Here is a 215,546-nt window from a genome sequence, read left to right on the forward strand (position 1 = left end):
CCTGCCCTCTCGCCCTCTTAGCCCTGCTGCTTTATGTCCAGGAAAATGTTCAGCAAGTGACTTTTAGAACATGGGGACCTCGTGACTCAAATAAAGGCTACTTTGGTGTTTCTTCTAGAGAGTTGATGTTTCAATGTGATGGGGGAAGTCTTTTTAAGCCAGTGTGCATCAGGTAAAAGGCCTAGAAGTAGTAATTACACAGTGTGGCCACTGTGCCAAATCAGCTTCAAAGCACTCCCTCACACTTTAAACCTAAAACTTGTTGAAAAAAGTTTAAAGTTATAATGAGTTGGAGATTTATTAAAAAAATGTAAAGTGAAATTTTTTATTTTTACAATGTAGCTGTTGTCAGGACGTCTTGTTGTTTGTCAACCTTTGTACGGTGGTGTGTGGCCCTTAGCTACAGCATGCGGATCTGTGTTTCCCTGAGTCTGGCTCAGAAACATTCACACACGCTGAGCTGAGAGACCACAGAGGGCAAAATGACACTAGCTTCAGCTGGATTCCAACAAACCCGTCGTCTTCCCGCAGGTTTGTCTGAAGTGTGGGCTTGTTTGTGTGTTTTAGGAAGAAATCACTGTGAAACAATCAGAAAACAAATGCGACATTTCTCTGATTGTTGTCGCTAACGCTGCTCCTTCTCTTTGAATGGTCTGTGTTAGCACTATTAAGTATTTGTGTCTCTGTGTCTTTCACTTGGACTGAAACGTGTTTAGAAAATCAAACATATTTTTATTGTGACCTGGATGCTGGATATCTTCATCCATATTCATTGAAGTGTGTGTGTACAATGTGGAGTCAGTAGATGAGACAATATGTGTAAAGGTGAGGGGTGCACGTTTAAAACTATCCCTCCTTTTCATAACACCTCTGAATACTGTCGTGCTGTCTTGTACTAATGAGTGTTGGAAACCACAAATACTGACCTACGTGAAACACTTGTTGAAGAGAGGTGAAGGAGGTGACTTTGGAAATCCGGGTAATGAAGGGCCTCACAGGTCATGTTAAATGAGTGGTCCGGTGAAGTGGAGCATGACATCACCACAGCGATATCAGGATGACGCACTTTCACTGAGGTTCATTAACATTCTCTTCGTTCCAAAGCCTTTTTCATAACAGAAAACAGCTCTGGAGTTCACCCAGGGCATGCCCACTGTGACCCCCCCCCAACACACACAGGACATGCTGGGATGGGCGGATGGTGCCATGTTGGAATATAAGAAACAGCACAAGGGAAACTTAGTCTGAAGATTTATGATAATAATTTTACTATCACTGCAAAAAATGATGATAACGATAATAATTAGCCATTATTTTTGACACTGAAACCACAAAAAACAACAGAGTCCTAACTTCATAATATCATCAGAGCTTAATCTAAGACTACAACTGGTCCAAACTAAAATAATACTGATTGTTAGTGAAACATAATCTACCTCTTGTGTGCTCAGGAGGGAAATCAAAATGACACCATGCAGGACAGGTTGACCTACTGCGGTCAATATCTCCCTCTAGTTTACAGAAATAAAACTCCATACATACTCCATACTACCATACAAACAGATGGCAAAACTATTTCATATGTACTATACTGTAAAATTGTCCAGTGTTGGATGTATCTGTATATAAATATAACATTAAGAAAGATGATACCTTTAACAGACATTGTGGTATTTCATGTCCAATGTAAATTCTTCCCTGTCGACACTGGTTGTGTATATTCTGTTGAATAGTTCCATCTTGTGGAAAAGCAGAAACATTACACTTAAATGTTGACCTGTTTTTTGCTTTGTGTTTTCAGGTAGTTTCCCGCCTACTCTTTGGCAAATGCTTTGTACTTAAAAAAAAGGTAACTCAGTACCAAAAAGGCTAACTTTAGAAAATAGCCTCATCATAGCTTTGATTAAGCTCCTGAATGATTTTTCAACAGAAATAGGATTTTTAAGGATCTCTTTGGGGCTGGTATGGACAAGAAGAATAATTAAGCTGTAGTAGATACATGGATAGTATTAACAGTGTACAGCACATTCTGTTTGGGCGTGAGTGTTGTTTTAAAGCACTTGTAAAAATGTGAACATGTCATTTAAGGCCACAGTTATTTCAGTTCATTTCAGTGGAGCAAATACCAAAACATGTTTTGAGTAAAACTGATTGACCCTGGAGCTTCACTTGTCTTTGTTCACTCTACCAGCCAATGGCCAATAAACCCATCCATGCGTCTCTTAAGGTGATAGTAAGGCCCCTAAAAGTTTGTTTACTGCCTATGAAAATGTGAAAGGTGAATTACTCAAGCCAGATAACAAGAGGTAGTTTAGAGGTCGAGGAAGTTTAGAATCAATGCCAGCCAATTACAGTACTGACTTTAGGAGGTAAAAATATATTGACATTCAATTTGAAAGAAGTTTATAAGTGTCATAAACACAATAATTACACTTACACAGTCGTTGGCAATGAAAATACATTTTAATAATAATAATAATAAAACCTTAATTTATAGCATATTTCAAATGAATAATACATTAATAATTTCAATGTTATATTTTACATTCGTATTGCCTATTTTAATCGTATAAGTATTTTACTTATTTTTATATTTTAATTCTGTTATAAATGTTTTGCACCAAACACCTTCCTTGTATGTGTAAACCTACTTAGCAAAAACCCTGATTCTGATTTAATTTAAGAAGGCCACGGGATAGGAATGCGTTTTTAGAACATTCAAAATAGAATTCTAATTTTGAGAAAGACATAATGTGTCATGTATAAGAAATGCGGGTATTGAGAGAAATGCGGAAATAAAAAGCAGACTGGAATGTGGTGGAAATGAAAAAGGCTTGAAGACGCTTTGTGAGCTTCCCGTAGGAGTTGACCATCTCCAGAAGATGGCAGTAATGCAACACAAAAGATGCTAGCTGTCCTTAAACCTCCAATAAGAGGGGAGTAACAAAAGTAAGGAATGTGAAGTCCAGTCCGCAGTTTACAGCCTGCTCGAGCTCGGCGTTTCTCAAGTTTCGCTCCGGCGCGTGCTCTGCCCCGTCTTCTTTGTGTTGTCAGGCAGAAAGACACACCAGTCAGGGTGGCGTGTGTCCTGATTCACAGGCACCCCCATCAGCGACCGGAATAAAACAATAGCTTTTCATATTGTTGTTTAGAAGTAAGGTGTCACTCTTCATTTTTCACGGTTTTTCCAACAATGTCGGTGGGAGTGGAGTCTGGTTTCTCGAGTGAGGAGGTTTTAAACAGCCGCTTCCCCCTCCATCGGGCGTGCAGGGATGGAGATGTCGGTGCCTTGTGCTCCCTCCTTCAGTGCACCTCAAACCCGGCTGACCTCACCGTGGAGGACACCTTCTACGGCTGGACGCCTATACACTGGGCCGCTCATTTCGGAAAGGTAGCTGACTTGCTTGGTTGTCTTTTTAGACGACCCAGACGTCTCATAATTCATATTGTTGGTTGACATTTTCACCCACTTGAGCGTCAGCGCTCTCCGACATGAGCCTCGGCTCGGCCATTTCCTGATGTTGGCCTTAACGGTTAGTTGATGAGACTAAAAAGCAGCCATCATTAACTGGAAGCAGACAATGGAGCGCAAACGTGAAGTCGATGTTGCTCTATGGCTAAAGGATACTTTATTAAATCTACCGGTGTACGATTTCTGTAATGTTATAACGTTAACCATTTTGGATTTGAAAGGTAAACGCTAACATTGAGCGGGAACAATATTGACTAACGTTACCATAGAGACACTGATAAAGAACTTGGAACGCTACAAGAAAAATAGACGTTAGTGATTAACTGAGACTACGTAGCTAACCTAAACGAACAAAACTGATATTAGCAAGAACTTAACGTTAATTATATTTAACAACAGTCGTTTTACTGTGCACAATTCTTTCATTTACTTTTGTTATCTGTTTAAAAAAGCTTTTAGGTTAAATTAATGACGTAAATTTAATTTCGTAGTCAACTTTCAACGTTAATGACTCGTTTTAAAAGAACCGCCCTTTTCTAAACATACGTGTGTTAAGATTTATCAAACTACACTTTGGGAAGGGCAGGCCTACATTTTGCACAGACATTGGATGCGAGCCCACAGCAGGAGCCATTAAGTCTAAGACATTGAAGCCTGGCCAAACTGTGGTGTTGCATTTTTGCTCCAACCATTTACTGTACTACACTTGTCTATACCTGCCCAGTGTAGTTTTTATCAAAAGCTATGAATGAATCACTGCACATTCCTCAAAACAATCAGCCTGACTGTCTATGCATTGCTCATCTCTTTACAGTTGGAGTGCGTGATGCGTCTGGTTCAGGTGGGCTGTGGTGTGAATGCGGTGACCTCCAGGTTTGCCCAGACACCCACTCACATCGCTGCTTTTGGGGGCCACCCTGAGTGCTTGTTATGGCTACTTCAAGCAGGTGCAGAAATTAACAGACAGGTAAGACCCTGGATACACCTTCAACACATGCCTGCAGACTGTACAGTACACGTCAAAATGAAACAGTTTGGTTTTGCTACGTTTTAAAATCATCCCTAACTTGACTGGTGAGTTTGCAGGAATGTTCCTTGTTGACATTTCCTGGAGAGATACATGTAAACATGATCCTGCTCATAGTATACTGACTGTACTAGAAGTAAACAGCACATTACAAACAAACTGTAGACTACGGTATAAGTGACTAAAAATGTAACTCAACAAATCACAAAACCAATTTAATTCTCAGTACAGGCAGAGGTACACATGCATGATTTAAGAGTAGAGCAGTCAAGAGGCTGAGCTCAGACTTATCCCATCAAAGAGGATCACTCTGAAGTGGGGTCAGACCCTCTCAGTGCACTGTTACTACTTACTACTCCACCTGACATATATTGGGATTATGTTTATGTGTCACTTTTTCAGATGCATTTGCTCTCGAACCGTTTTTCATACACAGACCCATGCACCAGGATCTATTTTATGCTCCGCTGCACTACTGAGAGAAATCAGATTAGTAGGTCATGATGACATAACATCTTGACGTCATCCTGAAACGCATTTCTAACAATTGGCTTTGAAATTACTCAGCATATGCTGAAATAAACATCTGAAGAAAATCTTGGATTTGGGACCTAACCTCTCTTGGGTTGCTGAGCACGTCCCACATTTCATAGTGGTTAGAGGCAGCTTCCTGATTTTTTTTTCTACACTCATAAGTCGCAACTGTAAATGTGTGTGGCAAGTGGTGAAGTCTGGGTGAAAAGTTCAGACTCTCCCCTGTAGACTCATACTCCATTATCACAAGCTGCAGAAGGAGGCAGTTGTGGAGGTATATTTGATTAAAAACTCCAAAGTGTTTTGGCTCCCACTTGTTCGTGTGCACAATGCAGTCATGCTTCCCTGCGTGTAACCGCGGTCTCCTATCCTCACTCAGGACTATGTGGGTGAGACGCCCATCCACAAGGCTGCTCGTGCGGGCAGTCTGGAGTGTATCAACGCTCTCTTGATTCAGGGAGCGAAAGCTGAGTAAGTCCTGTGATCAGATCTGCGTCTTCATTTCTTTTCCTCTATCTTTGTACTATCCAACACCTCAGTTATACCTTTGCAAGGGATCACCACCAAAGTCAAATCAGAGCAGTGATGACCATTTGAAGTTAGGGTTTCTAAATTAAAGTAAATTAACTTTAAAGGTCTGAATATCCAATTAAACGCATATCAATTGATGAAACATGCAACAACAAAAGAAATATTTAAAAATGTTTTAATGATATGGTTGTCCTACACATACACAGGCAGAAAGAAGCTGCTCTTTTAAATGGTACATTTACACTGAATTACATGAGGCTGTGTACCACGTATAACTGTAAACAGTGCTGGACCTATTGTTAAGATTTGTGCATAACTTTTTAATATTCATACGATAATATTCATGGAACATAACACCAATGCTTTAGTACATTTAGTCTTGGTGTTAAAATTGTACATCACATAATTGTGTGAAACATTCATATCTCTCCCGTCAGCTGCTTTTTAATAAACATTGTTGTGCAGCTGGTTCAATTGCAAGGATTGTAAAGTAAGAGTTGCTGTTAGTCAGCATGAAACTCCTTAGTTACTGAGTGCTAAAGATGCTATATAAATACATGATGTTTCTTTAAGCTTAAAACAGTTCGACCAAGAGATGCGTCTCAAAATATCTATTCAGTTGGTGGTGCTCCCTTGAAAATGTGACATTTTGATAATCCCTGAAATTGTTGTTTATCATTGCAACAATTTGCGTTAAGTTGCCCTCTGTGTGTAATAAAAGTAGCAAAGACATATTAACTTCTCAGAGAATGATTTATAAGGATACTTTTTACTTTACATTCAGCAGACACTTTTTATGATTTGAGAAAAAGCTACATTTTAAGAAAAGTAATAATTCACCCGACACGTTGCCTTTTTTAGAATGAACTAACAGGTTGGTGATCAAGCACAGTTATTACACAGACAAGAGGGCAACTTAATGTAAAGGTTGATGAACTGTTCTTAGCCTTGTAGGCCATATTGCATGATCTTTGTTAAGTCTAGAGTGTGTTTTTCTTTGTTAACATTTGTTTTGGTTAGTGTCTTACATAGACAGTTTGAACAGATGACCGAATGCACATTTCCTCTATTTACGAAGCTCTTTAATGTCAGTTTTAGAAAGGCTACTTTCTGTTGCAGAGAATGAAAATACATAAGTAGTTGCGTACTTCACATTTTAAGGAGACTGCACAAGAATCATCAGATTAGTTGTTATGACAGGTCTATTTTTGCTGCTTTTTTTGGTATTTATAAAACAGACGTCATTCCTATCAAAGATACAGAAAGCTGCTCTTCCTACTGAGAAGATAAAGATATATAAAATGGATAATACTGGATGAATACTACATCATACAACCAGCTCAGGCCACCAAGTTGTATTTAAAGACGTGCAAAAATAATCAACCTCACTGGTAGTGTTTAGCCACACCTTTCTGGGTTGACAGTTCCCTTTGTGCTTTTCCATTTGTAGAAGAAACTTTGTTATTGTTGCCGCACCTGAAGCATGAACAAAGGCATCAGAGACGCCACCCATCTTTCCTGTTTTTTAAATTTAGACCAAACACCATTATGAGAGTGAAACTATTACAAATGAATGTGCATCTCTTTTTAAGCCTTACATGTCTGCGCAGATCAGCTATTGTTTCCTAAAGGTCACACCTGTCTGTCAACTCAATGAAGTAAGCACTCAGTGTTATGACTGCCAGTAAAATATGCAACATAACCTTTTGAACTGCTTGTTAATAAACTCTATTACAGGTTCATAAAGCAGTTCATGTTTGTTTGGCTTGAGTAACAAGTGCTTGTAGGTTTACTTCTAAAGCAAAAGATACAGTATTCTATGAAGATAACTTTAAACATGGAAGCATATTTAAATCAAACAGTCAAGTATTTAAATGACAAATATGTTAGTTTTTAGCTTAGATAAACTTTCGTTTTTTGCAACAAGCTGTACGCTTTTTTTTCTGAAACCATTGATGCCTAGAAACGCAAAACAACCGGGGAGTTTGAAGATGCACAGTTTATCATTTGTGGCTTTTGTGCGTGTTTAACCCATCATCAAAGAAAGAACAATGGTCATTTAGTGGTCTTTATAAATCTGACCACAGCAAATATATCAGAAGAAAACTTCTCAGAGATAAAATAATATGTTGGTACTTTTTATTGGATAGTTAGAATGAGGAGTGAGGGAATTCCAGTCCTGCTGACCAGTTATCTCTGGTTCCCATGATACCAATGCTAACAGGCTTTTTAATTTGATTGTTAAATTTTACATATTTAGTCTCTTCCTTGGTGTTTTTGATTGGACTAAATGGCCCAAGTGACATAAAAAAACACAGATTAAAATAAAATAGTAATTTGTATTTATTTGGTGTTGTTCATCCCCACAGAAGAGTAGTTTTTATTTAACTGTAAACAAAATTCAACCTTTAATTATTATGCCTCAGAAACCCCCGGTTGATTTTGCTGTTTCAACAAATTGTATCCCATGTGTTCATGCTGACACGTTTAAAAAACGCTCAGTAATGCTTAGTAATTAAGGTCTTGTAATGTGCATTTGGTCATCAGCTAATGAGGAATGTTTATGATGAAAATGATATGTGAATTTTTTCCCCTGCAGATGACAGATATTGCATTTAGTTAGTTTGTTATCAAGTTACTTTCTTATAACTTATGACCCAGAAATGTAAGGGGGGGACAACTCAGGCACATAATGTGGGATTGAGGCTCATGACAATATAATTAAGGATTATCTTCTTAAATAAGATGTGTCTAATGAATAACTTCCAATAATATCAAACGTGCTCACTCATAGTTCCATATTGATACTATAAAAAAAGGAAAAAGAGATTATCTTAAGCCAAATAATTGTCTTGCGTGCTTAGACATTAAGGCTATGAATATAAACATACACAAAACAACAAACAGAAGCAAATCATTTCAGTTTGTTTAAAGAGTAAAGTAACATTTTGAGGTAGGATTGAACTGATTTGCTTAAGCAAATGTTTAGTAAATTATTATGCTTTTTGGATCGTAACTATATTTTATTGCATTGTTGCCGGGGTAGGTAAAATATGGTGAAATTTCATTCAATGAAAATTTTGTAGTAATTTTAAAATCATACTTACAGGTCAAATTATTATCCTGAAATATTTTATTCTAATGCAGAAAAGTCAGTGGGTAAGAGAAAAACATATTGAATTGCTACCATATCTTCCAATAAATAATTATACAAGTCGGACATTAAAATGTAGAACTAACTAACCAAAACTTTATTTTAGCTTCATTAATATTTCCTTAATTCTAGGTTCAAACTATCACTTTTTATAAATATCCATTTTCGTTGTAACATCACATTTTAATGGAAACTTTTATTCTCTCAATCTTCTTTCGACGTCGTGCTGGCCGTAAGTGTGTGCGGCTTTCTTTCACCTTTGAAGACATCTTTAAGCCTCCTTATGTCTCACATCTCAGAAGCACCTCTTCACCGCCGTCCACAACAAGATTGCAATGTGTATGGATGACGGACAACATGCACTGTGGTGCATTCAATGACAAACGCAACAATAAGCAAAAATACAATCAAATATTACCACTTCTAGATCTGTAAAGAGGAGGCAGTCACTTACAGAGCGATCCAAAATACAATCAAATCAACAGTAATAGTTATGTTTTCCAATTACACTCAAAATAAAACCTTCAATGGCGATGCTAAAGTATTTTTTGCTTCTTACAAAAAAGGATTAAATGCGTCATATGAACAATGCGGGAATTTAACTTTCAGGATTTCGACTTGTTGGAAACATTGATGCAAACGTTCAGCCTGTTGAGTCCTTTTTGGAAGATTCTTGAGTCTTCGATCGAACACTTTGTATCACCTTATTCCACCTCATATCGTCCATCTTCTGCCACTAAGAGGAAATAAGTCTCTTTGCTTTTCCTTCTCTTCTCTATCGGCATTTTCTTCCTCTTTTCTTGATGAGGAAGAAAAGAAGAGGCGGATGTAAACAGGGTGGAGAATTCAGAGTAAATGGATCCATCGCTGATTCATTAGGCGGAGCAGCAGAACAGAGAGCTCTCTCACCATCTGCCCCCTCCACTGAATCAGCACACTTAGTGAGGCAAATGGCTGCCAGAGAAAGCTGACTGTGGTTCAGGACACGACAGCAACTACAGGCCACAGATGATCAATGATCGCCTAACAGCATCTGATGGCTGTCTGTGGGTTTGACAGAGCCCTGATGCCGCTGATCTGCTTGAAAGCTTTCACCCTCAGAAGCTTTTAAACATTTATATGAAACCACTGGCTGAGCAGAACTCAGGAACGAGGAACTCAAAACTGAACTCTTCTAGTATCAAGGTTTTATACATTTTTCCTTAAGCTATGGCCTGACCACCTTTGTCCTTTGTCCCTTTTTATATTTACATTTTCACACACAGGGATTTTTCCTTGCGATTGCTCGCTTTCACTGGAAAGGCCTGAATCCAGAAGAAGAGATATCTTATCTTTGTTCCATGACAAAATGAGAAGAACTTTCCTTTGGGACAGAAAGTACCATTCCTGGATCGTTTCACTTCAGCAAGAGCGGAACAGTCATGTGGTCTTTTCCAGCTTTAATGAAGAACGTGGTCTCGCCTCTTTCATCTTATCGCCACTTTAACCCTAATTAGACACACTTCTAATGTTTGAATCAATGTTCAACTCAATAGGAAAGATCTTTAAGTTCAATTTAAAAACAAATCTCTAATATTTAATAAATTAGATTTGAAAAAACAACAAATAAATTCCCTAATTTCTCTCCAGGTTTTTTAAAAAGGGTTTCTATTGGTTGTCATGAGCCTCAAAGTGTAAACATGGTCCATTAGCGAGCTAGCAGCAGGTAGGGAAGTGTTTAGAGGCTGCCGGTGACGAGAGAAGTGCAGACTGCAGAGATAGAGGCTTATAGCAGCACAGTGGGATGGGTTAGCTTAGCGTAGCATCATGTAATATACTGTGTAATGCTAACAATCATCCTGTTGCAATGGTTTTCACTGTCATTTTACTTTTTACACAGAAATGTTTTCTTTTGTATGTCACAGTATTAACCCTATACAATATCATAGTCTGTTTTGACATCTAATCTTTGTCACCTTTTCCTTTATGAAAGTGACAATAAGTTACAAAAAAAACGTTTTCTATACTGTTAACAGAATCCGAACCATACATCTTAATGTTTTGCAGCCATTGAATTGGAAATGACTTGGTTTTTTCAAGTAATCCTAGAAAGGGGGAGAATAGACACTGCTGAGTCTGCCCCGTTCCCTGGGATAGCCGCACTGTTGTGGCATTGAGTGTTCACACTATCGCTTCCTATCTACACACTGGCAAACTGTTGAGGTATTTCTTGCGGTGATTGGTTTTAATGCTAGGTTTTTTATGAATCAAAACTAAAGTTTTAGACCTGCATGCTTTGCTTATTATCCATGATTGTTCCTGTATCTAGTCTTTTGTTTTTATTTTATGATTTTTGTTTTTGATTTTGTCAACTAACCATAGGAGCCCTTTATATGGACAGGTTTAATCACGTGAGTCCCATGTCAACATGTAGCATGATAATAGGCTGCCTCAGGAAGGTTAGACGATAGTTAGAGAAGATGCATATTGTGTGCTTAGGACGGAAAAGCAAAGCATACCAGGCATTTACAAAGAATTAACGCTTCCTTTGAAATTTCTCTACCAAACCGGAACATATACATTTAAAACAAAACTCTGTTATCCATTCTTTTTGGATCAGTGCTTTCTGTTGATGTCTGGTCTCACTGAAGGAATACAGTTATTAGGATGATGTAAGGGAAAATTTGATTTACATTTATAAAGGGTTATCTGATAATCCAAGGTGGAAGAAGACAAATTATATATTAGGGGAAGCTGCAAAATGTACTGAATACACTAAACGGTTGAAGGGAGAGGAACGACAAACTGTAAAGGGAAATGTTTTTGCTTTTTAATATTCATATGTACATTTTACATCTGATTTGAGCAGAAAAAGAAGCAGTAACTTATTTGAAAAGGCCCACACTCTTGACACCTTGTGTCCAATTTCAACACCTGCTGTTGTAACACTACAGCACATGAAACCCTCCTTGCTCGCTTTTAGTCAAAGCCATGAAAAATGGAGGTCAGCTCAGACAATAAAAAGAGATCTTTTATTCCCTTACATGAGAGTGAAATTGTTTACGGGTTGAATAACTGACAGGAAGTGTGTCAGATGAGTGGGTGGGAGGTCAGACCACATGTAGCTGCAGAGGCTGAAGACATAACCATCGACTGCCTCTGGACAACAGGTACTTTATTGTTGCGTTTAATATGGAAGGTTTACAATTAATATATCCATCCATCCATTATCTATACTACCTATCCTGGTCAGGGTCGCTGGGGGATGGAGCCTATCTCATCCGTCATTGGGCGAGAGATAAATGTATATAATTGTTAAATAAATTATAAAATAAAACATTAGATTTTTGCAGTAAAGAATGATTTTCTCAGGGCACTATTTCTGATAAGAGACAAACTTTGATTACAGGTCTTTATAGTGCTAAACTGTTGATTGTGATTTAAACTTCAGGCCAGAGTAGGACAGTTAAATAGCATTTATATTCCTTAGAGTGAGACCAGTCCTTCTGCCTTATGACCAAACGGTACTGAATATAAATACAGTCTATTGGAATCCTGTTTTGGAAGCGTTAATTTGAAGGGGACGGGTAATGTTCAACAAGTTATTGTGTGATTTTAATTTTGTTTTTGTTTTTTCAATCTTAAATTCTTCATAAAATGTTTTTTCATGTGCACTAGTTCTTGAAATGTTTTACTTTTGCTGTTCAGAATAAAGAATGCAGAGAGAGAACAATTTCTTAAGCAGATGAATGAGCAAACAGGAGCAGTTCACTTTAACGTCTGCCTCACTGTGTGGAAGTCAAAGTCACCTGGTTTTTAACTCACAGAAGATGCTTAAATAAAACATAGTCTAGTCATTAATTGTTATCCCTAATAATGCACATATAGTATTCTTAACATGTATATGAAACAGCCTGTAGATGGTGACATTTTCATTTTCGCTGTCACATGTGTAATCGTAGGTACAGGCTTGGACTCGGGCCAGAGTCCCACTTCTCTGACAAAGACATCGCTGTTTGCTCGCAGAACTCATTTTGCTGTGCGATGACATTTGGACGCAGAACAAGTGAAGCATTGTTTAGTAATCGGCCAATGGAGAGGAGAGAAAGTCTCATCATTAAGCTAAAGGGCCTCTATTAGTCTGCGTTAGACTGTCAGAAAAGTGACGGTTTCAGACCTTTACTTCAGAACAGCAGCAACAACATAAAGATAAGTTAACTCTAAATGTATTTACTATTATTTATTAGATTTGATAAAACGATTCATCCATCGAGGATTTATTTTCCAGTGAAATTACTTCCATACAGAAGTGTCACTTACAAGTCTGATAATTATAAAGCAATGACAGCTCTGTTTGCTCATTCATTATTACACTCAGAAAATCACTTTTTTCCTGCTGCAACTGGACATGATTAACACAACTGACAAAAGGAGTAAAGGTAGGAGTTATGAATGGTTGTACGAACACCTCCATTAATTATGGTTGTTTCTCTTATTTTTCATTCTCTCATCCATCTTTCTTGAAACAAGATGAAGACTTGTTCCTTTCAGCCTCACCCTCCCAAGAGAAGACAACAACTGGGTTTCCAAAGATTGAAGTTCCTTGTTTCGTTCTTCCACTTGTGGAGTTTCCACAGAAGATGCATCTCTGTTCTATCCTGGCCTCCTTTGGATGATGAACTTCTGATCGAGTACTTCTGAAGAATTCTACTATCGGCTGTTTTCCATTTTAGCTTCCCACTTTACACGCACACCATATACAGTGGACATTCATGCAGGTATTTGCACCACTTATTTTTGTAGCTTGAAGTTAGGACTACATCTTTGGATGGAATTCGGATGCAGAAATCCTTGCACAAAGTCTCTTGTTGGATGACTACGGCCTTAAACCCTTTGCCTAATCCTTCTTGGACGTCGCATTTGTCCTGCACAGAAGACAGCTCTTCACATCGAGTACAGAAACTTCTCCTTTCATCGGATCTTTTGATAGAAAATCATCCCGTCCAGTTTGTCAGGTTATTAAAAGGAGCAGGTGCACATCTTCAGTTGTCTTAATCATGTCCTTTGGCAGCAGACGTGTTTCCAGAATAATTTGGAAACTGTCGAGATTAAAGCTCTTTGGAAGATGAAATGATCCAAAAGGATCAGTCGTCATCTCTCATGAAGATGACGAAGAGGATGTGAGAGGGTAGAGCAGGACAGGCTGTTTCTATACATCTATGTGTCTGTCCATGTGTGTGAATACCTGCCTAATGAGTCTGTATGCGTGCGTGTTTGTTTGTGTGCGCGTTTGGGCGTGTCTTATGTTGTTTGTTTTTTTATTTGTGTAAACAAAACGTACAGTGAGTGTCTCTAACACTCCTCTTTCCTGTTGTGCAGTATGAGGAATGCCAGTGGGCTGACTGCTGCTGACCTGGCCCACGCCCAGGGATTCCAGGAGTGCGCTGAGATTCTCTCCAATGCCCAGAACTTCCAACAAAACATGGCTCAGTCCCATAACGGGGCTTTTCTGAATGGCATGACCCAGAACGGGGGCCACGCTCACCCCAACATCCAGGGACGCAGCTTCTTGAATGGCGTGCCCAACAGAAAGAGGTCGTTCGATGGCATGGAGGCCAACCCAGTGAAGAAAGCTCGACCTAATGGTAGGGCACTAAACTCATCAATCTATTTTTAGTTGCTTTTAGATTCACTTTATTTCCAGATTTCTTTTAAAGAAAATTTCTGCTTGAACATCTACAATTTGCTTAGACTGCTTCACATGCACCACATTACTGAACATGGCTGCTTCAGACAAATACACATTATTTCAGAGCACAGATTGCTCCAGGTTACCTCTATGTTTGTGTGTTTGACTTTATATAACAAGGGGAGGCTGAGGTAATTTCTAAGGGCATACTGGCCTTCAAAATAGATGCAGGAACAGCAGGAGATAGACTTATGTTTTAAGTTAAAAATGAAGCAAATATTTCATTTATTTTCTATGTGTTTCTCTCTCTTAGGTCTGGGCATGCCACCAGAATTGCTGAATGGGAATGGGCCACTGGGTGGTGCTGGAGAGGCCCAGATGGAAAGCATGAGCATGGAGTTGGCGGCAACTGTTACCTCAGGTGGGCCAGGACCCTTTGCATTTGGGCTGAATGGGTTTGCACCACCACAGGGGCCGGGGCCCATGGAGCAGAGTGAGGACCAGGGGGGACGGGACAGGTCGAGCCAGGCTGCTAAAGAGCTGGAGGTCATCACTGTGGCGTCAATGCAGACCCCCTGTCGCTGCACCAACTCATACGCCTACCTGTAGAGTGCGCGTGTGTGCAGACGCACACTAATGTTTCCATTTGTGCAGTATATTTTTTGGTATTGTCTGGTTATGTCCCTTTTGTGCATACTACATGCACAAAGGAATACACCTGTTTTTGTTGGTAAGCTCCATTTGAAAGATGAATAGCAGTGTGTGCTCTGTATTTCTACTATTCCATGTTCCTGATTATACTCGGATGAATATAATATCAAGATTTCTTTGTTATACAGTTATATTCAATGCATCCGTCCAGTTATTCAGATAATTGTCGTGTAAAACTGTATTTTTTAGGTTTATTATAAACAGATGAGTTTTGTTTTGCACAATTAAAAAGAAACATTCTATATAGCGAAAGTTATTGGCATTCCCTTGACGCACGGTAGTGTCAAAAGTGCAAAGGCTGGTCACATTTTCATAACAGTTGTCACTATTACTTGTCAAATGCATTTTGCAAGTCACCTTAACAGGTTACTGTTGGCTTTGTGCTGGGACGTGAATTTCCGTGTGGATTGATTAATTCTGTGACATGCTCATCCCAGATGGCTGAAAAATGTCTTATCCGAGTGGTGATTGGATGATCTTTAGAAATATATATTTTTCCCCAGCTGATGTAAAGAAAGTAAATATTTGACTTTAACGACGGCTCGATTGATAACGTTAATGTAAAAAGGAAGAGTGCCTCAGCACTCTTTAATTAACACTGAGGAAATGTCTCCTGTTATCTGCTTCCACACGTTAGCTGATGCTGTTTTGTATTCAAGAATAACCTTTATGCCAAAGCATATCCCAACATGAATGTAGCTGGTAAATTATAAACGATTCACTGTGCAGCTTTTTGTAGTTTGTAGATGTACTGAGACATAGCGGTCCACGGGCTTGGAATTTGTTTATTCTGTTTTCCTTTGCGTGTATTTTGGCTGTGAGCTTCTTTGACTCTCAAGTATGGTGAATGTTTAATGTGCGTGTTAGCAACGTTTTTTTAGGCAACTAGCAGGGCTTGCACAGCTGTATGTTTTCATGATTATACCCTTTCTGATTTGGACTTAGTATTTGGCCATTTTACAATCAGTTACTAATACGCAGTACTGCTCAAGAAAGTTTGCATGGATGTGCAAAAGGCCTTATTTCTTGAGCTGCATCGAAAAGTTGAACGATAACTTAATGTACATTATTTTTAACTTTTATAGATACTGGTAAGGGAAATTCTTTCTTCTCTCTGTATTTTGTAGAACTATTTCATGTTGGAGTTATGTTTTACATGCCAGAAAGTCTGAGTGTATAGTCATTCAATTTGAAATGCTTCAAATGCTTAGTACCGAGCAAGTAAAGCTTTGTACTTGATTGTGTGAACTCATTAAATGTTGATAAATTTTATAAAAGTGACTGTGGTGGACTTTTGTTTTCTTAGTGAAATCTCATTCATCTGTGAGAGTCCTGTCTACAGAGTTGGGGCCTGCATTTATGCTGGCCTGTGAAAAAAGTGGCATCAGTTTCAGATGAATTCCATGGCAGGGTTTAAAATGTAAAAAACATTTCAGTAGACTAAACTTGTCTAAAAAACGACTCTGCTCATTATGTTGGGTTTGTGTTATATCTTCCAGACCTGTTGGCATGCCACAAGAGTTTCTTGACTTGACGCAACAGCTTAAATACCTCTGTGGAGGAAGAACTAGGTCACTGTGTCATACAGAACTAAGCGTAACACTAAGTAACCACAGAGCAGGGTGTGACCTATATAAAACAAGGTCTCAGGTCGAAACTTGTGGGATTACATAAGGCTTTCGGATGTATTTTGAACTTTATTGATCCAACTTTAATCATAGGGGAAATCCCCCCAAAAAACTTTATGTCTACTATGTGTGAAAAGTGCTCATAATGGCTTCTAAACTTTTTCCTATTTAGTTGTGCAAAACAAATAAAATCCAGCACGTTTTGTTTTTCATGCCCCTTGTTATATTTTTACAGAAGCAGGAATATGGTCACGAATGAATCGTCTGTATACCCTTTGACAATGTGTTTTATTTCCAGTGGCAGGTGAGAGACCTTGTGAGGATTTTTCCTCCAATGGTCACAATCAAGCACAGCTTCCATTTGGGGGTGAACCAGCAGCAGAAATCCTCCACGGGCAGCTCATCTACAGTGATTCATGTGAGCACAGCACCGCAGGCAGCCAGGTGGAGCACCAGAAGTCTGTGAAAGCAGAGCAGTTGTATGATCATGCCTTCTTCAGCACCATGCTTCTTTACCATGGATCCTAAAGTGCACAAAAACTAGCTGAGCGGCAGTTCTCTTTGTCCGAATATCATGTACGGCTAAACAAGAATTAATTTGCCTTAAAGCCATTGAGTGGTCCAGTTATTCATTGGTTAAATGTATCATTTGTTGTTGGAAAGGGCAGGCCCATTGTTGTCGATGGATTCCAATTTGTAACTGATGAAGTTAAAGAAATGGATTTGTGTTTTTGTTGTTTAAAGAAAATGTTTGTTTAGCTTATTGTTAAAGTTTTGTAAAGCTGTAAATAGCCTTGTTCTGATACACGTTAAAGTAATCTGTATTGAAATATTGCCAATACTTAAATTTTGTTTCTGTCTCAACTAAAAATGCAGTGGTCCCTCCCTCTTGATGTTATTAAAAACAATGCAAGTACATGCCATGTTACTAATTATTAATTAAAGAAAGGTTTGCCAAAGTTGGATTCTTCACTATATATTTGTTAAACCTTCACATGCATACATAATACCTTGTCAAAATAGTAGACTATTTTAGAAAAAACTTTCTCTCCTACATATATTTGATTCCACCTTTTGCACAAATAAGTTTTTCGTAAATTTCTTAAGATGCATTTATGACCTATAAATCAGAGTGTTGGTTAGCCTATTTTATCCAGAATACTGCCCTAAATGGAGCAGACGAGGCGGCCCCACTCTGGCCTCACGTGTATGGGCACAGTTTCAGTGGTGTACAACAGTCACCTGTCACCAGAACCGACCTTCATGTGCAATGCACAAACACTACGTCACTGTGGCCGCGCCCCCTGACGGACGACGCTCTCAATGAGAATGGGGGAGAGAAACAAGTTTTGATAAGTAAAACAACGTTTTAGGGGATATTTCTCGGTAATTAATAGCATAATTTATTTTTTAAAAACATGTTTAGTCAACCTCTCAGAATTCCAGTAATGATTTTTGGTGTCAGAAAATTATGTTTAACTTGGCATTACGAATTCCCCCCTGCTCTGTCCTTGCTGTGGTATCGCCCTGTAAACCTAGCTGGGCTAACCAGAGAGTCAGGATTATCGAGAGAGCGACGGGAGGCGTAGGGCGACCGTGACCAGAGTAACTGTGAAGTGTCAAATATCCATTTAATTCGACATAACATTTTTATAAAATAAACCCCCGTCAACGCATCAGTGTTTTAATACGTGTTCCACAAGTTAAGCCATGTCAACCCCGGCTAGAAGAAGACTTATGAGAGATTTTAAACGGTGAGTTGATGCTCAAAAATTATGTCGATGCCGATACTATGATTTGTCAAAAACAGCTAACATTAGCATAGCTTTCGTCAGCCGGGCACAGCTTACCAGTTTTTTAAATTGTAACTGTCAACCCGTTGATTTACGAGTCTCCTCAGTTAAAATCAAACGTACAATAATGTGGTGGTCGTCTCTTGTTTGTCTCAACCTGTAACATTTCACTGAAATATCGACGATTATGTAGAACAGCTAACCGGTAGCTAGAAGCTAACAGTGCTAGCTGAGACATGCTAATGTGTTAGTCGACTTGGATTACTGTCACAGTTTACGGCTGTTTTCTAACTCTTTATAAGTATTTGGAATTTAAATGTCCTTGGCAAGTGGCCGGTTGGACATTTTATCCTTCGGCAAAACACATTATTGCTGTGTATCTAGCGTAAGTCGTCTGTGAATTTATGCCTGTCGTTTCTGTTACATTTAATACAGTATCAGGCAGGTTACGCTGCTTGCTAACGTTGGCTTACAATGGCTATGTTAAAACATAAGGTTTTTGCGAAAGTGAACTAGTGATTTATAGTTTGTTTGTATCCTGATAGTTTTGGTTAATACATTGTGTTGAACGCGATAAAATCATTAAGCTTTAGCGGAAGCCACAATGTGTGTTCTGAATTTTCTAGAATCAAACTGTAGTTCTCATTGTTTAAGTGAAACGTGTCTTCTTTCAACTCGAAACAAGCTGTCTGCCTATATGAGCAGTTAATACCATCCACATCTCAATTCATACAGGCCTCGCTATTTCAGCGTCCTCAAATATGTTTTCATCTCATTGTAAATTTCATCAACCTTAGATCTCTTGTTTGAGTATCAGACTTTAGTACTTAAAACTCTGATGCACCTTTGTGACGTTGACCGGCAGGTATTTGGACAGTTTCCAGGTATTGGGAGTGGTTTGTTGAGTGCAGCTGTAGACAGGGCATGTGGTTTACCGGCATTGTGGGAATGTGGAAAACTATTTGAATTGTGTTCATTATTGTCGTTAATTGTAGTTTCTGCAATACACGTCAAAACTTAAATTATCCCCATAAATTCAAAATTAGCTAGGACTTTAAAGTGGCCACAATGTTAGGGTCTCTGTAGTCGCCACGTTGCTAGTAAGTTATAATGTAAATGTTTATCTCTGCTGATTAAACTTTAAGATGTGCCATGGTTGTTTAAAATAAATTACAGTGACCAATATGTGCATGATTCTTGGCACGGACATTTTTTAATGTCGCAATTGAGTCTGGTTACTCTATCCGGTGGTCCAGTCTATTTGCCAGCAGCCACTTTGGCAGGTAGTTTCAAATTTTATGTAGAGAGACGCCGTTGAGTGTAGAGGTTCTGCTATAACTCTCTTTTCCTTTTTTTTGAAGGCTACAAGAAGACCCTCCAGCTGGTGTCAGTGGTGCCCCGTCGGAAAACAACATCATGGTGTGGAATGCAGTCATATTTGGGTAAGACTCGAAGCTCGGCTGTATTGCAAATGGACAGATTTTTTCCAACTACATATGCTGTATATTTGTGCATGAAGGGCAAAATTAATGACAAAAGATCTTTTTTTCTCTAACGTTACAGCCCTGAAGGAACTCCTTTTGAGGATGGTAAGTATTTTACTGTGTTCGTGATTTATTATTTTATGCAGTATGGCATATTGTCACTATATTGCATGGACAACATAGTAACTTACACACTTTTAAACCCCCTATTTGCAATATGTTTACATGGATATGGGTCATTTGTTGTTCTGTTGTAGATTTAAAGTGATCACTCTCATTTAAAAAGCAACAGTTAAACTCAAATAATATACCTGTGATATACTTTCACCAGCAACCACTCAGCACTCCGTCAAGTTAAATTGCTCATAAATATTTTGTTTGTGTGTCTCTTGTCTTTGTCTCAGGTACATTTAAACTCATTGTAGAGTTTACAGAAGAATACCCCAACAAACCCCCCACAGTACGATTTGTGTCAAAGATGTTTCATCCAAATGGTAAGGAACCTGTCCTCTCTCCTGGCACATTATAATGTTGATATTTGTGGGTAGTGTTTAATTGTGTTTTTAATTACAGTCTATGCAGATGGAAGTATATGTTTGGACATCCTACAGAACCGTTGGAGTCCCACTTATGATGTGTCCTCTATTCTTACATCTATCCAGGTAAGAAATGTTGAACAACACAATATTTGTTACGAATGCATGAGCACCTCATAGTAAACGTATCAATTCACTGTGATATAAAACAGAGCTGTAACCACCACATATTCTTTGTTCCGACAAAATAAAAGCTTGTCCACAAGTTGCTATTGATTTAAGAAACATTTAAAATTGTGCAAAATAAGTCTTTTACTTTGGAAAATAAGAGGTTTAAAATGAAAAATATTTCCTAAACCTAAGATCAGGCATCTGTTTGTAAATACAGGGATATTTTCTATATGATGTTAAGGGGCACGGCTGTGTGTACCGGTTGTCTGTAGGATCCATTTATGTCAATCAATCATTATTTATATCGAGCAAATCATAACAAAGGTTATCTCAGGACAGTTAACAAATAGAGCAGGTCCAGACTGTACTCTTTATAGTATTATTTAAAAAGAGACCTTGAAAACCCTTGAGCAGAACCAGAGTCATGGGTGAACAGCCGTCTGCCAAGACCGGATGGGCTGAGAATGTGGGATAGAGGGAGAGGCAGAAAGAGAGAGATGGATGGAGACAAACAACCAGACAGAGAGACAAACGCATAGAAAAGACTTAATCACTCCAAGTAGAGCTTTGGTTGTATTCCCAGAGCCCATGTAGTGTCTTTTTTTGTCAGACCAACAGTTCTCCAAAGATCTTTACTTCTAATCAAAGAATACTATGTAAATCAGAAAAAACGCATTTGAAAAGCTGGTTCCAGGCTCAAAAAAATGTATCGGGTACCAAAACCGATGCAGATTAGTGCTCTGTTGATTGACTAAAAAGATGAAAAGGTTTACTCTGTTTGTTCTGTTTATTTGCCACTAAAACTTCTCATGTTGAGTGTTCTTCTTTCTCTTCCAGTCCCTGCTTGATGAGCCAAACCCCAACAGTCCCGCCAACAGCCAGGCAGCTCAGCTGTACCAGGAGAACAAGCGGGAGTACGAGAAGCGCGTGTCTGCCATCGTAGAACAAAGCTGGAGAGACAGTTGACCTGACAATCCTGATAGCTGCTCTCTCCATTGTTAAGCTGTGTGTGCTGCAAGTTTTAGTGGAGTACCTCTTAATTTTTGGGCCCCCCCCACCTTTTTGATTTTAAGCTTTTATGCACTTTACCTCCAACTTCCCTTGAAAGAATTGTTTTTTCTTTTTGCCCGTCAAGAGGGATTTATTTTTTCTATTCTACCCCCCGTTTCCATTTCAGGGGAAATGTGCTGAATCTTGCCTTGTTGTTTTGTCAGTATGGACTTGTGGGCCATTACCCAAAAATTCTGGTGTGTTCTAACTTGCTGTAGTAACTCCCCATGACTAATTATGTGAAATGTCTTGGAGGGTGTATCGATTAAGTCATGGGTCCTCTTCTGTTGTGCTCCTGATCCTCTCTGTCAGTCTGTTCTCACAAAGCAGTTTGTCTCGGCTCGTCATCATCCCACCTTTCCTGTGGAGAACGAGCAGCCCGAGCATCACGGACTACGACTAAATCAGACATCTTTACACCGTGTCTTTTGCTGTGTTGTGAACTCTGTTACATGCATGACAGAAAGAGTGTATTCACGTTCCTGTTCAGTACTCATGTATATAAGAAAACCTGCAACTGAATTTATGTACAGATTTTGCACTGGTTGTCTCCCATGTCATTTTTTTCAGCACTTGTAAATAAAAAAAAAAGGCAAAGTCATCCTTACGTGAGTAGTTTCTTTGTTGTGACTGTATGTACAATGCTAGTTGACCTAAAACATGTTCTTGCATTGACAGGAGGTAAAGACACATCAAAAATCCTACTGAGGCACTGCCCATGAGGTAAACTATGTTTTATTATAGAAATGTAACTATCTTTCACTAAACATGGCACTGTAGAACAAGGGAGTTAAATCCTTGTACCAACGTGAAATGCTGAAAAACAGGCTAGAAATGCCTCTTATGAAGTAATTAGAATATTTTGCTAGAGTGACAAAATTTGACATGTTTAAGGTTGAAATGTCAGAAGTTTTTCTTAAACTGAATGAACATTGTCTGCTCAGTGTGAAATGTATTAATTCATATATATTGTGCCTGTATAGATTATGATATGGTCACATTTTTAACTACTCACAGGCCCACATTTACTTCAATACTCTCATTTCACTGCAATTGTTCCTGTTTTCCTTACTGGCCACAAACGCATCCCCTCCTAAATTTCAATATCAATGTGATGTGATTGGGACAGTCTTTATTCTGTGTAATGATCCCTTATGAAGTTGTTAGACTTCAGTCTGTCTGTGAAGGCTCTCAGTCATCCGGGTCGACTTCAGTCTGAGCTATTCAAGCTAAAGTATCTTCTAAAGTTAAAGTCTTTTTAGTAAAAACTTAACTCATTGTGTAGTTTTCCCTCTGCGGAGTCTATAGAAGCAAAATTTGTCGAGATTTTTATCCTAAAAAGACAGTTTGGAAAATACTTACTTGAATGATGTAACTTGCGCTACTGGAGCCTCATATTAGCTTTTGCTCAACTTCAGCAGTCATACCACAGAACATGGACTTTGCGATGAGCTCATCATGGTCTGTATTGACCAAGGGATCAATGTACCTCAGGCCATTTGAGTAATGAGTGTGAACTTAACCTTAAAACCTACATTTACTGATTTTTTTTGACACTTGGACCCAGAAGAACTAGGTTGCGAACACTGACATATGACCTTTCCACTAGATATGGTGATTTACACACACTCCGCAGCAAGAATGACATTTGCTTGGAGTTGTTTCTTGCTTGCTCCAGTATTCACTTTCCTTTTAGCTGTTTTATTCTCTACCAACATGTTCAGATTGTGGTGATTTTTCACTTAACCGTTCGTGAAGTCAATGATTAAATGTCTTTTTTTGGAAATGTTTTATTTATTAATTGAGCACATAGAACGGAGTTGTGTGTTGTTGCATGCATGATGAAAACAAAGGGGATCTAAGTGCAGGACAGCTGGTTACATGCAGGTCGTCTTGTATGGTGTCTGATGTTTACAAATAATCCACACCAGGAGGGAGCGATGTTGTTTCTCAGCTATGCAGCAGTTACAAAAATAACTATTTACAAAATCCCTCTCATTAATTAAATGTGTTTTTAAACAGGGTTTGACAGTAAATGGAAACAAAGACAAAGTTACATTTTAGGCAATAGTGTCCATGAGACCACACAGAGCGAGCTACCTGTTGTACGCCCGCTCCTTCTTGGCCCTCTCTAAGGCCTTGTCCATGGTCTTCTCGTTCTCACCCCTACACTTGGGGCAGTACCACTTGCCCTTTGGCTTATGATGGAGCCCGACACAGGAGAAATGAAACCACTCGATGGGACATTCATCATTATCGCAGCCGATCATCTCTCCGTACGACACCTGCTCACAGAGGCAGTACGTCGGCTCGTCCGGATCGATAGGCAGATCTGGGGGTGACACCTCCCTCTCAGACTTCCCTTTTGACCTTTTCTTCTTCTTCGACGATGTCTTGGCCCTCTTTTCCCGCGACGCCCCCACTCCCACATCCTCGGCGTGCTCGAGACCCCCGTAACTTTCCCGATTTTCTCCATTCTTCTGCCGTCTTGAGCGTTTCCCCCCAGCTTTGTCTCCGCCACCTGAGCCTGGGGTGACCTCCTCGCGCTTCTTGTCATGGTGGCCAGTTTTGCCCGGAGTGACTGTGGCTGCTGCTGTTGATGACATCGTGGATGCTGCAGTAGTTGTCATGGATGTTGTTGTGGGAACGTGGCTTTCTGGGACTTCTTGAGAGGAGAGGAGGAGTTCTGAATGCCAGTCGATTTGTCGTGTTCGGTTCTCAACCAACTCCACCTGAAACAAAGAGCGTTAATATGTTTACTGTAATGCTCAGCCTGATTTTGTCTGAAGCACAGAAGTAACATGTAACATTGTAACATCCACAATGAAGACTTAAGCTTGTCTGGTTTGGACATTAAAAATGGTAAGCTGGAGTATGGCCTTCTTTTTCTATTAACATAATGCTGCATCATCTTTCAGTCGTGTCATACCACATCCATGTCAAACGGGAAGGTTAAATGTGGTGTTGTGTATCTGCTAGCCCTCCAGTGTGGAACTATAATAAGAGGATTCAGTGTTTACTGCTGGTGTCCTGAAAATGTTCCAAGAGGATTTTCCTGGGACTGATTCCAGTTAAATGAAAATGTCTGTGAAATGGAAAACGTATTACACCCGAATACAGAAAGACCTTTCAGCAGATCTATAAACTTCCTGCATACAAATGTTCCAGGAAAGCATTTCTCTATACAGTGAAACCAGGAAGTCTGGCAGTGAGGGAGGGTGCAGGGTGTTCTTTACGTACCATTTGACCAGCAATCTGGATCTTCTCATCTCCGAGCTCCTGACTGCGAATCAGCGCCCTCTGAATGGATAACTGAAGCTTTCGCCTCTGAAATGCATCAGATTCCCGGCGATAACGTTCATAACAATCGTCCAGCTCCTTCAGAACGTCTGCCAAAGGAGAAGGAATCAAGGAAAAAAATCAGAGGAGGATGAGAACGATGTAATTCATGCTTATTACTTGTCATAATAGTTCTGTATATTATGTAGTTTGAAGCTTTGACGATTGAGACTTGACCAGTTGAGAGCCACAGCTCTAGAATGCCTTTGCAAAACGTGCCAAGTGTACCAAATAAACACTGCATGTATGTTAGTTACATTAATACGTAATTATTACTAATAGCTAATACCATAGTACTTCTGACTTTCAAAACAGCTCAATGTATATTCATGTTTACAATGTTTTACTTGCTGAACTAAGGTATTTGTAGAGTTCATCTGTTGTGTATGTTATATGTGATTTTGTCAATCTAGTTTTCTTTACCTTGATACTTTGCATCGATTTCCTTCATGAGGGACACGCTCCTCTGCAAATCAAAAGGCAGTGACTCCACCAGGTCCAAATACTCCTCAACATAATTCACAACAACGTGGCCTGGGTCGCCATTGGTCGGGTTCAACATTGTGGGTCCGTCTTTGCACCGGGATATTCTGGCATCAGCACCTGTTAACAGTAAATCATCGTGTTAAATGTATGTTGTTGCTGTAAACCTTCAAGTTACTTCTCTTGTAGCATTAATGCTGAAGTTATCAGGAATATGTGTTATCCTGAAAACTACTCCCTTGATTGCATCGGACTATTAACGTGTGTTTATCCAGTTACTTGTGTGTCTTGTATTGCGGTATACAATTGACTGAAATCAAAAAGTGGGAAGGAGCAACTGATCTGGAGTCAGCCATCCTGAAAACTGCTACGTGTACTTTTAATCTGCCAACAGAGATCTAACTAGACTGATACAGAAGAAAAACAACTCAGCGAAGGCAAAATATGATTAAATGACGATAACATGGCTTTGATGGATAACAAAGTATTTGAAGGTGTTGTTAAGTATTGACTGTACTGCAAGATAACAAAGCTAGCTAAACAGGAGTAAGCTAGCTACATTTCCCCGTAAACTATAACGTCAACGCTTGTAAACATTGCTCGGGATGTGGATAAGGGATGAACCCACATGTCATTTTAGAATCGACCTCTAACTTGTTCACAGTTGATGTCGATCCTTTCACATCAGTTGAGTTTAAGGGTCTAACTTCAATGTTAGACATGATAACAGCGAATACGTTAGCGCTAACGTTCTGAGCTCGCGAGTTTACGTTGACGTCAAGTAACGTAAACCAACGGTCTCCTCTTTGCAAGTTTGAGATTTGCTAACTGTTGTTCTGAGCAATAATGTTACACAATTAAATGTGATTTTACCAAAGACATAAACTATCTTGAACAGCTGGCTGAGAAAGCTGGAGGTTCAAGCAAGCGATGTCCTAATGTGACAAACACATAGATTAGCGAATCCAACTCGTAGACAAACAACCACTTCATCCACCAACAACGTAATCAGAACATTTAATTCAAAAGGGTTGCGTTATACCGACAAATTAATTCAACTCGAATGTTTAAACACATTTAAAGCAATTATTTTGACACCATAAGCGGAGCAAGGGTAGCAATTATGCTTCAATATAACTGCTAGCCCAGTTAGCTTCTTTTAGCTTTACACGTATAACGTCACTGAACGTGCCGCGACATTCATCACCGCTAAAACCAACACTCAACCAAACTTCACTCAACATATTAAGTTCGTACCAAGGCTGCCTGCAGACGACCTTACCTGTGTGTATAGTGGGAGGTTTTTCTGTCGCCAACGTTGAAACTCTGATTCTGCCTTTGCTCTCGTGGCTAACGCTAGGTCGTGTGTTGAGTTGACGACCGTAGCATTGTATGGCAGGTGATACGTGCCATTATTCGCCTCACATTTGACATAATTTTCATTACAACAGTAACACGTTTTTAGTTGTATTTGTCAATATGGCACACTTTGGTGTATGAGTTGATTACATAAACATGCCGCTTTTAACTCCAAAAATGTGCAGCTACTTTGAACGCATAGTTAGGTACAATAAAAGTCGCTTTTGCTGCCGTAAACTGTATGGCAGGCTGATAATGCCACTAATAATTTAAAAAGACATAATTTTCCTGAAAAATCCCTGTACTGTGAAAATCCACCAGATGTATTTTTTCAAGACTTCTCAGCATTAAATTTCTGTTTTTACATTTAAATGTACCTTACTTAGGTGCCTTGAACGCTTCTTTCAATGGGGTTTTATCCCATTGAAATGCTGCATTTGAATGTACTTTGCCATAAAAAGTCTTTATAGGAGTTAAGGTCGGTTTAAAAAGTGCTGTTTTATTTTAACTCATTAGATAGCAAAAAGATCTGTACATTTTACAAGCTTTTATGGCTTATAAAGCAGTATGTACTCACTGAAAAGGAGCATTTCAATATGCCTCAGAAAATGTTTCTACACAATTCTGCAGCATTTTACTTACTAAAGCACCAAAAACAGCTTTTTTGACTAATGATACATCTTCACAGATGTGTTTTAATGTGAATTGCATAATACAAGAGGCTAATTATGGTAGACTTATCTTTATAACTATCTTATCCAGCAGCACAGTCTCTGCTGTGAGTTAAATTTCCTGAAAAATGTTTTGCTCTGTTTAAATGTTGAACAAGGATAAAGCTATAGCAACATTGCTGTAAGAGTTAACTTTCCAGCTACTTTGTTACTACTTTGTGAAACTGAACAAACAACATAATTTCTATCGCTTTGACATACACAGTATTGTTCCCTGGTCCCACTCATTGTCGGCTGTCCACGACCATGGTGTGTTTTGATGTTCCAAGTCAAAATTGTCACCCTGTGGCAACAAAGGAAAGTAACACACTGCTTTAATTAAGTTATTCAAAAAGTCGCTCACACACAATCTTATTTATTATTTATTTCAAAATTGAGACAGGTTTCTGGTTTACTGTGGACCCATTTGTCTTAGCATGTCAGTCTCTTTGGTGGGCTGGGGAAATAATTGCTACCTTAACATGTTTGATGAAAGCCTTCATAATACTTTCTGGTCATAGTGTTCATTTTATGAAACTTAAACACACTTCAGTGCGTACTTTGTTAGGGCTGCACTAAAATATCAGCACGTCATTGGTATAGGCCAGTTAAGGCTTTAAATTAGTTTTTTCTATCAGACATTTCTGCCAATATGACAGGCCAATAAGATGCTACTTAATTATGCTATTGTACATGAGCTGTTATCTTTCAGATAAACTTAAGCCATTCACCACACACTGTGATACAGTAGGCAGCAGTGTGCACTTTAAAATGTTCCTTAAAATAAATATGGCATGTGCTACATGTAACATTTGGTTAAATTATTCCAGGAAAAATGTACATTTTGAAAGGCATCAAATTGTCAAAATTAAGTCTGCTTTTAAAAACAACAATTTATTCATTTAGTCTGTTTTCAGCTTTCAAATAGCTTTTTGAACGCTGTGCCGATCTCCTGGATCATGTCCGATGTGGTGGTGGACCTGCCATGTCGCTGGAATGCTTGACTGTTGCACTGTCTTGTGAGAGAACAGGCCCCGAATGCTGCAACCATTGATGGATTAAAACTGGAGCCATAAAAAAAAAAGGATGGATTAGGAAACACAAACGTTTACATGTGAATATAAGAAACATCAGGTGTGCAACTTAAGATTTTATAAAAATAAATATGTGCTGATTATTTTCTTTATCTTTTAACCAATAGAAAAGGGTCAAATGTATGGTTTTACCGACCAACAGTCAGAAACTCAAAGACACTCAGTTCTCTATTGTAGAAGACAAAGAAAGCAGCATATCCGAAAAACACAGGGACTGACGTTTATTAAAAATAGTTGAATATTAAATTCTAATTTGCAGATTGGCAACTTAGATCAGACTAAGATATGAATGGCCAGAATGTTTCCCTCTCTTTTTTCCTCTCAGGGCTTCCGTAGGTTGTAATTTTCAAATCTTGTCAATTACTACTTATGTTAAATTTATTGTTCCTCCTCGATATTAAAAAGAAATAATTCAATATTCAATAAAAAAAGAAGTTTCAGGATCCTTCAGTTTTATTCCTCTTACATGCTGAAATGAATCAAAACTAATGGGGGCTGAACAGGCAGAAGATTAACCTAATACTATGTTTAGAAATGGTTCACATACTGTAAAGTTCATGCATTTTCTAAGTAATGTCAACAAAAAAACACTGGAATGGTTTATAACATTTGCTTTATGCTGCTAAACAAACACGTCACAAAAATAAGCAATCATGCCTTCACCTTTTGACCACTCCAGCTGCAGAGGCAGCGTGAGCCCAGTGTGCCAAAGCTCCCATAGACCCAGATAGAAGATCACCTTGTCCCCCACACCGTCTCCCACTTCCTTCAAGGCTGCACGAGATCACTGAAAACAACAAGTCACTTTTTAGATAACTGTCAATAAAAAAAGTATTGATTCACAGAAATGGAAAAGGTGCACGGTCGGCGGGGGCAGCTTGTCTCATGAATAACGTTTTTTAAGCTGTATGTGGGCTTGATACTGACCTTTGCTGCCATCTGTAATGAGATCCTGTTCTCCTTTTAGCACCACAGTGAGGTTTCCCATGGCTACGCTGAGCTGCATGACGCTGCGCTGATGATCACTGCCGTCCATAGGCTCATGGTGCTGAGACAGCGACACACACAGATGAGACAAAAAGACACACCTACATTAACATTCATAAATCATAAGCCGTGAATTAGAGGCTGACTTGACTCTGCTGAGAGACCCACCAGTGCCTCATACAGTCGCGTGAACTCCATGAAGTTAGGTGTAAGGATGCCCTTCTGGTACCCTTGAATAACAGATGGTTGCTGTGTAACTAGCCATAATCCGTCCTGATGAAAACAAACACACACACGCAGACAATTAGTGATTACATATAGCTTTGCAAATAAATTCCCGTCTGTTCAACAGCTGGAACTTGAGACTTACTGCATCAATGACTATAGGGATGTCTCTTGTTTTAGACTTCTCGATCACCTCCTGAAAGAGAGAAAAAAAGTGTCATCTAGAGATAATGAAAAATTAAATGGCATCCACAAAAATACTCAAGCAATGTTGGTCTAACAAGCACTGTAATGTTCTCTTTAGGCTGCACTAAACACAATCTTAAAGTACACGTGTAGATGTTTCGTTAGTCAAATCAAAGTAGGACTACAATTCAATCTTAAAAGTTTTATGACTGAAAAGATCTTCTACTTTCAGGTGTTTACATTTCTTTAAAAACACTGGGGTTCCAAGCAAACAGCAGTGTAGACGTGCCCGATTCAGAGAAAGCTTTAATCACCAGCATGAGATCTTTCCTTTATTTCTTTGACATGCTCCAAGTCTCCCAGTCATGTGTTCTGAGTAGAATTAAATTGACATTTACACAGCAGTCAGTCCGAGAGCCACAAACATAAAGAGTTTGCGTTGTGCAGCTAAAGATCATTACAGTGTTCTCTTTCACGACTGTGAAATCCTGACTTTAGTTTGATGTTGTGGTTATGTAAAGCAGCTGGCCTAAGAGGAGAGAGAGTTTTGAATGCGAGGGAAATTAAATGTGTTCCACGTGCCTTGGCTGTTTTCAGTAACGAGTCTTCTCTCCCTAGTCCTGGTCCCACCACAAGGCCGTGCAGTCTTGGGAGCCATTTCTCTATCTCTTCCACTGCATTAGGACTGTCCCTTGATACACACACATACAAACAAAGACACACGTGTGTTAGATGTGTTCGAATTTCTGAATTAAGTCCAACGCTAGTAAAGCTTTTTTGCTCTTTTATGTCTTGCGCATAAATTATCCTGGTTTAGATTAAAAAAAGGACACACGAGGTAAGGACAAGTGAAAAGGAAACGACATGTACCTGCCTTTATAATCACAGTATTTGCATATCCCATGTGCAAACATTTGCATATTTGGCAAAATGTCGAGCAGTGATTGTTGGTAGGACATCTTATTTTAAATATCTTTGTTGTGTTTCAATGAAGCATAAAAGCAAATATACAATTTCCAGTCGGTTAGGTACATCTTACTACAACTAATGCGGTCTAATATAATAATAATAAATAAAAATAATAGCAAGCCTGCATTAAATCCAACCTTCCGAAGTTTTGTCATGTAGTTTATAGTGCAGGTGGACTGCATTGCATTTCATAGGGACTTGTTTTTGTTATTTATTCTACCCTTTTTGATATAAACGATGTCGGCATAACGCAATACAATTAAACAGCATCATAACCTGCAGCGCCAAAATGACCATACAGCTTATTTAACTCGTCTCTAAAACAGTTCACTTTCAGTTTTAATGTAAAATCATCATTATAAATAAAAATAAAAAAAGCGGAACCTTTCATACAAAACTGGTCGACAAATTATTGCACAATCTGACCTAAAACAGTTTTATAATGCTACTTATAATAGGACTGTTTTAAAATGATACTGCATTATTACAGCTTAAAACAACTCTTCTAATGCACTCTGAATGTGTAATAATGTGTAATGCAGCTATCTACACTACATCATAAATACAGGCATAGACGTTGTAGCCACTCGTGGTGAAGCTGAAATATCTAAAAGCCTCGTATTTAGATTTTTACAAAATAAAAGTACAAACATTAGTGTACATAAAAACTAGGGATAGAGCGATTATCAGCCGGGCCGATTATCGGCGCCGATATTCGGCATTTTGACACATATTGGCAGCTGCCTTTTTTTTTTTTTTTTTTAAATCCGACGGCCGATAAGAGTGCAGAGTGCTCACACACACGGCAGAGAGGAGGAAAAAGTTAATTTCTTTGCAAATTTTATTTAACTTTGTTTTATTTGCTTAATAAAACTTCAGTTATTTATTTAAATTTTCAGTTAACTTTATAAGAGATGCTGCTGACCCTGGGAACTCCCTGCGCTTTTTGTTTGTTTGTTTAATAAACATATGCTTAAAGGCATTTAAACAAAGTTAAGTGTTGGAGTTTGTATTATTCAAAATTTTGACGCCAATATTTTCACTTTTACTGCAAATGATTATCGGCTCCAAATATCGATTATCGGCCTCCTTGACTACAAATAATCGGTATCGGCCCTGAAAAAACCATATCGGTCTATCTCTAATAAAAACACACATATTTAATGTAAATATTTACACACATTAATCCTCTACAATCAGATTGTTTTCAGTGATAAAATCCTACAAAAGAATAATGTGAGAATAACATTAAAATTGGTCCATGTGTATCTGCACTTACAGGACAGGATGCACTATGAGCTCAGGGCTGTATGACTTGATTACAGTTGCAGCATCTTTGGTGCAGAACACGTGGGACAGGTCGGCTCCCTGGAGACAAGAACACACAAAGAAAGGGTCATTTCCAGACTAACAATCAAAATAAATCTGTCAGAAACATGACCAGAAGTATTACTCACTGCTTTCAATGCTGAGATGGCAGCAAAGTACGGAGCTCCTGTATAGCTTTAGGGGCGGAGATGAAAAGAATCAGGGCAGATGTTCTATAGAAGAACAAATTGAGGACGAGCTGCTGTTTGTGTGACTTACTCTTGGCATCCTCCGATGATCCCTATACGTCCATCTTGTCCCTTGTGCTTTTTGGATGTCAGCGGAGGGACTATGTTCTTTACCAGTGAGAGGAAGTCCTCGTCCATGCCTCTGTGTGACGAAGTCCCGAAATTGTAGTAGCGTTCAAAGCCTGAGGAAAAAAACAGGGACAGTTTTTTAGCCCGAGTCTTAAATACAATATTGCAGAACTTTTGTAACAGCACAGATATGAATGTACTCTGAGTAAAGACACCAAACCACCTATCTAAAGAATAACAGTAAAAAGAAGTGACAGCTCCATCCCTGAGCTTTCACCTTACAGCTGATATGCCAATTATTTCTGTTGTGTATTCTCACATTTCACCTCCAGGCTGCACACATGACACCGAAACTAATACCTAATGCCTGAGGATCGGGGCTCGAGAGATGACTTTGCTGTGCGAAACAGTCTCTGTGGGGTGAAGGGCGTTTGCGATGACTGGACTGGCCATGTGTACATGATGGAGAGGCACTGGAGAACACAGGAGTGCGGGTAGGAGGACTCGTTTTGGAGGGACTGGCTGCAGAGCCGGGTCTTGCGGAGGAGATGCTGGAGAACATCTGACCGAGCATCTGCAGCATCTGCAGCTCCCTGGTGTGTTCAACCTCTCTGCGACGGTCCTCCGCCTGCAGGCGCTGCTCCTCCATCCGGTAGAAGTTGTCCTCAGCCTGGGCGCTCTGCTCCAGGAACTGCTCCATCAGTTTCTCCATGGGGAAGTTGGTGCGCCGCTTTCTTGGTCGTTTTGGTGTTCTGGCTGATAAATTACTGGTGGACTGGCTGCTGTTATGTGCTCTTACAGAAGTGCCTGAAGATGAGAGAGGCGAGACATTATGTGATGCAACTTTGAGCATATACAAAAAATAAATAGGCATGGTTTTAGAATTTATAAAAACATTCTGCATCCATGAAGTGCAAAAGAACCAATTATTGTGGATCAGGAAGGAGCACTTACTGCTGTTTCCGACTGTGACTTTAACAGGAATAGAGATGGGAACAGTTGGGTATTCCAACTTGACTTCAGTCTCAGCAGGGTAAGGACACTCCCCTGTGCTTTCTGAATATGCATCTTGAGCATCCTCTCCATCCTCCTCCAGGCCATCCCCGGCCTCCTCTCCTCCCGCCCCGCTGTCTATGAACTCCTGAGGGTCAAGAGCAGGCCGGTTGCTCAAAATCCTCTCCATTGTGTCATAAAACTTACAAATCTTGTGATACTGCCCGTTGTTCCGTAGATTACCTTCCTTAGCTAACAAGTACTGTCTCTTCAGGCTTTTGATCCGCACCCTGCATTGTTCGGGCGTCCGTTCAAACCCCATCGCACCCAGCCTCCGGGAGACATCGCGGTACACGAAGCTGTTTCGGAAGTTTCCATCCAGAGCCGTCTGGATGTCCTGCTCCCCCCAGATGTTCAACAAGGTCCGCGTCTCTACGTCTGACCACAAGAAGCCCCGCGTTGTGTTTGCTTGCATTGCGGATCCAAACAGGCTTGATTACGTTGTAACCTCCACCACAGGGAGCTGACTGGAGATGTTGACACTGCGGATTATGATGGACGTCTGGTCTGGGTCTTTGCTCCGAGCTACATCAAAGCCGCGGGGCGCCGCTATCCCAAACAACGTCAACAAAGACAATTTGTCATTTTTGTATTTTAGAAAGACTTATGGGGGGAATAATTGTAGTTTTCGACTTGGGAACCATTACAGTAGCTTGTAAATAACAACTCTTTGTATGCTAGCTAACGTAGCCGTCTATGTTTATCCTTTCACGTCGTTAGCTAAATGCGTTACGCAGAACTTTGAAATAAACTGACCTAGGTTCAGTGTCCCGAGCCCTTTCTCAACCACAACCCTCATAGAGGAATGTTCAAAACTGACCTCTGATCAGTCCTCTGAGGGTAACTTCACCTTTCTCCGCCCGCTCCTCCGCCCATTCTAGGTGTCTGCAGGGTCCTAAAGGTCCCGTTTACACAGCCAAGTGGACTAACCTGTCAACAACAATCTTTAGAGCCTTTAACAGCGTGTAGCTTAGCTAACGCGACAGCTACCAGGGCGTTACAATGAAGTACAATTTGCTAACATTTCCTCCACTTTACCTTTGTCGTTCAAACAGAGCAGTGTGGCGACAATCGACAGCACAACTGTGATAAAGCAAAAGACGAGCGTCTGAATCTGCTGCGGCATGTTGTCATTCATTCTTTACTCTGACAGTCGCCACCGACACTTGAAGCTGCTGCACGAGCGATAGCCTCTCTTGTTGAACACAGTTCTTCTTACCTAAACTGGACCCGCGTTTCAACGCTGTCAACTGCACACAAATGGTCCTGATCATGAGGCACATTAACCCAGAGATTGGTACAGGAAGAAAACAGAGGGTGCTGCATTCAGAGGCACCTCGGATACTCCAGAGTCAAGAAGGTTGAAATTCATCCGGTGACAGCCACCATAGCTGAGCAGCCAAAAGCGGTAGTTCTTTAAGCTGCACTTCTTTCAGTGGCCGCTAGATGCTTGTTGGAACGGTTGGAACATGAGCATACTAATGTCGCCCCAAGGATGTCCTAACAAAATGTATTTAATGACCATATGAAAACAAACACATTTTAAACATTTTTTTTCTGTCCTATCCTTAACCTAAGAAAAAAGTGCATCTATAACTGTACTCTTTTTCCGACGGATTTTCTTATTTTACTTTTATTTATTTCTAGGTTTGATGTTGTTTCTCCTGTACATTAGTTTATTAAAGTTAATACTGCCCCCTTGTGGAATTAAAGAGATACAAACATATTTTATTTGCACGTCTGGATTTTGTTTGCAAGAGTGATCATAATGCTCCTAAACTACTCTTTAAAATATTTCAGTAAACAGAACATTTTGCTGTTCTTACCAGATGATTCTGTATTTCATTCTCATCCTAAATAGTATTAAATACCATTAATAAATTCAAGCGTGCTGGCAAACTCCTATATGAAAACATAAAAGCAAAGGCCTACTTTTCGCTTTTTTTCACTTTCACATATTATTTAAACTTATTGTAACACCTTGATAAATTGTAGGCCTAAAATCTGATAAATTGTAAGCTTAGCAGAAGAAGATGACATCTCCGACCCAGCAAGTGTCACACTTATTTACGACAGTACATGAACGCAGCACAAGAGTCGATGAAATTGGAATTGTTTAAAGTCTTGAAAGTCAGCTTAAGATATAACGTGTATAGTATGGAACTCGCACATAAAGTTATTGGTATACTATTTTAATAATTAATTAAAACTAAAACCCTTCTGTGTTAGATTGTACACTTAATTTTCACAAGGACCTTTCAAGTGAGAAAAGAAAGAGACAGTGATTTATTTCTGTCTGGAGAACAAACTTATTCAAGAGTCTTAAGTCGTCAGCATCAACTTTTTATTTCTGTGTCATCATCAAGCTCGAGTGTGAACACTATGACCTACTACACACCCACCCACTTGTGCGATCCAGTGAGACCAATCAGCAGTTATAACTGTGTTACTAATGCCCTGAGCTTAATCTGGTAGGTGGGAAAAAACGTACGCTCTTACTTTGCTGCGTACAAATTATTTCTTCTTTAATTTATTTATTCATTTCTGCTGATTGAAAGTCAAATTTAATTTAACCGCTTATATTTTCATATAGCATGCACTAATTTATTTATTTTAAGTGGTTCCACCCTTGTGTAAATATATTATTTTCACTATATTCAATAAACAAAACCAGACTGTTGGGGGCAGTAGTCTGCCTGTGCAAAGCCTTACAGGCCTAACCCAGGGAAAACTTTTACCCTTTACGTTTAGCTCTGGACTTACTTCCTGTTTCACCTCAGTTACTTTTAGAAGTTCAGAGTTAGTCAACAGACTGAGTATGTGCCTGCGCTGGAGAATCACGTTGTAACAAATTAACTTTGGTTCATATAATGGCGTTGGTCAGAGAAATTCGCGACCAGCCTGGTATTAAGTTTACGAGCTAGACCGTGTTTCCTGTCTACGATAAAGTAAGCAGAAAAAAAGCTCCCCTGTAGCGGGACCCGACCGAGCATCATGCCCGAGGTGTCCAAGATGAAGAAGCCCGACGTCAAGGTGGTTCTCCTGGGAGACATGAACGTGGGGAAGACGTCGCTGCTCCACAGGTACACGGAGAGGAAGTTCAAAGACACCATCAGCACCGTCGGAGGGGCGTTTTTCCTCAAACAGTGGGGACCTTACAACATCTCCATATGGGACACAGCTGGTAATATCTCCCTCATGTGCTTGTTTATTCCACTGTTCTTAAACTCTTACCAAATTTCATTCCTCTGTTTTTATCATCTGTGTTTACCTGATAACACGCGAACTCACCACCTGAGGCAATCACAGGCATGTGACTGCTCAGTCTGTAGCTTTAAACACAGCCCTATCTGCCTGGCACTCTGCTACCTGCCTCCGCATGTTATGGGTTATTGTCACATATAATACAAAAGAACGGTTCTAAATTCCAGCCCTGGAGCAAATAACAGTAACCTAACCTACAAACTATCACAGCTAAAACTTTTCATGGCAAAACAGGATAAAAACTACAAGATAATCTAACACAATATAAAGATAAACAACCCTTAAAACAACTTTAAACGTCACACACCTTGTACAATAACAGCAGGGTTCCAAAAGCTGTTACATTTTTTTAAACTGTTAAATATCTTTTAAACTAAACTCAGTTATATTACCTCAAAGTTATTAGCTACAAGTATAAGTACATTCTTAATATTCATAGAAACGTCTAAAGGGGCTTAACAGCTAGACGTAATGCCTAAATTCATTTTAAATCTATATATATAAAGTAATTTGAGCACAATGTATACATGAATACAAAGTTAATGCAGGAGAAATCGTTTTTTAAAAAGAGACTATTCTTAAAACATAGACTAAGTGCTACAAAATAAAAGCCCGTCCCTTTGTACAGTTAAAACAAAAAAACAGCCACCATGCATGAGAGCACCTGCTTACTGTCTGTCATGGTGCAATGATCTTAATACTGGTTTATTCAAATATATTGAGTGACATGATACAAGTTGCTTGTCTGTTTCCCCCTTGCTCAACAACACCGATGTTACAATCACTGTTTTTTTGTCTTGAGAACAACATTGCTCAATTTTAGCCTAATCTTACCTAATCAAATTTGCATATGTGCACATACGTACGTACACGTACAGGGTACATTCAGCCTTTGTTGTAGTTTTCTCAATAGTTGTCTGAGAGAGATAACTGATAGTTCAAGATGTTGAGTTTAGTTTTAGTGCACAACACAACTGTTGGGCCAGAGTTAGCTACATGGTGTTAGCTGTGGTCCCTGTGCAAGATCTAAAAAACACACATTACAATTCAAACAATTAAAAACAGTACAAATTTAAATAATTTGATAAACAGTATATGAAATAAAAACAACATAAATTGCAATATACCTTTCTTTCTCTTCACGTTGGAGGACGGTTCAACACTAAGGTTAAAATCAGTGATCACATGACTGGTTTGCCTTCAGCCATGTTTTAAGTTTTGTATGTATTACTCTTTAACGGAAAACCATTAAAACTACACACCTGAGAGTGTTTCCCAAACAATGTTATGTAAGCGTATGTACCTGTGCTGGGACTTATATGAAAGACGTATACCCACAATCAATCATTAAATGCTTTAAAAATAGTCTTCAATTAATTCTACTGTTTATCCTGTAGGCCTGAATGCTCAAAAACAAAGATGAATTTGCATCATAAGTTACTGCTGCGTAAAACTTCTTAGTTAGTTTGACCAGAAGCTGAAAACCCAACAATCTTAAATAATAATCATATGAAACAACTTTAAATGAAGCTGTACTTAGGAAATATTGGGGGTTGTTTCTTCAATGTTAATAAAGGAGTAGTAGCAATAGTAGTAGAAATAGATAATACCTTTGATTTGCATGAAAGATTATTTTACTGTACCTAAATAAGGCTCAACACAGCCCTGATGAATTAAGATTACTTTCCTCTTTAATAAACTGATTCGGCTCTGAGAGCAATAACTGTGATTCATCCTGTTGCTGCAGTTGAATAAGCTCCAGCGCCGCATTCCTCTATTGTGTAAACATGAATTACAGTAAACCCTCTTAGGCAAACACACACACCACAAAAGTAGAGTTGGTTAGCCAGAGCGATAAGAAAAGAGCGGCTGCATCACCACTGAGCCATTTCCTGTCAGTGCTCCCCAACTCCACGACCTCTGACTGCACGCTGGCGCGTTGGTGTTATTCAGAGAGAAACACTGGGTCAGCGCTGAGTCATTTCAAGGCTGCTGTTGTAAACAGCGTACGCTACAACGCCCCGGGAAGAGTGGCAGGTTTAAGGGTAGTCCTGAAATGTGCCGGACGTTTGGCTCTGCACATTAAAAACAGTCAGCGGCTTATTTACCCACTGATGGTGCTCTTTTCACTTGAACAGTTTAGATCCAAAGCACAGTGAAGGTCTCTCAGCTGCCTGCTCTGTTCCTCTTAATAGTCACATGACAGGGACATGACAGGAAGACCTGACTTTCCTCGTTTAACATGTCTTTCCAAACTGACATTACAAAGTACTTCCCAGAAGCACAAGGAGGACTCAGTCACTCTTACTTTGTCACTCGCCAACAGCATGTAAAACAGCATTTAGTGTATTCTGATGTTTTCCAGCAGGTATTTGTGATGTATAATGTAATAAATATTATATTAGTCAGCATTAGAGCTGAAGTAATCTATAATTTAGAGTTAGAATTCCCAACATTTCTCACTTGGTTGCCAGTTTTGAGGTACAGCGAGGTAAAAAGGTGGTCCAATGCAACCATCCATACATCCATTATCTATACTGCTTGTCCTGTTCAGGATGGACAGGCAGGAGCCTATCCCAGCTGTCATTGGACGAGAGGCGGCGTACACCCTGGACTGATCGCCAGTTAATCATAGGGCTGACACAGAGAGACGGAGAACTTTTCACGTTCACATTCACTCTTACAGGCAATTTAGATTCACAAATCAACCTGACAGATCTGACTGTGCAAACATGCAAACTCCATTCCTCTTAGTCCGAACTAGGAACCTTCTAGCTGTGAGGCAACAGCGATAACTACGGAAGAGGATTAGGGCCACTAGAAAAAATAAAAAATTAAGGTCCAATAAAAAATTGGTTTTTTTTATTCAGAGAAAAAAAGTCAGAATTCTGACTTTTTTTCTCCGGGAAAAAAAAAAAAAAAAAAAAATTGGACCTTTAATTTTTTACTTTTTTCCAGTGGCCCTAATCCTCTTCCGTAGATAACCACTGCATCCTACAGTAAATTCTTGAAAGTAGGGCTGGGCAATATGACAATATATATCATTCAAACTATAAGAAAATGTCTATCGTATGTGTTTTTTTTTACGTCGTCTCCATGGCGATCATTGCAATCCAGTCCAGATAAGGACTCAGCCCAAGCAAGTACTTTTTATTTGTCAAATATTTAATTTACGCAGGATTGTCCAAAAACAGGCTTCACCATGTGGTTATTTCATATAGAGTAATTATTTGTTAAATTACCAGAAAACATGATATATCGTGATATATATCAAGATATGAAAAATCCTATATCGTGATGGCCATATCGCCCCGCCCGACATGAAAGCTACCACATTTAGTTTCTGTTTGAAAACACATTTGACAAAAGCTTGGACATGAAAAGGTTCAGGAAGGGGAAGGGAGGATTTGCGCAGTGAATCGAGGAAAATAATGATTTGCATTATAAACTGCTAACAGAGACGCCCCCAAGGGCAAATTATTCACACACAATGTTCCCTTTTAAGAATGCTGCATATTTCAACAACAAGTGTGGGTTCTGTTTTCAAACTGCTGATTGTCTTGCACAACTTCTCTCTATACTGTTTGTCCTTCTGCAGAGCTGTTCATGCTGCATGTATGGCTGTTTAAAGTCTGTGTGTTTAAGGGGTTCAGCTTGAGGACACTGTTGACCTCTCCGTGTCTCCTCAGGTCGCGAGCAGTTCCACGGGTTGGGCTCGATGTACTGTCGAGGTGCAGCCGCCATCATCCTCACTTATGACGTCACCAACTGGCAGAGCCTAGCCGAGCTGGAGGAGCGCTTCCTGTCGCTCACTGACACTGCGAACCACGACTGCATTTACGCCATAGTGGGCAACAAGGCGGATCTCACAGACCCTAAAGCTCAGCTGTCCCCGGACTCAGATGTGACGCCCGAGGAACAAACTGAGCGCGAGGACGAGAGGACAGAACCACACGTGCTGTCTGCCTGCCCCACTCCTCCAGCCTCTCCTGCATCCATCTCTGGGGTGATGCTACAAAAGCAGGTCACTACTGAGGATGCGGTGGCTCTTTATGGGAGAATACTGCGCTACAAAGGCATGGAGGAAAACAGCAGCTTTGCTGCAGAGAAGATGTGCTTCGAGACGAGTGCAAAGACGGGCTACAACGTGGACGCTCTGTTTGAGTCATTGTTTGATCTGGTGCTGCCTACCATCCTGAGGAAGAGGAATGAGAACCAGGAGTCTCCCACAGTGGACCTGGAGGACTGCAGGGCAGGCAACAAGAAGGCTAAAGCTACCTGCTGCTAGGATCTGTGGAAGAGGGGACACAAGCAGGGACTTGTTTTTAACTAAAGACAATCAACTGTGATGGTACTACTTCTGCTCCCTGACTGAGACTACATAGCATTAACAACCTCCTTGTGACACTCTTAACACAAACACACATCCACCATTCTGTGAAGACGGCCAGAATAAGCAACTAATAATCGAAGTGTCCCGCGACATTTTAAGTATTTCTATGTAAGGAAGGGAAATAAATGTGTTTCATGATCACTCTATGCTTTGAAACCTTCCACCCTGATGACTGAAGCTGCACTTGTCTCCCTAATTGTTCCCATGGGAAAATAATAAGACACATAAGAAGTCAAACACTGCTTTTGTTCATGTTTTGGAATCACAGATTAACCAGCACTAATTGTGAGGTGGTCGGCACATTTCACTGTTTTTGTTACAGTTTCATAAATCACTTCTTTAGTTTACTCGGCTACAAGTGTTCTTTGTATTTTATTATCACATTTGTGTAAATGGTAAATCTCCTTGTTGAATTTTTAAGTACGCTGTCATAATAAAGATTTTTATTTTGCACTCCGTCTGGCCTGTCAGATTAAAGGAGCAGTTCTCCCCTGGAAAAAGTCAAAGCTGGTGTTCTCTGTAATCGACAGAAGCAATAATATTTGAAATTGGCGCCATAGCTGTGGAGAAAGTTGTACAAACAGCTCGTGGTTTCGCCCACTCTTCATTCCTACAACACCCAGCGTGCATTGCGCCCCTCTGAAAGGAACGGCCCAGCGAGAGACGCTGGAGTGTCTAAAACATCTTCAGGTCTGCAGTCTACATTTCAAACCTGACGATTTTGAAAGAGACATGACATCGGAGGCGGGCGTCCTAGATTGAGGAAGTGTTGTTCAGCAAGCTCACTGGCGGAGGTCTTCCAGGGCCCATCGGAGAAGTGGATAGCGCCCTCCAAAGGCACCATAATAGCATTAGCTCCCCATAATAGCATGATAGGACTGAGGTTGAAAATCGGCGAACTGGCCCTTTAAGAGACGATTGTGAGAGTAAAATGACACAGACATAAACAAACATCTTTTAATCTTTACAATCCAATGAAATTATGTTATGAAAGTGACTGCAATTATATTACAAGCTAAACAAACGTTAAATCAGTAGATTTGCGGTCTAATCAGGCTGTTTATTTCCAAACAAGTGAATCTAGGTGAAGCAGAACATTTGACCTACTTTCTAAATTGTGTAAAAATCCTGTAATCTGACCCGGGATCAGTGACCACAGCAGGGTTTGATACAGGGAGACCTTTGATACGAGCTGTTTACACTCCGTCCCGTTGGCAGATCAATAATTAGTACATCTGTCGGGGCGAATGAGTGCGTCGGAGAAGCATTAGATGTGACATATTTAAACTCTTCAGGAGGGGGGGGTCAAGTTTATTCAGCTGATATAAATACAAAGACAATCAGTGCATTGTGTGAACATGTGGTGTATGAAAACGGAGAGCTGCAGACACTTTGTCCGAGCTGATAAAGGCATAAAAAGATTAGATTTGTTAAGACTGTTATACTATAAAACTAGGTTTTGTAAAAGCAATGGAATAAAAGCAAGATAATACTGTCAATAGTATCGATTCAAACCCTCTAAAGAAGCAGTGTTAGTGGCTTTATGGTGGGCTGTAAACCCGGAACAGTAAAAACATGTAGATAAACTGAAGCAGTGCATACATAAGGCCTCTTTGGTTCAGCTGTACTCATTGCTAACAATGTGTATATCATAGTAGCTGAGGTAATAAGTTAAACAGTAAGCACCAATCCACATTTATCACAAAATATACTTCCCATAATGCAGTTGACTTCATTATGGCTTCCTCTGCTCTGGGACTTTTCACTAAAAGCTCACGGGTCACACAGTCTTTGCATTTTCGAGCAGGTGCGTGGATAAAGAGATGACACCAGACCACAGTCAATGAAAAGCTCTTCTCACAGTCCGCATAACTGTCGAGTCCTTTACAAGTTCTTCATGCACACCTGGCAGCGGCTGATGCGCGACAGGAGCTGGCCCGCTTTGAGCGTCTCTGATGCTGGCTGAGTGTGGAACGACTGATCGATGGAGGTTAGCCAGAAGCTGTACTTGTTGGCAAAGTAGTGGCACGTGCCTTTGGCCCCGTTACACTCGACGAACGGCGATGTGCGGAAGTCCTCCAGGCAGGAGCCCGGAGACGACAAGGACTGGCCCCCGCCTTCGTTTCCTGCCGCCGTGTGCTGTGGAGACAAAGGTGAGAGGAAGTGAGGCAGGTGGGAATTCAAATCTACACACATGAACCACCCTACGGAGTTCTCCTGCTAAGCGGTATTTGTTAAGTGTCTGAAACCGAAACCCAACAAATACAAGATTGACTCCTTGTTTTACTGATTATAAGAAACTGTTTTAAGAATTTTTTTTGACCCTGTCAAATGTCAAAAGTCAAATGGCAACACGTCTGCTGCAATGTCACCAGTTTCATTTTGACCTTTTGAGACACCCCCCTCTCTATCCTGTTTCCTGTCTGTCACTTCTATCTAATAAAATATGATAAAAACATAACAGTACAAGTATATACACACACACACACACACACACACATACACAAACTGTTTTGTCTTTTATATTCAATGGCAGATAATGTGGCCAAGATTAGTGAATAAAAACAAAACAATGAAGGGTAGGGGGAAACAAGAGTTATTATGACAAAGCCAAATGAGATTGTGCTACTAAAAACAAAAGAGATTGTTTGGTCACATTCTTTGGTCAAAGTCAGTGTGAGCTCTCACGGCCTGAAGTCACTCAGTCAAGCTCCAGAAACGCTTCCCACGCTGAGCTTGAGAGAGCCTCTTCATGAAACCCCTCCCAGTCTGAGCAGTCACAGTTTATAATGCAGGAATTCTATTGTAAATCTCGCCAACAGATTTATTCAAATTTTCAGTTGTTCCTTCGTACATAGTAGAGGAAATATATTGCATGGAAAGAGTGACTCATTATCTAAGCACTAAAGCACGGACCCATGAACAACGCTGGGGAAAATGGACTGATTATCGTGACCTCATTTTGTTGTTTTATGTTAAAATAAATAAAAAGTTAAAAAAAAAGTAAACTGAAGCTAAAATAACTAAAGAAAACTTGCAGTCATATCAAACATGAGCACATTAGCGATATAAGCACTAACACTATAATCAGAAGAAGCTGGTGCCTATCATTTTTAATGGCTATTGTCCCTGTTATTACAATTTCAGGACTCCTGATGTTACTTTTAACATATTTGTAGGAGGGGACCTGAACCCACCATGAGGAAGGAGTATCCGATCCACAGGCTGCGCCAGCCCGACGGACACTGCGGGATGGTGATGTCCTGACTGTGGACCGCGATGGCCACCGATGGAGCTTCACACACTGAGCAGCGGCTGATGTACGGTTTGATCTCTGCCTCTTCTACGGGCATCATGGGAAGAGGGGCCGTCGTCGACAACCAGTAGGACTTATCGTTCCTGCTGGCGTAGTAACAAATGTCTCCAGGGTTGCAGTACAGGAAGGGCATGGTGTTGAAGCGAGGGAGGCAAGAGCCCGCCAGACCTGGACAGGACAAACAACCAAGTTATAAACTGAAAAAAGGCAGGACAACAGGAGAGCACAACACAACAGTCAAGATGTAGTTGAACGCAGCAGAGAGCCTAAAGGTTATTAACCTGTTAAGCAAATCTGTTTTTTAAGAAAAATTGTAAATTTATTAAACAATGGTACATGTAAGGAGGAATAATAAAGACAAACTAACTTGGTAACATCTGTTACATTTACCTAAAGTTAGCTAACACCAGCTAGCATTTGCTACAACAAGCTAGTACCGTAAGCTAGCTGTAAAACATCCTATGAATGGGTTACTTCTTTTTAAATAAAATATTTAGTGTCATTTTAAGTTTGGTCAATATTAGAGTTTGTGTTTTATATACTGGAAATGTGTCAGTTAGTTTCTGTTTTAGGGTTAAGTTGAACAGTTTTTGATTCTTTATTGGCTTGTTGCATCACTTGTAGCAAATCAAACACTGAATGAGAGTGAGGCTGAAAGTTTGGCTTTTTAGTTTTTCTTTTCCAAAGTTCTTCCATTACTAGAAAAATAGTCAAATGAAAGGAACTTCATTATAAGTTGTGCCTCTCTCATTAATTTAGACCTCAAAATAAGTTGATTGAATTAGACTTTAAGAGGCAGTGGAAAGATTGTAACACAACAAAGAACACACTAGAGAGGACAGTGAGACAGATTGTTGAAAAACAAATCAGTCCTTTTTATAGGAAACTGTATTATTTTTCCTTTTTCATGCCTGTATTTGAATCGTGAACTTTGAAAGTTAGAGCTCTGGCTGGTCTAAACGCCCCAAATCAAACTGTGCCAGCAGTAAGATCTGACGAGCCCGACCTCTTTGTCACGTCTTCTGGTTCAGTGAATCACAATGTAAAGAAATGTCGTGTAGGAATGTTTCCCTGACCATCGACAGACTCCGGGACAGAGCTGCACTGTGACAAACTCACTTACGCTTCACTTATAATTCATTGTTTTTAGTCTACAAAGATTACAGTTACAGAGATGGTTGTCACTAAGAGCATAAACATGCTGTAGAGTAATGTCACAGTTCACCCTGACGTACCCAGGTCCTGGTTGTGGGCCTTCTCCTGTCCCTCGAGGTACAGCAGACTGTAGCCGTCCCACAGTTTGGACATGCCCACAGGACACATGGGCGTCTGCTCCGACTGACTGTGCTTCACCAGCAAATACCCCACGCTGACGCTGCGGCCAGGCATTCCAGGTAACCCCGGGACACCAGTGCTGCCACGGCGACCTATTCAGGGATGAGGACTTCAGAACTGTGTTTGCAGATTGAACTTAACTCTTAAAACATCCATAAATACACTGTAGACTTTACTTAGAGTGCATCAATATATATGAAAATAAGATGCTTTTTCTTCTCACAAACTCATGACATAATAATAAAAGTCTTTGTCTGGGTCAGTGTTCAGTTCAATGTTTTATTCATTCATTAAACTGACAATCAAAAACCTCTTGGTGACTGGCTCCCTGTTAAATCTCCACCTACTTTAAATCCTGTAATCTGGGATTATTAGTTTAATCCTAAAGTGGCCCACGGCGTCAGACTCACCTTCCTCGCCCTGCAGACCGGGGTGGCCCAGTTGTCCATTCGCTCCTCGGAATCCAGGCGTTCCTGGTCTACCTCCGATCCCAGGCATGCCTTTCAGACCGATGGGTCCCATGAAACCTGTGACGTAAGAGGGTCGTGAAGGTTGCTGAGCCGGACGTTTCACTAAAGGGATGCTAAATAACATATCATATTAGAATGACTAACCGTTATCCCCTGGGGGGCCGTGTGGCCCAGGTCCACCGTTGAACCCCTTCGGTCCTTGGATGCCCTGCGGTCCTGGAATGCCCCTCTCTCCTGGGATCCTGATGGGGATTGGTGGACGACCCTGGTTGCCTGGATTCCCACGAAAACCTGCAGCACAGAGGATTCATGTAAATTAAGTCACAGAACACAAAAGTACAGCTGGTATGTTAGATCAAAGTGCATATTTACCTGGGGGTCCAGTGTTTCCTTTTGGACCAGGTGCTCCTCTTTCTCCCTTCAAACCCATCTGACCAGGAACTCCCATCAACCCCTGACCTCCTTTCACTCCTGCAAATAAAAAAACATTAAGACTGAACACAGAACATAACTGGTGATCAGATGGTGAAGCTGTATGAGTCTGCAGACAGAGGCGCAACATGATTTTACAGGCCGATGGATGATTCAAGTTGAATCCCAGCAAAACCTTCACCTAATCACATGATCACACTTAACTCTCATGCTTACCTTTCTTTCCAGGGACCCCATTTGGCCCTATGTATCCAGGAAGACCTTGATTTCCTTTGTATCCTTTCTGACCAGGAAGTCCAGGAAAACCATTAATTCCATCTATACCCTTCTCTCCAGGAGGAGCATCCACACCAGGGAATCCTCTGGCTCCGGGGAATCCTGAGAAACAAATCATTTAGGGTGAATCCCTCAGACATGGCTTTAGTATAAAAGGTGTGAGGACACAACAGCGGCTTTCTTCGATCAAACTGCAGCTTCTAACCTTGGTACCCTTTAGGTCCTAAAAAGCCGTGGTCCCCGCTGGATCCTGGTCTGTCTGAAGTCGCCTCTGGTCCAACAGGGCCGCGGAATCCTGGCAGTCCAGGTTGACCATGATCACCTGAGAACAATTATATATATGTTATATTATGTGTTGCCATTTCTTCTCTATCTACAGCTCTTAGATGGTCTAACTCATGCCCTGTAAATGCAGAAGAGTAATGGGCTAACCTTGGGGCCCCTGGAAGCCTTTCAAACCCTCTGTGCCGGGAAAACCTGGTTGGCTGTTGGGGTCTCCACTCTCTCCCTTCTCTCCTTTGACTCCTGATTCCCCAGCTGGTCCAAGTGTATCCAGACCTGATAGAAATACAAACAGGACGTTACATCTGAGGTCTTGTATATTCTAGCACTGAAAGGTGCACAGAGAGACTGTCTTGAGTACCTGGGGTTCCAGCGACACCCTTTTGTCCTTTCAGTCCATCTAATCCATACAGACCCTTCAAGCCGGGGAAACCTGCACACGTTGCATAGATTAGATCAAAAATACGGTGGACAACAATTATGTAGTAAAAGAGAGGACACTGGTCCGACTATGTTACCTCTGTTTCCTGGGAAGCCAGGAAAGCCGGGGTGTCCTTCTTTTCCAGAAGGTCCGGGAAAGCCTTTTTCACCTTGGTTACCAGGAGTTCCCCTCTGCCCATCTGAGCCTGCAGAACACATAAAAAGTCAGAGCGCTTAAAACGTAATTTAATTTAATTTAAAGTGTGATTAGGAAGGGAATGGGAACTCTTACCTTGGGATCCAAATATTCCGGGTTCACCCGACTCTCCTCTTTTCCCTTCAATACCATCAGAGCCAGGTTCACCCCTGTGCCCAGTAGCTCCAGTAAAACCTATCCGGCCTGTAAAGAGGGCATCAAACATTTAATATCAGAGAAGAATGGGGCTCCACTTGTTAGGCAGTGCTGATTGACACTGTATAAAGTAACATTGTACAACGTTTGTACCTGGATCTCCTGGAATACCAAACTCTCCTCTCAATCCGGGAGTTCCTTGAAGGTCTATACGAAGGCCTTTCTCACCTGCAATAATACACAGGATTTATCATCACTTAGCACTTAGATCTCCGTCTGCATGGGGATTACATGTGAGATTTTACCTTTGATTCCTTTCCTTCCTTTGTCTCCTGATGCACCGTAGGCACCAGGACTCCCTTTGATTCCCTGAAAAGTGACAAATAAGCAATTAAAAAACTTTTGTACAAGTTGTCGCAATGAAAGAAATTAATTAGTCATTCAGCTGCTAAAGGCTAAACTATGTTCAACAGCTACTTGCTATTTTTGTTTGTATCTTTTGGTGCTGGGCAGGTTGTGTACAGTTAAAACAGCAACACTTGGAAACAAAGCTATAAAGGAGCAAAGAAAAACAGTAGGATTGTAGTCTGTAAAAACTATCAATAACAATGAATTGAGGAAACAGTAACTGCTATTTCTTTGTGGGTTCATCACTGCAAACAACCCCTTTAATTTACAAGTCAGTTATTTGTATAAAACAATATTAATCATGGTTGCTATATCCAGATACCAGACATAGATTTTCATTGATATTCCATCAGGATCAACAGTTTATTGAATCAATGTTCCTAAGTCTTTAATATTCCATTACAAGTAAAAGTCATACTTAAAAAAACGGTGAATTTTTGCCTTACAAAAGTCCCTAAGTCGTCTAGTAGCTGTTAAAAAAAAACAACCTTTTTTGCTGACAAAAGTGTCCCTTTTGGTCCCAGTGGCTGTAAAAATCTTTGTGGACAAAATTGCCCCAAAGGTGCCAAGTGGGTATAAAATTTGTCTGACAAAATTGTCCTTAAGTCGCCGAGTGGGTGTTAAGTTTTGGCAAACAAAAGTGCCCAGAGGCGCCACATGGGCAATAGGTTTTTTGCAGACAAAAGTGTCCCCATTGGCACAGTGGCTGGAAAATTTTTGATTGACAAATGTTACTCTTATATACACAGTGGCTGTAACATTTTTGATGGACAGATGTTACTCTTATATACACAGTGGCTGTAAAATTTTTGATGGACAAATGTTACTCTTATACACACAGTGGCTGTAAAATTTTTGATGGACAAATGTTACTCTTATATACACAGTGGCTGTAAAAATTTTGATGAACAAATGTTACTCTTATACACACAGTGGCTGTAAAATTTTTGATGGACAAATGTTACTCTTATATACACAGTGGCTGTAAAATTTTTGATGGACAAATGTTACTCTTATACACACAGTGGCTGTAAAATTTTTGATGGACAAATGTTACTCTTATACACACAGTGGCTGTAAAATTTTTGATGGACAAATGTTACTCTTATATACACAGTGGCTGTAAAAATTTTGATGAACAAATGTTACTCATACACACAGTGGCTGTAAAATTTTTGATGGACAAATGTTACTCTTATATACACAGTGGCTGTAAAATTTTTGATGGACAAATGTTACTCTTATACACACAGTGGCTGTAAAATTTTTGATGGACAAATGTTGCTCTTATACACACAGTGGCTGTAAAATTTTTGATGGACAAATGTTACTCTTATACACACAGTGGCTGTAAAATTTTTGATGGACAAATGTTGCTCTTATACACACAGTGGCTGTAAAATTTTTGATGGACAAATGTTACTCTTATACACACAGTGGCTGTAAAATTTTTGATGGTCTGACAGCCACCAAGTGGGTGTAAAATTTTTGTGTGGATGTTAGGCATTGCAGACAACAGTGTCCACAGTGGCCCAGTGGCTGTAAAAGTTTTGATGGAGAATAGTGCCCCGAAGGCGCCAAGTGGTCTGTAAAATGTGGCAGACAAAAGTATCCCTTATAGGCTGTAAAGCTGTTTCCAGACTTAAAGCGTCTCTAAAGCGTCCAGTGGGAGTTTGTTATACATTCTATCTGGTCCAGTCAATTTGAATCCTGAGCTTTCCCTGATAAGACACTAGCTAAGACAACTTGCTTCCTTTGGAAAGTTCCCTCCACTGCTACAGAAGACATATTACAATTGGGCTTAAAAAGCAGAGCTGTGCTGCTCTTGATGATTAAATGGAACTTATCTTTCAAACTGAGTGACCGCCTCTTTAAGGCAAAACGTGGACTAAGTTATGTTAATTTTCCCAGTGTGGCTCTGCTTACCGTGTTGCCTGGCATTCCCTGGAAACCATCGATTCCTCGATTTCCTGTAAGGCCTGGCATTCCTTTTATCCCCGGCAGCCCCTGTGCACCTGGATCTCCATAGTAACCTTTCTCGCTGCTGGGTTCTCCAGGAAGACCGTGACTTCCCTCAGTGCCCGGCACACCGTAGATACCCTTAGTACCTAGGAGTAGGATGTAAGGAAGTAAAGCGTGTGAGGACAGAGGAGGTGGAAGGATGGAGTGCCTGATTCAGATTGGAGTGTATCTACACACCTCTTGGCCCAGTGAAACCTTGATTTCCGTGGCCTCCATGGTCTCCCTTGGCTCCTTTCATGTCAACCTTAACCTGAGCAGTAATCTTAGGCTTGTCCCCGGGTCGTCCTCTCAAACCACGATCACCTGGCAGACAGTCGTGGTTATTGTTAGATGGGGGGGGTCTATGAGTTCATGTGGTAGTCTCATAGCAGAAGTATGACTGCTGACAACTGCAATCCAAAGAGTCTCACCTTTCTCTCCACCTTGACCCGACAATCCTTTAAGGCCAACTTGACCAAACAATCCAGGTTCTCCTCTCTGGCCACTGAAGCCCTTCCCTCCTGCACCACCCCGGATGCCCTGAAAACCTGACATGCCTGTCGACCCTTTGTAACCTGGGAAAGAAATAAACCACAGAAGCTTGAATCATCAACAAATGACATTCCTCTTTATAGTACTTGATGTTTACCAAGTTATCAAAGTAAATATCTGAGAAACAAACCCTTCATTCCTGAAAGTCCTGGGCGTCCGTCTCCACCAGGTTGCCCTGGGTTACCTAATGGCCCATACTCTCCGATAATGCCATCATCACCGTATGTACCTGGGACGCCTTTCAACCCTATTGGACCCGGAGGGCCTGGGTCTCCTTCAGGTCCCCTCTCTCCTATGACACCTGATGAGCAGGATGACGTGATAACATTAACTTGGATGTCAGACATGAACAAGGATTTCCGCAAGGAGTTTGTCGCCGCGTACGTCCTTCTCACCTGGCTGTCCAACACCACCACGCGGCCCAGGAGAACCTGCGTTCCCACGATCACCAGGGTAGCCGTACTTGCCGGCTGGCCCGGGCCTCCCTTGCTCCCCCTGCAGGCCGTGAGGACCACCGTGACCCTTGAAGCCGATCATGCCAGGCATGCCGCTCATTCCTGAAGGGTGAAAAAGAACATCATATGATTTATTCTTTCAAATGTCCCACTAGTGCTGAAGGTAAGACGAGGCAAAGCAAGAAGAAGAATGAAGGTATGTCTGACCCCCATAGCCGGGCTCTCCTGGATCACCAGCCTGGCCTTTTTGTCCTTGAAGCCCAGGCGGCCCGGGGTCACCAGGTGGTCCTGTCGATGCTCCGAGGATATCCCCATGAAGACCTTTATCTCCTTGTGGCCCGTGTCGGCCGGGTACACCGGGGAAACCAAAAGATCCTACCGAACCTTTGCTGCCAGGAATTCCCAACTCTCCACGGGGGCCGGGGAAACCTTCATCGGAGAGCCATAAATGTTAACAAAGGAAACAGATCCGTGCTGAAGGCAATAATCAAATCAAAGATCACTCCTGACCTGGTGGTCCAGGAGAGCCACCTATGCCTCGTTCTCCTGATTCTCCTTTCTCTCCATACGGTCCATGTTGACCCTGAGGTCCTTTTTGGCCCGGACCACCTGTGAAAGGATCACACGATACAAACGTGGCATCAGAAGTGACTCAAAGCAGGCACCCTGCAAGCGACACTCAGCGGAAGATCTCGTTGTGCTACCTGGGAAACCTGGTGATCCAGCGAATCCTGGAGGACCGGGCAGTCCGGGGGGTCCTTGAACAGCGCTGCAAGGACCTTAGAAGAGAACGCCACAGAGACAGACTTAAGGCAACATCCTGGCTGTGTGTAGAATATTCAAATGTTGAGGTTGAAATGACTAATTTGGTGCTTTTTGTCTGCTGCCCAGCGTGGATTGTCTTCAGAGCATGGTTCTACCTTTACTTTAGCTGGTAACTCAGTAAACTACATCTAAAGGAACAAAAAACATCCTCCTGCAGAAGAGTCGTATAAAGTCATCTTAAAGGCAAAGCTCAAAAGAGTGATTATAAAGAGAAGGTGAAAACGTTAATAAACCCACTACCTGTTACATCCACATGTCCTCCATCTCCTCTTGGAATACAGCCGCCTTTCAGTTGTAGTTAAGAGAAAAGAGAGGCATTCGAACAAGAGTTATTCAGAAGCACAGGCATGGTCTCAAACAAGCTCAGCTGCAGCTGGTTTGAGGGATGCAGCCGCTGCATCGAGGTAACAAGAGGTGAGGAAAGATACTTAGTCATGCTTCCTCCTTTCTTTTTTTAATCACAAGCTATTAATGTTCATTCCCATGTCACTGCTTTGTATTAAATCCTAAACGAGATTATTTTAAGAGCGATGAGGTAAAAATGAAATACTTAGTAGAGTGAAAATGGCTGTAAAGTGACAAAGTAGAAATTTGAAACACATGTCGAGATTAAATAAAGAAGAAGAAGAAGAAGGCCTCTCACCTGGGGCTCCAGGTGTTCCTGGAACACCTAGATATCCAGCAAGACCGTCGTCACCAGGTAACCCACGCTGGCCTTTGATGCCAATGAGGGCTGCACCTGGTTCCCCCCTGAAACCGGCTACACCGGGTTGGCCGGCCCGACCTGGGAAACCTTTGTCTCCACGTTCTCCGGTGGGACCCGCTCCCTGTCGACATCAACCAGCACAATCACATTACTGTCAGGTTCTAATGTCGGGGAATACACTCAGTAGATTTCACCGTACTTTTTACATATAAATTGAAGGTACTTGTAGTTAGCTAGAGCATTTTACTTTGTACTTTCACTCCACATAATCTTAAGTGAAAAATGTCATTCTTGTATTTTCACAGTGTAGTATTGCTTCTAAATACGTCTTCCCCCACTCCCTTAAAGCAGATTTAAAAGGTATAATAAGTAGGATTTTCCTAGAAAAATAAAATATAGACTTTTACAAATATAATATAATATAAATCATCACTTATGGGCCTCTATACACGTGTGTAGGTGAGTGTGTGTGCAGACCCTTGTGAGACCCTTCCCTCTCCATCTATTCTGTTGTGGTTCCCTGAGCCAATTACAGTGTATAGGTGAATGTGGGAGTGGTTCAAATTAGCAACTGGGCCCCATTCAGACCGGCGAACATGGCGAAAGAGCGATGCAGAGTTGGCCTTCTTTCTGTTGGACAGGTAGGTGCCTCAACAGCCGGTGGTTAGCATGCTAGCGCAAAGGTAACCGTGATGCTGTCGGTGTTAGCTCGGCGGGGTGGGCGTGTTCTCGCATGAGAGGTTGAGAGTGAGCTTCTGGTGACGAAGAGCCCAGGAGGAGGGGCCCAGTTTGAATGTGTTGTTGACGAATTGACAAATCCTACGTATTACACCTTTAAGTCACAGAAATCATAAAGACATGATGAGTGTGTAGGAAACAGAATCATTATGGTGACGACTTGTGGTTGACTCACGTAAAGACCTCTGGTCCCAGGGAAACCAGGCAACCCATCTCGGCCTGGAGCACCCGGCGATCCTGGCTCGCCGTCCAGCCCCTGTGACCCTGGGTCTCCAGAAAATCCTGCAGCAATCATTCAAATACACGCATAAACATTTACACATATCTAAAAACACAGAGTATAGGTCATCGTCTGGTCTATGGGCACATTTATATGTGGCACAGATGTGAAATGAGATGACATAACAGGTCTACTGCACCTTTCTCTGTGACATGAGTCAGGTCCCCTTTGCGACCTTTTGGACCTGGAACTCCGCTGAGTCCAGCAAATCCCTGCAAGACAACATTAGAGAGTCTGAGGAAACAGAGAGGGTCTTAAAATGAACTATGTTGATGAGTTGACTTGATGACACTTACTGGGAATCCGTCGTCTCCCTGAGGACCAGGGTCTCCTACATCTCCCTGCGGACCAAACTCTCCAGTCATCCCAGGATCCCCTCGCTCTCCTGCAGGGCCACGGGGGCCCGGTGTGGTGTCCACACCGCTGCATTCACATTCCCCATGATCACCTAAATGAACACACACAGGTCAGCAACAACGTGTGTTACTATTCCAATTGGCAACAATCGTCTTTAGCGTGCAGCACCTTTCAGTCCTTTATAGCCTGAATATCCGGGTCGTCCTGACCCGCCGGGGGCTCCCTTGAAGAACTCGGCCCCTACAGACACATAGAAACACAGGTTCAAACACTTAGATCTAATGAACATGAAATAATGACAGATAAAACCGGAGTGTGTTTGAAGACAGTTTAAGACTTACATGACCCTTTAGGTCCTGGAGGGCCCGTCTCCCCTGGTCGGCCATTGCTGCCCGGGGGTCCTGCAGTGACAGCAGGAAGTCCTGGTTCCCCTTGTTGGCCCTTCTCTCCCTGCTCCCCCTTTTTACCAAACGGCCCGTAGAAAGCCAACACTAACAAACACAAAGTGGGATTCAAACAAAGTGCTCACCTGATACAGCTCTCTTGATAATGACTTAACTGTAGATGAGTGTTTTTGCACAGCTTCAGTGTACAGACCTAGGTGCTGTGATCCGGAGGCGGGCAAACCTGGGGGTCCGGGATAGCCTTGGTCTCCGACCGGGCCCCTCTCTCCTTGTGGACCCTGCTCACCAGGAGGACCGGCGGGACCACCTTATCGAGTCAAAGGAAAAATAACAAACACAGTTATTAGCATAAAACGTCCTCACTTCCTGTAACTGACTGCTGGCTTCACCATCATACGGTGGTCATGTTCGTCTGTATTGTTACTGTCATTTTAACTGTTCGCGGCTTGAGTTTATTAGTTTGACAAGTGTGCAGAAACAACATATTTCTTTTTCTACTTTAATGAAAGCATTTCTTTCCTACTATGGTATTCAGTTTTTTATGTTTAATGCTCTTAAACTGACAATCTCCAAGATGTCAGTGAACGGAATGATCCTTGCACTTCCATGAATTAAATGTGTTCCTTTCGTTCACTCTGCTCCGCTTGCGGCTTTCCAATCCCTCCCTTCTTCCTTTTAGAAAACCAGACTTCTCGATGTTGACGCGCCAATAGCCTTTTGGAGGAGGGCTGTCTGTATTAAATCAAATGTATCAAATGACTATCACTGGTTAGGAGAACTCTGGAACGTATCGCTTGACCGAATGTCTCTCTCTCTCTCTCTCGTTCACTGAACGAGAATGGTCCTCGTGAAGGAAGCGACCCGATTAGGAACGAAAGTGGAGTAGAAGTATTTCAGGTGAGCAAACAAAGTACACAAAAAGTGAGAGTGAGGAAGCAGTGAGTGAATTAAACCGGAAATGTCACTGAACGACCTGGTGAACGATTGTAATGAACGAATCCTGCAGCTGAACGAGATCTGAAGATCCGGTCACTGACGTGAGCGATAGCTGTCATCTCTACGATTGCAGTAATTGCGGGAGGACACTTCCCACTTTAACCAGACGTCCACGGTTGGCTCCGGTTGCAACTCTTGATTTTCCTCGCTGACGGTCGCTTTCCTTTTTAGACTGTTTGCCTTCATCTGAGCGTCGAATTTGTTTCTTGTTCTTTGGATTTTCACTTATTTTTGAAGTTGTATCTGTAGTCATCCATCTGTTCTTTGTTTGTTCAGCCATAGTAGATTACTGTTTACTCGCAACACTCGCAGAGAGCGGAAAAGCAGCTGCTTAGCTCCGCCTACCCTCTCTCGCAGACCAACCACTGCTGGCTGATGGAAAGCGCGTCACTCACTGGGCGCCGCTTGTGATTTTTTCCGCGAAAGTCACCACAGACACCCAGTCTGTAATAATACTATATACTGCAAATGCAAAGGCTGTCATCAGTGGGCCATAGGCTCAATCACAATTGTGTTACCTCATTCAGCGATAGGTAGTGACTTAACAGACATTTATTTACATGAAAATCTGAGAGATTATTACTCTAACTTCAGAGAGCAGTAGCAGCAGTACAGATGAAAATGTTGATGATACAAGAGACATGCTTTTCCTCATCCGAAAGGTCGGTAACTGACAATTCTGTTCTTCCTAATTTGAGGTACAATGAAACAATTTGGTCACAGCAAGGGTCATTTGGAAGACAGAAAGGTCATTTTAGGCTCAAATGAAAGCTTTTAAACTTGGGCAGTTTTTTGTTTACATACATGTGAGACAGTGAACTTTAACAAAATGTTGCTGAAAAATCTATATGATTTTTTATGACGATTTGTCAATCAGGCAGTCGGTTATTTTTGTCTTTTTGAAAACACAACTGCAGCAAGCCCCTAAATCTTATTTAGTTACTTTCCCATAAGTCTCAGGATACTGCAGACCTGCCAGATTTCATACCTGTAAGATTATTTATAAAATTGCAGTACCTTCATGTAGCCAAAAGCATCTTTCAAACAACACTAGGTCAAAACCTAGAATGTGGACGCATAAGTTAAATGTGCACTTTTGTGGGCAATGTGTTACAAGGACTGTCCTTACGAGGCCGATGACAATGTGTTTGAAAGCAGGTGCGCGCTGCGGACGTAGGAGAGGACAACGGACATCATGTCCTCATTTCAATATACAGTCATAATAATATTGATTGTGCAGATTTATTGAACATTACTGGGGTTCAAACTCATCTGATTTTCTTTCTCGTCTTTGAGTTATATTTGGAAGACGTCTTTCGCACATCTGTCACTGGCTCTAACTGCCTCATGTGTCGTTAAACTTCTATAAAACGAACTCATAAATGTGCCCCAGCCAATCACTTCTCACTTCATAATAACTGCCCCACACCAGCTGGTCTGCTGCGTCCTGCTGGATGACACAATCTCTATTGTTCCTTAAGTTCACTGTGTCTGCTCTGCTTTTTAATAAGCGTCATCGCTTCCTCATGTATCCCGTGTATCTTAACATCTGACCTTTTGCTCTGACAAGAGTCTGTCAAAGTGAACTTCAGTAATGTCCCAAATTTCCCAACAGTTTCACTTCAGGGCAGTGACGACTTGGCCGGAGTTCATGTGAGCTCTGAGTTTTTTTAATCATCTTACCTCCTGCAGGCCAGGGCCAGAGTCCTGATGAAATCAGCTCTCCTGCTTCTCCTCTGTCACCCTGAAACACAAACTCAGAGTCAGTCTTTCCCTTTTCGTTGCAGCAGTTTCACTTTTAATGTGGCTGGATGAGATCACAGGGTTTGGGAATCACTGTGACAAACATCGTGGTGTTGTAACCCGTATCTGTCTGATCACATCTTGTGCTTTTCCCTTCTCTGTGTCATCTGTTTCATCACTTTGTGGCTGAAATGACACAGTCATAGCTCAGATACTATTTGGAACATCAGATAGTGATGAGACTAAACTGCTGTTGAGGGTTTAAGGAGTTAAGTAGCGCATTAACAAGGTGGTGCAGTGGTTAACGCTGTCGCCTCGCAGCTAGAAGGTTCGAATCCTGGTTCAGACATAGGGGGCCATTCTGGGTGGAGGTTGCATGTTCCTGCCTGTGCATGCGTGGTTTCCGGCTTATTCCGGCTCCCTCCCACAAGACATGCTCGTTAGGTTCATTGGTAGGGATAGACCGATTATCAGCGCCGATATTCGGCATTTTGACGCATATCGGCATCGGCCTTTTTTTTTTAATCCGACGGCCGATAAGAGATCAATTTAAAACTGGGTTATTTTGGCTCTGATGCAGCCTCGCCTCTCTGTCTGCAGTCACTACTCTGTCTCCAGCATTGTCCCACCCACAGCACTGATTGGTTACACGCAGAGCCATGGCACGGGTAACAGCCAATCAGCAGTGAAAGCTGTGCATGCGGATTGCTCACACACACGGCGGAGAGGAGAAAAAGGTCATTTCTTTGCAAATTTTATTTAACTTTGTTTTATTTACTTTATAAAACTTCAGGAAGTCATTTATTTATTCATTTAAATTTTCAGTTCACTTTATAAGAGATGCTGCTGACCCTGGGAACTCCCTGCGCTTTTTGTTTGTTTGTTTAATAAACATATGCTTAAAGGCATTTAAACAAAGTTAAGTGTTGGAGTTTGTATTATTCAAAATTTTGACGCCAATATTTTCACTTTTACTGCAAATTAATATCGGCTCCAAATATCGCTTATCGGCCTCCTTGACTACTAATAATCGGTATCAGTATCGGCCCTGAAAAAACCATCTCAGTCTATCTCTATTCATTGGTGACTCTAAAATTATCCGTGAGTGTGAGTGTGAAAGTTTGTCTGTCCTGTGATTAACTGTGTCTACATAACTGGCTGCCGATCAGTCCAAACTGGTAAGGATAAGTGGTAAAGATGATGGATGGATAACCAGTTTGAAAATGCCCAGTCAGCTGTAATTTGACTCTGTACCCTCACTGTGGGTGCTGGCTACATACCAGAGAAGCTGCTGACAAATTTAGTCTTTAAAAATCAGCCTACAAAAATCTGACTGAAGCAATTTGATGTTTAGACAATTCAAATATTTAAAGGCATGTCAAAGTTATAAGCTATTAAATAACTATTTCTAAACAGTCTACAAGAACTGTGTCTAACTGTTCATGATAACCAACCTGTGGATTTCAGTCACACAGGAGTTAAGATGCACGTTCAGGCATCATGATCAGGTGTATTCTCACCTTAGGCCCATCTCTGCCTTTCTGTCCTGGATCACCGAAGTCCCCCTGAACGAGAGGAATCAATATTAAGTTAGAAAATAACATGTCAGAATAAATAATGATGCAACATCTGGGATTTTTCACACAAGCGTACCCTCGCTCCATCGCTCCCATTCCCACCAGGATAACCCTAGAACGGCATCAAAGAAAGAGCGTTAGAAGAATATAACACACGGGTGAAGGACTGGTTTAAAAAATGTGCCCGCGCTCACCCTCTGTCCTGGGAAGCCCATCACACCAGTCTCTCCTTTGTTGTCAGCCTGACATGAAGCAGACGTAAAGAGGATGAGCAGAAGTGATGCTGAGCGTTAATGTGAGGATGCGTCTGTGTTTGTGTGGAGAAGATTAAACTCATCACACACCTGATCTCCTACTTCCCCCTTCAGACCTTTATCTCCTTGGTTTTCGTAGGTGACCTTAACAAGCGGATGAGTGGAGTTTCCCTGCGGCCCTGGTGGTCCGATGTCCCCCTGTGGTCAAAGTGGGAAGTGCAACAACAGTCAGCAAGATCTCAGATCCTTTACCTAAATATATGTTCCAATAAGACTGAAACAAAATACTCAATTTTAAGCAATCAAAAAGAAACATAGAAGGAGAATGTTACGTGCGATGTTCTGGTAATGTTTTGAGCGGGAAGTTTTGTTCCTTTTAATCGTAGGAGAACGTTCTCTAAAAATATTTTCAGAAAGTTGCAGTGAGAATGTTCTTTTGTTAACGAATCACATTTCAGGAACGTTTTATAAATCACGTTCTGATAGTTCAGGCAGTACTCACATCCTGAAAGGATCGTCAGAATGTTGCAGCGAGCATGTTCGACCTTTGTTTTTATGTAACGTTCAGCAAATGTTTTATAAAAGGCGTTGGCCTCAATAACATCCTGAAAATATCTCCAGAATGTTGCAGTTAAAACGTTAGCTTAAGTTTAAAGTTACAAGAACTTTATTTGAAATGATAAACATCCTTTAAACATTCTTTGATTAGATAAAAAAGTTTCTTTCCAAACGTAATTAGAACTTGTGGGTGACGTTAGCCAGTGTTACGGGAACGTTCCCTGCTAGCTGGGAAGGTACTTCTCATGCAGAAAGAGTTCTGTTGTGAGCGACACACTTTTTACATGTTACATAACTTGATCGTTTGGACTGGTGCTGGAATGTCTAAGCGGCTTTTAACTCATTTATTTTCGACCAAATGGTCACAAAATTAATCTGAGAGGTTGTGAGAAGTTTAGTGGGGCAGAAGAGAAGAAAGAAAGTCCACATTTGTTTTCTCTTTTTGTCTTTGTTTTGTATCTTGGAGCCTTTTTATAGAAACAAAATAGAAAAGTGAGATGGGTTCATTGCTGTTCTGTAATTAGGATGAACGCTGGCTGCAGGCAGTCAGTGTAAAACATGCCGTATACGCTTGTTGGGTGATCTATTTGAAGCTATTGAACTTTGAAAGCACATTAGTATTTGACCGTGCTCGAGATGCTTCATGTGCTTATCATTCATGTGAAGTAAGTTTAAATTATTTATCGTATCGTATTTTGTATCATTTTAGCTTCTTTTATTAGAAGAAGAAAGTCAGACATCTGAGTTTTATTGAAGCACATGGGAACAAAATGTTTGGACTTAACTTAACTGGTAATTTCCAACCATCAAAACAATTGGATTTTTTTTTATCTGTTTATGTTTTAAACAATAAATAATACTAACTACCTAAAGTCTCAGAAACACAGACACATGTGGCCTGAACAAGACAGGCTTGTTTTGGGGCATTTGCCACAAGCTAAAGTTGTTGGAGACACTTGTTTAATCTATAAAACCGTAATATATTTTATGGGTTTGTCGTGTGTATTTCTTATAAAAAATCTTAACCTGAAAAATGACTGGTAGGACTAATGTACAAGTAGCTCAAAACTGTACTAAATTTCATTACTTGGGTAAAGTCATTGCGAGTCATTGCCTGGGAAGATCCCGATGTAAATCTGAAACTTGAAGTTGCTCACATGACCTGTGACCTTGATGGGTTCATAATGTTCCATAAAACAGGAACAATGATTTGATTTTATGGCACTTTCTATTTTTCACAGCGAGTCGACGTTTCTCACTCACTTGGTCTCCTCGGAGTCCTTTCAGCACTTTGGTCATTGTGCCCTGTGCAGAGAAACAGAACACACTTAAAGCTGCTTTCATGAACTCACGTTCCTTTAGATAACATATCATGCAGTATACACAGTTATATTATAAAGTAAGTTTCTGTTATATTATAGTAAATACTTGTGGTTGTTGTCTTACCTTTGGTCCACGGGGACCAGGAGGCCCTGGAGGACCCTAGAAGACGACACAAACAGGACCGTAAGCCTCATAATAAACTGAGCTTTATACTACAAGTGAAAATATACAACCTGTCACACACCTACACACACTCACCTTTGGTCCTGGGTAGCCACTGTTTCCCGGCCATCCCGGGTTTCCACGAGGCCCCTGACAAAAACAAAACAAAGAAAGATGACGGAGGTTTCAATAACAGAATAAAATCAGAGTTAAGTTCAGATGAGCTGTTGGACATTTTACTTACAACTATTCCGTTGAACCCTGGCGTGCCTGGATCCCCCTGTGGAGAGATGTTTAAAAAAACATCAAGTTAATGAGATATCTATGATGTTACAGCGATGTGTAGTCTTGTTGTAGGAGGCCAGGAGTTAGCTCCTCTTCCTCACCCTGAAACGCTCCATGTACACACTCAGCTCCAGAGAGTCTCCCTTCGCTCCCTTTCGGCCGTGTTGTCCCTGAGGAGAGGAAAAATAACACAGTCAGACAACAAACTTTCTCTGTTTGAAAAATAACTACCCATGCAAGTTCAGAGTTACACTCACAGGAAAACCAGGTGAGCCACTATAGCCAGGTTGCCCCGGTGAGCCTGGTTCTCCGTTTGTCCCGTTACATCCGTCCGCGCCCGGTTTCCCTCTGGGGCCGGCTTGTCCAGGGTGTCCCTGCAGAGCCGACGTCAAATCACAACAGTCAGAATCAATGCAACCTTTCATTTCTATTGTTGAAAATTCAGACTGACGGATGGACTTACAGGAATGCCATCGCTTCCAGTAAACCCGGGAACGCCGGTCATTCCCTGTGGAGCGACAGGAGTCACACGTTAAACACGAAAAAAGACTGTTGTGATTTTTAACAATCAGAAAACACAATAAAATAATACTTTACCACATTTCCTTTAGGACCGAAGATGCCGCCATGTCCAGAGTCACCTTTCTGCCCCTTATGTCCTTGGATGCCTGAGTCACCTGGTCGTCCTGAAGGCCCCTGGGAGCCCTGAGGACCGAGAGCCCCTGGGGGACCCTGAGATTTGGTGCAGAGGTAGAAAAAAGTTAATCCACTTCAGTTAATGGCAGTTAAGCAAACACGGATGATATCTGGGGTAACAAAAAATGAACTTACCTGTGAAAAATAGAGGAATAAGAAAAAAAGATTAGAAGAAAGTATTGAAAAACGAAGCATCACAACAATGCAACAAGAAGTTTAATCAAACAAAACCTATCCGTCAAAAACATGTCCTCCAATTTTACTTTTTTCAATTTCTGCTTGTAGTTTCTGTTTTCATCATAAGGGGGCGACAAAGTCCTTTCTCTTTTGCTAGTGAAATCCACTCCTTCAGCTCTCTACACCCGTCTAGTGGTCAAACAGTGTACTTACAACTAGCGAGGCAGGGAACAGCTGGTTTGTAAGGACGTTTTATTGATATATAACACATTTCAGCAACAAGAGAATTTAAAGTGCTTTACACAAGACAACAAAAGCAAAGAAACACATTTTAAAACAAGACATTAAAGTAAAGATAAAATATAAAGAGTTAAAACATAAGCTAAATTTAAAAAGACAGTTATAAAAAATACGAATAAAAGTTACAGTAAATAATTACAAGAGTTATTAAAGTAAATGTATCAAAATAATTTAATAAAAGGCAGCTGTGAACAGTGTTTCAGCAGACCTGCATGATCCTTGTAGTTTGTTCCAGATATACGGAGCATAAAAACTGAACGCTGCTTCTCCGTGTTTGGTTCTGACTCTGGGGAGAGAAAGCAGACCTGTCCCTGACGACCTGAGTGGTCCGGAGGGTGGTCTTGTACAATCTGATCGCAAGACTCGGGGACATAAAATCCAAAGAAGCAGTTTTAAGTGTCAATTTCTGCCTGTATTTTCCGTTTTCATCACAAGGGGGCGGCAAAGTCCTTTGAAATCCACGCCTTCTGCTCTCTACCACCATCTAGTGTTCAAACAGTGTACTTACAACGGCAGACAATCTGACTGCCAGACTCTGGGACATAAGAGTCAAAGCTGTAAAGCTAAATGCACACATTTTATATTAACATATTTTTTTAGATACATTATAAGTTTTATTTTGTATGTCTTTGTGTTTTATATTATTTATCATTTATGTGTTTATACGTGTTATTCCAAGACATGAAAGGTGGACTAGAGAGGAGAAAAGGAGGATAAAGCCAGACTCTGCCGTCAACTGTTCCCTGAAAAACAACACTCACAGGGGCCAAAGTAAAGAGCCGTGTAAAGAGGATTTAATTGACGTCTGTTTAAAACTGCAGACAGCTAAATTATCTGCGAGCTAAATATAACAGTTTGATTTTAATACTCGGAGTGATGAAAGAGAGAAGGCAGAGAAGGCAGATAAGAAGAATGGGTCATAGCAGAAGTATGTTTCTGCTCCACATGCCTCTGCAACGATTTCTAAACATAACATTTTTATCAATAGACAGATAGATTGGGGCTGTGTCTGCAGACTGCCTGTAACGTTCGTGTCCTCTTTTAACCTACTTCACACTCGAGCAAAGGGGAAAGGATACTGAGGAAAGACAGGGAGTAAGTGGTGTCTCAGACACACACATTTATGTCAGTGTTCCTCAGAGTCAGGATGTTGTATGTGTCATCTCCATCTCTGAGAGGGACTGAGGAGAGCAGTGGGAAGAGGGCTACTGGAATGGAAATGAGGACAATACTTTTAAAAGGGTCACACGTGAGGGCAAAGACACCATGGGAATCGGTTAAGTATGCATGTTAGGGGAGTTCACGGGGTCAGAGAGTGCTGACCTCTGAGGTTTGGGGGGCCTGACAGTGTTCCTATGTGAACCTACAAACACAGAGATGTTGTTTGTCCCCACACAGAGAAATGCTCTTGGCCTTGTTGTTTCATGAAGCTCGAGCCAACGATCCAGAGGGAATTAGTACAACTGGAGGGAGCCTAAATAGTGTCAAACAACTATTCAAACACGCTCACGGGCAATCAGATGCAGATAGTGTGAGATAAGGCCTCAGCTGAACTCGATTAACGGGAGGATTGATGTGTGTGCACTGGAATAGGCAGCATGTGTGTGTGTGTGTGTGGTAGTCAAAGCTTTGTCTACTGGAGGCTTTTTTGGAACAAGAGATGCGTGTTTTGTCTTCATCTCGACTCTGCAGCTGCTGCAGACAACAGACAGGCCTGCCAAAACAACTCAGACTGCAAGGATAACAGGCGGGTGTGTCATATCTCTGCATATCTACACTGATGAATAAAAACAGCACGAGGACGGGACTTATTAGGCGCTCAGAAACACTATGATAACATAACTATAACCCTCCTACTATGGAGATGGTATGGTAAATCATGGTGTCTAACTTTTAATCTTGGTACTGAATTTGAGGAAAACCTAAAGTGGAAATAAAAGCTGGATTTAAAAAATACATTTAAAATAAATGTTTCTCAAACATGGTTTCCGTCATTATAGTTAGTTGTTATCATGCTGATTTACGTCCAAGTGTTTTTCTGACAAGTTTATTTTTAATGAGTTATTTGATGCTGTAAAAAGGATGATTGACAGCTCTGTTGACAAATTAGGCTCCTGCAGCCGATCTGTTCCGGATTAGCAGAGTAGAGGAGGAACGGCGAGAGGAGACGTGACTAAAACAATCACTACAGTCATTGAAGTTTACATACCTGTGAATGTCTGCTTCAGACCAACACAAGAAGCTGTTCTGCTGTTAAAGACGCCGGCGTGCTGGATCCTTGCTGTTGTTTTCGGTAAGTTAAGTGGGTTTTGGTTAGCGGAAGTGTCTATGACGGCTCCACCCGCCGATCTCTGCTGCGGAGCTCTGGCTCCAAATGACTCCACCAATCACAAGATGGCAGCGCCCGACCATGAGGGGTATTTTGGCTTCCATTTTGTACAATGAGAGCAGATGAAGACGTTTTAACCTGTGAGAAGTGGTACCTTTTTTATAAGTGAGGGGTCCTCTGTATTTCTCCAAGGACGAGCCACATTGGTCACTTCTCCTGAGCTAATCTGTGAGCGACTGTGAAACGTGTGTGCTCCTCTCTTTAATTAGTTTGATTGATTGAGTCAAGACATCTTTCCTCAGCTCTATCTCTCTCCACCCCACCCCTCACTCTTTAATTACGAGTCCTCCACAGCTTCGCTTCCTTCATACTCCCCGTTCTTATCTGCTCACAAGACTTTCACCCAGCATTTCCTCCCCTCCTCTGCAAACTCTCGAGTGCTCTCGCATCCCTTTGCATCTCGTCCTGACCTCCCTTTTCTTCTGGTATTCTGTCCCTTCCTGTCTCTGTTGGGCGGAGAGTGAAAACACGAAAGCCTAGAAATCAAAAGTGGCAAGAAAACTGCAGCCTGAGGGTGAAAAAGTACGAGAAATCAGAAGAAGTGGCATGAAGTGAAGCATGAGGGTCGTGTAAAATCCTGAACTTGTTTTAACCCTGAAATCTGGATCACAGGAAGTCCACGGCTCTTCAAACAGACATGTCTTGGATTCACCAAAGGACCCTGAACACACCGACATGCATGTCTGTTTAGGTCTGCGTTCCTCGCGTCTTTGAAGGCTGGTCATGACTTTACCAGATTATGAAGCTCAGGAGACACACGCTGCCCTCTGGCTTCTTCTTCTTCTTCTGTAACTGTAGCCGACTGAGCGGCTTTATTTTTCTTCCTGTCACTGTCGGCTAACGTCATCCCTCCAGCCTCTTGTCTCGTGAGCTTCATAATGGGAGACGTGGAGCCATCAATCAGCAGCTCGATCTACTGAAGCCACGGGGGGAAGAGAAGGAAATGAGGCAGGCAAGAGGTAGATCACAGCTGACCCGTAATCTCCAAACGTTTGACCTCTGAATGGAGCAGAGTGCGTTTTGTTCTGAAGAAGTCGAGACTGTTGTATTTTCTGTCTCAGAAGGCGTTCTGACTTCCTCCAATCTTCAGCCTTCAGTTCAGATCACTAAAAACTCCACAATGAACGAAACAGCTGCGTATCTGTGAGGATCTGTTGCTTTTCTTTGTCTTGAGTTCTCTTAAATTTCAGGTAAAATTTGGACCGCAGGACAAGAAGCTTAGGCTTTAGTAAACTTCATCGAATCACTGAATAATTGTAGAAAATAGAAAACATGAAACTGTTAAGGGCTGCATGGTGCAGCGGGTCGTGCTGTTGCCTCACAGCTAGAAGGTTCCTAGTTCGAGTCCCGGTTCAGGCGAAGTTCGCCTTGCATGTTCTCCCTGTGCATGCGTGGGTTCCCTCCGGGTACTGCGGCTTCCTCCCACAGTCTAAAGACATGCTCGTTAAGGTTCATTGGTGACACCAAAATTGCCCAGAAGTGTGAGTGTGAAAGGTTGTCTGTCTCTGTGTGTCAGCCCTGTGATTGACAGGCGAACAATCCAGGGTGTGCCCCGCCTCTCGCCCAATGACAGCTGGGAATGACACCCCCCCCCCACCCCGCAACCCTGACCAGGATAAATCTGCGTTCACATGGATTCAGGTAGACGGCTATCCGGATATCAATTTAGTGGACGAGAGCAGGACGGTAAAATGTGGTGAGGCCAGCAGAGACTGCCGTTGTAACGGTAGACAACATTGCCGTCCAAAGTAAGAAAAACTTTTTGCCGTCTTCCTCAACGGAATTTACAACCAGATGTTACGTACCTCCCTCACACAACAAGAAAACATGGGCGATCTGGACAACGAGAAGCTGATCAATTTGGTAGACCCAGAACTTTATGACCAGCCTTTAAAATCCTGTTATAACTATTAATTTATATATATTATACATTTATAACTGTTATAACATTATTACAATTTGTTTATTTAACATCACCATAGCAACATCCCGTCATGCGTGTTTCGTTTTGCTGTCCTGCCGTTCTGTCGGAGTGTTTGCTTTTCCCGTGCCGTTTAAAAGGTGTTGTCCGTCCGCCCTCTACAGTCGGCCTGAATCATGTGAACGCAGCATAAGCTGTGTAGACAATGGATGGATGGATTATACTGGTAAATGCTTTACTCTTTACTCTATGCATAGATTGCAACAAACAAACAAACAAACAAACACAAAAGCACTCTTGCTGCATGATTCCAACATCACACAATCGTCTTTATCTGCCTCGCCTGTTAGACTGATTGCTATTAGTACATTAACCATATTATCATTTCTGAATCAAACAGCAAGAAACAGAGGAAACAAGAAATCAGGCCTTTGTGTTAACACACACACACACACACACACACACAAAAGCGTCCTTACCCAAATAAGGGTAATACAGCACAAGACGGCCATAACAATTTACACAGCCAAAGCCAGACTGTGTGTGTGTTTGTAAAGAAGTGTGTGTAACTGTGTGAGCTCACAGCAGAGGAACATGTTCGACTCACCAGCCGCTGACGTCAACGGAGGTCGAGCATTTCAGAAGTCTCACATTGTTATTAGAGCTGCAATTTAATGCCTTTTATGAACGTATGACTCACTTCCCTTTAAAAGAGATATTAAAGGCCTCAGCCTCAGAACAACGCTGCTGGATTGAGGTAAACTCCAGCACACATTTGGATAGATAAGAGGGACTTAAAGACAGACAGGTGAATGAAAAGTATGTATAAATAGGAATAAAACTCATTAAATATAAATAACAAAAAGTGTGATTTAATTTATATGCCAATTAAAGAAGGACTGGTAAGAAACAGACGAGAGGAAAGAGGATAAAAAGCAATAAAACACCAGCACTGCTCGGCCAACGGGTGTCTGCTTTATATCCCATCACCTCTCACCTCATTTCAGGGGCATAAACTACCACACACACACACACACACACACACACACACACACACACACACACACACACACACACACACACACACACACACACACACACACACACACACACACACACACACACACCCTGGCGAGGTGAACAAAGTGCGACAAAGGTGTTTTGTGATGAGATGCTGATAGTAAGAAAAAACCCTTTTCTTTCTGCAACAAGGCAGATATAGAAGTGTAAGTCTTCTATCTACCTGAGATAAAGAATATTTTCCAAGGATTAACTCCTTCTTTTATCATATATCAGAGACAGTGAGATGCTCCTGCTCCGTCCTTTGCAGCTGCAGGAACGTGTGAGGAGGATTTGGGACAGTCTTTTCGATTGAAACATGTATTGTGAGAGGCCAAATGAGGACAGAGATAGCGGAGACGACAACCAATGACGCACGTTTTTACTGCATGACTTTTGTAAATGTACGGCCTTTTGTGAATCAAGAGCCTTCAAGATGTTTGACCCATATCGAGAAATCTCTGAGAAAATCCCTCCTCTTCACGATCTATAAAATGCACAGTAAACTCTCCGTCCTCCCTCTGTGTATACGTGGGTGTGTTTGTATTTCTCATTCCTGAAACACAAATCTATTAAAAGCCCCCCCACCCGCCTGACACCATGTATTTCATCTGGACCCAGACTGTCCCCTGGGGTGGACGGTTTGGGAACGACCCGCTAACAACAGGATGGGAACACACAGCCCAGCGCGCAAACCTCTGACCTCAGAGAGGAATAAAATAAATCAATAAACAGCCGGCCGGGAGCGCCCGCTGTTGTTCCATCTGTCTGAGAGGAAAAACTGGGACACGGAGGACATCTTGTCATTTTTTAAGCAAGAAATGATCTGATTAGAAACATTCATTCAAAGATACAGAGGGTCGACAGAGATAAGAGGTGCGGTGACAGGAAAACATATATCATGGTTCGGAGGGGACTTAAATATAGTAGCACCAACAAAAGGACAAGACTTATTCAATTATATTAAATAATATTCTGATAAACCAGCATGAACACTCTGTCTTCTACTTGTTCTCTCGTCATGTTGAAGCTCCATCATCACGACACACGTGCACAGTTTGGCTATTTTAAACCTTACCTGCCGTATGAACCGAGCTTCAAACAATGTTAGTATCTAAAATTTCCTTGCTCTCGGAGCGGTTGTATATACTTTACCTCCTCAGAAATGACACTGGAAGCTAAACAGCAAAGGGTTTTGTAGAGGTAAGACTGATGCTATGCAGTATGAACATCACCTCTGATGTCATCAGTGTGGGACAGGCCCCTACAGCTGCACTTACATTGACACAACACTCACTCGTGTAAACTCCTCCTGCTGAATGTAAAGTCATGGTGAGGGTCTCTATGAGCTGCCTGCTGACGAGTTACAGTTTGTGATGTTGAGGAAGGTGGATAAAATAAAGGTTGATGTTTGCTTGAAACTAGTTTGTTTAAAGAGTCTGATGTCATAAAGACATGTTGCACATGATATCTGAACAAATAGGGATAATTCTGCACACGCTTTGGGACTTTCTTTCCTCAAAGGAGAAGGTGTTGCTTTTTTAATGAAATGTAAAAATAAATGAGATAGTATACCGGATTTGGACCAAGCGGACTGAGCATGACTTATAAGGCCAGACTAAATGAGCGGGAATATACTGTGATCTTTGTTGTTTTCTTGAACCCAATAGCTTGCTTGTCATTTTTCTTCTCCCTTCCCTCAACAGTTTGTGGCATCCGAGGTAAAAGCCTTCCTTGTTGATTTGTAAATAATTAGCTAATGTTACTTAAAAAGAAAAAAAGAAGTCTCTGGAAGAGCCAGACTGTAAGGGCCTGTGTCCACTAACTGCATTTTTTTGTGCTGGCAGTGCCTATTTTCTACAGTGCGCAAACGCCCTCGACGTTGCTGCGTTCTCAGTTAAAAATAGTTTAAGTTTTGGAACACCGCCATGCTCATCAATGTCACTTCTCCCTCACCAACCAATCAAAATCAAGAAGGGGCGGAACTTCTGATATCAGCATCTTCAACAAAACTGGCGGAGGAAGCTCATCCCTTCGTTTTTTCGACGGTACAACATTCAGGTGTAGAGCTGCTGCTAACGCAAGGACACAATTCTATTCCATTGTTTCTAAGTTTTCTTTCCTGGAATAAAAGCAAATATTAAGCATACAGAGCGATTTAAAACAGACTAACAGTCACTACCAAGGGAAGCGGAAGCGCCGCCAGACACCTTTCGTAACCTAGCAACAGTAAGCACCGGTGAGAAGTGCTTTGAAATTGAGGTCGTGGGCGCAGGCGGCATAAAAAGCGCTGTTAGTGGACACAGGCCCTAAAAAGGGTTTCAAACGTACTGCAATATTTCCATTTCTGTCTGTTTTAAATGTGCAGGATGTTGTGAGAATAGAGGCAATGCAGTAATACTGATACTCAAACCCTTCACACGTCTGCACACCTGGCCAATCACTGACAAGGCGAGTCGAGCAGTTTGTTTGAGGCGTACCAACATCTGCATTTCCGTCTTCATTCAGCAGTGGTTTAACAGTCCTGAGTTGATTTGCTTCCTGCACATGACGAAGGAAGTCAGAGTAAAATGAATCTAGAGCTGAGGAGAGAACTAAAGGAAGAAATTAAGGAAGCAAAGTGAAAAAGAACAAATAAAGGAAGGAAAGGTGCGAAAAAAGGAGGCAGGAGGGCCGAGAGGAGAGGAAGTGTTACAGAATGATTTAAGAAGGGAAGAAAAGAAGAAAGTAGGGAAACAGAGTAAGCAGGATGAAGTCAGAATTATTGGATGTAAGGAAAGAAGGATGTATCAAGTAAGGAGAGAGAGGAGGAAAGAGGGAATGAGAAATGAAGGAATGAAAAAGGTCAGGAGAGTAAATAACTGAACGTTAAATGTCTGCCCTTTCTCTCAGACTCCCACAATCGGGGCTCACTCGCTGGATTCAGTCCCGCCGCTCTGCGACCCAGCTCTCATGTTTTTCTTGGATACATTTTTCTTGCACTCATTTCCTGAAGATCCGCATCCCTTCTACATGATGCCCAGGGGGGAACGCTCCCCTGGAGGGATAAGCGGGGGAAATCAGAGGTTAGTAGGGAGGCTCGAGGGGGACAAAGAGGGACCTCAACTGGATGCCCTGAGGAGGACTCAGGCAGGATAAATAAACAGCTGGAGATGATGTTTAGATATCTATTAGAGTGTTTAGATCTCCTGGCGGAGGTCCAGGAGGTCAGATTTCCCAAACTCCAGCTGAAGGAAAATGTTCGTGTCAGATCAGAGCGGATCTAAAATGATACGCGAACAGTTACAGAAGGAGGAATAAGGCCGAGCGGGCTACAGGAAGGAAATCTGAAAACGCTATGAAGTATTATCAGTGAGAAAGTGAAAAGGCTTTGTTGCGATGGGGACAAATTGGCGAAAACACGCCTCAAACAAAGCAAAAACAAACTCATCTGCTTAAAAGTTCCCACGTGCGCAGAGAGAAAGATGAAGCGGAGGATAAGAACAGATGACATTAAGACAAACATCTGCCATCTTTGTCACTTGCTTTGTTTTTCATGGAGGTCTGCTGCTCCTCTTTGTTTAGCATTTCAGAAACACAGAGGTTTGCAGCCTTGAGACCAGTTTACGTTAGAATAATGTGTTTACACTCGGAGCTAATTTTTCTGCATGCGCACGTGTCTTTTTCACAGTGCACGTGTGAGATCTGACAGCATCCAGACCAGAGAAAGGGCTGCTAATGCCTAGTGGTTATACAGAAGTGTGCGTGTGTGTGTGTGTGTGTGAGAGAGGTCTGGATGTGTGTTGAGGGTGTGTGTTGAAGACTCGAGGGGGGAATCCCAGGCTGAGAACAGAACAGCTCGGACCTCCAGCTATCCCAGGGGTCTCTGGGGCCGGACACCTGCGCAATTGCCTCACGTTCGAGGAATGAGACGTCTCAAGTCTGGGGTCCAAGAGCATGTGTGTCTAAACAGGACACAGCTGCAGCCTGTGTGTGTGTAAGTGTGTGTGTGTGAGACGGAGCGAAATGACTTAAATGAGGTGTTGCCCTCACCTCAGAGACCAGCCACCTGTGTGCTTATATCGTGTATCTGGGTGTCTGAACGTATGTCTGCACGTAATGAAGTCCATCATGGGGGTGTTGGCTCTATAGTCCCACAGTTACATTTATCACTGAGATTATGAAGCCATTACAGCTTCCATACAGTTGATCGCCCAGGCCGCGCTGACCTTCTGTTTATAAAAGTCCACAAAGGAAAAGTCAATTTCCTTAACAGAGCCCAAGGGCACGAAGGTATGTTTATTTATTGAATGGATGTATATGGAGCGGAACAGTTTGTGAGTCCACCTGAGCTATGAGGAGGTGTGAGAAGTTAATCTTCCGCAGTCGAATAAGCTTATTAAAAGAATATCAAAGATATCTTTATTGGTAAAATGATTTGTTGGTCTATGAGCAGAAAATTAAGATGCTAAGTTGTACTGATAACTGGTTAATTGTAGACAGTTTATCAAACAAAAGGGCTACACACATGTTGGCTGTAGCCTCTCACATGAAAGGTAATGCTGCTCATCTCTTATCTTTCTCTAGGGGCGGCTGTGGCTCAGTGGTAGAGTCGGTCGTCTTTCAATTGGAAGGTTGGTGGTTCGATCCCCAGCTCCCTAAGACTAGATGTTGTGTGTCCTTGAGCAAGACACTTCTCCTTCTGGTGGCATAGCCATCGGGCATGAATGTGATGACTGATTGACAGTTGGGCACTTTACGTAGCAGCCTCTGCCATCAGTGTATGAATGGGTGAATGCATCTACCATCTGTATAATAAGGGCATATTTTGTCAACAGCCCATGACACAAATGTATACATTTTATTGTGTTACATTGGGATATGGTAATGGAGAATTATCTAATTGAAACAAGACTTAAGATCATTTTCAGGCTCTGTAAATTCTTTTGTGCTAAATGCTAACAACAGCATGCTAACATGCGGGGCAATTTTAATTGCTAAAGGTTTGGCAGGTGATATTTACCATGTTCGCCATCTAAAGTTAGCATTTGAGCAAGATGAGATTTGAGAATAAGCACTAAACTTGCTAGGGGTAACATCAGGGGATCACCAAATACATGAGGATTCATCATGTGGGGATCATGGACATGTGCACGCACTGATTGACCAACATCGCTCTACGCAAATACCTATTTGTTGCAGCCATAAACAGTAGTATGGACAAGCACTTCAGCATCATTACAAGGTGATTTACTAATGGGTAAAAAAAAAGTCCAACAATGAACAGCGATGGGAAACTCCAGCTCTGGAATAGAGATTAATAGTCAAATACCCAGCTGTGATCTTGGCCTTGGTGACATGGACTGCAGCCAGTCCCATTAGTGTCAGGGATACCCATGTAATCCTCAAGGCCTCTTTCTGCATCCATCCACCCACATACTGGCCCAGTCCATGGGCCAATTTTACCAGTCTGGAAAAGTTTTACATTTTCCCACGTAGGGATGCAACGCCCACTGCCACTCCAGCTGCAGAGCACATTCCTCTATAGTTTGTAAGGGAGCAAATCAGGGCAAAGTCAGTGCATGTATGTGGTTTACTGACTGAATTAATTGGAAGATCTGGGGTGTGTATGTAAATTAAATCAAGTTGATAATTCCAGTGAGAGGCAGAGGGCACTGTTTTACCTCCTTGTTATACACCACTTATTAAAAAACTGAGCGCTGGAAATGTTGCACCATCGCCATGTGAGACCTCGTTTCATGAGAACAGGGCTGCACTGAACACGTCTTTCTCAGAAAAATTGAATAAATATAAGCAGACTTGGAGGAGATCTAATTGTTTCCTCTGCAGCCGGCCCCCGATGTACATTTCACAACAAGGCCTGATGGAGAACACATGGTGTTGCCGTGGTGACCCACAACACCGGTCACATTTTTCCTACAGCCCTGAGGACCTTCTTTGTGGACCAGAACGTTTCCTGGCTGCGGTCTGCAAATCGTATATAAATGGATATACAGCGTTAACACTTAACCAGATTTAAGTGGATTAAATCATGTGTGTGTGTCTTTTAGTGAGAGGAGGATTCATTGAACATTTTGGAAAATGTTGTGAGGCTTGTTAAAGATCATAAAATCAGCCATTATTTTTATTTCATTGCTGTAATATTCCTTAGTCCCATGAGCAACAATGTCCTAGCCAAAACATGAAACAGAATATCCTAAGATACACTCACGCCATGTGCTCTGGCGAAAGATAACACAGTCAGGCTGCAGATGTTAACACAAGGCCAGTGTCTACTGCCTAAATACACACAAGGTCGCACAAACACTGCACCGCTGAATCATTGTACTGTCAGGTGTGAATCTAACAGTGAAACCTCTTCCTGCTGTAATATGGATAAGGTGATGATGACAACATGAAGGTCTGGTTCTTCCAATCGGATATACATCTGTCCAATCAATTAACAGTTTACTAAGCCACTCCTCCTTTGTGTGTCGTTTTATGCCTGTTAAGTTGTCTGTTCTCATTTGGCATTAATACAGTGTTTGTGATATCAAATATGGCTCGAAATACCAGCTGTCCCAAGTAAATTATAACAGCTGTAATTAGCTAGCGGAGTAAGCTAGTGCTACCTAATTCAGTTGGTTGAATGTGGAGTCTCCAACTGCATTTTTACAGTTTTCAATGACTGGTTATAAAAAGTTTACTTTGTATAAGAGGTCTTAAATATAAATGTAAGTGCTCTATTTATGATATCACGCTGAAAGACTGAGGCTAAAGCTACATTTCGGTGGCAAAAAAGTTAGCATCATCGCTAAAGGGAGTAAAGACGTTTGTAATGCACTGTAGAGCTAGTTAGTTCTAGTATTATGGTGAGAAAAAGTGTACAACAAGGCTCTTATGCTAACATAACCCCTGTGGGCTAGCTAACTAAAGATTAAAATGAGCCCTTCTAGCTAACACTGGCGTATTTTTTGAAATGTTATAAATATGTTCTCTCCCTGTCAAAAAAAGCCTATGCCAAAAATACATATGCTCAAACAACTTGTTTTACTTGGACAGGGAATGGCTACAGGAGTGAGGTCTAACTGTGTTTGGCTAACATTTAGCTGTCTCTTGTAGCATACAATTGACAGCCGCTGCTGGAGTTTAAACATCCCCAAATTCAATAAAGGGCATGATGCTAACATTAGCCATAACCATTTGGGTAAATACTACACAGTGTGTTATGTAGCCTAACATTTAACCTCATAAATGAAGTTAGCTAATGAAATAATTGGCTGTCGAAGAAACACTGGGTTAAATTACAACAGTAAGCTAGTCAGCTAGCCATGCTAATGCTTGCGACCAACATTTTAGCAGGTAAAAAGATTGTTTATTCTTTTCACTTTTTTAAAGAAAGCCTAATTTAAACACTGGACACTCATCACTCTTTATACCTCAAGTATCATTCTATGTACCATTAACACAACAAACAAGAGCAGGTCCATAGTCATGGTTGTTAAGCTAACATAGGATGACTGCTGTTTCAGTGCGGGTCCAAAGAAAGATCGATATTCTCTTCTTTGACAGAACTACTTCATATTTTCTGTTATAATATAAGCCCATTTGTGCCTCTCCTGGTTTGTGTATACAGCACATGTGTGTGACAGTGTGTGTGTATCTTTTGAAAAGAGATGCTCCTTTGTAACTCTGTTACAATGGTCCTCTTGTTCCCAAGCAGCACCCAACATCTTTAAATGTGAGAGTGAGCCTCTTTTATTGGCTCCTAAAGCTGGACCGCAGCTGGGTGCAGCACGGCGGGTCAAACTCGGCTTTGACTGTACAGAAAAAAAAAAGAAAGAGACGGGGAGAGGAATTTCTTTTGACTGTAGATGCAGACGAAGATGTCACTGGAGAAATATGCGATCTAATGATTTAAATTATGGGGAACATTTTTGTGTCACTGCATTTGTCTTTTTGTTTGTTGTCCTGTAAATGGGGTTCATGTTTCCGACCTGCAGTTAGCTCATTACTAGAAGTTTATCACTCACATCTCATCATTGTTTTAGCTATGCTATGTTTCGAGAACTAAATGGCAACAAAGTTAGCAACTAGCTAATGGAGCATTTAGCGGCTATGAAGCCAGATATTTGTCTCAGGAGTAGGTGGAGACCAAAGTAGAGATAAAAGAGCAGTGAATGTGGTATGTACGTCTGTCAAGTGGTCGAAAACACATCTTTAAATTAATATTAATTGGTTCCTTATTTTGCGGCAACTGATATTAAACAGTTGCAAAGTGCTTTTTAAGTACTTTGTTACCTTCCCAAGTGATGTATTTATGATATTATTGTGCACATCAGTCTTTACTCATGGATATGCGCCCAATGTACTGATGTTTCTGAGTCCAGGAGGAGTAGGAAAAACAAAGAAACCACATGAGGAATGTGTGAGGTCTGGAGATTTTACAGGCTAGTTAAGAGTTTTTGTTTCATGACTTCAAGGCCTCACTAATATTTAACACGTTCACACCGTGGCTAAGATATCTTTAAAATCCCCGACCCACATAAACAGTCAACAATGCCATTTCTCTCCTGCCTTCCGCATTACACACAAACAGCTGGCTACTGTCCGTTTGTCTGAGCGTCTCCTCAGACATCTCCTGCTGCTCCCCAGCTTTACTTTTCACACAGGACAAAGCCAGCCTGAGATCCCCGCTGAATTCTTCTTTCCAACAATCTGAGGAGGAGAAAATCCTCCTGTCAAAGAGTTTAAGTGATAGCAGCAGGTTTGAGCCTCCATCAACTCCCTTCCACTCCTACGCCATCTTTTCAAAATGCTCCACGGTTGGTAGTTCTTCCCTAATAGGCACGGTCAAGGTCAGGGGAGGGGGAGAGGGAAGACGGGAATGGAGGCTACTGATTGCAGGTTTGGTTTGAGGGGCGCACGTAATATAAACTGCCATTACACATCACGTCTTCTGCTGATCTGAAGCTTCAAAAGGCCTTTAATACATCCCGGCACACAGTCAGTTCCAGTAAATCTGCTCACTGACTTATGCCTCGTCCTTTACTGTCAGACAATTTGTTTCCATCAGATGAGATGAATTTAGCTGATCAAAGGTTCATCACAAGAGTCCAACCTGATCTCAGTCCAAGGGTTAGAGAGAGTTTATTCTGTGGCGCTGGTTTAGCTTACAGAGGCCACAGTCCTTAATGCAGTGGCCTGGGGTTCGACACCCACCCTCGTGTCATCCCCACCCTCTCTTCCCCTGTTTCTGACACTATCCACTGTCCTCTCTCTCTCAAATGAAGGCATTAAAAGAGAAAGTGTTCATTTCATGCACACAATAGTGCATATTAAGGCATTTTTCAGATAATTTGTTAAAGTGGTAACCTCAAAGATCTCAGTTTCATTCTCTTTGGCGGCACCTATGGCGCTAAACAGTAGACACAGACAGTGTCGCATGTGTGACGTCCACGGTTGGCTCCGGTTGTAACTCTTGATTTTCCTCGCTGACGGTCGCTTTCCTTTTTAGACTGTTTGCTTCATCTGAGCGTCAAGTTTGTTTCTTTTTCTTTCGATTTTCACTTATTTTTGAAGTTGTATCTGTAGTCATCGATCTTTTCTTTGTTTGTTCAGCCGTAGTAGATTACTGTTTACTCGCAACACTCTGCAGAGACCGGAAAAGCAGCCGCTTAGCTCCGCCTACCCTCTCTGGCAGACCAACCACTGCTGGGTCATGGAAAGCGCGTCACTAACTGGGCGCTGCTTGTGACTTTTTCGCGAAAGTCATGCCAGACACCCAGTCTGTCATTCTGCAAATGCAAAGGCTTTCATCAGCGGGCCATAGGCTCAATCACCATTGTGTTCCATCATTCAGCGATAGATAGTGACTTAACAGGCATTTATTAGAATGGAAATCTTCAAGATTACTACTTTAAGCCCAAAATGTCTGCTCTGCATGCACATCACTACAGTTAGGTGAAAAACGTGTAAGTCATGCATTTGTGAGTTTTATGATTTGCTTTGATCAGGTTTTATAAGCCGTTCCTCCAAACAAAGCCAGAACCTGCAAACCACCAGATCTGGGCTTCCACCCTTTAGTAAAAATATCTCTGAGGGGCTCTTTGATCTTTCTGACTCTCCGGCATTCCTCCCTGTGACGGCATCCTGTCCCTGAGCAGGCAGGAAAGTACATGACAGTCGTGGTCGCTGGATTCTGAACGTAGGTATGGACTTGTTTTCATGGAACGAGGAAATCTCTGCCATTTATAGCTGCAGCCGAACACACAGACGATCTTGTTCCCAGAAAAATAGATGCTGTCTATATTAAAACAAGATCAGTGGACTGTCATTGTGCTTCCTGAGACATGTGTCATTTCCTGTTCTGCATCAGCTGTGGAGGCTTTTCCCATGGCGACAGAGGACAGCATCTCTCTATGTGGATTGTCTCTATGATGGATGCCCTACCATGATCTCTCTATCTGTTTCTGCATCTCTACACTCTGTATTAGGATCAGGAGAGACAGTGAACTCATGCAGACCGACGCTACGCTTCTTTCAGTTTCCTTTTCTTAATAAAGCCCGACGCCGCTCCCTGTTTCTGAGAACTGAAGACGGAAAAAACTCCCAGCACAAAAGACAGCATTGATCTGCTAAACGTGTTTTCTGGTGAGGACGCGGGGAGCCATGTGTTCACTCCCTCATGCGGCCCTGCTTTTTCAGACTGCTCTGTTTCACAACACCGCCTAGCATGCAGGTTCATTTATCTGTTTATTTGACCACATGTATTTGACTCTGCCGTGTGATTAAAATGCTGACCATGTCTTGCAAACTACCTCAGACGCCCTCTTTGTTTTCCTGTTGCTCCATTTTCAGGTGTTTGTTCTCCCGTTTTATTACAAATCTCAGGAGAACAATCCACTAATGATGCAAAAGCAAAAGCAAAAGAACAATGAGGACTTGTGGATGTGTGCTGTTCTGCACGCCTGCGATGCGTTTACTGCAAGAGGAGTGGGTGGTAAATCGAGAGAGTCAGCTTGCCAAAAATCTCTGCTCCCCTCTCAAAGCAGCAAACCCATGAAATGAATGTAGATTTAGATCCCACCAGACAATCAGTTTCTTTCTTACTCCGTCTCACACACTGTCTGTATGTTTCTCGTCTTTCTTCACAAGCATCAACATCTCACTTTATCCGTCACTATTCGGAGAAATGAGGCTTGGGAGTTTCTACATCCATTCATGAAGTACCTCATGTGACCCCCTCTCCACAGGAACATGTGTTTGTGTTCTCACTGCATTTCAACATCTTATATTTAAACTTGAAAGAGACAAAAAATAATTCCATAATTCGTTTCGATGAAATCCAGACAAAGTACCGAAGAAATCATAAAAGCAGCACAATATTGTTGTCATGGACAAAAGCACTAACTTCTAGAACGCGCCCCACGCCTCAGAGGAAGTCTTAAGGTTGCTTTGTTGTTATTTGAGGTCAGCAGGTAATCAGAGCTGCATGTCTGCAGGTCTTGAACTCCCAGTTAATGAGCGCCGTCTGAGTCTGTACTAACTTCTACCTTGTCCACACTTTGCAGACTGCAAATGCTGACATCCAGAGAGTCGGTCGTCTTTCATTTGGATGGCTGGTGGTTCAATCCCCAGCTCCATCAGTCTACACGCCGAAGTGTCCTTGGGCAAGACACTGAACCCTAAATTGCTCCAGGTGGCATAGCCAACGGTGTGTGAATGGGATTGACAGCTGGGCATTTTACGTACAGTATGGGAGAATGTGACATGCAGCGTAAAAGCAGCTTTGAGTGGTCGCATGACTAGAAAAGTGCTATGGCAGTCCATTTACCAAGTACAGTCCATTCTTTTAACCCACATTTAGTGATATTTTGGCCACTTGGGGCAGCGAAACTAACTTTAATAACGACCTAAATTACCACCTTTTTCAGTCGTTTTGGCGTCAACATACAGAGGACAACATTTACATTCATCTATAGTTAAATTTCACCTCCCGAGGGAAAATATCTGGATCTTAAGATGCTAAATGCTCCACTGTGTTGACGAGCTAGTCGCTAACTTTGTCTGTCTACATGTTTGGTGTTGACCAGTTTGAAGCTTTTCTGCAGATAACAGCTGCCTGCTGTGGCTGAAAGTGATGTGAATTTTAGCGTCAAAGATTTCAAGTCATGGATCAAATAAAAGAAATCTACCAGCACGCACAGCAGCTACAACATGTCGACACGACTACAGACACCATTCACCCATTAACAACCATCACCTAATCACCACAGCTGTGTCAAGTCCCCGCCAATCCAGGCAGCTGCAGAGGATCAGTTTGGCTCATTCGGGGAAGCGCTCATCGCCGTGACTCTCCTCAGGGGAAACATTTGGAAGGAGAGGAGACGGACGTAAAGCAGGAGGAACGGAGGGATGAACACATCTGTGAGAATCCATCTTGGTTTCCAACACATTTACAAACAAGTTGGTCAGTCATGTCAGTGGGGATTTAATTTGGATCAAATTATGTGCAAGACTCTCAGGCCTTGGGAAATGAACACTTTACAAATGCAGGCAGTGAGTCAGAGACAAGTGGCATGTAGCAAAAGCAAGTGTTTACTTTTGCTTTGTCTTGTTTCAAAAACCCAAACAATGCCAAGGTGAGACCGGGAATGAAAGATCACTGTCTTGGCACTGTAATGACCACCTTTTCAGTGAATGATCGACACCCTTTCCTTCACATCCGTCTGATCCAGACAAAGAGAGAGGGAGAAAGGAAGAGTTTGGTGGTCTGTTGACCCTCTGATCAGACTTTTGCATCCGTCAGATGTGGAATGTGGCACTTCCTGTCTCTGTCTCTCTTAACGCCTCCTTACAGGGTTTCCTGCATCCACACCAAGCGTGCAGGTAAAAGGTCAGACCTACTGTAAAGTCGGTCTGGTAAATTGGTGCCAAAGTACAGCTGCTGGACTTCCCTTGCCATTCCTTTCCTCACCTCTGTATGTCTAAATAATGCCTCCCTCAGGAGCTGCCCACACTGTGAGGCAGGGAGGTTTTTAAGAGTCAGTTTCAGTCCTTGAGTTTACCACATCACACGGCTGAGCTGACACATTTATAGCTCCTATGAGCACTTTTTACAAGATAAGAGAAACAAAGGAAACGGGCCAGTTTAACCTCTGGAAGGATTTTCTTTGAAAAGTAGAAAAGTAGCAGAACTTTAAACTATTGTTAAAATATATATATCATGTTCTGTAAATCCATTTTTTACAGTATTATTTTTTCACAATTATTTATAAATCAATTTTACAAGATCATTTAACCAATTACGACAGAAAACATGTGACATAAACAGGCACATTGCAGTCACAAATACAAACAGAAAATGATAGACGCTATTACTACACGGCTGTGTTAAATACTTAATTCTGATTGGTTAATTACAGTATTCCGAGGTCTGCTATTTCTCGGTAGCGGACTGTTGCTATGAAGAACAGACCATTGCTAGTGATGTGGCTCTAAACACACAATCTGGATGACTAACTGTGATCATGTCAACCCACCGAAAGAAGTCCAGTAAATTTGACGTTGGTCTCTTTAAAGAGGGAAAAAATGAAGTGAACATTAAACAGAACACGGTACGGGATACGGCGGTATTTAAAGACGGAGAATGGAAAATTTGTCAACAGACAAGGCAGAAAACCTCAATCAGGTGCTGCGCTGATTCCTGCGGTCCCGTTTACCATGTCTTACTTCACCATCAGTGGAAATGTTTCCATTTAATGAACAACTAGGAAAGCTCATTTTAATGTGAGTAAAAACTGCTAGCTTAGCTCTTCTTAATGTGAGTAAAAACAGCTAGCTTAGCTCATTTTAATGTGAGTAAAAACAGCTAGGTTACATTATTTTAATGTGAGTAATAACAGCTAGCTAAGCTCATTTTAATGTGAGTAAAAACAGCTAGCTTAGCTCATTTTAATGTGAGTAAAAACAGCTAGCTTAGCTCATTTAAATGTGAGTAATAACAGCTAGCTTAGCTCATTTAAATGTGAGTAAAAACAGCTAGCTTAGCTCATTTAAATGTGAGTAAAAATTATCCATTACATATCTTCAGACCTTTGGGAACAGATCTACTAAGACACATGCAACTAAATGAATTATTAGACAAGATAAGACAAGGTATAATGGGTACCAAGTACTGAGCAACTTATACAAATAATTGTTATATTTCGAAGTTTATTGTTTTAGCTCATTGTTAGAATAATGCCAACTTCAAATCTTATTTGCTTACAGTCTTACCTGCTCAACCAACAATTTGGAAGGGTTTATATCAGCTCCTCTACAAGCTTGCTTAGGCCAAAAAGTACCCAGAAATCATTTTTTTATCGCCCTCATTTAAAGTATGTGTCATCCTTAAAAAGAGATCATTTCTAGAACAGATAAGAACCTGTTTATTAGCACTAGTTGCCATTTTTTGTGTGTAAAGTAGGCGTTGTCCGTCTGATTCTGAACGTATGGGGAACCCTGATGATCTGTGCAGCACGTGTCTGAAGCATAAAGCAGCTCGTGCAGTCACTCTAAGCTCTTTATCTCGAATATGTTTAGTCTATGTCTGTCTCTTGATTTCACACCCGTCTGTCTTTTTTTTGTCTTTCATTTCTCTCCTAATGGGTCTCCCACTCTCCAAACACTCCTTCCACTCTGACCTCGTCTCTGACAGAGGTTAATGCTGTGAATTTCATCACTTAAACTGTACGAACGTGTGATAAGTATTTCAAGCTAATGACTTCCAGCTGCACGGTCCTCCATATGGCTGAAAGCCCACTTCAGGCTCATGCATTATTATCATCTAACATTTTTTCATTGCATTGTTGTGATACTCTAATTTCCAACTTTAGGCCATGATCACAAATGACGCTACGATGAAACCTGATGATATCAGAAGCAGCTAAGCTCACAGGGTGCTGTGGATAAATCCCATGAAAAGACCAAAACACAACAACACATCAGTCCCTCTCTAAACACTTTTGGCCTTCCCGACCCTGTCTGTTTGGCACTTCGGCCCAAGCTCAAGACAGAAGATATAAACTTTGAAAAATGGTTCCCAAACATAGTTTCAATTTTTAGATAAAGGGGGCGTGATTTCCTTAATCCTCTTGGCACTGTAGTTCTGAGCAAATAGACGTCATACACGAATAAACAGTGAATTTGTTGGGGATTTTTAGTCGTGGATTAACAGACATTTGCTTCTTAGAATGTAGGGCAACACAGATAATACTCTTGGTTTTGGTCTTTTTATTGGACATGTTGACTAAATTAAGAATATAGAACATCTGCTCTATCCTAAAAGATGAGGACGTTCAGATAATAAGTGATAGAGCAGAGAGGAAGTATGAATGTAAAGGTTTCCTGCAGGCTCTGATAATTCTGACCAAATTGTGCAGTTTGAGAAAAGTAAAGGTTTGTTAAAATTGAAGCACAGACATGTGAGCCTGTCAGGAGGAAGGTATGCACTGTCTGCAACCAAGTTACTTGAATCAGTATTTGCGTCCTGTGTGATCATGGCCTTATTTGGTGTTATAAACTGACAGAGAGGTCGAGAACGAGGAGAGAGGAAGAAGCATAAAGTTAAAAAAGGGTTTTGTAACAGTAGTTACAGTAAGGGACAATGAAGGACTTACCCTGGCTCCCTTCTCTGGGAAACATTTACATCCTCCGCTGCAGTCTCTTCCTCCACAGGGGCCGCTGTGCTTCTTCCCGCCCTGCAGACACATCAAAGACAACGTCAAGGTTTGATTTGAGGTCAGAGAATAGATGTCACATATACAGGAAACAGCAGCGTTATGCGTAACACAGCAGAGATATGTGACCATGTGTTGCTTTCTTTCCTCTCTGTGCTTCGCAGTGTGGGGTAAACTGTTGTGTACTGTGGGTGCGAGCGGCTGTGTTTGTGTACACTGCGGTTTGGGGATACACTTCATGCGTGCAGCTCTGTCGCACGAGTGTGGAAAATAGCTGCAGTGTTGTGTACATCGCTCTGGTTTCAGAAAGGATGTTTTTAATGTGGCTCCAGTGACACGAGGGACATGCAGACATAATGGACGGCCATGTGAGAATGGAAATCCTATTCAGCCGAGGGGCAGGGTCCGGACTGACGGGGGAACAATCTGTCTTTGAATGTCTGCATACCGACAAAACCACCCACCATCACAGGCTGATGTGTGTGTGCTAGACGTGACACACACACACACAGAGCCAGTCAGTGTGGACATGACATGATCAAAGACACACAAACGGGGTTTCCCGACCCATAGGTCAGAAGTGACGTGACCCTACAGTAGCTGAGATAGCTGGCGACATGAGATAGAATAGAGTCTAGAAGATCTTGTGTGTGTGTGTGTGTGTGGTGTTTGTTTCAAATGAACATGACATGCAAATCAAAGTTTAACCCTTTCCTATCTTGTGCCATGACTACATTTCTTGCTACACATTTACCCTCAATGCTGCAAAACAAACAGACATCCAGACCTTAGCTTAAAGGGTGGTATGCTAATTTCAAGTTTCATATTTCACTCACTGATACCTGTGGAGTAGCTTAGCATAATTTACAATTTAAAAAACTATTTTTTCTCACACTGGTGCTATGTGCAGGCCCTCATACAGCCTCTGCCTGTAAAGACTCAGTCAGCTCTGTCCCTACAGGCCCACTTTCTTCTGACTGGCCAGCTGGGGCTGCACTTTGTGACGTCACAAAGTGTAGAAAAAACTGTGTGAAACCTGGCATTCACAGCAGCCTGCAGACTGAGCTGAGAAGCCTGGGGATTACTCCAACATACTTATATCTACAGAATTGAAACTTCACCCACGTTTAGTCTGGACATGTGAAACAGCATAATACCCCCCCTTTAAGTTCATTGGTGGAATTAACGTATCACTGATCCAGATGTTATCATCACAGATGTATGTGTTAACCAGTGACTGTTTTAGACCCTTCAGCAGAGTTTCATGCATCTTAAACTCTTGAAACAAAGTGTTTGCAGAGTTTAAAATGTTCCGTTGAACATTTAACGATTGTGCCTGAGCTTGAATATCAATGAAACCCTTCAGTGGCCTTTCTATGAGCACCATACACATGCAACAAGGCTTCATGCAGCCCGTTGTGACGTCTCTGTCTTGTGTCCACCTACGTCCTCCACCTACACAGCCATACCATCGCCTGCTTAGGCAGCAAATGCCTCAATACCCTCCCCTCTGAAAAAATGGCCACTTTATGCCCACAGTGGGGACAAACCGGCAGATTAAGAATCAGAATAATTCTCCCTCTTCATTTTGACAGCAGCTCCCAGCCGCCCCTCTCACAAAGGCCACATTGAGACCCTCCACACACACAAAGGCGTCTTTTACTATAAAGACGTCGTCCTTTAATGATCCCCTATCTCCACAACAAAAAGACCCTCTTCCCCTCCTCTTATGGAATGCACATGGCTGCATTACTTGTCTAACTATCAGTGGATCTGAGGGGTTCCTTTCAAACCACCGTCTGATAAAGCTTAAACATGTTGTGATGACTCTGTCTACAAACAGCATTCTTTACTTATAACCCCATTTTTAAACGAGCAAGTTCAAAGAGTGCACATTCAAACCACACCTCACCTTTATAAATACTGTTAGATTCAGGAGTGGAGACAGAAGCAGGAGATCGTATCATCCCAATAAGGATGTATCAGAGTCACGCCATGACCTTTCTCCACACCGAGGTGGAAGTCCAAAACACAGACAATAGCCTGCGTCATCCCCAGATGGACGCACAAAGGAATGGCTCCCCTAAAGGCATTACACATTAAGGAGCAATGCAATAATTCTACTTTACAGTTTACAGGCTCAGAATAGTTTCAGCAGAGGACAATAGGAATGAGCGGCAGCATCCTGTTTTCTCCACCCGCTGTCACAATGACCCACTGTAAAGTAACCTTTTCCATAATTACTGTGCAGTACACTGTGGGAAAAATGGATGAAAATGTGTTGTTGCATTTATTGGTAATAGTGCAACAAAAGCTCTTAAGACGACAACAATCAGGAAACTTTTCAAATGTTCATAAAATCGACCACTTTCAAAAACTCGGCTCACAACAGACTGCTCATATTGCTTTTTTGATTCCATGCATTCTTCCTCCTTGTCAAAAACCTAGCCTACATTACCCACAATGCAAACCGGTGACAGTTTGGCAAGTAGCAGATAATTTCGCCTTCATTCTCTTACTTGTGGTCTTGAGTCTCAAATAATGCTAACTTAAGTGGCGTAGCTCCCACAGGAGCCACAAAAGGTACATGCTTTTAACATACGCAGTGGTTAGTGCTGTCGCCTCACAGCTAGAAGGTTCCTGGTTCAATTCCGTAGTGGGCCTTTCTGTTTAGAGTTTGCATGTTCTCCCCGTGCATGTGTGGGCTTCCTCCGGTACTCCGGCTTCCTCCCACAGTCCAAAGACATGCTCGTTAGGTTCATTGGTGACTCTAAATTGCCCGTAGGTGTGAATGTGAGCGTGAAAAGTTGTCTGTCTCTATGTGTCAGTCCAGGGTGTAACCCGCCTCTCGCCCAATGACAATGACTGGGATAGGCTCCAACCCTGAACAGCATTAGCAGTATAGCTCATGGATGGATATTCGTACTTCCTAAGACCTGTAAACATGTTGCAATGTGAAAAAGCGCAGCTCCCCTTATAAAATAAACTTGTTTGCTCTCTCTTTAATGAGAACATGTCAGAATACACTAGGGATAGACTGATTATCGGCGCCGATATTCGGCATTTTGACGCATATCGGCATCGGCCATTTAAAAAAATAAATAAATAAATAAATTCTTTTTTAACATTTTTTTATCCGACGGCCGATAAGAGTGCAGAGTGCTCACACACAAGGCGGAGAGGAGAAAAAGTTAATTTCTTTGCAAATTTTATTTAACTCTGTTTTATTTACTTTATAAAACTTCAGGAAGTTATTAATTTATTTATTTAAATTTTCAGTGAACTTTATAAGAGATGCTGCTGACCGTGGAAACTCCCTGTGCTTTTTGTTTGTTTGTTTAATAAACATATGCTTAAAGGCATTTAAACAAAGATAAGTGTTGGAGTTTGTATTATTCAAAATTTTGACGCCAATATTTTCACTTTTACTGCAAATGAATATCGGCTCCAAATATCGGATATCGGCCTCCTTGACTACTAATAATCGGTATCGGTATCGGCCCTGAAAAAAACATATCGGTCTATCGCTAGAATACACAGAGTAGGATAATAACATATAATGATATAGCATCAACGTTACCAATTGAGCCAAACAGGCCATCTAAAGGCATCAGAATACACTTCAGGAGGCTGGTAGTACATATGTCAATCAAAGTGTCAGGGACCAGACACGTGGACTCATTTTGCTTTAAGAGGCGGTAGTTTTGATACCAAGCTGGTTCATTTGTGGTGCGAAAGCTAAACTACAATTTCATCTATCTGCTAATTACACATATACACAAAGTCAGGACAAGTGACCAAAACTACAGGTGTAAACACAACCTTGGCGTGTGTTCAGACAAAAAGCTACAGCTCACAGAGTCCAGTAGTTGCCACAATATTGCACCTAACCACCACAGCGTTGGGTCCTACAGACTGTTACTATAAATATGACACCCATGTAAAGTTACAGTGAGAGATGAGCTGCTCTCAGTCTCAACATGCAAGACTGAATGTTAAAGCAGACTCAACATTTCATCTGTGAGTCAAAGAAATATGCAAAGAGGCAGAAGATACACTGCTAGGTGTCTTGGTCATTTCCGCCATAGACGCAGTTATGAGATGATGTCATCCATTAATAATAACTTTGCATTCTTGAAAGGTTTGGAGAGTATACATTGTTATGAACACCGTCAGAACATAGTGTATATGATATGAACAATGGACATAAACAAGGTCATTTCCTTGGATCCGGTTTGCAGTGATCGCTCATCTGCTGCTTCTCGTTTACAGTACGGCTCGACACTGTTGATCATTTTTATGTCCTGCGATCTTCTGAAGTCATCTGCCTTACCTCGAAACTGCAATCATGTGCACAGACATAAACATGCTTTTCCACAAAAGAAGATCCCCTCTTTTTCATATATAAAGTAACCTGTGCATTTCTGAACATCATTCGGACCTCACACAAAAGTAAAGGGAGAAATTAAAACATTCCTTGGAGGAAAGATTCGAAAAATAGGCCCGAGCTGTTTTCCTCTTTGAGCCAGAACGGTGTCTCCTGAGCCAAAGCAAACTCTTCTCCTCTCTTGTGAGATCCTCATTTTCTAAGTATGAGTGTATCAGTTTACCCTTTACTTCAAACACAGCTAAAAGAAGAAAATGAATGTTAGTATGAAAATAAATTTCTAGATTTTGCTTTCAGAAACAATGAAGCTCGTGAGGTTACATTTGTTTGATGGATGTCTGATACTAATGTCTGTGTGTCCAGGGTCGTACGTGCATGTAAACCGTTTCCAGTCTCTACGCAAGCCACTGACGTCTAATATTTTCGTATTTTTCTTTTGAGTTCTTCAAGCCTGACCTGTACAGTCCAAGGCCTTAAGGCCACGTCGGTCAGATTAATGCCTTTCTTAATGAGGAATGTTGTTTTGGTTGCCTCCCTGTTCTTTATGGCTGCACTGCTGCCTCTCTGTATGTGCACCGACTCCTTCCATACACTGAACAGTAAATGAAATACAACCAGCTGGGTCAACAGCTCTCTTTCTCACGACCAGCTTTTCGTACTCTTTTGAGATTTATGTTATGAGGAAAAAGCTTTATGAACATAGAGACAGGTGATGCTGTAATGATACAGTATAAATTTATGGGACACTGGTGCTTTAATATGCTGTTATAAAGCAATAACGCACAGTGGGGTGTGCTGATATAAGACAATAATGGACAAGCTGAACCTCTTTTCTTCAGCAATAATATCTTTACTCTATAGATGGTTTTTACTGGACCGAAACACAAACATGAAGCTGTGCCATGTTTTTAGGGGGATACAATAATTTCACTTGCTTTCTGTGACAGTCTCAGAAACATCTCAATAAGCAGATTGGTAGTAACTTCCAAAAATGGTCTACTCTACTATTACTCTAAAAATGACAATGATACATATGATCACACGCAATTTGACTTTGTATATTTCTGCTTCTTTATCAGTACAGACAGACAACTAGGGGTGGGAATCGCAGGGTAACTCATGATACGTCGTCAACGGTAACGATAATATCACGATACACAGTCATAATAAGATACATCACGATATCTGATTATCTTCTTCTTACGTTCACATTAGCCTCGTTCATGTCATAAGCTGACTTACCGCAAAATTGCAGGGAAATCTGTTTAGAGCGACAAATATTTGTAAATTAAAATATGTATATTTGGCATCTATGCACGAGTCAGGACGATGGTATATTGCTGTATCAATACTTTGTCTCATCTCTAGTGACAACTGTTAGTATGTTTGACGTGTCCCAATATATGATGTAATAAGACAATCATCCGTTAATCAGTTGTTAATTATTCCCTTTCTTTTGCCTTACAGAGGTCTGATGAGATTGGGACTTATTGCTTCACTGTTTTCTGAAGCCTGATGGAAATCCAAAGGAATCCCATTTACAACATCAAATGTACCATGTTTGTAAAGTTGGTGAGTGATTTTTGCTTTATTAATGACTTATCTGTCAAACTTGTTGGTGACAACTTTTAACAGCACTCTTTTACACTGTTCCCCCGTCATGGAGCAGATTCAGACCTGATGACATTTGGTTTTTGTGGATTGTCTGTGGTCAGCCTGACTCACCCGGCTCTTGGTTTCTACTGTTATGTTTACATTAGGTTTACCACAGACATAACCGCTTCCCAACACTTCCTGTCTATGTAAAAAAGAGCCAACATCAACACAGCTAAGAGGACAGGATGATGACAAGACCAAAACAGAAGAAAAATGCAGACAGAACAAACTGAAGTCTTGGATTATAAATACAGATGGAGAGGAATCATGTCAACATTTGGAGAGGTAAGGTAGGGCCTCTGCTGGGGTTGGCCAAACTCAGGAGGCAAAAAAAACAGGATAATGGGAGGTTTTATGGTTTTCCAGAGCAAACCTGCATTATCATGGCTCTAAAAATGGGACGAAATGGACATATAATCCCAACATGCAGATCAGTATCATCGATGGAATCCAGACAATGCTTTGTGATGGCTCTCCCCGATGGAATAAAACAGCAGAAAGGGCATAAAACACAGAAACAGAGAACACAGATGGTTGTCAGTGATGTGGACACAGCTGTACATTCCACATTTCCCCCGGTACATTACTCACTACGACGTCCTATGAGCCCTAATTATTAATAACTAAATAAAAACATGATTTAGAAATGCGTGATGAACAAACTGATTAAAACCACAATGACTTGTTTGCAGATTCTAAACAGAAAACACATGATGAGAACTCGTCCATTTCTCTCCTGTTGTTTAGACATCCAAACGTTCACACATCAACCTCGTTGCCACAGGAAGATCTGCTGATGGAGACGACAACTGCCTCTTAGAGATGGCCTCTCAGTTTTCACACATGAAACGACACGGTGGAGTATGAACAGTGTTTGTGTGAGACCCCCCCTCTGTGTTTGAGGTATCAAATGAACAGATCACAGACTATCGCAGGTCAGGATGAGTGTTTGATCCAAGATTGGTGATGACACGGTTTGAACCCTTCACTAAGTCAAACTATGGGGGGACAACAGAGATGAAACCGAGCGGAGATGTAAAATATGGCTTTTGTGATGCCATAAATAAAGACTCTTAAGGACACTAAAGTCAACAGAAACCAAATCCTACTACAAGGAAACTGTGGGTTGTTTGGCAGTTGCTGTTGCTCATCCTTAATAAAGGATCTGACCTGCGACCTTTCCACTTTGACTTTGGCCAAGAGGAATGTCTAATCCCCACATTTAAAATTGGTGGATGCCACTTCCCTTTTACAACCACCTGTCTGTTGTTTGGAACTCTTAGAAGGCTGCTGCCATCACTGCCCAACATCAAAGGACATAACTGCCTAAAGACACCTTTAACATGTGGACTCAAGGAGAATGGGGACAGGAAAACCAACGTAGGATAAAAAGCAACAAACATTAAATCTCTAGGATTCTAGACCAAAACTGTGTTCTTAAAGAAACCCTAAAATTTAAATGGAAGCACCAAGACTGACAATTACAAAGTCAGACAACCTTTCACGCTCACATTCACACCTACAGGCAATTCAGAGTCACCAATAAACCTAACGACCATGTCTTTGGACTGTGGGAGGAAGCCGGGGTACCCAGAGGGAATGCACGGGGAGAACATGTGATATCCACACAGAAAGGCCCCCTAAGTCGGAACCTGGATTTGAACCAGGAAGCATCTATCTGTGAGGAGACAGCGCGAACCACTGCACCACCGTGTAGCCCCACAGCTCGGAAAGCAAATGGTAAATGGACTTCATACATGGCTATGCCATCAGGAGCGATTGGGGGTTCAGTGTCTTGCCCAAGGACACGACATGTCGACTCATGAGTTGGGGATCGAACTGCCACCCTTTCAATTGAAAGACGACTGACTCTATCACCGAGCCAACGCCCCGAATGGAAATTGGAAAATGTTTTCTAAGTTACAAAAGGGACATTCTCTCTACTGGCTTCTTTCCATTCACAATTTGACTTCTTTTTGCAGGATGAAGGCATTTCTGTATCGGCTTCACTTTTGAAACCAAGCGGCTACAACTGCTTCTAATACCCATTCTATGCATGAAACCAAATATCAAACATACATTTAAGAAATCAGGGATGTGCTCATAAAAAACATGCGTTATAGAATACATAAGTACGCATGGAATAGAGATGAAACATAATGCAATACATTATGCAGGAAAGAAATGTCCTTCTGATTGTGTGTGTGAATAGCCTTATGCACCAGTCGATATACTATCTGTTGCTGTTATGATAATGAAGGTAGCAGCTGCCCCTCTTTACTCTAACGATGTGGACGTCAAAGAGAAAGTGCAAACTCGTCGAACTGAAACACCCGGCCACTTTCATCAAGAAGCTCTGATAAGGGAAGCTGTACGTGAGAAACATCTGTGATGGAAACATGATGCGTGAAATATCTTGATGCATAAATATCTCTGGATGAGACCGATCCTGTCCCGGGTGTGTGATACTCCCCTCTGCCAGCTGAGACCCATCTCTGTGAAGGATGCACTCTACACATGGAGTTTACATCTGAACCAAGAGCTACCCAGTCTAAAACATGTCAACAACTCTTTCATGGATTGCCAAGAAGTTTTTGAGATGGAGTTATTGACTATGGAGATCTGACTTCCCTCCAAATCCATAAAATCTTTTTAATTTTATAGTTAAATGTCTGACAGCTATCAGATGGATTGCCATGAAAGTTTGTACAACCATTGTTGGCGCATCGCTATATCAAGGGAGCACAGAGTGAAAAATACCAGGTTAAAGAAAGTTTGACTGATAGATGGAATGAGATAAGTTAAATAGGTGTTGGACCTCAGCCTGGTCTGTTCAAATGTCAAGGTACACCTGGCTTTCAGATGGAATGGCAGACGACACTCTTAATGGTTTCATTCATTTGGCCGCCCAAAACAGACCAATGAATAATTAACTAACTTGTGCCTTTCGTGGCACCCAGATTATTCTCTGTTTAACGACTTACAGAGCTTTGGACACGCTCTAAATGTACGCACATTAAACCATGCACTATAGATCGTTAAATGGTCCTTTTCAAGAATTTCCTCATCGAACAAATCTATTAACATTCTTTACCGTAGAATTTTATAATCGTTCCAAGTATTTTCCTTCACTTTATTAAAGTCAGCAACTTTGGAATTTCCTTACTTACTTTGAGAAACAATTGGAGCACCAGTAGCTCTTTCAGCGTAGCTGTGGGCATGTGAGGATTAGTAATTTGAACAAGTATCTTTAAACTCAGAAGACTAGAAAGGTGCTACGATCTAAACGCATGTACTTTGGTTTGATGCCACCTACTCACCTTACCAACAGTTCTGGCCAGCCCGGATTCCGTCCTTAGTTCACTTCAAAAGACCTTAAACAATGCCTTGACTTAATTCACCATATTTTTTGCAGCCTCAGCTGTAGCCTCCAGGTGACTCCAGAACAACATAAGGAGCAGTTTGGATCAGGACGTTCTAGTTTGCTGAATAAAAAGGAGGGGGGAAGCACGTCTAAGTGCTCTATGTGATTGTGAGTGGGAGGTTATAAACATAAAACCACAAATGTTTGTGTGCCGAGTTGGTGACCAAATCATGCTGTGTCATTGTTGCTGTCTGGCTGTGTGACTCAGATGTGGGCTACAAGAAATCTTTCTCTCACAAAATGAGGCTGAAAAATAGAGTTTACTCGTAGTTTGTCTTTCAGGATGGCACATTTTGTGCAAAAACTCAAACTACAATGGCTTAAAAAGTAGGCCAGCATGTCAGAGGGAGCGTTTATGCTTTCTGTGCTGCCTCAGCTTCCGCCAATAGTCTGACACAGAATTTGATCAAATAATCAAGTTGCTGCTATAAAACAAACACGCACACATTTACATACAGTGGCCGGAAAAGCCGAACATCAAACATAGCCCTGTTTGTGTTGGCGTAGCTTGTGTTACTGAGGCATGTCTGGACGTAGCACCAGATGTCCCACAGGCCTCCATTACGGTGATAAGGGGGATTCTCGTGCCGGCCTTAATGGCTCACACAGATTTCTTACTTGATATACAGCACATTTGTCGGCACCATTGCTTCTTTACAGCTTATTTTGTTTCCTGAAACACCATTGACATTGACAGCCATTGACTTCCTTTTGGAGGGTTGGAGCGTTCCAAAGACAAATGTCCAAAGAGTTGGCGATGAATGAGCACAAAGCTGAGCATGAGTCATAGGTTTGTTGGAAAGAATGAGCATTTTAAATGTCTCGGTGTCAACATGGGAACAGCTGTGAGACTAAACACACAAAGTTGTGATTTCTCACGTTCATTTAGAGCAGCTAAGGAAACCAAGTTAACCTTTTCAGTTGAGTGAGTCAGAGTCTCACAAGCTCCTCTTTTACATCCACTGAAAGTCAGCAGAGCCTGGAGTCTGTTTGATGCATCAATTAACAGGATATGTGGAATAAATAATGAAGACATGCTCATTGTTACGGCTGTATGTGTTCCCCGCACTGTTTGTCCCTTTTGCCTTTCTGTTGTGTCTTCCCTGCTGATTGCAGAATGAGGTTCACCCGGTGTTGGGTGCTTAAAAACCCCAGACACGGCATCTGAAGAGAGAGGCCTTTGGAGTGGGGACTGCGGTGGTTCTGCCTCTCAGACTGGGATTTTGTGTTGTGTTCTAGTTGCTTTTGTTAACCTTCTGTTAATTATTTGGTTGTTTAATTGACATCTAATAAATCCCATGTATTTGAGTGTCTTAAGGTGTCAGTTGTGTATAGCTGTTAGCCCCATAGGGCCGCCTTAGGGTGGGGCGTACCACTTATCTATAAAGTTGGTTTCAACCAGCTGTACAGCCTTCCTTTTCTTGTCTCAAAATATCATTGATGGATAGTTTAACACAAATATAAGGTTATGAAAACAGCTGCCATTGGTTCAAGCTTATTTTTTTTTAATTTTGTGTCTGTTTTTTGGTGCTTTTGATCACGTGTCTTGTTTCAGAATTGACGGCAGGAATTGCAGGGTAACTCACGATACGATACGCGATATGTGGCCCACGATGACAACATCACGATACAGCGATTCTGAGATAATTTATATATTGCAAGACAATCACAGAATGATATATCATGATCAACTGAAGAACACAAAATGCCCCTAAAAAGAGTCGGACATGACTGTGAAGGACAACATGACCTGGAGCAGAAAGGAGCCGGCCAGAGCAGAAACTCCCACTGTGCTCCTCTGGCTCTGCTCCCGTGTAAACACGGCTCTAGTTTCTGACCTGGACCTGACACAGCTGGACCTTCACTCTCCTTTACTGGCCTCGGGTCACAAAGTCTCAACTCCATTTCCCAGTGGGCCACACTTCTAATCAATGCTTCCTGCAGCAGTCTGAGCTAAATGGATTTGGGATTAGACCCATTTCTGTTCTGGTTAGTCCAACAGTCCAACCTGTCAGATGTTGTTAAGTTGATAGATCTGCTGCTCAGCCGTCTCATCAGATGATCAATGACGTCCAGATGGGAGGATACGTTCAGAAACAACCTGTGAGACCTGAGAACGGCCATGTTTGTTGTTTTAGTTCTACTTTAAAAATGTCCTAAAAAGGAATCCAAATATGGGCAAAATCCTCCAAAAAGAGGACTTACAGGGTATGACTGCATGAAAGGGTGAAATGGGACATGTAGTGTAAAGCCTAAAGACAAGAAAAGCGCTATATAGTCCCTTTACCACGCTTGTGGCTCTATGAGGCTGCACTCAAAGTGGGTCTTTGAGCTAAATGCTATCATGAGGATGCTAATATGCTCACAATTACATGCTAACGTGCTGAAGTTACAATGTTCACCAAGTTCATGGTGGCTGCACACTGCCCAGACTAACGCCAACCAACTCCAACCAACACCAACTGTTGGGTCAGTTGCTGTTGGTTGGAGTTGTTTGAGTTTGACATGTCCAGTCGGGTTTGGTGGAGTCATGGAAAGTCGAACCAATATGCGCCTTTTCCAAACTAACGTTAACATTCTGAGAGAGCGTTACCTTGACAACTAGCCTACACTCGCGTGTGGAACATCAGTACGCATGACCCTCGTCCATGTAAAGTAAAGCAAAAACTTAAACAAGAAAAAGTAGGCAACAAAAGTCAGTCCTGTCAGCTGATGTCGGGGCAGTGCGGAGCTGGCAGTTGGTTTCCGGAACATTCTAAAGACTGAAACCAGCAACTGCCGACTTTATAATGTTGGGGTGAGTTGGGCGTCGCCCGAGCAGTGTGCAGTCACCTTAAGCATTCGCACATTTGTTCTCGGTTACAGTATTTTTTAGGCAGATTCGAAGTGTTTGGGGTGGACCAGAAGATAATGTTCTTGTTTTATTAGGCTGTGTTCGAGAGTATCATTAGGTACGGGATGTTGGCGTGGTACGGTGGTCTGTCTGTTAAATCGAAATCTAGGTTAGCTCACCTGGTACGGACTGCCATGAAGGTTGTGGGGAGGACTGAAAACCCCTCCCTGCAGTTAGCCCAGAGAGTTCTGTCTGACCCGTCTCACACCCTTCACTCGGAATATGAAATTTTACCATCCGGCAGACGATACAGAGTCCCCAAATGCAAACAATATATATTGTATCGTATTAGCACCAGAGCTACGTTAAGCTAAGGATGATGAGAATTCCATCGGTTTAGGTATCTAAACAAGTATTATACTACTTACAGTTTTCAATGTGCTCGATCAAAAGTTAATTAATCATAAGAGTTATTCGTCTTCAAGGGGAGAATAAAGTCTGGACTGAATTTCATGGCAACCCATCTAATCAATTTCTAGACTGCATGAAATCAGTGTGGTGGCACTACATGAGAGGCTGAGGATCATCAAACCCATTAGGTTTCATCCTCTGGGTACCATGGATATCTGTACCAAATTTCCTGGCAATCCATCCAGTAGTTCCTAAGATGTTACTGTGTGGAGCAAAGTTGTGCCGAGCCAATGACAGCCGACTCTCATCTACAGAAGAAAGAGGAAGACGGGATGAGAGAGAGGCGGAGGAATTGGACAAGGTCGTGTTATCACAAAGTACGCTTTTAACTTTGTTGACATTCTTCCCATGACTTGAAATAATTCAGTCGAATCAATTTGACCACAGCTGGGATGGAAATGGACGGTCTATGTCTGGAGTCCAAGAGAAAAAATGTGTATAACACGATCAGTGAGATCAGCCATGTTTCTACTTGATGTGATATCACAGATGTGGCATTATGGGCCGACATACGGCAGGATATGACTTGTTCCTGGACATTAATAGAATTAAAACAAAATGATACAATAATATCTCTAATTTTGTATGAAAATTGGACCCATAATCTCTGTATAAACACAGCTGAAACAATCCTTCCGTCTGAGCTCACTGAGAAAACTCACCTCTGCTGAGGAGAGACAGACGACCAGAGACGCACGTGTAGGAGGAGGACACACGAGGGGGGAGGCGGGGGACAAGGGGAGAGAGCTGAAACGTGAAGGAGACGAGCCGAGAGAGGAAGAGAAAAAGAGAGGGAGGACAGCCGTCTGCCAAATGTCCCTTTAGGAGAGAGATGGAGAGAGAGCGAGGGGACAGAAGACAGGGGTGAGAGAGACCAGAGGCAGGAATGAGGCTATAAAAGGAAGTGAGGGACAGAGCTGTACTGAGAGGCTGAAGCACTGGGAGGACCGGGAGGACGGAGGTCTTGGAATTCTTTCAACAAAGCCTGATGGGACCCCTGCGTCCCCACATTAATCACTGTGAGATGTAGAGTAAGGGCAAAGGACAGGGCGGATATATACAGTTTGTAGGGATTTTCCAGAGACGACGTCCACATTGAATTTACTTCCGAACTTCAGTCCAAGTTAAATAAAAGTTTACTACGACGAGCTACAGTTACAACAAACTGATTTACTGTAAAGGGTCGACTACAGAGAGTGTGTTTATCTTTAAAAAATCTTAATATTAAACAAGGGAGCGAATATAAACCACTTAGTTTAAATGTGGAAGGTAACTGTACTTCTACTTCCAATGCAAGATAGAAGGACATAAGTAAACATGTACCTGCAAATGTCTCCAAGAAGGAAGTACTGTATGTGAGGAGGACAGAATGCAGGTATACTGTAGGGGTGGGCAATGTGAACAAAATCCAGTATCCCTATATATGTAAAAGTGTATCTATATTGTGATGGTTTAAAACACATGTAGAATCTCTTAATATGAGGTAAGATCGCAATTACCGTTTCTGGCTGAGCAATCAAATGTATTACTTTAAAAAACTAATCTGACACATAAACATGTAATCATTGTGAGTGTTGACAAATAAGTCAATCATATTGCATCAAATGAGGCTGAAGAAATTCTCCTGAAAACGTTTCTTTTAGGCTGCACATTGGTGCAGTGGTTAGTGCCGTCGCCTTACAGCTAGAAGGTCTCATGGTCTGGATGTAGTGGGCCTTTCTGTGTGGAGTTTGTGTGTTCTCTCCGGGTACTCCGGCTTCCTCACACAGGTCATGCTCGTTTGGTTAAGCGGGGTACACACTACAAGATAATCCCCCTTCCGACAATCGTAAGCAAAGTCCTGATTTTTTGATGGTTCTAAAGATGATCTTGCCAGATGCTCCTGTGGTGTGAGGGATGTTAAGAGTGATTTTACCTCCCCCTCGATCTGCTCAGAAGAAGGTCAGGCCCGCTCCGATTTCAAATCGTAAATATTGAACGTGTTCAATATTTACGATCGGATATCCTGTTGTGTGGGGGGAACCCCGATGACAGCCAAGCACGCAGTCTGTGGATCATCACGTGGAACGAAACAACAGCCAATGGGGAAGCAAGCCGACTCAAGAAGGAAGCACAACAACCGCAGCCATGGCGACAAAAGCAGACGTGAAGCATAAAGTAACACGTACAGCGCATGTTCACGCCGTCTCCACCGCTTCATCCAGTTTGTTCTTTTTTCTTCCTGAATTTTCTGTAATAAGTCCAAAAACTATCATCACCGATTCTTCCTGCCCGTCGTCCGCAATGTGTGTTTACTCTAAAGTCTCGTTTGACCGCGAGAGATTTTGTGAGATTTCCAGTTGTGAGGACTCGGCGTAATCGTTGCTCTCCATACACTATAGAAGCAAAACGGTTAAATCTGTGATTATATCTCGTCATGTGTGGGGTCGCTCACATTTTCAACATCTGTGAGGATTTGAGAAACCTTTTAGTGTGGGCCAGGCTTTAACTGGTGAACAGGACAAGCGGTAGATTGATCAGTAGTTGGTTCTGGCTTCTCCTCATAGGCAAAGAGAAGCTGTCTTTATCGATTATATAAATATAATCATATTGCTCACCGCGAGTATATAAATGTACAAAGGTAGGCATGTGCTTATGTTTTTCTGAAAGGAAGACAGACAGAGAGAGAGAGAAAAGGGAGTGACGGATTTTGTGTGTGTGTGTGTGCATATCTGTACACTCGGCATGTACAGCTCTGGGCCAGTGGTACAAGCGTGGTAGTGTGTGACTGTCGGCTGTCACACATGACTGGGAATGAAAATGGAGCATGAACAGAGATTAGCCACAATCAAACCGCTGGTATTCTTGGCTCCATGTTCCCTTGGATATTGAACTTTTCTTCTTTTACATACTTTCACATCATTTTTAGGCCCAAATTATAAAATAACATTTTTATAAACCTCTTTATGCCAACAAAAGGACTGATGGAGACAGACTGGACACTTTGACTGAAAACTATTTGTATTAATATGAAGAGTTTAAACTTGCAAGTATCTGGAATAAGATCAAATATATGATTTAATGAGATTTTGATTTAGCAACTTAGTTACTAAGTTTTTGCCTCCTGCAATAGGCTCTAATAAAACAGGGTCTCTACCACTCTTAAACTCCCCTCTCTCTTCCTCGTGTTGCTTCGTTGTACAGCATGAATCTCACCGAGTTTACATCGTGGACATACAGCTCAGTAAACACTCTGTGGAGTCGTCCAGCTATGTGGGGTCCTGCAGGGTTGTAAAGAAACTCTGACACATTTAACTCCACCCGGTTTCCTTTTCCTGTTTAGAGAGCTCCTCTGGATAATCTATTTTCTCTTCACACAGTCCTGCTCTCAGGATGTTTCCCATAAAAACCCCGACTTCACTGAGCGCGCAGATAAACACAGCCCGCACTCTGTGCACGTGCGAGAAAGAAAATTAAACCCACACTCGCACATCCTGCCGATGAGGGAGAGCGAATTGACCTACTAATTCGAGACATCTCTCAGCGGCCTGAAAGAAACTGCAAGAAAATCTTCTGCAGACCTTTTAATCCTTTATCACAAATCTTTCAACAGTTCCTAACTGCACATGGATGCTTGTTTAAGGGGGTCATTTTTGCAGCAATGGGGGCAAACAGCCAAGCTCAGCAGGCCTTTTCCTCACAGAAACAATGCCGACCCACGGAGACTAATCAAATAATCATCACCACAAAGTCACGCTTCACACAGAAACACCCCATTCTTGAGGAAACAATAGCTAAGAAAACAAAAGACACGCACTGTAAATCCATTCCTATGTTACCACGCAGGCACGTGCCAACCGATCAGCACCGACGTCACGCTGCACATACGCTGAGAGGTCGAGGTTTGTCTCTGACATTAAGGCAACGCCTCAGTGGAAAATGCATGCCACCTCTGCGTCAACACACACATCCATGCATGCACGCAGCAGTGACAAGGGAGGGAAGCCCCGACACACACATGGGCTTCTCATCCGAGGCTTCCTGCAGCACAGCACAATGGGCTCTTCCCCTGATTGTTCCAGTCAGGCACTCTCTATATCACAAGTCGTTATTTTGGCAGGGGGGATGTGCAGGCCATTTTTCCACCCTTATCACAGGCAGACATCTTCCTCTCGCCGTGAACGCACACCTTCCTCCCCCATAAAACAATCGCACTGGAGAGGTCAGTCACGTGTCGGCTTTCCATCGCGGGTGACCCCAAACTATCTGGAGCGAGCTGCGAGGCCGTGTATCCGATGTCAACTGCATTTGCATGTTTTTCCTATTCTCTTATGTATATTTACAACATACACAGCTTGATTTTGTTTGACCGCAAGGTTGCGAAGCCAAAAAGTCAACATTTATCACAATCATCCACTTAGCAGAAAAGAGGGCAATTGCTACAGCAGATGTTGCTGCTGTTCCTCCAGGTACTGAAGGAATCTGCAGCCAAAAAACGTTTCTGTCAAGGTCACAGATTCCCACAACTTCTCCGCCAGCATCATCCCCTCACTGCATCGTGCTCAAGCACATCTTGAAATATATTCTCAAACACTTGAGACTCAAAGCCTCTCAAAGGCTCCTACACAAAACATCCTGTTAACATTACTGCCTCAAGAGCTTTCCTTCCTCCGCCAACGGACACTGATAAACGCTATTTGTGTGCAGGGTGTAAGAGTGTGTGTGAGGAGTAAGTGTGCATGGACCCATGAACCTAATGGTCCAATTTTACTTAAGTCAGGAATTTCCATGTGGAATACGGAGCAGGAAACCAGCAAATAAGATTCCCTGCTGTACCATTAAAACCGTCCCAAAGGCCCTGTAATGTGGCATCTTAAAGTCAGGCGGGTTTGACGAGCAAAGCTGAATTTAAGGTTAAGCATGTTTCAAACAGACTAGCTGGTACAAAGACAAAGGTTTAATCTTGTTGTTCATAGACACACTTAAAGGATGGATGAAAATATCAGCCATTGCAGAGAGGTGAGAGACGCAATAAAGGAGACGACTTTTGGATTGTTTCTCCATGAAGACAGTAACCCCACTGATGGTTAGAAGAATAAAAAACAGCAGGTTTCAGGGGAGAGTTAATATCCTGCCTACTTTTACACACTGTTCATGATCGAACAAGCACTCAGAGGCCTTTAAAGCGCTAAAATAATCAGTTAAAGCTGCATCCAGGGGCTGCATCCTTGCGCAACACAGCATCACTCCTGTCCCCTAGCAACAGGTAGATAGCTGGCTAACTAGCTATCATAACGTCACATAAATTAACCTATTATTTGAAAGACAATTTGAAGTTTCAAGGCCCCTTTTGTAGATTTTTTACATTAATATAGTTTTTGGTTTTAACTCAATCTATTCGAACATGCCGCTGTGATGCAATCTGCCTTCAAATACGTCCTTCGTAGGATGCAGCCCCTGAAATAGGACACAGCTTATGTGTCAGGCCGTCAGCCCTGTGATTCAATGCTGATCACTGTAACATCTCGTCTTTCTCATTGGCTTTTAACCCCTCCTTAAAGTGTGGCACTTCATAACAACACATTTGTCTTGATGTACTTTTCTATCATAACATGGCCCATGGCGTCAATCAGAGGCTCTTGCCACACAGTGTGATGAAGACACAGTGACTCACATCGCGCCCCCGTGGAATTCATGTTGTTTACAGAAGAAGAGGAATGTGAAAATTATTAATGAAATCTTGAATGCAAAACATCTTGAGAATGATATTTCCTAAAGGCAGGGGAAAACCAAACGTCACGAGGAGACAGATGGTGGGAAACAGTTGTAGAACAGAGGCCGGGGTCTGGTTTAAAGAACCGAAACAGTCCCACGGGTCAGATTTGGAATCGATATTAAACAGAAACATATTTCCTGACACGCAGTTCAGATTGGGAAACTCTGTCTGATGGGAAACTTCAGAGCGCTGTTTGATTGTTTACTGCTTCCTTTAGTGTTTTTTCATGTTAAATCAACTCTTTAAACTGCCTCATTACCTACAACTCCTGACTGGAACTAAGTCCTTATTGTTCAACAACCACTTTGATGTGTGCAGATGGAGGTATTTTAACAAGTCAGATGCTGTTGTTACGTCAAACCCAGAAACTGGAGCTATTTTGTTTTATCTCAAGCTATTTCTATAATCAATGTGAGCTGTTTCCTAATCTGACAATAAACTTGCCCGCACAGAGCACATGGATGGTGCCAAAACTAAAACAGTGTCACTGTTTTCCAGCATCATGGCCTCGGAGCAGAGCCGCACAATAAACAGAGGAGCTCCGCTGTGTCACACGCTTTTCATCGAGGCCTGAGCAAATCAGATAAAAGCAGGAGACAACGGGCCTTTTCATCACACGGCAGGAAAATAACTCTTCATCGAAGAGCCTTGAGTCTGATATTAAATGCCCGATAGAACCGCGGACCATCTGATGTCCTGCGCAGGCTGCAACAAACAGAAAAGCAAAACACGGTCTCTTGCTGCAAACACACGCAGAAACACATACATGGCCTCAGCATCGTGTGCATCAAGCTCAATGTTGTGTGCTTAGAAAGAAAGTAGGGCATGTGAAGTCGGTAGGTCTGGCGACAGAGGATACGAAGTAATTAATAAAAGGAACATTTTATGGGCTATAACTTTGGCCCAGTAAACAATAGATTTATTTGATGAGAGTCTTTCATTTCAACTCTAAGAGTATAGAGTAAACTCGCGCCGAGTGAGGGTGTTTATCATGTAGGCTTGTGAGGAAACCTGAAATAAATTAGCTGAATTACTTTTGATGAATATTCTGCATCATGCCCAAAGACATTCTGACAGGACACAAAGCAGCTGGAGTGACCTTTGACCTTTCCTCGACCGATTCTTAAACCTTTGCTTTACGTTTGATCGAGGAACAAAACCTCACAGCCCTGCTCGCCTCTGTATCACACAGAGACATTTCATCCAGCCAAATAGCTGGTGGTTTAAAAAACACATCATGACAAAGTTATAAGTTTGGCAGTTTGCGTAATGAGTCACAGAAGTGTTTCGCAAATTCTGCCTCTTGAGTACAAAACTCTTTGTGTTTTCCTAGACAGAGTCTTCTTGATGAGCAACATAAGAGCGATTTCAAAATAGTTAGCAACTTACTTACTTTGAGAAACAATAGAAGCACCAGTAACCCTTTCAGTAAGGGCATGAGAGTATTAGTTAAAGATTTGAAGGCATCTTTAAACTGCAACAGAAATTGTGCTGTTAAGATTCAGATTTTGAATTCTTTTTTTACTGGCTCAGGAATTCATTGATTTCCATTAATTTCTGCACAACACAAACATCAGTTAGCATTGTCTTCAAATTAGCTACCAGGTATCCATCAGTATATAGGGAGTGTAAATTAAGTTTAATGCATACTGATGGAAAAACTATATAGTCCTGTAATAATGTAACTTTAAATATAGACATAAATGTTTGACACAAAAGCATTGAAAAGAATGTAGGGCATGCCTTTTCCGTTAAGGAGAGTATTGGCTGTAGTTATTTTGTAACATATAGCACCCCATGACAAATTTGTCCTCATAAAACTCAACTTATCATCATGCTTGAAGAGGTCATGACCCCACCCCTCAATCACTGCCAGGTTAGCAAAACACAACATATTGTAGCCTTGTACGAAACTCTGTTTCGTTTTGTTTTTGTATGTGAAAGTAAAAAATGTCTTAACCTTTACCAGGAAAAAATGAGTCGTGTCGTTTCACAATAAAACTGTTTTGAGCTTTGCTGCTATTTACCAGCAGGCAAAGCCAAGAACCCTCCTACTGAAGGAACTCCCCAAACCAGACACTCCCACGGTCTGCATGTGCATGCCGAGCAATTGTGAGAACGACATACCAAGTCTGGAGACACTATCAGGTTCATATGTAAACGTTGAGTGACAAATGGCTGCAGTTTGCAAGAAAATATTAACAACACGTGAGGGAGAAAACTTACCGCGTGCACTCCAGAGGCGAGGATAGCAATGGAGAGGCAGAGAAGCAGCAGCCTGCGGTCAATGAAAAAGACAGCGTTGAATTTGCAGAACAATAAAGTCATATTTAGAAGTAAAATTCGCTCCTTTCCTGCTCACCTCAGATTGTAAAGTCCTCTGTTGTGTAGTCCTTGCATGGTCCGACTCATGCGTACCTCAAAGTTCAGTTCCTCTCCCCTGTTTCACTTGTAGCGACACTTCTACAGCATGACTGCCCCACCTGAGGAGCACGTAGACCCCCACAACGTTAAAAATCACTTTTTACCCATGAGTCCACACGTTTCACCGGTGTCTAAATGACGCAAAACTTTATTATTTACACTATTTATGCTCTAAAAATGTCCTTAAAAGGTACGTGCGGAATGAAACAGCTGTCTTTGAACAGTTACAATGAAAAAAATAAAGTTTACCAGTATATCTCATTAATTTTCCGTCACTTTTATAAGTACAATACTTACAGTCACACCAGGCTCGCGTGCGGTGGTATGATGAAGTCGGAAAAGTGGTCAAGAGGGGAGAGATGCGCGCGGGTTCTCGAGCTGAAAAGTTCCAGAGCAGGCACCTGTGGCACCAAAACCTCCTGAAATATTCTCTCAAAAACGGCAAAGTGTGCCGAGTAGTCCCTCTCCTTACCGAGAAAAGTCAAAGTGTTTGTAACATCAGGGTTGAGTCTGTTAGCATGGGCGAGGGTGGTCGTTTTGGGAGGGGGGTGTGGTGCAGAAGAAACAAGACCAACTTGCATTGATCAGAAGCTCATATCGTCTCGGACAAAGATGCAGCCAAACGTGCTGCCCGAGCTCCGCCGATAAACCGTGAGATACTCGGAGAAAGAAGACAAAAAGCGGCCAACAGGTGGTTGTTAGCGGGCACTGTGCACTGTTGCGCCTGAAGTTTCTACAGAGCACCGCCGAGATGCTGTTACCGTGCGGCACACTGTTTCTGCTGGCGGCTCTCTACTCCAGTGTAGACCTGACAGGGGCTGAGGTAAGATTTTAAAGCATCTATTAGACTTACATGTATACTTTTGAAGAAGCCTGTTAGAGTTTTAATGTGGGCAAAGTGCAGCCTGTGAAGATGTTATACTTTAGAAGATGTGTAAATTCAAGACATGCTTATAAAGCCTTTAAAACAAGTTGTTTAGGTTGAGATTTCAGCCTGTTTTATCAAATAATTCCTGCATTATAAAGCTAAACAGGCTAAGATAGACACACTGGAGTGTTTCAGTTAGCCAGATTGATTTATTTTTATTATTCACAGGCTCTGTTGTGTGTTTTTGTGTCATGCACTTCTTCTCTATTTAGTCAGGCTCTTTCCAGCACTTCTGAAAACTGTTAGTTGAGTCTACTCCCAGTCCTGCCTCCTCCACTTCTGCATGCAAGAATGAGAGAAGAAGAGGAGAGAGAGAGGGAGGGAGGGAGGGAGAGGGTGGGGCAGAGTGCCTACAGTAGCTGAAGTGTGTGTGTGAATGTGTGTGTGTGTGTTAGAGGGCAAGTTAATGAAGCAGACAGAGATGCATACTTCGTTAATCATTGGTATTTTTAGATAATACACTTTTAATAAACTTGTCTCCTTTAAGATGAGACCAAGATGTAAAGATACAATAAGACAAACATTTTCTCTCATGGTCCTATGAGCTTCTTCAGCAGACTGCTACATTAGATATTTATCACTGTTCCCTTCCAGTCATCAGTTTATCCTGTGTCCCTGTTGGCCCATGTTGCTGTTGGTGATTCATAAGAGATATTATATCATCCTCAGGGATGAATGAACAGTAAAAGCTTTCTTGTTATGAATCATTTGATCGGAAAAAAGCAGTGGGATCGGAGGACAGAAAACAGTACTTCATGTGCCATAAGTGTTCACCTCCCGCTGAAGGGCTCAGCAGATGTGTTGCTTTATTTTGAAGTGTGGGTGGAGAGTCCGGCAGAAACATGTCTCACTCAAGAGAAGCAGACATCCAGGTGAGGGGGAGGAAACATTGGTGGACCGTATCAAGTGTAAAGATGAGGAAGAACAGGCTGGTTTTGGTATAATTGCACAATGGAGCAATATGTGGTGTTTCAGAGCAAAATAGCACCTCTCAAGGGAGCGTGGGGTTATCATGAGGGGAGTTTCTACATCTTCTGGGGGGGTTTTAAGGATGCATTTTCAGCTGTGATTGATTGTAGCTGTGAGCTGTCGTCATAAAGAGGGAAAAAAATGAGTTTGGCAGCTTCAGGTCAAGAATATGCTCTATTATATGAGCTTTTCCCTGTATAGTCTCTGAGCTTTACAATGCCAGCTCTGTAAAGCATATTTTGTGTTTTATACAACCTTACAGGGCAGCTTTGACGTCCATTTTCACGGATGTTTTATCGACAAACCAATCATTATTTACTGAGACAGGACTCTGATTTAAGGAGCTGCGTAGGATAGAACATATCAAGTTAAACAAAGCAGCCGAAGCAACTTTTATCCACTGCCTGGACATCTGGGAAGAGGAGAGAATGGGTGAGGAGGTGTATATCCGGCCGAGCATCTTCTCATCGATCAGATGACACCATAAAATCACAGCAAAATAACATCCTAGATTTATTTTTGGTTTACATATTGTCCTGTCCACCACAAGGAAGTTTTTTGATCCCGTAAGAGGCTTTCATCCTTCAAAGCTGCACGGCACAGTGAGGGACTTTCCTCAGAACAATGACCTAGATACTTGGCTGACATGCAGACATATTTATCTCCTAAGACATGAATCTGTAACCTCTGTGCCTTCATAAAAATGAATCTGGTGAAAAGAAAACATTCATTGGCACAGTTCCACAGGTCACTACGGTGACCTCTCCTCTCCTCTTAGTCGCCACACTCAGGGACGTGACATTGACTGAGTATCAGTGCCTCCTGTTTGGGCTCCTTCACAATCAGAGGGGCCAAACTGAGGCCAGGAGTGAATATGCAGTGTAAACAATTCACAGTCTAGCAAATATGCACACGAACACTGACAGATGTGATAACCCAGAGGTCAGACTGACTTCGGAAAAGGCAATAATGACGAGATAAAGATTGCCTTGCCTTTACCCTTCATAGTCTCTGTCAGGGTGAAGCAACAAGCTAATATGTCGATATTTCTTGGCCTTTGTGAAGTGTTTTTCTCCAATAAACAATATAGAGTTTCCCTCCCTTGGCGGTCTTAATTTGGTAGGAATGAGTCATTGCTAAATCCTAGAGGAGGAGGAGGAGGAAGGGCAGATTAGCAGATTCCTGGAGTGAGAGTTGGTGTGTGGGATGTTGGATGGAGGGATTGGGAAAGGCGGTATAGCTGGTGTGAAAGACGACACTTCTCTATGCAGCGAGGTTTGGCCATGATGTCCCAGGACAGGGTGATCCCCAGGGAGGATGAACAGATATGTAGGAGGCTACGCTGAGAGCCGTTAATCCCCGTACAGCCTGAGGAATGTGTGGATGTTGTCTGTTAAAGCCTCGAATCATTATCAAGTCTTGATCTGCCGGTCATGCTGCCCAAAGTGCAGACAAGCCTGCCTGTAGTTTGGTCTAGGCCTGATCCTCCTCCCCATCACCTCCCACAGAGACAACAGCTGACCCTGTTACCGTGACCGGCCACCAACCGAGCAATGCACCCTGGGAAGGCACAACCTGCCTGACCCCCTGTCCCCCGGCGTTGTAAAAATGCCTACATTTGGAAGAGTTGTGATCGTGTTTGTGTCCCTGTATTTTGACAGGCGTTGCTGGGTGGCAAAAGTAAGTCTTCTCTGACCTTGATAGTCAAGAAGTGTGGCAGGTATGGCCCCCTTTCTGCCCGTGTGTGTGTGTTTCTCTGTGTGTGTTCCCTGTCAGTGCCAAGTGAGGAGAGGATTAAACTGTAGTTAAGCATGGTAAAGCTCTTTCCACTTCCCTGTGGTCTCCAAGCATCAACAATAAGGCATTTCATGTACATTTGTCACAGCTGCATTCAATTGTTTCCTTCCAGATACCTTGCCCCCCTCCAAGTGGGAAGAAAATATCTTAATTTACAGATTTAATTTAACCTACTACTAACATTTTGATGTGATTTTGATTGCTATCGTTGTTGTATGGCTTGTCTCAGTGCACTGAAGGACTCCTAACCTAAAAACTAGCTGAGCTCCCAGAAACAATCTGAGCTAATGCTAGCAGCAGCTCTCGACCTCCTCGGACTCCCTGTGTCAGTCGCAGAGTGTTGGAGAAACCATGATTTTTAACCTGCTCTGTTTTGCGTTTTTTACTGGTTTTAATTTTCTTTACTTTGAATAAATACCAACAGTAGCCTTTAATTGTGTGATTGGAAAACAGCTGTTAGAGTTTTTGCTAGCTTTGGCTAACGTTGTACTCTCCCCTAGTATTATTCTTATCATTTAACAGCTGTAGGCTTTAGCCATCGTTATATGGCTTGTCTCAGTCCATTTAAAGAATACTAACCTAAAAACAAGCAGAGTTCCTCAAAACAAGTTTAGCTAACATAAGCCACAGAACCCGCTAACGTAAGTCGCAGAACATGCTAACGTTAGCCGCAGAACACCAGACCCTGTGTCAGAGAAACCCTGATTTTTAATGTGGAAATGTTTTATGTTGTGTTTTTACAAGTTAAATTGATTTTGTTCACTTTAAAGACACAAAATACAGACTAAAATGTGTGATGGGAAAACAGAGATTGCTTACAGTTTGCTAGCTTTGGCTAACACGACAATCTCAGCAAGTAGCACACTGCTGTTTTTTGCTATCATCACAGTATAATACTAAAATCAGCACTTTTTTTCTGCTCCGAAACATTAGTTTCTAGTTCCAGCCATAACAATTATTTTTGCTGTGTATGATACTCTTTTGATGAAGAAGTTTTGATGAGGGGCTAATAAATTGTTGTTCCATATCGGAACATTGACTGTCACACTTTCCAATACTACATTTTAGACCGTATCCAAACATTTCCCAGACTGGTATCGGTAACTAATCGACTCTATATTGTCCCACGCTAATATGATCTGCTCATTAACTCCCTTGAGATCAACATGTGTTATCCTGGAGATCAGTTTCTTCCCAGAGGTGTATTGTTATGGGGAAAGTGCAATTTAGCCGTTTCCCTGTGAAATTGGTGAGTCATAAATGTCATTTGTGGTTTGGACGGTGATGGTGTAATGGATATGTCAGCCTGACAGGGAGGTGGGGGGGTGGTGGGGAGTGATGGAAGGATGTAGTAGGAGGCTGCTGGAAGACGGAGAGATGGAGGTGACGGGGCTATGAGGCCCCATAAGTGGAGGAATGTTTGTCGGAGCCAGAGATGAGACCCCGTAACAAATCTTTTAGCCTCACGCGTCGGCCCTTGACCTGCACTTCCACCCGCCACGGCCAAAACGTCCAACTGACGGAGGATAATAAAGACAGGGAGGATGGTTTCATTAGATTTATGACTTCATCCAAATGAAGTGAAGATTTAGGTTTTGGCGGTCTCTTCCTTCAGCTGCTCGCTCTGTCACTTTTTGGCCTGAAAAGCTTCCATCTTAGTGCCCTACTTTAGGCAAAGCACAGGGGCAGGAAAGTTTCAACACAACGCAGGCACTATTTAGCTCTGTGTGTTTGTGTTATAGTGCAGTTCTGGGTCTGAAGTGGAAAAAGAGAGAAATCTGCTACATTTGTCTTGGTGACTGCGTCTCATTGAAGGATTACAATGGCAGAGAGTCTGTTGATACTAGAATCAAAACTATTTCCTGGACTGTAAAAGCCAGCTGATTTAGATTTCAGTGTCTTATTTTTGTACCCCACATTGCACAAGAAATGACTCAACGGATCCAGAGGCAAAAGATCAGTTTGTTCTTATAAATATCCATTAAGACAAAGATCCTAAATCTGAAACTCAGATAAACAGCTGATCTTGAACGCCACACAGAACTAAATGTTCCTGTGCTGATGTTACATCAGCAGGTCAGTCAGGCTGGTTGGGGTTTGGTTAATTCGTTAAACATGACTGCAGATAATAAATTAAGTTTGGGCGAGATATTGTGGTTTTGGAAAATAAAATCAGGGGTTTTAAAGTTTCATAAGAAGCTCTGAGTCCCCTAAGGTTGTGAAATGTTCCCTCCTTATACAACAGAGGTGTCACTTTCATTTCTTTTTAACCCAGCCCACTATTAACTCATCAAACTGCTTAATAAAAACACTACACTGTTGGAGGCCACGAAAACATACTAAAGTCAAGATAACCTCTGAGAAAAAGTGAGGTCAAAGTCTCAACACGTGACATAGTTGGACAGGTTCATGGTGCAGGAACAGGTGGACCCTCTTATTCCTCTCTGACACACCAAACCCCCTCCTCTCTTGAGGCAAGTCTTTTACACAGACACAGGTCCTGCTCAACATCCAACACAGGGCCAAAAAGTGAAGCCTGAATTTGGGCATTTCCCTGACAATTCCTGTCTCTACAACCATGGGGCAATAAGGCCTCACTACTTCATATCAATGCTCCTAATTACATTTGATAATGTCCATTTAACGAACTGATAACCACTAATAATGGTCAAGACTTCTTAACTAAAGTATGACTGTGTAAACAATCATCTGTGGTGAAGTTGCTTTTGCTGGAGAGACTCTAACAGTGAGAGCACATGATTTTATGGATGACACAGGCACATGCTTCATATTTGTCCCATTAAAAGTTAACTGATTAATGCCCTTGCCAGAATGTGGAGTATGTGGTGTGTGGCGCCTTTCAAATAGTCTGAGCATTAGATTAAAGGAAACGTTTAAGATTTCTGTATCAGCTGAACATGGCGGAGAGGTCTGAAGTGGTCTGATCTGGCTTCTCCCTCTGTCTGTGCCTTATACCTCTCGCTGCACACGATCATCATCCTAATTTAGCAAGGGTCACTCTGTTCTTTTACCAGAAATGGTAGCACTAGACTGTTGTTTTAATACATTTACAGAAGAGGGCTGATAGAAAAAGCAGAACAGACTGCCTGTGTATCCATACCGAGAGCTTCCTGGAAGAACAGATGCTTTATCCATCTCCTCCTCCGCTGCTCCTTCATGTTTGTGCTCTGACAATGAGAATTGTTCATTCATGTAGCTGCTATTCTACTAAAGTATTTCACACAAAAAAAGGCTAAATCTGATAACTTTAAAGAGGAAATAAGCTAGGCCCGGTCACATGACGTGGTTCCCATCAGGAGCAGAGGAGATATGCTGATCTTTCAATGCACAGCCGAGTCGAGGAGTGCATTTTCACTGATATGAGAGCAGATCTGTTGTCAGGAGTCGGCATCTCTGAGGGCTCAGGGCGGCGACATCTTACAGTCTCCATATGTTCAAACAGCACTGACGTAATGGCCAAGTAGGAGATAAGGCTTAGTAGGGAAGCAGGAGAACAATAGAGAGAAGCTATGTCTATTAGATAGCTATCATCTGAAGTGTGGTATGATAATGAGGCTTAAGAGCTCCATTAGTTTGTCTCAGACTTGCAAGTGAAGTGCAGGGATAAGGGTCTTTTCTTACTCCTGTTTTGCTGCCTCAGTCATGCGTCATATTAAACCAGCTGCTACTGATGTCAATGGTAATTTTACAAGGAGGTAATTTCCTCAATGGGAACCTCCAGCATCGCCATGTGTGCACAATGCTCAAATGGAAAAGCCTTTGTTTAAAAGGATGTGAAATAGAGCACAAACACTTCCTGTATACTCCCTGATGGATGCATTGTGTCACCCTGTGTGACAGTGATGGAAGTGCTGCTTTTTATAAATAACTTCAATCCCAGATGCTTCCATGTAAGAGTACGAGAGGCCTCGCTTTACATTTTAGTTTATATTTACTGGGATTTAACGTTGGACAGTTGGGTGGAAAGACATGTTTTCAGAGGCTACAGCTCCGGCCAGACTGAAATTAATTCTGATGACTCTATGACCTACAAAAGCAAACCAGACCACCAGCAACAAGACTGATGATTTCTTTATAGTTATTTTTAATGCCGGAAACCGCTGGCGGGGTGTCGGTGTCAGACGAAGCAGTTAACTGCACGCTACCTTTGTTTACATTTTCCAGGGCGAAAACTTAAAGTGAGTGATACATACGACTGTTAAAGAAAGCAGGATAAGAATTGTCGTTAAAGACCACCTCGCAAAGAGAGAAGAGGTGCAGGCTTTGTCCACAGGGGGCGCCAAAGTCAACACAAACCCAAAGTTCCTCACAGCAGCTTTAAATCCAAATTCGTGTTCATTGCTAATTAACGAATGTGAGCATGTTGGCGCCAGCTAAACTAACAGGATGAACATGCTAAACCTAATACCAGCGGAACATAGGTATATTAGCATTCTTACTTCAGGCAAAAAAGCATGCCAGTGTTAGCATTTAGCTAACAAGTACAGCTTCAAAGAGCATCTAGCAATTTCAAATTGAATACATTTTGTCTTTACTGTCGTTTGTACGGCAGCTTCCCTTACCAAGTACATACTTCGCCATTACATTGCGCCTGAACTTTGACCCTCTTGCTCATATATCCTTCGCAGTTTGTAGCACAACAAGTGTCTATATTGTTTCCTTTGGAGATTCAAAACACTTGAAAATGGGACAGGATGTAGTCGGACATCCTGTTTTTTTCATACTGCATTTGACATACATGTAAGGAGACATACTTAAACTCTCTTCTGGCTAACTAACTAGTATGAAAGAATTGAGTATTGGAATGCAGCCGTCAACGCAGAGCAGGGGGAAGTGAGTGTGAGAACGTACCAGCTTGGATGTATTTTGTTGGTACAAAAGTCACAGAGGTCACTCCTTGTCCTCACGTGCTGACGTTATTCCCAGATACCAGAGCGCTCTTGAGGGAGACGCGAGGCTGACCCAACCCCTTCTTGTCTTTGTGAGCATAAAAGGCAAGGAAGAGGCCTTCCTCCTTACAGAAAGAATGGCTTCCTAAACCCCACATCCTGTGGCACAGTGCTGCACATTCACAGAGGAGCCCCGGGCAGAGCTGAAGAACCCAGAGCCCCGCAGCCGCTGAACTGAACTGGCCCTTTTTCAGAGAAAACAAACGTCTTAACAAAGTCATTGTTGAGTCTCCCCTTTCCTTCTCTCTCTCGGTTTCAACCACCACTGAACATTTTCTCACTCTCACCGCCTTAAATATCAGATTTAAGAGCAGAAAGAGGTGCAAACACTTCCCTATACTATAGGCAGATCTTATTTATAGGGCAAAGGCTCTCCAGACATAATCAGACAAGTAGAGCACAGGCCGATGATGTTTATGTGGGATGTAGAAGAATGTTTCTTGTTGTTCTTTTGACCGATTCGAACAATGATGGCCCAGATCATTGATGTGTGGGCGCAGGAACAGAACCCTTTACACAAACCAAACGGCCTATTTCTCCCACGGGTTGAGACAACACAACTGGAGTAAGAAAATCGGCTAATTTCTGGTAGCTCAGACTTGCGTTGTCTACCAGATAGACGCAGCATCACTTGCAATTAAGTATCTAATAGTCTCCTCCACAAAAAGCCAGATGGAGGGCAAGACCACAATCAGCTGTTTCTGGGTGGAGTGCTTGAGAGTGCGAGTGTTTGTGCCGTAGTTAAAGCCGGAAAGTCCCCTCTAAGGCCCAAAGATAAGCAGGAGTCTTCCCTAATTTGTTAACAAGGTAACATTTCATTCACATGCACATCCTTTCAGACGCTGCGGACGAGTCATCAAGATGACCCTTACATTGAAAGCTCTGTTCGAAAAGTCTAAATCCCCTCTAATGGTCTGGCCGGAGGTTAAAGGTCAACAGGATGAGCATGTGAGGGTCATGTGACTGATTGCGGGGTCAGGGACCTTCGTAATCAAAGGCAGGGATGTTGTGTAGGATCTTTAAGACGCGGAAATGTGCTGAGGGATTTGTCTAAATGCTGGTGAGTGAAATACAACGACTGAAGTTGTTGTGATGAGTTATAATTAACCTGCATTATTAAACAAGCGGACTTTTGCAGAGTGGTTTGGCTTCTTGTTTTCTTAACATGCACAGTGAGTGATCAGCAGTTTTCTGGACGCCATCCCATTAGCACTTCAAGATCAGCCAACCCCAGCGTCTTCACATTACCATACACACACATACAGTACGAGCACACACACGCAGCAAGGCCTGAGAAATTGTCTAAATCAATTTTCCCATTTGCAGAGTTAATTTTGCACGTGAGAATGGGACTGTACAGTGTTTCATGTTCCGTGTCCGCTGACATGTTCTGTCCCGGGGGCATGAGCTTGGTTTGCTCGCCATGTTTGAGTTCTGCTCATACTGCACGGTGTTGATACGTGAGTGATATACTTGATGTTTCTCTTGCCAGAGATGCAGTTTTCTTAACTCCGAGACCCCACCACTTTAAGCTCTTCCGCTCTCCTGGCTCAGAATTTGATGACAGGCCACGTTAACCTGGTCACGCTTGGTCATGCATGAGCAGAGTGGCAGAGCGGGTTTACAAACCCTGCTCACGAGGCCTACTTTTGCGTTTGTGTTTACGTATGCACGTTCCAATGTGTGTCATTCGGGGTAAGCAGTTGCTCAATCATTTCATGTGTTTTCTTTTAATTTTACTTTTTCCCAGGACTCGAAGATTTGATCTCAGAAGCTTGAATTCATTTTCAGTTTTGTGTTACATCCAGTGCATGTGTTTGTTTCTGCACACATGCTAACATGACTTGGCACATCTGTGCGTGTGTGTGTGTGTGTGTGTGTGTGTGAACAGCTCTCTGCAGACGCATCTGTTTTCACTTACAGAAGCCTTGAATTATTTCTGTGGTTTTGATGAAAACCTGCTGCCTGCAGCCAGAACAGGACATGTTTTACATCAGGTTGGTCTCCGTAAATATGCGCTGCAGGACTCTTTAAATAAAGGAAACAGAAAACACAGCTCTGTTTTATTGCAGAATGTACATATAATTTGTCTCGTGGTATACTGTAGGACTCTTAGCTTGGCCTCTCGAGTTTTGACACAGCTGTGTGTAACGCCAAGTGAGACAACTATTATCTCTGTTAGACCTTCTGATCTTTGTTGTAGGACTATAGTTTGACACTTTGGGAAATCCACTTTTTTAGCATCCTTTCACAGGGTTAGAAAAGAAGACCTGTATTGCTCTAATGTATGTGCACTAGACTTAGCAAGCTTAGCTTAGCACAGAGCTAGCCTGGCTCGGTCCCCGCAAGGCCACAACATATCATTTTTATGCATCAAAATACTGTACAATGTGCGGGGCGCTGGTTATGCTTGGTGGTTTAAATTGCATGTCCGATGTGCGGGGGCTGCTGACCTCAATGCAGTGGCGCTGGGTTCGGCTCCCGCCCTCGGCACTCCCGCGTGTCGTCCCCACTCTCTCTTCCTAGGTTTCCGACACTGTCCACTGTCCTCCCCTTTTTTCCGCCAAAAAAAAAATATTATTACAGACTAGCTGTTTCAAACAGGTTCCAGTCGGTTTGTTAAGCTAAGCTAACCGTATAATTTCATATTTAGACTCTAGAGATGAGAGTGGACTCAACTTTCTCATCTAACCTCTTCACAAGAGAGCAAATAAGTGTCTTGTCCAATATGTTGACCTATTCCAGGTACCAAATGTCATCTAACTTCATGTGAATTCAGGGAAGGGTATCACACATATTCTTAGATATAAATATCCGAAGCAAATTAATCCGAAACAAAGCCCGTCCTTACTTACGTTTTGATTTAACGCTCAATTTCTCCTCTAAATAAATCAAATGTTATACGCTGAAAACAAGATAATATGAAATGTGTTCTGAGAATTCGGCTCACAGAAGAAGCTGACATTAACAAACGGTTTGGCTTAACTTGATATCCATCTTGGCATTTCCAAATGCTGTTTCACATCACACCATCCCAGTTTGAGCACGTGCGGCTCACCCTCGCACAGACGCACATTCGCCCTGTTTACAGAGCAAGTTGCACCAGGATCCTTGCCTTCCAAGTATGGCAGTCTGACAGAAGATTCCCCTCCTCCACTTCTATTCTCTCATCCCAGCCTCACAGTACCAGAGAAGGATAGGAATGTCTGAGCAGCATAGTTCAACTCGGCACCAAATCTATCCATCCTCCTCCACTCATCTTTTATTATTTTGGTTTCTCTGCTGTTTCCTTGTGTGTAGCTCAGGAGGATTGTTGGAACTGCATAGCTGCGGTCAGAGGCACCTGTGATCTTACTGACCGTGAAGAGAAACCACAAATAATCACCCAAAACCACAAAAAAGCTGGAGCGAGCCAACAGGGAAAAGACACTTATCTCATGGTTTTAATGACGTCAGAATCAGCTGGGCTTTAGCAGCAGCGCTACTAGCTTAGACACACACATGTTCATTCTGCTACATTTATTACACAGTGCTGTATTTCCTGCAGTCGAATGTGCTCCATAACTGTCCCATTTAGTGTTGCCTAATGAGCCCTGCTGCCAAAAGAGATCCGTCTGACATTTATGGAGTAAAACTATCCTGATTGTCTCCATATGGAAGCCATGATCTGCGGTTAAACGGCATGAGCACGTCGTAACGCAGTGACGTACGCAGGTTAAACATCTTGGACCAACTATGCCAAAAGTTAGGGCACACAGGAGCTTGTGAAACTCGCTTAAGCTCACTGAAAGAAAAAAAAAAAGTTGTTGTTGTTTCGCTAAGTCCACAAGAGAACCCAGATGTTTATGTGAAAGTTCATGGATACGTTCAATTTAACAGCGTTGCCCAATATTTACTGGTGGGACACCAAGACGAAGAGTAATTGCATCAGCCAGTTTATAATCCACCCAAAACAGCCAAACGCCCAAAAGCACAGAACATAATGTAAACACCAAACATAGTGATGCAAGTCTTCGGCTAACTTGTGGATCTCTCCTCACACTGGGAAGCTGTTATTGTTCGAGACGCCATGTGGTGGTTAAGAGACATTTTCCTGCTTGACACCAAAACAAGTGAGTCACAGGGTGACTGACCAAACCTCAGATTTATTTGTCTTTGGGGCTGTGATGGTACCAACCCATGTGGGAAATCTATGCTGCAACACAACACTATGGTGCCCTTTGGAGACCTCGGACACTCTGTCACTCAGTGATTGGCGATATGGATACATGGCTGGATACTAGGGATGCACGATATCCGATATGCCGATATTTTACAACTCATTTAGCCGATTACCGAAACCGATATTTTTTTCCCCCACACCTAATTGCAGAGATCATCAACTCTCTTCTGTATTGGAATTAGCGTACAGTATAATGGTGATACTCTTATCACATTTGTTACAACGGTCGGGGTGACGGGTCTTGAGATGGTTAATCTAGTTTGTAGTGTTGAAAGACTTTGCCTTGGCTCCTCCTCGCATCACCGAAGCTGAGCAGTCACTGCAAATAGCAGTTTTGCGATCTATTTGGGACACTTTGAAAAACTTCCACACCACTGACATTTTGGCTTCTAACTCTCTCATGCTGCAGGTAGAGTCACGTGACGTCATCACGCTGCGGCGCGCAGGTCTTCTTCGCGCCGGGGACATTGCGCCGAGGTCGGGCATTTAATCAAGTATGCAGCAGCCCATTATTTTATCGGTTAATTATATCGGCGGATATTGGCGTGTTGGCCGATACCGATAACGTACCGATAATATTGTGCATCCCTACTGGATACACTGGTGATGGCATGAGCCCTGAATTCTTGAATGTTAACACTAAGCTGATACATATTTTTTAACCAACTGGAGAGAGAACTCCACAACAAACATCACATTTGAGATGCTATGGCCCCCCTTATTGGATGGCCATCTTCACTAGGTAGTCACTAACTTTGTCTGCTGTCTGGCAGAGCTTTTAATACCACATACCACATTATTTGGGCTTCACATCAGACTGTTAAGCTGCTTGAATACTTTTTCTTGTTGGACAGTCAAATAGCTTTGGAGAGCCTCGTCCGCCCTACCTTGTTGACATCAAAGTAGTCCGATTCTTGACCAGCCGTTTCTGTAAGTCGAAACTTTAACGAGCACTTCAGGTTTGAACTTCTTTCTCGAGGAGCGAGCGTAAAACTACAAATTACTTCCAGGGGAGGTAAAAATGTTCACCCGTACTTGAACGATTTTGCATCTCCCCCTCTCTGTTACGCTCAACTTTCCACTGCTTCTTTGAGTTGGCCGTTCCAAACCTCTATAAACACCTTTGTCATACAAACTTGTTGAGTTCCAGCACAACCCAACTGTGTTCTGCACAACAGCTGCTGGTGGAACTAAAAGTCCTTTAGGCCTGAAATGGACACTTTTATTTAACATCCCTAGAATAACATTTTTTATATTCCAAGTAAACTGGAATTGTTCAAACATCGTTGTTGCATGCGAGGAGAGGAGCACCCAAAAAAAGCCAAGAATCCGAAACTGAACAACAGAGAGATTGTTCTGGCTTCCTCCTCCATATCAGTGTGGAAGGAAGGCTCCTCTGTGGAGATAAACTCAGAGGGAACTCTGCTGTCAAATCATTTTCACTGGCGACACAGATTTTCACATTACTAGGTCAGGAAAACGTGTGTTTTGTTTTCTGAAAACAAAAACAACAGTCCTCGACAGCTTTTGTTTCCTGATAAGAGCAGCTCTGTGCACGACTCTGGTGACAGATTTCAGCTTCATGTCTTTACATTGATTCATGTGAGCAAAGGGGCTGCTTGCCAGAGTCTTACGTTTTTGTCTTGTTGTCGTGTTCGTTCTTGTCTGTATGTCTCCTTAATAAGAGCGTACATATGTAAAGAAGAGACAGGATGTGAAATGATAAATTTCTCCCACGCAGTTTCTCCCCAGGTTCCCTGCGGGGGGGTAGTAAAACATTTCAGCAGAAGTCGGGGGTTATGGCAGGAATGTGCTGGAATGTGATGTCGTTTACAGGAAAGTCTGTCGATGACATCAACCAGATGTTTGTGGGATCTTTACTTTGCTTCAACACGGTGGGACCCACACAGTGACGGCTGTTGTGCATGTGCAAGGTGAACCAATATGGTGACGGGAACTTTTCTGCCACCAAGTGGTTCATGTCGGTACTGCTTTGGTGCTATTCATGAAAGCTGTGTAAAGCAGCAGGCAACAAATGATGGTGTATTGTATTTTTCCATGAACAATAAAAACTATTTAAACAATCATTTAAGTAGACTCACTCTCCAAGTTTCGAGGTTGGCTGCAATACAGAAGAAGTGGGTTAAGAAGAGGCAGTGAGTCACGACACCACAGAAAGCTGAATGACTTTTCATGCTCGGATGTAATACCAACATGGAAGACTTTATAGGGCTCAGAAAAAAGGGACATTCGGACATCTATGGTTCCACAACAACAATGCAAATCTATCCATGTAGGAAGATTGTGCGCTATAAAGATATTGACCTTTTGGTGAGATCAATGGCTACCCCAGCCTGGCTGCACTTTCCTCAGCAAGGTGTGTCCTATACACTCACTCTTTGGTTCACATTAAGACTGTCTGTGTCAAAGTGGAGATCTTATCCTCAGAGTCAACATGACTCATCACTTCCTGCGCTCGTCTCAGCGCTGGACTTGTGTTTCTAGTGATGTCAGACATATCGAGCAAGTGTTGTTGAAACACCAGGGGCCTTCTGGGATGAGGCCTGGACTGATGTAACCTCTAACACCGAGCTCTAAAGTACTACATTATGAAGGCCTGTGAACTCACCACTGTGTGTGCGCCTTCCTCATCCTCCTCGTCTCTTGGTATTTTATGCTTCTATCTTAAATTCCGTCAAAACAAACTTTCTGTCCCGTGTCTCCCTGCGAGCTCCAGCAGCAGTAAACAATCACACACACACACTGTCATACACACACAATTATGATAAGTCACTGTTTTGTGCAGCAACCGGTAAACCGAAACACTCCGCCAGCTCACGCCATTTTTCACAGTCTGCCATCCAGACACACTTGAGCCCTGCAGAGGTTTACTGGATCTGATACAGTCTCTCCAGAGCTCAGTGACTCACAGCTACTGTATATGCACACAGTGGATGTCAACACTCGGGCTTCTGTTCGGTGTGTTTGCTCTGCGGAGGATCAGGCTGCTTGGGCAGAGTGACATCATCTTTATCTCCTCATTTTCTCACCATCTCGCACACGTGCAGACATACAGGGAACAGGGCTGGTAGTGTGTGCCACAAAATACTAATATTACAATACATGTAAAGATATATTAATTTAATAGAAAATATTACAGGTCTTAAAGATATAATCTCGAAGAATTTCATTTAAATAAATCTTAATTCACTCTCTATCACCGAATGAGGTAACACAATGGTGATTGAGCCTATGGCCCACTGATGAAAGCCTTTGCATTTGCAGGATATAGTGTTCTTATGGACGGGGTGTCGGAGGCGAATTTCGCAGTAAAAATCACAAGCGGCGCCCAGTTAGTGACGCGTTTTCCATCAGCCAGCAGTGGTTGGTCTGCCAGAGAGGGTAGGCGGAGCTAAGCGGCTGCTTTCACGGTCTCTGCAAGTGTTGCGAGTAAACAATAATCTACTATGGCTGAACAAACAAAGAAAAGATCAATGACTACAGATACAACTTAAAATAAGTGAAAATCCAAAGAAAAAGAAACAAATTGGACGCTCAGATGAAGGCAAACAGTCTAAAAAGGAAAGCGACCGTCAGTGAGGAAAATCAAGAGTTACAGCCGGAGCCAACCGTGGACGTCACACGTGCAACACTGTCTGGACATTTGAGAAGTGTGCTCCCGCAAATACCGTTTATCGCCACAGGTGTCGCCAAAGAGAACGAAACTGACATCTTTGAGATTATAGCTTTAAAAAGCAAGGTTCTTCTCTTTTAGGACACAGACAAGCCATAGATTAAAAAAAGAAGGAATATTTATGTTAATACAGCTGTGCTTTTTTAGCATGGGTTTGTGTGTGGACTGATAAGGCCGTTATCCACCTTCACCTCCATAATGTAGGCCTGTAGAAATTGTATTTATGTTAGAAAAGCTGTCTTGTATTATAACTAGATAATCAGAGCCCTCATCACCTATAAGATAAAGTCCTCTTAAAATCCCCCTTTTCTGCCCAGATACCATTTCAGACATCCACTCTGAGGCTACATGCCTCATTAGCAAGATGCTCTTTTTGTGCAGATGTCAGTCTGGTCTTTGTGTCTTATCGTCCATCTGGTGTTTGGGTTCACGTCGGTGCGTAACGGCCGCAGAAGGAAAACAAACATTAGAATCAAAGAGTCGCTGCTTTGATCTTACCTGCAGATTCCTGCGCTGTGTTTGGAGGAGCAGCAGCAGACATCACAGGGCGCACATACAACCTCATCATCCCGCGTGTCTTTCTGGAGGTTCACCTGGTCGTGCCCTCTAAACATGCAGGAATGTCTGCTCGGTTTAATTGACCCTCAAAGCAGGATGGAGAAAACTGCAGACGAGGAAAAAAATATCTTAGACGGGAAGCAACAGGTGAATGAGGGAGCACAGTTTTTAACCACAAGCAGCTGTGATTTACTTGAGTGCTGCTGACAGTATTCAAGTGTTCCCTCGTTGCATTAGGGCGCTTTAACTCTCTTGGCGAATTGTCAAAGAAAAAATCATGTTAATCCAGCACCAGGAGCCCTTATTGCTGCGAGCCGGTGCCTTTTCATAATAAAACACACATGTGCTTTATTCTGAAAGTCAATATCCCCTTTCCTCTGTTTGTCTTGTGACACTAATCTGATCCGAAGCAGGTGTTCCTGAAGTTAACCTGTGGCATAACAGGAAGTAATCCTGTAAAATAAAATACTTAAGGATCCAGGAGCGGAGAGGTGAGAATGAGTGACGTAGAGGTGTTAAGGAGAGCGAGGGTGGGAAATGACGCACTCTAGCAGGCCATACACTGCAAATAGAGGAGAATAAGTGCACTTGGGCAGGGCTAAGGTCCTGAGAGGGACGTCTGTTCTCTGTGGGTTCCCATGCTTTCAGCGCCACATATTGAATCAGTTATAAGGTATGGTGGTGTGTCAGAAGAAAGACAGCATAATGAGCTATAGAAAATGTCGAATTAAGAATGACTTATGTATGAGATGTCAGCGAGGACGGATCACGATGAACAGCCATGGAGATTGTTGTGTGCGAGAGAACGAGAAACAGACAGAGAGAAACATTCGTGGGCAGTGTATCTGTTCACTCTCTGAACGGGCCCGTCCAAAGCTCTGACAGCCTTTTGGCCGGACGCCCCGCACGTGAGTCTGGAAACAGCTGGATGATGGAGGGAAAAGGACAGGAGAGGAGCAATGGGAGACAGAGCCAAGGCAGTGCAGGCCAGTTCCCAGGCTCCGGCCTCTGGAGACCCCAGAGGAGAGGAAGCAGGGGCGGGGGAGGAGGGGGGACTGAGAGGGCTGAGAACAGCTGCATTGATGTTCTTCTGCCTGCATGTAGTTAAGAAGAAACCATTAAGTGATTCTTCATGTGGTTTAAAAGAATACAGTCTTTATTTCAACACCACCTTCATTAAAATTAAAGGATGTTTTTGCAACATTTTTCAGTCAGTGTTGATGGTAATTGTTTGGATGTTCTCCCCATACATGTGTGGGTTCCCTCCGAGTACTCCAGTTTCCTCCCACAGTCCAAAGACATGCTCATTAGGTTCGTTGGTGTTGGCGTGAATCATTGTCTGCCTTTATGTGTCAGCCCTGTGATTGATTGGTGATCAGTCCAGAGTGTATCCCGTCTCCTGCCAAATGATCTAGAATTGGCTCCGGTGCCCCGCGACCCTGAACAGGATAAGTGGTATAGAAAATGGATGGATGCGTACTGACCACACAGGCTGAGATCTCCCACTCGTACCAGGATGCATTGCATGCAATCAGCCACAGCCCTGGACTTGCACTGCTGCATTTCTTCAGCTAGATAATATATAAGACTGATTCAGTCAGTCAAAACACTGTAAAGTATGTTACCCTCTGCACATACTTCAGGGTGCGATTTCCATGTGTTTGTTGCCTCGTTTCATTGCGAGAGACACCGAAAATATCAGAAAGAAATTGCAGATTTTTATCCGAAAACAGCAAAGAATTAGCATTCAAGTCTTTACTTAGCTAGAGGAAGCTTTTAGTTAAGTTTAGTTTTAGTTTTTTTTCAACTGGCAGCTTAACTCTTGTGGTTCATGTTAGCGGCTATCTGGTGAACATAGTGGAGCATTTAGCTGTTGAAAAGCATGTTTCCCTCAGAAGTTGGTAGAGACCAAAACCAGAGCTACAAGAAAGCGATGTGAGTGCTCAACAAGTACGTCGTAAAAACGTTATTACGATGATATATACTTGTGTTGACAGCCGTCTCTGCTGCCCCCAAGTGGCCAAAAGAAATCTGATGACGTACGCTTAAGATGGCAATAAGTGCAAAACGTGTTGAACCCTCGATTCATCCTTTGACTCTGATCTGTTTTCAAATCAAACGCACTATTGTTGACCTAAAAAGGCTCGCCTGTGCGATAGATCAGCAGGCGTGCATGAAAACTCAGCAGAGGTCTATCCGACCCTCACTGCGATGATTTACAGTGTCGGTGGGATATCTGTGAGCCATCTGGCAGAGGCACGACACAAACATGCTGTAAAAGAATGAAGAGGTTGTAGCACATTTTACACGTGTGATGGATGACATCACATGAGCCTATGCAGGTGTCTGTTGTACTGCCCAGCTAATAAACACTGTCTTTTTTTCCAACATGTATCTGTTATTTTTAAATGCTATATCCTCCAGGTGATGGGTTATTAATTGTTGTGTTTGTCTTCTTCCTCAGGGTTGTGGGGCCTCATGTGGAAACTGCGACTGCAGTGGTGTGAAAGGAGCAAAGGTGAGATTTCCATTTGCACTCATTTCACTTGTCTTCACTTATGTGACAGTAGGCTTTCTTATAAGTGTGCAGTCATTTGCGGGTTCACGGCGGGCCACAGCAGGAGGAACAGTACCTTCTATGTTCTGTATGACGGGGTCAGCTCGGTGGGACGGACTGCATTTGGTCCTGGGTGGAAAACGCAGTGGATGAGGCTCAGTCACGGAGCAGAGAGCAGGACGGGAACAAAGATCAGTTTGAATTAGAGCATGTCCGCACACACAGCTGGGCTGAAGGCCTTGTTCCCATCAGCCGGGGGGGGGGGGGGCTCTGAGATACAGATGCACAAGTGGTGGAGACACTAGCCATGAGCTGGCTCTGAGCCTTGGAGCTGTCAGCACTTTAGCATGAGTGTTAATCACTGAAACATGAAGCGTTGGAATTACCTGACCTGGGCAACAACATTCAAAGTAGAGTCCATTCATTCTTGAGCCTGATACATCTCAATCAATCAGAAAGAGGTATATATTTTCTGCAACTATCTCTTAAAGATAAATCCTTCCTTACTGTATAAACTGCATTTTATTTTAGACAAGATTTTTTGACCCCAAAACAAAAAAGGTACATTTTTAGCCTTAAAGTGAGGGGATTTCAACATACTTGTGTAAGGATTAAGGGAAGAGACTTTCCGATTAAAATAACAACAATAAAGACAAATAAAATCACTTGTCTGGTTGAACTGGTCACATCAGAAGAAATCTGAAACCAGTAACAAGCAATAACAAATAGACTTCTTTTGTCTGTGTTGCCAATAGCTGAGAAAGTTGTTAACCACTGCTTTTAAGTACATTTATTTTTCACTGTCGCTCCTGCTGTTTGTGTAAAATTGGCTCAGTTCTATCAGACGACTGCACTGCAGGGTGTTATCTCTCCTCTAAGTGCAACAGTCTGGCCTTTTATGGCTCATTCCTACAGCAACAGTAGCCAAACTTTGAGCCCGCCCGACAACAACAGATGTACTGACTGTGTTCAGTGGAGCCCGTCCAAATCCACTGTGGATTCAAAGCACCTCTGTGTTTGGAAAGTCAGTGAAAATCCCCAAACGGCCTTCCAAAAAATCTCCTGCGAGCTTTATTTCCAATGATATCACTTCCTGACGTCGCGCAACAGGAGTTGCTGTTGTAACGCACTGAAGATTCCCAGGGTTCAATGTTTGATGCAATGTTGGTGCTGACTGATGGGAGGCAGGTGTTTTGTGGTCAGAGACTGTAATCTGTCCAAAAATGTTCAATGTGGTTTCATTTAGTCTGCTGCTGAGTTTTACACATCACTCTCTCAGGCTTTGGCAGCGCAGAGAGGATAGATGACCCCCCCCTTTACAAAGCAATGCTGCCATCTAGTGGCAGACAGTGGAAATAACTCATATTTTTGGATAACTTTAAGATCGCTGAAGGCCAGAGATGAGGATTTGTTGTGAAAACATATATTTTTTGTCTTGTTTACATAATATTGCAAATAAATAATAAAAGTTAGAGTCACATGAGTCTTAATTATGAGTTTAAATGCAAAGAAAATATATTTTTTAATCCGTTACAAATAATTAATTGCTGTTTTGGCAATAGTTTAACCCACATGCACTGTATGTAAACGAGAAAAGCAGAGAAAAGGCAGATGTGTTTTTTGGTTGATAGGTTTGCTTTGACATGTATTTTGACAAACTTTTTCCGTTGTGTGATGAACCAGGCTCCAACACGCCGTTTATTCTGATTACAACAGAAGCTTATTAGGTCTCTCACAGCCACCTTTAAGCTCCAGAAATTGCACGGAAATAGGATAATGCAGACTAGCCCTAATGTATTACATGTAAATAAAACTACATACGTACCTGATAACAGAAGCATATTGGGTCTTTCAAAGCCAGCTTTTGTAGAAATAAGCTCTAGAGGCTGCTAAACACAGACAGAAATACTTTAGCTGTCAATTAGTGAGCGACACTACGAAGATTAAAGAAGGTACGAATAAGCTAGCAACGAATAATTAATTACGTGGTGAGTTTAAATTCCCCACAACAAATAAATGTAATCATAAAGGGTTTTATATAAAATTCAGATATTCTTTTAACGATATCACATGAGGAAAAAAAGCACTTTTACCAAGAAAAACGGACTTCATTTTCAGTGATTGTATTAGCGTACCATGAGGAAAGGATAATGCAGACGGTCGTCAACACAAGGGGCGCACCAATGAGATTTGCAGGGGCTCCAGCAGAGGGCGCTCACGTTGCACACAAAATCCAGTCCGAGTGGGAATCTAATAAGAATACAGTGTTATCACAATTAAAATAGTACAATAATGGCCACATATACAGAAAGATCATGACACCATCAGCTCTTATTATCCCAATTGATCTAATTGGGTGAAATACACTGAACTTTATTTAGATCTGTGTTTTGTATCTGTGATCATTATCTGTGTTTCTTCCAGGACTGTTTGAATCCAACATAAATTATTTTGATATAATACACAAAGTAATAGCACTATAATAATAGATTAACACATAGTAACATTGTCACAACTCCATGTCACATTTCAGCTGTTCCCCATTAAATTTGCTTTGTGTGATAAATTCTTTAATCCTAAGGTGTTCCATCATGTGTGGCTAAAAAACTAATCTACTTTAACATAAGTATCTGTGTCTTTGCGTCTTTAACTTGATTATCTGTTGTTCTCAGGGGGAGCGTGGATTTCCCGGTCTTCAAGGTAATATGGGATTCCCCGGGATGCAGGGACCGGAGGGGCCTCCAGGGCCGATGGGCTTTAAGGTCAGCAAACCTACATAACTTTCACTTGGCCTTTTATATCCAAGTCCAAACCTGTGACATTATAAACAGATTTTATCCCCTAAGTTAATGAATACATGGCACACACAAACACAATGATTGCTTTTCTCTATGTTGTCATTTATTTATTGTAGGGAGATCTTGGTGAATCTGGGGCTCCTGGAATAAAAGGAGTGCGGGTATGTACAAAACCACCATTAAATATATGACGTTATGATACAGTATCATACTTATGGCATGATACGATATTAAACTGACTATTATTCCACAATTATTGCTGCAGTTATAGTTTTGGTATTGTTATGAGACAGATGTTGTGATCTTTCAGGGTCCTCCTGGTCTGCCAGGTTTTCCAGGAAATCCAGGACTGCCAGTAAGTGAAATACACATTTTGCAATCAACACACCAAATGTAAAAGCCTCAAATGAACACAGCTTTAGATGATGTTGTTACCTTTAAGGCTGCATTTTAAATCTGGATGGTGTGTGTGGAGAGCTTGGTTGTTACGATGGGTAAATTCTGGGTCACTGTGTAACTGTCTTATTGTGCTCTCCCACTTTTAGGGTATCAATGGAAACGATGGCCCACCAGGTCAGCAAGGTATCCCAGGATGCAATGGGACTAAAGTAAGCTTCTTCTTAAAGTTTTACTTTGTTATCGAGTACACCCAGGATTTGTGTCTGCTCTTATTCACATAATCTAAACACTGTTTCTAATTTCTGACTGTGTTGTGTGTTTATCTCAGGGAGACAGAGGAAGGGATGGCATTCCTGGCTTTGCTGGTGTTCAAGGACCTCCTGTAAGCAACCATGACTCACCTGACAATTACTCACTGATCCGCACACGTTTCAGTTATTGCGATTGTCCTGTGGAAACAAAATTAATACCATTTGAAATTAAATAAATGCTGCTTTGTTGTAAACTATTTTGGGAATGATCCAGTTGGTTTCGAACGTATTGTACCATGTTGAAAGTTAAAATACAGCACCAATATACTACATAAATGGATATGTTAACACTTCTCTCTCTTTATAGGGCATCCCTGGATTTCCTGGAATGAAGGTGAGCTATCATTTAAATTCCTTATTAAACATCTGTTATGAACACTGTAACAGTATGCCTATAGTCTGTATATAATTAGAGGACGTAGCCATAGATAGGTGATTCATTGGTTTGTCAAATATTGTTTAGAAGCCTTAAGTTTTGGCTGTCGCCATCTTGAATTTTTTTTGTGACAAAAATCTGACCATATTTGGATGACAGCTGGAGGGGAACAGATTATGCTAGCGCTAGCTTGGTTAGCAAGGCTTCTGTTATAAATTTAGATTAATTGGGATGATAATTTTGGAGCAAAAAAAGGCTTTTAACTGAATTTATTAACCTGAAAAAATGAATAGTCTACTCATTTTTAACGTTAGCCTTCTTAAGCTAGCAGCACTGTGAAGCACATCCTGCACTTCTTTTTTACTCAACGGGACGACTATAATTTACATGATGAAGATGTTTTATTGAAGAAGACTTGAAACTAGCGATTGAGACCATAAACTTACTCATAAATAAAGTGCAAGAAGGGTCATTTCTTTCACTATTAGACTCTTTTTGCCAACAGTCTTGTCGCCCTCTTCTGGCCATAAGAGGGAATGCAGATTTAAGCACACTTCTCTATGGACTTCTCTTTCCAGACCTGAAGGCTTCATCCCTAACCATTTGTTTATGTTTCGTCTCCTACAGGGAGACCCCGGTGGTGTGATTGGAATCATTCCCGTGAAAGGAGACAGAGGCTATCCTGGCACACCTGGATTGCCTGTACGTTGATTTTATGTGTTGGTGTTTATGTGTGTTTGTATAGATTTATGTCTTATGTGCGTGTCTGAGACCACGTCATTTGAATTTTCATTAAATCTTTTCTTTTTGCCTCAGGGATCAAATGGACCTAGTGGACCTACTGGACCTCCAGGAACCCGTGGCTATCAAGGACCCAAAGTGAGTCAATCTGAACCTGATGGACTGTTCAGTCACCGACAGTCACAGATTAACTTTATGAGCCCCGGAGTTTAAATCAAACCCTAAAACATGATTATGATTGAATGAAACAAAAATTAAATTAATGCTGGAAAGAGCACAAACCTGGCAACCAGTGTCGTCATTTATCGGTGCTGGTAATATCAGTTTGTTTGACTATTTGAATGTCTGTTCTTCAGGGTGATGTCGGCCCCCCTGGCCCTCCTGGCGAGAAGGTAAGTCTAATAACAAACACATTTTACAATGGTGTAGATGATTTACAGGACAAGTCAAATATCCTTTAACTTGATCACCCTGCTAAGATGTCATTGATCTCTTTTTCTGCCCTACAGGGAGACAAGCTGGCCTTTGTGAGTGAGAAAGGAGATAAGGTGAGAATTCTTGTTTTTTATATGTTGTCTGCAAAAAATACAAAATAAGAGACTGCAGAGGGAGAACTTTACCATTCTTTCAACAATAGGAACGGGGTTATAGCTTTTTTACTTTGTGTGTTTTCAGGTAAGAAATACTTAATAGAAAATTAATAACACAGGTTTGATGGTCTAACAGAGGAAAATTGTAAGATTATTTTTTGATAGTATAGTGACAGGAAGTGTGGGGAGGAGAGAGTGGGGTATGATGTGCACCAAATGGTCACAGACCGGGAGTCAAACCTGCGGTCAGTGCATCGAGGACTGCAGCCTCTGTACTAGAGGCGCCTGCTCTACCAACTGAGCTAAACCAGCACCTTAACAGAGGAGAATTTAGACTGTAATCAGTCAATGAGCACGTTTTACCTTTTTCAAAGAACCTTTTTATAATTTACTATTTTATTTAAAGGACCAGTTTGCCAATTTTCAATCCTTTCATGCTAATATGGGGAGGAAATGCTTTTATGGTAGGAAACAAATGCAGTTTCCCTCTGTGCCTTTGGAGGATGCTATCCACTTCCTCCGCCAGACTTGCTAAACAACTCTTCCTCAATCTAGGACGCCCGCCTCCGATGTCTCGTTCAAAATCATCAGGTTTGAAATTTAGACTGCAGACCCGAAGATTATTTAGACGACCCACCGGTATATTCTCGTTCTATTTCGGATTCTGTACCGCTCTGAGCCGTTCCTTTCAGAGGGAGGGCCGCAATGCACGCTGGGTGATGTAGGAATGTAGAATGGCTGAAACCACGAGCTGTTTGTACAACTTTCTCTACAGCTATGGCGCCAATTTCAAATAATATTGCTACTATTGATTACAGAGAACACCAGCTTTGACTTTCCAGGGGAGAACTGCTCCTTTAAATAATTGCGATGTCTGCCCTCTCCCCGCAGGGTGACAGAGGATTCCGTGGCCCCCCCGGTCCTCCTGGATCACATGATGGAGTGGAAGGAGTCACTACAGTGCACACAATTGGACCGAAGGTACTCACTCAGTTCTTTGAGAAAGAGCCAGTAATTTTGCTGTTATCATGTATGAAAATATCTCATATTATAAAACCTGCATTAATATATAAGAAATTACGTCTCAATACTTGAAAATGTTTTCTTTGTTTTTTATCCCTGAAGGGTGAAAGAGGACATAAAGGAGACAAAGGAGACAAAGTTAGTATTGTGTTTTTGACCTACATCACTGACCTACAGCACAAAGGCTGTTTGTTACCTTTCAGGTCAACTTCCTACTTTTTTGTGACACCTGATTTCATTTGCAGGGATATTGCACCCCACATCTAATCGGTATCAAAGGTGAAGTCGGCCCACCTGGACAAATGGTAAGTCCCTTTAGGAGGTTAATACAGAATGAGTGTTCATTGTAAAATTTGATGCAGAACTTGTTTTATGTAACACTGTCTGTAATTTCAGGGTAAATCTGGCAAGGATGGAGAACCCGGGAAAAAGGTAACAATAACATACTGTCATATCCCCCCTCTGTGCTCTTCCACCCACCTGTTGCTTTCATACAATCAAATATTTATCGCTAAAGTACGATACTTTTGCACAGGGAGAAAAAGGCTTTAGCGGAACTCCCGGCTATGCTGGTTCCCAGGTAAATAATACACATTTTATGTTCTTAGCTTTTATCTGAATATACATGATCATGGAGGAGTAACAGGCATGCATACTAAACTCTCTGCCTTGTTTCAGGGTGAAAAAGGAGAACGAGGCCCACCAGGTCATGTAAGTGATCTCTCGCCTCCTCTCTTTTCTTTATTCACCAGTTAGTGTCTTTTTTTTTCTCTGATGCACTCTCTCTCTTTAAATTCAATCTAAGAGAATGACCAGCAGGTATAATGTCCCCTCTGAGTAAATTACCTTAAGTTATATCTGCATGCAAGTCAGGAATAACGTGTTAAATTAGCATATTATGAAGGGTTTCTGTATTTTCATATCCTGGCAATGTGAAGAAGACTTTGTATTTAGAGCATTATGTCGGAGGTTTAATTTTCAGAAACTATAGCAGAACAATTCAGTAAATAAATGAAGTTGCACTGGAACGAATTCAGATTAAAACTTGACTCCTGCGAGGAGTTTTTCGCTGGCTATGAAACAGACTGAATTTAAATCACAATTACGCTATATAACTTTCAAAAGCGAATCAGACGTCAGCGACAAGATTGATTATTTCTACATAGTTATTTTTAATGTCTGAAACTGTTGGTGGTGGACAGGTAGGTGTCAGAGGAAGCAATTTGTTTGTTTACATTTTCCAGGGCAAAAATTTAAAGTGAGTGATACATATGACTGTTAAAGAGAGCAGGATGAGATTTTTTGTTAAAAACCAGGACAGGACAAAATCAGCAAAGACATAAGAGGTACGGCTTTGTCCACAGGGGGCGCCAAAATCAACACAAACCGAAAGTTCCTCACAGGAGCTTTAAGTAATCTTAGGTGAGGCTTGGAGACGACAAACTTACGCCACAATATTTATAAACAAAAATAAAAGATTTGGGCATTTAGGTGGAAGGGGGGGGTTTAACAACAAGAGATACTACTGAGTTGCATTATGGGAAACTAGATTGACCCATATAAGGGTCTTAAAGAGAAGCTTAACAGTCCGTTTAGTTTGTTGACCTTTTGGTAGTTTATCTTCTCAACTTACTGCAGTGATGCATACGTGTACTTTAGGGTGTGTCAGTACATTCTGACATCACTGTGGAGTTTGGTTAGACAGGTTGGATCACAGCCAAATCATTTTTTGTCCATTTTGTTAGTCTGTCTCTGTCTCTCATGAGGCCACCAACTTTGTGGAAGTGCTTGTGTAAATTGCTGGAGTGCCCCTTTAAATTTAAGAGGATGGCAGCAAGGGCGAAATAGAGGGATGTAATTCTACCAACGAGGAGTTCAATATTTACAGTAATGTAAATAATAATATTTGGCACCAGTGCTACCATAGTATGAATAACAAAAGGAGAGATGATGGCCGAGCAGTAGCAGAAGCACATTAATATAACTTAAATCACTGGACATGTATTCCTAACCTTTTAGGGAACCGGTGCTCCTGGTCCTCCTGGTCCTCGTGGTCTCCCAGGGTTACAAGGAGACAAAGGTAAACTGAGGGAAAAGCATGCCACCAAATGTTCACACATCATTTGTCTTGGATCAGTTTCCATTACATCCATGTTCTTGCTTATCCACAGGTTTTCATGGTCCTCAGGGAGAGGCCGGTCCACCAGGTAAAGAAGACGCAATATTACAACATAATTTGACAGCACTGCATTAAGCCACAGGTGTCCCTCAGACACATGAATAACACACAAACGTATCCATCGTATTCTTCAGGCCGACACATTGAAGGGCCTCGTGGAGAGACGGGTCAGAAGGGGATTGTTGGTGACAAAGGAGACAGAGGCATAGAAGGAGAGTCCCTCGTTGGACCTCCAGGGCAACCAGGAGCTTCTGGACCCCCCGGACCTCCTGGACAACCGAGTATGACTGTCATTAAATATTAGAGAAATGTGTATGTATAAAAACTAGTAAAAAAAACCCAATAACTAAAACAACCTTGTGTGTGTGTGTCTGTGTGTGTGTGTGCGTGCTATAATATGGCCAAACAGTTGACCCTAATGAATGTGACATCCAGAAAGGAGCTCCTGGCCCGACGGGACCTCCAGGGTTACGGGGGGAAGAGGGACAAAAAGGTAAGACAGTATTCAATTAAAGTCATCAGTGAATTAATCAATTAAATGTTAATCATCAGCAATATTTTAATTGTTGTGCCTTCTTCAAGGTGACAAGGGAGATACCTGTCTTCAATGTGACGGTGTCAGCAAACCTGGATCACCTGGCCTCCAGGGCCCTAAAGGAGACACAGGTGAGTGAAAAATGAAAAAATCAAATGAAATAGTGTCATAGCTCAAAAACCATTTAGGCTATGACGTATAGTTGGTCCTTTGTGTTGCATTAACTGGTTCCACTATTTTTTCTTGCATATTGACGCTCAGCCACTCACAATTGAGTAAGTGTTGTCCTTTTTCACCTGGCAGGACCTCCTGGCCCAGTCGGCAGCAAGGGAGATAAGGGTCAATCGGGCTTTCCTGGATCACCTGGAAGACCTGTGCGTACAATTACGTCTGAGATACCTATATCACAAAATGCGAGCTTAATGTTTTTACAGTATATCTCTTGTTTCATTGAGAAAATGTCAGGATATGTCAATGATGTGCGCAGGGCTCTCACGGCACTCCTGGGTTGATGGGAGCTCCTGGTGCCGTCGGTGAACCAGGGGACCTTTCTATAGCTCCTGGTCTGAAGGGGGACAAAGGTCTGCCTGGTACTTCTGGCTCACCGGGGCGGCCAGGACTGGACGGACAGTCGGGGAGAGATGGCCCCCCTGGTCTACCTGGCCTCAAAGGAGAACCTGTAAGTGTGTGTGGTTTGTTTGATAAAAACAAATAGGATGTCAGGATATCAACATTACAGCTCTACAATGTGAGCGTGTTTCTATTCTTTGTGTTGGTTTTCAATTCCACAATTTAAGAATGCTAAGTATCAGCATTCCTTTCAAACAGAAAAACAAAGTTGTGCATTTAGCAGCAATTAATTAAACGGCAGGTATTCTCCTGAGGAGTTGGAGGAGACTAAAAACAGAGCTGAAAGGAGAGTGAATGTTTGGCTTATATTCATCATGTGGCCCAAAACTTCAACTTCATCATTGCAAAATTGGCAATTTATTCCATATACAAACAAACAACATGTTTGCTTAGTCAATTTATGAGTCAACAGCTTGTTGTGCTGTCCCCAAGTTGCTAAAAAAAAATAGTTTTGGTATCTGCAGATTATGGCTTGAAGATGACAGCATTGGCAGATATGTCATTTTTCTGCCGATATTTTCTGCCGATATTTTCCGCTGATAAAACAACGCTTTAATCATGCCTAAATCGCTGATGATTCCCCTAACATTTTGTACATAACCTAAGTTTAAGTAGTTTTCTCATATTGCCCAGTGAATGTGTACATTTTAAAAAGTACTGTATTATGTAATTTCTGCATGTGGGCCACTACAATAAGAGTAGGCATGATATCAATTCCACAACAGGGGAGACTTGATGTTCTCTGCAGTTAGGTAGGAAAAAAACATGTGCTTAATATATCGGTATCAAAATCGGCAAAAAGGGTTGGAAAATATCGGTATATCGGCAAAAAATCAAATATCGTGCATCCCTTGTTCTAAGCATTTAGTGTTCTGAATTTATTGTTGCCTTGAAAACATTAGACATACTGTGTTCTAATCTTGCTTCCAGGCCAAAGAGGGCATCAAGGGTGACCGTGGACCAGATGGGGACCCTGGTCGTTCTGGGCTTCCAGGAGAGAGGGGTCCACCTGGCCTGCCAGGCTTCCCTCGACCGGGAGACCCCGGAGAGAAAGGAAGTCAGGGCAGACCAGGCCTTCCTGGAACTCCAGGAGTACCTGGTAAGCATGAAATAAACACAGATCCACAGATACTAAAAATATGCATTCATAAAGCAGTGCAGTCACAGAGAAGTCAAATTAAATGTAATCTTGATGGCCCATCTGAAACACTGATACTGCACACACCAGGTGGACATTCATAACATATAATTTGCATCGAATAGGTGTAAAAGGAGAGCCAGGTCAAGGTGTCAGCACTCCTGGACCTCAAGGAGAACCTGGAGCACAAGGACAAACAGGCAGACCTGGAATTCAAGGTGAGCAACCCTGTTGTCAGGAGGTTTCATGATACAAGAATTCAACTAAATAATGTGAAATGTATCTTTTGAGGATTGTTAGATTGTTGGTCCTCTTAACCACACCACATGTTGTTGGTTTCAGGTGACAGAGGCCAACCTGGAGAAGCAGGGTTGCCAGGTTTCCCTGGTACCAAAGGTGACCAAGGAGCCCCTGGTATTGGATTTCCTGGCCCAACTGGTGCAAAAGGTAAGTTACTCCATTTCGCCTCAATATGGATTTATTTATAGACATTCAATGTATACTTACAGATTCCTGATTCTATATCATAATCGATAGAACAATACAGGAGAAGATACAATGTTTTGACTGTGTTTGTAGGAGTCAGTGGAATTCCAGGTACTCAAGGAATACCCGGAGAACCAGGAAGACCAGGACAGGACGGCTCAACTGGAAAACCTGGTTTACCCGGCCAGAAAGTGTGTATTTTTCTGCATACATATTTCAAATAATAAACTGATTGCACATTGGTGGATATGTAGGTTTGTACTGGTTTTCCCAATGGGACATGAGTGTTCTGTGCAGCTTCCTTAAGTATTGGTTTGGCTGATACATTTTCAACCAGATCAATACTATCTATCTGAGTGCATGATACGATAACCTCGGATATATGTTTATGTAAAATCACTATTGCCAGAGTTTAGATGCAAATCAACACTTCTATTTTTTGCAGGGTGAACCAGGACGAGGTCTTCCAGGTCCAAAAGGTTTTCAAGGCCAAATAGGAATTACTGGCTTCCAGGGAGAGAAGGGAAACATTGGATTACCTGGTGTCCCTGGAAGAGGAGGCGAGACAGGACTTCCAGGAGCTCAGGGAATCAAAGGTACTATAAGACAGTTTTTGTCTGTGAAGGTTCTCAGCTTAATCTAAAAGGCTTGGACTTGGTTGCAGTTCAAGTCGTTTCACCTGAAAATATAAGCCTCAGGGGCCTCAGGGGCTTATATTTCTAGCACCATCCACCAGTCAGTTTAGAACTGAAGAAGCCTTTCAGATGAGAGGTGGAACGTCTTCAAGAACTTCAACCAAGTCCAGTTGCCTTTTGGATTAAGCCTAGAATGTAAGGCACTTTGAATTACTCTAAACTGAAGCTAGGTTTGATTTAGTCCTTGCTTTTAAAAAGGCTTCTCTTCTCTTTAACTAGGTGACGTGGGACCTCCAGGGCCTCCTGGACTGATTGGCTTACCTGGAGCTCCAGGAAAAGGATCTCCTGGAGCGCCTGGACCACAAGGACCACCTGGAGAGCATGGACCATTTGGTAAGCGCTAACTCGGCATCCAAACAGCCAGACCTTTTTTTAATGGAAGACAATTTGACATGCCACAGAAGTAATACTTACTCTTAATGGTGTGGAAATCATTGCAATTATGACTGTGCATGTTGAACAGGTCAGGCGGGTGTAAAGGGAGAAAAGGGTTACCCAGGTGTGCCTGGGCTGGACATGCCAGGGCCTCAGGGGGAGAAGGGGACCTCTGGGTTCCAAGGATCACCAGGTTCTAAAGGACTGCCAGGGCCACCAGGCTTACCAGGCAGGGACGGACTGATTGGAAACCAAGGTGACTGACTGCCAGCAAACAAACCTTCCTACAGCCACATTTGATGTATTATTAGATCATCGAGTCCTCTAGCTTTTTAATCTCAATCTCAATTTATTTACAGTAATCTCACTTTGTACGTGTGTGTTTACCAGGTGCCAAAGGTGAAATGGGGGTCATAGGAACACCGGGAGTACCAGGATTTCCAGGACCACCTGGTACACCTGGATCTACTGGCCTCAGAGGTTAGAGTTCTACCTTTCATATTGGTCATACACTGTGCACATCTACGGTTTTATGGTTACAATTGATTTGACACCATCTTTCTCAGGTGATCCTGGTATTACTGGACCAAGAGGTGGCAGCGGAGAACCTGGACCCAAAGGAGAACGGGGAGAGCAAGGTCTTCAGGGTCCTCCTGGGAACATGACCGACGTTGACATGGAGCATATGAAGGGGGAGAAGGGAGACCTAGGGGACAGAGGTGCAACATATATAGATCAATGATTCTGTGTTTGGACCCATAGTTTTAGAAATATCTTAATATGGTTTTATAACTATTTTTCTCCTATCAGGTGACCCTGGAGTCACTGGACAAAAGGGCTACCGTGGAATGCCTGGAGACCGTGGAATGCCAGGGAAAGACGGAGAGCCTGGATCACCTGGACAACCAGGTGACCACTTGAGGAGGAACATATTTAAACCGTGTAGTCTTCATGTGCTTATCATCTCTGTTTGCCATATCCTCGTCCCGTTCATTTAATTATCCCTTTTCTGGTGGATTCTCTGCACTTAACCCACCATCCGATGAAAGTGGAGAGAAAATAAAAGAGAAATTTATTTTTCAATCTCTGATGATCTCAGGTGAGAAAGGAGACCCTGGTTTTCCCGGACAGCCCGGCAGTATAGGACAACCTGGACAGAAAGGTGGTGTAGGAGAGATGGGAGTACCAGGTAAGGACACACATATAAAGACCGCAAACATGTATTGTATCTTATGTATTACAATCATGTAATATAAACAGTTGTATTAGGAATATGCAAACAAGGGACCCCTTATAATTTCACATGAGACTGTGATATTCACAAGTTAAAAATTCCACTCTGCACTTCATCTGCTTTACACGGCGGTGTGTGTGTGTGTGTTTATCCAGGTGTGGTTGGTCCAAAGGGTACTAAAGGAGACATTGGTACACCGGGGCATCCTGGATTCAGAGGCACAGATGGACAGAGAGGAGACCCGGGAGCAGCTGGTGATCCAGGTATTGGGATCCCAGGAATTCCCGGAGAAAAGGTAATCAAAAAAATAAAAACGGAGGTGGAAATGGAAACATTATTGTCATTTATGACTTTGCATGTTCGACATCTTTTTGTTTCTTGTCTTGTTTCTCACAGTAATCATCAGTACCTATCAGTCTTTACTAAACATATCTTTTGCTACTCTGACAGGGTGAGACAGGCCAGCCCGGATTCCCTGGACCACCAGGAGACAAGGGTCAGAGGGGTCACGAGGGGATGTCTGGCAAGCCAGGACTGCAGGGATCCAAGGGAGACAAAGGAAGCGTCGGATATCCAGGTTAGATTTCAGTCTGGGTAAGAGGTCTTCATGGGTCCAAAATGTTGTGCCCGAACCCAAAGAGACCTGGAAATGTACGACCCGGAACCGAACGGGATCCGTCTTTCATTTAGTTAAGTTTATTAGTTTGTTTGACAGGGGCCGTGCACAAGTGTTGGGCCAGAGTCAGCTATATAGCTAATTTACATCTGTGGTTCCTGGACAGGAAGATCTAAAAAAACACACATTACAATACAAACAATTAAAAACAAACAGTTTGACAAACAGTATATGACATAAAAACAATATGCTGTACATTGCAAAGCTACCTTTCCTTCTCTCCATGTAGGAGGACAGTTCTCTACAAAGGTTAAAAGCACGGGGCCGCATAACTAACTGAAAGCTGGGGCCCGGACCCTTGCAGAACCGAGAAATGTCGGACCTCACCCCGGCTGGGCGAAACAAACCCAATCAGCACCGACTTCACAGCTGATTGCTTTTGACAAGTTACTGTTAGTCGGCTGTCAAAACAAAACTTTTTGTCCTAACTAATGTGGTGTAGCCTTCTCCCCTGTGCCTGGCCGTGCATATAATCCATCCTCCGCCAAGAAAGTTCATAAAATGCATCCGGGTTTCCTGTTATCCATGTCGTGTTGATTAAACCAGCAATACTAATCCACGAGTTATTTCAGATTTACAGTCCACTTGCTGTCACGCAGACGGATGACAAATGCACGGCTTGTTTAGAACCACATAAAACGCGGACCCGAACCCATCGGGGTCCTGGTTTGGCTCCTAGGGTTCCAGTGGGTATTAGCCATGCATTTTATTTCATTTGAGTGCTTATTGTACTGTCTGTGTGTGTCTGTGTGTGTTGTACAGGTCAGCCAGGTAGACCAGGTGACAAAGGAACACCTGGGCTGCCAGGGTCTGCAGGAGAACCTGGACTTGACGGTCGAGCTGGTAAGTAACTGGATTATTCAATCAGCCAGGCAGCGACCACATAGTCATCAAAGCAATAATTTAACAGTTTGAATAAGGTTTGATACACCATCAACTTCACAGAGACAGCCGTTTGGTTAGAAGAGTTTTGTCTGTAAAAAAAAGTGTTGCAGCTGCAAACTTGAGTAAGTGTGGACAACAAATCCCTTCATAAAGCTCCCAGATGTACAACCTGTGTGTCATGAATAAATTAAAAGAAATTGTCAAGATCAGCTCCTTTGTTTTGCAGCAAAGGTCAATGACAACTCAGGGAATGTTAAATCAGACACTTAAAAGGATTCAAACACCCGTCCCAAGCTGCTGGCTTTATATCTTGCTAGAAAACAATGAGAGACTTGAAAACTGAGCCCTGGCCATTGTTATAACCAGTAACAAATAGCGTGTTAACTTGTTCCTTCCAGGTGAAGGAGGCTTGCAAGGACCTCCTGGTCCTTCAGGAGAGAAGGGAGACCCTGGGGTGGACGGCATTCCTGGATCGTCAGGGGAGAGAGGAGTCCCAGGTAGGTGTCAGATTATTATTATTTTTTGCCTTTATTGATGGGAAAGCTGTAGACAGACAGGAAACATGGGGAGAAGAGAGTGGGGGATGACATGCAGCAAAGGGCTGAGGACGATAGTCGAACCTGGGGGGCGCTGCGTTGAGGACTGTAGTGTCTGTATATGGAGCGACTGCTCTACCCACTTAGCTTAACCAGCGCCCCTGATGTCTGATTAGACTGTATTGCAACAATTGACACAAACAATCCCTTTTATCTGTCTTTCCCTGCAGGTACACCTGGTCTAGGTTTACCTGGTCCAGCTGGCGAGCTTGGTAGCAAAGGTCAGAGCTCCTCCATCATTAATTAATGTAATCCCTCAACCATCTGAGCCTTTTATCATGCGGCCTTCTCTTTGCCTCTACAGGTGACAAAGGCAGTCCTGGCTTCCCTGGCACTCCAGGTCATCCAGGCATCCCTGGAATCAAAGGCGACAAGGGACTTTCAGGCACACAGGGACTGCAGGGTGAGCCAGGAGAGAGGGGGTTTCCAGGTATCTCCCAAGAAGGCCCCAAGGGAGAGAGGGGAGAAACAGGACAACCCGGAGAAGGAGGTACACCATATATTACAATTTATTTTGTGTTTTGTGACATGTCACCTGTGACTAAAGAATTGTAAAATTGAAACACGTGTTCTTCTTGTCTTCATCACACAGGATCCCCAGGAATACCAGGACCCTCTGGTGTGCCAGGCAGAGACGGCCAAAAGGGAGAGAAAGGAAACCAGGGTGACAACGGGTTCCAGGGAGAGACGGGACGCAAGGGTGACCTGGGAGGTCCTGGACTTCCTGTAAGACGCAAGGCTGTTTTTCATGACTCATGGTTTATTTACTTTACATGCTGTACACTAGTGTAGATGTAAGCTCCTTATGTGAATGTGTTTGTGTGTCTTACAGGGACAGACTGGCCTTCCAGGTATTGATGGACAGAAGGGCGAGAGGGGATTGCAGGGTGTCCATGGCTTCCCAGGTGAGAATATATTTGATAGACTATGACTGAGTGTGTGTGCATGTGGTTTTATTTACATATGAGAGGAAAGATGTTTTTTTATTCAGATGATTGAGAAATAGAAATAACTTATTTTAAATCCATACTCTAGGTACAAAGGGTGATTTCGGGGAGATTGGATTCAAAGGAGATTTTGGAGACAGAGGATTCCCGGGAGAAAAGGGTAAATATTCAGACTTCATACTACATTACCATTATAGTCTATATCTGTCAGTTCGTACATGTAGCAATCTTAAACTTCACCTCCATTAACTGCATAAAAGCAAAACGAGCAACAGAAAAATGTCAACAAAACGCACCTTTTTATTTTAGGTAATGACGGCCCACCTGGCCCCCCCGGCCCCACCATCTTCGTCAAAGGAGACATTGGCTTCCCAGGGGTTCAAGGTTTACCAGGACCCCAGGGGCCATCTGGGTTCCCCGGACAGAAAGGACAGCAAGGTGACATTTTGCTTAAACAAAGCGCCACATCATGTAATCCCCTTTAAATGCTTTTGCTTTATCATTTTTCTTGTTATTTCCTCTCAGGTCTGACAGGAACACCAGGACCAAAAGGTGAAGATGGACTTCCTGGATATCATGGTCAGTCCGGAGGCAAAGGAGAACCTGGCCTGCCGGGGCCTCAGGGTAAGACGCTCACAGGGATGAAAGGTGTAGGTAGGAGCTATTGTGTTGTTGTTGTCATAACTTCTTAATCACCCTGTGTCTTCAGGACCCAGAGGATACCCCGGCCCCCCAGGACCTGACGGTGTTCCAGGTCATGTAGGCCCTCCTGGCCCCTCCTCCATGGAGCATGGTTTTCTGGTAACCCGTCACAGTCAATCAGTGGACATTCCATACTGTCCTGAGGGAACATCGCTCATATATGATGGCTACTCCTTGCTTTACGTACAAGGCAACGAGCGCTCTCATGGACAGGACTTAGGTGAGTCGCATAAAATGAGATCAGAAAAAAATATTAAAAGGAATCAAGAAACATGGGAATCAATTAAACATCTCTTTCATCTGTTTCAGGTACTGCGGGCAGCTGTCTGAGGAAGTTCAGCCCCATGCCCTTCCTGTTCTGTAACATCAACAACGTGTGCAACTTTGCCTCCCGTAATGACTACTCCTACTGGCTCACCTCCCCTGAGCCCATGCCCATGAGCATGGCACCTATCACTGGTGAAAGCATCAAACCCTTCATCAGCAGGTATGTTAGCATTTGCATCCTAACTGTTCTTTTTAAGTCAAATCAAGTCACTTTATTTTTGAACATACAGAACAGTAGTTTCTCGCCATCCAGTTTTTGATGTAATCTGAACAGTTACAGAGGTTGTGTAATAAGCAGGCACTCTCGGGTGGAACTGGTAGATAAACTTTTTTAGCATAGGTGTGATACAAAAAGTTGTGTTCATTTAAAATAAAGCAAATGGGGGGACGTGTAAAATGAGAATGAAAGAGTTCCTGAAATTGAGCCTTGCGGGATGCCAGATTTAATGGGAGTGGGTAAAAACGTGCTTTCGATTTCTTTTTCATGGTGTTTTAAAACAACATTAGGGTTGATTGTGTCACATGCGCTAAGATGAATGAACTAAAATGACAGTTGAACCATCCACAGAGTGAAGTATATTATTATTTACTGTAAGCAGGGCTGATTCTGTACTGTTTTACGTACCCACATTTTTTGGTATGTATGATGCTCGTTTGACACTCACTTACTGTGCTGTGTTTCTGTAGGTGTGCTGTATGTGAAGCCCCAGCCATGGTGATAGCAGTTCACAGTCAGACCATCATGATCCCATCATGCCCTCGGGGCTGGGACTCTCTGTGGATTGGCTACTCCTTTGTCATGGTAAGACAAACCAGAATCGGGTCTTGGAGATAATATATTGATCTTTGTAAAACTATAGATACTAAAGGACAACCAAGCTTAAGTTGTGATGACTTAGTAAAATATAGAAGGCATTTTGCAGTATTTTGTTTATTGTTTGTATATTTTTTTGCATTTTGACAATATCTTTACAACCAGGAAGTAGATCTAGTGGATTTGCTCGTCTAATTTTGATAAGGAACAATGATTTGTTCATTTGTTGGGAGATGTTTTCTTTATCAGTGTGTTGCTTGACTTTATAAAAATGTAAAGTAGATTAACAACACTTTATCTGAATATAATAAGTCAGTAAATTTTGTCAAACTTAGATGTGTCATGCTTAAATACATGAACAACATATGTACCAGTACTCCAATAAAACCTTGAACCCTAAACTAACCCTTTTGGAATCAGGACATGAACAAATATCTTTCTTTTGGTTAATCAGCTGTTTTCATTGTGTGTGTTCTTATAGCACACGAGTGCAGGTGCTGAGGGTTCAGGCCAGGCTCTGGCCTCTCCTGGTTCCTGTCTGGAGGAGTTCCGCAGCGCTCCTTTCATCGAGTGTCACGGCCGCGGAACCTGCAACTACTACGCCAACTCCTACAGCTTTTGGCTTGCCACCATTGAAGACAATGAGATGTTTACGTAAGACACAAACAGACGTCGTATTTTTTGATTAACATAAAGAGTAACTTTAGAAAATCATTTAAGCTTCCTGTTGCATATTTGGATGTAAAGGTTTTTCTCTCTTCCTCTTTCCAGGAAACCTGTCCCAACAACGCTAAAAGCCGGCAACCTCAGAACACACATAAGCCGCTGTCAGGTGTGCATGAAGAGGACATAAACTCCAACACCAGAGTGCTTCTTTCCAACCTAAGAGCGAATGCCGCGTGTGCCAACATCCTCGACTTGCCTTTACTTCCTGTTCCTAAAGGATGGTGCTATTTCCCTGCATGTGTGAGAGGGACAGAGACGTGGTTTGAAGAACAGCTAGAGATTGAACACTACAAACCAGAACACGGAGACCAAGCGGCCTTTTGCTCCATGCAGAACACTTTACTAACATGATCACGAAATGTCTCGAAGGAATGGCGCCCAGTTTACCTCTGCACTGAGTACACGGCCCCCTAAACTGGTAAACTGGTGTTCATTTTGAAAGGGTTGTTTGTGTAGGTCAGGTGCTATTCAATCTTATTTATCCGCCTTATTCCTTGTCTCTTTTTTTTTCTCTCTCAGTGCCACAACATTCAAAGATATAGCCAATTATTATTATAGATTTTCACACTTTTTAACTTCTTTATACATACTAATATAAAGGATGGGACTTACCACTGGCTACATGTCTTTTGCTAAATCACCATTATGTTGCAGACACATTTATATATATATCACACTGTTGTAAATATAATGCATTCCTCTCTAACATAGTTCAACATACTCTCCTCAGGTTATTACTGTGTGTTATTTAGTCCATTTTTTTATTTATAAGATTTATGAGAATATGTTGGACCTGAGATTCCATTCATCCAAAAACAATGTTTGACAATATCGCCGTAGTAACTTACAAAACAGCACTGAAATAGCATTAGCAGGTGTGTATGTGTGTGTGTGTGAGTGTGTGTGTGAGTGTACATATGGATGGATCTGCGCTGCATGGATGTGGTGTGTGTTTTGTGATGTCTGCATTTATATATTGATGCACAAACAGAAAAAGAAACGGACGTAAGAATCACCTTCCATACACGGTAACTCTGTCAGAACAAATACAACAGCTGTGTGTTAATGGATTTACTCATCTGGTCTCCTGATCCCGAAGAAATGCACATGTATATATACTTACACATTACATGCTCATGTACTTGACTGTTACTGTTTGTGATATACTTTTGGTTTCCCTGTCGTGCGAATGCAAAAATGATTCATAAAGGGTCATCATGTTATTTTTTGAAGTTCAGAGTCAAACACAGACGCAAGAGGAGAGCCGTATTTATGAGAATCTATGCAAGTTGAGATGCTTTAAAAAGGTTCTACTTTGTTTTAGCCCTTAATATACAGTGTTTGAGTTAACATCGGTAGAAGAGAGGCCTCCTGGACCTCTGCGTCCCTTTCAGAGCCGTTAAAAGATTTTGATAAGATGCTCCCTGATGTACAGCTCCGGAAAAAGAGAGAATTCAGATGTTTTTTTAGATCTCAAATAATGCAAAGGAAACAATGTTCATTTTTAAACAACAGAATGTTTTAACTGAGGAAGAGTTCAGAATCAATATTTGGTGGAATAACCTGGTCTAATGGTGGAATAACCTTGGCATGCTCTCCAACAGTCTGCCACAGTGCTGTCGGGTGATGCCACAGCTCTGTTTGAAGGCTCGTGACCATCCATCTTTCTCTTGATCACATTCAGGAGGTTTTCAATGGAGTTCAGATCTGGATTGTACAATGGAGTATTAGGGCCGCATTAAAGGGGGAAAAAAAGACGTAATATTACGAGAACAAAGTCGTTATTTTATTAGAATAAAGTCGTAACAGACTATTGTTAGCCTAAATATTATAAATATCAGAAGAGCAGCCAGCCGCCTGCACGTGTTAAGTATAACTTCACAGTGAACGTCATGTGAAGTATGGCGTTCACAAACATGAAATACTTAATGTTTCGGAACATTAGCACCACTTTGTCATAACTATCAGGAGTCTGAAAAGTGATTATATTTAAGCGCAGGCGACTGGCTGCTCTTCTGATATTACCCTCCAAAATAAGATACCGGCTAACCATAGTCTAAAATTACAACTTTATTCTCGTAATATTATGACTTTATTCTCTAAATGTGAGAGATTTTCTTCCCTCGATGTGGCCCTAATACTCTGTCGTTGGGATTGAACCAAGACATGAAGTGAGAGATGCTGATTTAAGGCACACTCTGAGTGGATCTCTTAGTTTCTTCCGGAGCTGTATTTACAGTGTTAGCAGTGTTTGCCATCAAAACACAAACGTAACTGCAGTGGAAATAATCGTAACTAATTAACAAACAGAACATACTTCAATCCACATTTTTATCATTTCCAGATACTGTGTAATTCCTGCAATAAAGTGATTTGTAGAACATTCTTATTAAATTATGATAGGTTCTTTTTTTATTTTGGTTTGTATGTTCCAAAGATTTGCCACAAGAGGGCAGCACCAGCACACCTTCTAGGTTAGGTTATTTAGCTTCATGATCTCTTCAGTTTGTTGGTTCACAAGCTCTCTGTGTTTTTAGCTTCTACTGCCCCTGGCTATTTTTCCAGCAAGAGCTGACCTCAAGTCTGTCCTGAACCCTAATTCAAGTGCAACCTCTGCACCAACACACCCACAGGGCACTGCAGCCGATACCTCAGCACTTCTGCCGGGACTGTGGCCAACAAACCCGTTCACCCCCTGAAAACACAAACAGATCGATACGCTCCGCAGAGAACCAGATAACCCCTCCTTTCATCTCCACTCTCGTCTTTCATCTATTACCGGAATCCTATCCCCCGTTTCCTCTCTTGTCGCTGTAGACGGACAAACAGAGGCCTCGACCCCCGGCTATCTTCATAAACATGTCTAACAAGGCCTTGACCTTTGACCTGCGAGTGCAAGGTCAGTCAGGAGGGAGTCACACTGGATGGTCATACAACACGGAAAGGCCAGACGGTCAAATGGCAGGTACAAGCGAGTGCGAAGGCCTAATGACCGCGATCAAGATCATCTGCTATAAAGCTGAGATGTCTGCTGTCAGGACGGAGGCTCCGCTCACAGAGAAGAGGCAGAAAATAGTTCCCCTGCGTATGTTCAGATTAACCTGCAACACAAGAGTATGGAATTTAAAAACCTGTGCACGAGGACTTTCACTTTAAGAAATGAAGCACATAAATCACCGCAGTCCACATGCAAATGCACACACAACATCTAACACCATGTGGTCGGGGGTCAGCGCTCAGCCTCGCTCAAGGGGCTTTGGAGTTAAAGCTTTAACCCCTTTAAAGTCGAGGTGAAAGGAAATCCTTTGAGATCACATCCCCGGTAATATTGTGCATCTATTTGACAATATAGGCCAAACAAAATACAGAAAATCCATTTCTTCGTATTCTTATATCGAAATCAAATTTTTCCTTACTGTAAAACAAAATATCATGTGTGCTTACGTAAGTTAGAACCAACCAATTTCAACCAACCAATCTGCAACATTTAGCCGCAGAGCACCAAGAACGCTCGGCCAGTTAGCTAGCTACTGCGCTGTGAAGAACGTCTCTCTACGCCCACTTCTCAACGATCATCAAATCCCTCTGATGATAAGTCCCGCCTGCACGTCCCGTTTCACTCGGAAATATGTCACGGAAGCTAGATACTCTCGAAATGCCGTTTCAGCTCGACCAGATTTAAGACTTTCAATCACCTTTGGAGAACCTGGGATTAACTGGGCAAAACTTTCGGGTCGTTATTGTGTTTTTTTCAGGGAGCAAAATATGAATGAGAGAAAATTGAGGCTTTAAAGAAACAAACTGGATTTTACTTCGAAACCTGCCGTGACCCTCACTGTTCTTTAGAAGGATTCATTAGTCATACTGATAAGGAGAATGTGTTCCTGTAACTTAATACACCATGTTTCCCAGAATGTGTTTACGACGCAGCGCGCGGGGGGGGGGAATGCGTCAGGAGGTTAGTGTGACCCCGACCTTTCTTCTGAGTGGATTAAGCGCAGAGGCCACAACCTCCAGCATACCCCCTTGACCTCAGGTTAGCCTGCCAGATTAGCTTGCAACACAGCATGCAACACAAAACGCAACAGAAGCCACACAGGGAAAACCTACAAACACTCACGCAACAGTCAGAGAGGGAGGATGCGTGCCAGGGCAGTCTGGGATTACGCAACGATCAGTAGTAAATACAGTAAGAGATTAAGTGAAAAGGCTTTCCTTTCTTACACATAAGATTAGCACTGCCTGTTTGAACTTTCTGTCTCTTAATTACACATGAAGCAGAACATGTTTCAGAAGCTAGAGAGCCCCTCAGCATTGCTGCTGTAGTTGAAGAGGAATCAATAAGATGGAGTGATTGTTTTATTCTCCACCTTAATAAGATTCATAATATTGCTGAAGGGACGGTGCATGTTTGTTTGGCTGCAGTCTCTGTGGCATTTAACCTGCTAACAGGTAAGCTTGTTAGCACTTGGAGCCCTCTACAGCTGAGCAGGTCAGAGTCTCCTTCAATCATATTAGTGAGTGGTAAGCAGACGTTAGCAGTCTTAATGTCCTTAAAGTGGGCTTTTTTATTTCAAATGTATCTGGTCCACTACGCGAAACTGATCACTAGGACTTGGCTTGTGAACCAGAGGATGGCCCAGTTTAGCATGGATCACAGGTTCCTGCTCACCTATAGGCAAACTACCGAGCTGCACAGAGCAAGGCATAAAACCCCTAACTGCTAAACAGACGCTGCTAGCCCCAAAGACTGTAGAAAAAGATTGACGACGTGGCAGCTCACCAAAAGTGAAGCCAAAACATCTCTATCGCCCCCTGCTGACCGGCTGCAGTATAGGTCATAAAGCACGCCTCCTTCATGTTCACAGATGGAACTTGGTTAATGCCGAAGTGTTCATTTTTCTGACAAGTTTAGTCTTCATTAGTTGTTTGATGCTGTAAAAAGGATGATTGACAGCTCTGTTGACATATACGGCTCCTGCAGCCAACCTGTTCCGGATTAGCAGAGTATAGGAGGAACTGTGAGAGGAGACGTAACTAACGCTAAAGCTCTTTCCAGACGAGGTTGACGCGCCTAATCATTCATTTTCAGTGAGAGGTGAGCGGGCAGGTAGGGAGGTGCGGGCACTCTGACAGGTGGAGCGACAATCGGGCGCAATCCCGTGATATTGGCGCAGTCGTGCTCGTCTCACGTGCAGGCGCCGCTGCCAGTTGAAAGTTCTTGAACTTTTTTCTACGCAATGCGCATTAGTAACCACAAAAAACAGTTACAGGAACATAAATAGGAGGGCCTCTGCATGGCAGAGCATCAGTTCAAGACTGGATGCATCAGGTAATGTAACGTTAGTTTTAACTTAAGCCAGGCTACACGTTATGTTAGTTGGTAACGGTTTAGTTATGCTAATTTAGCTAGTTGTTATAGCCTATAGAGAAAATACCGTTGTACCGGCAGGGATACAGTAGCCGTTTCCATGGTTGCTACCGAGATCGAAGCGGGTACACTGGCGGAGCGTCACCCCCCGTCTGAAAAGACCTTAACACTGCAGTCATTGAACATTTCCTATCCGAGAATATCTGCTTCAGTCCAACACAAGAAGCTGTTCTGTTAAGTTAAATGTATGTTTTAGTTAGAGGAAGGGGCGGGGCATCAACACCGCTGCCCCAAATGTGCAGGGTGGCAGCACCCACGTCCGAGTGCATTATGGCTTCTTGTTTGTACAACAAAAGGAGGTGGAGACGTGTCGTGCATCTTTACATACAGTCTTTGGTCAGCCCCATCATGCTAATACCTCTCCCCCTCACAGTTTGTCTATTGGCGTTAGCAATGTCTTTTTTTCAGGCTGATGTTTGTGTAGGGAGTAAAAAATTTGAATTTCCAGGAAGTGATTGGTAAAGTAACACTTCTTAACTCTTCCAAAAACTTGATTCACTGCTGCTTTTTGGCGGTCTGCACACCTACACAGGTGTTTCAAGTCAAGTCTGTGTCCTCACTGACTCAGGCGATAAATTCTTCCCACTCTGCTACATGTATTTTTCCATCCTGCAGTTTTATGAACGAGGAAAGAAAAAAAATAATTGTTTCCTCTCACTGAATCAAGTTTACTTACCATCTTAACACAAAACCTGAAGGACATTTTTTTTAATGAAAAAGTTGAATCAGTTCAGCGAGAATGAATGGACACAAACGTCACAGTGAGTGGTTATTTTTGGAACTTCTTTATGCTGCAGGAATAGTCATTGATAATGTGGCCTTGAATGGTGGCTGCAGTGCAGATGCAGTGCAGAGCTGGAGACAACTAATTCATAAGTCTGCCAGTTTGGATAGCAACAAGTCTGTGCTTTAAAGTTAGGTGCTGGAAGGTATATTCTTCTTTCATTTCAGAGTTTTAATGGGGGTATTTTTTTCACCATGATTGGTTTTAAATAGCCATTATATTAACACTTGTAAATGATTTTGTTTTAAGGTAAACTATGGAAATGCACTGTACTTAAATAGCACTTTTCTAGTCTTCAGACCACTACATGTCACATTCACCCTTTCACACACACATTCACACTGATGGCAAAGGCCTAAGTGCCAATTTCCAATCAGGATCTATGATTCATACCAATCGGGTATGAATGGGCACAGTTTGGGGTTCAGTGTCTTGCCCAAGGACACTTCGAAAGGTGACTGTCGCAGCAAGGGGTCAAACCTTCCGATTGAGAGACGACTGACTCTGAGCCACAGCCACCCCAGGCAAGTAAGATAAAGAAAACCATCTGGGGCCTCATGTACAAAGGGTGCGTGCGCACAAAAACGTGGCGTACGCTCTTTTTCACGGCAAAGTTCGGATGTATCAAGACTGAAATGATCGTGGAAATGTGCGGTGCCTCACCCTAACTTCATGGCTAGCGTATGCACGTTTCTACAGCTGTTGATACTTTGGCGACACTTAGAGGTGATGCTGGGAAATGTGAAAACAATTAGTCCTCAGACTGAGTGATGTGCACATCAGAGACACATGAAAAATTAACACTGATGAACAATTAACACACCAACATGTCTGCAATTACATGAGTGGATATAAAAGCATGCGCAAAGTGGTGCAAAAAATACCGTTAAAAACAATGGCTGCTTTAGCAGTATTAGAAGACATTGTAAATGGTGCAATACGAAGAGAACGTGTGTTCAGAGACAGAGAGGATTTACTGGCACAAAGGAAATGTGCTTGGATTCATGCGTGCGCACAGATTCATACATCTGGATATTTTTGTGCGTACAACGTTTTCTGGATTTGAGCATACGCCATGTTTCAGTAGGAAATCCACGCAAGTCTTTGTACATGAGGCCCCTGGTGATTTATTGCTAAGATTGATCTTAGCTGTTTTCTCTGCTACGTTTCTGACATCAGAAAAGTATTTGCCAGAAAATCTTTCTCAGTTCTTTAATTTTATTTCATCTGAGAAACGGGGAAAAAAAATGTGCAGGAAAAACATTTTATTCTCCTTAGAATCATTATTCGAAGTTACCTTTTTTTCCTCTTCTGTAAAAACTGGTGGAAAAAGGTTTTCACAGGTGTATATTAAGTGTCTGTAACTTTAACACTAATCTTGGCAAATAAGCAGCTGGGGGCCTTTTATACCTTTATTCATAGAGAGGACAGTGGATGGTGTTGGAAACAGGGGAAGAGAGAATGGGGGATGACACGTGGCAAAAGGGCCGAAGGTGGGAGTTGAGACCAGGACCGTCGCATCGAGGACTGTAGCCTCTGTACAAAGGCCGCCAATTTAACCACTGAGCTAAACCGACGCCCATTTTTTTGATCAGACTTAAACAATGAATCTATAGATATTTGTTTTTTCTCATTGCCTCTCACAGCCACCGTAGAAAGCTCATAAATTGTGTCAGAGATCTCAAAGAAATCGAATAGAACAGTAACATTTTTTATCTTAATTAAAGTTCTTCCTGCACAACATACAGGAATGTCTCGAGCGTGAAAAACATTCACAAACTAATGATTAATTCATGAATTAACGACTCGAGAACGAGACTTTCACCCAGGAGATGTATGTGACCTTTCACCAATTGCTGTCCCTCCTGGTGTTTGAATAAAAGTGTTTTGTATTGAAGTATAAAATGCATATTGTTTGTTGTTCTTATACAAAATACAAAAAATAAAATTGTTGTTATTAGTAGAGAGACTGTCCTAATTATTAGAGATTATGACTGTATCATGTTTTTGCCTCAGTTTCCCATGTACACAGATGACATAAGACCATCTGTAGAGTTTGGCCGGGATGTGATCTGTGATCACGATCTCAGCATGATCGGAAATCTGATGTGCTCGGATGAAGCCAAACATGGCGCTTCCTCCTCCCACTCCTCCTCTTCCTCCACAGATTTTTCAACTCAATCCAGTGTCCACTCAGAAATATGGAAATAGCGTGGCAGTGAATGAATGAGAGGAGAACAGAACGCCTCCACAGCCGAGTGGAGGAGTAAAAAGGAAGAGTGGACGTCACAGTAACAGAGAGTGCGTGGGCACGAGAGGAAGAGTGGGAGTGAATCTGTGGGAGGACTTCCAGTGTAACTCTCAATCTGTCTTTGCTCTGGATTCATCCCAAATACATCACTCCTAATCTTTCAAATCCCTTTCTTCTTGATAAGTGGGTTAATCAATACCGTCCTGTACTGTCTTGTGACCCTGCATTATAATGTATTCATCAAATATCAGCCAGTATTTTACACTGACATGTTTTATAAGAGACACTGGTTCTTCTCCCACACAGAAAAACACACAAAAAGGGAGAGAAAATCACATAAGCAAAAAATTGTATTCAACACTGACAGGAAACAACTGCTTAAAAAAAGCTTAGCTTAGCATATTTAAAAAACAAGTGGGAACAGCTAACACAGCTCCATCTTCAGGTAACTAAATCACCTTTTAAAGCCTACGAAAAACACCTTCTTTGTTTGATCTGTACTTCAGCAAACGTATAAAAGTGGGGTTTTTTCAGGGGGTTCGAGAAGGAAAACAAAGTGACAGTCCCTGCTAGCTTTTTAGCGTGCCCTGCTAAGCTTACTAATTTAACGGAAAGTTATCAAAGTGGTAACAATCTGTTTATATCTCCTTGCAAGAAAATCCATTAAGAACATGACTCGAAATGTGACACTCTTATTAACAATATAGAAGAAGCTACTTAAGTTTAGACCTATGCAGTTACCGTAAAATCCAGAATATAGGCGAACCGGAATGTAAGACGCAGTCTGTTTTTGGGGGTAACCCAGAGGGAAAAAAGGTTTTCTATAGCTATTTATTAATAACAACGTGTGCACAAGTTATTTCAACACTATTACAATTTATTTTCTTTGAAACACATTCAAAACTCAGGGTGCTGTTTAGTTCAGTCAGTAGAGCAGGGCCCCATGTACAGAGGCTACAGTCCTCGTCGCACTGATTGCAGGTTCGACTCCCGGTCTGCCGATCATTTGGTGCATGTCATCCCCCACTCTCTACTCCAAACATTTCCTGTCTCCAGCTCCATAGTTACATATCTTCAGCTGTCCTATATATAAAGCCAAAGGCCAAAAAAAAAAAAAAACACATTCAAAACTCAAACAAATAACAGCCTACCATCCGTTTACGCCGCGTCGAGTTTGATATCCTGCTAGCTAGCGGTAGCTGGCAGCCTATGGTAACGTTGATTGTTGTAAGTGTGGCGGCTGCTATGGCGATCATGACGGTGCACGTCAGTGACGAAGCGTTAGCAACAATCAAGTTAGGAAAACAGCACGGCGGCATATTGTAAATAGGAGACGTAGCAGTTGTAGTTTAATGTGGAGATGTGACATCACCACTTAACAACCGGATAGCGCTATCGTCTGGGTAACATACCGTAACACAATAAAATACCTGTTCATGTATTTTATACTGGTATGTTGGTCGCACCTGTGTAGAGGACGCAGCCCACATTTTAGCTGAAAAATGTATTAAAAGTGTGTCTTAATAATTCAGAACTTAAAGGCTGAATTAGTGGGATTTTGTTGGTTGAAGTTTGTAAACACAACATTCAAAGTTGGCTCCTCCTCCACGTCTCAACAACACCGTCGCTTCCACTTGGATGAGAGCTTTCTACATGGCAACTGGTTTATCCTATCAACACGCCACTGTCATATGTTAAATAGGAAATACAGGCAGAGGGAAGGGCAGACATAGATTCCACACACAGCAGGATCATAAGTGATGATCGAGTGGATTATTATTGTCTTTACGTTGCCTTCTAGGAAAATCCTACTCATTCTGCCTTTACGCTGCAGCTAGAAGAAACACAGCATTCAGGACAATCGTTGTTGTAAAATGTCTGGCAGGCTCCACAGGAGGGTCTGCCTGGGCCTTCTGGACAGTTAGTACCATCAGATGGTTGGCACTCATGGTCCGTCCATGTCTAGTACTAAGAACTGAGACTACTGAGGACGGGAGATGGTGAGTGTTGAAGTCAGACAACAAGGGAACCATAGAAACTGTCCATAGAAATGGAGACATAACTGCCAGACAGAGGAGAGAAGACTTAACAAAAATACATCCCATAACTTCATATGCAGAAATCAAACACGAGGAGAAACCAGAGGAGGAATTTTGTGGAAATTTTTTGTCACACAACATCCGCTCCTAGTCAAGGGCCTTTCAGACAGATCGAGCAGCACAGGACTCTGGATGTATGCATCCTTATTATTTCTTTGATGGTATTAAACCACAGAGAAAAGGTACGCTCTGTCTGGTCCAGTCTTCACACCGATGAGGAATAGTGATTAGGTACTGTTCGCCCTAGTGTGAGAGAAGGATTGTGGGTGTTGTGTGAACATTAGCAGCTAAGGGTGTGAAGACTCGTTGTTAAAATTACATTTTCAGTACAACACAACTTTCCCTTCTTGTAATTTATCAGACACGTCAATAAAACACTCACGTTGGTAGGTAAAATAATCTGTATTGTCGTGTAAGCACAATTATCGACTTAAATTTCACCCGTGACTGACTAGCATTCCAGTCATGATGACCCGAACTGATTGAAACACTTTCCTAAGCTTTTATAGCCTGTGACATCGTAATATTAATGACGAACTAATGATTATTAAACTTTATGTTAAGAAGAAATGCACAGTTGATTATGCGTGAAGTCGCTATTTGTCTTAATGTCACTTCACTGTGCAAAGTGTTGGGAGAGAGCGCTCGGCTCACTGCACAGCAGGCATCAGCTGTGTTTAAAGGACTGCGCCGTAACTTACATTCTCATTTACACCGCAGACAGATCTATCACAGCACAGCATACTTAGTAAATAACCTTTTACCATGTTTCATGCTAAATTAAATCAGTTAATATTACAAGGTGGATGCAGGAATTTCTCACAGACTGGGCTGCTTCATTTACATGCTGAGTGAAGTCATCACTCGCCTCAAGCATCATTTACAAATACGCTCAGAAGAAGCATGCTAAAGCTAACTAGCTAAATCTAAAAACTGCTTTGAAAAATTAGATGAATACGCCATATCCACACAGCTGCCATATTGTTATCATTTCATCGCTTCATGATTGATCAGCAACTGAGAAGACAATGGATAGTTAAAATCCAGAGGGACATCTGGCCATGTTTCATGTTAAAAACATTTGATAACTTATTAGCCAGCGTTAGACAACAGCTAACGTTAGCATTCAACCACTTCCTAGCTAACATTACAGTTTGATAATGTTAAATGATACTATAGGAGAGGCCTTAATTTTCAGCTGACAGTAATGTTAGTTAGCTAAAGGTGAAGTTAACTTGCTATCAGTAATTTTAAATAGCTAATAGTTAAGTTACCCATTAGTTATAGTAATATTGTTGAGGAATTAGCTGTTGCGACTTAGCTGACAGTAGCTAATCAGTTATCAAATATGTTGCTCTACCTTGAACTCTCTACAATTTTTCACCAAGTGGTCAACTTTAAACTACTTTTTAGATTTCTTACTTTTCAGGATTTGCAACCTGCAAGCCTTTGGCCGTCCCAACCTGAGGGTGATGTCAGTTGAAAATGGCCGCCGTGTGAATATGGTGAATGGTGAGGTCATACATTTTTTTTCAGTTGCTTTGGCTCAATGCTCGATAGTAACATTTAGTTACTTGTGCACAACAGAAGAGTTGAGCCATTTAAGAGAAATGACATAGCACAAATATTTTCAGTTTGAACAATTATTGGTTTTAATTAGTAAATTTTAACTTAAATAGCGCTGAATTAAAACAAAAAATTACCTCAGGAGACTTTACATAAAAAGCAGGTACACTGTATTCTTTAATGTATGATTTAAAGTGACCAAATATGAATCCACCAATGAGCAATGACTTGGCAACACTACAGGGAGAAACAGGCAGAAACCTCAAGCAGAACCAGACTCATTGGTGGACGGCCATCTGCCACAATTAGATGGGACTAAGAGTTTCTTCTCAGTTTAATAGTTTTACTGTCCATTATATGTTATAGACATTTCATTGTGTTAGTCATCGCATGCAAAATAGTCGATCTAATTGTATAAATCTTCAGAGATGTGATGTCTATATGTATTAGGGATAGACCGATTATCGGCCGGGCCGATTATTGGCGCCGATATTCGGCATTTTGACGCATATCGGCATCGGCCATTTTTAAAAAAAAAAATTTTAATTTAAAAAAAATAATAATAATTTATCCGACAGCAGATAAGAGTTCATTTCTTTGCACATTTTATTTTATTTTATTTTTTGAAGATTATTTTTTTGGCCTTTGCCTTTATTTATAGGACAGCTGAAGATAGACAGGAAATGTTGGGAGTAGAGAGTGGGGGATGACATGCACCATATGATTGGCAGACCGGGAGTCGAGCCTGCGATCAGTGCGACGAGGACTGTAGCCTCTGTACATGGGGCACCTGCTCTACCGACTGAGCTAAACAGCGCCCCTTTGCACATTTTATTTAACTTTGTTTTATTTACTTTTTAAAACTTCAGGAAGTTATTTATTTATTTATTTAAATTTTCAGTTAACTTTATAAGAGATGCTGCTGACCCTGGGAACTCCCTGCGTTTGTTTGTTTAATAAACATATGCTTAAAGGCATTTAAACAAAGTTAAGTGTTGGAGTTTGTATTATTCAAAATTTTGACGCCAATATTTTCACTTTTACTGCAAATGAATATCGGCTACAAATATCGGTTATCGGCCTCCTTGACCACTAATAATCAGTATCGGCCCTGAAAAAACCATATCGGTCTATCTCTAATATGTAATATTCTTTGAGATATATTTTGCACTGTATTAAGCTACAGAATACTGTCAGCGTACGTTTTGTTTCTTCAACTGTTCTTCAGGTAATGATAGACTTCATTTCTCAAGTTCTCTGCTGTGCTGTGTTTCATGTCTTTCTGTATCCTGTTCTGTAGTGTGTTATGTGACCCCTGCAGGGAAAATGAAATTGTTTTTCTTCAAGTTACATGCAAATCTAAGTGCTCTTATATTCATTCAAAAGCCTGCTCTCCATGTACAGTGTCATGAGAAAACAAGTTGTGATTTGGCGCAACATAAGCAAACATAACATCACTTAAATCTTGCTATACAAAGTAAATTGAGAAGCCTTTAATATTAGCAATTGTCAGCGTAATGGTACACATATGAGCTTTTATGGGGAATGCGTCTTCAGTTTGAAAATGTTTCGAATAATGTGCCGAAGCAATTTAAAACTATAAAAAGGACCAAACAAGTGGATAAAACAAAACAATTTCCCTCTTATATATGTCTGAGTAAAGCTATGCACATATTTTCTGGTGCCCTTTGTGATTTGTGCCTCTGGTTATCTGAGGACATTGTTTACAATGTTGTCGGCGCTTTTAGAAAACCGGATTGTTGCTTTTCACAGCAGCTGTTGAATTATTGAGCAAAGCTATCATCACACCAGCAGACAGCAAGTATTTACAGTACTATTAGGCTTGTTGTGGTGTTAATGGGCCCCTCCATTAGCCTTTGCGAAGGCCTGAGCAACACCTGCATCAACAAAAACACACATACATGAACACACACGCTGTCACACAGTTGTTGTGAGGGGGGATGGGGGGGGGGCCCTCATGGGAGTTAGTTGTTTTTCAGCAGTGGCCTGAACACGTCAGAAAATGTGCTTACACCATGGCAACACATGCTGGCTCAACAGTATTACGGCGCGTGGCTGTCCTTCAATGTCTCCGGAGACCCCAGATTAAACACACAATCACATGCGTGGAGCCTTTTGGCGACAGCGTGTGTGAAGGATGTAACAGAGCGCTAAACACTTTGCTTTTCTTGGTCACCTCCTGTTTGTTTATGCATGTGTGTGTTTCCAACGTGATATATTTGTGCCACGAGTGTTTTCCATCATCACAGGCGGTGAGGGAAAAGCTATAAAAAGTGTAACTGTGAACCCCCTCCAGAGAGATAAGGGATGCATTTGGCCTTTCGGCCTGTCTGGAAACTTCCATGTTTACTGTCTCCGTCACTGACTCCTCGTCGCCTCCATCAGCTGAGAAACTGTTACGTAAATCAACATAGTGGCAACAACACGGTTTACCACTATTTGATTCATTCACTGAAGCGGTCACCCCCATCATTTCACTCTCAGACACACACATACACACACCTTCACCCAAAGAAGAGTATTTGTTTCTCCTTGCTACCTGCAGCAAGTAAAAAGTTAGCTTTTTTTTAACACAATTACACTTAACATCAACATTAAACTGTATTATTACTTATTGAAGAGTTACTACAATAAACTGACGCTTTACTAACCCTCTACCTCATATTTAACGCTACAATGCTAACGCTGTCCTCTCCTTTCTAGTAATTAAATCCGCGATTCAAGATGATAGCGATAGCATATTTGCACTACAAATGTGTGGTAAGATTTTTAAACAACACATCTTTGATTAAATGTCGAAGTAAACCACACCAATTTTCTTATTTCTAGTTGACCCCCTGTGTATTAGTCACCCAACATAATGATTGCCACCAGCAGAGTACTTCCTGTAGCAAGCTAGCTAGCTTAGTATGCTTATGTGTCAGTTGGATTCCAGCTGACTCTTGTATGTTTCTATCCGTTATGAATACTAAACCAGTGTTCTGATTATACACGTGGTGGTTGCACGCATGATTTAATGCTAAAACATAAAGGCTAAAGCCTGATTTGCGCTAATGTTTTGAATCACAACACTGCGCCAAAACGCTAGCTTGCTTTGAAAGTCTTTGCCAATGCTTTGGGTTTCAGACTGTTTCTTCATATTGCAACAATGCTGACTGAAAATGAGCGAATCATGTTCGAATTCAGACTGATAAATAGGCACACGCATTGCCTACACTTTTCAGAGACAATTACCATCTGAGTTTATGCGTCAAGATGAAGCCAACAGGCGTGAGCAGCTAACGTCAGCAACAACTTAGCATAAAGCAGAGTGTCCTCTAGAGTCTAATAGGATGCCACTAAGGACTGACCACTGAGTTTGGAAAGTGTTTAGCTATCTTGGGTGCTGAAGTGGAAACTGTAACCCAACAAAATATGAAGCTAATGAAGTTGGCTAACAGTATGCTGCTTGGTTGTAATGCTAGGATATTACTGTGGGTAGTTTAATCAGATGCTGTATTTCATTAGCCTACAGATATTGTCTTGTCTCGCCACCTGCAGGAAGAAATTTGTTCATTTATGTCCATCTGTCTGTCTTCTCATGTGTCTATTACTACTATTATTACTGCTGACTTATGCCTATTTACAGGTCAGGTTTTTCCTTGTATTGTATTGTTTTAGAATCGATGTCTTGTTCTCCAACCTTGATTACAGGATGACAACATTTTATAAGAATCAGTTCTGTTGTTGTCTTGTGAGGCCTCCTGATTAGCTATGAGTCTTTCCTCACTGAGAGTCCCCAAATGATCTTTATTGGTGCTGACAGACTCGAGCTGTGTCTGGTCTGTATTTATTAAAGGTTGACAGAGTGTAACTGAAGAAATAGCATTGCTGCTGATGAAGACAAGTGTATCCACGGGAGGTGGCGGTAAATCCTCCTATTTCGGCAACGTCACACATGAAAGCTCAGATCATCAGCCACCCAATTTCTTCCATATCAAAGCTCCCCCCACACACTGTCACCGTCAAGGCCCGTCTCATGAACCTGCAAGACCACTATTTCTCAGATCCCAAAGGCCTCCAAATGCAAATGTACATCTAATGACTCTCCCCTATATATCCTTTCAATATATAATTTATTCTGCGCACGAGGGTGGCCATGCGTTGACCAAATTCTAGGTCTGCTAATCACATGCATGCACTTTAAACAGTGATATGCAAATATACATTCTAACACCCACAAACACATGAACATTTGCAAACATATGGCCATACATTTATGCAAAGTATCGCAACGTTTGTACCTATAAGATATTCATTGACCAGTCCTCACTCTTACCATCTTGAAACCCCATTAAACAGAGAATGGAAGGAGTGAAATGTTGGAATGTAAATGTATGTAAATGAAGAAGCTCGGCTACAGTCGCACTGAATGGCGACACACATTTTCAGTATCAGCTACAGGAAGAAGAAAACCTCGCTGCGGGTCCTCCGGCTCCCTGCCCCCTCAAGTCAAACCGTCGGGCGAGGATTTCATTGTTCATCGCACTTAATTCTGTAACAAAATCATTATATCGGAAATTCAGAATTGTGCTTAATGTATGCACAATTAGGCCCCATCTCGATCAATTATGGTCATCTAAATTAAACCAAGGATTCATTACTGAGTTAATGATCAAGATCTTAATCCTTCTCTATAACCTGCTCCTATTAACCACGGCTGCGTGTGTAATGTGTTAAAAAGTATTTAAGAAATATATAAAATTACCTATGTCCTCGTCATATGTTACATGTTATATTTAGACAGTTTTTTGTGTATTTCAGGACAGCTTGTAGCTTGTATTTCTGTTCTTTGTCTAATAAATCATCATAAAATCAAATGAAAAGACATAAACCAACACCTGTTATAGTCTTCTTAGTGGCTTTGTAATCCTGTCGGAGCTCTCAACTGTAAACCAAAATGTGCCTAATGTTTTTAAAAGAGGGCATAAATTAAGATTTTAACTTCTTATAAGGCTTAATATGAGTCTGGGCACTGTAGTTATTAGAAAAAGGTGTAAATAGAGCATTGGTTAGGGACTATTTTCTGCTGTGGATTAAAGATGCAGTAGGTAAGATGGAGAAGAGAGCAGACTTGGCTCCAAAATTTGAAAGATTACAACCTCCAGGTCCCTCCCCCTTTTTCTCTGCGGCGCTCAGTCCAGCCTCCAAAGCCCTCCCCGCAGAGGAGGCTATCATGCACGCGCAGGCTAGTAACCACAGCAACTGAAGGAGCCAGGTATACACTATGTAAAAACGTGAAATGACAACAACCGCAGCCGTTTCACTATCAAAACAGACACACATGAAACCAGCAGAAATCAGTGTTTTTGCTGTGAACGGTAATCTACAGTTCTATTTAGCAAAACCACCAGCACTTAGTTTGCTAACAGAGACTGTGGAAAAAACTAAGCAGTAACACACTGTTGTGTACATTTGGCTGTGAGAGCACAGGCACATATAATTATCAGGAGAAAGTCCGTTACGGTCACACTGCCTGGGCACTTCACAGATATTTTCAGCCACGCCGCCACGAAACAACGCTGAACAGTAGCCACATTTTGAACAAGCTAACGTTAGCCCGACAGCAACACCAACGTAACACAGCGTCACAGTAACCGCAGACATCTTAGCAATGTGGTTGTTTTTAAGCCTTTGTGGACACAAACTGGCTGACGCTGCGCACTCTGAAGAAATTGAGCTTGACCGTGTGAGCATGCGCAGAGTAGTGGTGCTGCGCAGCCTGAGAGATTGCTCGGCTCTGATTGGTTGTATCTCTCTAATGTATTACTGCATGTTTAAGTGACAGTTTGAGCCAATATGACAAAAAGTTAGTTTTAATAATGTTACCTACTGCAGCTTTTGTTTGCACCTACTGTTTTTTTTGTTTATGTGAATTAATCAATATTAACTACAGTGCACATTTTGATTGTAAAAACTTTGTGGCATATTTGCAATATCCTAATTTGTATTATATTATATTGTATTATAATATGTCATTCGGTTTTCAGACACAATAGCAGCTTTAGCACAGAGGAGTAAGCTATATTAAGCTTAGGCTACAAGAACACACTTGCTAAAAGAAGTATTTAATAAAAGTAAAGTATATCATTTATTGGTAATTAGGGTAGAGTTGAATGTCAGCAGACTTATTGTCAGTGTTTCTGTGACTATGGGAGGCTTCATTTAGATAGAAGTGCGTTTAAGTCAAGCATAACAAATGTATTTTACTGAGACAAATTACTGTTATTGGATTGAAGCAGTCAATTAAGGATGCTGTTTGCTGGCTCTGCTCATATTTTAAGAATGAATGATCAGATACAGCTTCTCTGAAAACCTTTAATGGATATTTTGCTACAGTGGCTGATGGCTCAGTGTGAAGATGTTCTGCACCGATATTGTTGATTCAGGATGCAGACGACCGTTGCTGTCTGTCCCACAGGGGGTGTCCAGTGCCTGAGGAGGACGTTTCCTGTGTACTCTGGCAATCAGTCCACCTCCTCACATCCTCCCCACCCCCGTGGTTGCCAAAACCACTCCACTACTCTCGCCACTACCCACACAGCCAGCCTCTGACTGATGAATGTGCAAGCAGACAGAGTATTTCACCCTACTACATAACACACATGTGATCCTCTGTGATCTCCACCCACCACCACCCACAACACGCCACTGAATCTTACAGACTATAAAAAGATAACCTACCAGAACAGATTTTTTTTTTCACAATATGGAGAGTCTGGGTTGGAGCAAAGCTGTCTGATTCAGAGTAAAAGAGGAAGATGGACGCAGATCATTCTTAAATGTTAAATATTTCAGAGCTGCGGGCCTGAGAAGAAGAGGGGAGGAAGAAGAGAGGATGGGGGAGGAGGACTGGAAGTGAGAAAAATGAAGGAGAGGCTGGGACGATATATAACTCCATCTTTCTAATTTCAGAGTAGACCTCATTACATATTCATGTGGTGCAGGCGCTACGTGTGTGTATGTGTAGCCAGTGATCATCCATATTACCTATCACTATCACTTTAATTGCACACAACCAAGAGAGGGCGGGCTAATATCAATAACCCTTATAATACATAAACGCAAATATTCTCGTTTTTCAAATGATTTGCTTGAACGCTCCCTCTGTAGTGTCGAATGAATATATTTATTTATGTATATAAGTGTGTCTGCTATTATGACTGAGTATTTCATTAGCGGAGCCCCTGTGCACGCTCATAGGGCCCCTCTGTCTCCATATAGATTTAAATTACAACCCCTATCAGTGCCCAATTTATTAGATATCATGTCTGAACTCGTAGCATGTTGCACCTTAAATAAATGCGATTACGGAAGTGTTGTGTGTGTGTATGTGAGGGGCGATCAACTAATTATTTATGTTATTTCAAGTTCATGTACCCTGACTAACAAGATTTTAATATCATTATAGAACAGGAGAGATTGATTTAAGAATAAAGCTAATAACAGTGAGGCCAGCTAGTTAGCTGGCGCCATCATTCAGAATTTTGCCACCGTGTAACGGGCTGAAAAACGGGACAACGCAGTGAATTATGGGAGACAATGAAAACAAATGAAACTAAAACAGCTAAATAGGACATCATGATCACAACACATTTGATAAATAATTAGCTAACAATAGACAACAGCTAAGGTTAGCATTCAACCACCTCCTAGTTAACAATGCTACTTGATAGTGAGGTAAGAGAAAAGGCTTACATTTCTTGCTAACGGTAATGTTGCTAACAGTAAATTTACACCTCTCTTATTATTTAGCTTTATGGAAAACCTAAACGTTAGCATAGCCTACCTAGTTAGCAAGGTAATGCCCTACTGCTGCTGGAGCTAACAGTAATTTTAGCTAGGAAGTGCTAACGTTAGCTAATGAGTTATCAATTAAGCTGTTGAAATAAGGCCCACATTTGTACTCTCCAATGTCTTCTCAGTTGTTGATCAATCAGGAAGGAGTGGAATGATAACTATTTATTAGATTATCTTCATTTATGCAGTTTGCTAACTGGAACACAGCTAAACAACAGCATTTGAGCTTCCCAGTCTGAGCGTGACATCAGAGGAAAATGGCCGCCATGTGAATATGGTGAATTGGTGAGTGACTATTAAATTGCTCAACATATACAGTACAAATCAACCAATGGGTGTAATTAGAATATAATTAAAGCTGTATATCAGACAGGCTAATTATCACTAATGGCTTCATTAATAAACAAATAAACACAAAGGCAACAACACAACACGACCAACAACACTTCACAATCACAATAAACTGTACGTCTGTGTGAACATGTTTGTGCACAATGAACTCATTATTGTGCCCCTTGTCATCGGGCTCCTCTTTGTGTCGGGGAAAGCCCTCTCTGACCTGAGGGAGTGACATCTTCTCATTTGTGGCGAAGAGTCATCAACATCTAATTCAAACACTTGATTGGCTAATTACACTACATGCATAATTTAACTGTGTGACCTCTCTGTGCGCTCTTTTCTGTCTTCATTACCATTAGTACCACACACACACATCTGCACAGTTATATGCTGGGATTTACCGCACTGTAATATCATCACCTCAATTATTGATACAGTAGCACCATTATAGGAACAACCACACACAAATACAGACTCATACAGTATATCTAGTTTGTTTAAAGACTATACAAAGTCATTACATCGGCCCTAATACTGGCATTACATTCTGCCACGGCTCATATTGTTTTACCTTTCAGGTGAAACAACCCACTCACTGTACATTATCCCTTACTTATACAGTATAACAGTCAGTACCTACAAAACAATTTGATTGGACAAGAGGCATTCCATGAGTGCTGATATGGAGTACAACAGCACTGGGGCTTTAAACCATGTCTATCACTCCGCCTTAAGGTGGTTCAGAATACTGTTTATTAACAAAACAGCCTTTGATTGGTTTGATCATGCTGGTACTTCAGAATCACACAGGCCACCAAAACAACTGTCAACAGACTCTTATTTCTCTAGTTTCAGACTAAATATAAACACACCGATAAATGAACTACAAAGTACCTGGTCTGATAAAATATGAAATGAATATGAAAAGATTTTAAGAAAGATGTTACAGTTAATAAACAAATGAGTAATACTCAGACATTGCTTAAATGACGTCCAGTGAAAATCAAGTGTTTAACCTTAAACATCTCCATGCTGTGTTTCTCATGTGCTACAAGACACATCAGGGACAAAATAAGCAGTCATCTCCACGGCTGGGCCAGTCTGCTTTTAAACTGCAGTGTACCAAGGACAGGCTGAACAACACCTTTTCAGATTGGCAGGTTTGAGACGCCTAAGGAGCCAATCCCGTTAATGGACGGTGTGACGCTATGCATGTCGTTATCTGCAACCTATGGCAACCACTTCAGTGATGTGCCAGCTGTCACCGTCATCGGAATTTTTGCAAACTTACTACTGAATACTAACGTTAACATTACTACTACTGATTACTACACTTGAAGCTAGCTAAGTTTCAACAAGTCGCCACTAAAAGTTGTCAGAGATGTGTTTTGTTTTTGCGCCAAAAGGTGGCGACATTTGCATAGTGGGTGGGGACTATGCAGATTCGTGAATTTCTTATGAGGGAGAAGGAGGAGATGCACTGGCAGGATTTTTACAAGGTAATTGAACGTATTTTGGAGAAAAAAACATATCAGACACAATTTATTATTTCAAGCAGAGCATTTTATGTCTTAAAACATGACTGGAGCTGCTCTTTAACTAAGTATGCTTTTTGTATATAGAACTGTTGAGTAAAAGCAATATTGCTCCTGATGTGCTGTTATACTGAATATCAGAACAGCAGCAATACAGCCGTGCGGATATTCAGTACAACAGAACTCCCTGCCGTGTATTATTACTACTGATTTAGAGTAAATAGGGTGCAAAGATGGCACCTAACTGATTACTTTAAAAGATCCTCACTGAAAATTTCTTCAGGTTTCCTCACAGTTCACATGTTTTGTGCCCATAGAGCATGTGCAATAGAGACATTCCCCACCCGAAACTGCCGCTGGCAAAGCCGGATGACTTCCTGTTGGCTACTTGGAAACATCAATGGGATAAAATAATTGAATGAAACCATTACGCATTTCTGATTATAAACTAATCATACTGGGGGTTTTAAAGCAAAAGTTGCATTTGTTTAAAGCTTTTCCAATAATTGTAAAAAGTACTTTTTGTGCTAGTGTTTATCACATGATGAATGGGAAGGTGCATCACGTTCAAGCCCTAAGCAGTCATTTTGGAGCATCTGGTAATGAGGTTATAAACCCTGACCTTTAAAGTGACTTTCATTCAGTCTGTGCTTAACTTGCGGCTGTCACACAAAGCAGCTGCTCAAGCATGTAATCTACGTGAATCTATTGTGATAGCACTGCAATGTCCCTCATTGTATTATGTTTTTGTGTCTGTCTGGGTCTGATTGATAGAAAACAGCATATGGTTAAGGAGTAGTGGGAAGCCATGAAGTATACCCTTTATAATTTTGTCCTTCAAGCTTGAATCATGTGAATCCTTCAGGTCTTGTGTCCAGTAGTAAGGTATTTATTCACAGTTTTTCCACAGTGAAGGTGGATTATAGTTCACTTCTTGAAGGGGAATGCATATCGAATGTGTCTCAAGTGACCACTGGTAATTGGATTTTGCTTCCCGGTTCCCACTTGATTTTATCAGTGGGAAACTGGGACAGTGGAAAAACCACACATCTGCTTTGAACCATTTAGCTCCAGAGGAGGTTTGTTTAAACTTCGGCATGTGTATGGACTTAAAAACGGACATGTCTGTTTTGTCCCACATGGACAATATCAACTGTATGTTAATGTTTGTAAGGTTACATTTTAAAAGTAAGAATCTCGAAGATTTTCTTTTTAAATAAATGTCTGTTAAGTCACTATAAATCGCCGAATGAGGTAACACAATGGTGATTGAGCCTATGGCCCACTGATGAAAGCCTTTGCATTTGCAGTATATAGTATTATTATGGGCTGGGTGTCTGTGGCGACTTTCGTGGAGAAAAATCATAAGCAGCGCCCAGTTAGTGACGCGTTTTCCATCACCCAGCAGTGGTTGGTCTGCGAGAGAGGGTAGGCGGAGCTAAGCAGCTGTTTTTCCAGTCTTTGCAAGTGTTGCGAGTAAACAGTAATCTACTATGGCTGAACTAACAAAGAAAAGATCGATGACTACAGATACAACTTCAAAAATAAATGAAAATCCAAAGAAAAAGAAACAAACTCGACGCTCAGATGAAGGCAAACAGTCTTAAAAGGAAATCGACCGTCAGCGAGGAAAATCAAGAGTTACAACCGGAGCCAAACATGGACATCACACATGCAACACTGTTTAGATATCAGGGAAGTGTGCTCCCGCAATTACCGCTTATCGACATAGGTGCCGCCAAAGAGAACGAAACTGAGACCTTCAAGATTACAACTTTAAGTACATCGTTACGTTCAGGACTTTTTTAACCGTTCGCTAACAGCTAAGCTAAGATGAAAGGTTTACAAAGTGTTATTTTTAACGGCATCTTTAACTCATGCTTCACTTTGATTTGCTGTTTGTTTATTAGCTGAGATACCACAAAACTTATATGGGAACTGGAGTGGAGACATTTCCTTAGACCCACTTTTCAGAACAATCGCAGCTAATCACACTATTTAAATCTCAATAATGTTAACATGTAAGTAATTATGTATGTGTATGTATATTATATTTGGTCAATATATTACCATATCATGCATTGATGAATTATATTTTCTTAGGTCACAAAGGTTACATTCCACATAAGGCCACAAAGGTCACATGAGTTCTTTAATATGAAATGCTGGAATGAAGTGGAGAAACAGGGAGAGAAATATCTGCTTTTTAGAGTGCATTGTTTGTGTTTACCTCATTTACCCTCCTCTCGCATAAATCACTCTATTATCAGTGCCAGACACTCAAAAGCACAAAATGTGACGAGTACTACTGCATTTCCTGCTTGTGCGTGTTTGTGTGTGAGAGAGAGAGAGAGAACAAGAGAAAGACAGAATGTGTGTGTTTTGGAGGAGGGAATGAATATTAGATCAGCGGGTCAGTTGAGGCTAAGTCACAGTAAAAAAATCGATGCACACTCAAACCACACACACACACACGCTCACACACAAATAAGCCAGAATGGGTAACTTCCTACACACTCCCACTTAGATCAGTCCCAATTTAAATACTGCAGATGCCACCCACCTTCCTTTAATCTTGCTTCCGCTGTGTGGACTGTGTGATTAACTGGAAGGAAACAACATCTACGCATCCACTATCACTGAGCAGCAGTGGACTAAAATACAACTATCACTGCTGTGATCCAAATATTGCCTACAATTTCCTCTAGAATGAAAAAGCGTCCAGTCATCAGGACTCAGGAGGCCTCGGATACAAGCTGCTGTTTTTAGTTATTCAGTTAGAAATATTCATATTTCTCTTCTTCTTCTATATCTTTCTGTCCCAGTCATGTTCTGACCAAAGCAAAGAGGGGGCTCATGTATCACTGTCATTTATACCAAACCATGTGACTTTGGGTCATGCATAATTATGACAAATGACTGATGACGGTATTATGGACCCTGAATATCATATGCATTCAATCTTTTTAATCACAGCTACACAGAGCCGAGATTTCACACGGCAGGCTGCTGCATCATCCCTCCGCGTGCATCTGAGACGTTCTCATGAATAAATATGTTGTCTTAGCATGTCCTCGGCCTACATAAACATATTATCATTGGTTTCTCTTCCGGTCATGTAAGCATGCTGTGGCTGCAGCTGCCTGACGTCTCCTGTCCCTTCTAATGAGCATATCGAATAAATATCTGTGTCAGTGACCTGTGAAATGAGAAAAAACCCACGCCGTTTTGAGCGTCTGTACAAGAAATTGTTACAGAGAGCTGGGAACATTATGAGGAGATAAGACGGGGATGAGAGTAAAGAGAGGAATTGTCACAGTACAGAAAGGTCAGGGGGTAAAAAAAAAAGGGGAAAAAGCTGCTGCAAGTTAGTCTTAAAGGGCCAGTTCGACAATTTTCAACCTCAGTCCTATCATGCTATTATGGGGAGCTAATGCCATTATGGTAGGGAAAAAATGCTATTAGGCTCTGTGCGTATGGAGGACACTATCTGCTTCTTCAATGGGCCCTGGAAAACCTCCGCCAGACTACGTAAAATGCGTCATCTGGCCTGGGCAAGGGAGCTCGCTTAACTTCACATCCTCAATCTAGGACGCCCGCCTCTGAAGTCAAAATCGTCAGGTTTGAAATGTAGACTGCAGACCTGAAGATTTTGTAGACGATCCACTGGTATATTCTCCTTGTATTTCGGATTCTGTACCGCTCTGAGCCATCGCCTGCAGCGAAAACGGTAGTATTTCACTCCAGCGTCTCTCGCTGGGCTGTTCCTTTCAAAGGGAGGGGCGCAATGCATGCTGGGTGTTGTAGGAATGTAGAATGGGCGAAACCACGAGCTGTTTGTACAACTTTCTCCACAGCTATGGCGCTAATTTCTAATTTTATTGCTTCAATTAATTACACCAGCTTCGACAGTGGCTTTTTCCAGGGGCAAATTGCTCCTTTAAAACCTTCTCAATCTTTGTTTTACAATATAAATGGGACCCTGAACACAACGTACAAAAATAATTGACTTTCTAGTGCCATTCTACCAAACATCACAACCCCTGTCTCCAATTTGCAGATTAATCAAAAATAGATTACGTCCATCCCAATAAATTGGTTAACTGAAGTAATCAAAACTGTAATCACGGGCACTGTGGCTCAATACAGGCGCACGCAGTCCTGTCCAATAACACAAAGACCTCCATCAGCACATGCCGCCCTTCCTCCTGCTCGGCCCGCCTGTGATCAATCAGCGCAAAAATTAACTAGTAGAGAAATTTCAATTTCACGTTTGCTGTATTGATCAGAGAATCGAGTCAATTATGGGTGACAACATGAGATTGAACGGAGCGATCTATATCGCATGTGCTCAAGAGCGCAGAAAACAGCCTCCATTATCATTACATGGTTACAAGACTGCGCTGGAGAAATTACAGGGTTAGTATAGAACAATGTTTTAATGTTTAAAGAAAGACAGGCTTAAACGGTGACCCCTGATGCATCCACCTAAGAAACCCCAACAGACATAACAGAGGGGCGTCACTGATGGTAATGCAGCCATGTTTCCCACACAGCTTAGATTTAACCCCTGTGTTTAGCTGATATTAGCTTTGCTTTCTTATTGTTCGGGGTCCCACAAACATTACTGCTGTATGTGTTAAAATATAAATAATAATTGATTAACTTTCCTTTTTTTTTCCCAGAGTAATTTTTTCTTCTTTTCCCCATAAAACCAAAAATGTGGAACAGTAATTAAACCCTCCTACTGCCTCCAACTAATGAAAGTAACCAAATAAAGATACCAAAAAACAATATTACTTCAAAACAAATAACTTTTTATGTAATAATTTTAATATGGTTATTGTTATGTGTGAATCATATTGATTTGGTTTTCCAAAAAGTATTTCCTGTATGTTATAACGTGCCTTCTCTTTGGGGTCAGTTAGACCCCAGAAAGGTCGAACTTCCTGTAAGACCCCTTACTAATAAGTAAACAGGAACAACAGTAATCCAAACAGATTCATTTGGGATTAAGGTGGGATACTACTGTGATAAAACTATTGTCAACATTGATTGTAGATGTAAAACATAAAAAAAAATATATATTATTTAACCATCTTGTTGCTTTAAATAAATCTTTACTGTATTTTTGTGTTTAGGACCCCCTCGAAAACAAGATGGTACATCTCAAGGGGTTATCCCTAATAAAGAATGTCTATATTTCTATATCTTTAACAGCTGTTATTTTTGAGGCAAACTTCCAAAACATACATTAAAAATATAACAAAACTAGGGGCGCTGTTTAGCTCAGTTGGTAGAGCAGTCGCCCCATGAACAGAGGCTACGGTCCTTGTCGCACTGACCGCAGGCTCGACTCCCGGTCTGCCGATCATTTGGTGCATGTCTTCCCCCCACTCTCTACTCCCAACATTTCCTGTCTATCTTCAGCTGTCCTATAAATAAATCCAAAGGCCAAAAAAATGATCTTAAATAAAATGAAACTAAAAGTATCAAGTTACCGTACACTTGTGTATGTAGTTTGAGCTGTTAAAGAGGACCTCTATCAGAACATTAGTGCTAACTGAATAAGTTGCCATTGCAACAAAGGTTAATCTATTCAATCCATCCTGTCTCCAACACAACAGACATGACACAAGAAAAACACAAAAATATCCTCAGCTCGGAAAATAAATAACAGGATAATATTCGGATCCAAAACACGAAAACAACAGTGCTACAACAATACGAATCAGACACCCCAGGCTTCGGCGATAATCTGTTTTGCCTTCGACTAATGAGATGAGCCAGCGGTTGGATGAAGAGTGTGTGTGATGTTTGGTGTCCGACAATACATGTTTGTGCTGTTCTTTTGGCGGGGCCTTACGCAGCGGCGAGGGGAGTACGACTGAGCCTAATCTTCGCCCCCCGCCTCTCCTGCTTGTCCCTAATCTTATCTCATCAAATCGGCTATTCTAATCTGCTTTATGAAAGCTTATGAAACTAATCGTCGCGCACAGTGACAGTGCAGTGGGTGACTGAGGCATTATGTGCTTGTGACTCAGCAAATGGGGCAAGCGAGGCTGTTTGTATTTAAAGTCCAGCCTTAAGAGCCCAAATGAGATTAAGTGTTCAAAGCAACAAGCTACTGAATGAACTTAGACAATCTACTACACTTTGTTTATTTAACCCTATTTGATTATTTGCTCACGTATAGGATTCGAGCCTTAACGTTGCTTTCACTGGAAAAGAAAAGAAATCCAGAGAGTGTGTCGGGTCAGTCTGTTTTGAGAGGATGCCCCCTTAAAGGAACACCCCTCTTCTTCCCTGAATAAATAAACCTATAAAGGCCTAATGGGTGCATACCAGGAGACGATGAGAGGGCCCATTTAAGGCCTTGTAAATCAGGATCAGCTGGCCGTTTAATTAACTTGTAAATTAATGCACCCTGCTGTGTAAATCGCAGAGTGATAAATATTCATGTAGTTACCTAAGAAAAGGACAAGGACGCATCACAGACACAAGCAGATTGGGTCTGCGAGCAGCACAGTTTATGGGACAATCGCCCACAATATTGGTATTTTATAGACGGGTGATTTGCATTTCTTATGCTTCATAGGTTATGCAAAAAGAAGGAGTCACTCCTTCAGCCCCTGCGTTTGCTTCACACTACCCCCACTCAGTTTCTGTTTATCTTGCCAGAGTCAGGTCACGGTAGGCGAGCCATCACGGATGTAAAATGCTTCTCTCAGGAACGGTCTATATCATTTATCGGACGTGTAAGAAACCAGAAGCTGTAAATGCTTCAAACAGCAGCACATTCTGCAGCAGTTGTTTATTATCAGAGAGGGAAAGTTCAGATCCAAGCTCATGTCTGTCCTCAGGAAACCTGATATCCACACAGACAGGGAACCCTCCTTATCCTACAGGGAGATATCTGAGCCGAGGAGGTTTAGGCAGCCGGCTCTGCTACATCTATTTATATCAATATGCCGTTATAACACTTAAGGCAAGGCTCGCTGAAATAATGAAAAGAAAACAACTGCACAGAACAGAAAATCTACTCATCCCTGCCCCCGGGCCAAACCTGTAAGCCAAAGGTTATTTGAGGGACAGGTCGCGAGAGGTTGGTACCTGATTTGATTCCTGTTCCACGGTGGCGGTAGTCAAATCATTACTTCTGGTGGCATAATTGACCTGCAGAGGGTAGGGTAATTGACCTTGCTGCTGGGGTGGTTTTGTGCTGAGCCAGCAATGTGGGATCTGAAGGAAAAAGGGGGATATAAAGAGGGGGTTGGGGATGAAGGGGTACTTTTCAACATGTTGTCATCACAGGAGCATTAAAACTGGCAACACAGTGAAATTACAAATATGTTTACTATATTCACACATGCTCAGTTTAGTTCATTGTTTCCAGAATTACATTTTTAAAAAGGTCGCCTCTGAAATGGGCCGTTCAGAACAGCTGCAGGTTTCTACGTAGAACCCTGCTTTAGCTGAAATCAACCAATCGTCATTCACTGTCATTCACCTCAGGCTGCCTTCTTTGCACTAGCTTGTAGTGAGGTCATTGTCAAGATATCAGCTTACCATTCCGACACCTCCTGGCAATTCTGGCTCGTACATATAAGGCCGATAACCGATCCTAGAGCCGCCATGTTTTCTAAAACTTTAGAGTGACAGTGCAGCGCGGCCGCTACGCAGTGAGGGGCTACATGGTCACTCTAAATACTGTCAGCCAATCGTGGCTAAGGTCTAACCTATGAATGGAAAACCGGCTTGTTTGTCTCAGGTGGAAGGAAAATAATTAAATTAAAATATGTATGCATTTTTCAAAACGAAACAACCTTTACCAACGGGATTGAAGAACACATTAGAATAATAGAAAATTGATTGCATAGCTAAAATATGTACCCTTTAAATGCTGTCAGAATGTCCCTTTGGGGGAGGCAGTGTGAGACCTGCGAGTAGGCTGGCTTCCACTGTTGTACGTGGCCCTCATAAGAGTGTACTCATCCAGGGAGGCTGACGATACTTTGGGGGGGACCTCTCTGCTGCTGTCCCAGGTTTTTATGTCTTATATATTTAGGGATATAACCAGCATAATTTCAGCGCTTATAAATCAATCAGCAACTGAAAAGACAATGCACAGTGAAAATGTGGAGGGAAATCTGGCCATATTCCAGGCTAAAAGAACATTTGATAACAAATTAGGTCAGAAAGCAACTAACGTTAGCATTCAGCACTTACAAGATAATATTACCGTTAGTTAGGACGTGGCTGAAAGCTACTCTTACGCTTGGCAGGGTTAGACGAAAGGAAATGTGTAGACTACATTCCTTGCTAACATAATATTAGCTAGCTAAGTGTCCGAATGCTAGCTTTAGCTGTTGAATGTGTTGTTTTACCTTGAAATACGGTCCAATGTTCCTCCTCACTATCATGTCTTTTCATTCAAGAAGCAGTGAATGACAACTGTTGTCAGATACCCTTCATTTATCACTTTTAACACTGTGAATTCAGTAAAACAGTTGGCCTACAGCATTTAAACTTCCCACTCATAAAGCAAAGTCAGAAGGAAATGGCTGCCATGTGAATATTATGAATTGAGTGGATTAGGGAACGTAGATTAATCCTCAATTAATTACTTGTCCTGACTAAGTTTGATTTATATTGCTGCCTCTGTTTACCGTGTCTACATCTGACCTGCAAACCGCCTCCTCTTCCGGTTGAGCAGGAGGAGCTGAATCCCATCGTCCCCTCAGGAAGTAGAGTCTACTCTCAGTTTACACACTCTCTCATCACTACCACCACACCACAGTACCCAGCTGGCTCCCTCGTTTCATCATTACGCACATAACCAACCATTGACGCATTCAGATCAGGAGGATTTTTGCGTCATCACGATCAGTGATTTTTTTTTTCTTCAATACAGCCTTATATGGGTCATTCCTCTGTTTTGCTGAGAGATAGAGAAGGAGGGGGGTCTATTTTTTTGTAGGTTAAGCTTCCGCCTCTTCTAAACTTAAAAATTTCGGGCACATATTGTCATCCTGAATTATATCTGTCGTGCCGTCGTGCTGTTTCTGAATGGGAAGACAAATATAGGCTAAAGCAGGCGGAAACAGACTGTAACTGAGCAGCTATCCCGGGAGCTCCAGGCAAACATGAATAAAGCAGTAGGCGACTGCGTTACGCAATAAAGCACACTGCACTGTATCTGCCCATCCCCAGTTCTTGTACTACTTGTTTATCGTGAATACTTTGGTGCTTTCACTATAGACCGAAAAAGAAAGCGAGGCTAGAATATCCAGCTGAAAGCGCGAATGTATTCCTGTAAGGCGACGCAGAGGGAATATTAAATTCCTGTCACAGAGCTGCAGTCTCGACTAGGTGATGCTTGTTTACCAGTTGGAGGGGAGGACTCCCTCTACACACACGCTAAAATACGGCCAAAGGAGTAATAGAGTATAACAATGCAAAGAAAACTGTCAAAAAAATATTATTATTATTATAATTATTGTCTATATTAGCCACATATTCATGTTACTATTTATTCTAATGTGTTTTATAATCCACCTCAACTTCTTAAATGACGCAAATGCAGGCTTTCTGGGTCAGGAACATCTCGTTTAGTATATTTAGATAATAAAAAAAAATCTTCACAGTTGTCAAATGTTGGATCATAAGACCATAGCTGCTCTAAATAAAGCTCCAGTCCTGACTGACTACGCTCAAATGAGACGGAAGAGGGCAGAGTAATAGTAGGAGGGCTTTTTCCTTCTCTCTCTCTCTCTCTCTCTCCTTTGAACAGGGCCCTCTCACTCTAGCATTCATCCCGTTTCCACCAATAAGCCCAATGAGCTGAGTGCGCACCGCCCACTGTCGGTGTGTGTATTTTTTTCTTCTCCTTTCCCCCTCGTTTTTTTTTAAACCAGCTCTGGATGTGTAGATCGTCACATGTTGTTTCCCCCTCCTCGGTCTGGGCACTATAGCAGACATGTGTTATTTATTGCTCAGCTTTGGGAGAAGACGAACGCAAGCTCAACCGGCTCTGGAAATAGAGGATTAAAATAAAGCGCGTCGTTTCTTCAGCAACTCGAGGAAAGGAAGCATTGTGTCTGAGAGCGAAGGACACGAGAATGGCGAGTCCGCCAAACACGGGAGACCAGCCGTTAATACAGAGTAATACAACCGTGAACAACAATATCAAGAAATGTGGATATCTAAAGAAGCAGAAACATGGACACAAGCGCTTTTTCGTTTTAAAGGAGCAGAGCGAAGGCTTTCCTGCCCGGCTGGAGTACTACGAAAGCGAGAAGAAATGGAAAAACAAATCGGCCGCGAAGAGAGTTATTCCTCTGGACTGCTGCCTCAATATCAACAAGAGAGCGGACGCAAAGCACAAATATCTTATTGCTCTTTACACCAAGGACGAGTATTTTGCCGTAGCAGCAGACAACGAGCAGGAACAGGAGAGTTGGTACCGGGTGCTGACGGATTTAATGGCAGAGGGGAAAGTGTATGACGGCTCAGCGTCTAACTCTGCGTCCTCGCTGGTTGGCTTTGACGAGGCGAGCTACGGGGTAATAACGCCGGTGTCCGCCGCCTACAAGGAGGTTTGGCAAGTAAATCTGAAATCTAAAGGCTTGGGGCAAAGCAGGAATTTGACCGGAGTATACAGGCTCTGTCTTTCTAGCAGGACTATCAGCTTTGTCAAGCTAAACACGGAGACTGCCTCCGTCATTTTACAGCTGATGAATATCCGGAGGTGCGGCCACTCTGACAGCTTTTTCTTCATCGAGGTTGGTCGATCTGCAGCCACGGGACCGGGGGAGTTATGGATGCAGGCTGATGACTCTGTGGTGGCGCAAAATATTCATGAAACTATTCTGGAGGCGATGAAAGCCATGAAGGAGCTGTCCGAGTTCCGTCCGCGCAGCAAAAGCCAGTCATCCGGTACAAACCCCATCTCTGTGCCCACACGGAGGCACCTCAACAATCTGCCCCCCAGCCAGACAGGGCTTCCCCGGCGGTCTCGCACTGACAGCATGGCTGCGACCTCTCCTCTAAGCAAATTTTCCTCCTGTCGAATACGCACAGCCAGCGAGGGCGATGGCACCATGACACGCCCCATGTCAGTGACCGGCAGCCCCCTTAGCCCGGGGATCCACAGGACCCTCCTGAGCAGATCTCACACCATCACAGCACGCCCTTGTCGGACATTTGAATCTTCTTCTCTCCAGCACAGTAAGTCCATGTCTATGTCCCTGTCTCACTCCCCACCTATGGCCACCCCCAGCCTAGGGAATCTGTCCTCCTGCCCGGACAACGGGGCTCCTCGCCCCTCTAGCTGCAGCGCCTCCTTCTCGGGCTCACCCAGTGATGCTGGTTTTATATCATGCGAGGAGTATGGCTCCAGCCCTGCAGATGCTCGGGACCTGAGACTACCGCTCACTATGCGGAGCAACACGCCTGAGTCTCTTAAAGCTGACACTCCTCCCTCCCGGGATGGCAGTGAGCTTGACGGCTACATGGTGATGGAGCGGCAGAAGCAGAATGGTTACCGTCGGTTACCGGAGCTGGACAAGGCTTATCGAAAGCGCACATACTCCCTCACCACTCCCCGGCAGCAGAGAGGTCCCCCCCAAGTATCTTCAGCCTCTCTGGATGAGTACACTCTTATGAGGGCCACGTACAACAGTGGAAGCCAGCCTACTCGCAGGTGTCACACTGCCTCCCCCAAAGGGACATATCCTGAGGATTACAGGGACGTTCAGATCAGTGCTGGCAGTGTTCAAGGGGACGGTGGCTATATGCCAATGATGCCAGGCGTGGCACCTCAGACACCAGGATCCAAGAATGACCCCTACATGCCCATGAGCCCGATGTGTGTGTCTGCACCAAAGCAGATCATCAACCCCCGTTCACACTCCTCCTCAGTGGGGCTGGCCCCACGCACAGACTCCCCTGGGAGTGTTTCTTTGGAGGACAGCGGTTATATGAGGATGTGGTGCGGAACCAAGATGTCAGTGGAGAGTACTGATGGAAAGCTCATCAATGGAGAGTACCTGAACATGTCTCCTGTCGACTCCCTGGTGTCTCTCACACCCCCAGAATACATCCTCAGTCCTACAGGAGGAGATCCCCACCCCCAGCAGCCTCACAGACAGCCTTATTCTTACAGCTCTCTGCCACGCTCCCTTAAAGGCCAATTGCAGCGCAACGGGTCCCCAGACACAGACCAGTATGTGGTGATGAGTTTACAGAGACAGCGGATAGAAGAGGAGTCCAACTATTGTCCTGTTTCTCCAGGACACCCTGAGGCCAACAGATCGCCAATGACACCAGGCACCCCTTCTTCTGCATTATTTCCTCTCAGAGTGACACGGGTAGATGGAGGTCTGGTACACCGAAGTAGGATGGGTCGACCTACACGTTTAGCTCTAGAATCCCTGAGAACACTACCTTGTATGAGCGAACACCCTCTCCCATCAGAGCCACGCAGCCCTGGAGAATACATCAACATAGACTTTGGTAGTGCTACCCACGACCAGCTGGCATCCACCGTGTCAGAGAGATTGGACTCCCTATTGTGTACAGAGAAGGGGTCCTCACCACTCTCAGACTACGCTAATGTTGATGTCAGCTCTGGTCACCTTGGCTCACAGCTATCCGGGGGTTCCCCCTCTGCAGGGGGCCTAAACCAAACGCCTGAAATCATGAGTTGTCCTGGTCTGGTGAGCGCCCAGCAGAACCCGCAGGGGGGCGTGAAGGAGGAAGAGAAAAAAAACACAGAGGGAGACGCAGAGGAGAGGGGGATGGTAGAGGAATATCCTCTCCAACAGCAGGTAAGCCTGGTGTGTCAGCCGGCTCTAGTCAAGGATGACTACACTGAGATGACTTTCAGTCCTCCTGCACCTCTACCGGCTCTATGCACCACTGACGCTGCTCCCCTCCCCACCAGCCCCACTACGGGTGTCAAGAGACTCAGCCTCGAGAGCAGCATCGTGGGCGCGGTTCCCCCTGTGCCATTGGACTCTTTTCTCCTGGGGGGTCCTTCATTATCTGTCACCCTCGTGGACCCACATAGGGGTGCCAAAGTGATTCGGGCTGACCCTCAGGGGCGACGGCGGCACAGCTCTGAGACCTTCTCCTCCACTACCACCGTCACCCCTGTGTGCCCGTCCTTTGCCCATGACACCAAACGGCATAGCTCCGCCTCGGTGGAGAACGTCTCCCACACTGTTTGCAGCTCTGAGGGACCTGACGAGGACTACAGCAACAACAGCCCCATGTGCAGGGAGATGTCAGCTGGTTATCAGAATGGACTTAACTACATTGCCTTAAACTTGATGGAGGGAAACCTAGGAGGGTGCCGGTTAGGGGACTGCGAAGGACTCCTGAGGTTCAAGACCGCCTGTGGCTGCAAGGGGGGCATGAATGGGTTCAACACGAGCCCCTACGCCAGCATGGGATTCAAGGAGACTGCTGCTGCTGTCAAAGGTGAGTGTTGTCAAACATGTCGCTCTTTCTCTCACACACGCACACACACACACGCACACACTCATTCATTCAGGGTTTCATTCATGAAGGGAGTGGTGCTTGAGTAGGATAGAGATCCGCCTCAGGGCTACTGTACGCTCTGCAGAGATAGGCTGCTCGTTGCTAAGCAGCAGCTCAGAGCTTATTTTCATTCTAAAGTTGAGTTTAGTTTCTGTTTAAAAGAGAAAACACTGTAAAAAATAACTGCTGTGTTTAAGGCAGTTCTTGTCTTCTTTTGTTCTGAGACATCTCTGTTAACCTTGTTGTTGAACATTCATTTGGATATCACACTATTTACTATTGGTGTAGGTTTCTGCCTTTCAAATTAAAGGTAAAGCCAACGGCCAAAATTGTGTTGAAACATCTCGTAAATTACACTAAAACGTGTTTCTATTGATTTCCTTATTACATTCACAGTGGATAAATACAGATAATTGTGTGTTACAACTGCAGTTTTCTGTGTGTAAACCCTGCAGGAGCGGAGGGAAGTGAAGTTGTTATGAAAGTCACTGTTGGGTGTAGGCTGCGATGTTTAGATAGGATTAGTCACCTACTCGTCACACCCATGACACATGGACAGATCTCAGGGCCGTTCGATGCTGAGGAGGGCTGTTTGCTGGCTCACTGATCACGCTTGAAACAGCATAGAGATGTTAGAGCAGGTTCCTTTCCAAATAAAAGCTTACGAATTAAAAGTTAAGTAGCAGAAAGTGTGAGGTGACCAAAACATATCCTCTTAGCATGCTGCTTTTGCACTCCTGGACTGCACTTCTAACAGCAACTGTGTTATTGGGTTTATGCTGTAATCTTATTTTGAAACCGTTTTATTTTGAAAACTGTGTCAGGACTTATTCTGGCTGGCTTGATGCTGCTGCCGTGTGTTTGTGTGAATGGTCTCCTCTGGTCTTCCCTCAGTGACGCAGTTTTATACACGTCAGTATTTCAAAAAAACATCTAGTTTGATCCAGTGACGCATGCAGCGCTACACATGATGTATCATTTTATAACATAGTGTAATGTAGCTTTTATAAGGCTGGTATGTGTGTGAAGAAGCCGTGAAATTGTACTGACTGGGCGTCTTTGTCAGAAGGAACAGTTCGCATCAAAATATTACCTTTCACCTCATTTTGTTCACAATACGTCTCTTAATGCCAGAGATGATTTACAGGGGTTGTTTGTAAAGAAAATAGCACCGGGATCACCGTGAGTCAGGAGTAGTAGTGTTCCTCGTGGTGAAACAAAAGAGTTTAATTGCTGTTTGTGGTTTCACAACCGAGTTCTCTTTAAGTCTCTGTCTCTGCTGGAGCTCACACTGCGAGCGCAGCCGGCGCGGAGCTTGGTGCAAGTCATCGAGTTCCCCAGAAAAACAAGTGAGTCAGTTGTTTATCAATTGTCAGGTACTGGGTTTCAGGACAGGAATGTGGGCAGTGTGCAAAGGTTGCTGGGAGAGGTGAATGCTCACTTGTTTTTCTAACCTGGTGGGATGGACTCGGAGGGGATTGAAGGATTCTCTTTTTATTAACTGAGAGCAGCTTCACGAGCACGTTTAAGAAACAGTTTGACATTATAGTGAGCGCTCGCTTCTCTTCTTTTAGCAGGCTCAAACATACACGTGTACACTCTCACCTATTGTGAAGTTTTGTACCTCAGTGAAAGTCCAAGGCTACGAGAGCAGTGGGGAGGAACAATGAAAGAAGGATGGATGACTTGCTTTGTTTTTCACGTACAACAAAATAGACAATTGAGCTGTTTGCTGAAAGGAAAGAGAGAGAGTGAGGGGGAGTGAAGGGAAGAAAAGAATCGCGAGAGAAGAATGAGATCAGTGTCGTTCCGGTAAAGAGTTTGTCTTTGCTACTGTGTCTTGGTTATGTAAGCCCCTCCTCACAAACAAACTCGCACATAATAGTGAATGACTCAGCTCAGATGAGGGATGTGACCAGCAGCGTGGCGAGTCATGGATATTGTCATTAATCTACAAAAACCACGTCTGTTGCGTGTGTGTGTGAGAGAGGGAAAAAAAGGGCATGAATGTTTACTACGAGATGACAGGCTCTGCCACATTCTCTTGTTATCTCAGAGCGAGCGAGCCATTTGCATTCCCCGCAGAACAACAATGTGCACAGGCGGATTAGGAAGTTACCTGTCCTCATTTGGCACCTGAATGTAATGCTGCGTAAGAGATAGGGACGGAGAGGGAGAGGGAGAGGGAGGGGGCACTTTGCTCCTCAGCTCAGCTAACATGCAAATGTGTAAGCACATCCTGCCTGTCTGTGTGTATAGAGGTTTTCACGTGGAAAGGTTGAGTCCGTTAGGTGACGGGTTGCACTGTTGTTGTTTGGGTTTTTGGCCCTGATGTGACGTGCAGAGAGAGGGGAGGCGAAGGGGCAGCGAGCGGGGGATGTTTAGCTTTCAGTGCACGCCTTCTGGCCCTGCCGACAATGTCAGTTTCTTGACCTTTGAACCCGCTCTATGTGTGCGAGAGACGCAGAGGAGGGTGGGGATATTGCTGCAGGGGCCTTTATAGAAAACTGCTCAGTTTCTTTGGTGGAAACAAACAAGGAGGTTTTTGTATTTTTACACATTTTTACTTTCATTTTTTTAAGAGCACACACTTATTTTTATCATCCTCGTATCGTCCTCTTCCCCCCTCTTCTTCTCTGACTAAAAACCAGCCTTGACTCACACTCTCCATGCCTTTCATTTGTGGGCCCTGACTGCCCACCCCAAACCTTCCAAACACACACACACATTTCCACTTCCATCCGTGTGTCTTCCTCTCCGGTGTGCGTACATATACACAGCCATCAGCAGATGGTGGAGGAGTGGGGGCAGGGGGGGGTTCAGGGGTTTTTGCACCTGCCCCGCCAAGCAGTGCTCACTGGTTATCTGGCCCGTCAGAGGAGAGTGACAATACGCTAATGACTGGCCGCCATCTGCCACAACAACAACAGGGAGGAGAAGGTGGGGGGTGTGGCCAGGCTGCTTCAAGAAGCTACTCACCAACCCAAACCCCCCCCCCCCCCACCCCCCATTTCTCCTTCTCCTCTTCTCTCCAGACATTGGTTTCTGTTTTTCAGAAATCATGTGACTCCCCCCCCCCGCCCGCCCCCCACACACACACCTTCTCCACTCTGGTGCGTCGGAGTCTTGTTTTCTCTCCTGTTGTTGTCTGACCTCGTGGACTCTCTTTGATTGGCTTTTCACACTACAGGCCACAGAGGATTGTCTAACGATGCATTAAACAATTAGCTAATCATATCTGATCAGAGCCCCTAACAGGACTCTTGCTGCTCGGTTTATCTCACTCGGAGAATAACAGAACAACTGAAGGCCGCTCTGAGGAATTGATTTGACATGTCTTAACCTGCAATGAGTAATGGATCAGGTGAGCTATTTTGGCGTTTTTATGGACTTAAAAAATGCGATTTTCCATAGTTTTTAAATCGACATCATACAACATCAACAAAAAAGTGACACAATACATACAATAACATGCTTGCATTGTATATAAATCAATAAAAAGTCATTTAACACGACAACAGACAAGCATCAGTTAGAAAGTAAGAATAAAGTTAACAAGAAAATATGAAGTAAAAGGGGGGAGGGGGACAAAAACAAACCAAAAAAAAACCAAACATCCATTTTGGGGTATTTTCTAGGTTTGTGCATTTAGGATTTATTTATTGACCAGTTAACCGACAAGATCAAAATGTCCTTTTTGGTCTGGGACCGATGCAGACCCTTCCTCATCTTGCTCTTTCCTGTTGCTCTCCTCTCGGGCTCGGCTCAGCTAACCTAGCTTTATAATGCGCCTCTTCATGGCGCGTTCATGAACTGATGGGAAAGTATGACATCAGAGAATCAAAACGTTGTTGCTAAACAACTTTTTACATGTAAGAGGACTGTGGGCCTTTATTTTATAACAGCATAGCATTTATTATATATATTATACTGTATAAAGTACATTTTTAAGCGGCCTTTAATGCTCACTACAATTTCATTTGGCATCAAAGAAGTTATTTAAGGTCTCCAAATTGAACCTGAACAAACAAAGCCTTCACACTACTATGTGATTACACACAGTCCTTTTGGGAACATACAGTCTTTGTCCTCACCTGTCCCCCCCCCCTCCCACCCACACACACACTGTACACAGTGCTCTTGGCTCTCTGATACATAACTCTTTGACTAAAGTAGGACGGGATGTTCCAGCGCTAGATAAAAACAAACTCAACTCTACCGTATCCTCAATTTAGCTTGGAGGTAAGAAGGATTACGTTCACTTCAGGATTAGACATTGTCCAGAAGCTTGTTTTGTCTGGAGGTAGAAGAGGAGAGAGAGAGAGAGGGAGAGCTTCAGCGTGTGTGTGTGAAGCCTCCCTCTGTGTAAGTACAGCCTTACTGTACTTACACACAACACGCACACTTACATCATGTAGGCTCTGTCTAATGGCTGCTGGCTGATTAGAGGCGCTTCATTCACAAACAGGCCGGCTCATTGTGAACTCTGGACTCCAACGTGTGTTAAATATACAGTCATACAGTGAAGCATCATGCAGCCTTTCTTTGTCATAAGGGAAACCATATTTGGTGTGTTTTTACACTCAAAGTCTCGTAATGGGACATATTTCTTCTTGCGAAACATGTTAGGTGTTGCCTTTAATGCTTCAGCGAGTTTTTTTGAAGCTTCGCAATCGATGCAAAAAGATCTAAAACAGGATAAGATTGAAGAAAGTATTTTACGTATCATCCCTGTGATCATGACTCAGAGGTTGTTGTTTTGTGTTGCCGGTCTGACGGAGGTGTGCGAGGTCAGAGGTGAAGAGTCAGTCGGTGTTTGTTTGGCCGAGCGCTGCTGTAGATCAGGGAGGAGCCAGCGGGGCAGGAATGTAAACAGAGCAGATCTGAGCCTGCTGATCTCTCCCTGCCTGCCTGCAGGAGGAAACTCCCAACATCACCCTGGTTGTTTGCGGGAAGGAAGCTCATCTACGGTTGATGATCATCTTCCTTTTTCGCGCTGTTCCGTAATACGGTTGGAGCAGTTTCCCCCTTAAAGCTCATTCATTTATCTAGCTGTGCTGTAATACAGAAGTACCAGAGCGGGCGATGACAGAGAGAGACACGGGGGCATGTTGACTCTGCTTCTAGAGCACCGGAGACGAGGCTGCTAATACATGCCTGTGTGTGTGTCGTAGCCCTGAATGGAGCACGACTATATTTAGCCTGTGAGAACTAAATAAATAATGAACAGAGCTTGTGGGTGTGTGTGCGGGACAAGGGGCACAGACATGGGCTGGGGGATGTGTGTGTGTGTGTGTGTGTGTGCTCCAAAAAGAGGAGGGGTCGGAGGCACTGGGTTCATTCCCCCCGCCGGACCTCTGTCCCCTTCTCTCAATAACCTCCCCCGCCCCCGCTCTCTGTCCCTCCCCAAATCTCCCTGCCCACCCGCACTTCTCTCCGATCAGCATGTGCCTGAATAGCAGTGTGTGTGTGTGGCGAGTCCCTGAATGCCACATTGTTCTGTTTCATTGCTCATACGATAATAATGATCATGTTTATGTTTCACGGCTACACCTGGTCGCTAATCTGAGCTGAATCGACTCCTCTTCCCGGCAGACAGTACTCATTCTCACCCAAGTGTCTGCCTCTGCAGGCCGCCTACGGGCCCTGCCCCTGCAGAAACACACACACACACACACACACACACACAGCAGTCGGATTGTTATGGAGCGTCGGTCCCATGACCTCACTGCATTCCCGTTCCTCTCTGTCAGGTTGATTCTGTTACTGTGGTTTTTCCACCACTTCCCTCCCCACTGTGTCTATTTTCCTCCCTCTCTGACACCCATGGCAATAAAGAGAGGGAGCTCTGCCAGCACAGGTGGCCTCAGGAGGGAAATCAATCATTTCATGGTTTAAATTAACTCTGTGGTTCCATATTTTAGCATCTCAGACGTCCTTTAGCATCTGTGGAAACGCATCCTTCCTCTCTGATGCCTCTACATCAATTATTGTTGTGTCAAGTGTCTATAAAGCCTCAGATCAGACATGAGCCTCTGATTTGTCCCTACAGAGTGTATGTATAGGCTAAAGACAGAGAACAGGCGTGTGTGTGTGTTTATGGTGGGACTAGCTGAGGAAGGCGGGGGGCGCTAACCGTGAGCGCTCTGAATGAAAGGTTTGTTTTAGAGAATGACGATCACATCCAGCTTTGTGAAAACAGCTCTTGTTCCCGGGCTCGGGGAAGAGGGAGAGGAGACAGCGGCGGAGGGAAGAAACGCAGCCGCGCAAGAGGGGGTTATGTGTGTGCGTTTTTTTGTGTTAGTGTGTGTCAGCCAAGACTTCCGCTCCCATTTGATAGCTCTGCATGCAAATGAAACCTCACAAACAAGTACACAGGGGCAAGGGTCAGCACAGCTTTCCACTGGGAGAAAAGCGACACTCGGGGAGTTTATAGTATGTGAAAACACACAGCTGTGGTGTGTGTGTGTGTGTGTGGACTTCAGAAGGTGTGCAATCAGAAAGCACCTGGGTGTGTGGGAGTTTTGTTGGTGCTTTTTTTTCCATCACTGGAGACTTTCCCCGTGTCAGCTGCACCGCGCTAAATGCCACTCTGTTATTTCCCTGCCGTGAAAGCACCTGCCACTTCAGTGTCTACCAGCTGAGGAACACACACACACACACACACACACACACACACACACAAAGGCAGGCCGCTTGAAGAGCACTTATTCCTTACTTGGTAGCAGAATGGGGGGACCCGTTTGACCTCCCTCTCTCCTCTATTCCTCCTAATAAATCACATTTACTCCATAAACACACTTAAATGTAGTTTCACAAGTGAGAATTGACGGTTAAATGTGACTTCATGTGAATCACATGACAAGAAACTCACCGTGTTTTTCTTCTTCTCCTCCTTTTTTTCAGAATGAAGCCTGGCCCCTCCGCTCCCTCCTCTTCCTGTGAACGTAGGATTTCGCTGAAGCCAAGCGTCGGGGTCGGCGCAGCGACAGCTGGACCCTGCGCCGCAGTCGATGTCCTTTGACCTCTCCGCCGCCTTCGAGGGTCACTGGAACGGCCATCACCATGGCAACACAGACACTTGACCCTTGCCCCAAATCTTCCCTCCACTTTTTCTCGGCACCAAAACATCCCGGCGCCGTCGCTGCTGCTGTACTAGATTACTTAACAGATGACAAGAACTTACTCTAACTATAGATAGGACACTATTTATCTCTTTGCATAGGCCTGCAAAATAACTCTGCAGTATATTGTTATGTTAATTATTATGATTGTTCTGCCATTCATTCACTTTCAGCTGGCTTTCTCTCGGTGCAGCCGAAAGTGACCAGATTCTCTCACCTGAAAAACCTGTGAACCAAACCTGGAGAGCAATGTGTGCACACACATACACGCAAAAAAAAAACAACCTTTCATGCATACAGATTACATATATTTATTTATTTATCATGTATGTATGCATTCAATGAAGTGTGTGTGTGAATTTGTATACAGATTGTACTGCAAACAAAAAAAAAAAGAGGTGGCATTTATGAGCATATTTAAAAATCAAAGTTAACATTTGCTTAAAGAAAAACCCTACCTCAGCAAAAACCAGGTTGGTACCAATTCACACAGTAGAAATATATATAAAATATTTATTTTCAGAGGTGAATGTTTTTTAAAAATCACCGATCCAAAGCCTTACTCGTCCGTCAGCTCCTGTCTGATGGGCTTTTTTAAGTTTGGACCTATAAACACGCAGTATATCAAAGATTTAACGATCATTTATCGACTGAATGTTCAGCAGAGCCAAGTGAGAGAGGCCTCCTCTCTAAGATTACCTTCATTTCCCCCCCTCAACACAAGATTATGTATTAAAGATCAGAGTAATATATTTATGCCTGAGATGGATGCATACACAAACAGAGGAATACTTGACATTGCCTTGCATGCAGGTGTCACACATCCAAACGTCTGTGGCCTGTCTGAGCCCAGCCTCAGCACCTTTACACACTTCCTCTCAGCCACTGTTCACCTGTGAGATCCTGCACACACACACACACACACACACAGGCTGCAGGAAGTTACGACCTGTCGCGATACGAGACGGGAACCTGAATGTTATTTATCTCGACAGCTTAGAATCTTACATTTTCTCACCTGATGCCTCATTGCGGAGCTCAGTCGCACCACGCGGTCGGCTGGTTGGCCGGCTGGCAGGTGCAAGCAGCGCCGAGCAATGTGGCGAACGCACGACACAGTCCGACTGGCTGTTCAATGAGCCCGACAGATAGCTCGAAATCCACGGCCTCCCCCGCCGACCTAGAGCCAGACGGGGGGCGCGCCGGAGCTCGATGCACGGTCTTGCACTTACAAACTTTTTAGATTGTAACACAAGACACGCTGAATGTAGTACACGCTGTGTTCTGAGCTTGGGGACACACAAACCAACAAACACAACAGACTGCAAAAACAAGTAAACATGCAGAGGTACTGAACCGAAACTATGACGCAGAAACAAAGCAGGGGAAGTATCTCGTTATTTATCTGAGTTCACTGGTACTTCACCTTTGCCTATATACTGTAAATAGGACGATGATGCAGAGAGTTGAATTCAAGCAGACGCTGAGAGATGTTAAGTTAAATAACTTATGTTGTTTGTGCTGTACATAGTTTGTGTTTGAGTGAACTTTCTGATACGACAAAAGCACTAATTAAGTTATACGCTAACCTGTATGGTTCGCCTTTGATTTTTTTAAACTGTCATGGGACGGTCTTGTGAAACGGACGCCACTATGAGGACATTTTCTAATGCTGTAATTCTGATTAAAAGGTTTTAAAGATTTTAAGAGAAATCATTAATACTTGATTAATTCTTCTTACTTTCGGTACAACATAAATGGCATATATGCAATATTTACACTTTTGAAAATTAGTTTACAAAGACGTACCAAATGTATAAATACTGTTAATAATGTTTGTTAACCTTAAAGAAATCCGATTTTTGCTGTTTGTACGTTTTTTTTCTCCAAAATTTGAGAACTTTTTTCTGTGTGTTTTTTGCTAATCGAGCCTCTTGATGTTTTGAGCAGTGTTTTTTGCATTTGGATAATGTTTCAAGTTTTTATTCAGCATCTAAAAGGCTACGACGCGGGCCCCCGGCTTCTCTTGCTGTGTCTTTCTCATTGTAAATATTTCATATCTTTGCATATTGTGATGCTACTAAGAGATGATAATTTAAACTTAGTTCATTGCTTTAGATTGTATTGATTCTTTATAGACACATGCAATAAATAATGATGTTATTTAAGAAAGCCGCTCGCCTCTGTCTCTGTTCTTTCTCTCCCCACACGTCACAAACAGGCTCGGGCTTTTCATCTCGCCGGAGCAGATGTTTCAATTCAGCTTCCCGCCTCATTCATTACGTAAAACGCTCATTAAAAAAGAAGGAAAGAAAGAGAGGACATATCTCCATTCTCTTTCATTCCTCATGCTCCTTCTTGTCTTCTCCGAGTGTTTGTTCTGCATTGAGAAAGAACGCATCAAGAATTGGGTGTAGGCCTCTCCTAGCGTTGCCTCCAGCATTAGCATTGTTATTGTTTGTCTGCGCCGGGCTCTCTGTCCCCGCCCCCAGCAATAGTAATTAGACCAGCGTGTTGAAACAGCCTCTGGAACTGGGAGGGAATAAATAACACTGTGATAGGATTATGATTTTGCACCCTTAGCCATATGTTGCCAGATTATTCATTCTCACAGCCTCGCTAATTAAAATGCTAATTAATGCTGGGAAATAGGTCTAATTGTCTACTATTGCGAGATGTTTGCATGGGAGGAGGGGGTTTGCTTTGAGAGTGTTAGTGCATGCGCAGGGTGAGGACATGCTTCAATCCTAAGCGAGCAGTAAAGGGGTGGAGGAGAACAGCTGGAGAGAAGGGGCGGGTCGTTGGGAAGTATGCAGGTTGACCGACAGACGGGACGATAGCCTGGAGGTAGATCTCTCTCCCATTAGGCCGACTCATCCCCGCAGCGTACGCAAAGAGCAAGAAGGCTAATGAGAGGGACAGCAAAGTGTGACATATTCTCTCCAGACCAAATCTCATCCATTAATGTTCCCTTCATGCTCCCGTCCTCCCGCCTGCTCCGCTTCCCTCTTAAGTTTAATTAAAGACTCTAATTTATCTCATTAAATCGTAAGGGATAGAGAGTAAGCTGCAGGCCGTGTCGCGTCTCTCACTACTTCCTCTTTACTTTAAAACTCACCTTCAAAAGAGCGACCAGAAGGCGAAAAAGAAAGCAGAGGTATTGTATTGACGACAATAGCTTGAGCATGCAGCCTTCGTGCGAAAACCAACACATGCGTTCCAGATAAAAGCATGCAAATCACTCTTACAGTGAGATAATGCAAAGTCAATGAACTAGCCTGCGTGTGAGTGCATGTCGTCTGCATGTCAGCTGGTGAGTGTGTGCGTGCGATAATAAAGTGTGTGTGTTAGAGGGGGTGGGTTGGGTAACAGTAGAAAAGGTCCATACGAGCAGCGTAAAGTAGCCGGTTGCCCCAGGGAGTCATCAGCCGTATGGACAGAGACCTGCAGGAGCTCCACAGGAAATGGCATGCTTCCGGAAAGCTGTCTGGGACACTGCTACTACATTAGTGGCTGTGTGTGTGTGTGTGTGTGTGTGTGTGTGTGTGTGTGTGCTTTTAAAATCTAGTACTCTAGTGCCGATGGCCCCCCTCCCCCAACAATCTCTCTTCAGTTGCATGCAGCATGTTCTCTGCATTAAAGTGTCCACGTGTTAGCCTGACTGTTAGCCTGACTGTTAGCCTTGAAACACCAGCACACAAAATGCTGTAAACATACAAACCTTTGTGTTTTATTCCACAGACAGCTGAAAATACAAAATTACATGATGTTATCTCCACGAGGGGGGACGTTAGAGGCCCTTACATACTGCGCGATAACGGCAATCTCACAGGTTCAGTGCCTGTCACGCTGTGTGAGATTGCTTTTATAAGATCTTGGTTGGAATCTATGGCGACTGCACATAATCATTTGTAAGGCGTGTCAGATTGTGTGACAAATGCTTCGATACTCAGGCTTTAATTTAATAGAAAAGTGAAAGTAAGAAGACGAATGTTAATAATGAATTTCTGACACATTCTGGGTGCCAACGCTCTGAATCAGCTGTTGTGAAATGTGTCTTAGAGTGGGCCACTGTTTTGGCTTGAGAAGAGAAGATTTAACAATGTTTCTCTTTCAATTTGACCCTTAGAATTTGTCCTCATTGCCTGCTTAGTGGTGATAGTGTAGCGGTGAGAAACACAGGGTAACTCACAATACGATACAATACACAATACGTGGTCGACGATAACGATAATGGGAAAACGGCCCTACTTCTCAGGTGTGATATATTACCTCAGTAGACATTTTTCCTAATAAGTGTTTTGTCTCAATCTGTAGCTTTAAGTCTTATTAAATACACCATGATGTTTATTTTGTGACTTATGGTCCCAGTTAGGGTCAGGGTCAGGGTGGTTACCCCTTTATTGACACTTGAATTATTTGTCACTATACATAACTATATCCAGTATCGATTACTCGAACATTTATTCACAAATATGAATAATTACAGAAACATACTGTTGTGGTGTTTCCTATTAAAGCATATTGTCATTGAATATGCGGTTGTTAGCGGTAAGGCCTTCCTCCGAGGGTGGCGCTGTTGCAAATGGTCCCCAATCCATGTGCAGTTCAGAGAACCCAACGTTACCCCTCACAAACTGTTTGTTTCTGCTTCGGCACCCATAGTTACACTCGATGTAAAATACGACCGCATAAAGTCCGGAAAATATGTCAAAGAGAAAACAGAGTTCAATACTTGCTAACTTTGGATTCACTTCTAAAAAGCTTGGTGATGTGCAGGCAGCGCGTGTATTTGATTGCCATGGTTTTGGGTCCATGAAATCTTGTATATTGTGTATTGAGTCAGAGTGAGACTTCAGCTTAACGCTGGAGCACAAGGTAGGGGGACCCCCCAATTGCCACTGGGTATTTCGCACACTGGTCAGGGTTGTTAGGGATAAAAGAGGGTATGCTTTGGGGCTTGGCGGCCAAAATAGAAATGTAACAATGTGTATCAACCTTGTTGTCAAAATATGGTCACTTCTGGTTTAAAAAAACGTGATGGCATCTCCCGGATGACACTCCAAACTAGGGGTGGGACAAAATATCGATACAGCAACATATCGTCGTCCTGACTCATGCAAAACAATTACCGATGGGCTGGCGCCAAATATCGATATCTTAATTTACAAATATTTGCTGCTCTAAACAGATTCCCCTTTGATTCTGACTCACAGCGTCACTACATAACATGAACGGATATTAATTGGCTGAAGAAGCTAATCAGATATTGCGATTTTCTTGCAATATATCAATTATCGCAGAATTGCGATGTTTCATATACTGGTCTACTGTTTGCAACCGGTGGAGATGCCCCCCGTGGCCATTAGAGAGACTGCAGGTTCACTTTCGCCTAGGCCTCCCCTTTTTGAAACCAGTCTGTGGATTGAGCTCAGACGTTAATTTGACCTTTCCTGCAGGACACTGACATGCATGCTAACATACTTGCTGTTGTCAGCATATATTTACATCGTCTTCTCAGTGACAAAGTTGTTGATCTAAAATAGCTTGAGATGGAATCAGCAGCGGTCCACACAGGTGACACTACACTCGTGCAGAATCGAGCGAGATATTTGTGTGTATTCTGCCTGCAGATGAAGTCATCTATATTCAGGTTCCTTGCTATTTCCCACAGATCCAACAAGCAGGAATGCAAACACTTCTTCGTACGAGAATGTTTTCACCATATTTGTAGATATACTGCACGGAGAGAATGGATGATAGGTTCACAGGAGAGAGAGAGAGAGAGAGAGAGCGCCCTGAGGCAAGCCGACTCTATTCTCCTGTCAGTGTGTGTAACAGATCCTTCTTTTACTGTGGGCACATATTCAAATAGCACTTCCTATGTGCATGGTCTTTGACTATCAACAGCTTATCTCTCATGCACTCTTTTCTTTCCGCCTCAAACACACACACACACAGGCTGCTGGAGCGCTGGAACACACTTGTGTCATCTTTCCAGTGTTGCATAATCTGCCAGCAAAAGTGCAGTAAACAAGTAACTTCCTCTTTTGAAACCTGACAACATCTTCCCCCTTTTTTTTTGAGAGACAAAGGGCAGAATGTTCCATGAACTCATTAATAATAAGCGCTTCACATCTGATTAATTTTTTTAAAGAAGTGACGAGGCTCTCAGGAGAGATCTGATGTGTGCAAGTTCCCAGGCCCTGAAACTATGATTCTTGAGAAATGACTCAGAATTGAAGTCCCAGTTGGATCTGACCCAGCATGTATTGTGCAGGAATGTGCGTGTAGGAGGGCCTGTTGCTCACATGTATGTGTGTGTTTCTAACTTTATGCATGTGTGTTTGATCCGACATTCCCAGCTGTTTTCCAGGTAGAGTTCTCACGCTTCTTGTGCATCTCCTGTTTCTCACGCTGGCTGCTTTGACTGTAATCCCTACCAACACACACACACACACACACACACACACACACACACAAACATGCACACAACAGAGACCCACAGCCCCGCCTCCTTACCTGGCCACCAGGTGAACAAAAACCAAGCTCACGCACTCGCTCACACACCCCTTCCTGTTTCTGATGACAGAGAGGGAGCCACAACAAAGACGGGACGGAGCGCAATCACAAACAAACACACACACAATAATGGAGGGAATGGGACAAGAGGGAGAAACAGGAAGAGGCAGGTAAGAGAGATAAACAGGGGGAGGCAGGAGATGAGAGGTGGGAATGTGCGGGAACCAACAGGATGAGATCATGCTCCCTACCTAAGCCCCGCCCACTGAGCGTGACTCACACTCGGCAGGTGCGTCTGCGTGTGTGTTTACAGCTGCAGGTCAGCGCAGGGTGTGTCCCCATTACACTGCTGGGGGAACATGTTTCCTCAAGCACAGGTACAGCTATTCATCACAGCACACAGTGTTTCAACAGCAGCGCTTCTTTATTACCACACCGCCCGGGCCGACAAAGAAAGGCTTTTGAAAACAAAGTTTCCTGGAACGTAAATGTGAAAAACAGTAGCCCCCGCTGAGTGTATGATGTAAGGATGGTAAATTTGGAAACTCCGGAGCGTGCACTCCCTTAAAAGTAACCACATCTTTACTGCTACACGTCCTCCGTTCTGCTGCTTTCGCCTCAAAGTGATGGATGTGGTCGGCGGAGACGGCACATGACCTGCAGACGGCCGCAAGCTCCTTAGAAGGAAACACCATCTGCTTCTTTGGCTGCTCGATGTCAATGAGCTGCATGTGTTTCTATTTTATTTATGATCATGTGTGTGTTTAAAATAGTGAGAGGGAGTTTATGCTAATGAAACATTAACCCAGAAACTTGGATTTTATTGCTCTGGAAAACTCCTGGTTCAGAAATCAGCAGCGTCAAACTTAACTCGTGTTTCTGCTTTGGGACTAAAGCAGGACGGTGTGTTGAAACAGGCAAGTCTCTTCTAAACATTAAAAAAAAGTTCACTCCGTCATGGATATCCCGATCTGCCAACAATCCACTCTCTCAGCACAAGGTCAACCCTGGTGAAATTCCCGTTGACAGACATTGCGGTAATTCCATCTTTTACAAGCCTCTTTTACTCTGAATGGCTGTCAGTCTGAAAATGTCTTTGTTGGTCGGTATTTTTAGTCTCCTACAATGCAGGGAACAAAAGGTCGAATGAGTGTGTACACAACATCACTGGGTCTTACTCAAGACTGCAATCTCAATGATGTCTGGGTCACTTAGGACACGTGGGGGACAAGCGTTGCGTAAAGCACAAAAACAGTTGTGCAATTAAGTCAGGTTGCAAATGTAGAGAAACAGTCTGGGCGTTTAAAACTCATTCAGCAAACTATCCTCTGGACTTTGAATCCGCTAATTTGTCTTCATTCTGTAACAAGACGGAGACACAACACTTAGTCATGAGTATCGGTTACCAGTTCAAATCAAAGGGACTCTGGGATTTGGGCCTACAGGGTCTCAGCTAGCATTATGCATTAACCATTAGCTACATGCAGCCATTAAACAGTGACATAGAATGTAATGTTCAGTGATTAAAGTGACAATATTTACAATCCAAAAATTAATATGAAGCTTTAGGTCCTGATCAGACAGAGCGCGTTCTGCAGGCTGTATAACGTGAGGCGCATCGCACTGCCTTTTCTGCTGAAGCATACGGTTAAAAAAAGAGCAGCTCGCTGCGCCTTTTTTATTTTACTGTTGTCAAGGCGACCACCGAATCATTATCTGTCATTAAACTAACCGTTATATTGTAAACTGACAGAAGGCCCGCCTCCACATTCATTCGATTGGACTGAGAAAAACGGCAATGATGTCTTTGTGCTTTGAGTTTTTTCAATGCGAGGCGCACAGAGCGGAAAAGCGTGTGTCCACTGATACCACAAGTAGAAATTAAAGTAAAACAGCACATTGGATTTCCCATGATACTGTCGAGTCAATGTGTTGTCTACATTACATGAATGAGAGACAGGATTGGACGGCAAGCAGGAAAGCACACGTCTCTAGCTAAGTTAAAATATGTTATCCGTGACATGCTAACCATGTGCTAAGTGAAACAGAAGTACTAAAGAGTTGGAAAACTGACTTCAGTAATGTAGATTTAGTCGGAATATGTCTTGAAATTCTTTGCATTAGCTTAGAAATAGGAACATAAGCCCCTTTGAGCTATTGTTCACTGCTAGCTTATTGTTGCTATTAGCCACTATAAGCTGCTCAGTGAGGCTTAAGTGGCTAAATTCTTGAGTGTATGAATTTGAACAAGTGTGTGTTTTGTAGCTTATGAATCTAAACGTTTGATTTATGGGATAAAGAATGTAAGATTTCTGCATCTTAGCGTGTAATACAATAGCCTGCAGCTAAAATGAAATATTACAAATGCATCAGGCAGCGACGTTACTTTCTGAACAATAATAATGGCTCTTTACCTTCCTGAAATATGACCTTGTTGTCCCCCCAATATACATCCACCTCCCGCAACTGGGACCAACGCTCCAATAAAGCCATCTATTTGCTGAGCGAGCTGTTTTTAGTCTGACAGCGCTTCCGGGCGTTTATGCTAGCTTCTTATTTGAGCTAGCTGCTAACTGCTAACTCTCACAGATAACACGATCGCAAAACTTTTCACCTCTGTCCCTAATTTTTCACAGATGTAGACTCGGTTCTGTTACTGCCGGCTTTAAGGTGGAATAACATTGACCCCAATCCCATGTTTGTATCTTCTATTTAGGGGGAACAACAGCACAATAATCCCAACTACTAGCATTTTAGTACGACGACAAATACTCCATGTTTGACCACTCCTCTCTCCATTCACCTGCTCTTTAAACGTATTTGTCATCCTGACTAATGACCACGAATGTTTCACTTCCTCTAATCTCTGCGCCGCCTCTGTCGCCGTTTTTCTCCACCTCTGATTATGTTCTGAATTCTCAGGGCTCATGTGTTATCTCGGCTGCTCTCCATATGACGCACATTGCCAGGCAAGGACATGCTGTTTCTATGCAGCGCTGAGACAATGCGCTCGTATCTCGAATATCAGATCGACTCCTTCAGAATGTTTCTATATTTGAGAGCGACGGAGGGAGAGCGCGAATGAGAGCTGAAGGACAATGCCACTGGTGTTTACATTTACATTTAGAGTTATAACACCTCCGGTCACAAAAGGCATATTCAGCCTGAGCGCTGACCCTTACATGAGGTCATGCGTGCGTGCGAGGGAGAGTCTCATGCTAAAATAAAGCAAGTGATAAACAGGATAGGTGGAGGGACGCGGAAAGCCGAGTTTGAGGGGAGTGGGCGGAGACTTGAGGGGGGAAGGGGGTCTCATTTGGGAATTACCACATTATTATATGGATGATGGATGCTGGCAGTGGTGGAGTGAAGATAAATAAATGATTAGGGAAACACACAAGGCTTCTTCTTCTTCTTCTTCTCAAGGCAAAGTCAGAGAAACATTCATAAAACAGAGGCTTGGATTGATTTCCCCGCTCAACTACTCATTTCAGTGACGACAATAACAAAAGACAAAGATTCCCTTGTTTGGCTTCTCCTGTATCACAGTAATGAAAGCTGTTTTCCATCATTGAGATCACACAGCAGGTTCACTGTGCACTCCAAAGACATTGACACTGTCTGGAAGTGGGCCATCAGTTTCCTTCAATCACCCTAATGTGGAGGGCTGTGAGGCTGACAGCCATCTATACGCGAGTGATACCCCTCCCCCCCGAGCGCTAATAAACAAACACACAGCCTCCCCCGGAGTCCCCCAGGTGGTCTCAGTCAACACATTGAATGGAGCATCACTCAATGATGGATCAAAAGAACGACCGTGCGCCCATCGCTCATCTTCTCTTCTCTCTCCAGCTCTCCTCCCGTCCTCTCTCCCGCTCTTTGATCCACCTTTTCTCGTTTAGCCCACCTCTCATCCATCTTGGGTGTTCCCGCTCCGCGCTGAGCTCCAGACAGGCCGAGGGGGCTCTAGACCTCATCCCTCACCCGCCTCTCTCTGCGGGGACAAATAGGTCCCGGAGCGTCGCTGCTGAAGGATGAGCCTGTTACAAACACAACCAGGTTTTTTTTTCTGCTAATTCCTGTGTGTCGCTCTCTCATGCGTGCACCCTTGATCAGATGCCTCCGAATTTTCTATACAAACGTGTGTATTTGAATAATTTATTGACTAGACAATCCATCTCGCCCACAAATGGTATGTACACATACAAGTTAATGTTTTCCTGTGACGAAACACACTGTTCAAATGATTCCAACCATGACCCTGTTTACTTTGCAAAGCAGGATGCATGTGACACACAACTAACTTCCTACTCAGATGGGTCATGAATGTGTACTGACAATGTTTTTCTTAAATCTGCAACAGCTGACCGCCTGCAGTTGTTTTGATACCATTATCTGTATCTGCCTCTGATACAGCGCAAAATGCAGTATCAGTATCAGTGAGTCAGTCAATGAACAGATCCAATACATGGATGGATTATCAGAACCACAGGCCCTATACAAACACAAATAGGCGTAGTACACGCCCTCACTGAGTACAAAAATGTGGTCGCACAATAGCATGGGGTTACCCTCAAGCGGGGCTGCGTTAGCATCCAGGTCCCCGGGAGGCAGCGCTGTAGCAACGGCCGTGCTAAAAGTATCACGCTTTCTTTTTGTTGGAAAATGTTGAAATTGAGGATTTTTGATGAATCAAAGCGACATCTTTGACATCTCTTGAGTTCTGCTGACCTGCTGAGCTTTGGTTTCTCCATTTCAAAATGTTATTATGACCACGAAATAGAAAGTTAATGTCCCTCACAACCTACGTCATTACGTCTATTGAATTTAAATTCAATGAAAAAAAAAAATCCAACAATTTAGATTTAGATTCAGTCTTAAGGCCAAGGCCCTGGTCACTTTGCCCATGCTGTAATCCGTCTATGATCCAGCACCATCATTTATCAGCTCCCCAAAAAGTCAACAGGTTAACAAACAACAGCAGTTTGGTGCTCGGGGGCGTAATGATGTAATGACACGGACAGACCCGCCAACATACTGAGCCACTGATGCTTGCCCTGTCTTCTGAAACGTAATGTGATTTTATGTTGTCATGTCTCCCTAAGTATGTGTCATGTTTTAACTGCTTGTGTTGATCGTCCTCATTATTGTCTTCTTATCTGTCCTACTTTGCGTGGCGCTGCCTTATTGTCCTGAGCTTCATTAGCCTGTTAAGCTGTTCTGTTTTTATATGTTTTGTGTTTTATTTGTTGGTTTAATGGTCAACTTGACATCATGCCGAGGGATAGCAGTTGAAAATTAGCCTTTTGGCACCGACAATTTTACAGTGATGTTGATTAATGTGCGTTGTCCCTGAGGATGAACCAATAAATAAAAAACAAAAGGCAGGACATGACGTCAAAGGTGGACTGTGGAAGTCCCTGCAGCTAGCGACCAGTTTCGGCGTCAGCCCTCACAGCTGGGAGGCTCCTGAATCTCTTCATCTTGGCAATTTGGGGACATCGTGTCCTTCTTCTGATTTCGCAGCGATCTCATGCGTCATCACTCCGCCCACGCGCTCACGGTGAATGTTTGCAACTATTTTACTCGGAGGCTGGCGTTCACAAATGCAGCCCATCCGGACAACGTCAGGACATTTTCAGGAGGGCAATGCATGTGTGAAAGGGGCTCTTTTTTCACTGGGAGGTAGCATCAACATGCTTTAACCAAAGGGTCTATGGGACGTCCAAACATTGCTGCCCACCTCCCCCTTGTCCACACCTTTTTCAGTATGTCCCAAAATAGGGAAAACTAACAGGCTGACACTCACGCTTATTTCACCCAGTGATCATCCAGGTGTGCAGCAGGAAGAACGTGGGCGTGATTTAAACATATCTCAAGATTGGCGTTAATTCTTTGCGCGATAACGTTGGTCTCCTTTTGTAAGTACGAAGTGCATCACCATGAATTCCCCCGAGGACAGGCTGTCTGAAAGTGTGCATTGTCCGGCTCGTTCAAGTAGAAGTACACAAGAGCTGTAAATTAAAAGGAGAGCCAAGGAGCAGCACAGTTTAGACTAGCAGGCCAATAACAGGCGGGCTGTTATGCAAGTGTTGGCCCGGCCTGAGCGCGGAGCATCATAACAGCTGTAAAGAAAACCAGAGATGGAGACAGAGATAGAGGAGAGAGCAGCAGAGCTCAGATCACAACCACAGCCAGGCTTGTTTGGCCTTCAACTCTTTCCTTTCTTTTTATATCACTTCCCCCTCTACTATCGTCTCACCTGTCTATCTGTTCCCTCTCCTGTCTCTCTCTCTCTCCTCTTTTTCCTCAAGCATGATAGCATGATGGGTTTTTCTCCCTCTGAGCGCTAGCAGAGCAACAACACATTCCTCCCCACATTCCAGCCTCAGGAAAAACAGTGTCCGGAACATAATAAAAGGCCAAGCACGTCATTTGTTTTTAAACCCACTTGCTCACGGGAACAAAGCTGCGCTGAGAGCAGGATCGGGCAAATGTGTTTGTGCATACGAGAACGAGACGGCGAGAGGGATGTGTTTGTGTTTTCGTCGATCTGTGTGCATGTTTTTCTCTCCGCGGTAATGACAGCGTGACGCGCTTACCAATCCATCAGCGATAAACCACACAACCTCTGCTCAGCTGCATGCCCTCAAATACAAATGTGAGGAGGGAAAAAAGCTTCATATGATTTCATTTTTTTCTATTTCCTTCTAGGACTGTTGTTTTTGGCATTCTGTCCAGCTTGTCTCATTTCTCTTGTGCGATCCAGGACACAGAAAAATCCCCAGGTACACTGTGACCTTTTTTGGGCCACGTGCACTCTTAGGTATCTCCTGCGGTGGACACACAGAGACAAATACACACACACAGTGGTGGCAGGTTGAGGGTTAGGCCGGTTTTAATGGAGTGTTTTGGCCGCAGTGAATCCTCCCACTTGACCTCCACATCCTGCCCGGAACAATATCACTTTCACCCTCGTTTCCTCTAAGCCAGCCATCACTGTCCGAGCATGACCCGGACTGATTTTGGCACAAAAGCCTGTGTGTTGACATTTCCCATCATTCATCGCTATTTTTGTCTCTTAATCCATCCAGTCTGCTAGATTTGTAACACGCCCCCCCACCCCAAACTCTCAATTTCTAAATATCTCGTGACAACTGATACTGAAAGCTTCCGACCAGCCAATCCATAGCACTGCTGACCTCATCCTGTCCTCCTCTGTGTCTACTGCCGGTCCCATCAGCTCCTCAGGAAGCTAATATTCTCCTTCCTGTATTGTAATCGCTGGCCAGCGGAGGCTACGTGTGCATGTGCGTGTGCATGTAAGCCCATGTTCTCGTGCATACACATTCTTTATTATTTGGGTCCGCCTCTCAGACCTCTCAGCGTATTCCCTCATCATATGGGACTGCCTTTAAAATGGTCTGCACACATGAATTATGCAAGTTGTGTGCATGTCCCCACTGAAATCTTTTTGTCTGACCGCTGGGGTCAGCCCTACACACGGGTCTGTATGTGACTGACTGAAGGAGTGAGTGAGTGATGGTACTTTCACAGCCACAGAGAGAGAAAGTTGCGACATCGCAATGGCGGATCACGGAGCATATTGGACCTCCACTGACGCGACTCTCTCTCTATACGGCTCTGGATACTTTGTTCGGGGAGTAGGCGGGGCTGCTCCTTTGCTGCTCATCCGCTGTCATCACCTACGTCCGCAGCGCGCTCCAGCTTTCAAACACGTTGTCATCGTCCTCATAAGGACAGTCCTTGTAACACATTGTTCACAAAAGCGCACAGTGACCTGATGCAGTCAGCCACATAGGTTTAGACCGAGTCTTGTTACAAGACAAAAGTATCTACTCGTGTCAAACTTAAAGTTTAATTTAATTTCACTAAACCAAGAACCATGTTGTAATAATTGTTCCTGCACATCCAGGGTACTTTAGCTGTGTAGAACCCCGAGCCATTCATTAGCCCCTTTTACAATGCCAGTTAATGGGGGCTTTTATGCTGGCATTGCTTGACTCAATGTAAAATGACAAAGGCGGCGTAACAGCAGTGCTTCGTTACGCCGTGTGGTGGAATCGCACTACAAAAAGGGCTACTGACTCATGCATTCCCCCAGCTTCACGTTAGGGTACCGTGCAATCAGGTAGTGCCAAATTGGCCACAGACATCCTGGTTGGTAGAGTTCCACCATATTCTGGAGGGCCACCCATGGCATCCTCTGGTCAGGATATTTTGTCCAAGCTGCAGGGCAGGAAACGGCATCCAGAGCATCCGCTTTTCCACACTTTTTCGTTTCAGTCCAAGGAGTAGGATTGCGACCAATCAAAGCTGCTTTTACACTACATATCACATTCACCCATTCACACACACATGCACACACTGATGGCAGAGGCTGCTACGTAAAGTGCCCAGCTGTCATCACATTCACACACTGTTGGCTGTGCCACCGGGAGCAGTTTGGGGTTCAGTGTCTTGTCCAAGGACACTTCGACATGTAGACTGAGGGGCCGATACCGAGCCGACCACTGAGCCACAGTCGCCCCTAAGATAGTATTCTGTAGTCATGTAAGTCCGTTGTCACTCTGCAGTGATGGTTGGCCCGGTCTTTCCTTACCATTCAACAGAAGAGAGAGAGTTTGCACAAACAGGTGAAAATATGTGAAACTACTATTTAAGTTGTCAGTAGAACTAATGGTTGACTCTTATCATCCTATAATCAGCTGTAATACACACTTAACTGTAGTAGTAAAAGTAGGGCTACTATCTTCCAATTGTGAGTGATCTCACAGAGGGCGTCCCACACAGGAAACATCAAAAGGCCAAAGTTTAACAGCCCACCAATAAAACAGCAGTTCTTACACCCTGCTTTCATGTGACCCAATATCACACGTCCACTTTGTTGGGACTTTAGGGACCAATAATGTGTGTCATTAATGACCGCTGCTCGTCCTGCCTCTTGACCTGGACATTTCCCGTAAAAGGGGAAATAAAAACTCAACTCCGCCCATTCCCCTCCTCTTCTCTATCGCCAGTTCCAACCTTCACTTTCTCTTCCAGGCTTTACCCGGACATTCACAAAAACATGTCGGTTTACAGTAGGCTGAGCGTTGCCAGGCAGCATCTCTTCATTTTTGTTGATTGTGCCGGTTGCCTTGGTTACAAATGCTGCTTTTTCATGGTGACAACCAAAAATAAAACACGGAGAGTTGAGTAAAAACAGCTCTGTCTTGCTCTTTCTATCGCACTCACTCGCTCCCCTCCTCTCTAACCCTGCTCCTTGTTTTCCCTGTAGTGGTCTTGATGTTGTAATCCACACCTGGACGGGCGCCAAGCATGTCTGCAGACACCTGCGTCAGACCGACTGAGAAAAACAAGAGTGAAAAGAACAGATCCCACCCCTTCATCCCTCTGCTCTCTATCTGTGTGTCTCTGTTTGCCTCCGTTTCTCCATCCACAACCCCCCACTCTCTCTTTTTCAGCGGGTCATGTGACTTCCTTCCTGTTGTTTTGACCCTGGGGTCGCTCTGCCTCAGGGTCACACGCCTCTCCCCCCCTCCTCTTTGCTTATTAAACACAATCTTAAAATCTTCAAGTCTTTTTTTTTTTTTTTAGCTCCCTCTCACACACATACAAACACACATAAAGACCAAGCAGGGGAGGCAGAGAGGCGGGCCTCTGCGGAATCTGATTGAACTTTGGAGGAACTCAATGACCACGCTCCCGCTCCTCTTTATGGTGCTCTCCGGCTGACCTTTCAGACTGTAGAGGACGGCAGACGGCGGGGGGTTGGATGTTTCCTCTTGTTATGGCTACCTCAAATAAAAAACACACTGTTTTGGGTCCAAACATCGACTGTTTGACTATTAAGCCACCGGAGATGCATCGCATTCCTCCTCAGACGAGACAGCAGCGTATCAGGAAGGTATTTCAAGCAGCTCTGCATCAGTTGTCTCGGGCAGCCATTATTTTTGTCTTTTAAATGAGTGTATTGAGCAGGGACAATATGACAATCCAAGGTCATCAGAACATAAAGAGCACCCTGAATCCTCCTGAATTATCAAGGGTTAACAGCTATCTCTCGGTTTCCCCACAGCAGCAGGCTTCTCCTCCTATCTGGACACCATTCACGACACTCGGCCGATGCAGCACAGGCGTCAGAGGGCCCAAAGCAGATACAGTGTGTTGGCACGGTCGCAGATAAGGCCATGCGCTATCACTCTCTTTGGCTATGGAAAGCACATGACCAAGTGAATGAATTGTAGTACGATTGGTTTGCGTGTGCGTGTTTTGCACGTGAGTGTTTGATCACGGTGGTAGCGTCACCGGCTGCATGAACAGAATTCCTAAACAGGTTAAAAAAACTGGGAATTTATGCAAAGACTGATCTGATAAAAAAATCAGCCAGTGTGTTTATAGAAAATATCTACCAGCAGAAACCTTCCTGTCAATATTGAGCTGGTATTCACACTGAGGCCGGAACAATCTGTCTTGTTCTATGTTTAATCTCTGAGTGTGTGTGACTGTGTGTGAGAGAGAGAGAGTGGCACAAGCTTTTCACTCCGTGTACTTCAGCCGACTGAGAGGAAGGTGTTCCCAGCGCTGCTGTGACTGCCCTGGGGAATGCAGGGTGCTAAGCAGTCCAAATTAAACCCGCCTTCAGCTGCGTAACGTTCTGTTCCCGACCTGGGAACGACGAGCCCCCCGGCACAGTGGCAATCAGAAGTTGGAGTGCTTCTCAGCACCTTATCCAAGCAGAGCAAGGTGACCTACTAGCTCGTGTCGGCCATCTGTGCAACAAGAGTTTAGAGGACGAGTTGTGGATGCTAAGGTGCTACTAGTCAAATTGAAGATAGAGATGCAGAGATACATGAGCTTTAAATGTAAAGAAGTGTGTAACATTAGCTTATTAGTGTAAACCCTTTTGTTCGTCCATTCAACACATTCCCTTTTCTCTGCCTGCACACTTAGAAGCTCAAATGCTGTTTTAATGTTCTACTTTGTGGTCCAGGTTTGCAAAGTGTAAAAAGAAGGGAATCTTCTTCATTATACTGCTTCTGTATTGATCACCACCTCAAAAGACAATAGACAGTGAAATTTTAGAAGGACGTTGGGCCATATTTCAGTTAAAACAACAGACTTAGCTACTGTCAGAAACCGGCTAACATTAGCAACCGCTTCTAGCGTTACTGTTTGACAGCGTCACATGACATGAAAAGGAAATAATACATTTCTCCATAAATTTAACATTAGCTAGCTAAACTAGCTAATGTTACTAACTAGGAATTGGTAGAAGGCTAAGGATAGCTGTTGTGTTTTAGCTGCTGCTAGCTAACAAGATACCAAATAACTTTCTTTTACCTTGAAACACAGCCTGATTTTCGCCATCTATTGTCATTTTAGATGCTGATAAATGAAAATGAGAATACATTCTAATTAGGGATGCGCGATATTGGATTTATGCCGATATTTTACAACTCATTTAGCTGATTACCGATACCGATATTTTTTTCCCGCACACCTAATTGCAGAGATCATCAACTCTCTTCTTTATTGGAATTAGCGTACAGTATAATGCTGATACTCTTATCACATTTGTTACAACGGTCGGGGTGACGGGTCTTGAGATCAAGTTTGTAGTGTTGAAAGACTTTGCCTTGGCTCCTCCTCGCATCACCGAAGCTGAGCAGTCATTGCAAATAGCAGTTTCGCTATCAATCTCGGACACTTTGAAAAACTTGCACACCACGGACATTTTGGCTTCTAACTCTCTCATGCTACAGGTAGACACACGTGATGTCATCACGCTGCGCCGCGCAGGTCTTCTTCGTGCCGGCATTGCGCCAAGGTCGGGCATTTAATCAAGTATGCAGCAGCCCATTATTTTATCGGTTAATTATATCGGCGGATATCGGCGTGTTGGCTGATATCCGATAGTTCATTTTTAAGCCAATATCGTCCGATACCGATAACGTGCCGATAATATCGTGCATCCCTAATTCTAATCATTTGTTAGGTTCCTGATGTTTAAAAAATTTGCATACGATTCTTCTAAGCTTGGAGCTTCCCACCGTCACTTTGACTTGAGAGGGAAAATGGCCGCCGTGTGAATATGGTCAACTGTGTTCTGTGCGACTTCTGTATTTGGTTGACATTTCTGCATTTACAACAATAAAAGGTTGAGGTTACAAAGTCATGTTTTGAACTGAATTGTCAGAAGATACATTCACAACCAACATTTTGATGAGCGGCGGCCATTTTTAAATGAATCCACTGTTTGACCCACAAATAGCAAACTGAACGGCCAAGCCTAATCTAATTTTACAATGTGATGTCATTCCATTCAGACTTGAACCGTGTTAAGTTCAGTTTTACGAGTTCTGACTGACTTTTATGGAAAAGGTTACTCAGACGATGACTTCTGCCAAAGAGGTTAAGTTTTCGGTGCCGTTGGATCGTCAGCAGGATTACAGAACCACCACAGCTGGGCTGCATATCAAAGAGGAGTGGACTATTGGCCTTGGCGGATGTCTGCGCTCTCCGAGTGCCGTTCTAGTTCAAGCATGAGACCGACATGTTCGACTGCCAGCACATTTACATAATGCTGTGCGTGTCTGAGCGGGGCTATAAACAGAGCATACTGCATGCTAACACAACAAGCATTTTAATGCTTTTAGGAATGTGGCTTCGGGCCCAGAAAGTAGCCACAATGTTTTTAGAGCACATGGGAGTTCAGCCTATTATTGCCACACTGAGGTTGAAGGTGAAGGAGCAGCTGTATGAGTGGTGGGGTTCTTTGGGGTGAGAGCAGGCCTCTGTTAGTGCTGCGTACACACTTCACTGGAGGCAGCAAACACCAGCCTCAACACCATGTTCTCTGTCTGTCATTCTCTCGTCATACTCACCTGCAGGCCTCCAGGGCAGGATGGGGTTTGTTTACTCGTTGTTTGACTCCTCAATTCTGAATGAATGGTAGGTGTCCATTCATTTCTAGCAGCTCCACAATGTAACTGCACACCTCTGACACCTCTGATGCAGTTCTTTCGCCATTAAAGATTTAAAGTCCTGAATTTGTGAGGAAAAAAAACAAATGCAAGTAAACATAATCCTCATGGGAGAGTGCTTTGGTTTTGAGAGACTTTGAAAGACTTTACCCATGTATTTTAAAGGGCCAGTTCGCCAATTTTCAACCTCAGTCCTATCATGCTATTATGGAGAGCTAATGCCATTATGGTAGAAAAAAATGCAATTAGGGTCTTTGCCTTTGGAGGACTCGATCCGCTTCTCCAATGGGCCCTGGGAAACCTCCGCCAGACTACGTAAAAAGTGTCATCTGGCGGAGGCCAGGGAGCTCGCTGAACTACACTTCCTGAATCTAGGTCGCTGTCTCTGATGTCATGCCTTGTTCAAAATCGTCAGGTTTGAAATGTAGACTGCAGAGCTGAAGGTTTTTTAGATGATCCACTGGTATATTCTCGTCTTATTTCAGATTCTGTACCGCTCTGAGCCATTGCCTGCAGCGAAACGGTAGCATTTCACTCCAGCGTCTCTCCCTGGGCTGTTTCTTTCAGAGGGAGTGGCGCTATGCATGCTGGGTGTTGTAGGAATGTAAAACGGGTGAAACCACGAGCTGTTTGTACAACTTTCTCCACAGCTATGGCACCAATTTCAGATATTATTGCTTCTATTGATTACAGAGAACACCAGCTTTGACTAACAGCAGCTTTTCCAGGGGCGAGCTGCTCCTTTAAGCTCCTGAACCTAATTTAATCTGAACCATTGTGTTACTTTTGTAACAACAGAGTTGCAGTGTTTTTTGGAGGCACTGCCCAATGATGACGTCCTGATAGTGGATGCAAAATGAGAAAAAGAAGGCGACAAATTTACTATTTAAAAAAGCATTTGGACACTTAATGGGCCTCTGTGTAAAAATAAAGGAACAATAGTGTAAATTAAATTATGATGACTGGCTGGTCGCTGAGTTGCTGCCATTATTTCTACACTTCTCTTTTGTGGTCCTTGTAAAGAGAGCTACGTGGTCAATAGAAGCCTGTGACTGAGTTCTTAGTTGACTTCACAGAAAGCAGAAGTCCTCAAATGTCTCTCTTGTAATGTGCAGAAACAAAGAGACACTTGTGCTAATTGTCATTGCAAGTGAGCATCCGCACAAGTGCAGAGTGTGAAAGTAATTATTTTATTGTCTCTTTTCAGAGCTATTTCACATATGAGAGGAGGCCTCGGGGCTACACATACAAAACATGTCTAATGAACAGGAAGCAAACCTCTCAGAGGTTATTAAATGATGCACATTTACTGTACATCTGAAATGTGTTCACATTTTCATTCCTCTCCCAACCCCCCTTTTTGTCTCCCTACCAGATGGGTTACAGCCTCCATGTGGAGAGCCAGAGCTGTAAAGTGCAACAGTTCCATTCAGGCGCAGTAAAGGCTTAACACTGGTGGATCTCTGAGTCTCTGTGTTACATATCTTTAAATAATTGTGATGTAGATAATACGGCAAATCCAACAAAAGCATTTAATCCTAATGCATATTTCCTATACCAATACTCTAAAGAGCAGGCAGCACAATGTGACGGAGATCAGATGATGAGGATTGGGTGGAGCCTGTATGTGTGTGTGTCTTTGCATGCGTCACCTGCCAGTTTGTAACAGAAGAGCCTCGTGTTGTATACTAATACACAGATCTAGTGGGGATATGCTGATTAGGATCACACCGCTCGGGTATTACGAGGAGATGAGAACCATCAAGCGGGATGATTTGAATTGGAGCGGTGCCAGCACTCAGAGACGGCTCGCATGCAAAGACGGTGAACGGATGAATGAATGGATGACCACATGAGCAGGAATAACACACGTTGATTTGCAGGCCTGTGATGCTGCATTCTGTGCAAATATTGTGCTAATAATGCACGAGAGAGGGAGTTGTAAACGTGTACTGCTGAATGGGGACAGCCATATTTGCTAATGAGTCCTCAGTCTTTTCAAATTAAATTACACATCAACCAGTGTGAGGCGAAGATGTTCCAGTGGTCTTGTAGTTTAATGCCCCATTTCCACTGCAGGCCACAGCTCTGCCTGATTCAACCGGGCTTTAAGCACCAAGACATCGTTTTGCACTGCCAACGTCTTTGTGATTATTAACTGATCTGCAAAACCATGTTGTGTGAATCATCTTCAACACGACACATCTGCACTTCGTCTAATCACTACAGTGATGTTTTGTGGGAAGCCATTTTTTTCCCAAATCCGGTGTGACTAACACAAAAAATGTGGCTGCTATTGATGCTACTTTTGACGTTTTAAAATGAGGGCTTTGTGCACCATTATTTGCTCCAAAATGGCCCCTGGTCCCTGCAAGATGTCCAGTGTTGCTACAGCAGTGTTTCAACTCTGCTTGTTAGTGTTGGCGTGGTGTCGCCAGTAACAACGACTAAGATGATACAAAAGAAACAACAAGGAGATATTTGTCGCAATGTTTGGCAACGTAAATCCACGAACACGAGTTCCTAGGCAAACAAAGCCGAGCAGTTCCATGCAGTGGACAAGAGGCATGTGCTGTAACTGTCACATCCCCGATTCAAAGTCAGAGACGTTTCTTGCATGTCAATGCCTTGTCTGTCTTGCGATCTATACCCGTTTTCTGTTACTTTCACTTTTACTTTTACTTTTTTTACTTTTACTTTCGGTGAGCTACACCGACATCCCACTTTTTACTGTTAAACCAACTTACAGTCCTCGTCGCACTGCTCGCAGGTTCGACTCCCGGTCTGCCGATCATTTGGTGCATGTCATCCCCCACTCTCTTCTCCCAACATTTCCTGTCTATCTTCAGCTGTCCTATAAATAAAGCCAAAGGCCAAAAAAATAATCTTTAAAAAAAACAAAAACAAACAACTTATGAAGGCTTCACCCTGTAAGAATAATAGTAAGGGAAATGTAATAGGTTGCCACGATTACAAGTTTGGATAACAAAGCAACATCTCTCGAATCACTCGAGTCACAGCGTGCGCCACATTTCTACAGTCAAACAGAATCATACTCGTCCATACAGACATACAGTATATAGTGTCTCTGAATTACACACGTTACCGATCTGTGTGGTAATGTGAGTGTGTACTTGTGTCTTTGTGTGCCTGTCAGGTCTTAACCCTTAATTTTCCTGACAGACAGTAAATAGATGGAGTGTGGACCGAGCAGCTCCTACTTCACCCACAAAGAGGAGGCAGCCATGCTAATTAAATTACTCATACCTCTTAAGTCGGGCAATTATGAGACTTAATTGGTTGGTTAATGGTTGATTAGATAGTTAACCAATGCTTGATTAAAAAAGTGCTACAGTACTTTGTGATGCTGATTGTCTCTTGAACTTGGGGGAGGGGAGACACGAGGGTACTTTACATGAACACAGGTTCATGTTTATATGTGAGGATGAAAAGAAAACGGTGGGGCGTTTTCCTCTCTACATTTGTCAGTGTCTCCCTCGGTAAAGTGAATAAATTGTCCGGGCCTTTTTCTCTAATCTTTCATTTTACCGCTGACAGCAAAGACAAATGAAGGAAGAAAGCATCGCCAGCGCACAAAGGCGAGGCCCGGACGCGGGGAAGAAAATATCGAAGAAGCAGCTTCTCCCTCTTGACCAGGCAGTTTTGCTTGCTGAGCATTTGCATATTACAGAGATTTCACCGCATAAAAGTCTCCATTGTGAATTCATGGAATTAATCTCACTTCTAAACAAATCCACGGAGTCAATAAGGATTTTCACAAACCCCCGGCTGAGCACACGAGAGCTGGAATGACGTGTGGAAATCCTTCTTCAGGCGGCGGCGTAGAGTGCCGTGTGTTTGCTTATGGGAGCGCCGTTGGTTGTTAATGTAAACAAGACATACAGCAAAGAGGGATCCTCGGAGAGAGCACAACGGTTACGCTGCACTGAAGAGTTCCCAGGAATCTTACTACAGCATCCGGGAAAGTCTTTTGTCTGATGCATTTTGACTTGCAGCAGAAGCACCCGATAATACAGACGTGAGCTGATCTGAAATCTGCACTACACAGGTCTTTATGTCTGCAGCCACATTACAGACACATTACACCTAATTACTGTCTCCCCATGAGTACCTCACCTGACATTATGTGTATGTGCACCTGAGAGAGAAAGTGTCCCAGCCCTTCCGACCTCGTCAGCAGTTTAGCGCCTTGTTAATTGCCACGTTAATTAGCTTGATCATCAAAGATGGCCTCTGTGTCTGCCGATCTGCTGACTGCCGGGTAAAAGGGGATCAGAGGGAGGAGGATTTCAGCGGCTGCCGTCTGCAGGGAGGATTCGGGCGGAGCCGACAGGATCCATCTTCTGGTCCTGATCTGCTGTCGATGATTTATCACTTTGTTTGGCGTTTCTGAAAGCATGAACACTGGGATCATTGTGGTTCCACATCAAGACACGGATAGAAAGAGAGCGTTTGGTTGTTTATCGAGTTCAGATGGGGGAAAGAATTTCTGTGGTGGGTTTGATAAGAGCCCGAACAGTATGTCTGTTGAGCTATTGACACAATACTTTCCTCAGCACGGGGGCTAATGAGAATCATGTTTGTTAATGGTCTTTGGTGCAGGGGTCAGTGTTAAGTAGTATGTTTACTCAAGTAATATACAGGTACCTTAGCAAAAAGTTATTAGCTTACATTTAATCGCGTACGCCATTTTATGAGATATTCTCCTCTGCAGTGAACATTTCAAAATTGCAGAAAGAAAAGTGCTGATCGCTCAGTTATCTGTGTTTATGTTATTTTGCAAATCAAATTTTAATTTGCTAAACTGGACCAAAGAAGATGCAATATTCACATAACTATTGTACATATTTTTCATTTATTTGATCAAGTTTCTGGTATTTTTGACCTCTAACAAAGACAGCAGTGTTTACTTCTGTTTTATGTCCAAAATATAGCCTCTTTCCCACTGGTCAAAAAACCTGCTAACACCCGCTAACACCCGGCTTTTTTGCTCAGAGGGAAAGGTTACAATTGGCATTCAGACCCGGGTAAAATGACTCTGCAGTAGACCCAATGATTGGAACACAAAACCCGTGTCGACGTGCTAATCTCCGCTATCATCTCGGCTATCATCTCGGCTACAAATTCCGCCCGCCTCCGTCCAAGCAGCGCTCGAACATTGTTCCAAATTTGTCGTTTCATAAATAGACTAAATGAGTAGATACAATAAAGACCTAACCACCTTAACATCTTCACTGGCCTCCATGCTGCTTACAAAAGAGTATAATGTAAGTTCTTTGTGCGTACTATTGTTTACTAACCCTGTTTCCGGCTCGTTTGTGACGTCAGACGGTGACGCAGCAGAAAAGAGACCGACAGGAGTATACTTCACTGGCAACGGGAAAAGAGACAATCTGCATTTATTCCCGGGTCTGAAAAACCTGCGTTAACACGCTAATTTTGGTGGGAAAGGGGTAAATAATACTAAAAGAGGCAGCAGTGGCTCTAGCAGGAGGAGCGTTTTGCTACATTAAGGGACACTTCACTTCCTGTTTCTAGTCGATCTGATTCTCACCTTTTCAGGTGTGACTTTCTGCTAATAAAAGTAAAACACTTTTGTAGCTAAATGTATGAATGTGCTCAGGAAAGTATTTGAAATGCGGCACGCTCGCATATTGTGTAAGTAATGACGTCAAATACCAGGCAACAATTAGGCTAGCAATATTAGCCTCTAGCGATGCTAACTACGATGATGGTATTTAAAGCTGGGTTGCGTGACAATCGGTTGTACACAGAATGCATTGTGGGATGTTTTGTATCCTACTTGTATACTACTTACTACATAGTCCACTTTATAGTGGACTATGTAGTAAGAAGTAAGTGATTTCAGACACAGCCAATGAAAGAGTTCGATGAAATTTCTCTATAGATTTTAGTAGCCACTATTAGTGACCCTTATAACATAAGCATAAGATATTTATAAGTGCTGCTTTAAGAACATGATTCGATTTTTTATTCTCTACAACTATAAGTGCTTTTATCCACATTGTATGTCAGCTATATGAGTGCAAGTCTCTGCTTGTATGAGTTTATGCCTAATCTGATGTTGCAAGGCTGATCTGATGTGATGGATGTGTCTGGAGAGACGCACCTCATAGTCGTTAATTGAAAATTGAGACAGTGGTGGGATGATGTTATTGATTTCCGCACTCTCAGCGAGCAGCACACGGAAGTCTGTGCCATTGCAAGAACTGGCGAAGAGGTAACAACGGAGGGGTCAAAGGAGGACAGAGAATATGGGATGGGGGAGGAGAGAGGGCAACAGGAGGAGCGAGGGGAATCATGAGGTTAGTGTAGGCAGTAAAGCGAGGTGAAAGATGGACATTATGGGGCCTTTAACTGCTTGGGGAGGACCTACCATCTTCAGCTCCCATCAAGCGGCCTCATGTATGTTACGAGTATAACCCTAAACCTTTGGCTACCATAAAGCCGGCTAGGGCTCTCAGCTAAGGGAACAACCCTTCTAACCTCTGCCTTTTCTTTGCCACATCGATCAGACAGGAGCAAGCCAGTCCCCAGGCTGTTTATAAGTCAACATAAACCTACAAACCCACACAACCAGCGCTCAAATAATCAATAGAGGCAGGAATCGTGTTTACTCCTGTGTTTCATGGCCTTTGAAATGCCTCATATGGAGGGACTGTTACAGCTTTCATCCGCTTCCTCTCCCTTGCTATCCCCCCTTTGTCGAGCATACAAACAAACGTATAGAGAGAAAGACAAACAGGACTGTATGTCAGTCTGTCTCTGGTGAGTTCGAAAAGGTGGTTTGTAGGCCAAAACAAGCACATTTGATCAATACCTCGCCTGTTCCTTCTCATTGTGCAAGCCACACATAGTAGTCCCTCTTTCACAACACCCCCACCCACCTCTTGAGCAACCATTCTTCCAAGGAACAATAAAAATCTGGTTTTATCCAGCACGAGATGATGAAAACATTTTATGTAAATACTGATTGGATACATCAGTTTCTTTGACTCCAGAACACAGTGCATGGGTACTTTCAAAGAAATAACACCTCTTGTAACCAGGGCAGCATTTCTATTTATTGTGAAATACAGCAGAAAACATTATTCATTCAAATATCCCTCTGTGTGAGGTGTAGCATTTCTTGCTTCGGTCATATGCTCTTTGCATAAAATGGACAACAAAACTCTTTTCCTGCTTCCCTTCGTCACAGTTGTTTCCCTACTTAAGCTGTCCATGCTAGCGCAAAGTGAAAAGCTACAATGATAGCTCTTACAAACATACAACTTTCATATAGTATTTGTTTTAAACAGTTGGTCTTGTATTTCAGACAGGTAGACAAAGGCAAAATTGTTCATTCTTGCTACTGTCAAATTAGCTAGCCAAAATGACAACCGCTAGCAGATTTTGTACTCTCTAGCTAGCTAGCTTGTTTCAATTCAAGAGTCCTTAAACGTGTATTTAATGGTTACCTATGATATACAGCAACACTAAGCTAAAACTATAGGATAATAAAAAGATCATGATTCATGTATAAGACATGAAAATAGAAAGAGTGAACTTGTGTAGGTCTGTTTCACATTTTGACTCAATAGCAGGAATAGCATAGGTGTGCTAATAACATTGCAGCTCTGTTTTCTTTTAGTGTCCCTGTAAGTCAAGACAGTGTGACAGTGACCGAGCACGAACACAGCATGGACCCTGATACTGGAGCAGCAAAAATGTAATACAGCCATCATTAGTTGTTTTTTACAACTGTGACTATCCTATCGTGACCTGTCCTGGTTAGCGCTAGTATTAAAGAACAGAAAAAATTGGGTTTGTTACCCCTTTTTCGTTAGCTTTAAAAAACAAACTGAACCTCTGTGCTGCTTGTACAATAATTTTTGTCTTTGTATTTTAAAACGGAAAATTTCATTTCATGTTCTTTCTGATTTATTGACAGTAAGTGTGTGTGCGGGTGAGCTCTCGCGTGGGGGTGTTAGCCAAATGGATGTGTCTGCCTTTGCTAATCGATTACAGAGAAAGAAAAACAAAGAAGTCAGCTGAATGCCTAAACAAAACGATATAATCCGGGCAGTTTTTGATCATCCGGAAGCATTTAAGTTAAAAAATTACGATTAAAGGTAAGGCTTCCTTAACTGGAAGTAACATGAGCTAGTCTGTAGCCTAGCTGAGGCACCATAAATTAACAGAATGTTAGCTTTAACAATGGTGGGTTGCTTTTAAAAAATGTTTTCACATGTAGTTTCACCTTGATTTTTTTATATTCCAGTTTTCAACAGGCCTTTTGTCTAAAATATTCCGTAGCTCTGCAAAATGTTATGCTAGCACATGAGCTCAATAGTTAGCCGAGCTCGCTAACGTTTACAGCATGTGGTAAATCTCTGCTCGGGGGAGGGGTTCACTGATCGTTCAATTCAGGAAATGATGCTTCATGTTCTCTGGTGCTGTTATACTATAAACCTGGTCACCATGTACAGCGATTTCTGCAGCTTTTTTATGGCTTTCTTCTTGACCTTAAAATAAATACAAATACTATTTATCGACCCAGTACACACCTGAGTACAAACTGCTGCCTAAAGTAGTCCTGGGGGAGTGATGGAGACCAGAGAGAATCAGAAGAAACTGAGGATATATGGCAAAGGTGAACACAGTCAGAGCCCTAAATGGAAGACTGAGAGGACGGGGCCCCGTGTTTGATTCAGGGCTTATTGGTGTAGCGTCAGGGGGCAGCTTGGTCCAAATTACCTCTTGGCCATTTACCCCCTCCCTCTGTGTAATGGTGGACCTTTTCAACCCAGAATAAATGACAAAATGGCCCCTTTGCCCCTTCTTGTGGTGTGGATAAAATAGGGGAACAACCGTCCTACTGTGGTGGTTTGACTTTAGATCCACGGTCAACACATGTAAGGAAACACCACCACCATCCCTGTGTTAACAATATAAAGGTAATGCGTGTACGCTGGTTCACCAATGCCAATAAACAGCAGAAAAGGAAGAAGAAATCCACTCTTCTTTTGGTTAATTTACAGAGGGAACAAGACTTAAAAGTGTTTGGTAAAAAAAATGGCGACTCCCATGCTATCCTGTGCTAAAAGATAAGATGGAAGCATTGAAGCACCTCTCTAAAACATTTAGTGAATTTCACCAACTATTATCAGAGCTCTTATATTAGATACTTCAGGGTCCTTTCCATCAGTTAGGAACCTTCCTAGGCAAAAAAAGACTCATCGACAACAGCTGAGGAGAGGGAATGTAATAGGCCTAAATAGGCCTGGGGGAGGTCTCGCAGGTACAAACACATTAGACTAATAACCCACCCTCCGCCTGCATGCTGATGCAAACAGCATCAAGGAAACAGCAGGAAAAAAGGTAGGTTTGCGTAAGAGAAGATGGTTGTGATAAATGGATATATGCGATGTATCA

At 42.5% G+C, this 215,546-nt stretch overlaps 8 protein-coding genes across 12 annotated transcripts; 5 read left to right on the top strand and 3 right to left on the bottom strand.

The window, feature by feature from the left end:
- Positions 1 to 3,052: 3,052 nt before the first annotated feature.
- ankrd10b (ankyrin repeat domain 10b) lies at positions 3,053 to 17,684 on the top strand. The gene is made up of 6 exons (XM_069662679.1): positions 3,053 to 3,391; positions 4,287 to 4,439; positions 5,413 to 5,504; positions 14,077 to 14,342; positions 14,700 to 14,807; positions 17,024 to 17,684. The coding sequence occupies exons 1-6, from the start codon at positions 3,194 to 3,196 to the stop codon at positions 17,251 to 17,253; spliced, it is 1,047 nt and encodes a 348-aa protein (XP_069518780.1). The 5' UTR covers positions 3,053 to 3,193; the 3' UTR covers positions 17,254 to 17,684.
- Positions 17,685 to 18,304: 620 nt separating this feature from the next.
- ube2al (ubiquitin conjugating enzyme E2 A, like) lies at positions 18,305 to 22,360 on the top strand. Its single transcript, XM_069663641.1, has 6 exons — positions 18,305 to 18,479; positions 19,880 to 19,960; positions 20,082 to 20,107; positions 20,407 to 20,496; positions 20,576 to 20,664; positions 21,547 to 22,360. The coding sequence occupies exons 1-6, from the start codon at positions 18,436 to 18,438 to the stop codon at positions 21,673 to 21,675; spliced, it is 459 nt and encodes a 152-aa protein (XP_069519742.1). The 5' UTR covers positions 18,305 to 18,435; the 3' UTR covers positions 21,676 to 22,360.
- A 1,208-nt stretch (positions 22,361 to 23,568) lies between these two features.
- On the bottom strand, positions 23,569 to 26,250 carry ing1 (inhibitor of growth family, member 1). Its single transcript, XM_069663346.1, has 4 exons — positions 26,210 to 26,250; positions 25,522 to 25,701; positions 25,000 to 25,148; positions 23,569 to 24,491 (listed from the first exon to the last, which is right to left on the bottom strand). The coding sequence occupies exons 1-4, from the start codon at positions 26,214 to 26,216 to the stop codon at positions 23,856 to 23,858; spliced, it is 972 nt and encodes a 323-aa protein (XP_069519447.1). The 5' UTR covers positions 26,217 to 26,250; the 3' UTR covers positions 23,569 to 23,855.
- Positions 26,251 to 28,031: 1,781 nt separating this feature from the next.
- Positions 28,032 to 35,080, bottom strand: naxd (NAD(P)HX dehydratase). Of its 5 annotated transcripts, XM_069663831.1 has the most exons (11): positions 33,694 to 34,601; positions 33,085 to 33,543; positions 32,699 to 32,849; positions 32,569 to 32,614; positions 32,391 to 32,479; positions 30,725 to 30,833; positions 30,102 to 30,152; positions 29,900 to 30,004; positions 29,672 to 29,792; positions 29,408 to 29,531; positions 28,032 to 28,714 (listed from the first exon to the last, which is right to left on the bottom strand). In XM_069663831.1, exons 1-11 carry the CDS (start codon positions 34,202 to 34,204, stop codon positions 28,564 to 28,566), a joined length of 1,917 nt encoding a protein of 638 aa, XP_069519932.1. In that variant the 5' UTR covers positions 34,205 to 34,601; the 3' UTR covers positions 28,032 to 28,563. The 5 variants fall into 5 exon arrangements, with proteins under 5 accessions (XP_069519932.1, XP_069519930.1, XP_069519929.1 ...); XM_069663829.1 differs by lacking the exons at positions 33,085 to 33,543; positions 33,694 to 34,601 and adding an exon at positions 35,009 to 35,080; XM_069663828.1 differs by lacking the exons at positions 33,085 to 33,543; positions 33,694 to 34,601 and adding an exon at positions 34,828 to 34,995.
- Positions 35,081 to 36,607: 1,527 nt separating this feature from the next.
- On the top strand, positions 36,608 to 41,868 carry rab20 (RAB20, member RAS oncogene family). The gene is made up of 2 exons (XM_069663519.1): positions 36,608 to 36,973; positions 40,743 to 41,868. Exons 1-2 carry the CDS (start codon positions 36,784 to 36,786, stop codon positions 41,339 to 41,341), a joined length of 789 nt encoding a protein of 262 aa, XP_069519620.1. The 5' UTR covers positions 36,608 to 36,783; the 3' UTR covers positions 41,342 to 41,868.
- A 521-nt stretch (positions 41,869 to 42,389) lies between these two features.
- col4a2 (collagen, type IV, alpha 2) lies at positions 42,390 to 105,643 on the bottom strand. Its single transcript, XM_069662829.1, has 47 exons — positions 105,444 to 105,643; positions 105,085 to 105,205; positions 104,949 to 105,000; positions 84,137 to 84,217; positions 62,551 to 62,685; positions 62,417 to 62,461; positions 62,211 to 62,327; positions 62,055 to 62,123; positions 61,913 to 61,948; positions 61,765 to 61,818; positions 61,630 to 61,665; positions 61,447 to 61,488; positions 59,716 to 59,823; positions 59,566 to 59,613; positions 59,448 to 59,483; positions 59,315 to 59,359; positions 57,735 to 57,795; positions 55,249 to 55,362; positions 54,993 to 55,142; positions 54,820 to 54,891; positions 54,591 to 54,742; positions 54,434 to 54,506; positions 54,190 to 54,296; positions 53,214 to 53,397; positions 52,811 to 52,855; positions 52,450 to 52,524; positions 52,256 to 52,354; positions 51,953 to 52,174; positions 51,686 to 51,847; positions 51,421 to 51,591; positions 51,170 to 51,313; positions 50,937 to 51,062; positions 50,664 to 50,845; positions 48,635 to 48,698; positions 48,483 to 48,557; positions 48,270 to 48,377; positions 48,076 to 48,183; positions 47,919 to 47,990; positions 47,708 to 47,833; positions 47,481 to 47,597; positions 47,216 to 47,377; positions 46,940 to 47,038; positions 46,712 to 46,858; positions 46,508 to 46,624; positions 45,998 to 46,189; positions 44,644 to 44,930; positions 42,390 to 43,585 (listed from the first exon to the last, which is right to left on the bottom strand). The coding sequence occupies exons 2-47, from the start codon at positions 105,132 to 105,134 to the stop codon at positions 43,331 to 43,333; spliced, it is 5,022 nt and encodes a 1,673-aa protein (XP_069518930.1). The 5' UTR covers positions 105,135 to 105,205; positions 105,444 to 105,643; the 3' UTR covers positions 42,390 to 43,330.
- Positions 105,644 to 105,757: 114 nt separating this feature from the next.
- col4a1 (collagen, type IV, alpha 1) lies at positions 105,758 to 146,418 on the top strand. Its single transcript, XM_069662740.1, has 52 exons — positions 105,758 to 105,969; positions 124,749 to 124,802; positions 127,514 to 127,603; positions 127,756 to 127,800; positions 127,950 to 127,994; positions 128,185 to 128,247; positions 128,367 to 128,420; positions 128,657 to 128,683; positions 129,353 to 129,427; positions 129,542 to 129,604; positions 129,823 to 129,858; positions 129,976 to 130,014; positions 130,948 to 131,037; positions 131,182 to 131,217; positions 131,325 to 131,384; positions 131,476 to 131,511; positions 131,615 to 131,659; positions 131,758 to 131,790; positions 133,099 to 133,159; positions 133,251 to 133,286; positions 133,393 to 133,539; positions 133,668 to 133,751; positions 133,841 to 133,924; positions 134,097 to 134,167; positions 134,281 to 134,472; positions 135,354 to 135,522; positions 135,687 to 135,779; positions 135,904 to 136,008; positions 136,141 to 136,238; positions 136,493 to 136,643; positions 136,962 to 137,075; positions 137,206 to 137,373; positions 137,508 to 137,597; positions 137,684 to 137,836; positions 137,928 to 138,026; positions 138,217 to 138,306; positions 138,507 to 138,646; positions 138,802 to 138,928; positions 139,790 to 139,870; positions 140,311 to 140,409; positions 140,679 to 140,729; positions 140,813 to 140,998; positions 141,101 to 141,234; positions 141,341 to 141,413; positions 141,544 to 141,615; positions 141,765 to 141,893; positions 141,981 to 142,079; positions 142,165 to 142,377; positions 142,467 to 142,644; positions 143,172 to 143,286; positions 143,780 to 143,952; positions 144,070 to 146,418. Exons 1-52 carry the CDS (start codon positions 105,898 to 105,900, stop codon positions 144,149 to 144,151), a joined length of 4,920 nt encoding a protein of 1,639 aa, XP_069518841.1. The 5' UTR covers positions 105,758 to 105,897; the 3' UTR covers positions 144,152 to 146,418.
- A 29,356-nt stretch (positions 146,419 to 175,774) lies between these two features.
- On the top strand, positions 175,775 to 186,364 carry irs2b (insulin receptor substrate 2b). The gene is made up of 2 exons (XM_069663154.1): positions 175,775 to 179,374; positions 186,341 to 186,364. Exons 1-2 carry the CDS (start codon positions 176,011 to 176,013, stop codon positions 186,343 to 186,345), a joined length of 3,369 nt encoding a protein of 1,122 aa, XP_069519255.1. The 5' UTR covers positions 175,775 to 176,010; the 3' UTR covers positions 186,346 to 186,364.
- Positions 186,365 to 215,546: the final 29,182 nt, after the last annotated feature.

The sequence above is a fragment of the Semicossyphus pulcher genome, unplaced genomic scaffold (genome assembly GCF_022749685.1).
Source record: "Semicossyphus pulcher isolate SPU_LCO1_2020_fin unplaced genomic scaffold, fSemPul1.0.p SCAF_15, whole genome shotgun sequence".
Classification (NCBI taxonomy): Eukaryota; Metazoa; Chordata; class Actinopteri; order Labriformes; family Labridae; genus Semicossyphus; species Semicossyphus pulcher.

What these genes read in the sequence shown, in the direction of transcription:
- ankrd10b (XM_069662679.1), top strand. Translation starts at nt 3,194, where the DNA reads ATGTCGGTGGGAGTGGAGTCTGGTTTCTCGAGTGAGGAGGTTTTAAAC. An exon ending in GGGCCGCTCATTTCGGAAAG is followed by an intron (nt 3,392 to 4,286) that starts GTAGCTGACTTG and finishes ATCTCTTTACAG; the next exon opens with TTGGAGTGCGTGATGCGTCT. An exon ending in ATTCAGGGAGCGAAAGCTGA is followed by an intron (nt 5,505 to 14,076) that starts GTAAGTCCTGTG and finishes CCTGTTGTGCAG; the next exon opens with TATGAGGAATGCCAGTGGGC.
- ube2al (XM_069663641.1), top strand. Translation starts at nt 18,436, where the DNA reads ATGTCAACCCCGGCTAGAAGAAGACTTATGAGAGATTTTAAACG. An exon ending in CTTATGAGAGATTTTAAACG is followed by an intron (nt 18,480 to 19,879) that starts GTGAGTTGATGC and finishes TTTTTTTTGAAG; the next exon opens with GCTACAAGAAGACCCTCCAG. An exon ending in AAAGATGTTTCATCCAAATG is followed by an intron (nt 20,497 to 20,575) that starts GTAAGGAACCTG and finishes TTTTAATTACAG; the next exon opens with TCTATGCAGATGGAAGTATA.
- ing1 (XM_069663346.1), bottom strand. An exon ending in AATCGATGCAAAGTATCAAG is followed by an intron (nt 25,149 to 25,521) that starts GTAAAGAAAACT and finishes CTCCTTTGGCAG; the next exon opens with ACGTTCTGAAGGAGCTGGAC. An exon ending in TCCAGATTGCTGGTCAAATG is followed by an intron (nt 24,492 to 24,999) that starts GTACGTAAAGAA and finishes TCTTTGTTTCAG; the next exon opens with GTGGAGTTGGTTGAGAACCG.
- naxd (XM_069663831.1), bottom strand. Translation starts at nt 34,204, where the DNA reads ATGCAAGCAAACACAACGCGGGGCTTCTTGTGGTCAGACGTAGAGACG. An exon ending in TAAAGTCACAGTCGGAAACA is followed by an intron (nt 33,544 to 33,693) that starts GCAGTAAGTGCT and finishes TCTCATCTTCAG; the next exon opens with GCACTTCTGTAAGAGCACAT. An exon ending in GGCATTAGGTATTAGTTTCG is followed by an intron (nt 32,850 to 33,084) that starts GTGTCATGTGTG and finishes TTTTTTCCTCAG; the next exon opens with GCTTTGAACGCTACTACAAT.
- rab20 (XM_069663519.1), top strand. Translation starts at nt 36,784, where the DNA reads ATGCCCGAGGTGTCCAAGATGAAGAAGCCCGACGTCAAGGTGGTTCTC. An exon ending in CTCCATATGGGACACAGCTG is followed by an intron (nt 36,974 to 40,742) that starts GTAATATCTCCC and finishes GTGTCTCCTCAG; the next exon opens with GTCGCGAGCAGTTCCACGGG.
- col4a2 (XM_069662829.1), bottom strand. Translation starts at nt 105,134, where the DNA reads ATGAGTCGGACCATGCAAGGACTACACAACAGAGGACTTTACAATCTG. An exon ending in CAGGGTTCAACGGAATAGTT is followed by an intron (nt 61,819 to 61,912) that starts GTAAGTAAAATG and finishes TGTTTTTGTCAG; the next exon opens with GGGCCTCGTGGAAACCCGGG. An exon ending in CTCCGGATCACAGCACCTAG is followed by an intron (nt 55,143 to 55,248) that starts GTCTGTACACTG and finishes TGTGTTTGTTAG; the next exon opens with TGTTGGCTTTCTACGGGCCG.
- col4a1 (XM_069662740.1), top strand. Translation starts at nt 105,898, where the DNA reads ATGCTGTTACCGTGCGGCACACTGTTTCTGCTGGCGGCTCTCTACTCC. An exon ending in AACGAGGCCCACCAGGTCAT is followed by an intron (nt 131,791 to 133,098) that starts GTAAGTGATCTC and finishes CTAACCTTTTAG; the next exon opens with GGAACCGGTGCTCCTGGTCC. An exon ending in TGGGAGGTCCTGGACTTCCT is followed by an intron (nt 141,235 to 141,340) that starts GTAAGACGCAAG and finishes TGTGTCTTACAG; the next exon opens with GGACAGACTGGCCTTCCAGG.
- irs2b (XM_069663154.1), top strand. Translation starts at nt 176,011, where the DNA reads ATGGCGAGTCCGCCAAACACGGGAGACCAGCCGTTAATACAGAGTAAT.